This window comes from Bos indicus x Bos taurus, chromosome 21, assembly GCF_003369695.1.
Source record: "Bos indicus x Bos taurus breed Angus x Brahman F1 hybrid chromosome 21, Bos_hybrid_MaternalHap_v2.0, whole genome shotgun sequence".
NCBI lineage: Eukaryota > Metazoa > Chordata > Mammalia > Artiodactyla > Bovidae > Bos > Bos indicus x Bos taurus.
Window position 1 is genome coordinate 28,997,619 of NC_040096.1, and position 285,470 is coordinate 29,283,088.

General features: G+C 48.4%; 2 protein-coding genes, 1 long non-coding RNA gene, 1 other non-coding gene and 1 pseudogene across 7 annotated transcripts; 3 read left to right on the top strand and 2 right to left on the bottom strand.

Annotated features, from left to right (window-relative positions):
- The first annotated feature begins 15,987 nt into the window (after positions 1–15,987).
- PCSK6 (proprotein convertase subtilisin/kexin type 6) lies at positions 15,988–185,902 on the top strand. 4 transcript variants are annotated; one of them, XM_027520640.1, is made up of 22 exons: positions 15,988–16,287; positions 66,204–66,308; positions 80,224–80,334; positions 80,791–80,934; positions 83,158–83,234; positions 85,030–85,118; positions 120,624–120,796; positions 126,007–126,219; positions 129,618–129,718; positions 134,081–134,184; positions 136,247–136,364; positions 143,763–143,951; positions 146,746–146,882; positions 166,349–166,528; positions 166,649–166,687; positions 171,589–171,691; positions 172,468–172,664; positions 174,678–174,765; positions 176,636–176,739; positions 180,356–180,485; positions 183,221–183,333; positions 184,571–185,902. In XM_027520640.1, the coding sequence occupies exons 1-22, from the start codon at positions 16,003–16,005 to the stop codon at positions 184,666–184,668; spliced, it is 2,898 nt and encodes a 965-aa protein (XP_027376441.1). In that variant the 5' UTR covers positions 15,988–16,002; the 3' UTR covers positions 184,669–185,902. The 4 variants fall into 4 exon arrangements, with proteins under 4 accessions (XP_027376441.1, XP_027376442.1, XP_027376443.1 ...); XM_027520643.1 differs by lacking the exon at positions 15,988–16,287 and adding an exon at positions 64,199–64,216; XM_027520641.1 differs by lacking the exon at positions 166,649–166,687.
- On the bottom strand, positions 33,292–38,449 carry LOC113879370. Its single transcript, XR_003507302.1, has 3 exons — positions 37,919–38,449; positions 37,638–37,786; positions 33,292–36,711 (listed from the first exon to the last, which is right to left on the bottom strand). It is a non-coding gene; the product is annotated as an uncharacterized LOC113879370 (long non-coding RNA).
- Positions 39,233–39,304, top strand: TRNAC-GCA. The gene has a single exon. It is a non-coding gene; the product is annotated as a tRNA-Cys (tRNA).
- Positions 185,903–195,556: 9,654 nt separating the features above from the next.
- Positions 195,557–208,619, top strand: SNRPA1 (small nuclear ribonucleoprotein polypeptide A'). Its single transcript, XM_027521181.1, has 9 exons — positions 195,557–195,695; positions 197,147–197,294; positions 198,508–198,586; positions 202,124–202,170; positions 202,455–202,557; positions 203,146–203,225; positions 203,628–203,703; positions 205,568–205,661; positions 208,207–208,619. Exons 1-9 carry the CDS (start codon positions 195,614–195,616, stop codon positions 208,263–208,265), a joined length of 768 nt encoding a protein of 255 aa, XP_027376982.1. The 5' UTR covers positions 195,557–195,613; the 3' UTR covers positions 208,266–208,619.
- Positions 208,620–266,163: 57,544 nt separating this feature from the next.
- LOC113879578 lies at positions 266,164–279,726 on the bottom strand (annotated as a pseudogene).
- Positions 279,727–285,470: the final 5,744 nt, after the last annotated feature.

Below are 285,470 nucleotides of genomic sequence, written 5' to 3' on the forward strand. Positions count from 1 at the left end.
GGAAAAAGTCTCACCTGGCCAAAAATGCAGGCTGTCTTGCCAACACCTTCAGGCCATTTCCAGTGCATTGCCTTTTCCACCAGCCCTTAGATGCTTACCGTGATTGCACTTGTTTGGTTTTAATGACCACTTGGTTATCTTTGCCTTTGGGGCTGTGTGTCTGACCCTTTGCCTGGCACCTGTGGGAAAAGCTTTGCATTATGTGTGTCTGCACGGAGGTAGTGTGCATCGCAGCCTCACTTAGAAGGGAAGGCTGAGAAGAGCAGAATCAGGGCTGTGGGAGAGGGTCTGGGGCCAAGGTGGGCTGTTAACGCTTGTTCAGAAAGGCACTGGGACACCCACTGAGAAGGCCCCTCCTGACTGCTCTGCTGACACGAGTGATGACCCCCCTCATCAGGGTTTGGTTCAGGTTCCCAGTGACTGTCAGCAAATAGCACCCCCCCGCACCCACCTTGCCTGACAGAGCTCTGGGAGGGGATGATGCCACTGTAGACGCGCTCAGCTGGAAAGTGTTCAGATGATGGGCTGGTGGCCAAAGTTTGACATTTCCGTAGCTTTTGCCTTTTAATGTGCTCACTTGAGGACAGCCTGTACCTGCTTTTCTTCTTCAATCCATCACATTTTTTCTGGGAAAAGCACAAAATAATACAGAATAAGGTTTCTGGGTCCAGCGATGGCAGGTACATCCAGGGCTCTCTGATCCTAAAGAAGTGTGTATTAGTCAGAGCTCATGGTTGGCACCCCGTTTCCATGTGTGGCAGACAAGGATGACCATTTTCAAATAACTAGGAAACAGTTCAGTAAATTACTGTATCATGGCTTCTCTTTAACCTGAGACTCAAACAACCCTAGGACTGCTTACAACCTTGATGCTCACTATTCTGCAGGCCTCCAGAAGGGCTGGTTATTGTAGAACTGAAGTCACCAACCCTTAACCCTGCCCCTGGCTTTGGACTAGAAGACAGAGCTGTAGACACTGCTGGACCCCTCCTTGCAGGGGGTGTTGTGTGTCCCCACGGCCTCCCACCTGGTGTCCAAGCCGCCCCATGTGCTGTCTCTCACCGTGGCTGCTCCAGCCAAGCAGAGTTCATGAAAAGGTTCCTGGGTATCTGGTCTTACGGGGCAGAAAAGACAACAGATGGAATTCACGTCGCATTGTAAAATGTGACAAGAGTCTTGCTCACGATCAGAAAAACATTTGGGGGAAGGGGGAAATAAGTAACAAAAAAATGGAGGAAAACAGAATTTAAAACTCAAGGAAGACAGGTAAGAGGTGAAAGGAAATGAAAGAAGAAACAGGAGTTGTTTGGGATGGAGCCTCTGATTTGGACAGTGGTCCATTTTGCTGGGGTGCTTGGTGAGTGGTGGGAGCCAGGAGGGATGCTCCAGGGGGATGTGCACAGGAAACCTTCACCTGCTCTGGCCTTGGTGTCTCACTCCACTCCTCACACCATAGAGCCCTCTGGGGCCAGGGATGGGCAGGTAACAGGATGCTTCTTGGGTCACCCAAACCCTTCCTGATACACCAGCTTGCAAAAGCTCCCTGACTTGAGCCAATTCCAAGCCCTGGATGCTGCTGCCAGAGGCTCCAAGCTTTATTGTGATGGCCTTCCTGTCTGTGTCTGTCTTTGTTTTTGTGTTATTTTAACCTGTCTAGATTCCTGATGGGCTGTAATTGAGCTCAGCAAGACACTGTTAATGGTTTTCATTGCCTTGATTCCTGGTCCCATCAGAAAGTGTTCGGAATTTTTAAGCTAAAACCTTCGCCTGGTACTTTTTTTTGGCTCTCCTGGGTCTTAGTTGTAGCATATGGGGTATTTAGTTGTGGCATGCAGAGTCTTTGGTTTCCCTGAATGCTCAGTGGGTAAAGAAATCTGCCTGAAATACAGGAGACCCAGGAAACGTGGTTTCAATCCCTACGTTGGGAAGATCCCCTGGAGGAAGAAAATGGCGACCCATTCCAGTATTCTTGCCTGAAGAATTTCATGGACAGAAGAGTCTAATGTGCTACAGTCCTTGGGGTCACACAGACTTGGATATGACTGAGTGACTAAGCAAACACATGTGGAATATTGAGCTGTGGCATGTGGGATCTAGCTCTCTGACCAGGGATGGAACTTGGGCCTCCTGCATTGTGAGCTCACCATCTTAGCCACTGGACCACCAAGGAAGTTCCTCTCCTGGCACTTCTTCTTAAAGTATTAGTGATACTCTGCCCTTCCCAATTCAGCTGAAGCATTTTTTACCCATCTAAGGCTGCCAGATTTAGCAAAGAAAAGTACAGGAGAGCCAGGTAAGTTGGGATTTCAGATAAATAACAAATTAATTTATTAGTATATCCTAACTATTATGTGGGATATACTTAAAAGTTTTCCCATTGTTTATCTGAAATTTAAATTAAACTCAGTATCCAGTTTTCAAACTGTGATGCTGGAGAAGACTCTTGAAAGTCCCTTGGACTGCAGGGAGATCAAACCAGTCAATCCTAAAGGAAATCAACCCTGAATATTCATTGGAAGGACTGATGCTGAAGCTGAAGCTCCAATCCTTTGCCCACCTGATGCGAAGAACTGACTCATTGGAAAAGACCCTGATATTGGGAAGGATTGAAGGCAAGAGGAGAAGGGGACAACAGAGGATGAGATGGTTGGATGGCATCACCAACTCAATGGACATGAGCTTGAGAAAACTCCAGGAGATAGTGGAGGACAGGGGAGCCTGGTGTGCTTCAGTCCATGAGGTTGCAAAGAATTGGGCACGACTTAGCAATTGAAAAACAACCCAGTTTTTGTCTGGCAACCCTGCCAACTAATCTTTTAGCCATTCTATGAAAGCATGTAAGCCCAGGCTCACTCACACTAGAGATATGTGGTTGTATTTGCTGCCTAGCGATCACCCGCGTTGCTTGCAGTGTGCACGTCTCTGGCTGGATGTGTCCAGGCACGCCTCAGCAGTGGGCTCCTGAGGAAGGGCTGACTGCACAGCTCACCTTTGGATGGTGTAAGGCCATCGGAGGGGATATGTGGGGTGCTCCCGAGCTCTGCCAGGGGTAGGCAGATGGGCTTTGAGGCTGTTTACACTGAATTCTAGACTCAGGGAGCAGGCTCTGGGAGTCTCCTTGAGCTCAGCTTCATGGAGGGTGAAGGAGGCCCCACCTCAGCATCTCCAGCAGGTGCTGCCCGGCTCTTCCTGAACCCCTCCCCTCTCAGGAGGCTCTTCACCTCACCTATGGTAACAGCGGTCCCTGTGGGTCTGCCCTTCAGCCCAGCTCCTTCATCTTCTGGCCAAGGGAAGCCTGGCTTAGGAGGGACAGGAGCACTCTCAGAGCAGGGTGTCTGTGAGGTCTTTTGAGCATGGGCCCTGCTCCTCCACAGTGAATTCTGCTTTCTACCCTCTTCATTCCTTCTCCCTTCCTTCCTTTCTTTCTCTTTTATTTGCCTATTAGAAGACCATAACTAGTCGCTATTTTTTCATCTCAAAAAGGACACATTTCCCAAAATTGTGACCAGAGATGGCGCAATGTTCTCATGAACAAGTCGGGGGCCCAAAGAGTGGAGGTGCTCTTCCCGGGCGGTGGGCATGTCGTTCCTGCCGCTCCACAGCCTGCCGGCCATCACAGGCAGCACAGTGACTGACGGGAGGATTTATTTCCGCCAACGAGAGAATGGCTCATAATTTACAGCCCACTGAGCCAGCTTCCACCATGTCATTAGAGCCTTCTTTTTGTAGACAGTAATAAATTGTCTTATCACCACTGCTGACATAACATGCTCCTTTTTAAGTGCACCATAATTTTTATTTTTAAGAGAATATTCATCCTTGATGGCCTAGCTCAGGGGCATGTGGCTGCTGCCCTGGAGAGAAGACCTTTTCTGTTCTTTTCTGTTTTGAAAAAGAAGGTATAATTCAGTTCCCACAAGCCACTGGCAGGGTAGGCTTGCAGACATTGGAGGGCAGAAAGATGTTTCTAGACATCGATAGAGGGCCTTGTCTTTCAGGAGGAACGCATCAGAAGGAGGAAGGCACCAGAAAGGTGAAGGCAAGACTTTGCTGCTGGTTTGTGTTGCCTCGATTCCTGGCCCCATCAGAAAGTGTTCTGAATTTCTACTCCAAAGCCTTTGCCTGACACTTCTCAAAGTATCAGTGATACCTGCCCTCCCCAGCTCTAGCTGAAACGTATGATACCATGTAAGGCTGCCAGATGTAGCAAAGAAAAATACATGGTAGCCAGGTTAAGTGGGAATTTCAGATAGACAGTATAAGTATATCCCAGTGATTGTGTGGGATACATTTATACTGAGATTTTTTCATTGTTTATCTGAAATTCAGATTTAACTGGGCGGCTAGTATTCATCCGCAACCCTCCCAGCTAGTCCTGCGTCTGCTCTAGGGACACATGCATTCCAGGCTGGTGTTCGGTGCCCACCCTTGGATGTGGCCTTGCTACCGCCCCTGGAGGAGGGCCATGGGCTATGGGTGTGTCCTTGGGCTTTCCATCCCAAAGGGCCAGTTTTCCACCACCCAGGGGCAGTGACTGACTGAGGGTGTCCCAGACCGGGAGTGGAGGCAGCTCTTGGGATGGTGGGCCCCCCAGCCAGGGGGTCCCCAGCTTGGAAAACCTGGTCTTCCTCCCCGCTTCACTAGGCTTGCAGTGTGGAGTGGCTTCCTCTCCTCTGTTTCCTTCAGGGGCAGCAGTATGGCCTGCTGACCCCAGGGGCAGTTCTGTAGGGACCCCAAGAGCCCAGGAGCACAGCCAGATGGGGATGCCAAAGACACCACGTCACTGATGGCAGGGACTTCCTGGGCCTGTCGCCCGTTCCTGCTGAGACACAGGTGGACCAGTCAGGGCTCTGCTTCCCTGCCCTTGCGGCCTGGTCTGGGACCCAGGGAGCTCCCTCACTGTGTGCAGGGAGGGACAAGCACCTCTGGGTGTGACTTGGCCTCCTCGTCCACCTTTCATCCTGTGCCCTCAGAGCTACCACCTCCATCCTGCCTAAAACACTCGTTCATTCACTCAACCTCAGGGGGGTCTGAGGCCTTAAGCAAGGCCCTTCTTCCCTCTGAGCCTCGACTCTCCTATCTGTGAAATGGGAGAAAAGATAGGTACTATTCAGGGCAGTTTCCAAAACCAACGAGACACAGACACGCAGGAGAGCCTGGCAGAGGCCTCAGGAGGGCTGGGTGTGTTTCTCTTCTTGGCCACCTTCCTCCCCCCTCCCTTGCCTGGCTCCCAGCTGCACGTGGTATGCTCTTTCTGGGTCTAGGATGTGGAGCATCTGTCTTCAAGGAGTGGCACCTCGGGGCCGGCCGGCCTGGAGCACGTTTGTGTTCACACAGTACACATACACTTCTACAGCGTCTGTGTTCACAGGTAGCGGTCAGATGCCTCCCAGCCTGTGGTGTCATAGTCACAGATCTTATATGCTGCTGTCTAGGCAAGGACACAAGTCTATACCTACCCTGTCTCATAGTCACAGCTCTTTTGTGATGCTGTCTAGACGAGGACACAAGTCTACATCTACCCTACCTCATAGTCACAGCTCTTATGTGATGCTGCCTAGGCAAGGGCACAAGTCTATATCTACCCTGATTCATTACTGGTGAACACACATATTATGCCCATTTTATCCTCAGTTGGGAAAACCCAGGCCCAGAGAAGTTAACTGACTTGCCTGAGGTCACACAGCTAGGAAGGGCAGGGCTGGGTACATGGTCAGTTCAGGTATCTGTGCTCTAAGCCCAGTGATACACTGCCTCTCGTCCTCCTGCCTGGGCATCTGCTCAGTCTGGACCCTCTCTTCCTGTTCTGGGGGCAGGACCTGAGCTCACTTCCTGCCATGCTGTCTTGTTTGTGCCCCAAGTCCCACATGAACTTTGACCTGAGAGGCAAAGCATCTTGGCCTAAGGGCGGAGACTGAGTGAACAACAGTGACATCTGTGACCCGTGATGGAGCACACTGCTCACTGTTGGTTTTATGAAGGATCAGCTCACAAGATGGAGGGAGAAGGAGCTCAGGAGAAAGACAAAGAATAAGGGATTGGCCCTGATCCAGATGAAGAGAGCAGGACACAAAATCGTATGGGCCACAGAAATATTATATGGTTACCAAAGTTTCCAAAATCACTGTGGATGGTGACTGCAGCCATGAGTTAAAAGACACTTTTTGGAAGGAAAGCTATGATAATGATAGACAACATATTAAAAAGCAAAGACATCACTTTGCTGACAAAGGTCTGTATAGTCAAGGCTATGGTTTTTCCGGTAGTCGTGTACAGATGTGAGTGTTGGACCATAAAGAAGGCTGAATGCTGAAGAATTGATGCTTTCGAACTGTGGTGTTGGAGAAGACTCTTGAGAGTCCTTTGGACAGCAAGGAGATCAAACCAGCCAATCCTAAAGGAAATCAGTCCTGAATACTCATTGGAAGAACTGATGCTGAACCTGAAGCTCCAATCCTTTGCCCACCTGATGTGAAGAACTGACTCATTGGAAAAGACCCTGATGCTGGGAAAGATTGAAGGCAAGAGGAGAAGGGGGATGACAGAGGATGAGATGGTTGGATGGCATCACTGATTCAATGGACATGAGTTTGAGCAAGCTCTGGAAGGTGGTGAAGGACACAGAAGCCTGGCGTGCTGCAGTCCATGGGGTCACAAAGAGTCGGACACAACTGAGCGACTGAATTACAGCAACCAGATTTTCCACCTTTTGGGAATGACCGTATGGAATGCCAGGAATGGATAGAGTTTCTGGAGTTCCTACGAGGGAGAGGGGATGGACGTGGTGACCAGCAACTCTCCAAGGAGCAGAGGAGTCCCTGGTTTCATCCCCAGGAGAAAGCGTGCTGGGCTGGCCAGGGCTGCAGATCCCGTAGCTCTGTTCTCCCAGGCTGGAGTGTCTGGGCGGAGGGAAAGAATAGCAGGGATGTGCTGGCTGGGCTGGGGATTTGGAAGAGTTTAGACTATAAATAGTGAGTATATAAAAAGCCTCAAGTGGATTTTTGGAAGCCCTAAATCCACCACATAGATCCAAGCAAGATAACAGAAACCATTTAGGTTTTAGTAACATCCAAATGTAACTCGGCACAGTGCCCACCGCTCCACGCTTCTGCTGTCACCACAACCCCTGCCAGCGTCTGCCAAACCAGACACGCGCCTCAGGAGCTCGGCTGTGGGCTACGGCGCGGTGCTGGTCCACTCTCCAGGGAGCGCCCGTTTCAAGTCCCATTCTGGAGGCTGAGTAGGCCAGGTGACCAGTCCAGAGTGACACAGCCGGCAGGTGCCGGGCTGGATTCCACCCTCCTCCCAGAGCCATACCCTGCCTGCTGCCTGCCCCGCCCAAGACCAGGCTCTGGTCGCGCCAGGGCAAGCCTGCCCGAAGCTGTGCTCATGTCAGCAGAAAATCAAAGCAGCGAGCACGTGGACAGGAAAGGGGATGTCCTTGTGTCTTGCTTCTCATGGCCTGCGGTCGCCAGGCTCCTTTCGTCTCTGCAGCCCTTGTTTCATGTGACCCATTGACGTCATGAAGCCCCACATGCCCTGGCTCGAGAAGCCCGACGCCCACCCTGGTCACTGGGCGGCTCGGCATGGATGGGACCTGGCTTTCCTGCCCTTGGCCCTTGACCCTTGACCGGTTGCTGCTCCTGGACATCTGTGGTTGGGTGTTCTGGTCTTAACTTTTTCAGCAAAGTCATTGTCACCTGTCACCAAAGGATAGCGAACCTTTGCAGAGTGACATTTAGGATGATCACTGTCACATTTACAGGGAAAACCCAAGGCTCCAATGAATCGTTCTTTAAACTTGGAGAATTCCCTTCACAGTCCTTCCCGCCCATGTCAGAGTAGCTCATCCTCCCCAGGGTTCTGGAAGACACTGCTGTAGGAAGCCCCAGAAGGAGGTTCCAGCTGGTTTGTGCAGGGGAGGGCCATCGGGCCTGAGAATTCATCTCGCAGGGACAAATGGGGGGCCCAGGGAGCCCCATGAGATGAAAAGTGCTTCTGAGACTCAGTCCCTTGCTGGCACCAAGCTGGGTGTGAGAGGTTCCAGGGCAGAAAAGAGCACCGAAGCAGTTCCTCCTGGGGACAGGAGGGAGGGACACTCTCAGTGAAGGAAGACTTCTTGGAGGAGGTGCGCCAAGGCAGGAGGAATCTGTGTGTGGGGGCGGAGAGGGGAGAAAGGCACGCCCAGGGAAGAGATGTCCAAAGCCAGGCAGCCTGGGCCTGAAGGGCTGGTCTATCTGGGAACGTGGCTCCCCATGACAGGGCAGGACGAACAAGAAAGACAGTGCCTGCCTGCTAAACGCACAAGGGCTGTGCCTTGTGGAGTCTGGGCTCCACCCTGGTGGCCACAGAGACTCATGGTGGTCTGAGAGGGCTCCCAGGAGCGTGTCAGGTGTAGTAGGGGTGGGTTTGAGGGGCAGTGAGCTAGAGCTGGAGACCACATGGGGAGTTACCCCTGGAGCCTGTGTTAGTGGTGAGGGCTCTTCCAGGATGGGGCTGGGAAGGAGGGGCTGGGGAGAGAGGCAGGGGAATGTCACAGGGAACCTTCCAGGCCAGGGTCTGGGTGGGGTTGAAGAGGCCAGAGGCAGTGAGGGTGTTAAGTAAAGGGCTGAAGGTGTGGATAGGGGGTGTGGCTTTCTGAAGATGAGGGTGGCTCAGATACTGGCTGGAGCAGGGCAGTGTCTCTCCTCCAGGGATCTAGTCCAGATTCTTGCCAGAGCTGATGAGGCTGCCCCAGCCTGGCCCCTGCCTCCTCTCAGGCTGCCCTCCTCTCACTGTCAGGACTCCTTCCCCTCTGCCTTCTTCTGCATCAGGCCCTTTGCATGTGCTGGTCCTACTGCAGGTGCAATGCCTAGAGCCGGTGACACCAGGCAGGGGTGGATGGGAGAGTTGGTGCAGATCTAGGGCTGCCCCTGTCTCCTCACTTCAGCTCCTCCCTCGCCCAGGCCACCAGTTCTTCCAATGTAAACACTTGGTGCAGTTTGTGTTTTCCTACTTAGACCTGACAGATGTCCACTCATCTGGGTATTTCCTGTTTATTTCTTTGAGCTCAGCTTAAAAGTCACTTCCTCCAGGAAGCTCAAACCATCCAGTTCAATATGCTTCCAATATCTGACCGGTCCACTGTGCATGGTGGGGGTGGAGGAGGGTGGGTCACACAGGACATCTGGGCTGCTCCGACTTCAGTTTTGCTCTATGTGAGCCTGGAAGCCAGGGGGACTCTGCACCAGGGAGTGGCCTGAGTGACTGTTGCACATGGTCCCCCATGCTGTGGGCTGATTCAAGGGGCATGGTCAGAGTAGGGGGGCATTTGGGAGACTGCCAAGTTACACCAGGGGGTACGTGTGAGTGGTAGCAGTGAGAGTGGTGAGAAGAACTCAAACTCAACGCATTTCCAAGGTAGAAAGGATCAGATCCCTGAGAGCCTAGAATGGGGAGGGGTCGAAGGGGCTGCCCTCTACTGTGATGGGAAGTCTGGGGCAGGATGGGGGCTAGGCAGACCAGAGCTGTTTGTGTGGGGGGCCTTGGGTGCAGAGGGGAAACACCCTCAGTGTTCACAGCTCAGCTGTCGGGCCACACGGGGTTAGGAGCCATTGGCTTGTAATGGGCGCCCACAGTGTGAGGATGGCAGACCTGTACCAGGGGCAGGGAAGAGGGAAGGAGCCCAAGAATGGAGGCCTGGGGCCCTTGATACCAAGAAGGACCAGGCTGTGGAGGCTGAGGAGCAGCTGTGCGGTAGGGAACCAGCAGGGTGAGGGGGGTGTCCCAGAGACCACGTTGGAGAGGCTTCAGGGCCAAGTGGTCACGAGCTGCAGGAAGGGCCTGAGGACCAGGGCTGAGAACCGGCCCCTGGACTTAGTGACGTGGGCAGTGGTGACAGAGCTGCTCTAAAAGGAGGGAGAGAGACGGAGGGCTGCCGGAGAGTTTGTTGTCATCTCTGTCTTAGAGACGATGGACCGCAGCAGCTTGTTTATGCACAAAGATCACTTGGCAGCTGGAGCAGGGAAGCCCCTGCATGACCATGGGGCGGGACGGGGGTCCTCAGGCCGCAGGGGTGGGGCAGCAGAGCCCTTGGGTGTGGTAGGAGAGGAGGGTCTCCCCTGAAAACGTGGTAGGAAAGGGTGAGGGCCTGGGAGAGAGAGGGTGGGGCTGGGGTGGGAGTGGAGAGGAGTATGGGGACTTGCATGACCCTGGAAGTGTGGATAGCAAGTGTCAGAGAGACCTGGTGGCTGGTTCTTCAACTGTGGTCGACTGTGGGCCCAGAGTGACCATCAGGCGAAGAGCCAGGAGCTCACAGGGTGGGGTGGGGCCACAAGTAGGAGTTCCCTGGGGACCGGGGCAACCGGGGACGGGTGGCTTGGAAAGCGGAGGAGGGCAGAGAGGGACTGCATTGCTGCCTTCTGGCCCTAGTAGCCAATTTATCCACCCACCCAGCTCGGCCACTCTGCTTGCATCCCCTGAGATGCATGTCCCCACTATCTCTGTGTACACTCCAGCCCCCGAGACCGTAATTGTCTAGAAAGGGCTCATTTGGAACGCTTCTCTACAGCTTGTGCCTACAGCCCCACTGCCACCCCATCCACTGCCTTGCTCCATTTGCAGAGACTGCGAAGGGGCCCAAGTTCCTAATTTACTCTCACTTGGAAAGAGTGCTCGGGCAGTGAAGCCGAAACTCGTCCTGGCATCAGAGTGATGGTGTCTTCACCCAGGACCCAGATGCAGGTCCCACTGCTCATCTGTTGAGCCTCCTAGAAGCCAAGGCAAGAAGGGAAACTGGAGAAACTGCAAGGCTTTTATTCTTAGTTGGGACAAGCTTCTGAGGGATTTTGTTTTGCTCACAAATTCCTCGCTTGACACTAAATTTCCACGTGGGAGTTTATGAAAGGAGCACTGAGATAGACAACTGCTAGATCCAGGATAACTGTTTTGTAGGAGAAGCAGTTTTCACAAGATTCTTCAGACATGGAAGATCTAGATATAAAAGGAGAGTCTAACCAGAAAGATAAGGAGGCGGGGAGTGGGAGCTGTTTATGGCCCCCCCATCCCAGATGGTCAGACATACCCTTAGAAAGGAGTAAAGTAGGAATTGGAGCCCACACTAAGGAGGTGATGAGATAAACAGGCAGCAACACAGAACGGAAGGGAGAGCACGGAACATGGGAAGGGCAAGCCCTCTGACCCGCCACAGCTAGAGGCAATGGCTCCAGGTGGGATTTGGGCTGAAAAGATTTGGGGTTGGTTGAGGGATCCCTGGTTTGTAGATTCCCTGGGCCTGGGTGAAGCTTTCTCTGGGACTGCGGGTGGGGTGAAGATGGAGGTGCATGAAGGGAGGCAGAGGTCTGCTCTTTCCCACCCCTCCCTCATCTCAGGTTCTCTCACTGGGTGCTGTATGCGGTGTCTGTGTCAGCATCTCCTGTCCCCCAGGCTGGGTACCGGTGTGCCATCCAGGCTGGGTGGCGAGGCTGTCAGCTCCATAGGATGCATTTGTGCGTCTCATCAGGCGTCACACCTCTGAAGGCTGCATAGCCTAAAGCATCCAGGGGTTCTCCCAACAGAAGGATAGGATTTGAAAATTCATGCTAACCAGGTAATGGAAGAGCCCTTGCTTTGCCAAAGGAATCACAGCAGATTTTCATTAAAAACACCGCACTCTCTACCTCTGCTGTAGGATGTCAATAGATGCTACAAGAAAAAAGGTCAGATAACATGTGAGAGGGTTAAACAGGTTATCTTTACTGCAGTATGCCTCAGAGGCACTAGTGCCACAGTCATCAAATCCAAGACATGCCCTTGAGTAGAAGATGATCAGCGTTTGACATGTTACTAAGAAAGGAAATGTGTCCAAGTTGGGGAGTGTCACGGGGACCCTTCCATGAAGCTGTGCCAGTAAAGGCTGCAGTCGGTGCAGAAGATGAGAAGTAAACCACCACCAGAGAGGGACCGCACAGTCCTGTGGCCTCTGTCCTGGCCATTGTGGAGTCAGGGAGGAATCCCGACCCTTTGAACGGCCAGCCGGTTCTCAACTGGGGCCACACCATCCACGTGGTCCCCAAGGGGTTTCAGGAGCTGTGCCCCAGATCACTGGTGGGAGCAAACAGAAACCTACTTGGGAAGATCTCAATTTCAGTCCAGGCCAGTGGTGATCACAAAACACCATCTGTGAGATTTCCGGGATGTTAAAATGCAAGGAAGTGTGCAACGAGGCCTGGTGGAGGATAGGACATTTCCATGCCCCCCTGGAGGCTCCTGGTGCCCGGCAGCAGTGGTCACCATTTGTTCAGTGCAAACTTGGTGCCAGATTGGGTGAGGGACTTGGCCTGCTTCAGCTTTGACTGGCCTTGCGGCTCTTGCGTGGAGACAGCATCACCACTGCCATTTCTGGCAGAGGGTACTGGAGAAACTCTGCCTGGAGCTGCACAGAGCAGGGGCGAAGGTCTGCTGAGGGCTTGCTCTTCCCTCACATCAGACACTCTGGGGGCCATCCTGACCTGCCAAATGGAGCACATGTCCAGAAATGCAATTTTTCAATCAAGTGCCTGTTGCCTAAATGGAGGCAGTTTCTGGATCAAATTCTGCTCCAGCACACCCCAGTAGCTATGTGAAGTCGTCTTCTGTTCAGTGGTCTGGGCAGTACTGGGCATCTCGTGGCCCCAGCTGTATAAGCCTGCACTTGGGTAAAGGGGTCAGCCTTTGTGTAAAGTAATATCCACCAGCAATGCTGCCGTCTCTGGTCTGATTTGAGAAGATGCTGGCATAAATATCATGTTGTCATATTAGCATTTGCTAAAACTTCTGAAGGGACTTCCCTGGTAGTCCACCACTGGTTATCCCAGTGCCACTGCAAGGGGTGCGTGTTCAGTCCCTGATGGGGGAACTAAGACACCCACATGCTGCATGGTGCAGTCAAAAAGTAATTAATAAAAAAAAAAAAAACAACTTCTGAAAAATGTCCTGGTTCCAGTCACCTTTCTGGTCCATGTCCTATCCACCTGTAGGTCTGTTGACCTCCCCCTCCCCGCAGAGCTGTGCGACCCCCAAGGGCAGTCTGGAGAGCTGAAGCTAGAGTGAGTGGGAAACCCCCTTCCTGCAGGAGGATGAGCCAAGTTGCATTCCAGGTCCCATTACAGAGCAGAGGGCTAGACTTCTGTTACTGAGCTGTCCTGTCACCATGAAATCAACAGGAAGCCACAGGAGGCACTATGATTTGGGATGTTCATTTTGGGAAGCTGGTCTGCTTACCACATTGAAGCCAAGATATTGTCCGGGCACATCCACAATAAATGGGAAGTTTAGCCCCAAATGAGCAGATGTTAATAAATTCGGATCCCTCCAAATAAAAATTCAGATGCATTTTAGTCTACTCTCAGCTCAGTGGGCTGAATCCCTTAATCTACTAAATTGTTATGGAAAAACCCTTATCTCTGTCTGTCAAAATCACTGCTGTCATGGGGTGCACTCTTGGGAGGCATGAGCTGCCTCATAATAACTTAGATTTTGTGCAGTGTAGCCTTAGCGTGAAGAGAGTCACACTTTTTTTTTTTTCATGTTTTCTTTTTTACTGTGGTAAATCACATAATATAAAACATACTGTTTTAACCATATATATGGTGAATGAACTCAGTGGTACTAATGACATACACATAGTTGTGCAACTCTCACCATCATCAATCTCCCAAATTTTCCACCTTCCTGAACTGAAACTCTGTCCCCATTAAACACTAATTCCCCCTCCCCCTCCCCACACCCACACCCCCACAACCCCCGATCCCTGGCATCTACCAGTGTACTTTCTGCCTCTATGAAATTGACTATTCTAAATACTTCATATAAATGGAATCAAATAGTATTTGTCTGCACCCAATGTATATTGGAATGCATTTTAAAGGTTAACTTAATAATGTCCTGCAAACAGATGGTGCCTTTTTTTCCCCTGTGCTGAACAGTAGCTTCTCATTAGTTACCTATTTTATATATGGAGGATTGTATATGTCAATTCTTATCTTCCAGTTCATCCCACTGCCTCCTGTCCCCCCTTGGTATCCATACATTGGTTCTCTACCCGTGTCTCTATTTCTGCTCTGGAAATAGGTTCACCGGTATTATTTTCTAGATTCCACATATATGTATTAACATATACTATTTGTTTTTCTCTTTCTGACTTACTTCACTCTGTTTGACAGCTTTTAGGTCCACCCTGAGGGTCACAGACTTGAAGGAGAACAACACAGGGTTCAGGCCAGGGCCTGGGGACAGTCTGGACAACAGGGGCCAGAAGGGGACAGGTAAATATTGCTGGTAAGTGACAGTGACCCTCCTCTGTGGGCAGCCAGGGTGGCACTGGGAGGAGGTGGGCTGCAGGTTCTGGCTTTGCCTGTGCCCCATTGGGCAGTATGATCTCCCATAGGGCAATCCCACCTGCCTTCAGGCCTCCTGCCTCATGGGTGGGCAGGGCGAGGCTGTCTGCAGGTGGGGAAGGAGGGGTCTGCATTCTGCCTGGTGGGGCAGGCCCAGGGACCTGAGCCCGCTTGGCAGGGGAGAAAAGGGAGGACAGACTGCATTTAGTGCAGAGAAGAGGAGAAGGTGTGGGGAATCAATTCCAGTTCCATAAGGGGCCTCTGGCAGGAGATCGTGTGTGCAGGAGTTCGGCTGGTCCCTGTTGGGCCTCCCATGCTCCCACCTCCACTGGGGTGACTCATGCCTGCATAAAGGGTGAATCATGTGGGTTACGAAACCAAAGGGCTCCTGAGAGGGAGGCTGGAGAGGCCCCAGGGAGGCCATCATCCTTGGGTCCTGCTCTGTCCCCACTGGCTCCTGCCCCTCATCACCTGCCTTCTACGTGCCAAGCCACAGAAGCACACCCTGAGCTCTCTACAGCCATCCAGAGGCAGATGGTCAGGTCACTGGTCCTCTTCCCACTTAAAGGCCTTCCTGGCCTAGTTTCTGCTTTGCTGCCAGTGTTAATCAGGGTAAAGCCTTGCTTCCCACGTGTTGCCAGTTGGGACCAACAGCCCTTGGGAGGAATGGCAGAAGAGACCCTGGCCAGTCACCTGTCCCATGTGTGACACTCCTGGAGCTCTCCAGGTGCACCAAGTGTGTCTCTACTGGACTCTAGGTTGCTGGAGGCAGCAGAGCCAGGAAGACCCCACTGACTGTCTCCCTGACTGGTCCCAGGGTCGGGCGGTGGGGGTCGGGTGGCGTTTAAGTCTGCACAACTAGTGATCTCCTACTGCGAGGCAGGCCAGAGCTCATACAAACACTCAACAAAAGCTGGTGCATGGCCAGCGCTCCTGTCATCCTCTGAACAGCGCCACCGGGGAGATGACTGTTGTCACTGCACTCACAGATAAAGGGGTGGCAGTTTGCCCACGGTCGCGCTGCTGGGAAATGGACAGTTGGGGACCCACAGCGCCGTCCTCCCTCAGGAAGGCTGTCCCCGAGGTTCTTCCCAAAGCCAAACGTCTCTGGCCCCCTTGCTGTGTCCCACTGTCAGGCCTGGTTTTCAGCGGGGCCGACCCGTCTTTCCTTGTGGTTTCTTCGCCCAATATTCAGGCGAGCCGCGCTCTCACGCGGGGACGAGTAAGGCTTTGCGCGCAGGAGGTCAAACACTGTTAGGCAAATGACGGAGGCCCCCAGGCACCCCGACGGGAGGGAGATGCGGGCAACCAGGCTGGGAGTGGGACTCACCTGAAATGCCCTGGCCCTTCCGGCCGCTGGGGGAACGCGTGTCCCGAGCGCCCCCTTAGTCTGCGGGAAGTTACGGGGTGAGGGGGGAGCTCTTTGCTCGGGGCGCGCGAGGGACGGGTGCCGGTCACCGAGCGCGGGCCAGGGCACTGCCGGGCCGCGCGGGCGGGAACGCGCGGCGGCCGCCGCCTCCTCCCCTCGCTCCCGCCCGCAGCGGCGGCGGCGGCGGCGGCGCTTCCCCGGCGCGGAGCGGCTTTAAAAGGCGGCACCCCACCCCCCGGCGCACTCGCCGCTCCGGCGCCGCGCGAGCCTGCCACTGCCATGCCTCCGCGCGCGCCGCCCGCGCCCGGGCCCCGGCCGCCGCCCCGCGCCCCCGCCCGCGCCGGGGACGCGGGCCCCGACTCGAGGGCCGCCGGCGGGCCCGGGCTCCGGCCGCTCGCGCCGCGCCCTTGGCGCTGGCTGCTGCTACTCGCGCTGCCCGCCGCCTGCTCCGCGCCGCCGCCGCCGCGCCCCGTCTACACCAACCACTGGGCGGTGCAAGTGCTGGGCGGCCCGGCCGTGGCGGACCGCGTGGCCGCGGCGCACGGCTACCTCAACTTGGGCCAGGTGAGTGCGGATGGCCCCGCGCGCCCAAAACTTTGGCTGTCGCCGGCGGGCGCGGCGCGAGGGGGCGCCCTGTGAGGAATCTCCCGGAGCGCGGCGCGGGGTCCTCGGCGGCCAACGGGGCAGCACCCAGACGCGGACACCTGCCCAGCCGCGCGGGTGGGGAGCCCGTGAGAGCGCCGTCCTCCCGTGTTCCTCAGGTCCTCCCGCCGCCTACCCGGCCTATCGGCGCCGGCCCTCCAACTAGACGGGCGGCGCGGGGCTCCGGACCCTGTACGCGCGCAGGTGGGGACTGAGGTGCTCTCCCTCGGCGTCCGAGTCTCTCGGAGGGAGGGCGGCCGGAGTCAAGGGGGCTTTCCGGGCGGCCTGGACCCCGCAGCCAGAGGCGAGGGTCCAGCCTTTAATCCCCTCCAGGCCCCCGGCAGGGGTGGGGGGAATTGGCTTCGTCTCTGGGCCTCTGGTCGGCGGGTCTGATAGCAGTTCTCTGCGGACCGGTCGTGTAACCTTAGGCTGGTCTCTTCCTTCTTTTCCATCCGCCCGCGTGTCGGGACGTTGACCTTGTGTACTTAGGTGCGCGATGTTTGGGACGGGACGGTCCAGTGTTTCGGGCCGCAGAGCACCTGCCGGGGCCTGACCACTCCCGCGCCTGGTTCGCAGGAGTGCTGTCAGCGAGCAAGAGGGGACAAGCCTGGGGCAGGACCGCGGGTGGGGTAGCTCCATAGGACCTCAGAGGCAGGCTCCCTTTTCCTGTGCCAACCCAGCCCGGCGGGTTGATCCTGATCTATGGCGGGTGGGGGCCCACCGGGGGACCTCTCTGTGCGTTGAGCAAACCTCCAACAAACACTTAGAGGATCAAGTGGAGTGACAGGGACGCGCCTGCTCATAACTGAGACCCTGCCACCAGCCAGCGTTAAATTTAGTTTCATCATTATCCGTGGCAGAAGTGGGCCACCTCTGGTGTGGCTCTGATGTGAGTGACATTTCTTTGCATCCTAAGTCCGGTGCGAACGCTGCTAACGTGAGTTGTGCGGCCTTCTGGAAACGTAGATCCTGCTGTCTGAACTGTACTTCACACCGCGTGGGTCAGAGAGTGTCTGAAATAACCCATCATGTCCTTGGTGTGTCTTTTTGTTGTATATTGAACACTCAGGTCTCTGCAAACATCCTGTGATTTAAGATTTGCCTTTGGGCAGCACTGGCTTCAGTTCCTAAATCTGAGGTTCCTAAATCTCCTGGTCCACGGTCCAGATGAAGGAAGTACTTCTTGGTGCTCTTCTGGCGCCTGCTTCCCCTGTTGGCTCAGGCCCGGCTTCTGCCACAGTTCATTGCTCCGCCCAGGTGGCCCGGCAGTTTGTCTTCAACTAAAAGTGACTCTTTAATGGCACAGTAAATTACAAAGTGCCTGGGTTCCTGGCTTTTATAATTAAGTGAACAGAGGGGAACTGAAGTAGAGCAGGGAGCTCTGGGACATTGCAGTAGAGGCCTGGTGAGGCCCCTTACCACTCCTGCCCTCAGGCATCAGAACCGCCAGCCCCCTGACCACACCCCATCTTCAAACAACTTGCATCCCACTACTGAGGGGCTTGTGCTGTGAAGCCTGCTGTCTTTGCTTTGCCTGTGGGAGAGGTTTCGTTGGGGTGTGCACCCTTCCCCCCGGATCTCCTGGGGAGTGTCCAGAGCAGCCGAGGTGGGCTGCACACAGCCTGGCACTCAGCCTGGGAATGGGATGCTGCTGGGACTGATACAGGAGGCCGTCACACACCCAGGGCATAAGAGCTGTCTTGGAGGTGAGTGTGTGTGTGTTTGTGTACACGTGTGTGATTTCTCAAGGAGGGCCTGTTACCCTGTATTCCCAGTGCAGCTTTCCTCCCCACCTCCCCCAAGTGCACTGCTAATGTGGAAAAGGCCCGGAGCAGTCCGGCCTCTACCTACTCAATAAGAACTCTTTAAAAACCTTATTTGCCTTCTTCAGCCAGGAGAATTTGTGACTCATAAATAAGATGTATATATTATTAGCTTTGATTTATGGGTGAGTGAGCCATGGTGAAGCGAGGGCTGGGAGCGCTTTGTGTCCACACGGCAGAGTGTGTCACTTCTGATGGTTGTACTATGCTTTGTCTCCTTCCACGTTCCTGGCTCCCAGTTTTTCTGTGAGTGACCTTCCCTAGACCCTTAGTGGGCAGCTGGTGTTGTGCCCGGTGCCTGCCCTGACTCTTCATCCTGGTCTTTGCTGCACTCAAGCCCTGACTTTACCTTCATACAACCATGGACCTGATCCCATTTATCTTGTGTGGTGCAGGTCAAATGATACCAGTGGTTATTCACCTGTCTTGAATCATGGATCCCTTTCAGAGTCTGAGAGAGTCTCTGGATCCTCTCCATTTAAAAATATACATCATTGGGAACAGGACAAACATGTTTCTTTTTGCCCCTCAACTCATTATATTATAATGGGAATCCCAGATAATGCAACACAATTTCCAAAAAAATAAAGATTGGGAAGAGCCAAATGTCAGTCTTGACAGAGGACAAAATTAACCATATGGATAATCCAAGAGAACCCAGAGGCCAACTATTAGAACTAAGGAGAGAGAGAAGTGGGGGCTTGATTGACAAGAGACCCCTGACGATGGCCACAGCTGCGAGGACAGCATAAGAGCTGTTAGATACTTAGGAATCAATCCTAGAGACGTGTCAGACTCCCGTGAAGAGGATTATAAAACATTGTAAAAAAAGTGTTGGGAAAAAGAAGGCAAGAATGATGGAGAGAGAGATTACATTCATGATGGGAGAGGTGACTGTCACAGGTCCCCTCAACTAATGTGTAAATTCAGTATAAGCTAGTTTTAGTGCGTGTAGATTTTTATATTGAATATGAAATCACACAAATACCATAGATGACTCTGAGAAGGAAGATGGGGAGGACAGTGTCTGTCACCATGAGTTTCAGTGGTCATGGCAGTTCTGCCATGGCCTGGTGATGGTTGTGTCCGTCGGTGACATTGACTCCAGCCCAGGCATATGTGGGAGCTTGTGTGTGAGCCAAAGAGGTTCTTGTGGATGGGAGGGCTGGGCAGTCCAGGACATGGTGCTGAGAGAGCCAGGTCTCCACAGGGAAGGGCAGCAGACCCTCACCCCCACTCTGTATGGGAACTCCAGATAGGATGAGAGCCTGAGTGTGTATCATTGGGGAAGACCTTCATCACATCAGCAAAGGAGAGGATTTCTGTTTATAACTTATTTTACTGAAGTATAGTTGAATTACATATTGGGTCAATTTCAGAGTGATTCAGTTGTACATACATAAATATTGTTTTTTATGTTCTTCATTTGCAGGATACTGAATGTAGTTCCTTGTGCTATATAGTAGGACCTTGTTGTTTATCCATCCTATAGATAACAATTGGCATCTGCTAACCCCAAACTCCCAGTCCATCCTTCCCCCACCATGCCTCCCCTTGGTAACCCCAAGTCTGTTCTCTGTGTCTGTGAGTCTGTTTTATTTCATAGATAAGTTGATTTGTGTCATATTTTAGATTGCCACTTCATTCTTTTTTGTGGCTGAGCAGTATTCCATTGTATGCTATTTCACTGCTAAGTCATATCCAACTCTTTGCGACCCTGTGGACAGTAGTGTGCCAAGCTCCTCTGTCCATGGGATTTCTCAGGTAAGAAGTTTGGAGTGGGGTGCCATTTCCTTCTCTATTGTATATATGTGCCACATTTTCTTTATTCAGTTGTTGATGGACATTTAGTTTGCTTCCATGACTTGGCTATTGTGAATAGTGCTGCCATGAACATAGGGCTGCATGTATATTTTTGAATTATAGTTTTGTTCAGATATATGCTCAGGAGTGGAATTGCAGGGTCATATGGTAGTTCTGTTTTTAGTTTTTTGAACACTCTCCATACTTTGCTCCATAGTGGCTACACCTATTTTCATTCTAACCAACAGTGTAGGAGAGTTGAGAAAGGAAAGGATTTCTTAAACAAGACACAAGAAGATCAAATAGAGAAGGGAAGAGATTGATCCATTAAATGTTCTATATAACAAAGGTGTCATGAAGGCAATGGCACCCCACTCCAGTACTCTTGCCTGGAAAATCCCATGGACGGAGGAGCCTGGTAGGCTGCAGTCCATGGGGCTGCTAAGAGTCGGACACGACTAAGCGACTTCACTTTCACTTTTCACTTTCATGCACTGGAGAAGGAAATGGCAACCCACTCCAGTGTTCTTGCCTGGAGAATCCCAGGGACGGCGCAGCCTGGTGGGCTGCCGTCTATGGGGTCACACAGAGTCGGACACGACTGAGGTGACTTAGCAGCAGCAGCAACATTAAAAAAGCAAATAAGAGAGTAGGAAGTATTTATAACATATAACAGTATTTTATAACATAACAGATTCATGTGTAGATTATTTAAAAGGCTATAAATGAATAATGGAGAGGGAAATAGCAACCCAGTCCAGTATTCTTGCTGGAGGATCCCATGGACAGAGGATCCTGGTGGGCTACAGTCCATGGGGTTGCAAAGAGTCGGACACGACTGAGCAACTAACATATGTAAATGAATAAGAAAAAGGATAAGCGCCAGGTAGACAAGTGGGGAAGTATATATGAATAGGAAATTGAATGAAAGGGAAACCCAGGTAAGAAAAAGTGCCCAGCCTCCCCGGGAACTGATGGGCCTTAAGGTGGCCGTCCCACTTCACGCCTGTGGGGTTGGCAGACCGAGATGGTGTTAGCATCAAGGGCTGCCTGGGCTGCGGAGGAGCCAGGAATTGGCAGTGGGTACAGCTGCTTGGAGAGCGATAGGAGGTCGGTTATGTCAGCATGTCCGCATCCTGGCTTCAGCCTGGGAGACCCTCACTGCTGCCCCAGGAGACGTGTACAGGAGTGTCCACGGGGTCATCTCTAGATGAAGGGAGACACCACCTAAATACCACCAGGAGAAGAATGGAGGAGAAAAGTTGTCACACCACAGGGTACTCAACAGTACTTAGAAAAGAGGGAACTAGGTGTGTATCTACATAAATACATCCCAGAATTAATGTTGAGTGAAAACGGCAGGTTGCAGATGCACAGTGTAATAGTATTTATGTAAATTTTTAAAAAACACTAAGCCATTTTGTAGAACTTAGGAACGCTTACACAGGTAGTGAAAGTATAGAAGCTTGAGCTGGAAGGATCCACATCAAATTCTAGTTAGTAGAATTTCAAACTTAATCTGCAATGTTCTAATTCCTAATCTACTTTAGGAGCATATAGGTATTTGTTGTTGTTCAGTTGCTGAGTCATGTCCGACTCTTATGACTCCTTGGACTATAGCCCGTCAGGCTCCTCAGTCCATGGGATTCTCCAAGCAAGAATGCTGGATTTGGGTTGCCATTCCCTTCTCCAAGGGATCTTCCTGACCCAGGGATTGGACCTGCCTCTCCTGCAGTGGCAGGCAGATTCTTTACCACTGAGCCACCTGGAAAGGCCAGGCATATATATATATGTGTAATATATGTAAGTTATATACAAAATTATGTTTAAGCATTTTGCACTTTTTTGTGTGTCAGAACATATTATATACACCCACTTGCATACAGACATGCATATGTACATGGATATACACATGCACATTCATATGCATATACATGTATCCACATACACCTACATACATGCACACACAGATATACACGTGCAGTGTTAAAGGAGGGGGAGAAAAATGTACATCATACCCATGTATGACTGTTCTTGGGCCACCCTTGGGCCCAGGTGAGAAGGCCCTGCCTAAAGTCTCAGGCTGGTCACCCGTGGGCTCAGGTGAGAATGCCCTACCTAGACTAAAGTCCAGGCTGGGTTGGTCCACTTGTGTAGGAAGCGGTGACCTGGAGAAACAGAAGTCCTGGCTGCAGTCACAAGGTTCTTGGGACGGAGCTGTATCTGGAGCCCATGCACCCCTCTGCCAGTCATCTTTCTCCGTCAGGTCAGCTCTCAGCAGAGAGAGCCTCAGCCCAGCCTACATCATCACCTCTGACGTTGCTCACTCAGAGAAAAGACAGGTTGTTCATTCACATGAGAAGTATGGCAGCAAGCCATTGGCCCCCACTGGATACAGCAGCACGGCGTCGGCAGCTCTTAGAAGTGATGTTTATCTTAAGGGTGGTACTGAGGCGCCGTGCTTGCCCTTGCATTTCTGCTTTGCCTGGAGTATTGAGCTAATTTGTTGGTTCTGAGTCTGAGCATAAAACAGCAGGCTGGCTGCCAGGGCCCTGAAAGATCTAAGAGCCATAAATGGTTTTGAACTTTCCTTAAATAGTTTTATTTAAAATAGCTACTGAGCTGAGTGTACCTGGCCCAGAATTTCAGGTGGGCCTTTGTCATTCACTTGTCAACAGAGGAAAATTGTCTTGCTGCACACAGCTTGTTCTTACAACCAGGAGCAAGCTGAAGCTTTAGCCAGGTGTTAGAAGTGATGGGCCGGAACTTGTTCCAGTGAGTGTTGGGGACTTGGGAGGGACGAGGGGAGCCCAGAACAGCAGTCACTAGGTACTGGTTTTCACCTGGAGGCTATCTTGCTTTTATGTTCTCAACTGGGAGCCATATTCCTGGATGGTCTGTGAACAGCAAGGGCAAGTTTCTGGTGTGAGCTGGGGCGGGGGGCGCGGTTAGGGGGTGGGGATAGACAGAACTGGGACTGCGAAAGTCATGCAGTAAGTATTACATGTTCCTGTCTGCCCTCTTCATTCAGATGGTAATGGATTGAAGTGGACAGGGCTTTATTTGATGGGCAATATGGTGAGTCACTGGGGCTACAGTCGGGGGAGGTGAGAAAAGCTTGAGTTGCAATGCATGGCGCTGGGAGAGCCCCCAAGGCCAGGGTCCGAGGACTGAGAACCCGGCCAGGGGGCTAGCCAGCTCTATGGCCCATTGGGGAAGTTGTTTTAAACTTCTCCAAGCAGAGGCCAAGGGTGTTGGTCCTGGTGGAGCGGAAGAGCCTGTGGGTCGTCTGGACCCCTCCCTGGTCTTGAACTACACAGGACTGTCTACATTTTGGGGAACACTCCAGGCTCCTCAGGATCTCTGGGCTCCTGCACAGATCTGGCCTCTAGAAAGCAGTTCCTCTGGTCTTTTCTGGCACCTCTGGCACTGGTGCCCCTCTCTCCAGCCAGCACCCTGCCCATGGAGGCCTTCACGATCACGAGTTGTCCATGTCCTTTCAAGCTGGGACTGCAGCACGGCCTTGGCACTGACTGGAGACCCTGGTGTGTGCTTGGGCTTGGCCGGTGGTTCCCTGGGACTGCTGTCACCATGGAGCCTGGTACTGACCTGCAGGTGCTGCTGGGCCTGTTCACCATGAGGAGACCTCGGTCCAGTTAAGTGTGACTTGCTACACATTACAAACCAGCAGGCCAGGGCCCAAAGCCCTCCCTTCTGACTGTCCTGCCTGCTCACTCGCCTGGCAGAGGGCCGTCACCCTGCATCTCAGACTCAGGTAAGCCATTGGGCGAGGAGCCTTTCAGCTGGGTGCTGCCGCTGACACATGGGCCCGTGTGGACCCACCAGCCTCGAGTGTGCATACAGTGCCGGCGCTGGTGTGATCCATGCTGCATGGTCTTTGCTGGCTCCTTCTGCTTCACACTGAGGCTTATTCCTGAGTCTCCATGGTGGAGGGAAAAACCCATCCCTCCCCAGGGGCCGCACACAGTCCTTCATAGTCTGAGGCTTTCCCCTAGATGGGCCCTCCTCCCCCTCCCCGTGGGTCCCGGTTCACCCAGAGCTGGAGGCCTGGAGGGTGCCGCCACCTTCTTGCTCCCGTGCCTCCTATGCTGTCTGTAACCACGCTTCTGTCTTTGGCCTCCTGTTCCCCCACTTCTCCCCGTCCAGGGCATGTAGACCCTCCTGCCCCTTCTACTGCCTTCTGCTCTGGCCAGACCCCTCACTCTGCACTTGCTTCCTCGTGGCATCCTTGGTGCTGTTCTGTCAAGCGAGAAAGGCTCTCTCCTACAACCCTCCCGGTCAGTGCCTTGTCCTTCCTGGCTGGCTGCTGCTCTGCAGCCATGCCCCTGGGCTCCCAGGCCTCTGCAGTGCTGTCTGCCGGCCACTGGGCTCTGTGCTTCGTGGGCACCTCAGTTCACACCCATGGTCTGGCTGCTCCTGGAGATGAGGTCCGATGGAGCTGTCTCTCTGGTGCAGAGCCGTCGGCCCAGGGCAACCTGTGCCTGGCAGACATGCCCACATTGATTCAGACTGTGTTTGTTAAGTGCTCCCCTGGGTGCTGGGCCCTCAGAGTCAAGGGGAAGGCGCCCCTGGAAGAGCCTCTCGTGGGGGGCAGGGTGCAGGCATTGTGACTGAGCACAATCAGGCTCCTCTCAGTATCTGGACAGAACCATCTCCCCTCCACCGCTTATCTGGATCCCTGCTTCTGGGAATCTCTCGGCGGGCCCTTCCCAGCTCCATGGTACGGGGGGAGGAGCTGCCCTGTGATGCTGTAGCTGCCCCCCAGTCTGGTCGGCTATATACCCCGGCCCCGCACCACCCTATAGGGTCCCGTCATCCTGCCGAGTCCTGGTCTCTGTGCGGTCCAGTGTCTCTGCTTGTGGAGTGTTGCAGACCTGGCGGCAGGCATGAGGCCCTGTCCAGCACCGCACAGAATGGGATGAGCAGCCATCAACTCTCGGGAGGGAGCCTTGTACTCATGGGATGGGACCGGATCTGCAGCTTGAGTTCCCATGGTAACCGGCCCATCAATGCCCTCAGTGTCAAGACGGTGGGACCGTGGAGAAGAAGAAACAGGCTCATTGTCTCTGCCTTGGCCGCTTGGGCCCAAACCAGACACACTCTGCAGGGCTGGACAGTCCTGGCCACTGTGGGGCACAACCTGGCCAGAGAGGGGCTGTGGGCTTCAGCTTCCTGACCTCCCTGGAGCCTCATGACTTCCTGCCCCTGGCGCCGTCTTCCTTGTTGGTCTGCTCAATGGGAGAAAGGGCCTGTCTGCCACAGGGGTGAATAAACCGTGTCCAGTGTCGTGGTTGGGTGCTTCCCATTTTGTTTGTGCTCTGGTTCTCAGAGATGACCTCCTGTATTCATTACACCAGAACCATCATTGCCTGTGAAAGGACCTGGCCCACCCTGTGATCCTTGTCAGATGCCCCAAGGTGGACAGTTGGGGCAGGAGGGAGCAAGGGGCAGGGTTGGGGAGCCCTCTCGTCAGATAAAGGCCTAAGGTCCCCTGGTCCGGAGAAGAGGCTGTTCTTCCACTCACCCATCATAATCCTCCAAGTCGGAAACCAGGGCATCACTGGGTTCCCCTTCCTCCCTGGTGCCCGTCTGCGACTCCTCTCTGCCTCCTGGTCGTGCCTGCAGCCTCCTCTCTGCGCCTGGGTTTCTGCCTCCCTGCGCCGTTCCCCACCCCAAGCTGTTCGTTCCCTGCTTTGAAATCACAGAGGCTCTTCTGTAGCGGAGCCTAACTGTGTGGCCCTTGGGAGTGAGCTGTCCCCCCTGCCCCCTGCCTCTCCATCCCCACCCAGAGCCCTCACAGTTGCCAGACACCCCAGCTGGTCCAGACCTTCACTGAGCTGGAAGTGTGCCACATGCCTTTTGTTTCTCTGCATCTGCTGTTTTGGGGCTGCTGCTTTAACCTGGGCACCCGTTCCCGTGGAGCCCACCTGGAGAGCCTGCCCCTCTTCAGGACTAACTGAAGTGCTGTTTCCTGCCCTGTCTGCTGCCTGGTGGGGCAGTGCTCTGGTCTTCAAGTTCCAGGGCCCTGGCCTGATAGGGAGCCTGTCTCCCTGCCACCCCGCAGCCTCTTGTGGTCTGGCCCCAGGCCCGCTGTCCATTCCCACACCACCTCCAGAAGCACCGGGGGACTGGGTCACTTGGCCACTGGGTCCCAGGACCTCTGTCACGACTGCCACCAGTTGGCTTTGAGCTGCCCTTCTTGTTCACCAGGCACTGCTCTGATCATCACCCCTGAGCCCTATTAACCCTGTTACACAGATGAGCAAGCTTAGGCACGGAGCAGTTGAGTAACTCATTGAGGCTCAGGCCCCTTAGAGCAAGGCTTTCCACGGAGGCAGCTTTCATTCCAGCATCCACTTTGGGAAAGGGTGCAGAGAGCAGGTGGCCATGGGGCTGCAGTTGGGGTTTCCTAACTGGTGAGGCAGAGGGTGCAGTCCAGGCAAAGGAAAGACTGAGATATAGCAGTGCCTCATGTCCAGAAGATGCTGGCACCCTCCCAATGAGGGGCAGGGCTGAGCTGCACGTTCAGACCCTCCCTTCTTACCAGCTCCCTGGGCTAGGGCCTCCCTTCAGAGGCTTAGGAGTGCTAGCGGTAAATAATCTGCCAGTGCAGGTTAGACCAAGAGACATGGGCTCAATCCCTGTGTCGGGAAGATCCCCAGGAGGAGGACATGGCAACCCACTCCAGGATTCTTGCCTGGAGAATCCCATAGATGGAGGAGCCTGGTGGGCTACAGTCCATGGGGTCACAGAGAGTCGGACATAACTGAAGTGACTAGGCCCACATTCATGTGCAGGAATGAAGGTGGCCCATAGCACTCCTGACCTCTAGAGTCTGAGAGTCTCAGGGCAGGGAGCTTCCCCTGGACGCCTCCCATGGCCCATTGAAGCCCCCGTGTTTTCCACCTTGGATGAGAGTAGAGAACTGTCCAGCAGACACCTAGCCAGAAACCAGAACCGCAGAGAGGGGCCTTTGTGACCCAGGGTGGCACCCAGAGTGGCCTGGCCTGGACATGAAACTGTATGGTTACTTGATTTTCTTTGTGCAATACCAAAGAATACAGTATGTAGAAAAGTTGGAAAATATGGAAAAGAGCAAAAAACTCTGAGAAAAGATCATTGATAATTCTACGCCTATCCCAGATAAACACTGTTAACATTTTGGGCTGTGCCCTCTTATCATTAAGCTTTTTAGACTGTGTGGGTATGTGCATGTGTGCATGCATGTTCGTTTGTATATCTGGGTATATGGGTGTACACACACATGTACAGACAGTTCTAGGCCGATGGTGTTGCACAGTTGTTGCAGCTATACCTCCTGGGTCTGTAACTGTTTTGTGGTGAAATTTTTAATAAATGTTCAGTGCCCTGGTGGTTCCTTACCTAATCTTGCCTGACATTTAGGTCAGAGGATTCTTTGTGAGGTCATATTGCTGCTGATGGAGAATGCCAGCACTGGGTGGGGTGATGCACAGGTTCCCCGCCCTCTCTTCCCCCGCACCTGCTGCCAAGCCTCTCCCACCTGGTTCCCATGCTGGTTACACCCCAGCCCCATCCTGCATCACCCACCTTGCACAGGGTCCCATACTTGATGGCATGTGTCAGTCTAGCTCACAAGGATTCTATGAAGCACTTTTTCCTTATTTGATAAAGCTACTGGTATGCTGTGTAAATATCCTCCCTTCAAAGAGAATTCAAACAGTGAAAGATAGATGAGGAGAAGGACCCCAGATCCCCTGCCTCTCCTCATCCCATTCTCAACTGACCCCTCCCCCAACACCACCCGCCCACATGTTACTGTCCGTGTGTCCTGTTTTCACGGAGGGTGAATGGGCCATGCCAGATGTACCCAGCAGTACATTTTGGAAAGCTCTCTACTGAAGTACGTAGAGGTCTACCTCCCTCTTTTGAAGTAGTTTTAAGCTGTTGTATTGAAGCCACATATTTGGTTACGGCATTGCCTTGTTCATTCATGTTATTTTATTTTTCTCCAGGTTTTTTTTTTCCTGTATCATAAACAACATTGCAGTGATCATTCTTGTTCCTCTTCTCTGTATGAGAATTTCTGTAGGCTACATAATAGCAAAAACAAATACGAGTAGTGAATATGTAAGTCCCCTACATACAAACCTTCAAGTTGTTTTTTTCAAAGATGTGAATGTGCATTCACACATCCACTTACGTGACTTAGTTCGTGCGTCTGGTGTATGCTGTCACGTGCATGCCTCCTCTACACGTGGTTGTGCTCTTGTGCGCTTGAGTGTACAGTCCTGTACAGAGGACAGCAGTGCAGCGTCTTTATTTCAAGCCCAGGATGTCCAGAAGCAAGTGTTAACGCAGTGGTGATACTGCTGGTACTACCGTACTTTCAAGGTACTGTAAGATTAAAATTGTTTTCTCTACTTTTGTGTTTGTTATCTGATATTTGTATGAAAAGTATTACAAACCTATTACAGTGCACTACTATATAGCCAAGTGTGTTAGTTGGGCACCTGGGCTTACTTTGTTGGACTCAGGAACAAATTGGACTTAATGATGGTCCTCTTAGAGTGGAACTCGTCTATATGTTGGGGACTTACTGTAATAATCACAGATACCTCTTGAGCCTTATTATGTGCTTTCCCTGAACTGACTCATTCAATCTTCTTAAGAACCCTGCAAGTAGGTATTGTCATTATCCCCTGTTTACAGAGAGGAAGCTGAGGCACAGGAAGGTTAAGTAACTTGTCTGTGATTGCAGCGCTTGCCCATACCAGAGCCAAAATCTGAGCTGAGGTGGTCTGGCTCCAGAGGCCAGGGAGCTGCTGAGGCAAAGCTGAGTCCATGGGGTGGGGGTGAAGCGGGGCAGGGCTGGGAGGAGGGAGTAAGGGGTGGTCCAGGCAGGTGGGGCCGGGTGACACTGCCCACCCCTAGAAAGTAGGTGGGAGACCAGGCCCTCAGTGGTCCTCTGGGGGAGATTGTCAGTACTATTCTCACAGGTAAAAATCAGCTCTCATGGTTGTTTTAATATGCTTTTTTTTTTTTTTCCTGATTACTGTTAAAATTAAATGCTTCTTCATAAACTTATCAATCATTTCAATTCCTCTCTGAAGGATTTGTTTATATTCTTTGCCCATTTTTCCAGTGGTTTATTTTTCTTTTCTCCTGATAATCTGTAGGTGCCGTCACTCTCTTGTGGTTATGAATCTTTTGTCTGTAAATAGATTCTCCTGTGTCACTTTTCTCTGAATGTTGTTCAGAGGGTGTGTTGGCTGCTTGTTTTTGGAGGTAAAATGCACAGTTGCCATTGTTTGCAGGGCTTTGGGCTTGTCACTCATGTGACTGAGTGAACAAGGCAGGGTCCCTGTCGACAACAGAAGAGAACTAAGTAACCATTGCCAGAGGAATAGTACAAGGAACACACAGGTGGGACCCGCCTGCTTTAGGATGACAGGAGAGTGGGGCTGGTTTTCCCTGGGAGGATCAGGGGTGGCTTTGTGACTAGTGGCTTTGGAGCCAGACCTTGAAGGTCCATGGTTGTCAAAAGCAAAGCAGGGAGAAGCAGGGAGCAGGCTGGCCTGAGGGGGAGTGTCATCCTGCATCCCATGGGGGAGAACCCAGCTGGCTGGCTCGGACAGAGGCATGGTCACGGCGGGGCTGCTTCCAGGCGTGTGTGCAGGGTAAGGAGAACCACTAGGGCTGTGGGCCAGCAGCGTGGGAGCCTCTGCCCATGCTGGGATGAGGGGATAGAGGGAGGGGGAGCAGGGTCAACAGAGCCTTGTGGGCGCCAAGGCAGCGAGGACGCGGCACCCTCCTGGCGCCTCCCACTGGCTGAGCCCTGAGAGGTGTGCTGTCAGGAGGGGTGCAGGGCTGGGCGAGGAGAGGGGGATAACCAGGGGAGCCTGGCGGGAAGGGGAGCATAACTTGAGGAGTAAGGGACGTCCTGGGTGTGGTGTCACCAGAGGTACAGCAGGCATTTGTCGGGTGCTAGTGTGAAGCCTGACACTGTGCAGGGGACTGGGTGGGAAGGTGCATCGGGCTGGCATCGCCCCTGGGACACTGCCTCGGTGCCATTGATAACTGTCCACGTGTCCTTTCGCATGCCTGCAGCCCTGTCAGACCCCATGTACCTGGATCTGTGCCTCCTTGCCCCAGTCAGAGTTTCTTTCGGTCTGTCCGACTGAGGACAGAGTTCACAATGGGAAACTAAGTCCGTTTCTGGCCACTTGGCACTTCGTCTAACACACAACTTGGTCTTTGGTTGTTTTCCTAAACATAAGCAAGTTTATATAAGAATCCCTCCTTGGGTTCTTCTTGGTTAAGCCTAATTTCTATAAAAAGGAAAGAAACCTTACTTCTGTCCTGCCCTCAAAGTAGCCATTCATGCCTGAGTTTGTTCACAGTCTTATGCACGTCTCCTAGTTTCTCTCTTGCAGGAATGTGATGCTGTCAGCCACAGGCCAGCAGCAGGACTTGCTTCCATGGCTTAAGCAAGTTTCTGTGCCACAACTTTCCCATCCCAGAGCCTCACACCCTGCATTTAAGCACGAGAGGCAGAAGCCCATTTATGGGAATGAACGCTCTTTTCCTGGAGTTTCATGTCCTTACACAACATGATCTCTCTGCTACTTTCTAGGTTTTTTTGTTTGTTTGTTTTGTTTTTAGTTTTCTTTTTCAAGGAATGTGGTTTTCTACCTTCCTCTGATACATGGACACACCAGGAAGATCAGAAAACCAAATTGTTCCTTTTCACACCAAATAGACCTGAAATCCAAAGGATTTCAGAGGTAGAATGGGTTCGCTGCCCCTAGAAGTTCATCTCTGAGACTCTTTTCCAGGCCCAGGACTAACCACCTTGCATGATGACAAGCTGTGTCACTCTTGTTCCAGCCAAGGAAGTGCATTTCCAAAACCTAACCAGGAGCATCTTTCCACTTCCCACCTTTACTTTTACTCTCAAAGGGTCTTGCATGTGTTGGTGTTTTCTTCTCATGTCAGAATTTCAATTATTCCATAGAAACGCCTGTCTTCAAGCCAACTGGTTTTAAAACCAGCTGTCACTTCAGTCGTGTCTGACTCTTTGTGACTCCATGGCCTGTAGCCTGCCAGGCTCCTCTGTCCATGGGATTCTCCAGGCAGGAATACTGGACTGGGTTGCTGTTTCCTTCTCCAGGGGATCTTCCTGATGCAGGGATTGAACCCGTGTCATTTCCATCTCCTGCATTGGCTGCTGCTGCTAAGTCATGTCAATCATGTCCGACTCTGTGCGACCCCATAGACAGCAGCCCACCAGGCTCCCATCCCTGGGATTCTCCAGGCAAGAATACTGGAGTGGGTTGCCATGTCCTTCCCCAGTGCATGAAAGTGAAAAGTGAAAGTGAAGTTGCTCAGTCATGTCCGACTCTTCGCGACCCCATGGACTGTAGCCCACCAGGCTCCTCCGTCCATGGGATTTCCCAGGCAAGAGTACTGGAGTGGGGTGCCATTGCCTTCTCCTCCTGCATCGGCAGGTGGATTCTTTACTGCTGACACCACCTGAGAAGCCTGAAAGTTGGTTTTACTTTCTAGCAATTGGTTCCTTTCCTGAAGTTCATCACTAATAGTCTTTGAGCATGGTCTGAGCTGATGGCTGTGCCAGCCTGGGCTTGTCTTGGGGCCAGGCAGTCGCTCAGCCTCCTCCTGGGGTTGCCCCTGTGCAATGAGAGTTCTTTTCTCCTGGCAAAGCCGAGGAAGTTGTTTGTGTGTTTGCCACTGCTTCCCTCCTGTCTGTGTCTGTGTTTCACTTGAACCGTGTGGTTGGGATGTGTGAGTTAGGCTCCAAGTCTCCAGACAGGGCTGCATTCCTGCATGCACCCTGGGCTTGGAAGAGATGCTCAAAGATTGTTACAGACAGTGCACGCAGGCCCCAGGGAATAGCCATCTCACCAGAACTGCCCAGTCCCTTCTAAATGATGCACCTTTCTTCCCAGGTCTTCTGGGGGAGGTTTGTGAACATTGAGCTCAGTTTGATTTCTGTATCCTAACAGAAATCTTCATAACAGAAGATGACATATTGGCTGCTGTGACCAGCCTTCCTGTGGCCAGCAGGAGCTGGTGCCGTGGTTTCCCTGGCAGGTCGTGGAGCTTTGCTGAGGGAACCAGACTAGTATGTGTAGCTGTCTGTCAGAGCAAGTCACCAGCTGCCTGACCCCTAGCTGGTTTCTCAGAAATCAGGAGTGGGGGAGCACTTCTGTTTTCTCCCCTAGAGGATTATGGAGTTCCCTGGGTTGTTCAGCTTGTTTATCCCAATTCTTTGAGTGTCTACTACGGTCCACCAGTAGAATGGATAAACAATGTGTCACGTTCCTACAGTGGGCATCTGTCCTCAGCAGTAAAGAGAAGACAGTTGGTATGTAACAGCAGGGTGGGCCCCACAGACTCTGCAGAATGTAAGAGAAGGCTTACACCAAAGAGTCATCTGATTTCATTTCTTGTTGTTCAGCCACTCAGTTGTGTCCAACTGTATGTGAGCCCGTGGACTGCAGCATGCCAGGCTTTCCTGTCCTTCACCATCTCCCAGAGTTTGCTCAAACTCATGTCCATTGAGTCAGTGATGCCATCCAACCATCTCATCCTCTGTCATCCTCTTCTCCTCCTACCCTCAATCTTTCCCAGCATCAGGATCTTTTCCACTGAGTTGGCTCTGCATCAGGTGGCCAAAGTATTGGAGATTCAGCTTCAACATCAGTCCTTCCAGTGAATATTCAGAGATTATTTCCTTTAGGTTTGACTGGTTTGATCTCCTTGCCGTCCAAGGGACTCTCAAGAGTCTTCTTTAGCACTGCAGTTCAAAAGCATCAATTTTTCAGCTCTTGGCTTTCTTTGTAGTCCAACTTTCACATCCATACGTGACTACTGGAAAAAACATAGCTTTGACTGTACGGACCTTTGCTGGCAAGTGATGTCTTTGCTTTGTCATACACTGTCTAGGTTTGTCATAGTTTTTCTTCCAAAAAGCAATCGCCTTTTCATTTCATGGCTGCAATCACCGTCTGCAGTGATTTAAAAATCAAGTTTGTCACTGTTTCCATTGTTTTCCCATCTATTTGCCATGAAGTGATGGGACTGGATGCTATGATCATAGTTCTTTGAATGTTTAGTTTTAAGCCAGGTTTTTCACTCTCCTCTTTCACTTTCATCAAGAGGCTCTTTAGTTCCTCTTCACTTTCTGCCATAAGGGTGGTGTCATCTATATATCTGAAGCTGTTGATATTTTTCCTGGCAATCTTGATTCCAGCCTGGGCTTCATCTAGCCCAACATTTCACATGATGTACTGTGCATATAACTTAAATAAGCAGAGTTCATTTCTAGAACAGGCAAAACCCACCTGTGGGAGTGGAATAGCAAGTAACATGTGGACTGCCTGGAGAGGGGCATGGGGAGGTATTCTGTGCTGATGGCGATGTTCTCTGTCATGAAGGGGATTTGGGGTCATACAGGTGCAAACATTTATCAAAACTAAACAAATTTATTTATCTCACCGTATGTAAATTTTACTTCAGAGGAGAAAAGTCTGTGAGCAAACGCTGAACTCTCCTGATGGTGTGGATGTTGAGATGTTTAGGGGAAGTGTACTGTTACTGTATTTTACTTTGGATGCACCAGAAGTAAGAGCGATTGACAGATAGACAGAGGCCTGGATACACAGAAACGTGAGTCACTTCCGTGATTATGTCAGTGGGGCAGTCAGAGTGGTGGGTGTGTGGGTGTTTGCAGTTCTTTCAGCTTTCTGTATGTTTGTAAATTTCCACAGTAAATGTTGGGGAGGAAAAGACTCTTAGGGGTGTGGTGGGCATAGGGCAGATTCAGGAGAAATCCCCTACTGTCCTGATAGGCTCGTCAGTTTGTGTTCAGAGATAAGGAGGAGAAGCCTAGTGGTTTAGTGGGGCAAAGAGGTCATCAGAGAAATCCCGTGGAATCTGTGCTTGGGGGACGGATGCTTTGGTAAGGTGAGCTCTAGGGTCATGCTCACATCTGGCAGGATTACTGTGGCTCTCTGAGCCCAGGGACAGAGAGATTCGGCCAGGAGAGAAGCACCCAGGGCACAGCGCTGTGCGGAGGCCTGCCGTCTGAGGGCCTTCCTGCAGAGGGGAGATAAGCCTTCCATAGACAGCCTGGCACCGTGGTGCGGGTCTGGGTTGCTGGCCTGCTGCTTATCTTCTCAGGCCTGTTCTGCGGTGCTTCTATAATTACAGGATTTGAATTATCGTACAGACTTTTTAGCCCCCTTTTTTAAATCATAGAAGTTATTATTTTTTTAATCACCTGCAATTTGAAAACAATCAGCAATTGCTAAAAAGCTTTCTGGAAAAGAAGGCAAAATGATACATTGATCTCAAAGATGTAGTGTGACCTTCAGGTAACAATGAACATTTGATGTTAATACGAACAGCCATTGAAATCGTTGTGAATGGGAAAGTTTGTTGTCATCAGCAGTAGTAGCTGTGAGAATGGAGTAACCATTGGTGCCATTGGTGGAAGCTCTTGTGGACCCAGGCAGTGTTGGATTGAACCAGACTAGTGGTGTTCTGGTGGGGGGCTGCCCTATGCTGGGGCCGTGCCCCTCCTTAGTGAGGGGCTGCCCTAGACCAGATGCGCCAGAGACCACCAACGTCAGGCTTCTCCCAGAGCCTCTGCCTAGGGAGGAAGCTCCCGGTCTGCTGGTAAGTAATTTAGGGCATGTGTGAGAAGCGGGGGTAGGGAGAGCAGAGAAGAATGAAAGCATTATTCTAAGAAGCTGATCTTATTTATAGATTCTCCTAATTCTATTAAAATGAAGGCCGGAGGGTTATAAAACTTGGAACACATAACACAGAATAGCCATGAAAGGACGTTAAGTGAAAATAGGGAACAATAGTAAAATGAGAAGACAGTGTCGACAGGAAGAGGTGACGGTTTTCTGAAATAAAATTGTCCTAGGGCACACTGTATGGGTAGAGTGAATTAAAATGAGGAGAGAACTTGGAAGGAAACAGAAAACATTTCATAATGAAAAGGGGAAAGTGTTAGCCGACTCAAGAGGAAAACAAAGATTACACTAATTACATTAAGCGACAAATAAAATGCCATCGTTGTAAAGAGAAATAAAACTAATTAAATACTTAATGTGCTTTAAGAGGGCTTAGCAAAATAAAATGTATCAACTGTGATAAAATATGTAGACAGCCGTGATTTTCCTGCTTTGGCCCAGCAGCTAGGATAGTGCCCGACCTCCTGCATGTAAAACAAGGGATTTTTTATTCCTGACATAGCACATTAATGTTTGTATGTCATGAAACAAAATAATGAGCCCCTCGTATTATTAATAGAAAAGCTGGAATCAAACAAATGCTTTTAAATGAATGAGTTTATGAATGAATAAGGAGTTAAAAAATACACGCTCAAAATGGAAAGCAACAGAACCACCTTCTAAGATAAAAATCTGACAAATGAAGATGTGAAGGAGGTGTTTCTCTTTAGTGCCAGTAACTTAAGCTCTCTCTGCGTTTTCTGCTGGAAAGCAGAGTTACTGGTACCCCCGACAGTCAGATGCTTGGAAAATGCCAGGTCTGAAGTGAACATGGATGCGTGTTAATGCTGATAATCTTATCATCACCACCTTGATGTCTGTTAATACCAGAAGAGAGGGAAGTGGCATGTCCTTTCAGTGTTAGGCCCTGGAGTAGGAGAACACCGTCTGTAGGGCTTCAAAGCTAGCCAAAGGTGTCATGGAGAAGATTTCAGACATACTGCTCCTTTTACCTTTTGTCTTTTTTGAGGGGAAAAGATGAGCTGATGTGAAAAGTTTAGGATGGGAAAGGTAGAAAAAAGCCAGACCAAGAAAGAGCTGATGAGCCATTGGGTAGCCCGGACATCCGGGCCACAGAGCCTGCCCACCAGTTCCCAGGGAGACACCTGGTCAGTGGCCACTCCAGCCAGCCCACGTGGTATTCGCCCTCCTCAGCCATCCCCCTGCCAGACTCTTGTCCACCATCATGATGCTAAAGAGGACACTCCTGCTTGGAACTAATTGGTTAATGATCCTCTTTGGAGGATGAAAGAAGAGTTTAGATTCAGTAAAACTTATTGTCAATTAGCCAGTGTGGGCACCTGGGAGCCAGTGGACAAGCTCACGAAGGAATAGTTGTTGCCTGGACATGGCAGTTGGGGCGTGGAGTGGCTCTGTGACTTGGCACGGCTCTGTGATGCCCATTTGCCTGTTGACTATAACCAACAGGTCCACTTTCACCCCCATGGAGAACGGTGTGCCTGGAAGTGCTGAATTTTATCCTTTTCTCAAGCCATTCTCAGTCTGGGCATCACTCAGCAGGGCCTGCACAGAACCCAGACTCTCCTGATTCAGAGAACAAGAGTCAGACTGGGGCTCTGGGACAGGAGACACGAGGTGGGTGGTTTTCTCTTCTGCTGCTCCTCCCCACTACACCTGTTTTCCACTTTATTGAAATGTTGATCAATTTTGATCTATTTTGATCTGGTAGCTCTTGCCATCAGAGCCAGTGGCCAAAACAGGCTGCAGGATTGTTCTAATCCCAACACTTTGTCTGCAGTTGGTCAGCGGTCGATATCTCTGGGTCTCAGGTCACACACCGATCTGTAAAGTGTGGTTGTAATCATCACTTTCCAAACAGCATTCTCATCTGGCTGTTGTGAACATCGTAGCATGGACTTCTTCCTGTGTGACTGAGAGGGCAGACATTATCAGTGCAGCCGTTCGTGGGCTCGCTGGACTGACAGATGCTCTGCACAGGCCTCTCTTGTGGACACTGACCCTCCAGCCCAGGGCCCACCCCCATTTACCATTACCTGCTGTGGCCCCTCAGCTACATCTTGCCTGGGTGGGTTCCATACTGATTCTGGAGGAGCCACGGAACACTGGGTGTTTGTGGCATCCTGGGATCACCGTCTACCTTGGGCTGTGAGGGCTGAGCTATCAAAGGACCAGATTGCTTTAAGCAGTGGTCTGAAAGCTCCCCTGCTGATACTGGAGGGTTTTCATTCTGCCAGGGAATAGGACAGTGTGCCAGCAATTTCAGAGCATCACAAAACAGTAGCTAGGGATCATTGAGATACTAAATGAGAGGATGGTGCCTGAAACAAAGGGGGCTCTGACCTACCTTCTGTGGGAACTCAGAGGGGACCATGGAGGCAAACTGGTCTCAGGACTTGGTCTCTAGCCAACAAGACACCTGCATCAATAACTAACCAGTGGAATGTGCGAGGTTGTCTGAGAGGTGTGGAAGTGATACTGGAGGACTGGGCACTGGGGATCACTTCTACCTTATGAAGGAAAATAGTGAGGAGGATGAAGACAGGATGGGGAGAAGGATGAGGATGATGGTTAGGTTGATGTTGATGGAGAGGAGGAGGAGGAGCATGTGGAGGGTGATGGTGAGGATAATGGTAGGATGAGGATGTGGACGATGGTAAGAATGATGAGAATGGTGATGGGGAGGATGGAGAGGATGATGGTGATAGTGACGGTAAGGGGAATGAGAGGAGGAGGAGGATATGAGGAAGAGGATGATGATGGTGATTATAAGGGTGATGGTGACAATTATAAGAGTGGTTAACTCTTACCGGGCCAGAACCTACTCTAAGTGCTTTACCTCCGTGACTCCTTACAGCCGCCTCCTCACAACGGATGCCCCTCCGGCTCCCATGTGACGGATGAGGACACAGCACAGAGAGGTTCAGTGATGCATACAGTTCAGATGCGGCAGAACCAGAGCTGACTGCACACTCACTTCTTTGTTACCTTTGAAACATGTTATTCAGTGCATATAAAATATTTCCCACAACATATATGTTCATTATTAAAAAGCATAAAAATAGAACTATTGACACCACCACCCAGCCCAGAAAGTAGACGATTATCAACATTACTTACGTATTCCTTTTTCATCTTTCCACTGTTAAAAGGTAAACCAAGGCATATTAAAAATTTTAAGAATTTATGAGAGCAAAAATCGATTTGAATCAGGCAGCACCAAAGGGGAAGTGAATATTAGTGCCGTGTGAACACAGGAGCGAGACTTTTATAAAGGAGAAGCAGAAATAAAGTGAGGAAGTGATCTGATTGGCTGTTGCTTCGGCGGCTGCCTTATTTGGGAAAGCTTAGTTAGCTAATCCTGATTGGCTGCCCTTAGGTTTTGATTTCTTAACCTTGAAGCATTTACAGGCTTGGGTTTGGTTTGCTTACCTGGGCTGCTAAGGCAGTAGAGTCACCTCAGCCTAATGGCCTCCTTGTTTAACTAATTTAACCCCACCCTGCCCACACCTCTCCAGCCCCACAGGGTAACCACAGTCCAAACAGTACGTGTGTCACAGGTGTAGGTATGCTTAGACTGTACCTTGCTTAGTTTGACTTTTGAGCTCTGTGAAAGTGAAGTTCTGTAAAAGCTGAAGCTCCAGTACTTTAGGCCAGCTGATGTGAAGAGCTGACTCATTGGAAAAGATGCTGATGCTGGGAAAGATTGAAGGCAGGAGGAGAAAGGGGAGACAGAGGATGAGATGGTTGGATGGCATCAGTGACACAATGGACATGAATTTGAGTAAATTCTGTGAGATGGTGACGGACAGGAAAGCCAGGCATGCTGCAGTCCATGAGTTCACAGGACACTACTGAGCGACTAAACAATAACAGCAACAAAAAATGATATACTGTATGTGTGTGGTGTTCTGGGACTTTCTTTTTTTTTCACTTAACATCAAGTTTCTAAGGCTCAGCTACATTGTAGCCATAGCCCCAGCATAGCTGTGGTTCATTTCACTTCTCTACAATATTCTTCAGCCAGCAAATCATCATGCGCATGTCCTTCTCCCAGCAATAAATGAATGTGATTTCTACTAAGAACAGGGTTGCTACAACAGCTCTGTGCAGGCCCTCTGGTTTGCGTATGTCAGAGTTTCTCTGAAGCACGTGCCTAGAATTGGGATGACTGGATTTTTGTATACTGAATACCAGTGCTTTTTCAGTTACAAGTGTAGGAAATGACATTTCCAAGTTTGTGAATTTTTAAAAAAATCTTGTGTAGGTGTCTTCTGATTAAATAGGAAAATTAACTGTTACATAATTGTATGCATCAGTCTTTTCTCTTTTTTATAGCAGTTTTATGAAGGTATAATTTGTGAGCCATATGACCTGTTTAAAATGTACAGTTCATTTTGTTTTTGTTAGTGTATTCATATATTAGAGAGGGCTTCCCTGGTGGCTCAGAGGTTAAAGCGTCTGCCTGCAATGCTGGAGACCCAGGTTCGATCCCTGGGTGGGGAAGATCCCCTGGAGAAGGAAATGGCAACCCACTCCAGTACTCTTGCCTGGAGAATCCCATGGAGGGAGGAGCCTGGTAGGTTACAGTCCACGGGGTTGCAAAGAGTTGGACACGACTGAGCAACTTCACTTCACTTCGTAGAGTTGTGCTACCATCACTACAATCAGGTCTAGAGCATTTCATCACCCCAGAAAGAAACCCCACACCCACTGGCTGCCACGCCCCATCGTGCCCTGGCTGCCCCAGCCCTAAGCATCAACTAATCTACTTTCTGTCTCTACAGAGTTGCTTACTCTGGACATTTCACATGATGGAATGATAGAGTGTGTGGTCTTTTTTGTGACTGACTTCTTTCCCTTAACACAATGGTCCCCAACCTTTTTGGCAGCAGGGACGGATTTCATGGAAGAGGAGGGGAGGGTGGTTTGGGGATGATTCCAGCACATCACATTTATTGTGCACTTTGTTTCTATTATTACTACATTATGATATATAATGAAATGATTATACCACTCACCATAGTGCAGAATCAGTGGGAGCCCTGAGCTTGTTCTCCTGCACCTGATGGTCCCATCTGGGAGTGACAGGAAACAGTGACACCCCAAGTGTGTTGCTTATGTCTTCTCTGGAATCTTGTGTTGGTTGCTGTCATTGCAGAAAACCCTGATTCACAAAGATGGGATACTGGAAATGGAAGCAGGCTTTTCAGTGCTTTTGTGCAATCTCAGGATATTCTGCCTTGACTTTAATTCAGAATGTATGGAGATTTGAAGTTGTCTCAAACATACTCTTTAGGCCACCATCATTTGTGATCTCAAGCAGCTGATCTTCTAGCACAGATAAAGTCAGTTCATCTGGCTTATTCACAGGTGGGTGGCAGATCCATGCATTCTCAGTCTGGGGGTCTTTCATGGTTGGAAAATAAGGCTCAAACTCTTAGTCTCTTTAAAAATCTCTGCTACTGTTTGAAACATCAAAATCCCAATGTTCATTCATCGCCCCCATAATTCCAGTTTGACTTTGAATGCAGTCACTTCATCTGCCAGCTTGAGCACAGTTGTCATTCTTCCCTGGAGTGATAGATTGAGTTAGCTGAGCAGGTTGAATATGTCACAGAAGTAAGCAAGTTTTGTGACCCATTCTGTGTCACTGAAATGTGCTGCCAGTGGGGGCTGCTTTTCTAAAAGAAATGTTTTCACAGTGTGGAGACCCACATTCAGAAGCAACCTCTTTGACGTGAGTAGTGAAACCCAGAAGCCATTCAGTCATGGCAGCTGCTCCATCCGAGCATATACAGACACAAAATGACCAGTTCAGTGTTCTGATATGTGATCATTTAGAGGCTTAAATAGTTCTGCAGCTGTGGTGTTGATTGGCAACAAAAGTGCACATAACACAGTCTCCTGCACATCCTCCTGAAAAACATCTCCCACAGAAACAGGCATTGTCTTGTCAACACAGGTGGACTCATCAGATCTCTCTGCTAATGATAATCTGTATTTGTAACTGCTCCCCAGCACTAGCCTCAATGCTTCAGCTCCATCTCAGATCATCAGGTGTTAAGATTCTCATAAGAAGCAAGCAACCTAGATGCTTCACACGTGCAGTTCATAGCAGGCTTCATACTCCTGTAAGAATCTACTGCCACCACCTCTGACAGGAGGCGGAGCTCAGGTGGTCATGCAAGTGTTGGGGAGTGGCTGTAAATACAGATGAGGCTTCACTCGCTTGCTCGCTGCTCACCTCCTCCTGTGCAGCCTGCTTCCTAACAGGCCACAGATGGGTACTAGTCCATGCCCTGAGAGTTGGAGACCCCTGCCATAGCATGCTTTTAAGATTCATTCATTTGAGTATGTTCCAGTACTTTATTCTTTTTATTTCCAAATAATATCCCAAATATTCCTCTGTTTGGATATACCAGTATCTGGATATTTTATTTGTTTGTCAGTTGATGGAAATTGAGGTTCTTTTTGCTCTGCTCTTTTGGCTCTTGCAAGTAATGCTGCTGTGGACATTGGTAAGTTTTGTGTGGAGCTATGCTTTTACTCCTTTAGGGTTATATGGAGGAGTGGAATTGCTGGGTCGTGTGGTAGCTCTCTTTGACCTATTGAGAAGGCACTGGATTGCTTTCTAAAGTAGCTCCATCACTTTACAACCTCTCCAGCAGTGTTTGAGTTTTCCAGTTTCTCCACATTCTCATCAACAACACTTGCTATCATCCATCTTTTGTGTTGTACCCATTCTAGTGCTGTTATAGTTGTGGTTTGCATTTTCCTGATGGCCGATACTGTTGAGCATCTTCCAGTGGGCTTTTGGCCTCTTGCATGTCTTCTCCAGAGAAATATCTGTTGAGATCCTTTGTCCATTTATAATTGTTTTGTCTTTTTATTATTGCATATTTTAGACACAAGTCCCTTACCAGGTATGTTATTTGCAAATACTTCCTCCCATTCTGTGGATTGTCTTTACATTTTCTTGGTGGTGCCCTTTGAAGTACAAAGATTTTTTTTTTAATCCGTTCTTTCATTCTCTGTCTTTTAATTGGTATATTTAGTCCATTCACATTTAAAATCATTGCTGATATCATTGGCTTAATATCATTTGTTCTTCTTCCTGCTTTTTATACTTCCTCTAATTATAATGGAGCGTCTTAATAATTCTGTTTTATTTACTGACATAACACATCAATTATACTTCTGTAAAATACTTTTTTTTAGAGATTTCCTTAGAGTTCACTGTATATATTGTAAACTAGTTTATGTCCACCATCAAATAGCCCTGTGCCACTTGAAAGGTAGTGTAGGCACCTTGTGATAGAGTCTTCCTGGTTTCTCCCTCTTGCCCTGGTGATGCCAGACTTCAGGGGGACTTCAAGAGCACTTCCTGTGCTCTTGTTGAAGAAGCCCCTCCGTACCTGAGGTCAACAGTCTCTCCCATGCTATCCATCAGTGTCGCAGAGGGCAGCAGACGGCACTGTGGCCTTTCCTTTAGAATAGCCCCATCCTAGCACCCCAGAGCAGGTCAGGGCGTGTCATCATTCCCTGGCACGTGTGCTAGGCTCTGTGTTCTGGAGCTGGGAAGTGAGCCAGGAGGTCCCTCGGGGGCACTGGACACACTGTCAGGCAGACCCAGTCCATAAACAGAATATAACAGAATGTTGCCATCCCATCACCCCAGAGAGGTCCCTCGGGGGCACTGGACACACTTTCAGGTGGACCCAGTCCTTGGACAGAATATAACAGAACACATGGAAGGTTGTGTCAGTTCAAGGCAGATCCTGTGGGCCAGGGTGGTATTTCAGGGATGTGGGACCAGTGTGGATGCAGAGCTTGAGTCTGATGTCCACCGGGAGGTCTGGGTGTCCCCAGTGTACCCCAACCTGAGAGGGGTCTGAGGGCGTGGGGGAAGGCCCTCACTCACGCCAGCTGCTCTTGCCCAGTCCTCCCCTGAAGGCAGCTTGTGTTCCTGTGGTCACCGAGGGGCTCTGGGTCTGGGCACTGAGATCCTGGGGACTCTATTGCACGGTGCACAGTGGCTCAGTGGGCTTCAGCTTCCACATGGCAAGGGGCTGCCCCTCTTTTCCTGGGTTCACGCCACCTCTGTCATCACCTCACCCCCTCCTGGCCTCCGTCAGCTGTGCCTGCCACTGGCCTTGACTTCAGAATCCTTGGTTCCCACTGAGAGGTGGTGGGGTGGAGCAGCCCTGTCACCTGCCAGACAGAGAAGACAGCTACCTGGAGCCTGTAAGGGACGCCACCTGGCTCCCAAGCATGCTCTTACCCCTTGGTGAGCAGTTTCCAGGAGACTGATCCCTTCACTTTTACCCACTGACACCAACCGCAGCAGGGACGACCCTTTTAGAGATGGAGATGAAAACCTCTGACACAGGCCTGGCTGTTGGATGTGTGAGCCCCTCCCCCACTCCCTGGGGACCCAGTGTCTGTGCGTCTTGAGAGCCACTGCCCCATGGGTGTCCTTAGTTCCAGCACCCTGACCTCCCCAGCCATCAGCTTTGGTTCTCTCTTGATGCTGATTGGCTGGTCTCGGCGACTGTAAACACGCCCTGCATGTCTGAGTTATGTGTTACAGGTCCTGGTGTGGGGAAAGCATTGGGTCAGTTTGTCTGGCCCTGTCTGCGTGGTTTACATCCCCTCAGCCTGCTCTCTCTGTGCAGGCTCTCCTGGTGCACAGTGACTCCCCCAGGGCAGCTCCATGACCTCTGGGGCCCATCTCATGGATGGGTGTGGAGCGGGGGTGTGGGCTGGGTCCAGAGGAGGAAAGGCCCTACTGTGAGGGACACAGGGACACACCTTTTGCTCACACTGGTGGGAGGGCTGCTTCAGTAGATAAATGAAGTCAGGTCTAATTGTGACCAGTGTGTCTGACGGGCCCACTTCTTCCCACCACCTTTCCCAGTTGTTATTTCAAAGTGCTGTGCATTGTGATTTTTTTTTTTTCTTTTTGACTCTGGAACCTTAAAGTTGCACTCTGGGGTGCAACAGTGGCCTGCTGGTTCCCCACATGTGTTCTTAGTTACTGATTTATGGATTTTAATTCCCCTCCTCCCTCCCTCCCCCACCGTGTGCTCTCTAAAGCCATAAGCAGAATCCACCCGACTTTACAGGCTTTGCAGTCACAGTTGTCAGGTTGCCAGGCACCTGTTCTCCCCAGGCCCCATGCACCTCCTGCACTTCATCTCATGTATCAGTATGTGTAATCACGGATGCTCTGGATTTGCGTGTCACCCAGTGCCGTGGATTACCCTGAGTCCTACACGTGCACACACCCAGTCCCAGCAAGGTGGTTGTCTCAGTACTCCAAGAATGTGTACATAGCCCAATCTCAGGATCCCCTTTTGAGGGACTATTTTAGGATTGCTTGCAGTAAGGATTGCTTTATGAGTCAGGATCTCAGCAGGAGAAATTAGGGTACTGGGAGGAGGGTAAATTGATAGACTCACTTTTCCCCAGGTGTGGATGGAGTTCAGAGAAACCACCCGAGACTGTTAACAACAGAATTGCTTTTATCCCACAGCCCCAAAGGGATAGAGTGAGAAGTAATGGAGCCTAGGAGGAGAGATGGCCTTGACCAGGTGCCTTGAGAAGAGCCACAACTTCCAGGGAGACACAGCAAGCTTAGGAGACCCTACAGGGAGAGCCAGGGGAGTAGCTCAGCCGTGTTTACTCTCCTCCATCCCCGCTCTGCTCCCTTCCCAGGGTTTTCCAGGACCAAACCGCACCCTCAGCCAGAGGGTGCAGAGCTTGCTGACACAGTCCTTGTTCCTGGAGCAGAGAGCCAGGTGGAAGAGGTTGGAAAGGAGATGTAGGGAGCTAAACAGAAGATATCTGGCCCATTCCTGTAAGTTCTAAAAGCTTTGGTTTGATGTCTCACACTTAAATACTTACTCTGGCTTGAACTTGTTTTTGATGTGAAGAAGGGATTTAACTCCCTCCACCCAGTCCTGTATAAATTTCCAAGCACCATCAGTTTCTAAGTCCCTCATTTTAATTGATGTTTCTGATAAATCAAGTTCAGTATTTGCGTGGGTCTGTCTCTTTTCTGTTCCCTGGGTTAATTTGTCCCTGACCCAGTGCCTCATCACCTTTCTTGCTGAAGCCTTATAATAAAACTTGATGTCTTGTCCTTTTCCAGGAATATCTAGGCTATTCTTGGGCTGTTGGGTCTAACATGTTGGCTTTGAATCAATTTGACAGGTTCCACAAAACAAATAAATCCTGTTTGAAATTTGCCAGAACTTTTATATAAATATATAAATCTGTTAGATGTGGTTGTTATATCTTTCTGATATGGGGTCTCCCTGTCTGTGAACATGGTATGTCTGTTTATTTAAGTCTCCTTTAATGTCTATTAGCAAAGTTTTGTAACTTTCTATATATAAGACTTACATTCTTTTGTTCAGTTCCTCAGTTGTGTCCGACTCTTTGCAACCCCATGGACTGCAGTACACCAGGCTTTGCTGTCCTTCAGCATCTCTTGGAGCTTGCTCAAACTCATGCGCATTGAGTCAGTGATGCCATCCAACCATCTCATTCTCTGTCATCCCTTTCTCCTCTTGTCTTCAGTCTTTCCCAGCATCATGGTCTTTTCTAATGAGTTGACTCTTCAGATCAGTTGGCCAAAGTATTGGAGCTTCAGCTTCAGCATCAGTCCTTCAGTGAATATTCAGGGTTGATTTCTTTTTGGATTGACTGGTTGGATCTCCTTCCAGTCCAAGGGACTCTCAAGAGTCTTCTCCAATACCACAGTTCAAAAGCATCAATTCTTTGGTGTTCAACCTTCTTTATGGTCCAACTTTCACATCCATATATGACTACTGGAAAAAAATGTAGCTTTAACTATATGGACCTTTGTTGGCAAAGTAACATCTCTGCTTTTTAAATACACTGTCTAGGTCTGTCATTGCTTTTCTTCCAAGGAGCAAGTGTCTTTTTAAATTTCATGGCTGCAGTCACTGTCTACAATGATTTTGGAGCCCGAGAAAATAAAGTCTGTTATTGTTTCCATTGTTTCTCATCTGTTTGCCATGAAGTGATGGAACTGGATGCCATGATCTTAGTTTTGTGAATGTTGAGTTTTAAGCCAGCTTTTTCACTCTCTTTCACCCTCATCAAGAGGCTCTTTGTTCCTCTTCACTTTCTGTCATAAGGGTGGTGTCATCTGCATATTTGAGATTATTGGTCTTTCTCCTGGCAATGTTGATTCCAGCTTGTGCTTCCTCTAGCCCAGCATTTCACATCATGTACTCTGCATGTACGTTAAATAAGCAGACAATATACAGCCTTGACGTACTCCTTTCCAATTTGGAACCAGTCTTTTGTTCCACGTCCGGTTCTAACTGTTGCTTCTTGACCTGCATACAGTTTTCTTAGGAGGCAGGTAAGGTGGTCTGGTATTCCCATCTCTTGAATAATTTTCCACAGTTTGTTGTGATCCACAGAGTCAAAAGCTTTAGCATACTCAATGAAGCAGAAGTAGATATTTTTTCTGGGATTCTCTTGCTTTTTCTATGATCCAACTGATGTTGGCAAATTGATCTCTGCTTCCTCTCCCTTTCCTAAATCCAGCTTGAACATCTGGAAGTTCTTGGTTCACATACTGTTGAAGCCTGGCTTGGAGAATTTTGAGCATTACTTTGCTAGCATGTGAGGTGAGTGTAGTTATGTGATAGTTTGAACATTCTTTGGCATTGCCCTTTTTGGGATTGAAATGAAAACTGAGCTTTTCCAGTCCTGTAGTCACTGCTCAGTTTTCTAAATTTGGTGGCATATTGAGTGCAGCAGTTAAACAGCATCGTCTTTTAGGATTTGAACAAGCTCAACTGGAATTCCATCACCTCCACGTACTTTGTTTGTAGTGTTGCTTCCTAAGGCCTACTTGACTTTGCACTCCAAGATGTCTGGCTCTAGGTAAGTGATCACACCATTGTTCAGTATATGGATACCTTAAATTTTTTATATATAGGAATTGCACATTTTTTGTAAATCACTGCAGATGGTGACTGCAGCCATGAAATTAAAAGACTCTTACTCCTTGGAAGGAAAGTTATGACCAACCTAGATAGCATATTCAAAAGCAGAGACATTACTTTGCCAACTAAGGTCCGTCTAGTCAAGACTATGGTTTTTCCTGTGGTAACGTATGGATGTGAGAATTGGACTGTGAAGAAGGCTGAGCGCCGAAGAATTGATGCTTTTGAACTGTGGTGTTGGAGAAGACTCTTGAGAGTCCCTTGGACTGCAAGGAGATCCAACCAGTCCATTCTGAAGGAGATTAGTCCTGGGATTTCTTTGGAAGGAATGATGCTAAGGCTGAAACTCCAGTACTTTGGCCACCTCATGAGAAGAGTTGACTCATTGGAAAAGACTGATGCTGGGAGGGATTGGGGGCAGGAGGAGAAGGGGACGACAGAGGATGAGATGGCTTGATGGCATCACTGACTGGATGGATGTGAGTCTGAGTGAACTCTGGGAGTTGGTGATGGACAGGGAGGCCTGGCATGCTGCGATTCATGGGGTCGCAAAGTGTCGGACACGACTGAGCGACTAAACTGAACTGAACTGATGGTACCTTAAGTTTTCTAGCAGTTGTTGCTAAAAAAAATCACCCAGTTGACTTTTTAAAAATATTGTTCTTATATCCAACCACCTTGCTGTAAACTCCCTTATTCTTTCTAGTAATTGGGAATGCTTTCAATATTTCCCTGTTAAGATGGATACTTGCTGTTTGTTTTTATAGATAGCTTTTTACCAGGTTAAGGAATTTCCTTTCTCTTTATAACTTGCTAAGAGCTTCTTATCATATGGGTGTTGAATTTTAGCAAAAGTTCTCCTGCTTCTCCTTTAATCTTGTTCATGTAATGATTACGTTTATTGATTTTCTAATGTTAAAATACCCTTGCATTTCTCAGATAATCTAAACATGGTCACAGTGGATTATTTTGTTTTTGCTTTGCTCAATTTGGCTTTCTAATATTCTAGTTAAAAGTTTTCTTCTGTATTCATAAAAAAAATGAACCCATGATATATTCCTTTCTTGTACTGTCCTTGTTTGGTTTTAATATTAAAGATTTTCTGGGCTTAGAAAATTTTACTCTTTTTCTATTCTCTGGAAAAGTTTATGGCAGACTGAGATGATTCTCACCTTGATTTTGGTAGAACTTACCCATAAAACTGTGTAGGCCTGTTTGTGTAATAGAAAACATTTTTTTAACTACTGCTTCTGTTTCTTTAATGGAAAGTCTGACATCCAAGGACTTGCTTATATTATTTACATTTTCAAATTTGTTAGCTTAACATCATTCATAGTGCTTCTTTATTATTTTTAAATTCTCTGCTTTATTTGTAGTTGTATGTCTCCTTTCATTTACAACATCACTTCTTTGTGTCTTCTCTCAGTTTTTTTTGGTGATATTGCTGTGAGTTTGCCCTTCTTCCTAGATTTTGGCCTTGTTTATTCTCTATATTATAAATTTATTTTCTCTTTTTGCAGAATTCTGCTCCTAACTTTATTATTTTCTCCCATGGTTTATTTATTTAGTTAAACAATGGTTTTAGTTAGACTCTTAATCTCATGAATTTTCAGTGTGTCTACTTCTAATATGAGCACCTAAGGTAATACATTTCCCTCCCACTGCCTTATTCACTGGTGCTTATAAAGTTGTTGTATGTATACACATGTTCCCCATCCTGAACCCTCCTCCCTCCCCACTCCCCATACCATCCCCCTGGGCCGTCCCAGCGCACCAGCCCCAAGCATCCAGCATCGTGCACTGAACCTATATCTGAAATTAAAAAAAGAAAAAAAGAAAAATACTGAAAAAAAACAAAAAACAAAAAAAACAAAGAACACCCAGGACCGATCAATAGGCAAATAAAATTCCCAAGTCAAATATGTCCAAAAAAAAAAAAAAAGAGAAAGTTGTTGTATGTAGTATATTCACTCATCCAGTTCTATGCATTTTTAAATCCCCATTATGATGTTTTCTTTGACCCATGAGTCATATGAACATGTTTGTTAATTTCTGAGTGTGTGCAGTTTTTGACTCCCTCTTCACCTTACTGATGTTGCTTTTAATTCCACTGCCATCAGACACTGTTGTCTTGGAGATCAGTTTTTGGATGCTGTGGGGGACCTGCTTCTAGCCCTGGTCCTGGATCAGGTTTTGATAAGGTCCTATGTGTCTGGAAAGAGTGCTGTCCTCTGTTGTTGGGGTGGAGTTCTGGGTCCTCTGGACCCTATGTCTCTGTTGCCTTTTTGTCCTATTCTCTGGGGATTTTGCTGTGCCTCACGGCCTCTGCAGTCTGGGGCATGTCCAGGAGGAACAGGTTTGGGCTGGCCCCAGAGGATGAGAAGGATCCTATCCGACGGAGGAGAAGGGCCTGGATGAGGGAGCAGCATGGATAGTGGTGGGACAAGGCTCCAGGGTGGTGTAGCCTCTGAGGGAGGGCAGAGGGGAGGGGCCAGCACCAGAGAGTTTGGGCAAGGGCCTTCACAGAAGAGGGCAGGGGAGAGTTGTCTGAGGGGTCAGAGGGGCCCACAGAAGGGAGGCAGCCGAGGGCTGAGTTGGGGGGGTCTGGCTCTGGGGCGTGTGCTCTGGTTACTGGGACGCCTGGTAGTGCTCAGGGTCTCCTTAGGTGACAGCCTGACCACTTGGTCAGGGGACTGGAAAGGCAGGAGTCGCTAGAGGTAGGGTTCTGAGGGCAGTGATTGAAACAGCAGGCCCAGAGGACCAGGTGGGGCAGGTGGGCCAGTGACCAGGAGCATCCAGGTTGTGGTGGATGGGTTGGGAGAGCTGTGGTGAAGGAGGGATTTGGGTGTGGGGGCCTGGCAGGGGCATGCCCACTGTGGCTGGAATTGCAGGGTGTCTGGGAGAGATGAGGGGACTTCTGAGGTCAGGGTGTCAGGAGGGTTGTTTATCAGGTCATCAAAGTCCTCTGTCAGTGGCACAGTGGTAAGGAAAGAGGAGGGGGAACCCTGTGACGGTGGCCACCCCTGGAGCACAGGGGTGGCGGGTGGGTGGACCTGGGTGGGGGGAAAGCTCCCAGGAGCGTCCTTTCCTGGGAGGCTGCCCATGATCACCCTGCTGACTGTCCAGCCTCAGTGTTTCTGAGGTCAGAAGGAGAGCCGTGAACACTTAGGCTAGACACCAGGACTGAGAAAACCAGGACACACTGCTGACTGGGGGCTCCCAGGCAAGTGGGAGCTTTCAGCTGAGACTAAGACATGGTATACAGATACACCACATGGATGGAGGAGTGTTTTGTTTGTTTGAGGCTTTTTTAAAAAGTGATCACTTATGGTAAAATACATGCAACATAAAATGCACCATTTTCACCATTTTCCAGTGGACATTTCAGAGGCATTGGGTATACTGACAGAGCTCCTCCTGTTGCAAAACTGAAAATCTGTGTCTGTTAAAACTAATGGACCACCAGGAAATTCCCTCGTTTAAAAACAATAATAGGGATTCCCAAGGGTTCAGTGAGAGGACTTAGTAGGGGCTGCATGAGACACTGTCCTTGTCACTGGGGACAAACACAGTAGAGCCTACGGGGGCTCACTCTAGGCTGCCGGGTCTGTTGCTCATGGGGAGATGCCCTGAGAGGAGTAGCACTGTGAGAACAGAACAGGGCAGGCCCTGGAAGTGGGAGATGGTCTCTAGAGGGGCCCAGGGGTACATGCAGCCCCCTAGCTATATTTTATTTGATCTAGAATGGTTTCAGAAAATTGGAATAATTACTAACTAGTTCAGTTCAGTTCAGTCGCTCAGTCATGTCTGACTCTTTACCACCCCATGAACCGCAGCACGCCAGGCCTCCCTGTCCATCACCAACTCCCGGAGTTCACCCAAACCCATGTCCATTGAGTTGGTGATGCCATCCAGCCATCTCATCCTCTGTCATCCCCTTCTCCTCCTGCCCCCAATCCCTCCCAGCATCAGGGTCTTTTCAAATGAGTCAGCTTTTCGCATCAGGTGGCCAAAATATTGGAGTTTCAGCTTCAACATCAGTCCTTCCAATGAACACCCAGGACTGATCTCCTTTAGGATGGACTGGTTGGATCTCCTTGCAGTCCAAGGGACTCTCAAGAGTCTTCTCCAACACCACAGTTCAAAAACATCAATTCTTCGCACTCAGCTTTCTTTATAGTCCAACTCTCACATCCATACATGACCACCAGAAAAACCATAGCCTTGACTAGACAGACCTTTGTTGGCAAAATAATGTCTCTGCTTTTTAATATGCTGTCTAGGTTGGTTATTTAAACATTGGGAGGAACTCTGCTCAATATTCTGTAGTAACCTAAATGGGAAAAGAATTTGAAAAAGAATAGATATGTGTGTGTGTGTGTGTGTGTGTATGTGTGTGTGTGTGTGTGTGTGTGTGTGTGTGTATGGTTATATCTGAATCGCTTTGCAGTATACCTCAAACTAATTAATACAGCATATAAATCAACTGTACACCAATATAAAATAAAAATGTAAAAAAATTAAGTTTTGGGATATTTCAGATAGAAATTTGTTTCCAGCATCTCTTTTTTAATGAGTTTTATTATTACAAAGTTTATTATAAAATTAAAAAATTATTAAATAATTTTTAAAATTAGAAAGTTATTATAAAGTATTGTAAGAGTTGCATTTTAAAGTTGAACATTATACTTCAGCTTATTGATAGGAATGATAAATTCAGTGCTACCTACTTTTTTATAATTTTTAATTTTTTAGTTGAAGTATATGAGGTATAGTCCACGGGATCACAATGAGTCGGACATGACTGAATGACTAAAAGACAAGAACAATAGTTAATTTAAAATATTGTATTAGTTTCAGCTATACAGCAAGGTGATTCACTTTTAATGTTTATATTATATATGTATTACTTATAGCATATATAATAAATATATATATATATATTAGATTCTTTTCCTTTATAGTTTATTACAAGATATTGATATAGTTCCCTGTGCAATGGTGCAGGTCCTTGTTATTTATCTATTTTATATATAGTCGTTTGTATGTGTTGATCCCAAGGCCCTCCACCAGCTTCTCTTGAAAAATAGGAGAGCTGGTCCCTTCCCCACAGGGAGGCAAAGAGGGAGTGTGACCCAAAGGGTCATGTTAGATCCTTTCGGGTCTCAGGACAGATGTAGTCTGTGCCTCAACTTGGCTCTCTCTTCCCCCGTGGGGCTTGGCATCACCCTCCCAGAGGATTTGCCCATCATCCTCTGGGAAGGGCAGGTCCTCGCTGCTGATCTGGCTCTGGAAGAAAAGCTGCTGGGCCTGGGGGCACAAGGATTCAGTCTCTGGGTACCCTGTTCCCACTCAGGGGATGTGCCATCTGTCTGCCAATGAGAGTGTGGAGGTGCCAGTTTTCGGCTCCAGTGAGGAACCATAAATCAGACAGAACCGCACAGAACTAATGAGCGCACCTCACTCAGAGCTTGTCTTACAGATTTGGTCACATGAGTGATGACAGAGGCATGAATTCACCTCACAGAGCTGAAAAAAGTGACTCAGCCTAGAACCAATTGTATATTGCAACCTCATTCTCTACACATGGATGAAAAAGGAACAAGAAGGAAGTCTCTCTCAGGGACTTGAAACACCCTGAGGATGGCCAGATGGGGTGGGCAGTGTGGCCCTGGGGCAGGCCTGGCCAGTAGGCGGTGCACTGTTCACTCCGGCTTTGTTGGCTCTGTTGAGGTGGGAGTGTTTTTCCCACGGGGACCGCTGATAAAGAACTATGTGTGTGTTTTTAATTGAAATTAAAGAGCAAATGGGATTTGTTATCTGGCTTTGTGACTGACTTTGTTGCAATCCATTTTCCCTCCAAAGTGAGATACATATTACTTCCTATAGAAATGATAGGGAAAAAGCTACCTGAACAACAGCCTGCCCTGTGTCAGGCCCTGGGCAGGCATCTCACATGTGTCCTGCTTCATTTATCCTCCCAGCAACCATGGGGTGGGGTGGGGGGATTAGAGAGGGGTGCTGTCATCCCCGCTGCCTAGTAAGGGAAATGACAGCAAAGAGAAATTAAGGAACTTGCCTGCAGTCTCTTCAGTGAAATGGAGGACCTGGCACTTAGATCCAGGCAGTCTGGCTCCAAGGCTTCAGTCAGTGTGTGGAGTCTCCTCTGCCCTAAGTTCCATGCTAGGCAGTGACCAGAGTCCCTTTGCCATCACTTCCCTGCCCTGGCCCCATCTTGCCCTGTTTTTCCTCGGAATCCTGGTAAAGAAGTTCTCCCCACTAGCAGGATACCAGCTTCTCAAAGCATGGGCCCCCTTTCTCTGTAGGAGCAACGGGTCACCTGTTGCTCAGAGTCTGTGATCTGAGTGCCGGCCTTGCAGAAGAGCCTTCACCAGGCCTCCCTCACCTGTCCTGGGCTGCTCACTTCTGTGGATCTCCTCCCAGAGGCAGGTCCCAGACACTGTGACCCAGCTTGGGACCTGCCTGGAGCCTTGTGGAGAGAGTAGAGCTGTGAGCGGACAGGTACCGGCAGCTGCATGGTTGTCCCGGGCATAGTGAACACGGGGTGCTGTGTTGGGGGGCATCCTCGGCCCTGCTCACGAGTCTCTGGCAGACAGTCGTGTGTGTTGACTTTGTGAATCGTGGGCGGAGAGAGGGCAGACAGAACAGGGTGATCTGTTTCCTCTCTCTTTCCTTTTACACACTGACTTCTTGCCTATAAATGAGTACTTTTGAAGTTTTACTTTGAATATGAAAGTTCTGTTGGGATTTTTTTATGGCCACACACTCCATAAACCATCATGTTAGCATGAAAGGGACGGAGAGACGCTGGTTCAGCGTCTCCTCAGAGAGTAGAGTCCGACTAGGGCGGAGACGGGCAGCCCCCGCAGACCCCGACCTGAGATGCCGCAGCTGTGTGGACAGTCACAGCACCACAGCAAAAGGCCCGATGGGGAGAGCCGCACGAGGCCCTGCTCTAGTTTATAAACCAGGACATGCTGTGTGGCTGGGAAAGGGCCCTCCAGGTGAGTGTTGGTGGAGCTGGGGCAGCTGCTGTCCCCCAGGGGACTCTTCACTGTGAGTCACAGGTGTGGGGTTGAGTCCTGAAGCCAAACAACAGTGCATGGCTCTCTTCCTGTGTGCTTGTAGTGCACACTGTGGAGTTTGGGCACTCATGTGCTTTTGCTGAAGGCTTCCCTGGTGATTCAGAGGTAAAGAACCCACCTGCAGTGCAGGAGACACAGGAGACACAGGTTTGATCCCTGGGTTGGGAAGATCCCCTGGAGGACGGCATGGCAACCCCCTCCAGTATTCTTACCTGGAGAATCGCATGGACAGAGGAGCCTGGCAGACTACACTACATGAGGTTGCAGAGTCAGACACGACTGAAGTGATTGAGCATGCACTCATGTGCTTGTACTGAAGGTTTCTTAGCTCTGTGAAATACAAGCCTCATGTCTGAGCAGGGTCAGCCCACATACCCCCCCACCTGCCAAGAGGCCAGCTTCCAGGATGGGCCTGGGCTGCATGGTCAGCAGACCCTCAAGGACAGGCATCAGGAGTTAAGGGTTATTGGATCAGGTGAACGTGGGCTGTCTCCATGGGCATGGCTGTCCCCTCCCAGGTGTCTCTTTTCCCTTTAGGGGAAGCTACGTAACAGAGAGGGATGCAGGACTGGGATGAGCGGCCTGGAGCCCAGAGTAGTTGGTAATCACAGCCGGGCAGTGTTGCTGGGCTCTGTCCTGTCCTGGGCGGGCTGCACCTCCCCTCCTCGGGCCTCCAGTGCTGCTGTCAGTGGGGCTAGGGGTGCCCAGCACCCAGAGTGACCTCGGAGAGAAGTCAGTTTTAGGAAGAGTGGGACAGGAATGTAGAGACATTTTTTCTGTAATTGCAGTAAAATAGTGGGCTTCCCTAGTGGCTTAGACGGTAAAGCGTCTGTCTGCGATGCAGGAGACCCGGGTTTGATCCCTGGGTTGGGGAGATCCCCTGGAGAAGGAAATGGCAGCCCACTCCAGTATTCTTGCCTGGAAAATCCCATGGGCCATGGAGCCTGGTAGGCTACTGTCCATGGGGTCGCAGAGTCGGACACGACTGAGCAACTTCACATACATAATAAAATTTACCATATTAACCATTTTTAAGTGAACTGTTCAGTGACATCAAGTACACTCACATTGTGGTGCACCCATCACCCCCATCATTTCCAGAACATTCTCACCTTCCAGAAATGAAACTCTGTCCCTCCCCGGCCCCTGACTCCCACTGTTGCTGTCTCTGTGACTGTGACTCGTCTCCTGCCTCCGTGGGGTCACACAGGATTGTCCTGTGTGTGTCTTGTCTCATTGAGTGTGAAGTCCTCAAGGTTCACCCATGCTGTCGCAGATGTCAGAGCTGCCTTCCTTTTTGAGACTGAGTGATAGTCCCTGTGGGCATGGACTGCACCTTATAATCGCTCCATCCATCCATGGGCACTGGAGTTGCCGCCTTCTCTTGGCTACTGTGAACGTTAGTGTTCACATGTCTGTTGGAATCCCTGCTTTCTCTTCTTCAGGGTATTGAAGTGATGTATTTTTAAAGTGAGTATTTTAAAGATTAATTTCTTCAAAACACTTTTTAATTTCCCTTAGGATAATTCCTCTCAAGTGAGAGTTTCAGATATTAAACTTTGAGTCTTAAACATTTCTCTCACAAGGACAGAAATCTTCTTTATCAAATCTTGTAGCCTTCTCACCCGCCTCTGTCAGGTAACCCTAGGCTGCAGCTTGGTGCTGGCCCTTCTTTCTGGGGAGCCCGGGAGGGGGCCAGTAGGACCAGGTGGGCCTTCCCCTGTTTCTTTGCTCAGGGCATCCCAGCATTGACCATCTCCCAACCCCACACCACCCCGAGTGCTGTGTGGCCATTGTGCTAAAGGTCGCTGATAGCATCTTCTCCACTCACACGCCGCCGAGGTGCTCTCTGCTGAGAGCAGTGTGGGCGTGTCTGTCCCAGGCTCTCTTACCTGGAGATGGGACCCTCTGGGGTGAGGCTGTCCCCATATGTCTTCCATGCTCAGCAAAAAAAAAAAAGGCATGTGCTAGCGTGAGGAGAGCCCAGTCCCTGTCACAAGGACCGTGGGCTACCTGCAGCAGCAAGTGGTTGCAGGCAGGCCGCATGACGGGGCTCCTGTTCAACAGTAGTTGCCAGTGAGGTGCTGGAAACTTACAGGAGCTGAGGTAGGATCGGGATGCTGGCCTCCTTGTGAGAGTTCCAGGTCCCTATTCTTGACCTGCCCACTGCTTCCCAGTCAGGGATCCCTCTCCCCTCTGGAGACCATGCACTGCAGAGCAGTTAGCAGGCAGCAGGGACATGGTGTGAACCCAGCCTCACCCTCACCATCAAGTCCGCTTCATGGAATTGAGGGGTGGTCAAGCTTAGAAATGGGATAAATGACTAATTCTGGAAGTCATAAAGATACCTTTAAAGAGTAAAGGATTTAAGATGAAAATCTTCAGAAAGGCCGTGCAGTTTTTCAGATGTCTCTCTGTGGATGTAAAAGGTGTAGCTTGATCTGTACATTAACCATCCTCATCTGAAACGGGACCATTCGGCTTGGTGACTTCAGGGAAGAGAAAATGAAGTCTGTTAAGTAAAAATTAATGGTTTTTCAGGAATTTGTAGGAAGTCGAGCAGCTTAATGACATGCTTTGGGTGGATGCGTTTTGAAGAAAGCAATTTGAGCAGACTAGGAAATTGTGCAATAACCTTAACTTGGGTCAGAATTTAATTACTGCAGTAACAGAGTGTCGCTGTGTGTCTCTGTGACCAAAATGGGAAGCAGGGTTTTTTAAAAAGGCTTTTAAAAGTAACAACAACTTGTCCATTCTCTCTCTCTGGACTTCCTTCATTATAAATACCAGGTAACCCAATGCTGGCTAAATATAGGTTCAGTGGCCATCTCTGTTTATGACTTTCTTTAGGCGGAAGTTACCAGCACAAGGCCAGATTAATTTGGTGTGTAGGTTTTTATAGGCTCTAATTAGTTATGTTTTTCTTGAGCAGACCAACTGGGATCAGTAACATTATATAACTGAACTCTGACGCCCAAGACTTTGAAACACAGACGCCTCTCTCAGAGCTGGGGCCCCTGGGAGATGCCGACCCGGCGGCCCGGCGGCCAGCCCACTGCAGCTGTGAGCAGCCGGGCTCAGAACATCTGTTTCCAGCCAGGAGCAGCTCCAGGAGTGATAAACTGAATACCTTCTTGCAAAGTCAGAAGCCTCATCTGCAGCCCATTGGTTTCTGCATCCTTGAGGTTTGACATGGCACGACTACTTATCAGCTGTCCCCGGAGGCAGATTCCACTGTGCTGGCCCAGGAGGAGGTGGGGCAGCCAGGGACAGAGCAGAGTGTGCACTTGACCAGCCTCCCTACCTCACTGCTTGACGGCCCTGCACCTGCGTCTGAGTGTCTGAGGTCACAGCCATTGGAGGCCTGAGTGGGTGGTGGACCTTTGGAGCCATGGAATGTCATCTGGGGTGGACCTAGCACGCTCATCAATGACTTTGCTGCACAGCAGACTTGACAAATGACTCGGGGCCCTCCTCTTCTGTTCTCGAAGCTCTGCAGAAACCGCCAAGTCATCTCCTTTTCCTCCAGGAGGGCAGGATGCGCCCCACTGGCAGCACCCCGGATCCCTCCCACCTCACACCTGCCCTGCATAAACAGGGAGGTGACATGAAGCTAGCTATGCTTACACTGATGGGAAAAGCAGGACAGGAGGGGCTCTTCCTGTAAACACCCCGGCCCAGGCCTCTCTCCCCATCACACTTGGCCCCTGCCCCTTCTTCACTGGACTTTACAAGCTGTTGCTGCCCCCCACCCCCTCAACCCGTGGTCCCCTGGATGCTTCCTCTCCATGGAGCACCACCACCTGCCTCCGAGCCCTGCAACCCTTGGAATGGACATTAGAGGGGCCAACATGGGCCTCACCCAGCCACTCAGCTGGTGGGTTGTCTTCCTGTATCCACAGCCTCAGGACTGTCCTGGGAAGGGGGCTAGAGAGCCCAAAGGCCAGACGACTGGGAGGCCCAAGGTCTTGGTCACCGCTACACTGGACAGCTCTGTGTGTGTGGACAAGAAGATGTGTGTCCTTCCAGTGTGACTCAAGGTCTGTTCACTTCACCAAACATTTCTTGGCCTCCTGCTGTGTACCAGATGCTGCCAGTGCCTGTGGGTTATTACAGATGACAGTTCATGCCTTCGAGGAGCTTATCTTGGAGGAAGGGACAGAAGATGGGCTATAATGGGCACATGTAGGCACACTAGGCTCTGGGAGGTCCAAGAGGGCTTCCTGGGGGCCATAACAGCTGAGGTGATGGTTAAAATCAGAGCAGGAGGTAGACTTGTTGTGAGATGGCTGGCGTGAGCAGGCTTGGGGGTGTGAAAGCAAGCAAGGGTCCCTCACACACAGCAACATCACTAGAGTACAGGGGTGATGCTGGCGAGGCCAGGCCTGTGCCAGAAGGAGAGCTGACCTGGCTTGGTCATGGAGACATGCATATGCCCTGTGAGGGGCCCATGGGCTTCTGCTCCTCCAGGAGGCAGGGATGGTGGTGTGGTGGAGACTGTAATGGAGGCTAGGAGGCAGTAGGGCCCTGCCCCATGATGGGGGCAACAGGGAGCCACCAGACTTGAGAACCCTTCAGGCTGTCTCTTTGGGGGGCTTGGTGATGGATGCCTGGGAGGACAGTGGTACCTTCACCCAGAGGAGGGACTCCTCAGGAGGAGGGGGTCTGGTAAGGGTGAGGACAGCAAGATGGTGCTGAGTTCAGGGTGATGCTCTGATTGTGGGGGTCGGCACAGCCTTCCCAGCTCAGCATGCTGGGTGGGGGCTGGGGGTCTGGTAGGCCAGTGGGGAAGGGCCAGGCAAGAAGTGGAAGGGCCTTCTCCTAGGAAGAGCTGTCCTCGGGTTGGGGCACGACCCTCAGCTGTAGCTTGGTGCCTCTCGGAGGTGGTCCAGACCTCGACGACCAGGACCTCCATGTGGGGGCAGGCCCAGCCACAGCGAGTTCGCTCCTGTTTGCACACCAGGCCTCCCTGTCATTCACCATCTCCCAGAGTTTGCTCAAATTCATGTTCATTGAGTCGTTGATGCTATCTAACCATCTCATCCTCTCTTGTCCCCTTCTCCTGCCTTCAATCTTTCGCAACATCAGGGTCTTTCCCATTGAGTTGGCCCTTGCATCGGGTGGCCAAAGTATTGGAGCTTCAGCATCAGTCGTTCCAGTGAGTACTCAAGGTTGATTTCCTATAGGATTGACTGGTTTGCTCTCCCTGAAGTCCAAGGGACACTCAGAAATCTTCTCCTGTACCACAGTTGGAAAGCATCAATTTTTTGGCTCTCAGCCTTCTTTATGGTCCAACTTTCACATCCATACATGACTACTGGAAAAACCATAGCTTTGACTATATAGACCTTTGTTAGCAAAGTGATGTGATGACTTTGCTTTTTAGTATGCTGTCCAGGTTTGTCATAGCTTTCCTTGCAAGGAGCAAGCGTCTTCTGATTTCATGGCTGCAGTCACCAAATGTCGGTACACACAAATCTGAATGTACAACATGCATGTATATATGCACATTCTCACATCTGTGCACACATGCAGTCATACATCTACATATGTATGTACATAAATACACAGGAACCCATTTCTATGCCTGTCCATCCACAGACACACCCATCAGAGGTGTGCATGGGCCACAATGGTCTCTCTCCAGGTTCCTGCACTGGTAGGAAGGAGAGAGAGCCCCACAAGGCCCTGGGCTGCTGTGAACAGTGTGTTGCGGGGGACCAGGTAGGGTGAGTGGGGTCACCATGACAACAGTGCTGGAGATATGTCCAGAGGCAGAAGGGTGATGGTTAGGGATGTGAACTCGGATTCACCTCCTGACTGTGCTGCGTGCAGTGAGGGGGCGGTTCTGAACCACTCAGAACCTCTGTCTCCCCATCTACACCATGAAAGTGAAGATGGCCCCTGCCTTGTAAGGCTGCTGTGAGGCTCAGGTTGTGTTGTCTCAGCTGGAGGCCTGGGACAGGGGGCTGCCGTGTTCTGAACCAGGAGCCCCAACAAAAATCAGGGGCCTTGGGAGCTGCACAGAGAAGGAGAAGACAGGACTTGCTGTTCCCTGCTCTTTTTGTGCCTGTTTTCCATCTGTATTTTGCACCAAGGGCATGTGGAACTAGGTTTCTAAAGTGCCTCATGGAGGGTCCCAGTTGGGAACCACATCCGGCTCTTCACTGTGGGTTCTTTGATCCCGTTTCTTCCAGTGTTCTGGCTTAGAATACTTAGCCAGGGTTTTGATGTTACCAATTTTATCAACTAATGTGTATAATTACATACCAGTGTTGAGTGAAGAGATGTGGACCTCGCACACTCAGCAGATTGTTCATTTTCTGGCGAGTGCAGTAGGCTAAGAGAACAGCTCTGATTAACCCATTGTGGAAATAACACAGATGAGAAAGAAAAAGGAATTAAAAAAATTTTATGTTGTGACCAACACCTACCCACCCCTGCCAGAATAAAAAAAACTTAAAAAACACCTCATAGACTGGAGATTGGATTCACTGAGGCAGAGTGGATTGAGGTTCTGGGGGCTCAGTGCCAGCAAGGGCTGGTCAGCAGCTGGAGAGAATGGGAGGAGAGGAAGAAGAGAAGACTGCCTGGGCACTTGGGCAGCAGGGTTCTGCAGCAGCCACTGCCCCCGGGTCAGTCGAGCAGGTGGCTCAGCCACCAGCCAGGGAGGTGGTGTGCAGGGCATGGGCAGGCATGGCGGCTGGGGCACAGTGTCCGGGACAGCGGGACTGTGGAGCTGGGACAAGTGCCCACGTTAATGTCAGTGCAGAAATCAAGTGAAAATAAGGGCCTCTTCTTACCCATGGGGTTGCCCTGCACTTATGATGTCTTTTGTGCCCCCTGCCCCCGCCACTTCTCTGTCTGCTCTTCTGACTCCACCTCTTGTTGGTCTGACCCTGAGGCTGTACCAGTAGTGCTGCAGTGATCCTGAGCCCTAACCCGTGTGCCTCTGTGTCATTCAGTGTGAGGTTGTCGCCTGTCTGGGCACAGTGGGGAGAGTCTGAACGTAATGCTGTGCTTAGCCCCCTTGGCTTCAATTTTCCCATCTGTGAAGTGGGGCCATCTCTGTGGCTCTTCCCTGACCGCTGCCTGTGAGGCCAGGGGCAGTCAAGTGTCCATATGTTTACCCCAGCCAGTGGCCACATCCCCAGTGTCTTGCTCTCCTGTCCTCCTATTTCATGAAGGCCCTGGTGAGCTTGAGGGACAGTGCCCTGAGCGGGAGGGCGTAATCTGGGTGGGGAAGGTCACTGAGTGGGGGGGGTGGGGTGCGAGTCAAGGGGCAGGAAACAGCCACGTGGTAAATGCCACATCATCCATGCTGGGCCACGTCCCACTTCAGGCAGGGACATGAAGGGAAGCAGAGCTTCCCGCTCTGCTAGCTCTTGATCCTTTCTGACCTTCTTCCCATCTTGGAAACCTCATACTCCCAACCAGTCCTGATGCTGGGGAGGGTGAGTCAGATGGGAGTGACCGGGTCACTGGACAAGGATGGTGCCTGGAGAGGAGGCAGCTCCTTGACTAGATAAGATGCTGAAGGCGCTGACCTCCTAAGCAGAACCTCTCTGTATGGGGACTGGTGGTCTGGCCTCAGACTGGTGGACCCCAACCCCAGACACGCCCTGCAGCAAATGCTAGAGTTGCAGGTTGGCAGGCCTTCTCTGTAAGGTCTGCACATGGCCTGTTTTAGGCGAGGGGGCAAAGGGTCCCTGTGGCAGCCACTGGGCTCGGCATCACAGTGTGGGGGCAGCTGTGGACAGGATCCCCAGGGAAGCTTTACTTACAGAAACAAGAGCTGTGTGTACATCCTAGGATGGAAAGCAGGGTCACCAACAGACACGGCACACTTCACTCAGCGCAGTCAGGAGGTGGAAGCAGCTCAAGTGCCCATCAGTGGGCTAATAGACAAGCGATGATGGCATATGCCCACCATAGAGTGTGGTTCAGCCTGAAAGACAGAGGGAGTTCTGACACCTGTGGCAACAGGGGTGAACGTGGACATCATGGTAGGGCAGCAAACCCGTCACAGAAGAGCCAGTGGCTCCCCTGAGACAGCCAGAGTTGTCAGGTTCACAGAGACAGAGCAGATATTCTGTGCCCTGTCTACTCTCTATTTGCCTGTTCACAAACCTTTCATCTCGAGGAAGGACGGTTTCTGCTCCCCATGCCCGCACACTGCTCCAGGAGGGCCCAGAGGGTGGGAGTTCACATGTAATGGAAGCAGGGTTTCAGTTTGGGAAGATGAGAAGGTTCCCAAGATGATGATGGTGATGATTGCATGACAGTGTGAATGTGCCTGGTGTCCTGAACTATAGATACTTAAACACTGTGACAGTGGTAAACATTATGTCTGTTCTGTGTGCTGAGTCACTCAGTCATGTCCAACTCTTTGCAACCCCATGGACTGTGGCCCACCAGGCTCCTCTGTCCATGGGATTCTTCACACGAGAATACTGGAGTGGGTTGCCATTTCCTCCTCCAGGGGATCTTCCCGACCCAGGGATCGAACCTGTGTTTCTTACGTCTCCCGCATTGGCAGGTGGATTCTTTACCAGTAGCACCACCTGGAAAGCCCTCTGTCTGTTTTACCACAATTTAAAAAGCTAACACAATAAGCAGGAGATAGATCATTTGCCTGTTCTCCGTCCTCTGCCCGCTGCCGCCCTTGAGTGGGTCAAGACGTGGTTGACCACATGGCGCGTCCTTGGGCTTCAGGATGTCACGTCCATCCAGGTGAGGGTGGTGCCAGGGCCTCTCCCAGTGTCAGGACTCCCTCCTCAGCATCTGGCCCTGCCTCCTCCCTCTTCCCTCTTCCTGCCCTCACAGTCTCTCCAGGGTCAGACAGCCTTCTGTCCCATGCCCTGTCTGCCCTCTGTTTGCCTGTTCACAAATCTTTCATCTCAAGGAAGGACAGGTTCTGCTCCATTCACAAATCTTTCATCTCAAGGAAGGACAAGTTCTGCTCCCCATGCCTGCATCCTGCCCCAGGAGGGCCCAGAGGGTATACAGATGCACACAGAACCCTGGGAGGATCTGGGTGGCAACTGTCAGAGTTCCCAATAGCCAGTGACCTGACTCACTCCCCTTTTTCCTGAATCAGATTCCAGCTTCTGCACCTGGTGTTGTCAGGATGGGAGGGTGTCCTTGACTGGTGTCCCCTTCTCCCCTGCACCTTACCCAGACCTTTATCGTCCATACTGGGCTGCACATAAGTTCCCAAAATAGATGTGGCATTGCCCGTTGCTGCCCCCGGGGCAGTTTGTCTGGTCAGCACCATGGGAGCCATCTGTTCTTCCCTGGAATTGCTCAATGGAAATGACTCTCCTCAGTGCAGACCCTCTGAGCCCTGCTCAGGGTGGAGCTGGACAGGGGCAGCGTCACGGGCCTGCACGGCCTGGGGACTGGCCTTTGCAGAGAGGCTGGGCTGCTCTAGGGCCAGATGCTGCCCTGAGTGGCGTCCAGGGCTACCCTGATGCGGGCCTACTTAGGATCTATGAGTGCATGCTCAGTCGTGTCTGCCTCTTTGTGACCCTGTGAACTTTGCGACCCCATGGACTATAGCTCACAAGGCTCCTCTGTCAATGGAATTTTCCAGGCAAGAATCCTGGAGTGGTTGCCATTTCCTCCTCCAGGGGATCTTCCCAAACCAGGGATTGAACCTGCGTCTCTTGTGTGTCCTACATTGACAGATGGATTCTTAACCACCTTTCTACCTAAGAAGCCCAGTGCTTATAGTTGGCAGCTCTGAAATTAATCCCTCCCCTTGTCAGCACATTGGATTCAGCTCTTAGTTTCTCCATGTCCTGAGTGGAAATTGATTTGAACACCTGGAGTTAAAAGACCCAAAGTTGTGATATATCTCCCAGGGATGGTGGCCACTTGTGGATTAAACATGGCTGTAAGTTAAAGCTGCATTGTTGTTAAATAACAGCTTGGCTTGCTCTAGGAGGAGCCCTTTGACAGACATAACAATTAACTTCAGTGAAAAAGTGAGCAGTTAACTGTAGGAGGAGAAATAAGAGTGCTTCTGTGCAAAACAGGGCAGAAATAATGAGGTTTATGATGGTTGAAAAGATGCTTGAAGTCGAAAATGAACCAAGAGTCATAATTGCAGAAAACCACGTATAGAGCACTTCCTGCCTGCCAGGTACTTTGCTGGCTCTTTGTATATGAAGAGCTGTGCCCGACTCTGTATATGTGTACGTGTGCGTGTATTGTTGTTGTTTAGTCGCTCAGTGGTGTCCAACTCTTTGTGACCCTACAGACTGTAGCCCGCCGGGCTCCTCTGTCCATGGGATTCTCCAGGCAAGAATGCTGAAGTAAGTTGCCATTTCCTTCTCCAGGGGATCTTTCTGACCCAGGGATTGAACCCAGATCTCCCGCACTGGCAGGCGGATGCTTCACCACTGAGCCTCCAGGGAAGTTCGCGTGTGGTGTGTGTGTGTGTATGTGTGGTATATGTGTGATGCGTGTGTATGTACAGTGTATGTGTGGTATGTGCACGCAGTGTATGTGTAGTGTGTGTGTGGTGTATGTGAGGTATGCATGTTTGGTGTGTGTGTATGTGTGTGAGTGTGTGTATAAGTGGTATGTGTATGTGTGTGTGGTGTGTGTATAGTGAGGGGAGAGGGGAGAGGGACTGTCTTGGAACAAACCTTGAAGATAGTAGTTACTGTTCTCAGAAGGAGACTAAGAGAGGGTCTGAAGCCCAGATTCCGCAGCAGGTAAAGCTGAGTCAGGGTGTATCCCAGGCCCAGGGAGGGTTTGGAGGAGCCAGGGTGAGAATTCCAGCTCCTAATACAGCCAGGATTTCCTGAACAGCAACTGTGTTCAAGGCACTAAATTAGGCAGACACCATATAGACTCTTAACTGGCTAACCTTTATAGCTGTCATGGTGTTCGCTGTTCTGTGCTTGAAAACAACTGAAACACCCTGGAGCAAGCTTGAGCAAACAAGGAGGTTCTTCATTTCAAGGACAAGCGGTGTCTCTGGAAACTGAAAAGCAGGATGCAGCCGGACTGCTGGGTTTTCTGGATATGAGGGTAAAGGGTACAGTCAAGCAGGCTCTCTCTGTAGACACCTGCGCAGTCTTCTTGTGGAAAGACGTGGAAATGGCTGCTCAGCATCTCCATGTCCCTTTAGGTCTCTGCCTGGTCCCGTCCACTGCACTGGACAGATGCAGTGTCTGTGAGCAGGAAGAGGGGCAGCGGAAGGTCATGGTGAATTGGGTGGACATTAGTCCTGCTTAAACAAGTTCTTGGGGTATGTAGTTTTATCCCCACTGTACATGTAAGGAGCTGAGGTTTGCAGGAGGGGAATCTTGCTCAGGATCACAGGATCATGCATGGTGAAGGGAGCGGACAAGGTTTGGATGAGGCCTGTCTGGCTGAAACCAGGCTTGTCACCATGACATCTGACTGCTGCAGAGGACAGTCTGTCTTAAATCCATCCTCTCCTCAGGAGCTGGAAGAGAAACTAGGATGGTTCCGCCTGAGGAGGGCAGCCTGAGAGTTTGTGTAGCATTTGCTCCATCTTCAGTGACAAGGCTCTGCTCAGGGCTCGTGCCCAGCCAGCTGTTTCCAGCAGCCAGTGGAATTTAGGAGAGGCAGGCCTCCTGAGCACAGTGTCCTGATGCTCCAGGGTTGTGAGACACGAGGCAGGTCGGGGCTGGGATGGCGGGAGGAGGTGCAGGAGCAGCCTACCACGTCCCCTCCAGCCCTCTAGCTGAAATCCACCCTGACAGACCGCTGCTGGCCGAGAGCCGGGACACCATGGGACTCGGGTGTTCTCAGCTGACCTTTCCGCAGTCCCCAAGCAGATGGGGCTGCGTGTTTGCCTTGGCTCCTTGCTGCACTTGGGAACGGACATTCATTCTTAGATGTCTCAGTGTACCCTGGGGGGCAGAGAGCATGGAGTTTGTTTATAAATGAGTGTTTGGTGTAGACTTAGACCTGACTTGACACGAACTGAGCTGCTTCAGGGATGCTTAACCCAAAATGAACAGGAATTCTTGTCTAAAATAACTTGGCCATGGTAATACAAACTTTAAATGATACAAACTCACTGCAAGATCTGGGGAGCATGTACTTCATCGGAAATACCACCTAGTGTTTATCCAGAAAGGGGTCTCTGAGTTGACATTCACAGACCTAGAATCTGTGGCAGGGATGTGAGCGGGGGAGTGTCATGGAGGGTGATCTCGCTCTGGGGGCAGAATGGGTCTCTCAGAGGAGGGGGAGGTGTTCTGAGAGGCAGGGTTTGGTGAGACCATACTGATTGGTGGTATCCTGCTTCTTGTTTTGCAGATTGGAAACCTGGACGATTACTACCACTTTTATCACAGCAAAACCTTTAAGAGGTCCACCTTGAGCAGCAGAGGCCCTCACACCTTCCTCAGGATGGACCCCCAGGTACAGCTCCGCTCCCTGGGCAGATGCTGTCTGAGGACCTAGAGTGTCGTGTGTGGGTTGTTTGTGTCTCTGGTTCTGAAAATGCCCAAGTCTGAATTTTAATGAGCTTCTCCATGACCCTAAGTTTTCCTCTCTGAACAAAACAAAACAGATGTGCAGCTACATATCAGAGCATTTCAAAACTCCAAATATTTGGGTCCTTAGTAAGACTTGAGAATTTAAATTCTTGACTTCTGTTTGAAACAACAATCAAATGACTATAGGGCTATCATTTTAAATCTTTAAAATTCAACAAAACACATAGTAATTCGCGGAGATAAATGTGTGCATCTTACCCATAAAGGCTATGGAATTCAAACTGTCGTTTTAATAATGAAATTAGAGTTTGGATAGGCAGGTGTTTTTGTGGTTGTCATAACACATATCTTAATGGTTACCATGAACTTGAAAACTTGGGCAGTGAACGTAGCTTTTTCTTTAAAAATCCCTGTGATCTTTGAGATGAAAACAGATGTAATTTGAAAAGAGGCTAATAATGTTTTTAGTATAATTCTTATTTATCAGTGGTTAATCATACTTTCTACATAGATTTGAGATTAATATTTGACTCATGGGTCAGCAGATACTTGGTAAGATTAAAGATGTAAGATGGCCAAGTGAGCCTTTGATGGCCTCATTCATTCACCAGGTGATTTTGGAATACCTGCTGTGTGTCCCTGTATGTCCATATCAGGGCCATTGGAGTGGACGGTGGGGCTGACAGTCTATAGAAATACACATGATATGTCACAGGGCATTGAGAGCTACAAGGGATGGTGAAGTGCAAGTGACAAGAAGTTACGGCCACAACAAACAAATGAGGCCATTGGTAAACTGTAGTTTTAGAACATGGAAATCACCCTCTCCTAAAAGCAGTGTGCAGAGTGTTCATTTAGACTCCCAAGCAGGTATGGGGTGTTCCTGCAGGGATCCCCAGAGAACGTGGATAGTAAAGTTTCTGCAGAGAAGCTGGCCGTGGTGGTGTCCCAAGCACCACCCCCCACCTCACCCCACCCCCACCACCCCGCCACCATCGTGGCTCCTCTTGTGTTGATGGGAGAGATGGTTTGTCCTGGGAATGCTTCTCCGGTTACAACTTTGTGATTTCTGGTTTCAAGAGCATGGGGAAGTCATCCCAGTGCATGAGCCAGCCCATCCACAAGCTGGGCTCTGATAAGGTGGACACACAGTGCATGGTTCTGAGTTCACTTTATGGGTGGGTACGAGGATGGTCGGATGCATGGTGGGTGGGTGGACAAACAGAAGGAGATAGAATCAAACACTGTGCTAATCCCATTCTTCCCTCACAGCTAAGAGGAAGTTTGTGTTTATGAAGGGCACCTTATGTGCCTCCTCCCACCCGGTGTGTGTGTTCACACCACAGAGCTGGAAGGACACTTTTCACAGGGGCTGGTGCATTTTTTTTCCTCTCAGAAGCGAAGCCAGGTGGTAGTGGCTAAGTCGCACAGGACGGGCCATTGGAGAAGAGTGAGCAGACCCCATGTCACCATAGGGCTGAGTGCAGAGTGCATGGCCACCACAAAGACACATGGGGGTCCTTGCAGCTGGTGGTGGGGGCGGTGCTGAGGTTCGCAGGGGCTCCTCACCTGTCTAAGCTCAGAAGGGAGTTGCTGCCGTGCCCTCCACAGTTTTTCTTAAGCACGCAGAGGTCTGTCTTGTGAGAACAGCATGCTTGTTTGGAGTTACTGTTCCCACAGGGAGAGTCAAAGCGAAGGGATGCTGTTTGCATGGGGGACATCCCCCCCCCATAGAGATGTGCATGAGAACAGGATGGGATGGTAGGATTCTTTGTCATTTATTTATTTGACTACATGTCTTTTATTTATTTTAAATAATTTATTTGGCTGCATCTGGTGTTAGTTGCAGCACGCAGACTCTCTAGTTGTGGTGAGTGGGCTCAGTAGTTGCAGTGTCTGGGCTCTCCAGTTACAGCACTTGGGCTCTGGAGCATGTGGAATCTTAGATCCCCAACATGGGATGGAAACCTTGTCTCTGGCATTGCAAGGCAGATTCTTGCAGGGCTGTCCCTGGTTGGGAAGTTTCTTGATTCCCTTTCTCCTGCCCAACAGGATGCTTGGCCTCCCCACCACCGATAGAAATGGATCAGAGGCCAGACAAGAGATTTAGGCGAGACTTTATTGGGGCCCCTGCTGCAGCAGAGAGAGCAGGAACAAACAACAGGCTCCCTTGCTTGCTTGCTTCCCGATGTGGGTGGGGTGGGGGGAGGTGGTTCCTTATATGGGGTGAGGGTCAGGGTGTGTTCAGGGTCAGGCTGGAGGGGTGGCTTAGGTGGTCCTCCCGCCCCTTTGGTGGTGTTGAGTGCAGGGGGCATGTGCAGTCCCCTGCTTCTGTTCCAGGCTCTTCAGAAGTGGCAGCTGGGTTTTTAGTCTTTTTGTATCTTGTCTGGAATTTCCCCCAACTGTGCATGCATGCAGTTACTTTTAGTCCCATACACTTTCTCTGTATTTTATTGCTGGAGGAGAGGTTTGTGCAGGTACAAGCACCTCAGTGAAGGGCCCCAGGCCTCTGCCTGTCTCATTTCCGAGGAATTTTGGAGAACTAAGTGGCTTCTCAATTGTTAAAACTATGGCAGAAGTGAAATAGGAGATGTAACCTGTGTTTTGGCATGGGGGTGGGTGGGTAGGGGGATTCACTCTTTTCTAGTGTCTAAATTGTAAACCTTTTAAAGGTATTCAACTCAACTGTTCCACCCTTCCTTTCAGAATTACTAACTGTGCACCTGCTGAGTGTGACCCTGTGTCCAGGAACGCAGAGATGCCCACCTGGTGGTCCTCTGGCCCGTGGCCCCAGCAGGGCCAGACATGGGGCCTGGCTGTGAGGCTGCAGGAGACAGCTGGGCAGGACTTGGGGTGGGCCCCAGCTAGCTCCTCTTTGGCATCTGTGGTGATGGGCTTGTGCCGTGTGGGTGGGTTCCAGGCACTGCGTTCACTCTGGGTCTGCGGGCAGGGGCTCCCGGTGATCAGTTGTGGCCTCGAAGAAGAGGGGAGGAACTCCCACAGGCAGTGCCAGTTAACTTTTTTCAAATTAAAAATCCTTTTTATGCAGAGCTTCTTAATCAGCTCCTGGCAGAGCTGCTGTGGGAGCATCCTGCCAACAGAGGAGGAGAGAAAAGGTAAACAGCCGCGCATTCCAGTGCCCACAAGGCCCACGTGATTGCGATTGTTTCCCACAGTTCTCATTAAATATTTAGCCCCAGGGAGAGCATATAGACAATGGAACCAATGACAAATTCAGAATCGCCAACTGAAACGCCTCCGTTTAAATCAGTCTAGTTTTAATGCAAACCAAATCAATTAGCTGTCAGTCTGACTAATATTTACTCTACCAAGTCATTGTAATGAAATATCAGGTAAAATTAGCTATTTACAGAGATGTTTAGTGTTATCTTTTCCTGCAGTGCACTAGGATGCTTTCCCAAATTAGCGAAGTGTTTTGTGACACCTTCGCGATCAGAGAGTTGTGTAATTAATATTAAAAAAAGGAAAAGATGATTTAATACTATCCAGCGTCATTGGAATGCAGTTGCCATCGTGTTTGAATGACCAAACTGGAGATGAATGTTATAGGGCTTAGGATAAAGTTCAATCGAATGCAGACGGTATTTTATTTTAATTAGCTCCAGTCCCTATTGTATACAATTGCTTTGATAAGTGATGGAATTTAAAGCTCACCCCTACTTCGCCTAAAAGCTGATACAGCGTACATTTGTTAAACAGAACCAAACAGAACACCAGCGGGAGGGAAGATTGAAGACTTCAGTCACATGCACGCACATTCTTTAGGCATCTCTGCCCTGACCCTGTACCAGCGTCGTGCAGTTGTTGTCCCTAATCACCTTTACTTGGTGTTTTAAACCGCCTTTGAAAAGGGTCATTTTGCTCGAAGAGCCTGGTGGGCCAGCCCTCTCTCTTCTTGGGAGAACAGCCAGCCTGCTCTCCGGGTGCGGTATCAGTCGCTGGGTTTCTCCAAAGGGCTGTCATTTAAGCCAACTGAAAGCATTTGTTTTTAACTTGTTCTTTCGCCAAGAGTCTGGAGCAGGGTGGATGTTACAGAAGCACCAGCCAATAGCTGTAAGGGCTCCCAAATGTTTTAAAAATTACTTGTTCTGACTAGGTTCCAAGCTGGCTGATAGTTGGATGTTGAGTCTTCCAAGCCTTACATTTTAGAGTGGTGACTCTGGCTCAGCCCTCCCACTGTGTGCTCAGCCAGATCAATGACGGAAATGGAAGGATAAAGATGTTGTCAGGGGCCCTCAGTGGCTCCTCATGGAGTGGTGGGAGGCTTCGGGTTGACTCTCTGCTCCAGCCCTTCAGCGCCTGAGAGCTGGGAAGTGATTTCCAGGGCCAGGGTGGGCATGCTATTTGTGGGACAGGACTTTGCCCCAGAGCTTCATCAGCTTCAGGTTCTCCTCCAGCAGTGATGCAACACTGAAGCTGATCTTTCCATTAACCACAGAGGGACTTTTATCTGAGTTTTGTGTGCTAGAGCCACTGGGTGTGCAAACAAACAGAAAGTTCCTGGCAAATACCAGCATGTGGACAGGAAGTGGCTGCATTGATTTGGGGGTTGATGAACTGTGGGATGGGATGGGTTGGACTGGGGAGTGGGGTGGACTGCCACACACAGCCCGATGGGTCCGCCCATGTCGGGTGGGGAGGCCTTCAGCTGTCTGCACACTTCAGCACAACCCCGCTGGGTCTAGTGGACTCTGGCTGCTATGAACTGGCAAACAGAATTTTCAAATAGGCTTTAAAAGATGGTGCTCTATGATTTCACCAGCAGGCTCACACTTCCACTTATATGCCTCAAAAAGTCCCACAGTCCCACTTACATGCCTCCAAGAGTCCTACAGTCACCGTGTCCCAAAGCTAAGTAATGTTCCAACCACAGCTCTGTCTCAGAGAGAAGCTGCGCCTCCCCCACTCTCGTTCCTCCACCTGGGCAGCCCCGTCCTGGCCTTGTCCTGCATCCCCACCTGCACCCCTACCCCAGCCCTGTCCTCTGTTGCCTGGATGCCACACAGCCCCTTTCACTGGCCAGCTGTGGGCATCCTTGCCCAGCCCTTGTTGTGGTGCTGCCGCCCCGGGACATCCTGCCCAGGCCCCCTGGTCTGGCCTCCCTGCAGCCAGGCTGGGCTTTGTGATCCTCATCGGATGACATCTTCACTTCCTCCACCAGCCTGTGCATACACTGCCTCCCCTGGTGTCTCCTCAGTCTCAGCCTGTGCGCCCTCCCACTGGGAGCTGGCTCAGGGCGCTGCTCTAAGTGGTGGGAGGTCCGCACTCTGGGTCTGTGAGGTCCCTGGGACTCCTGGAGCGGAGGGGTCCAGGCTGTCTAGATATTGTCCCGGCACGAAAGCCACAGGGCCAGAGCTCATCCGGCCACGTTTGGAGCTGCCCACTGCTGCAGGGCACGCGCTGTCTTACTGGGCTTGGGAACCCACGGGCATCCTCCTCCCTGGGGTTCCCAGCACTGCGAGCCCATCCAGAGCAGCAGACAGACCCTCAGCCCTAGGTCCTGCTCTTGTTCCTGTAAATCTGTTTCCAGCCGCCCCAGAAACTGCCAGGACCAAGGGCCCAAGCTCGGCAGAGTTTGTGGGAGTGAAGAGGGAATCTTCGTTTGCTGGGAATCTGTTAGTGACCAGGACTGGCACAGGGCTGCTGGGAACTGCAGGTCATTCCCAGGAGGCCTGGGATTCCAGGCCCAGGAGCTGCAGAGAGGTGCGGGGAGAGATGGCTGGGTTCAGATGCAAGTAGCCCGTGCTGTGCCTGGGCGGTTGGGGGTTGGGGAGGGTGAGTCACGTTCTCAGGGCCTGGCCACCCTCACTTGCTTTCACTCCCAAGTCCGACAGGCCACCCGGTGAATAGCAGATGGACCCTCAGTGTTTACTGAAGCAGATGTCAATTTTCACAGGGTAGGTTCACATAGCAAGTTGTATCTGTTACTGTTTTCTCATAGACTTCTTTTTATGTGATGACTTTTTTTTTTAACAAGAGTAACTTTACATATTATCCTATTTTTGTCTAATTTATGTTCCCTTGTGGTGGTGGCAATGAGGGAAAAAGGGAACCTTCTTCATGCTGCACAGAGGTTGTGATACTGACCCTGAGGTGAGGGTGGAAATTTCTTGATGAGCTTATGTCAGCTGAGACTGGCCTGCGGTCAGCCCTGGATGTGAGTTCTGGTGCCCAGACTGGCCCAGCACGGGGAGTGAGGAATCCAGACCCCCCCCATAGTCCATCACCCAGGGATGTTCGAGAAAGGTGTTTCTGGGTCCCCAGGCCTGTGGCTCTGAGGGAGAAATACCCACCAGGATGCTCGGGTCTGGCAGCATCCCCACTGCCCAGTGATCCTGAGTCCCTGTCATTCGACTGCCGAATGCCCAACTTCAGAAGTACCTTGTGGTCTTGGTTAAATTGTGACAAAAGCCCTAAAGAGGGCTTTAATTGACCAGACGGCAGAAGCACTGACGTGGGCCGGCTGGGCACCCCTGTCTGGCTGGTGATTCTGGAGTCAGCGCTCCAGCCCCCTGTCCATTTTGTGATCCTCAGGGCACAGGGCAGGTGGGGAGAGCTTCCCCTTTCCTTTCAGGAAAGGGAGAACTCATATAATCAAGGACCCTGACCTCCTGAGTCCGGTCTTGTCTCCTGCATTTGCAGGTGGGTGGTGCCGGCTCATACCAGCGATGAGCGGACACCTCTGGGCCCCTGTCCTTCAACTTTGACAGGGAGGATTTGAGAGGTGGCCTGTGCTCTGGCAAGCTGAAGGAGTAGAGATGTGCCTGGGTCCCCAGTGGCCTCTGTCCTGTGGGGGGATTAGCGGGGCGGGGAGTTGCGTCTAGGCTGCATTAGATCAGCTTTGAATTTTCTGGTTTGACTTCCTTCTCTTCTGTCTCTTCTACTGCCCAGGCTCTTGGGTTCGCATAGCAGCCTGGCATCTCCTCCCCACCCCACATGGTACCTCAGAGGGCTCAGGTGTCTCCCTGAGACTCTCTTTAAGGAGGCTGGTGCCCTCTGCCCCAGGAGGTCAGCTGGCGGGGGGGTGTCAGTCCTCTGTCTCCGATCACTCTCCACCTCTGCAAGCTGGCCTCTGTGCTTCTTCTTAACTGTGCCAGAATCACAGGCCACTTGGAAAGGCTGATGAAGGCTGTGGACACCGTTTCTCTCAGAGGAGGAAAGACACCCAAGCTCACATCTACACGGCTCTACACACAGCTTCTGGGGCTCCTGGGACTTGAGCCTGCCCCTCCACCCTCCAGGGACCCTGGATGCTGGGCAGGAAGCCCCCACTTGGCAACTGCTCATTTCCTACACATGCAATCCATGGCCTGTCCTCAGAAAAGGAGCACGTCACACACTAAGGTGATGTGCTCTGGTCAGGGAGCGTGGTTTCCTTTCTGTGGGTCCTCATGCCATGAGTTCACATCTCACTGCTTCTCAGCTGGTAGAAAGCTGGCCCAGCACGTGCTGCAACAGGTGTGTGGAGCACTCAGGATTGATGGGACTTGGGATGTGAGCATCCAGGCCATCACACGCAGGGGCCCCAGACAGGCTGATCTGACCCTCACTACACAGGCTGGAGGCTGAGGCGCAGACGACAGGGTCACAGGTTTACTTCCCCAGCGTGCCTGCCGCTCGCCTCTCTCCTGGAAGAGGCCTTCGGATCTGGGCCCCAGACACTTGGAGTCTGGCCTCTCGTGACTTCCAGAGACTTGCCCTGGTCTGCAGGCATGGCTGGCTCTGTCACAACACACAGGAGAGGGAGTCTCCATCCTTCCCCAGTGACAGAAGGATGCATCCCTCACTTCGAGGACACCAAGGTGGGGAGAGAGGGGAAGGCGGACCAGAACTGTCTCTCTTGCTGTGCATGAACACGGGACCTGAATAGAACTCCATGTCACAGGCTGAGCGTGGGGGCTGTGAGGAGGCAGGCAGCTTGATTCAGTTCCTGCTCTTCCCCTTGAGTTGGTGGAGGTCTGGGAGAGTGGTCACAAGGGTCTCAGAGAAGGGCTGTTGTCCTTCATTCTTTCTCTGAGCAGAGCCCCCAGGGCCCCTTCTGGGCCCCACCAGCTCCTGGTGATGGCTCAGAGCTTCCCTAGCAGGCAGGGCCTGTGGGTGGTGGAGGGCAGTAAGCAGAGCACAGGTGTGCAGTGGCTTTGGGTGGAGTGCAAGGGCTATTCTTGCTCTGGTGGCATTCTTTCATGGGACAAAGTTTCAGAACAGCCCCTTGTCACTTTTTGCACCCGGGACGACCTGCTGGCTGCCTTCTGGCCCAGCAGCCCAAGGGAAGAGGGTGTGGGCCTCCTGCCCACACAACACTTGGGCACGGCATGGCCTGATAACTCACAGTTTTCAAGGCCGTTCTAGGGTCCTGCTCATTTACATGACCTCTTTCTCAGCATCTTTTAAGTTTACCTCCTCTCAAGTGCAGAGTGACATTTAGCGGATGCCAGATTTTAACTTGACTTCTTAAGAAGAGAGCTGGAGGAGGTGTTGTCTCCCAAAGTACGCACTGCTCTTCACCTCATCTTGAGAAGATGGTAAAGTCTCATGATGAAAATGTTTAACAGGAAACATGCAGAAAATGGATAAAAGAAAAAGTCAGAGTGATGTTTCAGCTTCAAAATATGACTGAAGAAATGAAAATGCTTTACACGGGTTATAAAGGCTTGCCCAGACAAGATAACCTGTGCTGAGCTGGGCTCAAATGCGGCAAACCCAAAGCACCAGTCTTCTGCACAGAGTCCACACTGCTCCCCTGGTGGTCATGGAGCCCCAGTCGCGCGCTCTGCTCCACAGTGGTTTCGAAAGTCTGTCTATGGCTATATTTGAATCTAAAGCTTATTCATTTAATGTCTTTCCTTCATTCAGAGAGCATTTAGTGAACTCCTACTGTATGCCTCACATCGCCTGGCACACACAAGTACAGTGGTGAGCGAAATGCAGCCCTGGCTTCACATAGGCCAGTGGGGAGCAGAGGGTGGTCATAAAGACCTGGACATGTCCAGCCAGAGCTGTGGGCGGTGCTGGACAAGCCAGATCAGGGGAGCCCCAGCCCCAGAAGACATGCTTCCCTTTTCAGCATCAGGGGTCATTTTGCCATTTAAGGAAGACAGAGGACAAGGACCCTGTTACAGGCTGAGAGCTGGAGAGACTCGCATGACCAAGGCACATCCTTCCCTCCTGGGGAGCAGGGTGGTGGCTCCTGAAGAGTCTGTGTCCACGTCCTCCATGTCAGCAGTGTCACTGCACAGACACGCTCAGGGCACAGGAGCCTGGTGGCCCACCCCGGCTGGCCTAGGTATCAGGGCACGGTTCCCTGGTGAGGACGGTAGAGAGGAACACAGTGAAGAGGCACCCACTATGCAACCAGGCCTGCGGGCTGGAGGCCAGGCCAGAGGGGCCCTGGGCAGGGGTCAGACTGTGCCAGGTGTCAGTCATGGAGCAGGGACCCTCCCAGAGTCATGTGACCTCCAGATGCTGGGGGCATGGCAGCCACGATGAGCTGTGGGTGATGGGGTCCTGACGCCTTTAGGAGACTCTTGTGTTGGAGAGGATCCCTGCTTTGTCCTGACTTGGGGGGTTGAGGGGAGACAGTGGGTTTTAGTGCCACTGATTTAGGAGAATCAGGCAGTGAGAGGGCCCTGGGTGAGCGGGCAGGAACCACTTTTGGGGCAGCTTTAGTTTGAGAGGACAGCAGGGGCAGGTGTCCAGGGCCCAGTGATGTGCAGGGAAGGGCGGTTAGGGTGGGGGCTCCAGCCAGAGCTGGTAGCAGTGGGCACCCTGGGATGGCCCCTCTGTTTTGGTGAAGTCCCCACGCCAGCGCCCCTGCTACAGCCCTCAGCCCCTCCTCTGGGGGCTCCAGGTCTGATGTTAGGTAGGACAGCCTCATGAATTCTCAGACATGTAACACCTCAGCCCTGATCAAGGCTGTGATCCCAGGATGGCCATAGCAAGTGACCACCAACTGGGGGCTTCAGACACCAGAAGCATATTGTCTCAGAGCTCCAGAGCTATGGTACTGGCAGATGTGGTCCCGCTGGGGGGTCCTGCCTTGCCACCTGCAGCTCCTGGCAGGTCAAGGTGCTCCTGGAGCTGTTTTCTTCCCAAGGCCTCACTTTCCTCGGTCTTAGTCTCCCCTGCCTGTCCCTTGTCAGGATGCTTGTCGTGGGATTCAGGGCACAACCAGATAATCCAGCATGACCTCGTCTTCAGAGCCTTAGCTGATTACAGTTGCAGAGACCCTCTTCCTGAATCAGGCCACGTTCCCCCCATTCTGGGTGAGTGAAAGCACCTTTGGGAGGCCGCAATCAACTCCCTGTGAAACCTAATGAGAGTTATGGAGAGCCAACAGGAACTTTCTTGTCTCTTCCTTCCTTCACGGACCTGAAGGTTTTTCAGAGCGATCAGTCCTCTTCCTAAGAAGGCTGGGGCCCCACCCAACAGCTCAGCTCTCACCCTGCACACAATTGCCACATATGTATCTTAATGTGACCCAGGCCGCGGATCTGCAGTCTTCCCTGAGTATATACCCTTGGCCTTGACAGGTAGCCAGAGTGCACCACAGTCTCTCCTGCCATCTTCACCAAAAGGTCTGAGCACCTAGAAGTTCTGAGGGCCCTAGTGAGCCAACCAGAAGTGAAACTGCCATGTAAAATGGGCAGGCTGCCAGCAGAACAGGACAACGTTCCCTGTGCTCCGGCCTCTCGGGGCAGGAAGAGCTCACGATCAGCCCCGACCCAGCCCGACTCGCCATCATCACCAGCTCACCGCCTGTGTTCCTTCCTCTTCAGTGGTTTGGGAAAAGTTTCAGAAGGCTCCCCTTATAGTTGGTAAAGAATCCACCTGCAATGCAGGAGACCCTGGTTCGATTTCTGGATCAGGAAGATCCACTGGAGAAGGGATAGGTTACCCACTCCAGTATTCTTGGGCTTCCCTTGTGGCTCAGCTGGTAAACAATCCACCCAAAATGCAGGAGACCTGGGTTCAATCCCTTGGTTGGGAAGATCCCCTGGAGAAGAGAAAGGCTACCCACTCCAGCATTCTGGCCTGGAGAATTCCAGGGACTGTATAGGAGAATTCCTATACAGTCCATGGGGTCACAAAGAGTCGGACATGACTGAGGGACTTTCACTTCAGAAGGATGTGTGTTATCTCTTAAGTGTTTGCTAGAACTCACCTGTGAAGCCATCTGGTCCTGGACCTTCAGATGTTGGGAGTTTTTTCATCATGGTTTCAGTCTCAGCAACTGTGGCTGGTCTGCTCTGGCTCGTTTCCGAGCTCTGCGCAGGAATTGGTTCCACAGACGACATGTCCTTAGGGTCCTGAACTGTGTGTTCTTTTGTCATGAACAGCCTTACTGTTCACGATGAGGTGCCCCTTGGGAAAGCCACAGTTTCAGGCACTTGGCTGGGGATCACCGGCACCCCTGACCCTCCTGGAAAGGTCCACTGGCTCTGGGTTCCAGCCTGAGGGGCCCCTGAAGCAGAGCTCTGTGTCTGAGTGGAGGTGTATGTATGTGTGTGTGGCGGGTGGGGAGGGGCTGGTCTTGGGTGGGAATCAGTGGTGTTTACACTCATGCTCATGACCAGAACCAGCAGTGGACACACTGGAGACAGTGCAGCGTTATTGAGCAGGCCACTGAGTAAGGGGCCATGGGGCCATGCTCCCCAGAGACACAAGGGCCAGTCTGGAAAATGGCAGGAGGATGGAATGCAGGAACCCTCTGCCCTTTCCTGGAGCCGGGTGAGAAGCAGGGCTGTGGCTGGGGCCTGGAGAAGGGAGATGCGGGTTGGCCCTGACCAGGTGACCATGGGCTGAGTCAGCCTCTGTGCCTGGCATCTGGGAGTTCGTGTGTGCAGGCCTGGCGAGTGATTTGTTGTATCCAGGTCCATTGGCCTGACAGTGCCTGACAGCTGTCAGTGTCCTGCAGTGACCTGTCCCGGGGGAGAAAGCTGCCCCAGACCATGCCATAGGGACAGCCCCCAGCTGTCACCTCCACCCAAATTATGTGTCAACTGGGTTCTTAGCCAGAGTGCAGCAGCCACTGAGACCAGGAGCCCTTACTGTCTTATCCCACAGGGGGATTGTTCTGTGACTGGTGACACTGTGCCCTCCATCACCTGCCTGATTTTCAGGAGCCACCCAGTTGGCCTTGGGAGAGGAAGGTCCCCTTCCTCTGTGATGGAAAGTGCAGCCTGGTGGGTAGTGAGTTGGCCGAGCTGGTGGGCCCAGAGCATCCCATCCCAGGAGCTTGAGCTGTCTGTGGGGTACGACCACTGTACTTACAGCACGCAGCCCAGCCAATTAGGGCATAGGGTCTTAGGCATTTTATACCGAGTTAAAGCTTCCTGGTTCAGGTAGTAATACTTTGGGAAGTCTCACAATGCCTTAAGAGGGTGTTATGAGCAGAATATTTCACTGTGCAATTTTACTTGCCATGCCCATGTCTCCTGCATCTCCTGAATTGGAATGTAGGTTCTTTACCGCTAAACCTTCCCTGGTGACATTTGCTTCTGAGCATGTTGTCCTTGGAGATCAGGGTCACCCTTAACTGTGGGGCTGTTGCACTCTCCTCGCTCAGATGCCTGTGGGGAGGTCAAAGCTGAGGTCTGAGGGGAGCTGCTTGGCCCTTGACCGTTGTGCCTCCATCCCCCTGGGGTCGCCAGCCTTGGCCTAACCTCCAAGTCACCCAGCCCCCCATGCCCAAGGCTCCATCCTTGTCTTCCTCCCCTACTTTCCCTGCCCTTGGCCACCTGTCTGCCTCACTCTGGGCTGCCTAGTGGGAGTCCTCGACTGGAGCACCAACTTCTGAGAGCAGGGCTGGGTGTCCCCATTCTGCCCACTGCAGCCCCTGTGCAGAAGTGAGTCCCAGTGGCAGGAGAATGGGATTGGGAACCCATAGCAGCTGGACTGAGAAAACGTTTAGGTTCAGGGCATGGGAGTTCCAGCTCCCTTATCTTTTAAAAGTGAAAAAAAAAACACCTCTTCCACTTTGAAACACACACACACAAACACACACGTGATGACGATACATCCTTGTGCCAGTCACTGATGGCACACTTTATATGCCATCCTTCCTTGTGGTGCCACAGTGATGCCCATTGCACAGGTGATATGAGCAAATTGAGGCCAGGGAGGCTCCCTGCTCGAAGTCACTCCACTGGTGAGTTTGGGCCCAGATTTGAATCCAAGCAGCCAGGCTCCAAGATTCCTGCTCTTAAGTAACATTTATCTTGCCTCTGAAGCTTTTTTCCCTTGGTTGTGACAGCAGGTCATGCCGATTGAAAGAAGTTTATAAAACCCTGAAAATAATTTTAAAATCTTGAACAAACAGTAAAATCTTAAATGAATGCCATCCAGAAATTGATATCAGTATTTTGCTGTGTGCCTCCCTAGGTTTTCTCTGCATGTCTGGTACCAGGTCTGCAGTAGTTGCTGTGCTTCCATTATAGGGATCATCATAATTAACCGTGTCCTCCCGATAAACCATTTGACACCTTTTATGCCTCTGCACTCTCCATTCCTGACATGTATTTCCTTTTAACTAGGGACAAGGGTCACCAGAATACTGGCCATTTCACAAGGTCTCCTTTAGCAGGATGATTTTCCTACTGTTGCATAAGAGCGGTCCTCTTCCCTTCCATGTAGACTGGTTTTCATCTTTCAAATATGGTTGCTCTGAAGTGAAAATGTCTCCTTGGAATTAACCATCCGAGGCATCTGATAGACCTAGATGTTCATGGAGAAGGATGCCTGGAACACCTGCAAAGCGGCCTTGTGGAACCAGGACATGGCTGCTGAAACAGAGAGTAACTGCATTTCTCCCCTGCTAGGTGAAATGGATCCAGCAACAGGAAGTTAAACGGCGGGTGAAGAGACAGGTGCGAAACGACCCGCAGGCACTTTATTTCAACGATCCCATCTGGTCCAACATGTGGTACATGGTAAGTAGGCCATGGGCCTCTGTCCCCGCCCTGTGTTTCTGAGATGGGTCAGGTCCAGACAGACGGACTTCTTTTGCATGTAGAACCCCTATTTCAGTGCTGTCAGGCACATGCTCTCTTGTGAATCTTTCATTATGTGAGGGTCAGGGTGAAGGGCCCCCGGAGCAGGGGAGGGTGGGCGGCACCTTGAGCCATGGATGGAGCCCCTGAAGGGCGGGAACACCAGGGAGAGCCATGGGGACATGGCCTGGCTGGGGAAGGAGGGCCTTCCGTGTACACGTGGCCAGGTCAGGGCGGGAGAGCGATGCAGCCCTCCTCGATGACTCTTGCTAGGACCAGGAGGAGGAATGGAGGTCCTACCCTGTCCTCCCACTAGCACCACAGCACCTCTGTTGGGCTGGCAGGTCTGTGTCAGGCGTGTCTGTGCTGGGGGCTTTGTGTCTCGTGTGCCTGCAGCACTGTGGTGACAAGAACAGCCGCTGCCGGTCAGAAATGAACGTCCAGGCGGCATGGAAGCGGGGCTACACGGGAAAGAACGTGGTGGTCACCATCCTGGATGACGGCATAGAGAGAAACCACCCAGACCTGGCCCCGAACTACGTAAGTGGAGTCTTGGCGCTGGCTCCCTGAGACGCTTACCTGCGCTGGTCATTACCTGAGACGACGTACAGCATAACCTGCTTAAGCCCCCCCGCCCTGCCCCATTATGTTACAGTACGGAAACCGAGCTGGCAGTGCTGGTGAGCCCAGCTGCCCAGAGCCAGGGGTGTTTGAGAGGGTTCCCGGGCGCTGCTGGGGCCCTGAGGGGCTCAAATGTGTGTGCTTGGGTGTGTGTGTGGGGTGTCCCCTCTGCACACATGTCTGTGTGCCTGTTTACCTTCAGATCGGCGTGTGTGGGGGTTGTGTGTGTGTGTGTGATGGTTGTGTGTAGGGACCCTCTGCCTGTTACTCCTCCAATGGTGCAGAGAAAAGAACCTGGCACGTGGTAACTTTTGAGAACTGCCTTCGAGATTCTAAGGCACTTGGGTGCCTCGGTTACATCTGTCATCTCATGTTGGTTGGGTAGATGGTTATGCACCCTTAACGATGTCAGTTTTTTAATTTTATCTTCTTAAAACATTTATTAAAGTAAAGTTGATTTATAATGTATTAATTTTTGCTGTCTGGCAAAGTGACTCAGCTATATATGTGTAAAACATCTTTTCTGTTACGGTTTATCACAGGATATTCAATATAGTTCCCTGTGCTGTGTAGTAGGACCTTGTTATTTATCTACCCTATATATACTAGTTTGCGAAGGATGACAGTTTTGAAGTCAACAATCAGGAGAGCTTTTACAACATGTCTTAAAGGAAGATAGGAGATTATACAGATAATATATAAAGCAAAAACATACATATTAAAAATATAAGATGAAGGGAATTATGAGGCATAGCTAATGCATGGATGAACCGTGAAGACAGTACCTGGGTCACGAAACGACACACACTGATTGTTACTGAAATCGCAAGTCTGTGTGCCCAACACACAGTGAGGCCCATCATATACTAAACATTAGACTTTGGCGCAGAGAAAAGTTTATTATAGGTTCATACAAGCAGATGGGTGGCTCATGCCCTAAGAACCCCAAAGTTACTGAAAGCTTTCAGCGAGGCCCTTTAAAAGCAAAAGGTGAGGGAGGGCCAAGGTTGGTTGTTGCAGACTTCTGTGTGTCAGATCCTTTGTTCCTGAGGTCAGGTGGTCGGGTACTGGTGTTCCTGTAAATCTCTACCAGATGAATGTTATTCTCTGTCCTGTCAAGAAAGCAAGGTCCCAAGGCACAGCTTTCACCCTTCAAGGTCCCAGTCCTGGCTCAGAGGAGACAGGTCTCAGTTGGCAACTCCCTCAGGGCCATGAGGGAGCCAGGCATCCAACCCACTGATCCTCAGGCTGCTTAGGCCGCCCAAATGGGGAGACCAGGTCCCACAGACTGTGACCCAAACAGATGGGCACTGCTAGTTAGGTCGCAGAGACAGGGATGGGGGAGAGGTTCACGGCTGCTTCAAGGCCTGGGGTAAAGTTAGTGGGTGGCCTTGGCAAGGGCTCTGAGGGCCATAGTCTCCAGTCTGCTTCCTGGGCCTCCAGCTCACTGAAGGCTGGGTAAGCTGCAGGGCCTCCAGGAGAAGGCCTGAATCTGCCTCTTACCTCACTCTCCACCTGATGACCACCACGCCACTGACCCTTGACTCAGTCACTGCCACAGTGGTTCCTTGGTGTCAGGTGCTAGTGGTCAGGGCCTACTGTAGCACTGACCAATAGCTGAGCAGCACAAATAATGGTCACTCATTGACAGTCGGCTGCTTGTGGGGCCGGGCCCATTGAGGCACCAGAGTAGTGGCTGAGGAGCCCTGTTGCCTAGTAACAGGGAGCAGAGTAATGGCTGCCTGCTAATCCTTCTCTGTTACATGATCTCATGTAGGTGAGGTCCCTGGAGTAGTTGCATTCATAGAGATGGAAAGCAGACGGTGGCTGCCAGGGGCTCAGGAGGGAGGATTAGGAGTTAGTGTTTAAGAGGTGCAGAGTTTTGCAAGATGAATCCTGTGGATGGATGGTGCTGGCAGCCACACAACTTGTGGATGTACTTAGCACCATTGAGCTGTAAAAATGGTTAGGGTGGTAAATTTTATGTGTATTCACCACATAATTATATATATGTATAATTGTTGTTACAGTAAGAGAGTGCCCGGCTTGTTTCTGTTTGCAGTCGAGGCCTAAAACCAGTTATAAACAGAGTTGTGATACACTGGGCCACTTCTCTTTGGTCACCAAGGTTTCATTTTTTAGGATTCCTACGCAAGCTATGACGTCAATGGCAACGATTACGATCCGTCTCCGCGGTACGATGCCAGCAATGAGAATAAGTACGTCCTGGGTCACCTGCCTGACCCCTACCTGCTTCCTTCTCTGTTGCTGTCCCCACAGATGGTGGAGCCAGCTCACATGGGGACCCTAGGCTGGAGATGGGCCGGGGGCAGCTCTCTGCCTCCTGGTGGGGTCTGGGGCTGACCACCAGGAGCAAACCCCACACCACCTTCCAGGCTCGCAGGCTCAGTGGGTTTGGCCCCTTCCTGTGGGCTGTCACTCTGCTGGTCAGCTGCAGTGGGTGTTGGGCCAGCATTATTCCTGTTTGCAACATTGTCGGAATATCTCATGGTCTGCACAGCCAGCTTTGTCCAGATCACAATGTGTTCTCTCAGACCACTCAGTCAGCACCCAAGCCTTCTTGACCCTGTCTTTGACCTCACAAGGGCAGTGGTGGAGGCCCAAGTGATGCTGGGGCTGGCTGTGTGGCTCTGTGCAAGTGGGGTGACCTTGCTGAGTCTCGGTGTCTTAGAGATGCCTTGTGTCCTGATGCTTCCTCCTCCGAGGGCTGGGCGCGGTGGTGAGATGATGGGTGAGGGACACACCGTTACTGTTCGGTCATTGAGACTTGTGATAGGGGGAGTGGGGGTGGTCTGGAGAGACTGGGGGACTTGGCACCATTGGTAGCAGCCCTGGGGGTGATGTCTAGTTTCCCAAACCTGCCTGGGCGCTCCTGTCCAGTGTCCGGCCAGACCTTCCTCCATCAGCTGGCCCTGTGCATTGGCTCTTCCCCTTCCAAACGTGTTTAGAGGATGGTGGAAGCCCTTTCTTTCTTTCCCCTGCCGACACGAGGCCTTCAAGGTGTGTCCTCCTCAGCGTTCCCTATTTCAGTCCATTTGATGCTGAGGTTGGAGTCCCAGTGCCCCAACGGAGCCCCGCAGGAAGGCTCAGCCAGTGGAGGCAGTTAGTGGGCTGGCCGCAGTGCTCCCAGCACCTGTGAAGGCCTGGCCTCACCTCCCAGGTGCCCTACCCACTCCATGGCCACCACGCTGGGGCTGCAGGGGTGCAGCGGGCAGGGAGGGACCACCCAGATGCGGCGTGGTGAGTCCCGAGTGGGACCCTGGGCCCATGACTCAGGGACAGCCCCAGCTGCAGGCACACATGGTCCAGAGTGTGGACGGAGGGAGGGCTGCCCCGGGGGCTGACCCTTGGGCTCAGGACTGGCTTTAAAGGTGGTTTTGATTCCAAATCAGTGATTCTCACCTCTGAAGGGCCTTCTCAGAGATGTGCCTGCTGTAGGTGGCAGAGTGGGGTCATTACTGAGGAGAGTGCTGACCTCAGGTCACCTCTTCCTATTCCACCTACTGCTGTTGAGTGTTCCGTGTCCAGCCGTCCTCCTTGCCCTCTGCTGGAATGGCTGTGGAGAGGTGTGTGGGGGGAGGGGTCTGCCCAGGGTGAGCACAGGGTAGGGAGAGGGCTCAGGGGACAGAACCTAAGCCTTTGTTTGTTCTTATTTCATCTCTGCAGCCAGGCCAGCATCTGCACTGTGCTGTTAGTCAGGGGGACGCAGAGCCTGGGGGTGGGATGAGGAGGCCGTGGGTGCCCAGCAGAGCCCAAATCTGATACAGGTGCATCACATCTGCAGGGCAGCCTGTGGGGCACATGGATGGCCCAGCATTGATGGGGAGAAATGGGGGACGGCCTCAGTGTCCCCCAGCTTAGGGACAATGGCTCTTCTCACAGGAGGGTCCTGCCACGGGGGTGCACGGATGGCCCAGCAGTTATGGGGAGGATTGAGGGAGGACCTCAGCGTCCCCAGCTTAGGGTCCTGATTGCCTTCTCTCCTTCCCGCAGACATGGCACTCGCTGTGCAGGAGAAGTCGCCGCCTCCGCCAACAACTCCTACTGCATTGTAGGGGTTGCATACAATGCCAAGATTGGAGGTGAGGCCCAAGTGCACTGCCGAGGGGCTCAGGCTGTCCTGGGTGCAGGGTGCAGTCCCCTGCAGGTCTGGGCAGCTGCACTCCCCATGGCATTAGACCGAGTCGGATCCTGGGCCTCACCTCACACTGCCTGGGGCCTGTAAAGCCTCCATGGGTGCTAGTGTCTGGCCCCTGAGTCACCGCTGTCAAGCTGACTGCTCCGTGAAGCCGCTGGGTCCTGCTGCTGGCCTTCCCAGGCTTGCCAATCACTCTCCCAGCAGAATTTATGGTTTTCACCTGAGAGGAAGCCTAACCTTGGCCCCAACTCTTGCTGTAGCCTCCTGGCCCACTGTACCTGCCCCTCAGCTTTAGCCAGAGAACATTTGTCACAGTGACCCACAGACTTGCCTGGTCTCCCCTGTTTGTCTTGGTGGACTTGTAGCATTCACATCACCCCAAAAGCCTCCCTGCCTCCCTTTTGGGTCAGTCCTCCCATGGCTTACAGTTGCCCACGCCCAAATGTGCTTCCGTGGAGGCTCTCGAAGCTGGATGCTCCCGCCTTGTTCTCCAGGGGGTCAGCCTTCCAGGGCCCTGTAGGGAACACTACCTGACCCAGGATATCTCTGGCTCTGTTGTTTATTTTCTCCATTGGAGAGTCAGGCTTCTCTTGTCAGCATGGGGCTTTAAGAGCAGAGAGTCACGCAACTTCCTCTCGCCTCCCCCGCCCAAGCCTGGCAGTTGGTCATTTCAGAATGGCAGAGGGTCATTCAGCATGTCCTCTGCAGTGTCTTGTAGGTGCATGCGGCTGAACTGGCACTGAGCAGGTGTGTGCCAGGCCTGAACGGTCCCCAACCATCCACTTGGCCTCAGGGCACTGAGTGCTCACCTGTGACTCTGGCCCTCAATTTGAAAGTGCTCATGTGCACGCCAGTGGCTGTGCTGGGTGCCTCCTTCCCATGGCATGGCCTTCTCGGCTGCTTTTCCTTTATGAAGGGGCCGTAGCTCCTTCAGTTCTGTGATGAGCAGTGAAGGGTGGGGAGGTTGGGCCAGGGGTTCTATGGGTCACTCAGTCCTTGGGGAGTTTCTTGAGTTTTGAGAAAAGGCTCCCCAGTTTTCAGTTACTGAGGACTCTCCACCTGCCCTGTCCCTGGAAACCTTTGAAGTGGCTGGGACTTGTCAGTCTGTGATATCATTAGCCACCAAGAGCATGTCCTGCAGAGAACACATCAGAGGACTGTCACCTGATCTCACTCCATCATGGACAGTTCTTTTATGTTGAGATGTGTAAGGTCTCCCTGGAGCCTTTGATGAGTGAAGACCCATGAAAATTCTCCCTGACTGATCTGGGTACCAGTTGAATTCCCACCACCCACTGCCTCTGTGTCCTGGGACAATGGGTGTAAACTCTCTGTGAACATGGGTGGGGTTGCCATGGAGAATGGGTGGGGGTATTGGCATTGACCCAGGGAACCTATGACAGCCGCGTCTCCAGAGCTGCTGCACACGGCATCAGCCTCTCCACCCTCTTCCTGACCCTCCCTCCAAGCCCACCTGGACAGGCAGCCTTCAGGCACCCTAACACAACCTCCCTCTCCACGTGCTGGCACAAAGCAGGGAACTTCTCTGAGACATTCTGATGTTTCCATGAGCTCTACCTTTTTATATCTTTTCTGTTTCTAAAGTTGTTCAAGAGATTAAAGTGTATATCCTAACTTAATTCCAATCTACATGGAGTTAATATTATACAACTTCATGTATAATATATGAACCTAAAACATTACTTGAGTTCACACTTAGTTTCACCTTTTATGCTGTTGTTTTTATGTTTTCATATTTTATAAACCCACTGTTTATTCTTGCTGTAAACAGTTGGCTTGTGAAAAGAAGTATACTTACCTACATGTTTACCCTTCCATATTTTCTAGCTTCAGATTCCTTCTGTCTGGTTTCAGTTTTTCTCCAGCCTGAGAATTTCTTTTACTGCTGTAGTATTTCTTGAAGTGTAGGTATGCTGGTGAGAAATCATCTCAGCTTTTATCTGAATTTCATCTTCTTTGAAAGAAGTTTTGGTGAATCCTGGGGTGACACGGTTCTCTCTCAGCCCTTTAAAGATGCTCTTCCATTGTCATTGGCATTCATTGTTTCTGATGATGAGTTGGTTGTCATCCTTATTGTTGTTCCTCTGTATGTAATGTGAGTTGTTTCTTTGGCTACTTTTATTTAGCCACCTCATGCGAAGAGTTGACTCACTGGAAAAGACTCTGATGCTGGGAGGGATTGGGGGCAGGAGGAGAAGGGGACGACAGAGGATGAGATGGCTGGATGGCATCACTGACTCGATGGACGTGAGTCTGAGTGAACTCCTGGAGTTGGTGATGGACAGGGAGACCTGGCGTGCTGTGATTCATGGGGTCGCAAAGAGTCGGACACAACTGAGTGACTGAACTGAACTGAACTGAACTGAAATATTTAGTAAATATTTCATTATTTACTTTTATTTATTTAGTATTTTTTCCTCTCTATGCTTTGTCTATGATGACTCTGATGGCCCTTGGTGTAATTTCTTTCATAGTTATCCACCTTGGGATTTGCTATGCTTCTTAGTGGGTTGTTTGTTTATTCTTTCTTTTTCTAAATGAAGTTTGGAAAAATTTCTGTCAATGTTTCTTTAAATATTTTTTGCAGTCCTGTTTTCTCTCTCTTCTCTTTGGGCACCAGTTATAGCTGTTACATTGCTTGATATATCTCACAGGTTAAAGCTGTATTCATTTTTTAAATCTTTTTTTTTTTCGTGTGTGCTTCAGATTTGATAATTTCTTTCGCACTATTTTCTTCAAGTTCACCAATCCTCTCTTTTGTTGTGTTCAATCCATTGTTATTTCCACCCAATGATTTTTTTCCTACTCAAATTTCTTTCCTACTCAAATATTGTGCTTTTCTGTTCTTTGATGTCCATGTGGCTATTTTTCACTATTTCCAAATCTTTTCTGACATTCTCTTTCTCATCATCCATTATACTTATATTTTATTTTGGATTATTTAAAATATTTATGAGTTTTTTTTTACAGTCTTTTGTACTGATTCCAATAGCTTGGTCATATATGATATGTTTCTATTTTTTAAATTGAAGTGTAGTTGATTTACAGTGTTTCAGGTGGACATCAAAGTGGTTCATGTATATAATATATATACATATATCTTCAGATTTTTTCCATTATAGATTATTACAAAATATTGAAGATAGTGTTGTATAGTAGGTCCTTGTTATTTATCTGTTTCATATATAATATGTATCTGTTATTCCCAAATTTAGGTCAAACAAAAACAAGTATATGATATCACTTTATGTGGAGTTTATAAAACAGTGATACGCTTGAACTTACTTGCAAAACAGAAACAGACTCACAGACAGCCACAGACAAGCTTCTGGTTACCAAAGGGAAATGAGGGATAAACTGGGAATGTGGGTATGTTTCTAATCATTGATTTTTCTTTTTATAGTGTGCAACATACTCCTGTTTCTTTGCACATGTCTAGTAATTTTTTATTGTACACTGGACATTGTTCCATTATATTGTAGGGACTCTTGATTCTGTTATCCCTGAATACAATTGAGTGTTGTTCTTGCTGTCAGTTCAATTTTTCATTTTGTAATGACTCATCTGTTCTGATTTGCCCTTCGCCTTAGAGGAAATCCTTTAGCTCAAGAACAGTCTTTACTCTTAGATGTTGTTCAGTCGCTAAGGATAGTGTGACTCTTTTAGTATTTCATTGGAAACACTGAAGCGTTTAACCAGCATGTCTAAGTTGGCAAGGTTCAAGCTCCAAGTTGACCGCAGTGCCCCTGCAGTGGCAGCCCGCTGGAGTATCTGCTCACTCATTCAGCCTCCCCCTATTCCTCTCTACCTGGGCTTCTTAGAGACTTGCCCAGATGTGCTCCATGCAGGGCTTAGCTGAATATCTGAGGGAAGTTTATGTATGTCTTCTTCTCTAGCTCTCTGCTTTCTAGGATTTCTCTCAATTTCCAGCTTCTCTAACAGTTCCAGACTCAATCCCACAGCTCCCCAGCAGAATAAGATTGCATTTTCCTGATTGAGTTCTAGCTTCTCTGTATTAAAAGACATGAGGAGTGCCCTCAGAGGAAAAATGTTATGAACCTGCATCATACCTGGTATGGTTGCTCTTTTAAGAACTGAATCACCTGCTTCTGCCTTCTGGTTGCTTTCCAATGCCCTTAAAAAGTTTTTGTTTTCTTAAGTCTTTAGTCCAGAGTTTATAATTATTATTTTTAAAAGAGTTAGTGTAATAGAAAGGCTACTCTGCCTTTATTGGAACTAACACTTGTAGTTTCTATTTCTTTACCAAATAGATGGTGTATGTTCTGGTGGCTCAGATGGTAAAGAATCCACCTGCAATGCAGGAGACCTGGGTTCAATCCCTGGGTTGGGAATATTCCTGGAGGAGGGCATGGCAACACATTCCAGTATTATTGCCTGGAGAATCCCCATGAACAGAGGAGCTTGGCAGGCTCCATGGGGTCACAAAGAGTCAGACACGACTGAGTGACTAAGCACAACACAGCACATTGCTGCATGGTAGTTACTCCAGCAAACATTTGTGATCTAGCACAGACAGTGGATTAACTAAGTGATTCCAGCTGAGGGTCATTCATGAGGTTGGCTGTGATTGTCATCTGAGGGCTTGCTGGTGGCTGGAGTATCCACTTTCAGGACAGGTCACTTATTTGGTTGTTGGCTAGAGTCCTCCATCCCCTCCTGACCGTTGGCAGGAGGCCTAGCTTCCTCTTCATGTGTACTCTCCGTGGGGTTACCAGAGTGCCTGTGGCATGGTACCTAGCTTCTCTCACTGCAGGTGATTCAGAGAACCAGCAGGAAGCAGCAGTGCTTTTTATGGTATGGTCTTAGAAGTCACACACAGTCAGTTCAGTCACACTCTGTTCTTTAGAAATGATCCTAACATATACTCAAGAGGAGAGACATTAGGCTGCATCTGTTGAATGAAAAAGTGTCAAAGAATTGTGGATATGGTTTAAAATCACTACAGATGGGCTCCTAAAAGTGTACTATATATTTATACAAATGGAGTAATTTTTTTCTACCAACTTTCTTTGTAGAATTGCATGTTTCTTACATGTTTTATCACAGGAAAATAAATGGAATAAAAAGTGGCACTGTCCAAATTATGTCTTTAAAATAATATGCTTGCTTGTTAACAAGTCGAAATAACTCCACAATGTATGTAATGCTTTATCAAATTGCAGAGGAGGACAAGGAAGGTAAAATATCATCTGGAACCTGGTGAAAACAGAAATAACCAGTACTTACAGAGTTCTGTCTACATCATAGGCACTGATGAGGTGTCTGTCTGTGTGATGAGGTGTCTGAAGTGTCTTATGTGTCTTATATAATCTCTACAGAGCACTCTGTCATTGATGCTGCTTTTGTCCTCATTTCACAGATGAGGGCCAGCCAGCTCTTAGCCTCTACTCTTTTACAAAATGCAATGCAGGAGACCTGGGTTTGATCCCTGGGTCAGGAAGATCCCCTGAGAAGGAAATGACAATCCACTCCAGTATTCTTGCCTGGAGAATCCCATGAGCAGAGAAGCATGGTGGATTAGAGTGCATGGCATCACAAAGAGTCAGATACAACTTAGCGGCTGACACTAACCCTTTAAACCATATTTACTAAGTGTGGATAGATGGATGAATGGATGGATGGATGGACAATATTGTTTTTGTTTTTGTTTTTTTAACTTTTGATTGTACCATGCAGATGGTTCCTTAGACATGATGGTGTGACTTAAGATTTTTCAACTTAACCATGATGTGAAAGTGATACATCAAAGTAGAAACCCTAGTTTGAGTTTTGAATTTTGCTCTTTTTTGGAGCTAGCAATATTCCATATGGAATTCTCTCATGGTGCTGGGCAGTGGGAGCCTCGGCTTCTAGTCAGTCACAGAGCCACAAGGGTAAACAGCTGACGCGTGTACAACAGTTGTGTCTTCACTTTCGGTACAGTATTCAGTAAATTACAGAAGATATTCAATGCTTTATTATAAAGTAAGCTTTGCCGTAGGTGATTTTCCCGTAGGTGATTTGTAGGCTAATGTGAGTGTTCTGAAAATGTTCAGGGGAGGCTGGGTAAGCTATGATGTTTGTTGGGTAGGTATATTAAATGCATTTTTTACTTAAATCTGTCCTAAGTTGAGAATATTTTACGAGAATGTAACCCTATCATAAGTCAAGAAAGATCTGTACTTGTATTTAGTAAAATATACTAAGTTTAATTTTATGCAAACTTAATACGAGAGAAACTAAGTAAAACTTAATATTCCTGAACTTTAGATTTAATTTTATGTTTAATTGTGTTTGTTTAGTGTTTAACTTTATGCTTGCTTTATTTGATTTATGTGCATTGAATAGAAGAAAAAGAAATCAGCTTAAGGGAGAGAAATTGCTGAACTTCACATAAATATTTCCTTATGTGAAGAAATGACATATTTTCTCAAATATCTCTCTTTTATTAAAAAAAAAAAAAGTCCCAAGATTGTGACAGCCTTTAAAGATGCCAGAGTTAATTTTTTGTTGTTACATATATTTCCCATACTGAGTAATTAACATTCATTTCAGCTTGTTCTCACTTCACCCCACACTTCAATTTTAGTTCTTTTTTTAAATATTGTTTTTACATTGTCAAGGTTCAGTATTAGTCACCTGTCATTATGATTCTCATAGTTTTTTAGTCTTGGGTCCCCACCATCATTTTCAGTACACCTTTTCACTCCTGAGTAATCTAATTTGATTCATTTCTTAATTCACTGGAGTTTGCCACCCATTAACTTTTTCGAGCTGGAGGAGGGCATAGCAGCCCCCTCCCGTAGTCTTGCCTGGAGAATCCCATGGACAGAGGAGCCTGGTGGGCTACAGTCCATAGGGTCACAAAGGGTTGGACATGACCAAAACAACTTAGCACACACGCAACTTTTTCAAGAAAGGCTAACAGGTGCTGTTTTCTTTCATCTTTGGGAAGTTCTGAAGGTGGCCTTTGCACCTGAGTTATACCTTTAATGTATACAGCCTTATGGAACTTGATAAACATCACCTGCTTGTCTTCTGGATCCACTGTTGCTTGGGAAAGTTTGAAGTCAGCCTAAATCCTTCTCCTTGTAGGTGACTTGACTTTGGGGCTTGGATTACTGTTGCTCTTCAGTCGCTAAGTCATGTCGAACTCCTTGTGACCCCATGGACTGCAGCACGCCAGGCTTCTCTGTCCTTCTCCTAGAGTTTGCTCAAACTCATGTCCACTGAGTCAATGATGCCATCCAACCATCTCATCCTCTGTCGTCCCCTTCTCCTTCTGTCCTCAATCTTTCCAGCATCAGGGTCTTTTCCAGTGAGTCAGCTCTTTGCATGAGGTTGCCAAAGTATTGGAGTCCCAGCCTCAGCACAGTCCCTCCAGTGAGTGCTCAGGGTGGGTGAGCCTTCTTTACTCTGGAAGTCCAGCCCCTGTGGCTACCTCTGGCTGAGGCTTCTGCAGCAGCTGTTCCAGGGATGCAGCATCCTCAAAAAGATCTGAGTGTTTTCAATTTTAGGCAAATTTTCTTCTGTTATGATTTTTGAATATTTTTAGCTATATATGTTCAGTTTTATGCTTCTTGTGAACCACTTACATGTGTATCAGATCTCTATTTCCTAGTTTCTATATCTCTTTCTGTTCATATTTAACTTAATTCTTTTCTGTTTTATTTTCCTCAGTTTTTATCCAGCTCTTCTATGTCTGACTGTTTAACTAGTGCCTTCTTTTCCCACACTTTTTCTAGTGTGGCTTTCATTTCTGAAGGTGTTGAGCTGTCTCCATCTGTGTCTTTCCTCAGGGTAACACACTTTGGTCTTCTTTCTTTTGTCTTGTTTTCTCTTCATTGAATTCTTGTGTCTCTTTGATCCCTTGCTTCATGGAGAAATCATGTTTTCTTTAAATTTTGGATATGATGGAACAATGCTTGCTTATACTTTTCATCATCTTCTTCCCTTGTCATGTTCCCTTTTCCCTTGTGTTTTTACAGCATTGTTGCAGAGGTGTCAGGCTAGTCACTTTCTGGTTTTAATTAGTGACTGGCTGGAGAAGATCAAGGTCTTTCTTCCTAGGCTGCTAAGATGCTAAAACAGAAAGGAAGAGAAGTGGGGCATTAGCTGGGCTGGAGGCACTGTGGACCTGCCAGTCCAGTGCCTCTTAGTGGCCCCTCCACTCACCAGGGAAGTAACATCCATTCATCACATGCTGACTCAGCAGGAATGCGGCAGTGCTGATGATCACTTAGGCCACAGAAACTGCCTGTTCTTGGAAAGCTGATGTGTCTGTCTGATTCCTGGTCAAACATCACTGTTTTCTGAAATAATGGACATTTAGATGGATTTTCATCTTGGCTGTAAAAGCAGTGCAGTGGCAAAGAAACAGACTCCCCCAGCCACATGTACCAGTCTTATGGCCCCCGAGAGCATCAGTACTTTGTGAGGAATTACGTACCCTTGGGAATCATGGAGGCAGGTGTCATCTTTTTTGTTTTCAGAGAGGAGAGTGGATCACTTCTGCTTGTTTAACTGAAAGTCCCAAACTTTCATTTTAGACACTTTTTAATTTTTTTAAAGTTGTGGAGCTATACATTGATGACTTTTACCGTTTTTTGTATGTAATGTTTCAGTTAAAATCTGTTTAAAAATTTTATGATGTATTTGTAATCTTCCCTTTCAACTCTTGGGTTTTGGACTTTGCTTAGAAAACCCAAGATAATAAATTTGTTTTATATTTTGTCTAGAAATTTCACTTCAGAATAGTTCATCTTGAAACCTTCATGGTTTTGTCTTTTCTGTTAAGCTTTTTAATCCATGTACAGTATATTTTTGTGAATGTTGTGGAGAACTCTGACTTGACTTTTCTCCAGTATTAATGTTTAGTGATCTCTGCATGCCACCCTTATCATATACTAAATTTCCAATGTATATTGGATCCTTCATCATGTTTCATTAGTCTGTTTGTTTTTAATCCCTAAATAATATTTCATTTTAAATTATAGTTTGAGAGGATTTTTTTAGGATATATTTTTTATTAAAGTTTTTTTTAAAATCTCTTGGCTATTCTTACACATTTTCTCTTTCAGATGAACTTGAGAATCCACTTACCAAGTGTCATAAAAAATCCTGTTGGGATTTTGATTGGAATTACATGGAAATTATAGATTTATTGGGGGAGAATTGGCATCTTTACAATAATGAGTCTTCCCACCCAGAAACATGGTGTGTTTTTATTTATTCAGGTCTTCTTTGACATCATTTAAAATAGTTTTATCATAGTCCTCATTTTGATTCTATGCATTTCTTGTTAGGTTCATATCTAGGTTGATTTTTTTTAATTGCATTGCTAATTGGTTATTATTGAAATGGATATAGAAAAGCTATTGATTTTTGTGTGTCAATTTGTTAAATCTTGCCACCTTAATGAACTATATTGGTGCTATTATTTTTTATTCTCTTGGCTTTTCTAGACAGGTATAAATAAAAGCTGTCTATAAATGATGGTTTTTCTCTCTGTAATAGTTAACACTTTATCTCCTTAATAACTGTCATTTCTTTCCTATGTCTTATTTCAGTGTATCAGAACTTCCGATGAATAATAATTGTTTATAGGTTTTGTTGTTTGTTTCTGATGCATACAGGAATGTTCCTAGTGTTAACACCATTTGTGGGCGCCTTCTATAGCTTTCCTCCTGTTAACTCTTGATTAAATTAAGTAAATTTTCATATTTCTAGACTTCTAAGAGTATTGATCAGGACAGATGTTGAATTTTATTACATGTTTTTTAAGAAAGCATTTAGTAAGGTGATTTTATTGTTTTTCAACTTTACTGTTTAATCTGTTTAATGCAGTAATTGCAGTAATACATTTCTTAACACTGGAAATTTCATCCTTTCATTCTTGTGATGCGTTTTATTTGATTATGACTATTAGTCTTTTGGGCTTCCCTGGTGGCCCAGACAGTGAATAATCTCGCAGTGTGCAAGACCCAGGTTCTGTGCTGCATTCAATTGTTAATATTTTATGCATGGATTTTGCATCTTTATTTATAAGATAGATTGAGCTGAGTCATGCTGATTTCATAGAACGAGTTAGGAAGCTTTCTGCCTTTTACTGTACTCTGAAATATTTCATATACTGTGGATATTGCCTGTTCTCTGAAACGTTGGTGGACCTTGTTAATCAGTCTGAGCATTTATGGTGACTCTTTAAAGGGCTGGGTCTGTTCAGGCTTTCTGTTTGTCCTCGAGGGAATTTGGTAGTTATGCTTCCCTAGAAAATCATCAATCTCCAGATTTTCAAATATATGAGATAAATTTTATGTCGTATTTTCATAATTAACAAACATATTCTCCATATTTATAGTTAAAATTGTTCCTAATCTTATTTGTGGCATCTTGCCCTTTCCTTTGGTCAGACTGGTAAAAATTTGCTATTTCCTACAGAACAGGTTTTTTAGAGAACTAGATTTTTTAAATTGAAATTCAGCTGACATATAACATTATACTAGTTTCAGATGTACAACTTAATGGTTTGATATTTGTATACAGTGCAAAATGATCATAAGTCTAGTTACCATCTGTCACCCCACATGGTTATGAAATGATTTGATTTTTCTTGTCATGAGAACTTCTGAGATTCATTTTTTTTAGTAGTTTCATATTTGCAGTATAGTATTACTGACTGTATTCACCATGCTGTATGTTATATCCCAATAACTTATCCACTTTATACCCAGAAATTTGTATCTCTTAGTCCCCTTCACCCATTTACCCCCCATCAGACACCCTTCCCTCTGGGAACCACCAGTCTCTTTTCTGAGCAGTAGTGGCCCCGTTGTCCATGGTTTCGCTTTCTGTGGTTTCATTTACCCACAGTCAGCTATGGCCTGAAATACTAAGTGGAAAATTCCAGAAATAAACAATTCCTAAGTTTTAAATTACATCCATCTCAGTAGTGTGATGAAATCTTGAGCCAACCCGTTCTGCCTTGCCTGGGACATGAATCATTTCTTTGTGTAGTATGTCCCTGTGTTAGGCACTTAGTGGTCATCTCAGTTATCAAATGGACTGTCGCAGTAACACAGTGCTTGTGTTACTTAATAGTGGCCCAAGCCCGAGAATAGTAATGCTGGCAATTTGGATACGCCAAAGAGAGTCCATAAATTGGTTCCAGTAAGTGAAAAGGTGAAAGTTCTTTGCTTAGTAAGGGAAGAAAAAAACTCATATGCTGAAGTTATTGAAATCTATGGTAAGAACAAATCTATCCATGAAACTGTCACGAGGGAAAAATTTGTACTTTTGCTGTTGCATCTCATAGTGCAAAGGTTATGACCACAGTGTATGATGAGTGCTTATTTAAGGTGGAAAAGGCATTCAGTTTGTATAATAAGATATTTTGAGAGAGAGAACGAGCAAGAGAGACAGACCACCTTAACAAAAGTTTTATACTGTGCATTGTTATAATTGTTCTCTTTTATTCTTATTGTTGTTAATCTTGTTAAAATTGTTAATATTGTCATAGGTAAGAATACGTATATAAAAGAAAAAGTGTAGGATACAGGTTTCATATTATCCATGGTATCAGGTTCACTTCAAGTCTTGAAATGTATTCCCCACAGATCCAGGGAGATTGTAGTATCTGTGAGGTTTTTTTTTTTAGATTCAGCATACAGGGTTTGTCTTTTCTCTACCTGGCTCATTTCACTTAGCACAGTACCTTCAAGGTCCATCCATATTGTTGCAAATGGCAAGATTTCTTTCTTTTTAATGGGTAATCATATGTGTCATATATATATATATACCTCACATCTTATTTATCCATTTATTCATCAATGGACTCCTAAGTTATTTCCATGTCTTGGTTATTGTAAGTTACACCACAATGAACATCATGGTTAATGTATCTTTTTGAATTAGGGTTTTCATTTTTGGATGTTATCCAGAAGTGGGATAGCTGGACCATATGATGTATGTGTGCTAAGTCACTTCAGTTGTGTCCGACTCTTTGCAACCTCATGGACTGTAGCCTGCCAGGCTCCTTTGTGGAATTCTCCAGGCGAGAATTCTGGAGTGGGTTGCATGCTCTCCTCAGGGGATCATATGGTAGTTCTTTTTTCTTTTTTTTTAATTTTATTTTATTTTTAAACTTTACATAATTGTATTAGTTTTGCCAAATATCAAAATGAATCCATCACAGGTATACATGTGTTTGAGAAACTGCCATGCTGTTTCTCATAGTGACTGCACCAATTTACAGTCCCACAACAGTGCCCGAGGAATCCCTTTGCTCCACATCCTCACTAGCACTCGTCATTTCTTGTCCTTTGCATAATAGCCATTCTGACAGGTGTGAGGTGATAGCTCACTGTGACCTTAGTTTGCATTTCCCTGCTGTTTAGTGATGTTAAACATCTTTTCATATGCCTGTTGGCCATCTGTATGTTTTTTTGGAAAAATGTCAGTTTACATCCTCCCCCCATTTTTCAAACAGATAGATGATTTTAAATGTTTTCTCCAATTCAGGAAGTTGCCCTTTTATTTTGTTGATGATTTTATTCACTGCACAGAGTTGGATGTGGTTCCATTTGTTTATTTTTACTTTTGTTGCTATTGCCTTTGGAGTCAGATTAAAAAAAAATACTACCGGGGGTGATGGCAAGGAGCTTGCCAGCTACGTTTCTTCTAGGAGTTTTGTAGTCTTAGGTCTTTACATTCATGTTTTTAATCCACTTTGAGTTATTTTTTGTGTATGGTGTGAGATATTTGCCCAGTTTTGTTCTTCAGCATGTGGCTGTCCAGTTTTCCCAGTTCCATTTATTGAAGAGATTGTCCTGTCTCTGTTGTATATTCTTGCCTCCTTTGTTGTGAATTAATTGACCATATATGTTTGGGCTTGCTATTTCTGGGCAAGCTATTTCTGGGCTTGCTGTTCCACTCTGTTGATATATTAATTTTTTTTTTTTTTTTTTTAGCAATTCCATACTATTTTGATTGCTAGAGCTTTGTAATATAGTTTCAAGTCAGGGCACATGATACCTCCAGCTTTATTCTTTCTTGTCATGATGGCTTTGGTTTTTACAGTTTCATACAAATTTTAGGATTATTTGTCCTAGTTCTGTGAAAAAAATGCCATTGGAATTTTGATAGGGATTGCAGTAAAACTGTAGATTGCTATAGATTGCTTTGGGTAGTATGGATATTTTTATAATATTAATTATTCTAGTCCATGAACATGAAATATCTTTCTTTTATTTCATTTTCAGTTTCTTTCATTATGTCTTATACGTTTTCAGTGTACAGGTCTTTCACCTCCTTAGTTAAATTTATTCCTAGATATTTTATTCTTTTTGATGCAGTTATAAATGGTATTCTTAGTTTCTCTTCTGATAGTTGCTTGTTAGTGTATATAATACAACAGATATTTGTATATTAATTTTGTGTTCTGAAACTTTACTGAATTTATTAGTTCTACCAGTTTTTTATGAACTCTTTATGGTTTTCTATATATAAAATTACATCATCCAGAACTAGTGATAGTTTTACTTCTTCCTTTCAAATTTATATGCCTTTTATTTCTATTTCCTGCCCAGCTGCTGTGACTGGGACTTCTAGTACTATGTTGAATAAAAGTTGCAAGAGTGGACATCCTTGTCCTCTTCCTGATCTTAAGCAAAAGCTTTCAGCTTGTTACTGTTGAGTGTGGGTGGCTGTGGGCCTGTCGTATGTGGCCTTTTTTATGTTGAGTCATGGACCCTCTGTATCCACTTTGTTGAGAGTTTTTATTGTAAATGAATGTGGAATTTTGTCAAATGCTTTTTCTGGTATGTCAAGATCATCATATGATTTTTATCCTTCATGTTTTGTATCATGTTGACTGATTTGCAGATGTTGAGCCATCCTTGTGTATCTGGAATAAATCCCATTCAGTCAAGATGCATGATCCTTTTAATGTATTATTGAATTTGGTTTCCTAATATTTTACTGAGGAGTTTTATATCCAGGTTTGTCAGGAATATTGAACAGTATAATTTTCTTTTTTTGATGTCCTTGTCTAGATTTTGTATTAGAGTAGTGCTGGCCTCATAACGTGAGATTAGGAACATTCCTTCCTCTTCAGTTTTTTTGGAAGAGTTTTGAGAAGAGTGCGTATCAAATCTTCAACTGTTTGTTAGAATTAAACAGTGAAGCCATCTGGTCCTGGGCTTTTGTTTCTTGGGGGTTTTTTGATTACAGATTCAATCTTCCTAATAGTGATTGGTCTATTAGGGTTTTCTAGTTCTTCATGATTCAGTCTTAGAAAATTTTATGTTTCTAGAAGTTATCCATTTCCTCTCAATTGGCCAATTTGTTTATGTATAATTATTCATGGTAGTCTCTTCTGTTATTTTGTTTCTTTGTTTGATATCAGTTGTAATGCCTCCTTTTTCATTTATGATTTCATTTAAGGCTTTTCTTTTTTTTCTTAGTGAGTCCAGGTAAACTTCAGTCAATTTTGTTTATGTTTTTAAAGAACCAGTTTTATAGATCTTTTCTGTTATTTTTCTATTTCATTTATTTCCACCCTGATCTTTGTTATTTCCCTTTTTACTAACTTTGAGCTTCATTTCTTGCTTTTGTAGTTTCTTCAAATATAAAGTTAGATTGTTATTTAAACGTTTTCTTGTTTCTTGAGGTAGCCTGTATTGCTATAAGTTTCTCTCTTAGAACTGCCTATGCTGCATCCCATAGATTTTGTTGTGCTGTATTTCCATTTATATTTGTTTCAAGTGATTTAAAAATTTCCCCTTTGATTTCTTCATTGATCCATTGGTTGTTCAGTACCATGTTTAATGTCTATATATTTGTGATTTTTTCAGTTTTCTTCTTGTGATTGATTTCTAGTTTCATACCATTACTTGATATGACTTCAGTTTTAACTTTATTTAGATTTGTTTTGTGGCCTAACATATATCCTGGAGAATGCTCCAAGTGCACTTGATAAGCATGTATATTCTGCTGTTTTTAGATGGACTGTCCTATATTTGTCTATTAGGTCCCTCATTTAAACATCATTTAAGTCTGATATTACCTTATTAATTTTCTATCTGGATGATCTAACCATTGATGTAAGTGGGGTATTAAAGTCCCCTACTAGAATTGTATTGCTGTCAATTTCTCACTTGAGGTCTGTTAATATTTGCTTTATATAAGTAGGTGCTCTATGTTGGATACATTCATACTTACAAATGTTACATCTTATTGTCAGTTTGCCCCCTTTGTCATTGCTTGATGCTCATCTTTATCTTTTATTAAAGACTTTATTTTAAAGTCTGTTTTCTCTGGTATCAATAGAGCTGCTAAGTTGCTTCAGTCGTGTCTGACTCTGTGCGACCCCGTAGACGGCAGCCTACCAGGCTCCCCCATCCCTGGGATTCTCCAGGCAAGAACACTGGAGTGGGTTGCCATTTCCTTCTCCAATGCATGAAAGTGAAATCAATTGAGCTACCCCAGGTTTATTTTTATTTCCCTTTGTGTGAAGCACCCTTTTCTGTCTCTTCACTTTCAGTCAGTGTTTGTCTTTAGATCTGAGGTGAGATCTTACAGGGAGCATATAGTTGATTCTTGGTTGTTGTTGTGTATCCATCCAACTACTATGTCTTTTGATTGCAAAATTTAGTATATTTAAAGTATTTACTGATAGGTATGTACTTACTGCCATTTTGTTCATTGTTTCCTGTTTTGGAGTTCTTCTTCTTCTTATCTTGCTCTCTTCCCTGTTGTGATGACTTTCTGTGTTGTTATGCTTAGATTACTTTCTCATTACCTTTGTATATCTACTATAGGTTTTTTCTTTGTGATTACCAGGGGACTCATAACAGCCTATCTATATAATAGTCTGTTTTATGTTGATAGCAAGTTAAGTTCGAGTGCATCCTAAAACTGCATTTTCACTCCCCACTCCCCACACTGCCACAATGTATGCTTTTGCTGTCACTTTTTATATCCTTTTATTTTGTGTATCCCTTATCATAGCTATAGCTATTTTTTACTACTTTTGTATTTTCATCTTTATACTAGCTTTATAAGTGATTAATCTACTTCCTTTACGTTACCAGTGAGAATTTGACTTTCAGATGTTTTCTTATTATCAAATAGTTCCATTTCTTTTCAGCTTAAAGAAATCCCTTTAACATTTCTTGGCCTTCCCTGGTGGCTCAGATGGTAAAGAAATTGCCTGCAATGCAGGAGACCTGGGTTTGATCCTGGGTCGGGATGATGCCCTGGAGGAGGAAATGGGAACCCACTCCAGTATTCTTGCCTGGAGAATTCCATGGACAGAACAGCCTGGCGGGCTACAGTCCATGGGATCAGTTGGACATGATATAACATTTCTTATCAGGCCAATTTAGTGGTGATTAACTCCTTTAGCTTTTGCTTGTCTGGAGAATTCTTTTATCTCTCCTTCACTTTTGAATGATAAACTTACCCAGTAGAGTATTCTTGGTTGGAAACTTTTTTTTCTAGCACTTTAAATATATTATGTCACTCGCTTCTGGCCTGCAAAGTTTCTGTTGATAGTCTCATGGGGGTCTCCTTGTATACAACACATTGTTTTTCTCTTGGTGTTTTTAAGATTCTATCTTTAACTTTTGACATTTTTAATTATAATGTGTCTTGGGGTGGGTCTCTTTGGGTGCATCTTGTTTAGAGTTCTCTGGGATTCCTGAAGGGATGTCTGCTTCCTCCTCAGGGTAAAGAAGTTTTCAAACATTATTTCTTCAGATAAATTTTCTTCCCCCTTTTTTGTCTTTTCTCCTTCTACGTATCCTTTAATTTGAATGTTATTCTGCTTGATGTTGCCCCATAGGTCCCTTAAGCTATCTTTCCTTTGTAAAAATATTCTTTTTTCTTTTGTTTCTCTGTTTGGATTCCACTGCCCTGTCTCCATACTCACAGATCCTTTCTCTGCTTCATCTAGTCTGCTATTGAATCCCTCAAGGGTATTTTTCAGTTAAGTTATTGTGTTCTTTGGCTTTGTGACTTGTTTGGTACTTTCTTATATATTCACTGTCTTTGTTGAAAGTCTCACTGTGTTTATCCATTCTTCTCCAAGTTTGGGGAGCACTTTTATGACCATAATTTTGAACTTTTAATTAGGTAAATTACTTTGTTTCATTACAGCTTTTTCTGGACTTTTGATCTTGTCCTTTCATTTGGAATTAATTCTTCTGTTGCCTCATTTTTCTTGACTCTCTGTGTTTGTGTCTATGTGTTAGGAGAAACAGCTATGTCTCCCAGTCTTGACAGGGTGGCCCTGTGTAGGTGATGAATTTTATAATTTAAACTTGTCCTCATTCTTAGTTGTCTTTTGAGCTATCTGTTTGATTGTTCTGGATGTGTTAGCCCCAGAAACACAATCCTCTCTGGCCAGCAGAGCCTACTCTCAAGCCCCCATGTGGGGGCTGCATGCACCCACTGGCTTTGGGGGACTGTAGGATGAGGGGTGCTTGTCTGCTGCCTCTGGTACAGCCATGGCAGCAGTACAGGAGGACTGACACTTACCTGCCTTCTCTTTTGGGCCATAGCAGCAGCACAGGGGGGCAGGAGGACGGGTGCTAACAGGTGAAAGTCAGAGGGCAGAAATGGCACCTGCCAGCGTCCATCCCTGAGAGACTCCCAACAGGCTTTAGCTCCTTTGGCAGATTGTTTAAGATTTGCAGTTGAATCTTTTCACATGTGATCAAGGTTCTTTACATGCACCTGGGTCCTAGAGTGAATGAGTTTGCATGGGAGCCTTTAAGAGCTGACCCTCCATTCCCTCCAGCCCTGGGAGTCTCCTGGGGCATGAACCCCATTGGTTTTCAAAGCCAGACATTTGGGAAGCTTGTCTCTCTAGTGCGGATCCCCGAGGTGGGGCCTGACAAGGGGCAGCAAACCTCTGGCTTCTCAGAGGGAAGTTATGTGTTTGTGAGCTCCCTCCAGGCTGTGGGTCTCCAGGCCTGGAGTTGGGATGGGGAGAGGGTGTTGGCGAGACCGTGTCTCCACGTCTCCTACCTGCCTTGAGGTGGCCTTTTTAGCCATTGTTGAGTAGCTGCAGCTAGCTCTTGGGTCTCTCTCCAGAGGGCAATTTTTCATATTAATATGTAGTTTAGATTATTAAGTCGGAGAAGGCAATGGCACCGCACTCCAGTACTCTTGCCTGGAAAATCCCATGGATGGAGGAGCCTGGTAGGCTGCAGTCCATGGGGTCGCTAAGAGTCGGACATGACTGAGCGACTTCCCTTTCACTTTTCACTTTCATGAGTTGGAGAAGGAAATGGCAACCCACTCCAGTGTTCTTGCCTGGAGAATCCCAGGGACGGGGGAGCCTGGTGGGCTGCCGTCTATGGGGTCGCGCAGAGTCGGACACAACTGAAGCGACTTAGCAGCAGTAGCAGCAGCAACATATAACCCAGGGACAGGGGAGCCTGGTGGGCTGCCATCTATGGGGTCGCGCAGAGTCGGACACGACTGAAGCGACTTAGCAGCAGCAGCAGCAGCAGATTATTAAGTATCAACGAGAGGAGGTGAGCTCAGGGTCTTCCTGTGCCAGTGTCTGGAAGCATTCTGTTGTCTCCTCCTGGCAGGGTCCTTGCCTGAGTCAGCAACCCCCCTGTCGTCCCCCCATTCTTGATGCCTACCTGGTCCCCATGCCTCGCCCTACCAGTGTCCATGCCTGAGTCAGCATCCCATGTGCTCCCCCTTCCCTGGCTTCCCGGTGTCTAACTGGTCCTGTACCTCCTTCTAAACAACTCTGGCTCACTTGCCTTGCCCCTCTGGAGAGCCAGTGGAGACAGCACAGCACACAACTCCTGGTGATCCAAGGCGACTGCTCTTCCTTGGCTCTCGCCTCGTCCTCCCAGGATTGGCTGGTTTCAGGTTTCACCCGGGACCTGGACTGAGGCAGCTCCACCTTCCCAAGCTCCTTGATGAGGCCTCATCTCCCTCCCACAGCTGAGACTGATTTTTTTTATTGAGTTCTTTTATTTTCAACTCATGAATTTCTACTTTTGTTTGTTTATTAATTCCTCCAGCTTTTAAATTTTTATTATTTTTTCCTACCTCCTTGAATAGAATGTTTTGTTCTTTACTTTCAGGCTTTGATGTGCTTTAATAAGTAATAAACATTTTACTTGTTTTCCTCTCATTATCTATCTCTGGCTTAATTACACAGTGCTTTTATTATTCATTTCTGAACAATCTTTAATTTCAGCTTTGATTTTTTTCCCCTGTAGCTCAAAAATTATTTATAAGGGATTTAAATGTTTTTTTCCAACTTCATATAGAATTTTTTGGATGCTCCTTTTGTTGCTAATTTTTAACTTTATTGGAATCAGGGACTGTTCTCTGTATAATTTCTGCCTTTCTGAATTTGTAAAGTTCTCTGTGTGGTCTAGGACATGCTCGGTTTCTTATGAGCATTCCAGCGGGTATGTGACGAGTACTTGAGGATTACTTTTCCTCCGGGCTTATGTGAACAAGTTTCTACAAATTAGACCAGAGGTGCACCCGTGCCCCCAGGCTCCCTTGGTTTGCAGATGTGTTTTGTGTGGCCCACACCAGTGTTGGTTTTTCTTAACTAGAGGCAACATTTATGGATCAAGAGATTTTATGTAGAAAATAGGAATTTGCCACTTCTTTTGAAAAAAATCAGAAGCTCTGGCTCCTCTGGCCCTCGTTCCTTTATGGCAACGCTCAGCTGGGGCTACACAGTGGCCACCCTCTCAGGGTGGCCCCACTCAACACCTGGTCTTGTAGGGCTGTCCATGTCAGCCATCTATCCTGCCTGCCTGGTGCCTGGAGAGGCCACATTTGTCACCTGGCTGCATTGAGCTCCTTCAGGTGTGTGGGCATCTTATATTTTTTCTGCCTAATCTCTTTCTGAGAAGGGATGTTAGTCTCCATATCAGTTGTGGATTTGTCGATTTCTCTCTATTTTGGTGTATACATTTCATAGTTACGTTACAAGATGCATAAAAGTTATCATCTCTCTTTGTTGTAATGGCTCTTTCTTTAATCAGTATAATACATTACATAGTTACATTACAAGATGCATAAAAATTATCATCTTTTTTGTAATGGCTCTTTCGTTAATCACTATAAAAATCCTCTCTTTGTCTTATTCTCTTTTTGCCTTTAATTGTTCTTTAGGTGATATTAATATTGCCACACCTGGTAAATTATTTTATCATCACTTTCCTCATGTATTTTTCATTTCTTTATTTTTAACCTTTTGTAAGTAGCATGTGGGCTGCCCTGGTGGCTCAGTGATTAAAAAAAAAAATCACTTGCTAATGCAGGAGATGCAGGTTCGATCCCTGGGTTGGGAAGATCCCCTAGAGGAGGAAATGTCAACCTGCTTCAATATTCTTGCCTGAGAAATCCCATGGACAGAGGACCCTGGCAGGATACAGTCCACAAGATCTCAGAGTTGGACATGACTGAGCAACTAAACAACAAAGCAGCATGTATCTACTTTTTTTTTAAATTTTTGATACCATTTAAGAACCTAGAGCCAGACATCCTGTAATGTGAAGTCAAGTGGGTCTTAGGAAGCGTCACTATGAACAAAGCTAGTGGAGGTGATAGAATTCCAGTTGAGCTATTTCAATTCCTGAAAGATGATTCTGTGAAAATGCTGCACTCAATATGCCAGCAAATTTGGAAAACTCAGCAGTGGCCGCAGGACTGGAAAAGGTCAGTTTTCATTCTAATCCCAAAGAAAGGCAATGCCAAAAAATACTCAAACTACTGCACAATTGCACTCATCTCACACGCAAGTAGCTCAGCGGTTAAAGCATCTGCCTGGAATGCGGGAGACCTGAGTTCGATGTCAGGAAGATCCCCTGGAGAAGAAAATGGCAACCCACTCCAGTACTCTTGCCTGGAGAATCCCATGGACAGAGAAGCCTGGTAGGCTACAGTCCATGGGGTCGCAAAGAGTTGGACACGACTGAGCGATTTCACTTTCACTTTCACTTCACACGCAAGTAAAGTAATGCTCAAAATTCTCCAAGCCAGGCTTCAGCAATATGTGAACCGTCAACTTCCTGATGTTCAAGCTGGTTTTAGAAAAGGCAGAGGAACCAGAGATCAAATTGCCAACATCCGCTGGATCATGGAAAAAGCAAGAGAGTTCCAGAAAAACATCTATTTCTGCTTTATTGACTATGCCAAAGCCTTTGACTGTGTGGATCATAATAAACTGGAAAATTCTGAAAGAGATGGGAATGCCAGACCACCTGATCTGCTTCTTGAGAAATTTGTATGCAGGTCAGGAAGCAACAGTTAGAACTGGACATGGAACAACAGACTGGTTCCAAATAGGAAAAGGAGTATGTCAAGGCTGTATATTGTCACCCTGCTTATTTAACTTATATGCAGAGTACATCATGAGAAACGCTGGACTGGAAGAAGCACAAGCTGGAATCAAGATTGCCGGGAGAAATATCATTCACCTCAGATATGCAGATGACACCACCCTTATGGCAGAAAGTGAAGAGGAACTAAAAAGCCTCTTGATGAAAGTGAAAGAGGAGAGTGAAAAAGCTGGCTTAAAGCTCAACATTCAGAAAACGAAGATCATGGCATCTGGTCCCATCACTTCATGGGAAATAGATGGGGAAACAATGTCAAACATTATTTTTGGGGGCTCCAAAATCACTGTAGATGGTGATTGCAGCCATGAAGTTATAAGACGCTTACTCCATGGAAGGAAAGTTATGTCCAACCTAGATAGCATATTCAAAAGCAGAGACATCACTTTGCCAACAAAGGTCCATCTAGTCAAGGCTGTTGTTTTTCCAGTAGTCATGTATGGATGTGAGAGTTGGACTGTGAAGAAAGCTGAGCGCCAAAGAATTGATGCTTTTGAACTGTGGTGTTGGAGAAGACTCTTGAGAGTCCCTTGGACTGCAAGGAGATCCAACCAGTCCATTCTAAAGGAGATCAGCCCTGGGATTTCTTTGGAAGGAATGATGCTAAAGCTGAAACTCCAGTACTTTGGCCACCTCATGCGAAGAGTTGACTCATTGTAAAAGACCCTGATGCTGGGAGGGATTGGGGGCAGGAGGAGAAGGGGACGGCAGAGGATGAGATGGCTGGATGACATCACTGACTCGATGGTTTGAGTAAACTCATGAGTTTGAGTCAAACATGAGTTTGAGTAAACTCCGGGAGTTGGTGATGGACATGGAGGCCTGGTGTGCTGCGATTCATGGGGTTGCAAAGAGTCGGACACAACTGAGCGACTGAACTGAACTGAAGAGTCTCTTTTAAAGGGAATTTGATGTAGTCACCTTCCGATACCAGATATATTTGTTATTGTATTTTGATTTTTCTTTTATTATTTACTAATGTATTAAATTATTTACTTATATTTTTTTACTATTTTTCATTGTTTCTTTTACTTACTCCCTTTTGCTAGATTGATGTAGATTGTTGCTTCTTCTTTATTTTTTTTCATTGTAATGGCTTGAAATTTTTGCATTCCAGTTCTGTTTTTCTAACACCTTGAAACACACCTATCTGAATTTATCTTTCTGCAGTGTTGCACTTTGATCTGCACCTGCCCACTTCTCCCGAGCTAAGCAAGAACCCTCTGCCTTCTTCCTCTCTCCTGTGTTGCCCCCTACATTGGCGTTGCTTCCCACATTGGCATCATCCAGGATTTTCAGTCCATGTTGTTACTACATTTCTACATTACGTGGCAACAGTTATGAGGGCTTCACTGCAAAGATGGGCCAGTTTCTTTGGTTACCTTTTTTTCTTTGATCCTATGTCTGTCTTTTATGGTAATGTCATTCATTCTTTCAAAAGATATTTTTGAGTGCTTTGCTGTATATATGGGTAGCTATCTAGGTAGTAAACTTTCTGAGTTTTTGAAGTCTCTATTTTCTTCCAGCAGATTTGGCTGAGTTTAGATTTTAAGTTCAAAATAATTTTCACTGGGAATTTTAAAACCCATGTCCCCTGGTTTTTTTGGTATGAGGGGTCCGGTGCCAATGTTAATTTTTGTTCCTTTTCAGATACTTCCTTCTTCTTCCAGAATCTTTCAGAATTGTTTTTTCTTTTCCTCATTTTGGGATTCAACCTGTGTGTCGATATGAGTTTGTTTTCCTTTTCCTGTCTGGCCCTCCTGAGTTATTAATCATCTTATACTCCAGAAATCATGTGAGCTTAACTGCTAAGGGGGAGCCGGTTTCTTTGGTCATCACTGTTTAGATTTGAGATTGAAATTTAAAGACTTCTGTGCTTGGCTTCAGGGGATCCTTCTGTTATTTATTTGACTCTCTTGCTTGACTTTTCCTCATTCCATCCTCCCAGAACTCTTATTAATAAGACAGTGACTAAAACTCGGCCTCTTAACTTTCAAACTTTTAATCCCTTTGACCTTTTGTCTTGGGTCTTGGGAGAATCCCTAAGCTCAGTTGTTTAATTCTCTGATACTCTATCTTTGCAGTATTGACATTTTGAAAATAATTTACCTTCTGGGATGTTTTCAATCAAGTGTCCAAATGAAATAATTATAGATTCACATGCAGTTGTAAGAAACAGTACATAAAGATCCAGTGTATCCTTTACCCAGTTCTCCATCATGGTGATCTTTGTGAAACTACAGCAACAGCATCACAATCAGGATACTAGCACTGATACAGTCAAGACAGAGAACAGGGTCACAGAGAGATCCTTCATGTAGCCCCTTTATTGACACAACCACTGCTGCCTAGCTCCTTCCTTAACCTCTGGCAACCATTGTTGTCTCATTTTAAAAATGATGTATAAATGGAGCCATGATTTGGGACTAGGAATATTTTGGGAATGTCTTCCTCTTGCAAAAGTGAATTAACTCTAGGGACCAATCTGTGTGTGTGTGTGTGTTTGTGTGTGTGTGCACATGCTTAGGTGCTCAGTCGTGTTGTACCCCGTATTAAGAAGTCACTCTACTTCCTATCCCAGAGTCAGTACCCGATCACATTGGCCAACAGAGATTGTCGAGTACTCTGTGGTGGGATTGAATCATGGTAATGATAAATATAAATATCCCAGTTACAATGTATACATGAAGATGTTCCATTAATATGTGTTATAGATTCTAAGAGGGCTAAATGTAAACTTTGCCCTCATTGTCCAAAAGAATTGATTTAAATAAAATTCTTTTTCTTTCATTTTTAAACATGTGAAGAAATGAAGTTCAAGAGTCTTCCTTCCCAGCTTTCTTACTTTTAACTAGAGGTTATAATCAATGTCTGGGTAGAGTATGGGACCACATTGATTTTTAAGTCATAGAAATATTAGCTTCTCCATTTTCAAACATTTTCTCTCCAACTTGTTAATAACTTATTTAATATTAATGTTAAAAAATTTATTTTTATCTGGTCAGAATAATTTTTATCTTCTAGTTTCTGACATTAGTTTTATGATTATGATTATCTAATTGGTTTGTAATAAAGGTTGATAAAACTTGAAAAAAAGGAACCATATACTATGTAACTGTTGGGATTAATGTCTTGCACTCATTATGGTTCTTCCAAAATTCTTCCAGGTTGTTGTGTACATCTGCAGTTTGATCCTCTTCATTGAGAAACAGTGTTCCATGGTATGGATGTAATGCAGTTTGTGTCACTGCTCTCCCACTGAAGGATATCTGTGTTGTTTCTAGTTTGAGGGGTATTACTAGTAAAGCTCCTGGAAACATTCTTGTATGAATGTGGGGGCATTCTTCCATTCTTGTGGGAGCAGTGTCTTCATTTCTTTGGGATAGACGTCCAGGAGTGCAGCTTGCTGGGTTCTATGGAAAGTTACATGTTCTTTTTTTTTTTTTTTTTAAGAAACTGGCAGTGTTTTTCTGAGACGCTGTGCCATTTGACATTCCCACTGACACTGTGCGAGTGATCCTGTTTCTCTGCTGCTTGCCAGTATTTGGTATTGTCACTGATTCTACATTAGCCATTCTGATGGGTATGTAGTGATATCTCATTAATTTGCATTTCTCTAAGGCTAGTGATGTGGGACATCCTTTCATGTCCTTATTTGCCATCTGTGTGTCCTCTCTGGTGGTATATCTCCTCATGTCTTTTTTCTCATTTTCTAATTTTTAACTATTAAGTGTTGAGAGATCTTTGTATGTTCTAGCTATTTGTGCTATGATGATGATGTTGTTCGTGAACGTTTTCTCCCATTTTGTGACTTGTCATTTCATCCTTCTCAACTATATCTTTTCCGGTGTAAAATTTTAAAATTTTGGTGAAATCCAGTTGATCAACTTTAGCTTTTATAGGTCATTTTCTTGGTATCAGTCTTATAGCTCTGCTTTATCTTACATTCTAAAGATAGTGTCTGTTTTTCTTTCTGAAAGCTTTATAGTTTCATAAAAGTTGTCCGTTCCACTTTGAGAGGCCCACTCTGAGCTGGTTCTGTACAATGTGTCAGACCTGTGCCTAGGTCTCTTGCTTTTGGTTCTGTCTGCCTGTGGACATTTAGTTGCTGTGGCGCTGTGTGTCGCAGTGCCTTGCTTCCATTGAGTTGCTTTTGCACTTTTGTCAAGAGTCATTTGAGTTGTTTGTATGAGTTTATATTTGAGCTTTCAGTCTGTTCCATTGATCTATGTGCCCGTGTCACTCTGCCAGTGCAGCAGAGTCTTGACTGTCGTAGCTACAGAAAGTTATGAAATAAGGTAGACTGATTGTTCCCACTTTATTTTTCCTAATTCTTTCACCGTTCTGTACAAGTTTTACCAGTATTTTGTCAGTATCTAGCAAAAAATCTTGCTGGGGTTTTGGTAGGAATTGTGTTAAACCTGTATGTTAATTGGGAGAATTGACCTCTTTACTATGTTTATGAACACAATATGTCTCTTCATTTATTTATATCTTTGATTTCTTTCGTCAGCACCATGAAGCTTTCGCCATGCAAGTTCTATACATGTTTGGTTAGGTTTATATCTATTTCATTTTATTTAAATGATGATAAAAGTCATTGTTTTTCTTTGACATTCGTGTGTTCATTGTTAACATACAGAAATACAAATGTTTGTTGCATGTTAATCTTGTATCCTGCAACCTTTCTAAACTTTATTATTAGTTCTAGGTATAGATTATTTTTATACTTGATACTTTTATCTGCAAATTGGGGCAATTTTATTTCTTCTTTTTAATCCATGTGCCTTTTATTTCCTTCTCTTGGTTTATCACCATGGTTACAACTTCCGGCCAAGAGCAGACATCCTTGCCTTGTTCCTGACCTTAGGAACAAGGTCTGGACCTTTACATTAAGAATAATTTTTTTGTAAATTTTTTTTAGGAAGTTCATTATGCTCCCTTCTATTCACAGTTTTTGAATTTTTTAAAGAATGCATGGGTGTAAAATTTTGTCACCACCTTTTCCTCATCGAGTGACATGTTTTATGTGATTTTTCTTTAGCTTGTTAGTATGGTGGGTTATCGGAGAAGGCAATGGCACCTCACTCCAGTACTCTTGCCTGGAAAATCCCATGGACGGAGGAGCCTGTTAGGCTGCAATCCATGGGGTCGCTAAGAGTCGGACATGACTGAGCGACTTCACTTTCACTTTTCACTTTCATGCATTGGAGAAGGCAATGGCAACCCACTCCAGTGCTCTTGCCTGGAGAATCCCAGGGACGGGGGAGCCTGGTGGGCTGCCGTCTATGGGGTCGCACAGAGTCGGACACGACTGAAGTGACTTAACATAGCATGGTGGGTTATATTGGTTTCTGAATATTGATCCAGTATTGTCTGTAGAGTAAGCCCCACTTGGCCATGATGTTTTCTTTTCCTTTTTGATACATTACTGAAACCCATTTGCTAATATTTTGTAAAGGGTTTTTATGTTCATGAGGAGTCTTGGTTTGTAATTTTTCTCTCTCTCTCTCTTTACACTGTGTTTGATCTTAGTATCAGGGCAGTCCTAGCTTCAGTAAGTGAATTGAGAATTGTTCCCTCCCTTTTATGTTCTGAAAGTGATTGTGTAGAATTGGTGTTAATTCTTTAACTACTAATAGATTCTTCTGACCTAAAAAATCTCTTTTGGGGGGAGATTTTTTTTTTTTAATTACAAACTAAATTTCTTGAAAAGTTACAGAGCTGTTCAAATTGTCTGTTTCATACTGAGTGCAGTGCACATATGCTCTATTGTGTCCGAGTTTTTGTGGACTGTAGCCCTCCAGGCTCCTCTGTCCATGCGATTTCCCGGGCAAGAATTGTGGTAATTTGTATGTTGTGAGGAGGTGGCCCGTTTCATCTCACTTGTCACATTTATTTGTGTAGAGTTGTTTGTAGTATTCTCTTATTGCACTTTTGGTGCAGTAGAGTCTGTGGTTATATTTTGTTTAATTCCTAATGTTGGTAATTTGTGTCTTCCCACCCCCCCTTTTTTTTAAGTCATTCATACTTGAAGTTTACCAAGTTTTAGTAATCTTTTTAGAAAACCGGCTCTTTGTTATGCTTATTTTCTCTAGCGTTTTTCTGTTTTCAACCTCATCATTTTCTGCTCCCGTCTTTATGCTTCCTCTCTTCCTCTTGCTTTGGGCTTCGCGAAGTCTTTTTCTAGGATCTTGAAGTGGATGCTTCCGTTATTGATTTGAGATGTTTTCCTCTTCTCTGATGTAAACAGTGGTGCCATAAATCCCTCTCATAGCAGAAAGTTTAGCCATGTCTCACAGATTTTGATATGTTGTATTTGCCTTTTCATTCAGTTCAATGTTTGGTTTTACCGTTGATACTTCCTTTTGGGCTCATAGATTATTTAAGAGCGTGTTGTTTTGTTTCCAGCTGTTTGGAGATGCTCTGTTCTCTTTCTGCCATTGGTTACTAGTTAGAGTCCAAGTTAGAGACCCTCGTGGTTGTGGAACACACTTGGATAGGAGTTCAGTTCTCCTAGATTCATTGAGGTCAGGGGTGAATCTATCTTGATAGTCTTATGCACACACTTGACAAGGATGTGTATTCTCTTGTTGGGTAGAATGTTCTAGAAGTGAGACCCTATTGATTGTTAGTAGTGATGAGTTCTTCCACATCCTTGCCAACTTTCTGTCTGGCTGTTCTGTTGACTATTGAGAGAAGATGCTGGAGTCTGGCAAGGTGGTACTGGCCCCCCGAATTGCCCACTTTGTTCTCCCCGTCCAGCCTTGGTGCCCTCGTCCTTGGTGTCAGACTCTGAATGAAGCCTGCTGCTGCCCACTGGCAGCCCAGAGGGGAGGTGGCTATCCCACCCACCTAACCCTAACCCCAACCCTAACCCTCTGACATGGCAGGACCTAACCCTAACCACCCCACCCCCTCGCCCACCCTGCTCCACCCCATCCCCTCACCACCACCACTGCCACTACACCCCCCGCCGCAGCCTCCCACCCCACCTCCTCCTCCTGTCCCTTGTTTTCCAGGGCTGTTACTGTTTTATTCGTTTCTTTTCTTGCTTCTGTTATTTCTAGGGCCCTGAGTAGAGGTGGACCAGGGGCTCAATTTCCCTTCGTCATCCGGCCAATCGGTATTTTTATTGTGATGGCGCTCAGTGCTGTCACTGGTTGCCATTAGTTACCAGATGCTGCACCAACACACATAGTCATCTGTGCATCTGGTCCTCAGAATGACGCTTGGAGCTGGGTGTTAGTACAGTTGCTTCACACCAGGCGAGACTGACAGTCAGAGAGGAGGCTTGCCTGCTACGTCTGGGTCCACACCACTGCTGCTGGCAGAGCCGACATGTGAGCTCAGGCCCCTGGTGTTAAGCCAAGGTCGGCCCTTTGCAGCTGTGGCTCCTGGTGCTGCAGTGGTGACCGGTGAGGACTGTTGCCACCATGCCCGTGAGGCGGCGCAGAGCAGATAGAAAGGGTCCGTGGTCCACAGTGGGCATGTGAATCCTTCTCCTTGGCTGCATTCACATTTCTTCCAAAGGTAACTGGGCCTTGCTTCTCTCTTCCAGCCTCATATGTTCTAAGCCGCGCTCTCCATCCTTCCTGGGATAACTGGGTCAACCTGGGAAGTCACAGAGAGAGGATGGCGAGCCCTCCACACCCCTTTCTCCTCGCTGTCTTTATTCTCTCACTGTCTTAACCTTTTTTTTTTTTTTTAATTTTAGCCCTGTGCTCAGTGTTCCCCATCGCTCTGTCCCTGTCTGCTTCTGGTTGGCAGTGGTGGTGGGTGGGCTCAGACTTGCACCCACCAGCCTTCAGCTCATCGTAATCAGTGTCTCACCTGCCAGGTGAGTTCCGGACAGAGCCCTCCTGGCTGGTTCCTTGAGAGCCCCTCCCAGACATGGAGGGTGAGCCAGGCCACTGCATTGGGTCCTCCGGCCTCAGGGCCCCTCCCAATGTCCTGTAGGATGCCCACCCCACCCTGGCCTAAGGAGAACTTGCTGGGTGAGGTCACCTGTAGGGTGCGTGATGAAGCCCTTGCCTTTTTTACTTTCAGTTCAGTTCAGTCACTCAGTTGTGTCCGACTCTTTGCGACCCCATGAATCCCAGCACGCCAGGCCTCCCTGTCCATCACCAACTCCAGGAGTTCACTCAGACTCACGTCCATCGTAACTTTAGGGGGCATCTGGCTTTTGGTGAGTTGCTCCCCTGAGCTGATGCTTAGCAGGACTCAGACACTTCCCTGAGGCAGGATGGGGTCACCTGAAGCACAGCCTGCCCCTGGAGCTCAGCTCCAGCTCCAGCTCAGCAAAGCCCACCAGCCCGAGGGACAGATCCCCAGGCTGCTGGGGGGCAGGCGGTGCCCTGGAACTGAAAGGTGTCCTGCTCAGGCCTCGTGAAGGACAAAGGGCAGGAGCCTTTTCAGCCTGTTGACTGTTTCTGGGAAGTTCAAGTGCAGCAGCAGCAGCCACATTCCTGCTGGTGTTTTTGTTCCCTGTTTTGATGGGGGAACTGAATCATGCTTTTCCTTTCATAAACAGGAGAATGCTAAGTACATAACAGCTAAATTAATCCTTGCCCATAAATTAGTTCATTATGTTAATTCAGACTCACAGAACTCAGTCCCATTAGCATTTCCATTAAGCTGTTTAGGCTTACGAGTATTTTAAGAGTACAATTTAAGCTGCAGATTAATCTTCAAAGGCTCCAAGTGTGTTTTTAACTGCAGGAAAATTTAAAATCCATTGGGAGGTTTGGGGGGATTTAATGACTGTGGGTAGCACAGCCCCCACATTCTCATCAAAGGCCCCCACCTGCTGGGTATGGTACTCCGAGGCTGAGAGGAGCCTTAGGAAGGAGGAGATGGGCAGGTATGGACACCATCCTCCCCAGATGACAGGTGAGCCGATTCTAGGCTGCATGTGCGATTCTGAGGTTGTCTGCACAGACACTGAGTGGAAGCAGTTCCACTCCTGAGGGCTTGTGAGAAAGATAGGCAGGGAGAGAACACAGAGCCTGTCCGAGCTGCGTGACAAGCCCAATGGCCTTCTTGCTGGGTGGTGTGACTGTCTTCTTGTCACTGCCGTCTGGTCTTCATCAGAGGCCCGCTCAGGGCATCCTGTCATAGGACATACATCCTTCAGGGCTCCTCACATCCCTGCCTATGGGGCTAAGTCCCTGTCCTGCCTGCTGTCCCCTGTCCCATCCTGCCAGCCCTCATTGAACTACTTTGCTCTCTGGACCCTGCTCCCTGGTGCAGAAACCATGAAACTCAGTCAGGATTTCAAATCTCCAGCGCACTGCTGAGGTTCTTCCACTTTTTACTGTTCTCTGACAAATCAGCAGAACCTCATTATGAAAGAGTGACCTGTTTTGAAATAGAGTTTTCATTATTATTCAGATATGACAGGCCCACAGGTCAGGAGACAGTGGTCCCTGAGCAGAGTCTGTCACTCACAGTTCCCAAGAGGATGGGTCATGCTGCCATGGGGGACACATGGCAGGCTCCAGGGTCTCTCTGGAGGCAGAAGGGGCAAGGGAAGCAGTGATCTGCAGCCCTTATTGTGGTTTCTGCATAAAAGACAAGTGAGGAGGGGTGAGCAGGCTTAAGATGGACTAGTTTGAATCATTTCAGGGCTTGGGGCTTAGGGGCTGCCCCTGGTGGTCTGATTCCTGGCCCTGGGGTGACTGGGGCAGGTGGAGAGTAACCTGAAGGTAAGACCCCCACTCCCAATGAAAGACATGCTTGTGGGGTGGACTCTGGATTGTCTGGTTTGCCGAAGGAAGACATCCTAGGGGCCTCCTGTACCATCTCCAAGAACTGGCCAGCCTGGGAGTGTGGGGGTTCAGTCCCTGCAGGGTCAGCAAGGCCTGAAGCATCAGAATACAGAAAATAAGAGACAGGGTTCATGCAAGACCTACTGGGAGAGGCCTCCTCTCAGGGGCCCAAGACGGTGCAGGACCCCAAGAGTTTACTGGACACCACTGGCTCCTGCCTCATTTCCACCATGAGGGATATCGGACTGAACAGGAGCCCAGGGAGACCTGGTGTGGTGGTCAGCTGTGGTGTCTGGACACTTCCTGTAACCCTGTGGCAAGTTAACATGTGCCTCCCAGTCCCGCAGACACGCCCCAGGTCTTAGAAGGAGGCTGTTCAGTGCAGGCATGTTTACAGATCTGAGAATCTTATTTGTCTTGGGCCATAATGAGAGCAGAAGCCTTTCAGGTTTGCAGCATTTCTAAACAACTGTTGCAACCTCCCTCAGTCCAGAATGGCTGTTGGTAGGACAGAATATACTGTAGTTTTAGTGGAAAAAGAGAGAAAGATGAAATCAATTCTCTGTGGAAATTGCTAAAATAAACTCAGGATTAATGAACAAAATTTGTTGGGGAGGCCCATTTGTCACACTCAGGAAGCCACAATCTAATTTTACTTGCCGCTGTTCATTGCTCTTGCATTGCCATTCATTTGCTGAAGGCAAACACATTACTTCTCAATAGACAGGAGTGGGCCCACGTCAGGCTCCCCTTCCCTCCTCCAGACGGCCTGATGGCTGACTTCCTGTTGGGGAGAGGGAGGAGGGCAGGGGGTGTTCTTCCAATTGTCTTTTCCTTGGCTCACCAACAGAAACATTTTCTCTCGGCTCTAGAGGCTGAAGGTCCAAGGTGAAGGTGTCGGCAGGCCTGGTTTCTTCCAAGGCCTGTCTCTAGACCAGCAGATAGCTGCTCATCTCTGTCTCCCCGTGGTCATCCCTTGGTCTGTGTTGTCTGTATTGGAATTTCGTCTTAGAAGGACGCCAGGCCTGTCGGATGGGGGGTACACCCATGTGACCTCACTTCAGCTTAATTACTCCTTTAAGACCCTGTCTGCAAGTCCAGCACCGCCTGCCTCCCACTGGCCTGTGAAAGTGGATGGATGCAGGGCACTTGTAGGGGCGATGCAGTGGCCCTGGGTGGGTTTGCCCATCACACACAAGCCTGTGATTTGCATGTGCTGTGTGCTCAGTTGCTTCATTTGAGTCCGACTCTGTGTAGCCCACCAGGCTCCTCTGTCCATGGGATTCTCCAGGCAAGAGTACTGGAGTGGGTTGTCATTCCCTTTTGTAAATTAGGAGCAGGGGAAGGGAGGAAGGATGGGTCACTATGAGAAAATTGTGGTGGTTTTTTTAACTTCCTCAGGAAACTTATAAAATCAGTGCTTTCGTCGGGTTCTTCAGGACAGTGAGGCTGCTGTGGGTGCAGGTCAGTCTGTGGAAAGGTGACTGCGGCAAGCCCAGCTATGCAATCTTCCCGGATGTGACTCTGCCAGGGGCTGAGCTGCCCAGCAGGCCCTGCAAAGCCCCCTCCCCATCCTCCTCGTCACACTTCTCCCACCTCATTCGCTAAATGGGACCTCAGAGTGGACGGGTCAGCCCCGTGTGTCCCGTTTCCGGGAGCCCTGGACCCAGCCTGCTGCCCAGGTGTGGGCACACCAACAACCAGGACAAACCAAATCCAGATGGTTTGTCCACATTATTTTTGTACCTGACAGTTTATGAGTCTTTTTTTTTTTCATTAAAGAAATGATGACTGTTTTCTTCAGTTGGGCATTTCCAGAGAGCCATTAGCATTTAATGCTAATACCGGAACAGCAGGTCTCCACTGGAAATATTTACCTTTTCCTTGTTGGCAGCTTGTCAGTGTTGGGAAAACAGATGCTTAATTAAAATCTCAGTATGTCATGCTTTCTTCCTCACACATCAGTCACTCTTCTTCCAGGTTGGAGGAGGCATGTGAGAGGTGTCGGGAAGCATTCCGGTCTTCTGTTTTTATGTACTTGGGGGATGTCTCCTGGCATCTTGTTCCTGTTCAGACATTGGCATTCCACCACCCATCCCTGGCCTGGAGAGGCCTGAGGGTGGCAGGCTACTGTCACCACCTAGATGACAGAACTGGTTTGGTTTTGGCTGTGTGTATGGTCAGCGGGGTCTCTTGCCAGGAGAATCCATTGCCAAAGATAAGGACATGAAGAAAGCAGCTGCTTTTTTTCAGAAAGAAGAGGGCATCAGGGCCCCAATGTTATATTATCCTCCCGACTGCCCCAGCAGGTTTTGTGGAAAATATGGGCTCAGAGAGTGTGAGACCCTGGCCCAAGGCCAGATGCAGCTGGGATGTGATTCCACCCCTGGACTGTCGAGCCCCTGCTCTCTTCCCCCTGAAGCACTCTGCGCTTCATCTTGCCCCGGGGCTGCATCTTTGCCCCACGAAGCAGCCAGCATCCTGTACTGGTTGTGGCCCCTCCTCAGTGTTCATGGCTCCAAGAGCCCCAAGGTCCCATCTGTGACACAGCCATGGAGACACGGGCCCTGGACACACAGACCGGAGACCGGGAGGCATGGTTTTAGGGGCCATGCTGACTGCTGTCAACCCCCAGAAATCAGAAAGGAGAAAGTACAGCACGGAGGGTCCATCCTCCACAGATGCTGACAAGCCCAAAGAAGATTCGGCTCTTACTCTATTCAAACTGAGAACCTCTATTTATCAAAAGACATCGTAAACAAAGTGAGCAGACAAGGCACTAACTGGGAGAAGGTATTTATAACATAAGTAACTGACAAAGGATGAATTCCCAGCGCACGCTGTGTTATTTAAGCCTGCTTCCACTCATATTAAAGCGCCCACTGTTAAGGCAGTGGATAAACTAACGCACATTTCTGGGTCAAGGCCTGGGTCAAGGCCTCAGGTGTTCAAGTTCATATTTTCCCAAGATGGAGGTTCATGTGTGTCTGTTATTTATTTAGTAGGCTTTGTAACTAACATGTGTACCAGGCTTTATTTAATAGGCTTGTAACGTGTGTACCAGGCAATCCTTCATGTGTCAAATAGTAAATGTTTTAAAAATAAAGGTAAAAAAGTAGTTATTGTTAACAGCCCCTGGAGGTAGGTCTACTGCCCCGGTTTTTACTGATAGGGTCAGAACTAGCTGCTGACACAGTGGCCACTTACCATGTGCCAGGCACGTTATATGAACCATCTTTTTAGATGTTTTGGCGCCTCAGCAGATTTGACAGCTTTCATCACTGCACATTGCAGACGTCAGAAGCTTAGGGAGATGAGGTAGCCCTGTGGTCACTAACTGGTTACAACAGGTGGTTGGGCAGGGTCTCCCTGGTGGCCTGCACCATGTTCCCCCTACCTTCCATGGGTGAGGGGCCTCCTCCCCAGGCCTCCTCTCCGGAGCTGGTGACAAGGTGTCCACCCCGCCCCCACCCCCCGTCCTGTGCCGTCACATCCAGGCTTGAACAATGGTGGCAGCTCTGCATCTTGCTACCAGACACCTGAGGGTCCAAACCGCTCAGGCAGCCATGACAGAATCTCACAGACCAGGCGGCCCAGACCACAGGCCCTTGTGGCTCACAGCTCTGGAGGGCTGAAACCCAAGTTCAAGGTGCCAGCCCACTGCTTTCTCGTGAGGGCCCCATAGCGTGGCAGCTGGCAGATGACCGCCATCCGTGTTCTCACGTGGCAGAGAAGATGAGAGGCACGCTCTCACCATCAGTTCTCCTGAGTCTGCTAGTCCTGTCCTGGCCCCTCATGACCGCATCTGAACCTCCTGAAAGTCCTGCCTCCAGATATGCTGGCATGGGGTTAGGGGGTCAACCCTGAGCCTGGGAACACAAGCCTGTGGTCCATGGAGGGTGAAGGAGTGGGGAGCAGGTGGAGCCAGCAGGTAAAGCAGTTTGCGTTGGTGTCTGCTCACTCTTGAGGCCATCCAGCCACAAGGAGCCGGACGTCTGGTGACCTCAGCCTTCCCTCAGGCCTTAGCCAGGGCCCACGTGGCTGTGGGCGCCATCATTGAACCTGTGATGGTGCTCAGGTCTGAGTCCCTCTTGTTCTGCTGTGAATTTCTCTGACATTGTGTTCAAGCAGGGTTTCCAGGCTGTCAGGGCGGGAGTTGCTAGTGGCTGGGGTCCCAGCTGAGTGTGGGGCCCGATGTTGTACATGGGAACCCTGCCCACGAGGGGCCAGCATCCACACAGCTCTCACATCTGCCTGTGCTTTCAGGCATCCGAATGCTGGATGGAGATGTGACCGATGTGGTGGAGGCCAAGTCTCTGGGCACCAGACCCAATTACATCGACATCTACAGCGCCAGCTGGGGGCCGGACGATGATGGCAAGACGGTGGACGGGCCTGGCCGGCTGGCCAGACAGGCCTTCGAGCACGGCATCAGAAAGGTGTGGTGACCCAGAGCCGCGGTGGGAGGGCAGGGTGAGGGGCAAAGTGAGGGCTCTCAACAATTAAAAACCAGAAAGAATAAAGAAGCCAAAAACATAATATTAAAAGCAATTCTACAAACCCAAGACGATCTTCTCTGTGCATTGAAGGGCTCTACTTCTCACCCTTTAAGAGACGAGTAAGGGATCAGCTTCATGCTGGTTTGCAGTCTGTCATATTAAGTAACCAACATAGAAGTAAGGAGAAATCTTGTCATGTAGGTAGAAGTGAATAAATTTGAGGGACGTCACCGGAGGTCCAGTGGTTAAGACTTCACACTTGCAGTGTGAGGGCAGGGGTTCTGTCCCTGATCAGGGAAGCAAGACCCTACATACCGCTCCCCCCAGTTAAATAAATATATAAATAAATTTGAGGATCACACACACACAGTCGGAGTGACTCAGGGAGAGCCCCGACACAGGATGAGGTGGGACCAGGGCTAGAGTGAGGGAGAAGTCAAGTGGGGGCTCAGGGTAGCAGCTACCCACGAAACCAGAGCAGAGGGACGTCATTTCATTACAGAGTTGCTGCTCCCAAGGTGCCCGCAGCTTACCTGCCAGCCCCAGGACTCTGCCTCGCAGCCTGACAGCCCCCATCTTGGGGTGTGCAGCTGGGTGGTGGGGGTCCTAGACTGACCGCCTGGCCTGTTAATGGGGCTCTGCAGGTGGAAGGGTGTCTGGGACTCAGCCCACCTGCCCACAGGACCCCCATCCTGGAGCTCTGTGCGTCCATCACAGGCTGTGTGCTCACCTGGCAACCCCAAGGCATCAGGTCTCCATGGTGCTCCCTCCCCGCCAGTGTGCCACCCAGACATTTAGGACATCTTGGGTGGAGCCCACCAGGGGCTGTCAGAGCAAACACCTGAGCATGGGCCTTCAACCCATCAGCCAAGGGGGGCAGAGGAGGACACCCCAGTCACTCCATGGTTGTCAGTTCTGGGTCCTTGTGAGTTAGGAAAGCTGGGGCAGAGGGTCCTAGGTCTCACAAGGAGGGGGCACAGTGGATTTCTGGGCGAGGACAGCTTCCTGGAGTAGACACTGGCCTGTGGTCAGTGTCCCGGTGGCCCTGGGTGGCCAGGCAATGCCGGCGAGGTTAGAGCTGGAAGTCTAGGCCTCCCGAGGCAGGGTTTATGCCTCTGACTTCTCCTGTGGGAGATAGGACAGTGGGGCTGGGTCAACCACATCTTATTATTTATATACTTTTACCATATTATTAAAGTTATTATTTTATCATAAACTGTGCACCATGACTAAAGTGTGGTCAATACATAGTTAACAAGTCAGATGGTACCAGTGGTTGTCCTGAAAGCAAGGCTTTCCACCCTCTGCACCCCACCCCGCCCCCCTCCACAGGCCCTTGTTGATGATTTCCTTTGTCTGAATAATACAATCTGGTCACTTTTCTGGATGTGCTGAGTTTGGTCACTTTCTATCTATTAATTCCCTTCTATGGGGCTGGGGTGTTTGTCTCCTGAAACACCCCCAGCCCCAGACCCCATGGTCTGGTGGCTCCGGGCCACGTGATACTGTACACAAGTGTGAGGCTTCTTATTCTGCCCTCTCTCCTCCCCGGCCACTCAGGGCTTGAATGTCTGACAAGTGAGTGACCAGAGTGGGGCTCCGTTCTCACGTCCCTCACAGCTCTGTGCTTACCCTGACACTCATGAGACAAAAGAAGAGGGGAACAGGTAGACATCAGCATGTCCATAGCTACACAAAGGACACGGACGTCTTCCTCTATCCTCATGATCCCGAGGAGATGTGCAGGCTCTTCAGTCAGCTCGGCGAGTGGCCGAGCTCACGGGGTGCTGGGAGGTCAGGCGCGGGCACGTTAGCCGCTGCCAGATGCACAGATCTCATTGCCCCAATTTCCAGCATCCCTCGTGTGCTGGGTCATGTGGCTCTCACTCTTGACACCAAGGGGAACCTCCTAAAATTAGGTGTAAGTTAGAGACCACTTTTATTGAATGGAAGATGCTGCTTTTTAAAGATATTTTCTTTATTCACATACTTGGTCACACCGGGGCTAAGTTGTGGCACATGGGCAGTTTAGTTGCAGGTGTGAGCTCTTAGCTGTAGCATGTAGGATGTAGTTCCCCAACCAGGGGTCGAACCCGGGCCCCCTACATTGGGAGCGCGGAGTCAGAGCCACAGGACCTCCAGGGTCGTCCCTGAAGATGCTTTTTGAGAGATGTGAATCCTGAGTGTCGGCCATTTCTATGAGATGATTTCTAAAGATTCTGAGAGCTGAGGACGAGCTGTTTCCAGGAGACAGGCTGGTTGTCTGGGCCTGACCTCTCTCGGGTGTATAGGTGAGCTGTAGAGAGTGGAGTGTCGGGAGCTGTGAGGGCTCCGCATGCTGAGTTCTGAGCCACGCTGGCCTCATTCAGCCATCAGGAGTGCAGAAGCTGCAGAGGGACCGCGTGGTTCCTGCCACTCGTGTCAGTTTCCTGAGATACTGAGGTCACTGCATTGTTTTTTTTTTAGTCTTTCTGAATAAAATATGTCACATAGGAACCTTAAATTGCAACTGTCAGAAGCTGTCACTGAAAATCCTCCTAGAAATTTGATGGTCTCAAACCAAACCACATTCTTCCGTCTGTTTTCCTCCTTGATGCCCCACTTGTCACCTGCAGCCTCCCCTGTAAAACCCGACTGCATCTTTGGTAGATGGTGCAGGTTCTGGTAGGCACCATCAGATGCTGTACTTTAGCATAAAGAGGTGTTGGATATTGGTCCTCATGTGGCTGGTCACCCAGAATGGGAGAGTCTACCACACTGTGGCTGAAGGCACTGGCTGGGTCCAGTGCCTAGCATTCACTAGCATTCCACACCCACAGACGAGCCATCTGCTTCCCTGGCAAGATGCCGAAACACATTCTGAGGAGCGGAGGTGGTGTCTTCCTGAACAGAAGTGCAAGTTCACGGCTGGGGTTGACACGTCCTCACCCTAGAGCAGGGTCCCCATCTCCAGGATCTGATGCCTGATGATCTGAGGTGGAGCTGATGTAATGATAATAGAAATAAAGTGCACAATAAGTGTAAGGTGCTTGAACCATACCAAAACCACCCCCACCCCAATCTCTGGAAAAATCATCTTCCACAAAACTTGTCCCTAGTGCCAAAAATGTTGGGGACCACTGCCCTAGAGCCTCCACCCCGTGGCTTCCAGGTGAACAGAAGATGTGGAATGTGAACACACAGTCCTCAGAGACAGCTTGGACGTTCCTTACACCTCCGCCCTGGGTGTTTCCTCTGCCCCGTTCCCATGCTCTTTTCCAGGAGACTGTTCTCAGAAGGGAGAGAGGCTCTGGATGCTCTGACGCCTGTGAGAACTCAGGGGTCAGGGGTCCCTGCAAAGTACAGGGTGAGGAGAGGCAAGTTTTTGGTATTTAGGCCTCTGTTGTTCGCCAGCATCACTGGGGAGCTCATTAGAAACACAGACTCGGGCTTACCTGGACCAGCCAAGCACATACCTGCAACGTAGTGAGACCCAGGCATTGTCCTCTCACATGTGAGCTGTGTAGGTAGTGTGAGCAGTGTGGGCCATGTGAGCAGTGTGGGCGCTCATGAGTGTGAGCGGTGTGGACACTCACGAGTGTGAGCTGTGTGAGTGGAATGGGCGCTCACAAGTGTGAGTGGTGTGAACAGCATGGGCGCTCACGAGTGCAGGCCATGTGAGTGGTGTGGGCACTCACGAGTATGGGTGGTCATGAGTGTGGGCACTGTGGGCACTCATGAGTGTGGGCGGTGTGAGTAGTGTGGGTGCTTACAAATGTAAGCAGCACTCTACAAAGCAGGAGTAGGAATGTAGCTCCCACTGCCTTTGATCAGTAACCTGCAGTGTGGTGAGGACTGAAGGTGAAGGTGTCCAGAGATGATTCGCGTGAGAGAATCAGAGACAGGCTCTGATTGAATTTCATTCGGATTCTTCCTGCTTTGTATGACCTTTGTGTGTGTTACTTGCACAGACAAACCCGTGTCCTCAGTCCTTCTAGCAACTGCCCTTTGTGCTGGCCACCGGGATAGGACTCCCCAGAGATGTGTGAACAAGAGTGGATGAGGCAGCTTTGTGCGGGGGGCTGGGCTGTCTTTCAAGCCCCAGGTTAGAGCTGGCGGGAATGTTGGAGTGAAGACAAACCGGCACAAGAGGGCGGGCCCTGGGGTCCACTTGGTCCACATGTGGGGTGTCCTGGCGCCTCCGGGGAAGGTGGGTACCTTAACCCAGGTGGCCTTGGGTGCCAGGGTCACGTGTCTGCATCCCATCAGAAGCAGGGCTTCAAACAGCTACCAGGGTTGCAGGATTCCTTTGAAAGCTTCCTTTAAATTGGCCAGTAGTTGGGGAAAGCCTGGGTTTCCTCCTGCATATTTGGATGAGGGGGTAGGGGGTGAGGAGCCTGGGGCGCCTGCCCATCTGGAGACGGGTGTTGGCTCCACCCTCTGAGGCCAACTGCACCCACTAGCAGGTCCTGCCTTTGGACCAACGGGTCAGCTCCATCGGGCACTGGTGTGCTTGTTCAGCCGGTGTCTGTGGCTGGAGGAGCCTGGTTGGGCCCGTGGGTGAGGATGGAACTTGGCCAAGCTGGCAGTCTGAGCGCTTCAGTGTTGGCCCTGTGGAGGCCCTGGGGCACTCTCCTAGGATGGCCCTGGGCATTCTGGCACCTGGCCCTTGACCCATAGGTCCTGGGCCACCTGCTTTTCGAGGATCTTGCTCCCCAGGAAGGGTGCATCTGCAGCTGGTTTTGCAGAACCTTCATCCCCTCCCTCCCAGGACTAGCTCTTGCAATTCAGAAAAGTTAGATTCATCCATCAGCTCCCATGTCAGCGTACGTGGGGTGCAGTGTGGTGTTTATGACCATGGGTTGCCACAGAGGAAAGCACTGGCATGGCCCTGGGACAGGACAGGTCAGGTCACGGGAGGGCCTGCATCTTCCCCTGAAGAGCAGGGAGCGCTCCTCAGTACCGTCCAGTCATTCTGATAGATCCAGAGTTTTGCCAAGGACTCTGTTAACATCAAGAGGAAGCCCAGAAACTACACACTCGGGGCCCCCATCTGGTCCAAGTGGCATCCTTCTGAGTTTCCTCCTGGGGGAGGTGTGCTGGGCCAGGCTGAGACCAGCCAGCAGGGGCGTCCAGTGAGGGCTGACACCTGTCCCCACCCTCCCATCCAGGGCCGGCAAGGCCTGGGCTCCATTTTTGTCTGGGCATCGGGGAACGGCGGCCGTGAGGGGGACCACTGCTCCTGCGATGGCTACACCAATAGCGTCTACACCATCTCCGTGAGCAGCACAACCGAGAATGGCCACAGGCCCTGGTACCTGGAGGAGTGTGCGTCCACCCTGGCCACCACCTACAGCAGCGGGGCCTTCTACGAGCGCAGAATTGTGAGTCCGGAGAAGGGTCTCGGGGGTGGGAGGGGGATGCTCCTGCCCCTGGTCTCATGAGTCCTCAGGGGCCCCAGGGAGCGGTGACTCCTGCTCTTGTCCCACGAGGCCTCAGGGGGCCCTGGGGAGTGGGGTCTCCTGGTCATGGTCCCATGAGTCCAGAGGGGGTTCCCAGGGGGAACGGCTCCTTCTCCTGGTCCCATGAGTCCTCCCGGGGCTCGAGGAGGGCAGGGTTCCCGGCCAGGAGGCCGTTAGGGCAGTTCGGACTCAGCCGCATTCAGCCTCGCCATCAAGGAACTGGTTGTGCCTGGAGGTAAACCCCAGGCCCTTGGCAGCCTCCCTCGGACCCTGCCTTTCTAATTTTGGCACAGAATATCAATTAAAACCCTCTCTGGCTCGGGGGGTCTAAAAATACCCTGTAAGAATGGGGTGCATTCTCACCACAGTGTCTTTTTTTAGCTTTCTAAATTCTGCGGTCACATTGCTTGGGGTCCAACTGGCCCGTTCAATTTCCACGTGTAAAACAGAAGGAGAGAAAGTCTTGGCTCTACGCTGAAACATTTTAGAAATCCAAGAGTCTTGGGTGTTCCCTTCCTCACAAAAGGACTTTTCTACACCCTTTAGGTTGAGAGTGGTTTTGTCTGCTGCAGTGGCTTCAATGAACATAAATCAGTGTAGTTTATCTTTTAGAAATAGCTTTTAATTTAGTGTATGGGTAAAGTTCATGCTTGTTCCTTCCCCAGGTGCTTTCATACTTTAAAAAAGGTAGGAGGGGAGGGTTTCAAGTTGAAGTCAATGCAGAATTGAAGTGCACAGTCCTTAGGATGGTTTTTAGATGTCTAAAAAATGAGACCTTGGAGCTGGCCAGGCGTGGTTTAACCTGAAAACTCCCTGGCTTCTTTTCATTTCTTCTGCTGCCTGGCCACATCTGTAAATGTTATTTGCAGGCACATTTTTATACTTTCTTGTGGGAGCCTGAGGCTTCCCATTGCCCACTGTCCTCTGCAGTACCGGGAGGATCAACGGTCCTTCTGCTGCCAGCCTGGCATTGGCCTTGGCCAGCTCATGAAAGTACTCATTAAGTTGTTAACTTTCCTTTCTGCTGGAACAGGCACCCCTCGGATGGGGCTGAGATGCTGAATGGTGTCCTGTTGCTTTAAATATCTAGCTGGTTTGAGCTTGGACTTAGGACCTGTCAGAGGCCTGGGCTGGAGTAGAGGGATGGTGCAAGCAGGGCTTGCAGCTTTGTGTGCTTAATGAATCACATAGCCGGTGCATGCGTGTGTGTATGTGTGTGCGTGTGTGTGTGTGTGTGTACATGCATGAACACACACCTTAGCTACAGAATGCCTGTATTCCTCCGTCTCTTCATGAAGAATTCTCGGAGCCCTGACGTTCAGTAACTGTGTGTCACTGGGCAGAGGGCGGAGGAGAAAACAGTGGGCAGCTGCTGTCCAGGGCCCTTCCCTGGTAGCACGGGTGGCAGGTGATTTTGTTTCAACTCATCCAAGGCAAGGTGTTTGCTCTGAGTCCCTTAGAGACCCAGCCAGGGGGCGCGCCCTGTGCTGGATGCTCGGCAGCCCTTGTCTGTGTTCGGGCAGGCGTCCGATGGCAAGCATAGCTGGGGCCCCTGTCGCTCTCGTGCACTGAGTGCCGACGGCAATGACTGCCTGGTGCTGAGACGGCACCTGTCCCTCCTTCACACTCTCATTACCCCGGCCACGCCATGCCCCAGCAGCACAGAGGGTCTCAGGAAGGGGCAGCCCACCCTGGCTCCACTATCCCCTTCTGCCAGCCAGGGGAGGCTCCTCTGCTCACACCCTTTTCTCTGAGGCTGCAGAGCCAGCCCCAGGCCTGCCCTGCTCTTGGAAGCTCGGTCTTCTGCCCAGACACCCCCATTTCCCTCCTGCCAGTTTGGACTGAGCACAGGCATGTGCCAGGCACCGGTGTTGCTTCCCCAGCAGCCCTGGGAAGGGTGTGTCAGTAGCCCATTGGGAGGAGGATCCTGGAGTCACAGGGGGTGCATCCTCCTCGCGGTGCCCTGACCTCTCCAGGTTCGAAGAGGGGGAGTAGGCTGGTCCCTGCCAGCACCCCATGAGTCTTCCTATGTGTGTGACCCGCGCGGGCTCCCTCTCTCCGGGTGATGGTCGACCTCGCTGAGCCCTGACAAAGGAAAGACACTGTTTGTAAGAGGCTCTGGACTCTCCCCACAGGGGAAATTCTTTCTCAGGGATTTGCAGATGGGTGGCTGGAGCCTGGCAGTTACAGGTATGTTAGTCTCCTGTTGGCACCATAACAAATGATCCCAAGATTCCCAGCTGGAAACAGCACAGCTGGGCCATCTCACAGCTCTGGGGGCACAAGTGCAGCAGCCTCCACGGGCCTATTTTCTGGGCCTTACGAGGCTGAGTCCAGGTGTCAGCTGGGCTGCGTGTTTTCCATAGGCTCAACAGGAGGGCCTGTCCAGTACGCATCCTGCATGTTGGCAGACCTCAGTTGCTTGTGGTTTTAGGACTGAGCTCCCGTCTCCTCATGGGCTGGCTGCCGAGGCCAGTTCCTGGCTGCTGTGGGCCACCCACCTTCCTGGCTTGCATCCCCAGCATCCTCTCTAAAGCTAGCAGCACAGATCGAGTCCTTCTTGAGCCGCATCTCTCTGACAGACGTAAGGGCCTGTGATTACATCGGGCCTGCTGGATCATCCAGGATAAACCCCTGACTTAACAGCTGGCTGGGTGGCAGCCTTCGCTCCATCTGCACTAGCATGAGGGTCACTGCAGGGCCAGCCCCCCTCCTAGCATAGTAGATGTCTCCTGCCTGTGCCTCCATGAGGTCACCACCTCAGTTCAGGGGGGTGCAGTCGGGCCGTGCCATGGTGAGACTCAGAGTCCGTGCCCTGCCCAAGGGTGCTCTGCATGTAGCTCTTGCAGCAGACAGGGTGGGGGCTTTGGGACACTGCCAGCTACGAGGAGGACATCCTGGTAGGGGTGGTCTGTGACCTCTGACCCATCCTCGGCCTCTGGCTCACAGCAGAGATGCTCTCTGGGCCACCTGGCGCCTGCGTGTCTTTTACACTGCTCTGAAGTTGGGGTGACTTTGGGGTCATTGATGGGGGCCCTGGCAAGCAGTCTTGCTGTGGAGGCCCCTCTGTTTCATTCTGTCTCTCCGTGGAGTCTCAGGGTACATCTGCAGAGGTGTGGGTGTGTGGCTGCGACCCCATCTCCCCACCCGACTGTCAGCCTGTTGCTCTGGGGGGTGCCAGACCCGTGGAAACCTCTGTCCCTGAGATGTGTCTGCGTAGCACCTCTTCCGTCCCTAGGTCAAAGTCAGCCTGCCTGGGGCAGTGTCCTGGGCAGCCTCTGACCTGGCTGCTTGCTTTCCCCACCTCCCCTCCCCGCCAGGTGACCACAGACCTGCGTCAGCGCTGCACAGACGGCCATACTGGAACCTCGGTCTCGGCCCCCATGGTTGCCGGTATCATTGCCTTGGCCTTGGAAGCAAAGTAAGTTCTTACCTGCCTTCCCTTCTTTACCTTTCTTCTTTTTTAAAAAGTGTTTAATGTATCAAAATACACATAATGTAAAATTTACCATTTAAGCCATTTTAAGTGTGTAGTTGATGAAGCATATTCACTGTTGTATGATTGTCTCCACCACCTCCTGCAGGACGTCCCTCTTTGTCCAAACAGCTCCTGTCCCCAAAAGACAGCTCTGCTGCAAAAAATCACACAGACAGAGCTTAGACAGGAGATGCTCCGTCTCACAGTCCCAGGGCCCGAGGTCTAACTGAGTGTCTCAGGGCTGGTTTCCTCTGAGGCTTCTCTCCTTGGTGCGTCATCTTCTCCCCATGTCCTCACGTGGCCTTCTTTGAATGTGTGTGTTTGTTGTTCAGTCACTTAGTTGTGTCTGACTCTTTATGACCCCATGGACTGTAGCACACCAGGCTTCCTTGTCATGTATGTGTTTAGATCCTTTCATAAGGACACCAGTTACCCTGGATCACGGCCTACCGTATGGACCCCATTTCACCTTAACAACCTCTTTATGATCCCATCTCCATAGGCAGTTACATCTGAGGTCCTGGGGGTCTGGTTTCCACGTGTGACTTTGGGGAAGGGACACAGCTGGCGACCACAGCTGTGTTCTCTGTCTTTGAGTCTGACTCTTCCGGGCTTTCAAATGAGTGGAGTCACAGAGTGTTTGTCCGTCACTCAGCACAGTGTCTTCCAGGTTTGCCCATGTCACAGCAGATGTCCAGATGTCTTCCTTTTTCAGGCCGTCCTTAATAGGAGTCAAGAGGCTCCTTCCTGTCTCTCCCTTTTTCAAGCTCACAGCCTCCTGCCTTCATAGGGGCACAGGGAGCTGGTGGGCGCAAACCTCAAGCCTGCACTACACCCCAGATCACACTTTAGGTCAATACAGCTGCCCTCTGTCAAGGGGGTTCAAGCCACATAAAAACCCCAAAATTGCCATGTGTTGGATGGGTCCACTTTACATACGGTCATAGAATCAAACAGGTTTTAGTTTAAACATCAACAGTGGCTCCCAGCAACAACCTGTGGCTTTGAAAGAGTCATTTGCTGCAGATGAGATTGTAAGAAGTTGTGTTTGGGTTGCTGAGTCCATCTAATTATGTGTGTTTTGTTTGTTGATTCACATCAGGAGAAAAAGCATAAAACTCAAATGCTACCCATTTTACAAAGAAACAGGTATGTTTGATTTTCAAGCCAAAATTTTAACTTCTGTGTCCTGGGGCTCATTTTAAAATACTAAATAGTTACTTGTGTGGAAAGTTGCATTCACATACTTAGTGATTCATTGTTTTATATTTTCTTTCCTCCCTTTTTGGAAACATGCAAGGAATTTTGTTAGCTGAGGATATATAGAAAACAAACCCTGTTTTGTGCCACTCGTTCCATTAAACCTGGCCTGTGGACTCACGAACTCCCTGATCGCTATCTCCTCATCATTGTAGCCCATCCTCAGAATTTTACAGATGGCAGGCATCACTGGACACAGCGTCCACTTAGAGCGTGTAAGTGCAAGGGTTGGTCAAGGGAGGAAGGAGCTGTAACGGGCATGCTGCCAGCCTCAGCTGAGGGGCTTTGGAGGCTCCAGGGCCAAGACCGCTGCTCATGTGTGCAGTGTCTTCCTGGCAAAGCCAGGTCGCCCAGGAGAGGAGAGAAGCTCTCCGGCAGGAGGCTAGCAGGCAGCACATGACAAGATGAAGGAAGAGCCTAGTGTGCGAGAACAGCCCCGAGGGTCAGCCGGGAGTTCAGGGCCATTTTGGAATGTCACATCAGTCCCTTCTTCATGAGAAACCATGTCCAACACCATTTCTTAGATATGTTTCCATACAACTGTGAGTGCGACTTTATTTCTATCATCAGAAACGAGGTGGGTTTCCCCCTAGGAAAATAGTTTCTCACAGCCTCCCTTTCTGGACCCTCTGTCGTCAGCACTGAAGCCCAGGCTTCCTGGTGCCTTATGCTGAGCTTCCAGGGCGAGGGGAGGCATTCTGCATCTTTGTGGGCCCCACGGTCATGAGCAGCTGCTGCTGCTGCTGTGAAGTCACTTCAGTAGTGTCCAATTCTGTGCGATCCCATAGATGGCAGCCCACCAGGCTCCGCCATCCCTGGGATTCTCCAGGCAAGAACACTGGAGTGGGTTGCCATTTCCTTCTCCAGTGCTTGAAAGTGAAAAGTGAAAGGGAAATCGCTTAGTCATGTCCGACTCGTAGTGACCCCATGGACTGCAGCCTACCAGGCTCCTCCGTCCATGGGATTTTCCAGGCAAGAATACTGGAGTGGGTTGACATTGCCTTCTCCAGTCATGAGCAGGGACCAGCCCAAACAAGCAAGGATGAGCTGTGGCCACATCTGCCATCTGGACTGCAGAGCCTGTGCCCGGTCTTTCTGTCAGGGGGAGGAGTCTGCGCCCAACCTCACTGCCAGAGGGTGTGGTCTGTGCTCCCTCTCCACCAGAGGGCGTGGTCTGCCCCCTCTCCACCAGAGGATGTGGTCTATGCCTGGCCTCTCCACCAGGAGGTGCGGACTATGCCCCCTCTCCACCAGAGGGCATGGTCCGTGCCTGGCTTCTACGCCAGAGAGTGCGGCCTGTGGCCCCCTCTCTGCCAGAGGGCATGACCTTTGTCCCCTCTCCACCAGAGGGCATGGTCTGTTCCTGACCTCTCCTCCAGGGGGCGTGACCTGTCCCTAAACTCTCCAGCAGGGGTCATGTCCTGCACCTGGCCTCTCTGTCAGAGGTGTGGTCTATACCCACCTGTCTGCCAGAGGACGTGGCCCTGGGCATCTGGGGCCGCAGGTCCTCCTCTGACAGTGAGGCTGGCTGTGGTCCTCAGGTGGGGCCGTGGATGAGGGGATGGCAGGTCAGTTTGTGCCAAGGAAAATCTGGAAACTGGACCAATGGAAGCAGTTGCGATGAGGCAGCCAGGAGGCCAATATCTGGCCAGGGACAAGCACAGTGGAGAGAATGTGGTGAAGTCAGAGGAGGCCAGGGCTAGGACCGGGGAGTGAGAGCCCCCAGGGAGGAGGACACACCCCCCCAGGACCCAAGCTACAGATGAATGTCTCGCAGGTAAAGAGGGGACATTTGTTGGGAAAGTAAAACAGTGCAGCTACTGTTAAAAAACTGTAATGGCTCTTCAAAAAAATTAAAGAATTACCATGTGATCCAACAATTACACTTGTGGGTGTGCACCCACAGGGATCAAAGCAGGGGCTCAAATAAATGGTTTTATGGCCATGTTGTAGCATCGTTACTCAATAGCAAAAGGTGGAAGTGCCTCAGGCATCCATCAATAGGTTAGTGTGGTCTGTGCAGCCACAGAGAAGGAAGGAGACCTGACCCCTGCAGCAGCAAGGGCATCACACTGCATGAACTGAGTCAGTCACAGAGGGTCAAATCCCACATGACTCCACTCATGTAAGGCACCTGGAGTCCTCGGATTCACAGATGGAAGGTGGTGGGAGTGGGGGCCAGGGATGGGAGGAGGAAGGGGGGTTAGTGCTTGATGGGTGTAGAGGTTCGGTGGCTTAAGATGATCAAGCTCTGGAGGTGAACGGTGGTGATGACTGCACAGCACAGGGAATGTATTTAATGGCACTGACTGTATGTCTAAGAACCATTAAGATGGTGCATTTCACGTTATATATGTTTTCAAACACACAAAGAGCAGGCAGTTGGAAGGATGTTTGTGAGGACTGGTCAGGCAGGTGCTGTTGAGGAGGAGACGTCGAAGACTGGGTCTGCTCTTGTCGGTGACGCAGTCCTAGCACTGTGGACAGAGGGGTCTTGAGAGCTTGTGTTGAGAAGTGTTGAAAAGGCAGGCAAGGATATCTTATCTGCATTTTTTGTAGTAGGCAAGTGTTCTTTAACAAAGTGCCTGTACTCCACACCAGAATGCATATATCGTAAAGGTAGAGTATCTAGAATCTCAAATTCTAATGTGTGGCCAGTAGTCCTGGGAGTGGGGTATGGACAGGAAATGGCTGGCGTGCCCCAGTACACAGAGCACTCCCTCACGGGGTGCAGACCAGCCCAGGTTTTCCCACCACATGCTAACACACAGTGCCGTCATCTCATGGATTCAGGGGGATTGTGGCCCAAGGCTGGACTTCCCCAGGTGTCAGGTCACCTGCTGCACTGTCTTATCTCAGGCTTCGAGGATCAAAATTGATTCTTGACCGAGAGGGTGTGACATCTACCCTTGCCAAGTGGTAGTGTCTTGGGGCCTCCTCAAGTACAGGAGCGAGGCCAGCCCCCAATGCCCCGCCTCCGATGGACCTGGCGGTCGGCATTGCTAACTGATGTGAGTGCAGCTGTCTGTCCTTGTGTCATTGCAGCAGCCAGCTGACCTGGAGGGACGTCCAGCACTTGCTGGTGAAGACGTCCAGGCCGGCCCACCTCAAAGCAAACGACTGGAAGGTGAACGGTGCCGGTCATAAAGGTGCGGCCGAGACTCGGGGGCTGGGCAGGGCCAGGTGCCATCCGGGCAGAGCCTGTGGGTGACCTTCCAGAGCCTGTATGGGGGAACATGGATTTCTCACCAAAAAAACCCCCAGACAACAGTAATTGTGTGTCACAAGAATGAGGAGTGCGAACTTAGTAGTTTAAGCAGAGTACCTACAGTCACTTGAGTATTGGGCTCCCTAAACCTCATGACCTTTGCCATGTCAGGGGCCCCAGTACCGATACTGACTTCATGGTTCTCTTTAAATTTTTGCCTATTTTTTTTTTTACACAAAGGAATATATTCTAAAAGAAAACTGCATTACATCTAGTCAGTCATGTGTGTGTGTTATTAGCTCAGTCGTGTCCCACTCTTTGTGACCCCATGGACTGTGCTCCACTGGACTCCTCTGTCCATGGAATTCTCCAGGCAAGAATACTGGAGTGGGTTGTTATTCCCTTCTCCAGGGGATCTTCCCGACCCAGGGATCAAACCCAGGTCTCTTGTATTGCAGACAGATTCTTTACCACCTGAGCCACCAGGGAAGCCCCCCAGTCATTCATGAGCTTGATGCCAATCATAATAAATGAAGTTTGCTTACATGCCACCTGAGGGCAACTTGCACTGTTAGCCCTGAGTAGCTTTCCCTAAGTTTCCACATCTGTGCAGTGAAGACACTGAGACGGTTATGTGAATTCCTTTCTAACTGTAGAACTTCTGTCAGCAAGTCCTTGTGTTTTAAAAGGGCTGTCTGCCATCACAGCTTGGGGCTGACCCAGGTACCGTGAGCTCAGCCCATGGTCGGGCTTGCAGCCAGGTATGTGAAGGCCTCTTGAGCAGGTGGTGATAGGAGTATGCTCCTGGATTTGTCTGTCTTGCTTGTTACCAGAGACACTTGAAAATGATTTACATTTAGCCATGGTATATTAAGGAGAACATTTTCCCTTTTTTAGGGTCAGATCCAACTATTTTGACACCAAGCCTGACATTCCTCTCTGTAAAATATAGGTCAAGCATTGTCACCCCAAGTTCCAAGAGACATTCCTTTAATGAGGAGGTTGGCTGGACCTGATGCATCCTTGTCTTACAGGGATGTTGGTGGTGATGGTTCACTGTAACAGGAGCTGACCTACATTTCAGTTTTGGCCTAATTAGTAGGAACAGGGGTTGTATCTAGTTTTTAACCTTGCCTCCTAACTCTGAAACTCCCCTGCATGGCCAGATTAAACACTGACTCAGGCCAGCCTGTGTACTGGACAATGCTACTTTCCCCGGACGCCCTGGAAATTCCACAGGAAAAGCAAATGGAAAAAGAGAAGAGCGGAGCCTTGTTTGATTGTCTACTGCACGCATGTTTGCGTGAGCCACAGCATCTTGGGTCTTGTTTTTCTCATCTGGTTCAAGACTCAGGGAGCACAGTTCAGTTCAATCGCTCAGTCATATCTGACTCTTTGCAACCCATGGACTGCAGTACTCCAGGCTTCCCTGTCCATCACCAACTCCCAGAGCTTGCTCAAACTCATGCCCATCAAGTTGATGCCATCCAGCCATCTCATCCTCTGTTGTCCCCTTCTCCTCCTGCCCTCAGTCTTTCCCAGCATCAGGGTCTTTTCCAGTGAGACAGTTCTTCCCATCAGGTGGCCAAAGTATTGGAGTTTCAGCTTCAGCATCAGTCCTTCCAATGAATTCAGGACTGATTTCCTTTCGGATGGACTGGTTTGATCTCCTTGCAGTCCAAGGGGCTCTTTTGGGAGCACAGATGCCAAGAATTCCCTTTAATCTAAAGAAACTGGTCCTCATCTAACAGAAAGAAAGTTCTAGGCCCTCCCAGCATTTCTTTCACTTTGCACCCAGACGGGACACATTTTCTGGCCCTCACTCCTGGTCTGAAAGAGTTCTGTCCAGAGAGTAAGGCTGCCGGGACCCTGGTGCATCCTTGTGGGGGCAGGGGCTGCAGCCAGGGCACTCTGGAGCTGGCTGTGGCCCCTGCAGCTATGAGGGGACAGAGGCAGCCATCCCTGGGCATGGGGGGCTGGGTCTGAAGGCCCTGTCTTTTCAGTTAGCCACCTCTATGGATTTGGCCTGGTGGATGCAGATGCCCTGGTCGTGGAGGCCAAGAAATGGATGGCAGTGCCCCCGCAGCACACCTGTGTCGCCATCACTGACAAGAGACCCAGGTGAGCTCGGCTCCTGCACGTACACTGGGCCCTGCTGGTGGGCATTTGGGGGGTGGGGTGGGGGTAGATGTTCACACGTGCATTCCTGTGCTTGTCGATGGGGACACATGTGCGTGCGCCAGTGTGTGTGTGTGTATGTGTGTACGTGTGTGTGTATACTTTCATGCATACACGTGTGTGCATGTGTGTGCGCACACTTGTGGTGCATCTGGATATGTGTCTGCCTTTTTTTCCTGTGGATTATGAGACAGGTAGAGGAATCGCTTCTCACTCCAGAACTGTTTCGAGGCCTTTCACTGTTGATGTCGTTCCCTTTTATCTGTTGCTCCCTCAGCCTGAGCCCCTAACGAGGACTGGAAATTCTTAGCGTGTATTTAGCGGAGCTCCCAGAGGAGGGCACTGCCCTGCCAGCGGGGGTGACGGGCAGCAATGGCACCTGCCCCAGGGTCCAGGATGGCAGCCCTGCTGCTCCTCTGTTGCAGGCAGGGTCTGGTGTCTAGGGAACACCAGTGTGTCGCTGTGTTTGGGCTCCGATGACTGGAAGGTTTAAGCGCTGGGGTTTAACCTGCCTTGAACCATGTTTCGCAGAGTCCTGACTTCACCTTCCTGCCAAGGTTGAGCACTGCCCTTTGTGTAAGTTATTCTCAGTCAGTTGCATTTGTTCATTAAAATTTTTGTTTTAAAATTTTCAGCTGTCAAGTAATCAAAATGGCAAGAACCCTGTTCCATTAGGCTCAGATGATCCTCCTGAATTCTGCGTTGCCACTGTCCCTTTTACCCTTTTTTAGAGTGTTTCTCTAGGCCTTAAAATCTGATGAAGAATGGAAGAATGAGATGCATTCTTTTCTAGCATTTATAACCTTTGGAAAATGTGTGTTTTTTAAAAAAATGATGAGGTGATTGCTTTGTCAACAAATATAGATCACTCTCTGAGGTCGCCTTTTCCTTGAAGGCATCCACTTCTTATAATATGCCCTTTTGCGATAAAATTTTCAGAGAAGTACTTTTTGTTGATGCCTTGTGTGCAGTAGGAATTCAGAAAGTATTTGTTGGATGAATACCACACAGTGGGAGCTTTGGAAAAATTACATTTCCCTCCTGATGCTGATGGTGAAGACTGACTGTCAGCTCGTCCCTCCAGGCCTGACCAGCTGGTCGGCCAGCAGATAGATCTCACTCTTGACGCTGGAAGGCATCGCTTTCTCTGGGGAGCCTTAGACTGTCCTATTCAGAAGAAAGTAGAAGGTTCCCTGAGCCTGAGGAGGCCTGTCGCATTCTTCCGCATGGTTGGTTGGGAGATGCCTAGCTCACAGGTCCTCAGGCTCCAGGTTACGTGACGCCTGCCCGGGGCTGCGTCCGGGCTGCAGCCCTTCCCTCCCACTGGCCTCCCCGTCGGGCGGCTCCTGAATGAAGCATTCTTCTCCTGCCAGAAATAGTTTTAAGATGGGAGAGTGGTGCCTCGGTGGCGCAGGGTTGTTTTTATTTTTATTTTATTTTGTTTTTTAAGTGCTGGTCCATGGAGTCTAGACAGCACGGGTGGAGGGGCGCAGCCGTCACACACAGTGTGACATTGTTTCTGTCCTTTGAGGAGGGAAAGGCCACATACTCCAGCGGACAGGAGAGTCGCATATGTCTCTAAGGGAAAATCGTCTTTGCGTTCAGCAGCCTTAGCCTCGCAGGACTAGTCAGCCAACCAGCTGTCCGACACCACAGACTCAACTACAGGTTCGGTTGTCCCCAGGGACATGAGGGCCAGGACACAGACACACAGGCCACCAGGCGGGTGCTCCGCATGGAATCACATGCCCGCTTTGACCTGTGGTCACAGCCTGCCTGCCGGGGTCACTTGAGCCACATGCTCGGTGCCCCCTGTGCTTATGGCCGGTTTCCTTTGTCGGGTACTTGTGTAGCTTTGACTAAGCTGCTCGGATGGTTTGGCTTAAAGATGAAAAGGAAGTCTTCCCACACACCTGCTTCTCCTCCCCTGCTTCTCCTTGCTCCCTCTCCACGGATGCTTCTTGGTCCAGGGGTCCCCCAGGATGGCTGTTCATTCTCTCAGCCTCTTTCTGGTTTCTTCTCATGGTGGAATCCAGGAATGCTGTGAGTGTCCTAGACCCAGCTTTAGTGCTTCCTGTGGAGAGCAGAGAGAGAGAGAGAAGAGAGAGACAGAGAGAAAAGGAGAGGGAGACAGGGAGGGAGAGAGAGACAGCGAGGGGGAAGAGGGGGCCTCCTTGGGCATCTTGTGCAGACCTTTGTACCCACATGGGACTCATTTCCCTGCCCTCCCTCCTGAGTGGAAGGACGAGTCTACCCCAGTGTGAACTTCAGAGAACCTTGTTCACTGGGATTAAGTGCAGGCGTCCTGGTAAGTCTGCAGTGATGTCGGTGAGGTCGTGTGGGGTTGTGGGCCAGAGGCTTGGGTGTCCCTGGTCATGTGCAGGGCAGGAATGAAGAGTACCAACACCTCTCCACCCTCCTTCCCCCCACAGTCCTCCCTGGGGTATGTCCTGTCCAGGGAGATGGTCCCCCTGACCGTGACCAGAGGAGTCCCGGGACTACCCTCTCTGCAGATCCAGCCTGTGCTCAGACATGGGTGTCATACCCACTGTGCCCTGGAGGACTGCTTAGGCCCCGCTGGTGTCCCTCTGCTGGCAGGCTCCAGCGCCACCCCGAACCTGAGTCAGGCTCGGGCCAGAGGGGCAGAGGGCCAGCAGCACAGCAGAGAGGTGGTGATGGGGAGAGGGGGCAGGCTGCCATCAGGGACTGTCGGGGGAGCGGTCAGTCATTCTCTGCAGAAAGGCCATGCTGACCTCCTTGTCTGGACGCTGTGTATCCAGGGTCTGGCAGTGGAGGGACGGCAGCCTGTGCCTGTCGGCATCCCTGAAGTTCATGGAGTAGGCGGTGGAGCCACCAGGAGAGGCCGGGAGAGAGGCGCCCTTGGGAGTGGGGTGGTGAGGAAGGAGAGGGGCCAGGCACCCCCTGCTCACCAGGGGCCAGCCCTCCCCGCACCCCTCAGAGGCCAGCCCTTCCCCAACTCCTATTCGCAAACACTGATCTCCAGATCTCCCTGGGCCACCTGATTATAGCCTTCACCCACCCTACCCCGGAGCAGCCCCCGGCACCCACAGAACAGGCATCAGGGCCAAGCATGGCCGGGTGGCTATCAGCGAGTGTGGAGTCTTGGCCCAGCAGGAGGGCAAGTCCCTTGACCTCACCGGGCACATTCATGTTTGAGAATGACTTGTCCAGGCCATAGAGGTGACACTGTGCAAGCATGAGTGGAGGCCCAGCCTCTGTTGTAACGTGCAGGCACACAAGGATGGCATTCTTGACTGGTTTTGGGTACAAATGGTTTAAACCTCCTTAGAAGTTTCTGTCCACTAATGGAAAGTAAATAGGGTCATGACCAGTGCCATCTACCTGTGCAAAATTATTTTAAAGTCTAGGGGTGTCAGATAGAAAAGGGTGAAATGACACTTCTATAACCTTTCTGAAAGTGAAAATCAACCTTAATATAACTCCCGTGAATGAAAAAGAGTCCCAGCTTTTAAAAATCTTATCTGACCCATAGGGTTTTCTAGCTAGCATGTCCCTACATCTTTAAAGACCCAGCTACAGTTGGACAGTTGATGACATCTGTGCCTCCCAACTCCATGCTGAAAGACAGCCAAGCAAGAGGAGTTGACCTGCTCGTCTTCGGTCTCAGCAGGTTTGGAAGGTTACCATCCAGACAGTGTGTAGTTTAGTGTGGCTCGTCTTTTATTAAAGAACTCACCCACCATGCAAAGATACTTCAAAACTAAAAGCTTTGACTCAGGGTTATCTCCAAAGCAGAACATCTATTTCTAGATGTTCAAGAATTAACTGTGCATTAACCACATGCTGTTTACTCTTCTGGTGTCTCGTTAAACCAGACCACATGTGATGGTCTTTTTATAACAGTTCTGCTTATAAATATGTAGTGGGTTGATGGGTGATGATTATCAGGAGCTTACTGTGTGCCAGCCTTTGTTCTAAGCACTGTGTGTATGGATTCACTCATTCAAAACCCCCAACACGGGTGTGAGGTTTGGAAATTATCATTATTTTTTTTTTAATTTGGGTGCAGCCTCATTGCTGCGCAGGCTTTTGTCTGGTTGTGGTACATGGGCTTCTCATTGCAGTGGCTTCTCTTGTTGCAGAACACGGGCTCCAGAGCACAAGCTCCTTAGTTGTGGCACACAGGGTTAGTTGCTCCACAGCTTGTGGCATCTTCCCAGATCAGGGTTGAACCCGTGCTCCCTGCAGTAGAAGCATGGAGTGCTAACCAGTGGAATGCCAGGGAAGTCCAATGCTCCCTGCTTCTGAGATGAATATTGGAACTTGAATGATACAGTTGTCCTTGTTGTTCTAGGAAGTCACCATAGACACTGGAGAGATACAGGCAAGGTTCCCAGGGGTTCTGAAACACTCTGGGCCAGGATGCAGGTCTGGGCTTGAAACTAAGCTGGGGAGGGGTCTTCCAGGTGGGAGTGCAAAGTGAGGCAGACTTGGGAGATGTTACAGGTTCAGTTCCAGGTCACTGCAATAAAACAAGTCACATGAACTTTTTGGTTTCCCGATGCATGCAGAAGTTACGTTTCTAAAACACTGTAGTCTGTTGTGTGCAATAGCACTGTGTCTAAGAGGACAATGTACCTACCTTAGTAAGAAGTACTTTACTGCTAAAAAGAAAAAAAAGAAGGACTTTTACTGCTAAAAAAAAAAAAAGGACTCACCATCATCTGAGCCTTCAGTGAGTTGTAATCTTTTTACAACTGTACATCAAACATCACCAGAACTTTATTAAAAGTGTGAAACCTTCAAAGATCATTGAAGAGTTTGAAATATTGTGAGAATTGCCAAAATGTGACAGAGATACACGAAGTGACCAAATGCTTTTGGAAAGGTGTGGCTGACAGACTTGGCTGCCGCAGGGTTACCACAATTTGTAAAGCACGGCAGTGGAGGGAGGTCCCTGTGCTGACTGCCGCGGCCCCCCAAGCAGAGCGGAGGGGGCGGGGGGCACCCATGCTGCCCAGCTTCTCCTGCTCTTCCCCAACACTTGGTTTACTCGAAAACAGTTCTGCCTCTGGTTCTGAACGTCACTTGGATGCCCTAAGATTATAAGCACTGTGACTAGGTGAGTGTCTTGAATTTAGTAAATTGGGAACTTGTCCCTACAGATATACGAGCAATTAGATGGTGTCATGTGCTAGAGAAAGCTGAATGCAAGATCTAGGAAGTGGCTATGAGCCTTCAGGCTGGTCGCTGTTCCCCACCTTCCCTGAGAGGGTTGCTGCTGAGGGGCGTAGGATGAAGGAACACCTGGAGGGTCCAGCATTGAGTCTGGCACAGCTCAGCAGGAAGTGACACATCTCTGTCCCCAGAGCCCTTTTCCAGGAGGGCAGCTCCCACAGCTTGAATATCACTGGGTCTGAAGGGACCTCTGAAGTCCTCAGGCTCTCTGGGGTCCTGGAGAGATGGCTTTGTGCACAGATGACAGTTTCAGAGTTTAGTAGCAGAAGAACATTCTGAGTCATCTTGGGAGCTTTACAATCTTTCTAGATCAGCTTTTGTGATTAATGTGCAGCTTACCTGTGTTTGTGTTTCTGTGCATGATTTGACTGAAACCCTGCAGCTTCTGTGCTCAGCCCAGCCAGTGTGTGTACCCTCAGGGAGGGCCAGCAGCTGGGGTCCCCAAGAGACGCTGCCAACCTCAGTGAGGACGCCACGTGTGCTCCCTAAAATGTGCTTTCCTCTTGGGGCATCAGCTCCAAGGCCAGGCTGGGGAGGCAGCTGTGGGGAGTGTGGGGGTCTTTACTTCTGTTCCTGTACCCTGAGGTCAGGCCCCTCATCACTGGTAGTGGGGTTTCCTGGGTGGGATGCATTTCTAGGGCAGAGTGATGGCTCCCCATCCCAGCTGGCAGATGGTTGAGGGTGGGAGCTTGGTTGTGACTTTTGTGTCTGTTTCACCCCTGTCTTGCTTTTTAGCTGAGGAGGGTGTAGGGTTGCTTAGTGAGTCTTCACAGGGGAGTGTCCACCACACCCTTCCCCAGCACCCACATTGCCTCCTCAATGCAGGAGGTAGGAATAGTTTACCTGAAGATGAGTGAATGCCCGTGGGGCTGGGCGGGGCTGCTGACCACCAAACACTGACAGTAAAACCTAGGAAAAGCACTGGGAGAAGTAAGCATCTCTGTCAGTTTACAACGTATACAAGTCATGTTTTCAAATATTTAGAGAGTCTCCAGAGGAATTACATCACTGTTTATAAGTGTTTTGATTGTTTTTTATGACTCAGGCCCTGTTGAGCCAAGCGATTTAATTCCGGAGACACTGAGCCCACACGGGAGCTCCCTCTGGGGGAAGCCCCCTCCCCAGAGGGAAGTCGGGCATAGTGGAAACAGCGCTCCCCGCAGTAGACTGAGTGCTGGCCCAGCGTCGCAGAGTTACTCCTGTGCTGCTGGGCAGAGCGTGGCCTTTCTTAAGCTCACAGGCCGTCAGAGTGAGCTGTGCAGGTGCAGCACTGGCGGGTGGCCTGGCCCGGCTCTGCAGCAGTGTTAGGGGAAGGCTTGTCTGCTCCATCTGGGGAGTCCTGAGGGATCAGGGTATGGTGCCTATCCCCAGAGACCACCCCAGATGGTAAACACCCTTGGGTTTGTTCAGAGCACAAACTCCCTTGTGGGGTGGGGGGGCGGCCAGCGTTCCATCAGGACCGTCCAGAGCAGACTTCCTGTCCAGCCTCCATGAAGAGTCCTCTGGTCCAGTCACCGTGACCTCCACCAGTGACCCCAGGTCCCTTGTCCCTCTCCTACTTCCTGGCTTCTTGAATGTGATTGTGGGTCCATGTAGACATCTGTGTCGGACAAGGTGGCTCAGGTGGACGCAGAGGACTCGGAGCCTCACATGTGTCCATGTGTCCCAGCTCTGCCCCTCCACAGCTCTGTGACCTCTCTGGGTTAAATGGGTCGGTCCTTGTCAGTATGCAGGCCAGGGGCCAGTGCCCGGCATGTAGTCAGCTCAGAAAGTGTTTGCTGTTGTTAGCATTCGGCATCATGACCTGTATCCTCAAGGCCAGTCTTTGAGACAGAGTGATGGGGTTTTAAAGCCTCTCATACCCCAGGATGCTCAGGAGACTAGCTGGCCACACTGAGGGGGCCAAATTCTGGGTGTGCAGGCTGAGTCTGCGCAGGAAGACACTAAGTCTCTCTGAGCAAATCCCAGAATGATCAACCCTTTCAGGGCAGGTGATGTGACTCTGACAAGCGTGTCTAAGAGGGAGACACAAGGGGCTTTGGCTGGGAGGCCTGTCCTGTCCCCTGGTGCACAACTTAGGGGTTTGGAGCCCCACACTAAGCCCACCCCCACCCCTGGCAGGAGCATCCCGGTGGTGCAGACGCTGTGGACCACCGCCCTGACCACTGCCTGTGCCGACCACTCAGACCAGCACGTGGGCTTCCTGGAGCACGTGGTGGCCCGCATCTCTATCTCCCACCCGCGCCGTGGCGACCTGCAGATCCACCTGACATCCCCCTCTGGGACCAGGTCTCAGCTGCTGGCGAAGAGGTGAGTCCAGGTGGGCAGGGGCCGGGGGCTAGGGGATGGGGTCCAGAGGGGTGGCTGGGTGAGAGGTAGGTAGGGGCTGGGCGCAGCTCAGTGTCACAGGACTCTGCAAGGTGCCAGCATATTGGGGGCTCTGGAGACACACACATGCAGCCCCCCAAACCTGAGAAATAGCCTCCTGCAGCCTAGCCTTCAGACATCCAGAACCTTTTCCACTTTTTCTATCACTACGGGCAGTGGTAGAGGCCGTGGCTGTCTGGTGGAGAGATGCGTGGCCCTGCTGGGCTCCCCCTCGTAGCACAAGGGTGACAGTGGTGTCTCCCCTCTGGAGGGGGCCTGGGCCACCTTCTGCACTTGGGGACTGGTGTGGGCACAAGCATTTGAGGATGCCAGCCAGCAAGCTGCAGCTTTGTGCTATTTTGCAACCAGAGTTGTTGTTAGAACTTTTAGACGTTTCCTTTAAAAATCCACAAGTCTAGTCTTCTTGAGAAATTGGAATCTGTCCAATTTTGTCCAGGCTTGCATGCTATGGGCAGACACTCACTAGAGCGGTCAGCGCCTGTCTCTGCGTCAGCTGAGGCTGGACGGGGCTGCTCATCTCCCGGCCCTCTTGAGGTCACTTCTTGGGCATGGACTGTGGGACCAAGAGACCAGAGCTTGCAGCCTGCTCCTCCATGGGCCAGCAGGCGCGGGGGGCTGCTACTGCTTCTTGGCTCTCGAGGCGTCCTGAGGTTCCTCCATCTCAGCTAGCAGAGTTATGAGGACTAGATGTGATGACCCAATGGAAGTGTTGGCCTATGCTCTGTGCTCCTCCCCTCCTGACTCCCACTCCTTGCTCAGGCCCAGGGTGGGAACCCCAAAATGAGAGGGCTATGAACCTGGACTCACCTGGTTCCTAGCTGCCCATGCCCTGGGTCACACTGAGCCCAGGCTGTCATCTGAGTCTTGGGAGTTGGGTCTTTCCAGGGCAGGCTGTCGGAGAAGGCAATGGCACCCCAAAATCCCATGGACGGAGGAGCCTGGTAGGCTACAGTCCTTGGGGTCGCTAGAGTCGGACACGACTGAGCGACTTCACTTTCACTTTTCACTTTCATGCATTGGAGAAGGCAATGGCAACCCACTCCAGTGTTCTTGCCTGGAGAATCCCAGGGACGGGGGAGCCTGGTGGGCTTCCGTCTATGGGGTCGCACAGAGTCGGACACAACTGAAGCGACGCAGCAGCAGCAGCAGGGCAGGCTGTGGGATTACAGCAGGAGTCTTTGTTTCAGGATCCAGTCACTTTTTGACCTCTCAGCTAAGATCAAGTGTGGGATCAATCACCTACTTTATTTTTGATCTTGCTTAATTCAGCGGCTTTTTCGGGTTTCTAGGTTTCTTTTTGCTTTGAGTAAGCGGATATCTTATGTCCCTCAGTCCCAGAAAGAGCTTGTCTTTATTCCACATTCATTGGGGGTAATATGTGAAGATCAGCCTTGACCTTGGTGGTTTCTTAGAAGAAAGTATCAAGTTTTCCCCTCCCCGCACTGTTTGTGTAGAGCATGCTCCCTTTGTAAACATTTCTGGACGGTGGACGTTTAGAGAATCCCCAACTGGGAATTGAGTCTGACATCATATGAAACATCTGAGTTTCTGATGAACAGTAAAGAGCCCCTACACATTAGAGGTAGAGATAGACAGGTTGTGAAGGAAGAGTGAGATGAGGAGCCTGGAAACCTTTCTTCTCGGGGTCTGAGGGCTGGAGATAGAAGATGCCCATGAGCTGCTCCCTGTTTCTGCCTGAAGCAAGCTTGAGAAAGTGGACCCAGGCCGGAGGTCCAGCAGGAAGGCCCAAGGGGATCGGGCAGCTGTGGGGACCTGGAGCAGTGAGGCCAGTGCTCAGGGGTGTCTCATCTCCCCACGTGCAGCTGTGGGGACCTGGAGGGGTGAGGCCAGTGCTCAGGGTGTCTCATCTCCCCACGTGCAGCTGTGGGGACCTGGAGGGGTGAGGCCAGTGCTCAGGGTGTCTCATCTCCCCACATGCAGCTGTGGGGACCTGGAGGGGTGAGGCCAGTGCTCAGGGGTGTCTCATCTCCCCACGTGCAGCTGTGGGGACCTGGAGGGGTGAGGCCAGTGTTCAGGGTGTCTCATCTCCCCACATGCAGCTGTGGGGACCTGGAGGGGTAAGGCCAGTGCTCATGGTGTCTCCTCTCCCCACGTGCACCTGAGGGGACCTGCTAAGCCCTGGGGCCCAAGCGAGGGTATGTTCTCCCTGGGGCTGAGCAGTGGTTCACGTTCCTCATTCCTATCTTCTGGAGAACAATGCTGCTGTCAGACAACTTGAGCGTTTCCTTCACTCCACAAGACGGCATTTCGGAAGGGCCTTCTCCGTGACACCCTTGCGGCTTTGCAGGAAGGAATGATGTGGCCCTGCTGCCATCACTTTCCAGTGTCCAGGAACTGGGGTCACAGCTCTGTGGAACCCTCCTGGGGTGGAGCATAGGGGCGCTTGATGGTGATGGAGAGAACCCAGGACAGGAGAGGATATTTCAGTTCTGCCAGTCACTGGAGAGGGGCTTGCAGCAAATCCCTGGGCCTGAGTCTTCATGTGAGAGCTAGGATGGGGGAGGAGCCCACCACTGATGGAGCCCCATCTCATGCTGGGCGCCACCTGTGCCACTTGGCTGCCTTCCTCAGTGAGCGTTTGGGGACCCGCCGAGGTTGAGGGTGCAGGCACCTTGCCGGGTGGTGCTGCACAGCCAGGGTCTACCCACCATCCCTTCTGGGCCCCTCTGGACTGACCCCGCAACTCCGATTGCAGACTGCTGGATCATTCCAATGAAGGCTTTACAAACTGGGAGTTCATGACTGTGCACTGCTGGGGAGAGAAGGCCGAGGGGGAATGGACGCTGGAAATCCAAGACATGCCATCCCAGGTTCGCAACCGGGAGAAGCAAGGTCAGTGGCTCCTGGGATGGTCCCAGCACTTCCTGTGTTTCAGCCCTGTGGTTAGCCCTAGACTTGACTCAGCCACAGTACCTCAACCACTCTTTGCTTTTTCTTAGAGGTAAAGTTTACATAATATAAATTTCACAGCTTTAATCATTTTTAAGTGTACAGTTTAATGGATTTCAGTACATTCATGGTATTGTGCAGCTATCACAACATCTAATTCCAGAACTTGGTCATCATCCCATGTAGGAGTCCCTACATGTTCAACAGTCACCCCACTCCCCACACCTTGCAACCCTAGCAGCGCCTAACCTATGTTCTATGTCTGGACTTGCCGCTTTGGGACATTTCATATAAAGGGAATCACAGTGTTGGTGACCTTTTCTCACTGGCTTCTTCTGTGTAGCATCACGTTTCAGGGTTCATCAGTATTATAGCCAGCGTCAACACTTCATTCCTTATTACAACTAACTACTCTCCCGTTGTATTGATGAACTGCATTTTGCTTATTCATTCATCACTTGATGGACAACTGGGGGTTTTTTCTCTCTTCATAACTACTAATAATATTATGAATATCCATGTACAAGTTTTTGTGTGGACGTGTGTTTTTAGTTCTCTGGGCTATGTACCTAGGAGTGGGATTCCTGGGCCATATGGTAAATCTGTATTTAACTTTTTGAGGAATTGCTGGGAAATTTGACAGTGGCCAGACAGTGGCCAGACAGTGCCTGTCATCAAGATAGGAGGATTTTAAGTTCCCTACCAGCACCCTCTTTTGTTATAACCATCCTAGTGAGTGAAAAGTAGCGTCTCACTGTGGTTTTGATTTGCATTTCCCTAATGATTAGTGATGTAGAGCATGTTTTCATGTGCTTATTGGCCACTTTATCCCTTCTTTGGGGGAAATGTCTGTTCAAGTCATTTGTCTACCTTTAAACTGGCTTGTTTGTCTTCTATCATCAAATTAGAGGAACTCTAAATATTCTGGACACTAGACCCTTACCGAGGAGAAGGCAATGGCAACCCATTCCAGTACTCTTGCCTGGAAAAATCCCATGGACGGAGGAGCCTGGTGGGCTGCAGTCCATGGGGTCGCTTCCAGTCGGGCACGACTGAGCGACTTCACTTTCACTTTTCACTTTCCTGCATTGGGGAAGGAAATGGCAGTCCACTCCAGTGTTCTTGCCTGGAGAATCCCAGGGATGGAGGAGCCTGGTGGGCTTCCGTCTATGGGGTCGCACAGAGTCAGACACGATTGAAGCGACTTAGCAGCAGCAGCAGCCCCTTACCGAACAATGAGATTTGCAAACCTTTTTCCCCAGTATGTGGGTGGTTTACTTTATTAATAGTACCCTTTGATGCAGCCATTTTTTATTTTGAGGAAATTCAATTTATTTTTTCTAGTTTTCCTTCACTTTTAATATCATGTTGAAACTACTGCCTAACCTGAGATAACGAAGCTTGAAAACTGTTTTCTTCCAGGAGTTTTATAGTTTTAGCTCCTTGGTTTAGGACTTGGGTCTGGTTTTAGTCACTTTTTGTGTGTAGTGTGAGGTGAGAGTCCAAGTTCCGTTTTTTTGTGTATGGAGGTCCTGTTAGCCCAGCACCATTTTTTGGAAAGACTGTCCTTCCTCAGAGCAGTGTAAACACCTGCCTTCTAGCTCTGGACTTGTCTGACCTGCTGGACGTGGGGGACGGGGACACCCCCCTCAGTGTCCAGAGCGTCTGCCCAACCCTGCAGTGGCCCCTGGGGCGGGTTCATGTGTGTGAGCTCCACCTGTAGAGACACCACTCTTGAGGTGGCCTTTGTGGGAACAGGGTGTCCAGTGAGTGTTAACAAGCCACACACCCTGCTCCCCGTGCAGGACAGGAACAGGCCCCCCAGTCTGCCTTCCAGGTAGAGCTAGCATTGGTTCCACTGGCTCTCTGCACATAGAGGGGCCAGGAGGGGAAGAGTGAGGGCCAGGTCCTAAACCATGCAGGTCAGCGTCGTGGGGCCCCAGACAGTGACCTAGGACAACCAGGGGCTCCCCCGATGCTGACCCCAAAACCCAGGAGAAACTCTGGCCTATGAGCCACCTCGAGGATGTGGTCGGTGCTGGGCATGCCATCAGGTCAGGGTGGCCCCTGGGCACCGGGTCTCCACTGGCCTCAGGGCCAGGAATGCAGCAGCAGCACAGAGCCACCCTGTCAGAATTTTTGGCCAGTCCTTCCTCTCCCGTAATCCCTAGAGCCAGTGCGTGGGGCACAAGACTGTGGGGCAGTACTGTGCATTTCAGTCCCCTCCATCCTCTGCATCTTAATTGCTTAAGAAAGAAAACAACCAATTAACTTCAGGGCTGTGCTGGATGACAACACTCCACGAGTGGGACCAGACCCGGGGCTGGTTGAGTAACAAGTCCTCAGATGACTCCCTTTCTCAAACAGTGCTCACCTCCTGTCATTCTCAGCCTGGTATGTGTCGTGTTTTAAAACTTTTTTTCTTTCACCTGAGGAGGAGATTGTTTTCCTCCTCAGTTCCTAGGCCAAAGAAACGGTGCGTCTTCTCCCAGGGTCATTCCCTCTGCAGGCCAGGTTAGGAGTGCAATCGAGTACAAACCCCACTCACAGCTGGGTTGCCTCTGCCCTTGGCACTTCAGTTGATCCCCGTTCAGCACACCCTTATCAGTACCGACCCAGAGGTTTCCTTCATTATCCCTGTGGCCAGTCTTCACATATCTGGCTTTAGGATGTTTGTGGTTGGGTTTTTTTGCTTTTAAGTGTTGCAATTAGGAGATAAAAATCAAATGAAATAACAAAGGCTAATGGATGCCTGGAACCTGGAGCTTCACTGTGCACCAGGGTCGGGGCTCCATTCTTCTCCCCGGCCTGAGGCTCCAGGGGATACTTGACTTCTGAGACCTCACTATGACCCACAGTTGTGGACTTGGCCCTGTATTTTTTTAACTCACCGGAGCTCTTGAAACACAAAAGGCACTTAGAATAGATGGTTATCAATCTTTAAGAGTTTTTCTATATACTCTCTGCCTGGCTTCAGTATCATTGATAAATCCATTCTTAACAAATCTACCATTTTAACACACTCACAGCAAATATCACCTTGAAACTAAGGGATGGAGGGTTGCTCAACTGAATGATTATGAAGTTTTCTGAAAGAATAGACTAGGGAAAAAAATTCTGAAAGATTAAATGCAGATATTTAAACGTTTTCAAATTATAATAATTAAAAAGCTGTGGCACTCGTTATTAGATAAACGCAAATCAAAACTACACTGAGGTATCCCCTCACACCAGTCAGAATGGCCATCATCAAAAAATTGACAATGAATGCTGGAGAGGAGATAGAAAGAAGGGAACTCTCCTGCACAGTTGGTGGGAATGAGAATTGATACAACCACTATGAAGAACAGCATGGAGATTTCTTTTAAAACTAAGAATAAAACTACCATATGATGGAGCAATCCCACCACTGGGCATACAACCCTAAGAAAATCATAATCAAAAAAGACACATATACTCCAGTGTTCATTGCAGCACTATTTACAATAGCTAGGACATGGAAGTAATCTACATGTCTATCGACAGATGGATGGATAAATTAGTTGTGGTACATATACACAGTGAAATATTACTCAGCCATAAAAAGGAATGCCTTTGAGTCAGTTCTAATGAGGTAGATGAACCTTGAGCCTGTTAAGAGTGAAGAAAATCAAATATCATATATTAACGCATATGTATGGAATCTAAAAGGTACTGATGAACCTGTTTGCAGGCCAGCAATAGAGATGCAGACAGAACAGACTTGTGGACACAACAGAGGAAGGAGTGGGAGGGACAAATTGAGAGAGTACGATTGAAACATATATACTGCCATATGTAAACAGATAGCCAGTGGGAAGCTGCTATATAGCACAGGGAGCTCAGCTCAGTGCTCTGTGATGACCTAGAGGGGTGGGATGGGGTGGGAGGTGGGAGGGCACTTCAGGAGGGAGGGGACATAGGTACACTTACGACTGATTCATGTTGTTGTATGGCAGAAGCCAACACAGTATTGTAATGCAGTTATCCTCCAATTAAAAATAAAATTTTTAAAAACTGTGGCATTGGTGCCAAAATAGACAGATGAGGCAAGGGGACCACAGCCGAGCCATGTAGACACACTGAGTGCAGTGTTTCTAACTGGTGGGGCAAAAACAAAGTGTTGGATAAAAGCTATTGACAGTTGGTGCACCATTTGGAAAGGAAATCATCTTGGTGGATTTATACACATACAAGTAGAAACGTCTGGCAAAAGATACCATAATATTAAAATCAGAAAAATATTTACAAAATATTCTGGATAAACTCAAATAATTCACAGATGGCCTTTTTCACTTCTCTGTAGCCCAAGGACTGCACACTGTTTCTGCGAGGGGCTTTCTGGTCTCTGTGCCAGCAACTCAGTTCTGCCGTTTGAGTGCAAAAACAGCCACAGGAAATACACAAATGAAGACCATACTTGTCCTAACAGAACTTTACAAAAGCAGATGGGATATACCTCCTGCCTTGTTCTTTTTTCTCAGGATGTTTTGGTAGTTCTGGGTCTTCACCAGTTCCATATACATTTTAGGATTATTTGTTCTAGTTCTGTGAAAAATATCATGGGTAATTTGATAGGGATCGCATTCAATTTGTAGATTGCTTTGGGTAGCATGGCCATTTTAATGTTGTTAACTCTTCCAATCCAAGAGCATGGGATATCTTTCCATTTCTTTGAATCATCTTCCATTTCCTTTATTAATGTTTATAGTTCTCAGCATGTAATTCCTTCACCTTCTTGGTCAGGTTTAGTCCCAAGTATTTTATTTTATTTTTTGATGTGATTTTGAAAGGAATTGTTTTATTTTTACATTTCCTCTCAATATTTTATTGTTAGTGTAAAGAAATGCGACCAATTTCTGTATGCTAACACTGCAATTCTACTACCTCACTGAACCCGTTTATCAGTTTTGATAGTTTTTGGATTTACTAAACTGAACCTTCAGGGTTTTCTATACATAGTTCCATGTCATCTGCATGTAATGGCAGATTTACCTCATTATGTCAAGGACTTGCTGTGAGAATGAGCAGACTCTAAGGGGGGGTGCGCTCAATTACAACCAGGACTCAGACCTTACAAACTGCTCTGCCTACCCACCCACACCCCAACTCCTTGTTATTCCAGTAGCCAGCCCCTCTGAGCAGAGCCTTGACTCTGCCCCAAGGACCAGACTTCACAATCAGGAGCTCTTATTTCAGTAGTTCATTTCTTTAATTCTCCACTTGGAGGGGTAAAAGTCTAATCACCATTGGTTTAATTGCTTATTTAATAAATCAAACTACATTTTTTTTTTTTTTACTAAATCTTGCTCATCAGTAAACAGTCATCATTTGAGTTCTCAATATGCTAAAAATTGATTTTTCCAAGGAAGATAATTAAACAGTATTTGGTATAAAAAATTCCTATACATAGGCAGGAAGACACCTTCTTCATGTCTAACATCTCAACTCCCATGGTTAGATGACTGCAGACAGACAGTATATAATATTAATGTTTTTTATATTAATATAACCTAATATTAATATATAAATAATCACTAAGAAGTCTAGCAATCTCACAGATTGCTAAGAAAGATGCAAAGCTTCCCACTAGAAAAATAGGCAGAGAGCTTAAAAAAGCAATTCATAAGAAAAGTGACAACCAGTCAACAAAAGCTGTTTCCCTGGTGGCTCAGGGGTAAAGAATCTACCTGCAATGTAGGAGACCTGGGTTTGATCCCTAAGTCAGGAAGATCCCCTGGAGAAGGGCATGGCAACCCACTCCAGTCTTCTTGCCTGGATAATCTCATGGACAGAGGAGCCTGGCAGGCTGTAGTCCATGGGGTTGCAAAGAGTTGAACACAACTGAGCAACTAACACTTACTTAATCTTTGCAGTAATAAAAGAAAATATAAATTAAAACAGAGATGGACAGTTAAATACAGTAAGTCCCCTCCATATGAACAAGTGCCACTCTGAGAGTCCCATTGTAAGTCCAATTTGTTCCTGAGTCCAACAAAGTGAGCCCAGGTGTCCAACTAACATATGCGGCTATATAGTACCACACTGTGGTAGCTGTATAATACTTTTCACACAAATACCACATAAAAAACAAACACGAAAAAGAGAAAACAGTTTTAATCTTATAGCACAGTACCCTGAAAAGTACATTAGTACCAGCTGCATCACCGCTGCTTTTACACTTGCTTCTAGACATCCTGAGTTTGAAATAAAATCACAGTCTATGCAGGATTGTACAGTAAAGTACACCTGAGCACAACCACGTGTAGAGGGCACGCTCATGTGATAGTGTACACCAGACACGTGAACTAACTCTCAAGAGTGGACTTGTGAACACACGTTCACATATTTGAAAGCCTACAACTTGAAGGTTCGCACGTAGGGTTTACTGTATCAGAGTAGCGAGCGAGTGGAAGTTACCAAGTGTGCCTGGCGTTCCGCACTTGGGGCCACGGTGTGATTTGGTGCAAAGAGCCTGAACGCAGATGTCAAGAGGCCTGGGTCCCAGTTCCAGTTCCACAGAGTACAGCCTGGGGGACCCTGTGAGTGACAGGAACTCCGTTGTGCCTGTTTGGGCACCTGATGGGTGTGAGTGTTTCCAGCATGACATGGCACACCGTGGGTTCCCCTGGACACTCGGCCGCTTTTCACCTTGTCCCACAAGTGCACATGCTGACCGCAGCCTTTGGGAACTGGCCCACGTGCCCCTGGGGAGGCTTCTACCCAGAGGACACAGGTGGAGACCTGCCTGGTGCCTGTGGGGAGAGTTAACCTGCCTGTGAGAGTAGAGAGCTGGGGGGCTTGGGAACACCAGAATCTGGGGTGGGGTGGGGTGGGGTGTGGGTAGTGCCAAGGCCCTGCTCGCTAGGTTACCATCCAGTCCATTCTTTCAAGCTTGCAGCTCAGCAGATCCATTCCATATCCGTTCTTCTTCTTAAGCAACATTTTTTTCATACAAAAGAAGCAAAAATTTGCTCACAGCTTGATTCTGAAACTGCTGGGAAGACATAACCCACAGCTTGCCTTCCCAGCTCTGAGTGACTGTATGAGCTTGGGGTGTGCTGGGGCTGAGCCTTGAGCAAAGGTCCTACATTTCTTGGCTTTCTCTGGAGCCCACCCAGCACACCAACTCCACCAGCTCACTTCCATGGAATCCCAGCTTTGAGTTTCTCCTTTCCCTAAACCTGAAAGTCGGAGCCAGGGCGCGATCAAAGAGACCCAGCCGTGTTTGGTTGGTGTGTTTGCCAAGTCATGCGGAATAAAGCTGCAGGGCTGGGTAAGTTATGCAGCTGGAACCTGCTCCATGCTCACGCTGACCTAATGGAGAAGAGGCAGAGTCTGTGAGGAGGCAGGGGTGAGAGGGAACCCGGGCCTGCAGACCCCAGAACCCTGCTGCCTTCAGGCCCAAGGACTCTGTGTGCGGTGAGCGTGGAGCAGAGTGTCTGTGGGTGTAACCTGATCCTGGAAGCTCCCAGTCCCCTGCCCTGTGGTGTCGGGGGATCATGGCCCCTGTGTTGCAGGCCAGGGAGGTTCCAGGTCATGATGGTGCAGATGGTGAGCGGAGATGTCCGCAGTGGGCATCCCTGGACCTGTCGTGTGTTTCTTTTCTTTGTCAAGCTCAGTGATTCTTTGGCCTGCTGTTCTGTCTGCCTTACCAAGCTGTGGTGCTCTCTCATTTTTAAGGAAATTGCAAGTCTTTTTTTTTTTAAGATTTAAAAAGAATCTTTATTTGGCTGCCCCTGGTCTTAGTTGTGGCATGTGGAATCTTTAGTTGTGGCATGTGGGATCCAGTTCGCTGACCAGGGATCTAAACAGCACACCCTCCACTGGGAGCATGGAGTCTTAGCCATGGGGCCACCAGGCACATCCCTGTGGCGTTCCCTTGGATAGAAAGGAAGGGACCAAAGAAAGCCCAGGGAAGTCGTTCTTTCTGGACTTTACGCTTTGCTCTGTCCATCTCGCACCACACCCTCTGTGTCCTCCCAGGTTTGCTCAGCCCGGCTGCCTAGGGACCTTGCTTCTGGCCCAGTGGGGAGGTCCTGCCCTGTGTCAGCTCCCTGGGTCTCCTGGAAGCTGAAGGTGTGTCTGGCGCACAGCTGCCCTGTCGTACAGGTTGTTGAGCTGGTCCTCGTGGAGAGGGGGAGAGGGGGCCAGTCAGGCTCAAGAGGACATGGGAAGGCTGCTGCTTTCTCTCCACCTCCAGGTCATGTGTAAATCCCAGCTTTCCAGTGGCAACTGAAAAAATGCACACCTGGTGAGTTGAGAGTTAGGTTTTATTCAGTGGACACACTGAGGGCTAAAGCCTGAGGAACTGCCTCTCAGATAGCTCTGAGGGACACCTCCAAAGAGGCAAGCAGGGAGCCAGGGCATTTTAGAGCTTTTGCAACAAAATCCAGGTAGTCCAAATATCAAAAAATTAGTATTAATTAAAGAAAACCAGTCATTTCAAGTTAAGGAACTTGGCGTGTTTTTGTGTGTGGGAAGAGACAGGCCCTGGGCTCCCTGAAGGTGCTCCTCGGACACAGGCGCCCACCAGCTGAGGCCAGCGCCCTGCTCCTCTTCATCCTGCAGCCCTCCAGGGTGCATGCTTGTGTGGGAGGGTGGGGGCGCTGCAGCAGCTGAGGGCGCCATGGGCAACTGTTCTCTCCATCCTGAGCTCCTGCAGCGCTCTGGTCCAGCTGACTCCATGGTGGCAGCATCCTTTGTTTACTAATACGGAGGTGAGGTCTTAGTTCACGCCAGCACCTAGCTACCTGGAGGGGCAGGTAACATACCTGGAGTGCACCAGAGGTTTGCCCAGGGAGAGGGCGCACACCCTTCCCAGCCCTACAAGGCCCATGGGGAGGAGCTCCTCAGCCTAGAACCTGCAACTTTGCAGGGAACACACAGCCAGCTCGGTATCTGTTGCCCCCTGCCTGCCCAGCCTCCCCTACGCCCGTGATTGCCTCTCCCGGTAAAGCCCCAGCCCATAGACTTTGCCACAGACTCTGGCTTTCTAGAGAACATGGCCTCAGCACAAGGTCATTGGCAGATTGGGTGTGTGCTCCAGTGGTCCCTGTGAAGTGCTGGGAGGGTGGTCATCATGGGCATCCTCAGGACTGGTCTAGTGTGATGCCGGTGCGCTGAGAAAGAGCGGAATGCTCTCTCTCCTCTCCAGCACCTGCAATGCGGCTAACATGCAGTTGTTGGATGGGGGAGTGAGTGAAGGTGCCTGTGGCTGTAAACCTTGTTTAAATCAAAAGCCCATATAATTTGAATCATCTGTTTTAAGCCATGCATACTCATCTGTTCATTTCAGTCGCTCAGTCACAGTCGTATCTGACTCTTTGTGACCCCATGGCTTCCCTGTCCTTCACCAACTCCTGGAGCTTGCTCAAACTCATGTCCATCGAGTCAGTGATGCCATCCAACCATCTCATCCTCTGTCGTTCCCTTCTCCTCCTGCCTTCAATCTTTCCTAGCATCAGAGTCTTCTCCAGTGAGTCAGTTTTTTGCATCAGGTGGCCAAAGTATTAGAGCTTGAGCTTCAGCATCTGTCCTTCCAATGAAGATTCAGGACTAATTTCCTTTAGGATTGGCTGGTTTGATCTCCTTGCAGTCCAAAGGCCCCTCAAGAGTCTTCTCTAGCACCACAGTTCAAAAGCACCAATGATTCAGCATTCAGCTATCTTTATGGTCCAATTCTCACATCTGTACATGACTACTGGAAAAACCATAGCTTTGACCAGATGGACATTTGTCAGCAAAGTAGTATTTCTGCTTTTTGCTATGCTGTCTAGGTTGGTCATAGTATTTCTTCCAAGGAGCAAGCGTCTTTTAATTTCATGGCTGCAGTCACCATCTGCAGTGATTTTGGAGCCCAAGAAAATAAAGTCTGACACTGTTTCCATTGTTTCCCCATCTATTTGCAATGCAGTGATAGGACCAGATGCCATGATCTTCAGTTTTTGAATGTTGAGTTTTAAGCCAGCTTTTTCAGTCTCCTCTTCACTTTCTGCCATAAGGGTGGTATCATCTGCATATCTGAGGTTATACTTATAACCCATATAATAATCAGTTAAAAGAGGAAGAAATTAGTCTCTCCCATGTGACTGTTCTTTCCCTTTTTTCATCATAAAAAGTTCCATGGTTTCTTGATTTCAGTTCAGTAACTTTAATACGTTTCTTTCTTACTGAGAGCATAGCTGTTCTCACTCTCTTGTTGGCTTTATTGACTGTTGAATTGACATCTGCTTTGAGCTAATCTTCACTTCGAGAAGAAGAATGGAGCTTTTGCAATCTGGGTTTGATGGCCCGATTTATCTTGTACTGGCAGCTAGAAAGAAAGTCAGGTTTCCAGCAATGCCTTCTGTGCTGGCTTCCAGGTTTGTCACTAACATGCCTTTTCTGGGAGATTGCTCCTGCTGCCTGGAGAGAACTCAGCACATCGGGAGGCCACACACACCGATGTTCAGAAGCCCCACTTTAACCCCATTAGCTTTGAGAGTACTTGGTGGGTCTCAGAGGGTTTCTGCCTCCCTTCAGCTGTTTCAGGGGCCCGTTGTAGACATTGTTCCCCTGAGTCTCCTAGTTCAGGAGGGAGAGGGAGGGCGACACTCTGCTTGTCCAAGTTGTGCAAGCTTGTGCACGTTCTCAAGTCATGGCTTCATTCATCATTCTGTGTCTCCTGGTCTCGGGTGGAACAAAGAGATGAGATTTTTCTTGAATACTTCGTTTTTACAAATAATACACTAGACATTGATGAAAATGAACAATGAAACATATGGGAAGAGGAAGAGCTCTCCTGAAAACCCCATCCCCAGGTTCCCCACCGTCACATCAGCCACAGAGGTGCAGCCACCCTGGTCAGCATTCTGGCAGCCAGATCCCCTCCCCCCAGCCCCCCACCCTCAAGTGCACTTAATGTTTGAAACACTTAACCTTATCCTTTTTCAGAAACACGTCATGTTCAATATGTCCATATTTCCACTTAGTGTTTTTTGGACTTGACATTTTACAGTGTTTTCTAACCGTGCTGCATGTCTAACTTTGTATTTCCTTTTGTTACTTGCACATCTGTGTAGGCAGCATTTTATATATATTTTTAGTACCTTGCCAAGTAGAAGTATCATCACTTATTTAGAAAGTTTAGTCACTCAGTCTTGTCCGACCCTTTGCGACCCCACGGACTGTAGCCTACCAGGCTCCTCCGTCCATGGGATTTTCCAGGCAAGAGTACTGGAGTGGGTTGCCATTTCCTTCTCTAGAGGATCTTCCCGACCCAGGGATCGAACCTGGGTCTCCCACATTGTAGGCAGACGCTTTATTGTCTGAGCCACTAGGGAAGTCATTTATTTAAGCATCCCATTATTGTAGGTGCTTCATGTAAAATACAGATGTAATAACCCTTTCTGGGTCATAGCTCCTATAAATATTTTTGTGATCTGTTATTTGACTTAAATAGTCTTAAGACTTATATATAGCCTTAAGATAATCCTAAATTTCTTTTCTAGAGTTTTGCTCATTCTCTTTTTATTCCCACTTTGTGATTTGATTTTCTTCATAGTATGGTTTGAGGTTTTGTTATTGTTTTTTTTTTTAGTATAAGGTAAACATCTTTCATAAATTGCTAATGAATTACCCCCAACAAGACAAAATTGTAATGTTAGGAGATGTTGTGGGCTTCTGTGTCTGGCACCAGAAAGACCAAGAACAGAACAACTAGCGAAACAACTAGAATACACAAAACAAGCTGTGAAGTCCAGCTGTGTTGATAGTTCCAATTAAGGTAAATAGACAGACTGCTTCATTTAGAAGACAAAGATTGTCAGATTAGATTTTTGAGTGTGTTTGCTATTGCATCTGCCCCACTCTGCCTTGAGGCTGGCTTGTGCAAAGACCCTCTGCCCATGGCTTGTGGTGGAGTTCAGCCAAGAGAACTTCAGCAGGAGAATAGAAGGAGGAAAGTGGTACTTCTGTGTGACCTCCAGCATCCCTTGGGGTCACGCCCTCCCTTCCCCTTGCCTGTAGGCTATAGTACACCTGTGGGCTTAGCACCACTTCTGTTTCTAGCCCTGGGGAACCCCATCATCCCTTGCCTCTGCTCATTGTTGTTAAGCCGCTTCAATCGTGTCCGACTCTGGGACCCCATGGACTGTAGCCTGCCAGGCTGCTCTGTCCATGGGATTCTCCAGGCAAGAATACTGAAATGGGTAGCCATTTCCTTCTGCAGGGGATTTTCCCAGCCCTGGGGATCGAACCCACATCTCTTGCGTCTCCTGCATTGGCAGGCAGATTCTTTACCACTGAACCACCTAGGAAGCCATTGGATTATCTGAGTTTAATTATGCTATCTGCTTCATGCTGCGCCTGACTGAGAGAGCTATATGTAAGAACAATATCTAAACTACAAGAAAACTGCAAAGTTAAGAATCAGTGGATGGTAAAAGGTAGCCCAAGAAAATGCTAACCAAAGAAAGCCGATGTAGTTCCGTTAACATTGGAGAAACAAACGTTAAGGTGGAAAGCCTTCCTGAAGCTGGAAGGAGGATCACAGATGTTGATAAAAGATTTGGTTCGGTCCTGATGTGGCCTCGAAATATATAAAGCAAAAATTTGTTAAAACTCCAAAGAGAAAAAGACTAACACACAAGGTGGGAGGTTTAGTGTACCTCAAGTACATTTGATAGGAAAAACAGCAAGTCAGTAGGGAGAGAATTCTGAACATCACAGTTGAAAATTAGGTCCAACCAGTGGACCTACACACAATGACCGAAGAACACACTCGCCTTTCCAGCGCAAGGTGGATTGTTTATGAGAACTGGGCACATCGTGGGCCATTTGGCAAGCTTCAGGCTATTTCCAAGGACTGGTAGTATATAAACCCTGTCCTCTGAGAGTACACGTAAGAAATCAAAACTTAAGAGGTTACTAGAAAAAGCCTATACATTTGATAGTGGAGCAACACTACTAAATGATTCGTGCCAAAGGAAAATACCATAATTTAAAATAGGAGATCGTTGGAACTGGATGATTATAAAAATACTGCCAATCCAAACAGGTAGTGCGGGTTAAATAGAGGTGACAGAGGGAGGCCTAGCCCTGAGTGAAAGAAAAAAAAAGCTGCTCTTCCCCATGCTCTCCCTGTGGATCCGGATTTTACGTGTGACCATCTTCCTTCTGCCTGAAGAGCTGCTTCTCCATTTCTTAGCCTGCTGGCTATGACTCTTCCCTGCTTGGGTTTATCTCAAAATATCTTTATTTCAGCCCATCTTTTGGTTTGTTTTTAAGGATAGGTTTACTTATTGACACGCTGATTTTGACTCTGCTGACAGGAATGAAGGCGAGGGTGCCATGGCTCCACCTATTTCTCAACAGTTATTTTCACTGGATCCTGGGTCAGCCCTGTTTCTTTTTTATTATTTCAGCACTTTAAAAATCGTACATTTTCTTCCCGTCTCCACTGTTTCTGATGCGAAGTGCTTGCATTTACTATGAAAACAAGCATTGTTTACATCTGAGCTAGCTGGCATGCTATGATAACATTTCCGTTCTCGTTTTGTTCTGGCTAGCAAGTTTGCTGAATACGAAATCAATAAACAAAAAGTGTGTTTTCACATTCCAGCATGCAGAACCTCTAACCATTCTTAGTGCCTCACTGATAAATAGAAAAGGACCCCCACACATGTGAGAAGTTTATGCAACATCAAAACAGACACAGACTTTATAGAAAACAAACCCCGGGGGGAAGAAGCAACTCAGGCAGCAAAAGCAAACAAGAGCAGGACCAGAAAATTTCAAGAAAACTGCAGCTGGTGTTGTAAAATAGAAACATGGAGTAGGGAAAAACCCACTTCTTCCTCCCTTCTGTGTTTCTCTCTCTGCCTCTGTTGTTCACTCAGAGGTCTTCACTTCAGGTCCCAAATGTGTGGGGTTTTCCCCAGGACAGGCAATTCTCTGCAGCTTCACCTGGGTGTGCTACAATGCAACTCCCTTCTGGCACCACCTGCCACGGAACAGCATCAGCCCTGCAGACTGAGGGTTCAGTCCCACAAGACTATCTGCCCCCTCTTCCCCACCCCACTGTACTTGGTACACCAGTTGTAAGCCTGGGTTATCACCTGTGCTTTTGACCGACTGCCTGTAGATCTGAAGACCCCCTCCTTGAGTTCAGTTCAGTCGGTTCAGTCACTCAGTAGTGTCCAACTCTTTGTGGCCCTGTGGACTACAGCACACCAGGCTTCCCTGTCCTTCACCAACTCATGAGCTTGCTCAAACTTATGTCCATCGAGTCAGTGATGCCATCCAACCATCTCTTCTCTGTCATCCTCTTCTCCTCCTGCTTTCAATCTTTTCCAGCATCAGGGTCTTTTCCAGTGAGTCAGTTCTTTGCGTCAGGTGGCCAAAGTATTAGAGCTTAAGCTTCAGCATCAGTTCTTCCAGTGAATATTCAGGACTTGGATTTCTTTGGAAGGAATGATGTTAAAGCTGAAACTCCAGTACTTTGGCCACCTCATGCGAAGAGTTGACTCATTGGAAAAGACTCTGATGCTGGGAGGGATTGGGGTCAGGAGGAGAAGGGGACGACAGAGGATGAGATGGCTGGCTGACATCACTGACTCGATGGACATGGGTCTGAGTGAACTCCGGGAGTTGGTGATGGACAGGGAGGCCTGGAGTGCTGTGATTCATGGGGTCACAAAAAGTCGGACACGACTGAGTGACTGAACTGAACTAAACTGAACTGAACTGAATTTCCTTTAGGATTGACTGATTTGATCTCCCTGCAGTCCAAAGGACTCTCAAGAGTCTTATCCAGCAGCACAGTTCAAAAGCATCAATTCTTTGGCACTCAGCCTTCTTTATGGTCCAACTCTCACATCCATACATGACTACTGGAAAAACCATAGCTTTGATTAGACGGACCTTTGTCAGCAAAGTAATGTCTCTGCATTTTAAAATGCTATCTAGGTTTGTCATAGCTTTTCTTCCAAGGAGCAAGCGTCTTTTAATTTCATGGCTGCAGTCACCATCTGCAGTGATTTTGGAGCCCAAGAAAATAAAGTCTGTCACTGTTTCCATTGTTTTCCCATCTATTTGCCATGAAGTGATGGGACTGGATGCCATGATCTTAGTTTTCTGAATGTTGAGTTTTAAGCCAGCTTTTTCACTCTCATCTTTCAGCTTCATCAAGAGGTACTTTAGTTCCTCTTCGCTTTCTGCCATAAGAGTGTGAGGATGGCGGAGATTTAGTAAATTCTTTGTTGTTCATAACTTTGCTTATGGCTGAAGAAAAGCCAGGAATTCAAAAGGATTAGTTCAGAGCCCTTAATCTAACAGAATCTTTCCCCCACATCTAGCTTGTTTGGATTAGCGCTTAATTCAAAATGCTGGAAAAGAAAAGCGATACCATTGGTGGTACTTTCCCATTGGCAAACTCTGCCTTAGTCTTGCCTTAATTCTTGTTCTCTCTTTGAATAGGAATAACCCTGTTTGTTTATTAGGAGCTCAGTTCATTGAGAGGAAATGCACTGAAGACAGTGAATGAAGACAAGGCCATTTGTCGGCAGCCTCGGGCATCAGCTTGGATTATCCTCTCCTCTCCCAGCAGTGCTGCCCAAGCATTTGAGCAGGCAAATGTGCCCTTCCTTCTTCTAGGGGCTCAGGAATCTGATGAAGAGACAGCCAAGGCATTGGGATCAGGGCATCTTTTAAGAACCCTTTCCTGGAAACTAAGGAGTGAATGGTACTGGTTGGGTTTTTGTAAGCACACCTTGTGCAGATTTGACCAATAAGCAGTACATTCTTGTTAAAAGGTCCTACTGCTCTGGATGAAGGTCCTGTTGAGTGTTGGCTGGCTGGGTCTCTGGTCTAACCCTGGATGGAGTCCTGTGGAGTATGGACTGGGTCTTTGTTGCCCTGGATGCAGTTCTGTGGAGTGTGGACTGGGTCTTTGCTCTAAACCTGGATGGAGTCCTATGGATTGTGGACTGGGTCTCTGCTCTAAACCTGGATGGAGTCCTATGGAATGTGGGCTGGGTCTCTGCTCTAAACCTGGATGGAGTCCTATGGAGTGTGGGCTGGGTCTCTGCTCTAAACCTGGATGGAGTCCTATGGAGTGTGGGCTGGGTCTCTGCTCTAAACCTGGATGGAGTCCTATGGAGTGTGGGCTGGGTCTCTGCTCTAAACCTGGATGGAGTCCTGTGGAGTGTGGGCTGGGTCTCTGCTATAAACCTGGATGGTGGGTCTTCTGCTTCCTGCTTGGTTTTTCCCTCTGCGTCTCCTCTCCTCACAGCAAGGGCGGACTCTGGGCATGGTAAGAGTGCTGGGAGCTGGCACGGCTATGGGCTAAATCCTCAGGGTTGTTGATGGGTGTGGAGTCGGGGGAGGGGGCGCAGGGACCACCCTGCAGCTGAGAGCACAGAGCTGCACTTCCACATGAGTCACTTTTCTGAATCTCTACCATCGTTAAAGTCATTTCATTCCCCAGGCCGATCTGTGAAGTAGGTGTTGTTAATGTGATCCCACTTCACAGATGAGGACGCTGAAGAACAGGGAGAGTGAGTACTTTGCCTGAGGCCTCACAGCTAGCAGGTGGCCGAATCAGGATTCAAAGCCGGGTCCTTGCTCTGCCAGCCTCGCCTGGCGCCTCCTCCTGTGACCCAGGCTATAGGCTGTCTGTGACTGCAGACATTCGAAAACAACTTCGATGCCTGTCAAGGGCATTGTTAGTAAGTGATGCCACATCTCTCTGAGGCAGTGATGGAAAGATCAGCAGGATGTGTTTTAATGGAAAATCCCAAGTGCAGAATATGCTGCCAGGTGTGTTGATAAAAGGGACGGGGCAGAATATGTATTCATGTTTGCTTGGATAAGAATAAAACACCTCCAGAAGGATGCTCAAGAAACAGGTAGCCGAGTAGCCGTGGACAGAGATGGTGGCTCGGGCAGGCAGGTTGGGGGGACTTCCACTCTGCTCCCTCTGTACTTGTAGATTTTGAGCCTTCACATTTATTTCAGAAATGTAAATCAAAAGCACTGGGCCTCAGCTTTTTCACGTTTGCTTCCTTGACTGTATAACCAGTTTGTTTCTTTGTTGTTGTTCAGTCACTAAGTCATGTTTGACTCTTTTTGACCCCGTGGACTGCAGCGTGCCAGGCTTCCCTGTCCTTCACCATCTCCTGGAGCTTGCTCAAATTCATGTCCAAGGAGTCGGTGATGCCATTCAACCATCTCATCCTCTGTTGTCCCCTTCTCCTCCTGCCTTCAATCTTTCCCAGCATCAGGGTCTTTTCCAGTGAGTTGGCTCTTCATGTCAGGTGGCCAGAGTGTTGGAGCTTCAGCTTCAGCATCAGTCCTTCCAATGAATATTCAGGGTTGATTTCCTTTAGGATTAACTGGTTTGATCTCGTTTAAAAAAAAAAATTATTTATTTGGCTGCACCTGGTCTTAGTTGCGGCACACAGGATCTTTAGTTATGGCATATAGGATTTAGTTCCCCGACCAGGGATCAAACCTGGGCCCCCTTCAGGGGGAGCAGAGAGTGTGGAGTCCCTGTTTATAGATTTTTAAACTAAACTTAATGATTTAATATTTATATATATGAAAGGTAATATATGCCATGTTTGTTTGTTTGTTTTTAAATCAAACCATCCACAAGGGAAAACAATAAAAATGAAGTCTCTCTTCCATTCCTGAACCCCAGCCTCCCCTCTCGGCCTCCCTTCCAGGCCTCCCTGCAAGACAGGTCCTCCTGCTGGTTTCTTGGAATTATTTTTCTTGTCAGCTTTATCGAGATATAATTGGCATGTGGCCCTGAGAAGCATAAGGTTACAGCACAATGACTTATGCATAGGGAGAAGTGATTGCTGCAGTCAGTCTCCCTAATGTCCTACCCATCATGTCCTACAGACACACAAGGAAGGAAAGAAGCTGGTTTCTCCTCTTGACAAGAACTCTTAGGAGCTGTTCCCATGGTTTTTTGGTATTGGTTCTGCTCTCCCCGCTCACACACAGGCTGTTCTGATCCCAAGCTTGGAGCAGCCTCCCTTCTCTTGTTTGTCCTACCAAACCTCTGCCTAAAATAAGCATCTAACTTTAGTGACAAGGCCTTTGGTGGGGTTTCTAGAGACATAATACAAAGTTGAAATAAATCTCAACTCTGATTACAGCTCGTAGAGCCCTCGTTGCTGCCTGTGGTCATATACTCCCCTATGCAGTCACTATGCAGTGTTCCTCACTCAGCACCTCACAAAGCCCAGAGCTTTGTGGTTGCGAGGTGTAGCTGTCATTTGATCCCTGGGGCTTGAGAATGCACGGTGCTTCCTAGCCTGGCTGTGTTTGCTGCACCTGGGCCCACATGAAGCATTTCCCTGTCAGTGTCACTTGCTGTGTTGGGGACTTGGCCACGGAAAGAGCCACACCCTCTGGAGACATGTCCCAGGGGACAGTCAGCCCAGGACAGGTCCCTTACCTGCTTTAATCCTGGTCGGGCCGGGAGGGCCTGAGCCTGACTTGGGGGCTTTGGTGGCTGCAGCTCTCAGGGGCTGGGACCTTATCTGGCCAGGATGCTGGGTAAAAGAAACCAGTCCTGATCTGTCCCCCACTGCATGACAGAACCAGTTCCTGTGGAGTCAGCCCTCTTCTCAATAAACCCTGTGCAGCTGGGGTGACCGGAGCCCGTTAGCGCAAGCCTAGGCTTGTCCTTAGGCCAATCACACTGGCCCTCGGCCCCTCACCTGCACGATGATGACGTCAGTGACCCTCCCGACACAGTCCCATGGCCCCGAATGCTGGCCACACATGTTGAGAGAGGGAGGCAGCCTGCAGTCGTGTCTACCCCCGCCCTTGTGGGCTGTATTACATCAGTGATCCCACCTGCACGGTGCAGGCCAGGTTCCCCTTCTCCTCACACCTGATCATATCCAGCTACCTGAGCCTCGTTCTCTCATAGAGGCAGCAGGGTGGTCCCTGCTGCTCCCTGTCCCCCTCCCTACACATGCAGACCAGCGAGGGTACCAGTCATCTTTCTGTTTCCAAGACCCGCCATCCTGTGACCCAGGGTGGAGACCCTAGCTAGTATGTCGGAACACACAGGACGAGGCTAAGGGCCCGCCTGACCCAGATCCATCCCCTGGATTTTCCCAGACAGGGAGGGAGCTACCCATTGTTGGGGTGGGAGTCGTTTGGTGGGGAGGGGCTGCACCACCACCCAAGGAGGGAGAGGTGGCTGGGCATGGGGTGACAAGCGGGGGATGGCACTGGGCTGGGAGCCTTGCTGTCAGAGGAGGGCTGGGAACCTGAGCCGGCTGCACTAGGCACTTCTGGGGAGTGGAGGCCCCTGGCCGGAGCACGTCCTGGGCCTCCTGAGGGCTGTCTGGACTCTGGGTGAGTCTGGATCCTGTGCCTTCCAGGGAAGCTGAGGGAGTGGACCCTCATCCTGTACGGCACCGCCGAGCACCCCTACACCACCTTCAGCACCCACCAGTCCCGCTCTCGGATGCTGGAGCTCTCCACCTCAGAGCTGGAGCCCCCGAGGACTGCCGTGTCACTGTCCCAGGCTGAGGTTCCGGAGGACGAAGAGGACTACACAGGTACTGAGCCTGCGGCCGGAGGACACGCCTGCTTGTCCACTCCCCGGCGGCAGGCGGGTTAGGGCTGCTGGTCTCCTCTCGCTTGGGAGTCGTAGTAATGGTGGTCGTTTGCACTCACAGCTCCTTCCTCCCCTGGCTCTCCTAGTCTTTTACAGACCAGTAAGTATGCTGCAAACCAGTAAGTACTCTACAACCTTTCTAGGACAGGAATACAGGTTCCCTGTCCCCCACCAGAACATGGACCTGCCCCCGGCTAGTGGCACTCCTCTGGGGCACCCCCTTTCCTTCAGGGGACCCAGCTCCCGGCTCAGCCTCCAGACCCTCTCTCTCATCTGTCTGTTCTCTGTCCTCGTGGCCAGGATGTGGGAAGGCCGGGGGCACTGACAGGAGCCAGGATGTGTGGGCATGGCCAGGGGGAGTGACTGGCGTGGAGACTGTGGAGGACCAGGGGATAGGGTGGGGGGGCTGGAGAAGGACGCGTGACAGGGTCAAGGCCTGATGTCGGGGGAACACTCACAAGCAGCAGGGGTGCCTCCTTGCCAGTGGTCTTCCTGCAGCACCCCCATGGGCAGCCCTGGCTCAGCCTGCAATGCTCCGTGCCAGGGGCCTGGCAGCCTAGGCAGCCATGGACGCTCCCGGCACTGGGCCAGGCATGATCTTGTGGGCATACCTGGCCGAAAGCTTTCCTTTGCCTCAGAACCACCCCAGTGATTGTGAAATGTGGAATCTTTCTGGTTGGGCGTATTTTCCTTGGCTAAATATTTCAGCTGCTTGATAAATGATGAGTGAGATCTAAGAATATTGATGCTTTGAGTTATCTAATAGCTTCTGGAAAAAAAAAATAACAAAATGGAGAATTCCACAAATAAAGATCAAGCATAAATTATGGGTGATTCAATTTTAAATTTCTCCTACCATGCCTTTAAAATGGAGCATTGAATTATGTATGGACTAATCTGCTCTGTTTCCCCCTGTGATTTATAAACAGTGGCAAGATTCAGTAATTATTAATAAAGGACTGATTCCCTCCCCGCTAAAATCTGCTATGGCTCTAACCTCACACTGTCCTGGAATGTCACTCTAATTCTTATGCAGCCCAGGCCACTTAGGAGCCCGACCACGGGGATTAGAGGGGTCTCTGAGGGACTGAGGGATGTTCCTGACCCTCAGGGAGATTCCCTGGGGTCTTGGGCAAGTACGGCGGGCACACCAGTAACAGCAGAAGAACAGGAAAGGGGCCAGGGCAGGAGGGGCATGGAAGGAGGGGTGAGGACTTGGGGGATGGGGGCCTCTCCTGGGTGCCTGGGGATCCCCTCTGTCACAGACAGACAAGCCCGGGTACAGAAGCTGAGGGAGGAGAGGGACCAACTGGGGAAGACTGTGAGGTGCAGCTGTGACTGTGGACTTTGTGGAGTTTCTCACACAGCTGAGGGGTGAGCTTGAGAGGTGGCCGAGAACTGGGGAGCCTTCTCAGATGCTAAGCTGGTCATGCCGATGGTGCCTGGGGGGCACTGGGCCCTGTTCATTCCTGGTTCTGGCAGCGGGGGCACTGGGCAGTGCTGTGATGGGGGGTGGACAGGTGCCGGGCCAGCCCTCCTGGAGCCAAGAAGTAAATAAAGGGGAGGAGGTAAGTAGGGGGACAGAGAGGAGGTCCAGCCGCCTGCGGGCAGTAAGGGTCTCTGCAGACGGATCCGCCGGTGCTCACCTCAAGCCTCGTGGTGACATGGAGGCTAGGCTTCTGGGTGGTGAGAAGGGCAAGGACTGTGAGACTCACTGAATATACCTGGTCCTTCAGGCCTAAGCCCGTAAGGACAGAGCCATTGAGAATCCCCAGCTGCTTTCTAATGTTTGCTCACGTATGATTTTATCCTGGATTCACTGCACACAGGAGTCAGGAAAGAGTTTTTAAATAAGCCAGTGTCAGTCCAGCACCTGCAGAGGGGTGTCAACTTAAAAAATAGTCTCAACCAAGAAGGTGAGTTATGTTTTATTCGAGGGAAGCTTTTAGGACTTAAGCCTGGGAGGCAGCATCTCAAGTGACCCTGAGATAACTGCTCTGAGGAGGTGAGAGGGGTAGGAGCCAGGTTATATAGAAGTTTGCAACTAAGGGCAGGCAGTCTGAACATCAAAAATATTTTTGTGAGTTAAAGAAAACCAGATATCCCAAGTCAAGGAAGTTAGCACTTTTCTGTATGAATGAAAATGAATGTGAAAGCGTTAGTTGCTCAGTCATGTCTGACTCTTCAAAACCCTATGGACTATAGCCCGCCAGGCTCCTCTGTCCCTGGGATTCTCTAGGCAAGAATACTGGAGAGGGTTGCCATTCTCTTCTCCAGGGGATCTTCCTGACTCAGGGATTGAATCCAGGTCCCCTGTGTCTCCTGCACTGCAGGCAGATTCTTTACTGTGTGAACCACCAGGTGAGCCCAGACTCTCGCATCTGCCTTTTGTGTATGGGACGATACAGGAGTCTGTGCTCGCTGAAATCTCTCCTTCCATATGCACCTCAGCTGTCTGGGGTCTCTGTCCTGTGCAGTCACATCCTGAGTTCCTCAGGGCTCCCTGTAGGGAGTGGCTGCAGCCCTATGGCTGCCAGATGGCCCAGGTTCTCCTCCTTCCTGGCTGCCCTGGAAGGCCAGAGTCACTGATGCCTGTGACCTCCTTGTGTACTGATAGCGCAGGAAACGCTCCATTTTCTCAGTGGGTGGCCACCATCCTGCTGGCTGCAGAGCTGGGGGGAGAGTGTCATGCTGCCCTGTGGCTGAAGCCCTGGGAGGTGAGACAGAAAGTGAGGGGTCTCTGAGGAACGTTCAGGCTCCTGGATAGAAGAGGGAAAGGGGGCATAAGCACACCCACCCAGAAGATGGGTATAGCTGAGCCAAAGGGAACCCAGGTGCATCTGAGGAACAGTGGGGGTGGGACCAGGCAGCCCAGCTGGCAGACAGAGTTCAGGAATGATTCCTGGTAGGGATGACCCTCCTGTTGGGCTATTCAGGGTGATCCAAGAAGAGATTTGCACAGGGAGGGGGCTCACAGATGCAGACCGGAGGACCCTGCTTGGGAGGGTCTCACCGCGCTCCCTGGCACAAGGCTATCCACCCCCCGCCCCTGTGCGTGACTGGACTTGCCGTCCCTGGGTGCCCTATCAGGCTTCTGCAACCCCCACCTAGCGTGGGGCTCCCCACTGGGTCCCTGACTAATCTCTCACCAGCAGAGAGGCCCCAGGGAGAGGGGACTGAGTGCACCAGGCCTCCCCCAAGGCTTCCCCATTCTGGGACATCTGAGGACATTCTGTGTGTGGACAGGAGGATGCCGGGCTGCCCCAGTATCCCATTGCCTTGCTCTTTCGTCCCTTCTCTCACCCTCAGCCATTCAGCAGGTATTTACTGAGCACCTGCTTTGAGCCGTCCTAACACCTTTCAGGCGCCAGAAAGTTGGCATCCAACATGGTTACTAGACTAGGTCCTGCCCTGTGGAGCTCCATCTCCCAGGCTGGGAAAGAGTGGGGAGTGTGGGCTATCTCCTCCCATCCCTACACTTCTCCTTAGGGTTAAGAAAGTTATTCTCAACTTCTCACAGGAGATTCTCCTGCCTTGGGGGGAGGTGACCCCAGGCCACAGGTTGTCAGGCCGCTGCAGGGAGGGCTGGATGCCACAAAAGGATGAGCAGACAAGAGTCAGCTCAAATGCAAATTGACGCCCAAATCCAACAGCTTCCTGTAGCTGAGGGAGGGATAGGGGAGCCTCATGCCCCCAGACCCTGAGGAGCCATCTAGCTCACCCCCAGGGATGAGCACAGCTTTGAAAGGGGTTCCCGGTGGGACCCACAGTGAAAACTTTGGAAATGCTGACAACGGTAAACCTTGGGGGAGGAAAGCCAAATACAGCGAGTCTAACACTAGGAAGGTCTGGAGGCCCTTTAAAGAGGAATGAAGGGGACTTTGTGCCCTCAGCAAAGACCCATTGTGGCTGCACAGAGTAAGCCCTTGTGTCTTTCCCTTCTGGCTGTGAAATGCTGGTGACCGGCTAGTCACCTCCTCTTTGCTTCTGAACTTACTCCCCACCCTCTCCGACAACTGAAACCTTGTAGAAGTTGGTTGTTTTCTCTTCCAGGGACTCAAAAGCCTTCAAATGCCCCACCAGGCCCCTCCCGACATGGGGAGGCTTTCTGGAGCCACTTCCCAGTGGAGACGATGGGGGAGGTGGGGAGGAGACGGGAGGAGGGGTTCCACCATAGCTCAGCCCAGTGGCCAGGTGAGGAGGACCCCTGTGGAGGGGCCCCCAGTGCTAGGGCCAGAACCAAAGAGCTGGTCTCTTTCCCAAAGCACAGGTGGAGGGGAGACCAGGTCAGGCCCTGCGGGGTTGCCCCAGTTCCAGCAACACACAAGCTCTCAGAGTTAGAATTTGGGGACGGAGAGAAGGTGGGGGGGGCACCTCTGAGGTCAAGATGGGAGAGCCAAGCAGGCCTCAGCCCAGATCCACTCGGGCCATGGAGACCTGCCCAGCTCCATCACTGCGTGAGGCAGCATGGTGCACCCCTCTTCTTTCCTTCATTCCTCATCAGAAAGTGGCTGCCTGGTCACAGCTGTCCCGCATGACTCTGCACAGCCCTTCATGGTGGAGATGGGGGTGGTGACTGGTGCCCATGTGACTCTGCACTGCCCTTCATGGTGGAGATGGGGGTGGTGACTGGTGCCCATGTGACTCTGCACTGCCCTTCATGGTGGAGATGGGGGTGGTGACTGGTGCCCATGTGGCCCTGCCCATGTGGTCCTTCATGGTGGAGATGGGGGTGGTGGCCAGCCCAGCATCGTGACCTTGCCACAGGAAGGATACTAGAATGTCACAGTCCTGGATCCCTGCCCACCGCTCTCCTGCTTGTCTTCAGGCAGCCCCCATCTCAGGTCATCAAACCCTCTGTTCTCAGCTGAGGCGGGTCCCCTACAGGATGGGTGTGTTGGCCCAGCAGGGGCCTGTGGGACCCAGACACAGGTTTCTTGGGGGTTCAACATGACTGAGACAGCATCTCTGTGGGTGAAAGGAAACGGTTGTTTCTTTAAGGTGTGTGCCATCCGGAGTGTGGGGACAAAGGCTGTGATGGCCCCGGTGCAGACCAGTGCTTGAACTGCGTCCACTTCAGCCTGGGGAGTGTCAAGACCAGCAGGTAAAGGGCTAGGCTGCAGCTGTGTGTCCGGCTCCTACATAGGGATTAGCGACACCACCTGGAAGGGAAAGGTCACATATAGGGTCACAGCCATACACCCTGGAGGGAAGTCACTTTGAGGGTCACAGCCACATACCCTGAAGGGAGGTCACCTGGAGGGTCACTGCTTGAAAAGTTTATGCTTCGCAGCCTTCTGTTCTCATCACATGAATAGCTCGTGACTGAGACAGAACTCAGAGGCCATGGGTGGCATTGTGCTATGTTCATAAGCTTTTTCTCTCCATTGTGTTAAACAAAAGTGGGTCATACTGAGCATGGCATTCGCTTGGAAACTGCAAACAAACATCGTCTCTGGGGCCAGTACTGCTGTAAACATCAGCAAAGTCTGCCAAGAATGAGGGGTCCCCACCCCTGCGTGCCCAGGCAAGGGTGCAGCCCCCCTGGGGTGTACTCACGGCCACGGCTCTGGCAGGGGCGCTGCTGAGCCCTCATGGTGACCTTGGAGACCCACTTGCTGCCTATCAGGGGGCTTCTGCTGGCGCTGGGAGTTCTGCCCAAGGAAGCCACGTGCCCTTCAAGTGCCCCCACCCCTTGGGGAAGCCTTGAGAGGGAAGGGCTCTGGGCTTCCCATGCAAGCCTTCCCCACTCAACTGCATCAGGAACCTCCAGGGGCAGCTGAGGGGTCCCCCTGCCCGCCCTGGCCCACCCCTCCCTGTGCCCCTGTGCAGGTGGGGCTGGGCCCAGCGATATGGTCTTCTCCGTGTCTGCCCCCACAGGAAGTGTGTGAGTGCGTGCCCTCTGGGCTACTTTGGGGACACCGCAGCCCGCCGCTGCCGCCGGTGCCACAAGGGGTGCGAGACTTGCTCTGGCCGGGGCTCCACGCAGTGCCTGACCTGCCGCCGTGGCTTCTACCACCATCAGGAGGTGAACTCCTGTGTGACCCTCTGTCCCGCCGGATTTTATGCTAACGAAAGTAAGTGCGTGTGTTCCTGGGCCTGGACCCTGACCCTTCGGAGCAGGGTCCCCTCTCCTGAGGGAACTGTCCACTCGAGGCTGGGGTCCCCTCCTGGGAAAGCTGTCCCCTCGGGGCTGGGGTTCCCTGTCCTGAGAAAACTGTCCCCTGGAGTCCCCTCTCCTGTGAGAACTGCCCACTTGGGGCTGGCTCCCCTCTCCTGAGAGAACTGTCCCCTTGGGGCTGGCTGTCCTCTTCTGGGAGAACTGTCCCCTCAGCTCCCTTCTCCTGAGAGAGCTGTCCCCTCAGGGCTGGCTTTCCTCTTCTGGGAGAACTGTCCCCTTGGCTCCCTTCTCCTGAGAGAGCTGTCCCCTCAGGGCTGGCTCTCCTCTTCTGGGAGAACTGTCCCCTCAGGTCCACTCCCCTCTTCTGGGAAAACTGCCCTGGCCCTCTGCTTCCTGTGTGCAAGGACCCTTCACAGGAGGGAGTGGGAAGGAAGGGGGAAGTCACAGCCCTCGGACCCTGGTAGTGGACAGCAGTTCACTCGGAGCCTGGCCAAGATGGTTCAATGTGACGCAGAGATGGAGCCCCTGGAGCCAGGCCTGTCATGCGTGTGCGGGTCAGTGTCCACTGTGGAGGTTGAACAAGAGGTGACTTGAGTCGGGGGCCTTTAGGCTCACTGATTTCAGACACCCGGATGGAAAGGCCTCTGAGGACCCTACCACTTGTCCTGGAGCCGCGGGTATGAGCGTGGGGGCTGGGGGGCTGGGGATCACAGACCCCACCATCACCCCCACCACCATCCCCATCCCCATCAGTGGCTCGTGGCTTTGGTGGTTTCACCGCTGTGCTGAAGTTGTGGTTGCAGACAGGGAGGTTTTGGGCCTCCGTGAATGAGGAGAGCCTGCTGTTGGGTGTGACTTGGCTCAGGAAGACGGCGTGGGGGGGGGGGGGGCGGGGGGGCAAGGTTGGGCCATGCACCTCACAGTGACCAGGCTCCCATGAGCTAGGCGACCCTGCCCTCACCCTGCCAAGGGGAGGAAGCTGAGCAAGGCAAGAGGGCCCAGCTGCAATGACCCAGAAGGGCGTGAGCTCAGAGCAGCACCAGCATGCTGGGGAACAGGGTGGACGGCCCCAGGGCCAACGGTTCACCATCCACCCCCCCACACCCTGGAGGAGAGCGCAGAGAGGGTCTGGGTTAAACTGATGGAGACAGTTCTCAGATGGCATGTTGACTGTGGTGCAGATGACAGGCCTTACCGGAGCTGGTGTCTGGCCCAGGCCTATAGGAGGCCCTGTCACGCCCCGCTGTCACTGCTGTGGGGAGGAGCCAGGCAGTCTTTAAGGATGTTTACAGCTGTGGAATAACCACCCTCTTGAGAGGAGCCACAGAGTCAGGCAAGACAGGCTTCACAGGCTTTGCAGACTCCTGTCCGGGGGCCAGGTTGGACACATCTCCATCCCCACTCCCCACCCCACCCCGATGCCTTGTCCCTCCAGACATGCTCTCTGAGCCCCTGCAGCATATATGATGCTGCCTGCGGGCCCTGGGGAGGACGCCCCGAGGTATAGACGCCAAGATGCCAGGATGAGTGACCTGGATGATCTCCAAGACCCAGGGCTTCCTCTTCAAGGTGTGGCAGATGTTGAGCTTTGTGTCTGACCCCTGTGAAGACCCTGTATGGGGGTGGGGGGGTCAGGGGCTCCTGTGGCCCCACCCATCTCACTCAGGAAGACCGGCCGCTCAGGAAATTGCTCGGCTGCCTCCAGTCCCCGAGAAGAGAGCTAAGGGAACCCTACAGGCCTTAAGGTGACCTGAGGACTTCAGTTTACTCCGGAAAAAGGGTGCAAGGCCTGTGACCCGACCCCCAGGCACGTGGTCACCACGTGGCTCTGGTGGTTCTGTCAGCACGTCACCCGTGACTGCTGTTCCATCCATCAGCCCCTCTTGAAACTCTTCAGTCCTCTTGGCCCAAGCTTGACCTACATCCACTCTTCTCACCCTTCTCTTTACCTCCTCTCACTTTTCTCCAGGTCAGAAAAATTGCCTTAAATGCCACCCAAGCTGTAAGAAGTGCATTGATGAGCCAGAGAAGTGTACTGTCTGTAAAGAAGGATTCAGGTAAGACCCTCCTGCTGGGCGTGGCCGCAGTGTACGCTGGTTTTAGTGTCTGTTGTGAATTTACACTTTTTCCTAAAAGCTAAAATTTCAGAGGCCCAAAGCCTTTCAGGATAAAGATTCCAAGTCAAAATCAGATCTGCACTTACAGCTTGTTTAGGATAGACAGTCGGAGGATGAGGAAGGTCTCTAGTCTGAGGCAGCATTTGGGGAATCGGTCAAAGCTGATCTGCTGATGGAAAGTGGGGCTGGATGCTGGAGGGTGGGAGTCCAGCTCCTTTCTCAGGCCCCAAACCCCACCCACCTGTCTCCCTCCTGGTCTGGACACGGGGTTCCTCCCTCTGCCCCATGGCTTGGCCTTCTCTGTCTCCCAGCCCTCGTGTCTCCTTCCAGGGAGCTCTCGTGTAAACATCTTACTGTTTCCTGTAAAACATCTTACTGGATTAAAGGTTTTTATGGGAATATGTTGAAGTGTTGGTTTAGCCCATTTCATGCCATCAAATTACACACCATTTGTTCCTTAAGTCACGGTCTAGAAGCTTAGAAGTCATTCTGTTAGGAATTGTGCTGAGGCCCTTCCGCAGTCCAGTCTCTCAGACCGGGGTCTGCACTTGAAGAAAGAAAGAGACAAGAGGTAGTCCTTGAGGGTACTGCCTCCCGCCTCACCCTGCTGCAAGGGGACAGGGCGGGGCAAGGGGTCTTGTTAAAATGCAGGTGCTGACCCAGCCGCTCTGTGACTCTCAGCATGTTTCACCAGGCCAGGGGACAAGGTTACTGGTCCTGCGGCCCACCTCCCCCACCCACCTTCCACCACCAGAATGCCACTGTGAGGGGAAAACACCCACAGGGTTGAGTTCTTGTGCCACAAGGAGTGAAGGAAGGAAGTGTAAAGAGCATTTTATTCCAGCAGCTCTCACCATTTAATCTTTTTTTTTTTTCCATGAAATGACATTTTTTATTTATTTTTTATTTTTTTTAATTTTATTTTTTATTTTTAAACTTTACATAATTGTATTAGTTTTGCCAAATATCAAAATGAATCCACCACAGGTATACATGTGTTCCCCATCCTGAACCCTCCTCCCTCCTCCCTCCCCATACCATCCCTCTGGGTCGTCCCAGTGCACTAGCCCCAAGCATCCAGTATCGTGCATCGAACCTGGACTGGCATCTCGTTTCATACATGATATTTTACATGTTTCAATGCCATTCTCCCAAATCTTCCCACCCTCTCCCTCTCCCACAGAGTCATCGCAGCTACTAACAGGGAGAGGAACAATCTTCCCGGCAGCACAGCTGAGCTTGCCTGAGCCCTGAGCTTCCTCTAATCACTTCCAGATCAGGGGATTGGAGGGAAGAGGGTCCAGGGAGCCAGGAAGGGAAGGGAACCAGGACCCCATGAGTCACAGGTTCTCATCTGAGCCTGGGAGTCACAGCTTGCAGGCCTTCCAGGTCCCAGGAGCAGATTTTATTTCAAATTCATTATGAAACATGGAAGGTTTCAGGCAAGGGCAAGGCTGGAACCCATCTAGTTTCAAGGTGATTGTTGCTGCTGGCTCCTCTCCCGCATTACAAACACTGCGCCCTGGGAGACAAGCCAGCAGGCTGACCCCACCACCCCCTCGGGCCTCGGATTCCATAGTGGCTGGTGTTAGAAAGTACACAGGACGCGGCACCCCGCATGGGAACAAGGCCACCAGAAGGCCTGAGCATCCCTCCGAGCCACTTTTCCTGAGCTCAGAACCTGAAGTGACACCAACAGCTGTGTTCTAGTACCTCTCATCTCCTCTCAGGAAAGACGTTGAGGGCAAATCCTAATACAATCAGAGTTTCAGAAAGGATGTGAAAACCTGCCTTTTTCCCTGTTCACCAGCCTTGCCCGGGGAAGCTGCATTCCAGACTGTGAGCCAGGCACCTACTTTGACTCTGAGCTCATCCAATGTGGGGAGTGCCATCACACCTGCCGGACCTGCGTGGGTGAGTTCACGCCTGCTCCCCAGGCCGGCGGGTGGGCAGAGGACCTGAAACCCAGAAAGCCCTGGCACTTAGGGCTCTGTGGGTGGATGTTGCAGCGTTGAGTCCGGGAGGAGGGAGAGTGATTAATAGGCACAGAGGTTCAGTTTGGGAAGATGAAAACATTCGGGGCATGGATGGTGGTGGTAATGGCTCCACAATGCTGTGAATCTCCTTATTTTTTTATGGTGTACTCTACCCTAGTTTTTCTGAGCATGCCCAAGGCAACATATGAAAGACACAGATGTACTATAATATTGTGTTGCTACTCACTCAGTCGTGTCCGACTCTTTGCGACCCTGTGGACTGTAGCCCGCCAGGCTCCTCCGTCCATGGGGTTCTCCAGGCAGGAATACTAGAGTGAGTTGTCATTCCCGTCTCCAGGGAATCTTCCCAACCCAGGGATCAAACCCACGCCTCCTGCATCTCCTGCATTGGCAGGTAGACTCTTTACCATCTGAGCCACCAGGGAAGCCCTAAGGCCACTGAACTATGTTAAGTGGTCAATATGGTAAATTTTACATTGTGTACATTTGACCACAATTTTTAAAAATTAAAAAAAGAAAACCCACAAGGGCCCACATCCTGGCGTTAGGAGCCTGGCCGGGCAGGGGTTGCTTTCAGGCCAGGCCGGGCTGCTCACTGCTCTCGAGCTCCTGCCAGGGCAAGCGCCTGAGGTTCAAGTCCTAAAGATTCAAGAGTCATCGGAGAGAGACAGGGTAAGTTCTGAGTGTGAAGGAATGAGAAGGCTTCTTAAGACATAGCCTTAGTTCCTGGGCCTGTCTTAGCTTAAACACTCACTCACAGGGGAAAGGCTTCCATAAGGGGGGTGTGTGTACTATAGTCCCCACAGGATGATGGCAGAGCTGTCGTCCAGGCGCAGATTCTGTGTAGAATCTGAGAGTGATTGTTTTGTCGGCTCGTGCTGCAGAGCTGTGTACAGCGGACGATGCCACACATCAGAGTTTGTGGCCCACATACATTTCTGGTTGAATCTTCTCCTCTGACCCTCCTTCCCAACCCAGCGCTGGGGTCCTTGTTCTAGGAAACCCATGTTGGGTGCAGCTTTTGCTGCAGAAAGGTTGTAAGGATGAGATCTCCATTAAGGATGTAATGTGGGTCCCGGCAGGATGGGGTAGCCTCCCAGGGTAGACGTGCCATGGCCAAGGCCATAACCTCAAGGCCCCTGGAGCAAGCCATGCCTCCCTGGGGCCACTCTGGGACAGCACCACCCCCCCCCCACCCCCAGAAGGCCAGGGCTTGTCGGGCAGCCCTCCTGTTTTTTGCCTTGATGCCTGTCAACGTTGGTTCTATATCTTTGACTCGTTGTTTAGCCCAGCTTGATAAAGGAACATCACTGGCATCACTTATTCAGATGTCACAGTCTGTTGAGTCCATAACACCCAGCCAGGCGTGTGTCTTTATAGCACTTTTGCTCATTCAATGCAGTTTTCTTTCTTGGCACCCCCACACTGCCTGCTGGTGGATGGCTTTATAGTCGCTTGTGGGTTCTCTCACCCAGCCCAGCCACCTGTCACTTCAGGGGCCCGGCAGTCCCAGGGCTGCCCTGCCCCCACGCCCACCTGCCCAGGTGCCCTCTATGCTCTGGGATGTGTGCACCCACCCCGGCTGATGTGGGTAGAGGGACCCTGCCTCCAGCTCTGAGTCTCAGAAGGCCCCTCACTGCTGGTCAGGGTCCCTGTCCAGAGGCCCTGGAGGCCCAAGCCACCTGGCCTTCCCCTTCTGCTCTCAATCAGGGGCCTCTGCTGACCGTCTGTGAGGGCCCTGGGCACCGTGTGGGGAGGTTCGAATACACAGGAGCTTAGGGGCATCTGTCCCCACCCCAGGCGGCGGGGACCCTGGGATGGTCAGTCCGTGTCCCAGAGCCTCTGAGTCAGGAGGCTGGGATCCCTGGGGTGCCCATCTGCCTTGGTGGGTGCAGGAGACCCGGCTCTGTCTCTGGCTTTTGTTCTCATGGTAAAAGATCCAGAATGGAGAAGGTACCATCTTAACTGTGCTGAGGCGCACACCTTGGCGGGACCTCCACCCATCCAGGGCTTTCTTGGCTTCCAGCCACAGCTGAACATATCTCACCCACTTTGTGTTTAGTAAATTGAACACTAAAGTAGGAGTAGACCACTGCAGATGCTGGTAGGATGGGGGGTGGCGTTCAGTGGGGAGCCAACAACATGCCAACAACGCACACACTCCCTGGAGATAAGCGGGGGCGGAAGGAGGGGGCACAGGAGCAGCCGTCAGTCCAGAAGAACGTGTGCGAGGCTCCCCCACCACACCCCAGCTGCAGGGGGACAGCGTGCCATGCAGACCCGGGCGGTGGGCACCTGTCCTTCACGAAGGCCCGTCACGCACGGGTTCCCACTTCCGCCTTACCCCCATCCCCCCAGATGCTCAGAACCCCATCCAGGCCGGCAACTGTGGTTCTGAGACACAAGACCAACCATTGGAGCATGGAGCCATCTGCAGGGATTCTCCCTTGATGCAGGCACAAGGCCCTCAAGTCCACAAGGTCCACAAGTCACTCCTTGAAGACGACTGGACACCTCAGCCTAAGCTGCCAGGCCTCCAGCTGAGGCCAGACCACAATCAAAGTGGGGGGTGGTCCAGTGAGGGGCACATCCAAGACAACTGCTCCCCACGCTTGACCCTCTGCGCCGTCAGCCTGCAGCCTCCTGGCCACCTCTGACACCCCGTAAGGTGCTTTCAGGGAGATTTGGCACAGAGTGGATGCCTGGCACTCACTTGCTATTCATGTGAATGGTGAGGAGGTGGGCAGACAGACAGACAGCACAGTCTCTTCAGTCTGGGCCACGCCTGCCCCACGCTGACAAGCCCTGTTGACTGAGCTGCAGGTTTTCCTTCATGACTCTTGATCCTTCATTCAGAGTCTTTGCCTCTTCTGTCCCCACACCCCACCCCATGAGCCCGAGTGGCTTTTTTTCTGTTGAAATTGTCCCGATCCTTCACACCACATCTCTGTCAGCCCCAGGCCCCCACACCTCCTCTTTCCATTCTTCATGTTGTCTCACACGACATTCGGTCCCCTCGAAACACCACGTGGGCTGCAGATGCGGGTACAAGTTACCCTGAGAAGCAGGTGGAAATCAATAGAACATCATGTTTAACCACATATATGTAAATATTACCATTTCTCCATGTAATTGATATTTAAAGATCAGTGAGCTATTTTACTTTTTTTTTTTTTTACTACATCTCTGAAATCTAGTGAGTAAGTTTGTGTGGTCAGGCCCCATTTTGAGTTTAAGGCTACACCAGCTGCCCTGGCCCAAACCGGTCCAGGCTTGTTGGGAAAGAAGGCCCTTAGAATCAGGCTGATGGACATGGCTGGGGCCGGGGGAGTGCAGTAAGCCTGGCGTGTAAGGTCTACTTCCTAGGAGTGGGCGAGGGGGCCAGTGCAGACATGTGGTGGGCAACAGTTGTGGGTGGTCTTGCTGTTGGGGGCAGCCTTTTAGGCCCTGGATCTCAGGCGAGGCCACAGATCTGTGACATGCAGCAGATGGTGGGTGGTCACTGACCTCTGCTCTCTTCCTGTGCCCCTCAGGGCCCAGCAAAGAGGAGTGCATTCACTGTGCCCCGGGCTTCCACTTCCAAGACTGGAGATGCGTGCCGGCCTGTGGTGAGGGCTTCTACGCAGAGGACATGCCAGGGCTGCCCCACAAGGTGTGCCGCAGGTAGGTGCCTCCTCCAGGCAGTCCTCCCGGCCCAGCCCCAGATGGCCAGTGCCCGCAGACAAGGGGCCAGGTCTGCTGCCCCCTCCAAGTAGTCCTCCCGGCCCACCCCCAGATGGCTGAGCATAGTGCCTGTGGAGGAGGGACCAGGTCTGGAGGCCCCTGTCTCAGGGACTGGGGTGGGGTTCACTTTCTGAGTAATCTGTTGAGACCTACTGCCACAGACCACAGTGTGCTCACTCTGTCGTTAGGAAACCACCTGTTGGGTTTGCTTAGATTCTAAATTAGATAACTTAGAGAAAAAGAGAAGGTCCCGACAGCCTCCTCATTCCAAAGCCGTTTCCAGCCATTGCAGCAATGCCATAAGCCTCCCCAGTCTCCTTTTCCGCTCCTCCTTTGTATCTGCACGGCTCCTTGTCCTTGTCTGGGGACTCTGGTCATCGTGGGTCACGGGCAGTAATGAGAGGCCATTTGCTTGGTGTCCTCTTCATGTCCTGCTGCGTGCTGCCTCACGCCAGGCTTCGTGACCTAAGCCCAGGAGCAGGGCAGAGCAGCCCGCCTAGTCCAGGGTGAGAGTGACCATGAGGAGTCTGCAGGTAACCTTGAAGACCTTGACAGTGAGCCTGAAATAGACTCGAAACAAGGGACCCAGGGCCCACATCAAAGCAGTGTGGAGAGACCATACCCCATCTTCCAGCTCACAGCTAAGGACCCACAGGGCATCTTCGAGGCCCCCAGGATATATTTGAGAACTGTTACAGATTGTAACCTAAACAAGTTAAACAAGTTCCGGATTGTAACCTAAACAACCTAAAACAAAAACCCAGCAACCAAACATAAAACAGGAACACCAACCACTCTGTGGTAAGCCAGTGAGATACCACCTGGTCCTTGCATTTGTAGGACCCACACAGGAGGGTTGGGGTTTCAGCCCTTCCGCCCAGCTGCCTTCACCTGGTCTGGACAAGTCCGTACAGGCCCCTTGACACCAGCATCTGAAGTCAACCTTGATTTTAACTCACCAGCTCTTTCTAGGGCAGCAGCCCAGGGACTACACGTTCTGTAGTGATAACAGTCTCATTTGTCAGACACCCTGGACCCCTGGGGTGCAGGGTGCTTCCACACTGTGAGGTCTCCCAGCTCCAGGAAAGCTCCTCCTGGGCTGCGGAGGCCAGAGCTCCTTGGGTGCTCTCCCCCATGGGAGATGAGGCTTTCGGCCTGGAGCGGGGTCCAGCACTGGGGCCAACACAGCAGGTCTCAGAGGCGCATCCCAGGAAGAGGCCTGCATGGGGCACCACGGTAGTGGATGTGGCATTGCAGAGAATTTCTTCCTCCTCACCCCCTGGCTCTGAAGACCCCTCCACATGGCTCCTCTCGGGGGATGGATGGCCTTGGTCCCTGGCTCTGAAGACCCCTCTGTGTGGCTCCCCAAGGTGGATGGACTGACTTGGTCCCCTGGCTCTTCAGGGCCTCTTCCCACTTGGGCAGCAGCAGCTCCCAGGGAACTTGGCTCTCCAAGACCCACAGTCCAGTGCCAGCCAGGCCCATTCCCAGAGAGGATGATGGGCAGGTTCAGGGGGCAGGGCCCAGCCAGCTGGGCTGGAGCCTGAGCACTGAGGAGATCCATGAAACCGGGAGACAGGGCTGAGAGTGAGAACAGTCCACACTGAGTACCTCAGACAAGGTCTGGACACCCCGAGACTTAGGAAGAAGACCTGGAAGAGGAGTAAGAATCTCTTTGAAGACAGAGCAACTCAGGGGGCATGGGGTACTTGCCTGAGGGGGTGCTACCCTCGCCTTCCCACCACACTCCCGCCCCAGCCCGGCCTCTCTGGGTTCACTGTTGGGGCAGGATGCGGGCAGGCCTCTGCCGTCTGAGTGTTACCAGAGCAGCCTGAAGACGCAGGTGGGTGGTGGTCCCAGCAGTGGGGGGGAGGCGATGGGGCTGCAGTGGGTGCCACCCTGTGGAGGTGGAGGACATAGTCGCAGGGATCTTTGGGGGTGAGGTAGTGGGTGGGGGACTGACTGGAAGTGGCCCCTGTCCCATACAAGGAGCTGCTCTGTGGGGCAGGCCCAGGCCTGGCTGAGCCGCCTCCTGCCCGCCACCCTACCTGCCTATCTGAGCCCGCTCCCGGGCCTGCTGGGCCTGCAGCAAGGTGGGTCTGGGGAGACCTGGTGCCTGGAGTAGAGCTAGACTGGAGAGGCAGCGGGCAGGCAAGGTCCATGCATGGCCCAGAGCAAGTTGGTGTCGACCGGCTCTCCTGAGGAGCCCAACGGTGAGCCCTGTAGGTTGGGCCAGCCGTCCAGTCTCCAGAGCAGCTGCTTGTCCCCAGCGCTGCAGCCCAGCCACAGCTGGATGCAGATGGACAAGACAGGTCCCAGAAAAGCTGCTGGTGTGGCCCGAGGCCAGAGTGTGCCGACCCCCAAGGTCACGGCGCTCCGATGGTAGTAGTCCTGGGTCCCGTCTCTGGGACAGGACTGAGAGGGCACCCTCAGCCCTGTCCCCAGGGGTGAGGCCGACCTCATAGCAAAGGAGGCTGAAGACTGATGGGTGGTGCCCCAGCGGCTCCTGGGTCCTGTTTGTCACACAGGTGACAGACGTCAGACATGAGGAGAGACCACTGTGGGGCAGGGTTACTGCCAGGGGCACTGTGGGAGGGCAGGCAGGCTGGCTGGAGGGCCCTGGGAAGGGCTGGAGTGGTGGGGCCCCTCCTTATCAGGAACCCGTGTCCTCACAGGTGTGACGAGAGCTGCCTGAGCTGTGAAGGCTCCAGCAGGAACTGCAGCCGGTGTAAAGCGGGCTTCACACAGCTGGGGACTTCGTGCATCACCAATCACACATGCAGCAATGGTGAGTGGGCATGGGCTGGACCCAAACCCCTTGGCTGTCCGGCCAAAGAGGGAGAGAGGGGCAGGGACCACAGGCTGTCCCTGGGGTGGCCCTTCCCTCCAGGCCCCTCACACTGACCAGAGAGGATCCAGCCGCCACCCTGCTACTGTGGGTCTGTCCAACGAGTGACTCTTAGGAATGATTCGGACGTTGTCCCCACTCTCACTCCAGTAGCCCCAGGTGGCTTGGGTGTGGTGGCACGGGTTAGGAGAGGCCCACGTGTTCTGCAGGAAGGATCCATGTGTGTGCTGTGGGAGAGCTCTGGGGCTCTGGTCGACTGGGAGGTGAGGATAGGTTGTGAGGGCGGAAACTCAGAGACCAGGTTGGGGATTCCAGGCAAGAGGAAGGGTTGACACAGAACTCTGGGCTGGAGACCAGGGCAGAGGCCATGGGCAGACGTGCCGTGGTAAGGAACCGCCGTGGCTCAGGAAGCATAGGGATGAGCAGCCCGAAGCTGTCTCTGGGTGCTGAGAGCCTGCTGGTGTGCTGGAGGGAGAGCTGCCAGCACCATGAGGTCCCTGAGCATGGAGCTGGCAGCGGCCTGGGCCTAGCAGAGTGTGAAGCCCCCAGAGAGAGCCCGGGCATGCCCTGCAGACCATGAGGTGGCCTCCTTGCCTTGGAGCTCTGTGGTTTCCTTGGCTTGGAGAATCATGTTCCTTTAAGGCCAGGAAGCGCTTACTTCAGGAAGCCACCTTCTCGGGTGAGGTCCCAGCCCCATAAAGTGAGGCTGTCCCGGCCCCATGCGTGCAGGTCCCCAGAGGCCAGCTGCCAGGGGAAGGGCTGGCCTTAGGGGATTGGCTCTTCCCCTCCCTCAGCCATTCCCAGTGCCCTGATGAACCCCTTCCTCTCATCATCCCTCCTCCCCACTGGGGCATCCCCGGCATCACGCAGCAGCCCCCACCCTGCCCCCAAGTCTGACCCCTCTTCTTCCCACGTCCAGAAAGAGGAACAGTGACCACGGAGGGCTCCCCACACAGCCCAGCGTCCCCAGACCCTGCCCACCCCCACCCCCCAACCCGTCTCCTCCCCGACCCACGCTCGTCTCCAGGCTCAGCTCCAGCCCTGGCCTCACTGAGCTGGCCACCTGTCACCACGGGGGTGACGGAAGATGGCTGCCTTCCGGAGTGGGGAGCTGGGAGCAGCCATGTCTGGCCCCCACGTCTGACCTGTCCCTCCTTTCTCCTTTGGGGGAACCCAGCTGATGAGACGTTCTGCGAGATGGTCAAATCCAACCGGCTCTGTGAACGGAAGCTCTTCATCCAGTTCTGCTGCCGCACGTGCCTCCTGGCCGGGTAGGGGCACCTGGCCCCCGCGCAGGGCAGGGCCCCTCCCGTCGTCCGTCTGTCCGTCCACCTTTCTCCAGGCTGTCGGCCAGAGCCTGTTTCAGGGATGGTGCCCCCATCTGACAGCTTCGTCTCCCTAGGAGTAAGGTCCTTCCTGGCGACTCTGGGCACCCAGGCCAGGGTGGGGCAGGGGTTGCCTGGAGGAGATGTCCCGGGAGCGGTGACACCCGCTCACAACCCCTCGCTGGCTGCGTTCTGGCCAAGTCACAGCAGGAGCAGCATGAACTCTGGGGATCCACAGCTCCTGGGACCATGCATTCACTGAATCTCCAAGACCAAAGCAGAAAGGCCAGCCACATGGCCCTAAGCAGAACCCTCCTCCCTGTGCTTCCATGCCCCCTGAAGAGCTCTGGCTGTGCCCCACGAGGAAGGGCCTGGGGCACACCTGCTTCTCTGCCAGCCGCCATTTGGGAGGTGGTTTGGTCAGACTCAACAGAACAGATCCGGGAGCGTAAAACCTGTGACCTCTGGGGATGGAGCGTCTGTTTCTACATGGTCAGTGACTTCTGAAACTACACCCACGGCTTAGAAAGTCACATCCCAGTGGGACGAGATGGAGAGACCCTCCTTCATCTACAGCCCTCATCTCTGAGTGGGCTGAGGGCCCCGGGTCGCTGCGTCCCATCCGCGCCTCTACGAGTCTCATGGCCCGAACGGTCACCTCTACCTGATGGAAGGTAGCCCCAATAAGCAAGATGTAAGCCTGTCCGTGAATTGCTGGTTGTCAGTCACTTCCCTTCTGTGGAGCTGCTCTGAAAGCCCGTGGGCCCTGCTTTTCAGGATACTTGTCTTAAGGTGGGCTCGCCTGTGTCTGAGTTTGCTGTGAGCCTATCAACACAGTTGGATTTACTTCTGCCAAACCTGTGTGGGCATTTTATAAGCTACATGTTCTAATTTTTACCAATGTTAATTATTTTGACAAATATTTCATATATTTTCATTGATATGCACAGATCTGCTTGATGAAGTCCCTTTAATATGGGAATTAACATTTGCCTTAAATTTTCACAAGCTCGTTCTCCATTTTCGTCCTGCTTCCCTCTGTGACTGTAATGCCTTTGATGAGCCACCGGTCAGCTGGGGGGAACCCAGCTGTTGTTGATTGAATCCACAACTCCGAAAAAGAAATTCACAAGGCAGACACGGTGTTAACCCTAAATTAATAAAAGAGTTAACATTCCATGGCAGAGGAGCCTGTGTTTCTTTCCAAGGCACAACATTTAAATGTGGGCACTGGCCAGAGTATGAGATGGATTTACATGTGGTTTTATTGCAAGGTCTTGGAGCCTTAACAAATGATGCTGCAGCTGAGCTGAAAGAGAATCACACAGCCCCAGCTCCAGGGTGTCATCAGGCAAACAGACCCAGTTCGGGCAGGGGAGGGGGGCCTGGATGTAGAGAGGACTCTTTTCTGTCCCTGGGGAGCCCAGACAGCAAGTGTCTTCAGCTGGATCTACAAGCATTGTTTAGTTAGGTTGCAGTGCGTCTTCCGCATGGTGGCCGGAAGCCCCAGGCCCGTGAGCTCCACACTGTTGGGGTTTCACCCTGGCCTCTCTGTGAGGTAGGGGTTGTCCTTACCAGAAGTCCTTCGGCTGCAGATAAAGGAAATCCACCACCTGGAACTGACTCAGGAAGAAACAAGTGGGTGAGGGGTGTTGTTCTGGGATTCCAGGGTTGTCTCGGGATTTCAGGAGAGCTGCTGCTGGCCCTCGGGAGCCCATGTCCTCTGGACCCTCTCTGGGGACCACGGCATCTCCTCTCGCTGCACGTGATGGGACAAATGACAAGCAGGACCACCCACAGCTCCCGAGAAAACTGGTGCCAGGCCTGCCCCTTGGGTTCTGAGTCTGCTGTGGGCCTGGGTCACCTGCCCCTCACCTGGGTTTTCTGGGTGCCCCCTGCTCTGCCCACAAAGGCAGGCTTTCCAGTGGTGACTGTGTGGGTGGAGGCAGCCGCAGCTCTGGGAAAATGGGAAAGCGGCGAGGGGCTGGCAGGGGGAGTGGGCATGCAAACTGCCAGCAGCCACCATGAGCCAGAATTGACTGGAGTCATCAGTGTGAGGCAGAGGGACGGACGAAGTGAGGTGTCTGCTTGGGAGACAGTAGCCAGGACTTGGGAGGATATCTGTGATTGAATTAAAATCAGAAGCTTGCTGGGGACCTCCAGGGCGAGGTGCCATTACAGTCCCAAGAGCTGTTTGTCCACAGAGAGCATATGGTTTAACACGTTCAGTTGCAACTAAACCAGAAACAAGTCCTGTTAGTCTCAAAGGACACCACCTACAAGAAGCCCACCAGGCAACCTTGGAGCATATGTACCCTCCTGGCCGTGGCTAGGCCAGCCTGTCCTGGGGTCGGCACTTGTGGTGCGGAGTTGAGAAGCTGCTCCCCAAATCCTAAGGACCCAGCAGCCCCTTGTTAAAAGGGCTTGAAAACTGACCACATAGAATGCCTGTGGGCAGATGGCCCGATGTGAGGGTTGTCGGGGCCCTGCTGGGACAGGACATATCTGAGGATTTTGCTTCTTGCGATAGACTCATGCGGCACATCCTCTGAACCCATCCTGTCATAGACTGCAGCTTGTAGAGCTGATGGGACTGGCTCAGGCTGACTTGGGCAGGGCTGTTCCATCATGTGCCCAGGAGGGAGGCTGGCTCTTGCAGGGAGATGGTCACTTCAACAGCTGGCCAGATGCAGCTACGGTGCCTTCACTTTAAACTGTCTTCATTCCTGGTGGGTGACATTTTTCTGACTTTGTCCCCCAATTTAAGGCTCCTTGGTGGTCCCCAGATACAGGTCCCCATCCTCCCAGGCCACAGCTGACAGCATACCTCGTATCTCTTCACAGGACTGGGAAGAACTGCACTTCCTATAGGAAATGCACTGATAACAAATGGGGGCTGGACGGACCCTTAAGAACAAAGAGGGCAACATATAGGCATGGCCAATATAGGATGCTCTTGAAACTGGGAAACTGACACTCATTACATTTAGATCATTGATCATATGACTGGAGGGGGCCCTAACCCTGCCAGCTCAGACCCGGGGCCCTGGGAGTAGGTGAGGGAGGGTTTAGATCATAGGATGGACAAGGGGAGGAGTTGGAAAAGTGAAGTAAAAGGAAGGATTTTTTTTTTAATTTTAATTGGAAGCTAATTACTTCACAATATTGTGGTGGGTTTTGCCATACATTCACATGAATCAGCCATGGGTGTACATGTGTTCCCCATCCTGACCCTCCCTCCCACCTCCCTCCCCATCCCATCCCTCAGGGTCATCCCAGTGCACCAGCCCTGAGCACCCTGTCTCATGCATTGAACCTGGACTGGTAATCTATTTCACGTATGATAATATACATGTTTCAATGCTATTCTCTCAAATCATCCCACCCTCACCTTCTCCCACAGAGTCTAAAAGTCTGTTCTTTACATCTGTGTCTCTTTTGCTATCTCTCATATAGGGTCATCATTACCATCTTTCTAAATTCCATATATATGCATTAATGTACTATATTGATGTTTTTCTTTCTGACTTACTCTACTCTGTATAATAGGCTCCAGTTTCATCCACCTCATTAGAAGTGATTCAAATGCATTCTTTTTAATAGCTGAGTAATATTCCATTGTGTATATGTACCACAGCTTTCTTATCCATTCGTCTGCCAGTGGACATCTAGGTTGCTTCCATGTCCTGGCTATTGTAAACAGTGCTGCGATGAGGGGTACACGTGTCTCTTCCAATTCTGGTTTCCTTGGTGTGTATGCCCAGCAGTGGGATTGCTGGGTCGTATGGCAGTTCTATTTCCAGTTTTTTAAGGAGTCTCCACACTGTTCTCCATAGTGGCTCTACTAATTTGCATTCCCACCAACAGTGTAAGAGGGTTCCCTTTTCTCCGCACCCTCTCCAGCATTTATTGTTTGTAGACTTTTTGATAGCAGCCATTCTGACTGGTGTGAGATGGTACCTCATTGTGGTTTTGATTTGCATTTCTCTGATAATGAGTGATGTTGAGCATTTTTTTCATGTGTTTGGTAGCCATCTGTATGTCTTCTTTGGAGAAATGTCTGTTTAGTTCTTTGGCCCATTTTTTGATTGGGTTGTTTATTTTTCTGGAATTGAGCTTCAGGAGTTGCTTGTACATTTTTGAGATAAATTCTTTGTCCATTGCTTCATTTGCTATTATTTTCTCCCATTCTGAAGGCTGTCTTTTCACCTTGCTTATAGTTTCCTTTGTTGTGCAAAAGCTTTTAAGTTTAATTAGATCCCATTTGTTTATTTTTTCTTTTATTTCCATTACTCTGGAGGTGGGTCATAGAGGATCCTGCTATGATGTACATCAGAGTGTTTTGCCTATGCTTTCCTCTAGCAGTTTTATAGTTTCTGGTCTTACATTTAGATCTTTAATCCATTTTGAGTTAATTTTTGTGTATGTTGTTAGAAAGTGTTCCAGTTTCATTCTTTTACAAGTGGTTGATCAGTTTTCCCAGCACCACTTGTTAAAGATTGTCTTTTTCTCCATTGTATATTATATTCTTGCCTCCTTTGTCAAAGATAAGGTGTCCATAGGTGCATCGATTTATCTCTGGGCTTTCTATTTTGTTCCATTGATCTATGTTTCTGTCTTTGTGCCAGTACCATACTGTCTTGATGACTGTGGCTTTGTAGTAGAGCCTGAAGTCAGGCAGGTTGATTCCTCCAGTAGGAAGGATGTTTTCATAGGAACATGCAGGGGCTGTGGAAAGTAGCGTCCTAGGTGGTGCTAATGATAAAGAACCTGCCTACCAATGCAGAAGATGCAAGGGACACGGTTTGATCCCTGGATCAGGGAGAGCCCCTAGAGGAGGAAATGGCAACCCACTCCAGTATTCTTGTCTGGAGAATCCCATGGACAGAGAAGCCTGGTGAGCGCTAGTCCATAGGGTCGCAAAGTGTCAGACATGACTGAAGTGACTTGGCACACACATAGCACACATGAGGAGTATACATTTCAAAGCCAAGTCGTTCTCATGCATCGTGAGGTTCAGCCCAGCAGGCGGACAGGCGGCTGGGCTGATAGTCCTGAGAAAGGAGGAGTTTACATCCTGTCCAGGCCTTTTTCTGCTGCTTTCCTTCTTGAGCTCAGGCTTTGTCCTTCCTGCTGGTTGCCTCAGGCCGGTCCTGACCCTTCTCAGAGGCTTGTCTATGCACAGAACAACACCAACACCGCCACGTGGTACAGCAGCTCCTACCACCAAAAGCTACCCCCACGACGTACCAGGGGCGCTAAGCGTGGTCAGAGATCTTCTGAACTTTCTGTCCAGCAGACAGCAACCAGAGTGCCCAGAGCAGAGAATGTCTTTTTGCAAGCACAGTGGTTCTACCCTGGGGGTGATTTCTGTCTCCCTCGGGATACCTGGCAATCTCTGGAGACAACTGGAGTCATGACTGGAGGGATGTATTGACATCCAGTGGGCAGAGGCCAGGGATGCTGCTTCTGGTTTATGTTTTGGTGTTTTGGCTACAAACCATGTGGGATCCTAGCTACCCAACCAGGGACTCAGCCTGCACCCCCTGCATTGGAAAGCAGTCTTAGCCATTGGACCCCAGATGCCGCTAAACATTGTGCAATGCACAAGACAGTCCTCACAACAAAGAATTATCCAGTCCCCAAAGGTCAACAGTGCCAAGGTTGAAAAAACCGTAGTCAAGAGAAGTGAGATCAAGAAAATCTATTCTCAACCTTCTGCATGTGTGCTCACTCAGTCGTGTCCAACTCTTTGCGACCCCATAGACTGTAACCCACCAGGCTCCTCTGTCCATGGGATTTCCCAGGCAAGAATGCTGGAGCGGGTTACCGTTTCCTACTCCAAGGGATCTTCCTGACCCAGGGATCAAACCCATGTCTCCTGTGTCTCCTACCTTGGCAGGCAGATTCTTTACCACTGAGCTACCTGGGAAGCCCTTGAATCAAACCAGCTATAGTTGGATTTATGTCTCTGTTCATGTGCTGAAGCAAGGGAAACCCATGCCACTTTACTATTTTAAAGTACAGAAATAAACTCTTTTGTTTTTAGTTCAATAGGAGAAAGGCTTGTTTAGCTGAGCAATTCCAGCTGAGCTATTTAAAATCCTAAAAGATGATGCTATTAAAATGCTACACACAATATGCCAGCAAATTTGGGAAACTCAACAGCGGCCACAGGACTGGAAAAGGTCAGTTTTCATTCTAATCCCAAAGAAAGGCAATTCCAAAGAATATTCAGACTACCGCACAATTGCACTCATTTCACATGCTAGCAAGGTTATGCTCAAAATCCTTCAAGGTAGGCTTCGAAGTACCTGAACTGAGAACTTCCAGATGTTCAAGCTGGATTTAGAAAGAGGAACCAGAAATCAAATTGCTAGCATCTGTCGGATCATAGAGGAAGAAAGGGAGTTCCAGAAAAACATCTGCTTCATTGAGTGTGCCAAAGCCTTTGACTGTGTGGATCACAATAAACTGTGGAAAATTCTGAAAGAGATGGGAATACCAGACCACCTGACCTGCCTCTTGAGAAACCTATATGCAGGTCAGAAAGCAATAGTTAGAACTGGACATGGAACAACAAACTGGTTCCAAATTGGGAAAGGAGTACGTCAAGGCTGTATATTGTCACCCTGCTTATTTAACTTATATTCGGAGTACATCATGCAAAATGCCAGCCTGGATGAAGCACAAGCTGGAATCAAGATTGCCAGGAGAAATATCAACAACCTCAAATATACAGATGACACCACCCTCACGGCAGAAAGTAAAGAGGAACTAAAGTGCCTCTTGAGGAAAACGAAAGAGAAGAGTGAAAAAGCAGGCTTAAAACTCAACATTCAGAAAATGAAGATCATGGTATCTGGTCCCATCACTTCATGGCAAATAGATGGGGAAACAATGGAAACAGTGACAGACTTTATTTTCTTGGGCTCCAAAATCATTGCAGATGGTGACTGCAGCCATGAAATTAAAATACGCTTGCTTTTTGGAAGAAAAGTTATGACAAACCTAGACTGTATTAAAAAACAGACTACACTTTACCAACAAAGGTCAGTATAATCAAAGCTATGGTTTTTCTAGTAGTCATGGATGGATATGAGAGGTGGACCATAAAGAAGGCTGAGCACTGAAGAATTGATGATTTTGAACTGTGGTGCTGGAGAAGGCTCTTGAGAGTCCCTTGGACTGCAAGGAGGTCAAACCAATCAATCCTAAAGGAAATCAACCCTGAATATTCATTGAAAGGACTGATGCTACAGTTGAAGCTACTATATACTGTCCACCAGATGCAAAGAGCCAACTCATTGGAAAATACCCTGATGCTGGGAAAGACTGGAGGCAAAAGGAGATGGGGGAGGCAGAGGATAACATGGTTAGATTGCATCACAGACTCAATGGACATGAGTTTGAGGGAACTTTGGGAGATAGTGAAGGACAGGGAAATGTGCTTGCTGTTCATGGGGTCACACAGAGTCAGATAGAACTTAGCAAAGTGAAAGTGAAGTCGCTCAGTTGTGTCCGACCCTCAGTGACTCCATGGACTGCAGCCTTCCAGGCTCCTCCACCCATGGGATTTTCCAGGCAGGAGTACTGGAGTGGGGTGCCATTGCCTTCTCCAAACTGAACAGGGCTTGTCAAATCAACTCTCTGACCTAAGGACTCCACCTGGTGGTTCTCTCTGGAATGAAGTGAAGTTTACATTGGTTCTTTTTTATTTTGAAAAAACCACAAAGCAAAATTACAGAACAGTTGAACAATTTGAAAACAAATTACTGACATACTACCCTCAGTTCAGTTCAGTCGCTCAGTCGTGTCCGACTCTGTGACCCCATGAACCGCAGCATGCCAGGCCTCCCTGTCTATCACCAACTCCCGGAGTCCACCCAAACCCATGTGCATTGAGTCGGTGATGCCATCCAACCATCCCATCCTCTGTCGTCCCCTTCTCCACCTGCCCCCCATCCCTCCCAACATCAGGGTCTTTTCCAATGAGTCAGCTCTTCGCATCAGGTGGCCAAAGTATTGGAGCTTCAACTTCATCAGTCCTTCCAATGAACACCCAGGACTGATCTTCTTTAGGATGGACTGGTTGGATCTCCTCACAGTCCAAGGGACTCTCAAGAGTCTTCTCCAACACCATAGTTCAAAAGCATCAATTCTTCAGCACTCAGCTTTCTTTATAGTCCAACTCTCACATCTATACATGACCACTGGAAAAACCATAGCCTTAACTAGACGGACATTTGTTGGCAAAGTAATGTCTCTGCTTTTTAATATGCTGTCTAGTTTGGTCATAACTTTCCTTCCAAGGAGTAAGCGTCTTTTAATTTCATGGCTGCAATCACCATCCTCAGTGATTTTGGAGCCCAGAAAAATAAAGTCAGCCACTGTTTCCATTGTTTCCCCATCTATTTGCCATGAAGTGATGGGACCGGATGCCATGATCTTAGTTTTCTGAATGTTGAGCTTTAAGCCAACTTTTTCACTCTCCTCTTTCACTTTCATCAAAAGGCTCTTTAGTTGTTCTTCACTTTCTGCCATAAGTGTGGTGTCATCTGCATATCTGAGGTTACCCTATCACTCCCTAAATACTTTAGATCATTTCCTATAAATAGGTATCTTCTCCTACATAAACACGGGAATCAGGAAGTTGACATTGATACATTTCTACTGTCTGTCCTCTGACTGGATTCACCTCTTGCTAGCTGTCCTGATAATGCCCTTAGCACAAGGGTCCAGTTTACATCATACTCTGCACATACTCATCATGGCTCTCATCTCCTTCAGTTTAGAATAGTTCCTCAGTTCTTTGACTTTCATGACCCTGAATATTTTCAAGATGACCAGCCCTCAGCCTAAGTCCTGAAGGACTTACAGGCTGTCCCTCCGTGTGTGCTTGTCTGAGGTTTCCTCACATTTCCATTCTGGTCAAGCATCTTTGACATTAATCTGTCAGAAGCAATGCTGTGTTCTTCTTATTGCATCCTAGTAGGTGATACAGGACTTTGATTTATTTCATTATGGGTGACGTTATCTTTAATCACGTGAAGAGGATTCCCCCTCCCTGGGCTATGAAGCAGAAAATGTTTTCCTGTCCCAGACCTACATGACCATAGTAAAACTGCCCTCACCCCCTGCCCAAAGGAGAGCAAAAGATGCTGTCAATGGGTAGAGCTTCCTGAGGTAAGAACTTCTGCTGATGTCTCTTCTTGAATTGGACCTTTTGGAAGCTCGTTTCTTCTGCAAAATGCAAGAGGCAGTCACATTTCCTATCCATGTGATTCAAATTACAGCCCAAATTATGATTTGGTGATTTGGGGAATAAGATGTTTTCTTAGACCAAACTGGATTACAGGGAGGATGTTCTGTGTGTTAGTTGCTCAGTCATGTCTCACTCTTTGTGACCCCATGGACTGTAGCTCCACTAGGCTCCTCTGTCCATGGACTTCTCCAGGCATGAATACTGGAGTGGGTTGTCATTTCCTTCTCCAGGGGATCTTCCTAACCCAGAGATTGAACCTGGGTAGTCCTGCATTGTAGGCATAAGGACAGTATTCCTGCTACCTGTGAGGTTTTTGTATTTAAGCAGTTTAAACCCCCCTCCCCAAGAGTGAAAGGTAAGCCACAGAATATACTTACACCTAGAATATATATAATAAATTCCATAATGAACTGTTTAAAAAGCAGAGAACCCAATAGAAACAAACGGGTGAAAGACTTGAATGGGCACTTTGCAAAAATTATCAGAAGGCAGCACAGGAGAAAATCCTCAACTTCATGGTAGCTCAGTAGTAAAGAATCTGCCTGCAATGCAGGGGACAAGGGTTCGACTATGGACGATGCCACATCCCGTGTCCAGTTAGCTCCACTCCTGGGGAATCCAGGCGCAGCTGCATCAAGTCCATGCACACGAAGATTCACAGCAGCGTTTCAGAGAATCGCTGGAACTGGAGCAACCGGCGCAACCAGAGGGTAAGGTGAGAAGCAAAATGGGTATGTTATGGTATGAGAGGTACAATGGAATTGCATACAGCAGCAAGTAAACAAAGCACTGCTGCCTCCAACCTGGATGGATTCCAGGCAGGACACAAAGCCGAAGAAACCAGGTCCAGAAGCGGACTGCACCAGTCTCTATGAAAAGCAAGCAAAACGAATCTGTGATGTGGGATTCGCGGCTGCCTTTAGGGGCGGGTTGGGAAGGCGGGTGTGGGAGGTGGTTTCCGAATAGTGTTTCTTCAGGTGTGCTCTCGCTGCTGCAGACCTCTGATCTGCGCACTTTCCTGCGTGTCAGGCGTCAGCAAGAACATTTTAACTCTCCAGCGGCAGCGGTGGTGGTTTAGTCGCTCAGTAGTGTCCGACTCTGCGACCCTATGGACTGTAGACTGCCAGGTTCCTCTGTCCGTGGGATTCTCCAGGCAGGAAAACTGGAGTCGTTGCCATTTCCTCCTCCAAACTGTCCAGCGAGCACAAGCCTAACCGCAAACTGGACCTTGAGGGGTGACCCAGCCCCAGTCTGCACAGGGGGCCAAAATCCGGGACCCATCACTGGATCCCACGAGGACAGTCACAGCCTCCCTTTCACCTTACGGCGCATTGATGCTCGAGGAAGTTACCCTCGGGGGTTTTCATACTTTGTTAGCTTGCTGACACAACGCTCCGGATGCGCGAGAGGAACGGAGACACAACCAGAGGTGCTGCAAAGCGCGCGAGACATCGGAGGCGGAGCCCGAGCCCGAGCCCGTGGGGCGTGACTCCTCGATTGATACAGCCTGGATGCCCCGCTGCGCGCGCACGCGAAAGGCGATTGGTGCTGCCTGGCGGCGCACGCGGGGAACGCCGGGACGTCGGTGCGGCGGGACAAGCAGGAGGAGCGGCGGGCGGGAGGCTGCAGGATGGTGAAGCTGACGGCGGAGCTGATCGAGCAGGCGGCGCAGTACACCAACGCGGTGCGGGACCGAGAGCTGGACCTGCGGGGTGAGTCGGGTGGTGGCAGGCGGTCCGGCCTCCCCGCCCGCCTGGTGGCTTGGCCCGGCCCAGCCGCGTGTGCTAGGACCGCCGGAGCGTGGCCGGCAGCCTGCGTCCAGCGCCCATTGCCGGACTGGATCCCGCCGTCGGCGGCGGAAGGCCCTCCCTGGGCCTTTCGAGGCGCGCTCAGCCCGTCTCCTCCCTGCACACGGGGCCACCGCGATGGTCCGGTCACACAGCGGGCGTCTTCCGGGCCGCCGGGCGGTCTGAGCCGCTGAGGGGCAGCGGATAAACGCACGGGTGCTTGCGGCCCTCGTGCGGAACTAACAGGACGTCCTGAGGGGGTGGACGGGGTGCGGAGTGAGGGAGCGGTGTACGGGCCGGAAGCTGTCGTTTCCCCTGCGTTTCCTCGCGTTGGCTTCTGCTGTCTTTTTCCCTCTACCGGAGCGTTTTTGGGAGCGGACTGTGGGCGCTAAGCCGGCGCTGCCGCCTGCCGGCAGCGGTGCGGAAGCCCCCAAACCGTTCGAGTCCTTAGGAGGAGGCTTCTCTGGCGGTACGGCCATCGGTCTTGTCCTGAGATCCGCTCCCGGGGAGAAACGCCGGCTGCGGGCTCTGCCTTCTGCTGGCTTTCTTGTCCGCTGAAAGCTCAGGACTTTGGTTTTTGTTGAAATCGAGTTTCTCAGAGAAAGGTTGAACTCGGGAGTAAACAGGCAGACTTCACTGCCTTCTCTCCGACTCCGAAGTGCGCCCAGCGTTGAGGATTCTCGTTTGAGTGCAGCGATTCCTTTGTTGTAGCCCTTACATCTGCTTGGCTCCATTAACTTCTTCGAGTAGCTGGCACAGTCTTTATGCCCGTGTTGGACGCATCGAGGTGTTTGAGTGAGCTGTCCGCAGGGTGACTTACCGTTGTGTATCAACCACTGACTTTCAGCTCTAGGTTTGAGCTGGGGGAGGTGAAGTAAGGGGGAAGTGTTTTAATACTAAGACGATATCCCAGAGAGTTCTAGGAATCTGGCCTGTGGGATGCAGACGACTGTTGTCCACCCCGGGTGGACAGTGCTTGGACGCTGACAGCCGCTCACAGTGTGAAGTCCTGTTAGGCCGTCTCTCTAGCTCCGAGACCTTGCTTAGAGCAGTGTGAGGCACTTGTAAGTAATCTTGAAATGGTTAGCCGCTGGTTCCTGCTGATGAGTACTGTCATCCTTATGGCCCTCATCACCATCACCTTGCTCACATCCACAGCTGGACCGGAAGCTTCCCGGCAGCTGAGATTTGTGACTGTGTTCTTCCTTGTGTTGTGTGCCAGTATTTTGGCAGGGTCTGGTGGTTGCATAGGTGCCACGTAAACACTTTGGGAAGGAACGTTAAGCTGTGAGTCAAGTTACCATGAAATGCTATTAAAGTTTTAAAGTGCCTTTTATTTATGTTAATACTTGTCTGGGTTTTTCTCCTTTTTACAGGGTATAAAATTCCTGTCATTGAAAATCTCGGTGCCACCTTAGACCAATTTGATGCCATTGATTTTTCCGACAATGAAATCAGGAAACTGGATGGTTTTCCTTTGTTGAGAAGACTAAAAACATTATTAGTGAACAACAATAGAATATGGTAAGCGTGTGCTAGTGGAAAGTAGCTTTCTCCCCTAGAGCAGAAGCTGCAGAGTTCCCTGAAGAAGCTGCAGTGTATATGCCAGTTAAACAAGATTTCTATTTTTTTTACCTGCCTATTTCTCAAATGGTAAATGAGCAATTTCCCCATACAGATTCAGAGTTTTAATTTGTCATTGGTCAAGTCTTATTTGCATCTATTCAGAAACCTGGTATATTTATATATTCATAGTAAGTTTCTAATTTAAATTAAAAATCTGGTGCTTTGTACCAGATTATAATTATTCTGTATAATTATTTCATTTCTAAAATAATTATAATTATTAGAGGAGTCATACTAAAGACATACATAAAATGCAACAATTACAGTTTTAACGGAATATCTCATTTTGCCTCAAATCCTCAGGTATTTGTTTTTCTTTAACTGCAGCTGATTTGTAGAATATTGTTTATAGAAATTAAGATTTTTTTTTTTAACCCACTTTCATCATCTCTGCGGGCTTTCCAGATGGCTCAGTGGTAAAGAATCTGCCTACAGTGCAGGAGACATGGGTTCAATCCCTGAGTTGGGATGATCCCCTGGAGGAGGAAATGGCAACCCACTCCAGTATTCTTGCTGGGAAATCACATGGACAGAGGAGGCTGGCAGGCTATAGTCCTTAAGGTCCCAAAGAGTTGGACACAACTGAGCACACGTGCGCGCACACACACATCATCTCTAAATTTTGTTGGAAAAAAGTTATTGAAGGTGTGTTGATAGGGTCTTTTAAGACGTTCTGGGTGGTGAGCTGCTTTTTTTAAATAGGCACATTCCTCCTGAGTTAAACTGTTGACTGTGGTTTGGTTATTGTGTATCCTGTGGTTCTGAGCTGTGACTGCAGAAGCAGGTGTATTTCTGTGCTTCCTGCTGACCAGTCCTGAGATGAGTGAGGTCTTTTGTGTCCACAACACTTTCTCCTTGTCTTGGGGCTGTTATGGTGGTTGGCGGGAAGAGGCCATTGGCAGTATTCTGGAGGCGTGGGTTCTCAAATCATCCCGCTTGTGTGACCTCAGACACGCCTGCTCTTTGTGCCTAAATTTCCTTCTGTCAGATAGTGTTGGAAGGAGGATCTACAAGGTTCTTCCCACTTTGAAGTCCTCTGGGCAAGTGTTTAGGTCAAGTTTTTAGCTTACTGCATTTTGACTTTTATTAAGATTTTGTCTTTTCCTTTTAGCCGTATAGGTGAGGGGCTTGATCAGGCTCTGCCTTGTCTGACAGAACTCATTCTCACCAATAACAGTCTTGTGGAACTGGTAAGTCAAACGGGGAAAGTGTATTTACAAGGAGGAGTTAAAGGCACTGCCTGTCTTTAATAGAAAACTTGGAGAGTCCAGAAGATTATCTCATTACCTTTTTTCTTTTTCTTCATTATTAGGACATGGGGTTTTTTTGGTTGTGTGTTAAACACATCTTCCACTCTTGGTCACTCACCTTTGGACTCCTGGGGGCTTGATGGAGCAGTTCCTAATTCCAGCTTAATCTGTGTCACCAGTCTGTTGTCCTTGGTGCTTTGAGTTCTGTTCAGCTTCTAAAGAGACTCACCCATTCTTTTTTTCTAGAATTTCTGTGTCCAGTATGCTAGCCACCAGCCACAAGTGGTTACTGTAAGATATACCAGAAGTATAAAAAACACTACAGATTCCAGAGATTTAGTGCAAAAGAAAAATATACACTATCAATAATTTTTTATATTGACATTAAAATGGTAATATTTTGGAAAATAGGTAAAACAATATATTAAAACTAGTTTGTTCTGTTTTAATGTCACTACTAGACAATTACATATGTGACATACATTAAATTTTGTTGGGGAGTTTTATTCAAGAAATTATTGTTTTACTCCACATTTAGATCAACAATCATTTGAGATTGGTGTTCTTTTAAGATAAGGGGCAAGTTTCATTTTCTCTATTTGGATATGACTATTTTGATCCACTTCTGCTTTTTAAATTTCTACTCTGTATGTATAATTTTTAACAGCGTTGAGCTTAGGCTATATATTGTTTGTAACCTAAATTTTTCACTTAAATACTAGATACTGACTCTTATGGTATGACTTGATTTTTAGGTTGTTATGCCCTTGACCCCTCCCTTCCTTGCTCCCTGACTGTTCCTTTCCTGAAGGACGAGGTCCCTGACTGTCCTTTAGATTCCCAAGGGAGTGCTTGGCTCCAAAAGTCAGAAAGCCCCCGATCTGAGGCCGTATCCTTTCTAAACTCCGTGAGGTATTTAACCCCAAATGTGTGTCCATGCGGAATGTGTGGCGTATCGGGGCAGTGCATTCTGTGTGTTGTGGTTGTGCTTAAAGCTGTTCGCACAGATGAAGGCTGTCCTGTCAGTACCGAAAGAGGCATATTAAAATTGTGTGCTAGTGGATTTCCCTGGAGTTCTGTCAGTTTTACTTGTATATATTTTCAGGTTACTTCATTTGATATATCCAGATTTTATGTATCTTACTGATGAAATGAACCTTTTATCATTGATATTTTATTAGTGGATAAGGAAATGGCACCCCACTCCAGTACTCTTGGCCTGGAAAATCCCATGGATGGAGGAGCCTGGTAGGCTACAGTCCATGGGGTCTCGAAGAGTCGGGCACGACTGAGCGACTTGACTTTCGCTTTTCACTCTCATGCATTGGAGAAGGAAATGGCAACCCACTCCAGTATTCATGCCTGGAGAATCCCAGGGACAAAGGAGCCTGGTGTCTGCTGTCTATGGGGTCGCACAGAGTTGGACACGACTGAAGCGACTTAGCAGTAGCAGCAGCAGCAGTGCAGTTTTACCTTGGCGTCTGTTTTATCCACTGCAGTATAACAAAATAAGCTTTCTTTCTTTCAGTTCGTATTTGCGTGATCATTGTTTTCCATCCAAAATTTAATTTTTTTCCTCTGCATTTATATTTTAAATTTGTGTCTTGAGAACAGGATTTAATAGGATCCTTTTTTAAAATCCAGTGTAAAGTCTGTCTTTAAATGGAATAGTCTGTTTATGTTTAATGTAATTACCAGTATATTTAAGTTTATCTTGTCTCTTTTCTAGAATTTTTTTACTTGTCTCATCCATCTGCAAATATTTTTCCTCTCCTTTATTGCTCTCTCTTTCTCTTTTTGGTATTCCACTTCTTCTGATAGTTTAGAAATTAACTGATTAGTAAATAGACTCTGTTTCTTTTCTTAGCATACTGGGAATTAGCATCCAAGTGTAAAGTTAACCATAACCTTTACCTCCTGAACAGAACAGCACCATAAGCATCTCACCACCCCTGCACCGAAACATCACTGTGTCGTGCACAGTCTGTGTGTGGGTCTGTGTGTGTAAAGTTACCATTCTTTCTTTTGTGTCTTGCAGCTTTATTGAGCTATGATGGACAAATGAAGATTATAAATATTTAAGGTGTATAATGTGAAATTTGATATCTGTACCCTGACACCCACCCCTTCATGTAACCAGTCTATGTGTGTGTGCAGTGAGAACACTTGAGTTCTATTTTTTTATCGTATTGGGTACACCTTATGTTATTTTTAATGATAGTCACCACATTGTACATTAAATCTCCAGAATTTATTTATTTATAACTGAAAGTTTATCCTCTTTAATCAGTAGCTTCACCCCCCCTTTCCTTCACCTCCCAGCCTTTGGTAACCACCATTCAACTCTCTGTTGCTATGAGTTCCGTTTTTTGAGATTTCACTTAAAAGTGAGGTCCTGCAACATTTGTCTGTCTTTGCTCCATTTCACATTGTTCTGTAGATCTCCTTTAGTGATGGTACTCCAGTTGCAAGCATCAGTGCTCCCTCCAGTGTCGTCATGAAGAGTGGCAGCTCTCTGAGCTTGTGGCTCTGTTCCCCTCCCCTGTGTTACTTGTGTTTTTCCTCATCATCCCTTTTGGCACTGTCCCACTCAGTTTAGATCTGTTATGGCAGTTTCTCATTCGTGTGGGGCTTTGTTTCGGGAGGCCCTCCAGGCCTTGTCACACACCTGGTGTGCTTGGAACATGCCTGTCTTTGGCTGCTGTTCTTAGGCTGGATGCCTCTTGCCCTGTTTGCCTTTCCCCCGCTTCTTCCTGTGTGGTGTCGTCACCGCGCAAGTCTTACAGCTTTCACAATAGTTGGTCCTTACTGGTCCCAAGTTCAGGTTCTTGCCAGAATACATTTTCATCTGGTTTGGCTGTAGCTGTTGACCATATCTTTTTGGTTTTCCTATCCTTGTTGCACTGTATTTTATAGGACAGTTTGGGAAGATTAAAAAACTAACTCGTGTTCTTCCTATATATTTTTTTTTTTCCCTCCCTTATAACTATACTCCTTGTCCTTGGAAAATGTATTTGAAGAGATTTAGGGGAACCTAGAATAAAGGTAACAAAGGTGACATGCCTGCATTGCTCCTAGGCAGCGGCAGCAAGAACCACCTCACACCAGGTTCCCTGTACGAATAACCTTCCCTGGAGATACATCACTTTTCACATTGCTTTTTTTTCTCAATCATTACTCAGTAGCTCTTTTGAAGTTGCTACAGGAAATGATACATATTTTTTCTTTTTGTCTCTTCTGCTGTTGAGACAGAAGCTGTTGTGTCCGGGATATTAAAAAGTTCAAATTTATGAACCAGTTATTCAGTAGAATACACCAAGCGTCTGTGATGTGCTAGGGCTGTGCTGGGTGCTGGGGCAGGAAAGACAAATTAATGTATGAAAGACAAAGTGTATCCTTCTGCAGAGCTGTCAGCATGTAATGGGATCATGGTGGGCTGTGGTGTTTGTGTTCTTACCTGTGGCTGTTATTTCACAGGGTGATCTGGACCCTCTGGCATCTCTCAAGTCACTGACTTATCTGAGGTATGGAAACTGTTTGTGGTGGTGACAGTAAAGTCTTTTAAAATAACAGCATTGCTGGCCTTGATGGTAAAGTTATAGTAAAAAGTACTTTTAAAAAAACAAATATTGAAAATGTTTCCTTTGGGCTCTATTAAATTTCCCTAGCATTAAGTTCTTATGACATTGAAATGTGAAGAATAGTGAACTTTTCCTTACTTCCTGGACTCATTAGACTTCATTAAAATGGACCTCTTGAATGCTGTGCTAGGAACAACACTGGCATCAAACTGTTCCTTTTCTTGTAGTATTCTAAGGAACCCTGTAACCAATAAGAAGCATTACAGACTCTATGTGATTTATAAAGTTCCACAAGTCAGAGTACTGGATTTCCAGAAAGTGAAACTAAAAGTAAGTGTTACTCTGTTGTAAGTCGTTATTGGTTGGTGCTTTTCCTTAATACTTTTGTTACTGACTTTTATTATTAGTTTGTAATAGGAATGTGGCGGGGGGTGGCGGGGGTGGGTGGGCAGGGAGTGTTAAGTCGATTTTTTTTCCATAGCAGTGTTTATGGTGGGACTTATAGATAAGGTGTGTGTGTGGGGCTGGTCATTCCAGAGGTGGCCTGGCTTCAAAGCCACCATGGGCTTTGTCACAGCAGACGGCCTGCCTAGATACATGCTCTTGGGGAGCTTCATATCGTTCACTTTGCACTAGCTGTAATTGTCAGGATGATTCTCCCGTTGTTGGGGATTTTTTTTACCTTCCTTATTTCCCAGAGAGCCCCTCCTGGAAATTTCGGAGAGGGGGCTCTGCTCTCTCCAGGGACCTTCACAGAGCAGGGGACTGCTGTATCTCTTCTTATTTTGAAATGGGCTTTGTGGTATTTTACCAGCCCAGAGTATTCCAGGAGAGTTTTCTTCCATGTTTTCTGAGGAATGCATCTAAATGCATGTGGTATTCCTATTTCCATTAACTCTGTGTGTGGTGTCGCTGTAGGAGCGTCAGGAAGCAGAGAAAATGTTCAAGGGCAAACGGGGTGCACAACTTGCAAAGGATATTGCCAGGAGAAGCAAAACGTAAGATCCAGATATCCAACTTCACTCCACTTCACCTTCAGAAACATTATCTGTCTGGCATTTTGCCTCTTGCAAAATGAAATGAAACACCTGTGACTAATACAGTCCTAAATTTGCACAGTGATGATCCATGGCCCACAGTGGCCCCTATATCACGTGAGATTTCTAGCAGATGAGAGCAGACGCTCCAGTATTCAGTCTGCTGTGATAGTACTGCACCCTCTTCCTCTGTGGCAAGATGAACTGGGTGGTGTTTCTGAAGGAGAGAGTTTCTTGTATCAGTTTGTTAACAAAGATAAGATACTACACTGGTTGAATTACTTTCAAAGCTTTTGAAAGTAAAAGAGAAGCAATTTCTGTCAGTTTGGATTTGACAGTTTTGTTCTTCCCTCCCCTCCCAAGTTTCAATCCAGGTGCTGGTTTGCCAACTGACAAAAAGAAAGGTGGGCCATCCCCAGGGGACGTGGAAGCCATCAAGGTGAGCACGAGTCAGGATTCTCAGACTGGAGTGAGCTGTTCAATCATGTAGTAACTCAAGTAATGAGTTAGACACCGCAGGTTTCTCCCACGGTTGTTAGAATCCAGCTACATTTTTGTAAGGAAAAACTAGCTTTCAGTTCAGTCGCTCAGTCGTGTCCGACTCTTTGCGAGCCCATGAATCACAGCACGCCAGGCCTCCCTGTCCATCACCAACTCCCAGAGTTCACTCAGACTCACGTCCATCGAGTCAATGATGCCATCCAGCCATTTCATCCTCTGTTGTCCCCTTCTCCTCCTGCCCTCAGTCCCTCCCAGCATCAGAGTCTTTTCCAGTGAGTCAACTCTTCGAATGCGGTGGCCAAAGTACTGGAGTTTCAGCTTTAGCATCATTCCTTCCAAAGAAATCCCAGGGCGGATCATTGGTAGGATCTCCTTGCAGTCCAAGGGACTCTCAAGAGTCTTCTCCAACACCACAATTCAAGAGCATCAATTCTTCTGCGCAGGCGCTCAGCCTTCTTCATAGTCCAACTCTCACATCCATACATGACCACAGGAAAAACCATAGCCTTGACTAGACAAACCTTTTTGGCAAAGTAATGTCTCTGCTTTTGAATCTGCTATCTAGGTTGGTCATAACTTTCCTTCCAAGGAGTAAGTGTCTTTTAATTTCATGGCTGCAGTCACCATCTGTAGTGATTTTGGAGCCCAGAAAAATAAAGTCTGACACTGTTTCCACTGTTTCCCCATCTATTTCCCATGAAGTGATGGGACCAGATGCCATGATCTTCGTTTTCTGAATGTTGAGCTTTAAGCCAACTTTTTCACTCTCCACTTTCACTTTCATCAAGAGGCTTTGTAGTTCCTCTTCACTTTCTGCCATAAGGGTGGTGTCTGCATATCTGAGGTTATTGATATTTCTCCCGGCAATCTTGATTCCAGCTTGTGTTTCTTCCAGTCCAGCATTTCTCATGATGTACTCTTCATGTAAGTTAAATAAGCAGGGTGACAATATACAGCCTTGACATACTCCTTTCCCGTTTTGGAACCAGTCTGTTATTCCATGTCCAGTTCTAACTGTTGCTTCCTGACCTGCATACAGATTTCTCAAGAGGCAGATCAGGTGGTCTGGTATTCCCATCTCTTTCAGAATTTCCCACAGTTTACTGTGATCCACACAGTCAAAGGCTTTGGCACACTCAATGAAGCAGAAGTAGATGTTTTTCTGGAACTCTCTTCCTTTTTCCATGATCCAGCGGATGTTGGCAATTTGATCTCTGGTTCCTCTGCCTTTTCTAAAACCAGCTTGAACATCAGGAAGTTCACGGTTCACATATTGCTGAAGCCTGGCTTGGAGAATTTGAGCATTACTTTACTTGCATGTGAGCTTAAATATATTATTTGACCAGATTTTGACTTGAATTAATTATATGAGCTGGTCAAAGTGGAGGCAACTCTGGTCTTCTCATTTTCTCAGGATGCATTTATCTGAACAGTTAGTTACCTTTGCTTGCTGTCTTGATTTTTACTTTGAAGGACTTGCTGCCTGAAAGATCCTGCTTGATGAGAAATCCTAATTTGGTAATGCTGCCTCCTAAATCATCCAGTGACATAATTCCAATTAACTAGAATTTTAGGGCATATGCACTGATTATTTGCTCTCCTGTAAAAGGGTCTGCAGCTCTTTACCAATTTGGGAACTTCATAATTTGGTTTTGGGGTTGATTTCACTGTGCCAGCAAAATTCTTCCTGCGAGAGAGACTATTTAATATTCGAGTTCAGAAAGGTGGCATGAGTTTGTGTGAGTGTTTTCTGTTAACTGGATGAAAATAACTGTCCATCTCTCTTGTTTCCTGGTATCCAGAATGCTATAGCAAATGCGTCAACTTTGGCTGAAGTGGAGCGGCTGAAGGGCTTGCTGCAGTCCGGTCAGATACCTGGCAGAGAACGCAGAGCAGGTCAGGAACCATGTTCTGACTTCCTTTCCAGATTAATGATACACTCCTAGTGATCGCAAATTGCTTTAGATGTTACGATCCAAGGATGCTCGAATAGTGCCTCCTTACCATTATAATCTACACAAAATGCCTTTAAATGCTCTTTGAAAAGAAATCATTTGATAAAAAAGCTTATGTCCTAGGACTCTGGGGTTTTTGTGAAATTTGAGACAAATGTTAGTTCACAGCCATGGAGTGAAAGCGAACAGTGGAAGTGACCATGATGCCTTTGACCCCTGTCCGTGTGGGCCCACTTAGCAGTGGGGAGCATGGGCTCTGGAGCCAGACAGACTGAGGCTCAGAGCATAGCTTCACCAGCTTTGTCCTTGGATGAGTTTCTTAACCCCACTTGATCTTAAATCTGTTTGCTCATCTTTAACCAAATAGTAGTAGTGGTGACCTCAGAAGGTTGTTGGGAGGATTAAGTAAGAGGCTTCCTAGGCCCTGAGCACCGGGTGTGAGCTGTTGTGATTGTGGACACCGGCTCTGTGTTGGGCAGCGTGATGGACACTGACTGGGGTATAAAGTGAAAACTGCTAAAGATGGTGCCTGTTACAAGTTTGACATGAATGTAACTGGGGGCTCTGTCTAGACCAGTGGCTCAGGGCAAGTTCCCTTGAGGAAATAATGTTTGAACTGAAGCTAAAAGTGAGTAAGACATTCATTAGAGCAGCAGTTCTCACTGTGTGGTCCTTGGGCCCCTGGGGCTCCATGAGGAAAACTCATAAACACCGAGGCATTATTTGCTTTTTAAGTGGTGTGACCATTTGTGCCTGATAGTGCCAGAGCAACGGCAGGTAGAGTTGCTGGTGCCTCAGCCCAGGTACATGGGTTCACAGGACCAATGATACTAGGTGTCATTCTGAGCTGCCGGGTACCCAATGAGGTCCTTTGTGAAGCAGTGAGGATCATTGGCATTCCTGGATATCACCCCAGGGACACATCATTTGATGTGAAGAAATGGGCCAACATTTGCGATCTAACCTTTAAGAAACTACCATTTTGGGGAATTCCTGGTGATCCAGTGATTAAGACTCAGCTTTCATTGCCCAGGTTTGATCCCTGGTCAGGGAACCAAGATCCTACAAGCTAAGTGGGGAGACCAAAAGAACAAAAGCAAAAAACTACCACTTTTGTCAAGTTTTGGCATAGTATCAAAAAAATATCCACAGCTGCCTGCACAGGCTGTTAAAATACTCCTCCTCTTTCTCACTGCATGTCTTTGTGGGCCTGGCTTTCTTCACACCCTTTAGTCAAAACAACATATTTTGGCGAGTAAAGTGATGAAGGCAGAACAAGGGCCCGTCTACCATTGGGCAGACATTGCAGAGATGGGCAAAAGTGGAAAACTGCACCAACTTTCTCATTATATATTTTTATTTTAGAAAATATTGATACTGTATTTTATAAAAATACAAACATTAATGGTACTAGGTTTATTGTTTTAAGGAATTACTGTTTTTTTAATGCTTTCAGTTTCCAGCATAGTATCGATAAATGTAGTATACTTGAAGAAAAGTTCTTTGGGTGCTAAAACTAAAGTATTTGAGAACCTGTGACCTAGACAGAGCAGAATGACATTCTCAGGGGAAGGAACACTCTGTGGTGAGAGAGCCTTGCACCTTGGGCCTGAAGGAGGACTGTGAGCCAAGGTCCAGGGCTGGCGGGGGGTATGGGTGAAACAGGCTGGCAGGGAGAGCTCTGAGTCCAGCCAGAGGGCCCTGTTGGCCGTGAAATGAGGGACCTGTGACCCTGAGAACAGCACAGGCTGCCAAGACCCACGGGGCTAATGACAGGCAGGGAGGAGGCTGTGACACGTGGCTCACTTTGGCTGCAGCGTGGCAGAATTTCTGTTACTGTGCCTCCCCTTGAGCATGTTATGTGGGCCTGGGACTCATATGGGGCTTTTCAGTGTCGTCTGAACACAATGTGGGGCACCTTGAGGAGAGAAAGGTGGGAATTGTTTGTGGTTCTCTTAGGTTTCAGTGGGCCCAGGCGTCTGAACGGCAGTTCCTGGTGACATTCTCGCTTTCTTTAGTTTTGTGTCTAGAAATGTAACGTTTGGGTCTAACTGGAAACATAATTTAGACAGAATCACTGGCTGACTGTCTGCAGCATGTAGTAGGTATCCTCTCCCATCTTTCTTTGGAAGGTTCCTAGTTTCTTTGCCGATGGCAAAGTAAAGTAAACTTTATGTTTACTTTAAACATAAAGTATAGGCTTTTTATCTTGATAAAACATGAGTTACAGGCTTGACCAGAGTGGGTTAGAACAGCAGGCATAGAGTTGACTTTCATGAAGCAGCTTTGTGACCCATTCCCTAGAAGCTGACCATCCTTCCAGGGCCTGCCAAAGACAGGTGGTCCCTGGACCTAAGTTCCTCTAGGCTGAGGCTGCTGTCGGGCGTCTGCACCTGGTCTAGGGTCTGGCAGGCAACAGCAGCATCGTGGGTGGACGCCCACACATGCTCTAACCTAGGTGTGACTTGGCTTTGTGTGTTTTCTAGGCCCCACTGATGATGGTGAAGAGGAGATGGAAGAAGACACTGTTGCAAATGGGTCCTGAGCAGGGCAGCCTCAGCACCTCAGGACGTGTAACAGTCCACCTCGGACAGGTCCTGCCTTGTGTCAGCAAAGTAGAGTTCATCAACATTGTTGAAATGCTCAAAACTGCTGCTTGTAATTTTGTAATACAGATTTTGAAATCTAAAACCCAGTTTTCTACCAGTAGTACAAATAAAGGACACTCTCTGTGCTGCGGGTTGTGTGTCACTGGGGCGTGTGCAGTGAGGTATGGATATGGGGAGTTGGAAATGCAGCCGGGCGGCTCTGTGGGCAGGCTTCCCAGTCCTCTTGAAATGTTTAGATTTTTAAATTCATAATAAAACTTAGATTATCTGTGTGCTGCTACTGGTTGTTAGAATTTGCGATATTGGCTGCATTTTTTTCTTCATGAAGGCTCACAGACATCATTAAAGACAGCCAGGCCCCAGGGCTTTGCAAGAATCAGTGTCCTTTGAAGTTTTTGTTTAACACTCTGCACCAGCATGTGACGATAAATTGCTGATTTGGACAGTTAGAGGGAATGTGACATCTGCCTGTCAGTCAGTGGGATTCAAGAGATTGGGACCACCTTGGACCAGCGCTTCCCCAGCTCAGTGCACTGTGAGCCTCGGAGGGCTTGTCAGAGCGCAGGGTCTGTTGTGGGCCCTGAGGCTCTGTGCCTCTTGTGGGCTCCCAGGAGCTGTCCCCCAGAGGGGACACTAAGGATCTCCAGCCTTCTGCCCACCCTGGCCTCACCCACCTTACACCTTTAGCTTCTCCAGGGACTCGTTACAGAAAGCACTTCCCTTGCTCTTTGCAAGTAGAGTGTGATATGGGGTCTTACTTCCTGTTCTGTGAGCAGATCATATTCCTGGGTGACTGCCATGTCAGAAACCAAGATGTGTACTCAGCTCCTGGCTGCACCAAGAGGACTGCCCTGCAGGGGCCAGGCTGCTGGGGCCTGAGTGATACTTGCATCTTCTGATGGAAAGTAGAATTCAGGCCTGACAAGCAGTTTGTGTGCAGCTTGCTTTCAAAGGGTGTTTCAAGGGATGAAGTTCAAAACCCCAGGTGGTATCCCTTTAGCTCCTGATAGTGAGCTTAGACCCTGTCTGGTTTTCACTCAGCTCGGAAGGATTTCAGTACTGTGATTGCTAGTGCTGTGTTCATCATCAATTTGGGCACATTTCCCTGAGGGACCTCCTACACACACCCCCACCAGCCCGCCTCCATCTCCCCTCACCCCTCCCTCCCTCCTCTGCTGTGCTTTGTCTTTGAAAGCTCCCACAAGGAAGGGTTGACAATCTTGTTACTTGACCAAAGCACAGGACTGCGGAAAAGCCACAGCCATTCCAGAGGGCTACAAGCTCCTGAGCTGCCTCTTCCCCTACCAACTGGCTGCTATCCCCTCAACCAGCAACTGAGAGGGGGTTGAGAAAAGGAGAGAGGATGAAAAGTGTCCTGTGAGAGCCCTGCTCCATTCCAGGGACCACCCCAGCACACTAACCTGGCCTCGCTCCCCTCTCCTGTCTGCACTCACCACAGAAATACCATTTTATAGAGGATATGATGCTGTATGGAGAAAATCCTAAAGACATGGAAAACTACTGGAGCTTGTTAATTGATTTGGTAAAGTTGCTGGATACAAAATTAATACACAGAAATCTGTTGCATTTTGAGACATAAACCACCAATGGAATATCAGAGAAATTAAGGAAACATTCGCATTTACCACTGCATCAAAAAGAATAAAATACCTTGGAATAAACCTACCTAAGAGGAGACAAAAGGCCCATATTCCAAAAACTAAGATGCTGATGAAAGAAACTGACAACCATAGAAATAGATGGAAAGAATGGGAGCTGGAAGAATCAGGCTCCCTGACTTCAGACCATGCTACAGAGCTACAGTATTCAAAACAGTATGGTACTGGCACAGAAGTAGACGTACTGATAAAACTGCATAAAAGTCCAGAAATAAGCCCATTTATGGTCCATGGGGCTGCAAAGAGTCAGACACGACGGAACACACACACGCAGTCAATCTACAACAAAGGAGACAAGGGTACAATGGAGAAAAAAGTAAGTGGTGTTGGGAAAGGTGAACAGGTTCATGTAAAAGAATGAAATTAGAACATTCTCTAACACCATGTACAAAAAAACTCAAAGTGGATTAAAGACGTAAATGTAAGGCTGGCTACTATAAAACTCCTAAAGGAGAATAGGCAGAAAAAACACTGACACAAATCGCAGAGTTGGGATCTGTCTCCTAGAGTAATGGAAATGAAGATAAATAGGACCTAATTAAACTTAAATGTTTTTGCAAAGGAAACCATAAATACAATGAAAAGACAATCTACAGAGTGGGAGAAAATATTTCCAAATGATGCAACCAACAAAAGATTAATTTCCAAAATAAACTGCTCATACAGCTTAATATCAAACAAATCAAAGAACCCAGATCAAAACCAAATTTCCATGGCTGCTTTTCTTTGAAGGAGCATGATATTCTTCCACACTTCCTAGAATCCCGATTAAAAGATAAATTCATCAGATAAATAGAAACTTTTTAAAATAGAGGGATAGAAATTTCATCTGTAAACACTGTGTATAAAGAGTACTTTTTTTTCTTTTAAAAATCAGAGTTTTGTAAATTTTATGGATAGTAAAAATTGTTCCAGGGACTTCCCTGGTGATCCATCGGCTAAGAATCTGCCTTCCAACGCAGAGAACTCAGTTTGATCCCTGGCCTGGGAACTAAGATCCTTCATGTCATGGGGCAACAGAGCCCATGCTATCTAGAATCTGAGCACCTCAAGTAGAGAAGCCCACACACTGCAATGAAAGATTCTGCATTTCGCAACTAAGACTCAACACAGCCAAATGAATAAATATTTTAATAAATTCTTCCATCAAACTTAGTACAATCAGCATTTCCAGCATTGCGCTGTTTTAAATTCTTAATTTCCCATGGTCGGTGACCAACAGCAGAGGTCATCAGGAGGTCAACTCTAGCCCACCCATGGACATGGCAGCCTTAACTACTGATGTTCAAGCCATACATCGTCAGCAGAACCATATCTCCACAATCATGAGTGAGTTTCTTCAGTAATCATGGAGTCCTGGGGAAGTCAAAGGATACTCTTTATTGAGAATCAAACTTTATCAATCCCTCTCTTGGGTTCATCACTTTGAATATTTGACCCAAAACCCAGATGCACCATGTTCAATTCTACAAGCTTTATACCTGGCAGCTTTGCAGTGGAAGAGCAGCAGGTGTAACAGTGATATCTCATCCTCTCTGACACCCCTGGAGTCAGAAGTTTTAAAGGCAAAAGAAAGTGATACTTTTCCTGAGCAAAAAGAACAGAGGCATTTAAATTTAACTTAGAGTCTGTCCTATCCCTTAACTGTCACATATGCTCCACCCCATAAGCCTGAGTTCAGGGTGAGTTTTTCAGAGATTGTATTATGATGCATAACGTATTTTTTATTCTTTAAAAAGAATGTTACTAATTTGTTAAGTGATGCAGTGAGCCATCTGCATATGTGTTTAGTTGCTCAGTAGTGTCTGACTCTTTGGCCCCATGGACTATAGCCCACCAGGCTCCTCTGTCCATGGGATTCTCTAGCCAAGAATACTGGAGTGGGTTGCCACTTTCTATTTCATGGGATCTCCCCCACCCAGGGATCGAACCTGTGTCTCTTGCCTTGGCAGGTGGATTCTTTACCACTAGTGACACCTGGGAAGACCAGAGTAAGCATAATACTTCTGAAATTTCATGATTTTTTTCCCCAGAATACTGAAATGGACACCTTGAAGTCCAGTTTCTTCATAAGAGTCTTTATCCAAGGACAGCATTAACTTCACTATAAAGCATACAATCCCCACAAAAGAAGTGTTAAAAATTGCTTGCTATCTAAGAGAAAGCAAGACAAACTGAGCAGTTAGCTATCAGTGTAAAAAGTTCTTATGTGAATCTTACTGCAGCAGTGTCTATGATAAATAGTGAAGCTGGATGTCATCAAATTTCTATCAAAGGAAGAATAATTAGACAAACCGTAGTATAACAGATAATTGGGAATTAAGAATGAAATGAAAGATTCATTGATAAATGATTCATTGATAATCATTGAAAAAAGCAAAGCTTTCACAGGGAAATAAAGGAATAAAAAGGACAATTCAGCCTTTTTGTTTCTGGTTTGGCATGTGAAGAGTTTGGAAGCTACCATTCTAACAAGTGAAAAACTATACCGAAAATCAGTAATTTCAATAATGGCTCTATTAGAGCCATCAGAGAAGTGAGGTGGGTCAGAGGGCCAACTGCAGGCCCGAGGTCTCAGAGACAGGTGGGCTCTGATGCACCGGAGCAGAAATGCACATGGACACCAGGGAGGAAACCTGGATCATGATCGACAGATGCTGGAGGCTCAGTGCAGCCAGTCTGAGACTTAAAATCTTTGGGGAGGCCCAGTATGAGAAGGGTTCCCCCCAACTTTCTGAATCTTACCTTCAGAATTCAAATCGGTTCTTGCACTGAAAAAGGAGACAATGTGCTCCACTTCCAGCAGGGGAGAAAGAAACTGTCCTGAAGTAGGCCCAACAACATTTTATTTTTCATGAGGCCTGCCCTCAAGAGATCCTAAACAACTGGGATTTAACACAACACAGCTAAGCTGTATTAACTAGACAGTGTATTAAAAAGAAAAGACATCAGTTTGCTGACAAAGGTCCATCTAGTCAAAGCTATGGTTTTTCCAGTAGTCATGTACGGATGTGGGAGTTGGACCATAAAGAAGGCTAAACGCCGAAGAATTGATGCTTTCAAACTGTGATGCTGCAGAAGACTCTTGAGAGTCCCTGGGAGAGCAAGGAGATCAAAAGAGTCGATCCTAAAGGAATTCAACCCTGAATATTCATTGGAAGGACTGATGCTGAAGCTCCAATACTTTGGCCACTGGATGTGAAGACCCCACTCATAGGAAAAGAGCCTGATGCTGGGAAAGATTGAAGGTGGGAGGAAAAGGGGCCAACAGAGGATGAGATGGTTGGATGGCATCACCAACTCAATGGACATGAGTCTGAGCAAGCTCCAGGAGATGGTGAAGGACAGGGCCTGGTGTGCTTCAGTCTATGGGTTTGCAAAGAGCTGGATGTGACTTAGTGACTGAACAACAACTGACCCGAAGAAAGAAAAATACCAAAATGCAGCACTATCTATAGAAATCATAGGAATTTATGAATGTAAGAAAAGCATCAGAGAATTAGCCTTCATCCAGACCAAAGAAGCTGTGCTGTATATACATGCTACATACTACATGCTGCATAGTACACACTACATGATTCATGTATAGTACATACTACATGCTAGATAGTACACACTACATACCACATGATATATATATATATGCTCACATGGCTCTGCTCCATGGCATTTTCCCTCTCGTCTTGGGCTGACAGAGCAGTCTATATACTTATCATCTTTGCCAGAGAAAAAGAAAAAGAAGAGGTGAGTTATGCACTGGTTCTTAAGTGTGTGCTCACATTTCTCTCCCTGTTCATCAGCACCTTTGCAATGATAGACAAGGGACAGGGCTGTATAATCTCCAAAAAGGGACACCACAGCAAAGGCCACCGAATGTGGGCAGATCATAATCTGGCTCCACTCCAGGCTTAAGGTTTTGACGTTTATCTCACGAGCAGTGGAAAACCACTGAGTACATTTTCAATTTTTAATAAATCACCCTGGCTGTAGTGAGGAGAACAGGAGAGTGGATGTGGGAGAAACATGAGGAGGCCACTTCAGTTTTCTGAGGACAAAGGATAGACTTTAAACCAGGGTTCTGGCAGTGGAACTGGATAGAAACCAATAGACTCAAAGAGGGGAGGACCTAGTGCTGGACAAAGAGAAGCAGCGGTGAGTGAGTATGTGGCCCCAGGAGGTGGAAGACTTCCCTAGTGGCTCAGACGGTAAAGCATCTGCCTACAGTGTGGGAGACCTGGGTTCAATCCCTGAGTCAGGAAGATCTCCTGGAGAAAGAAATGGCAACCCACTCCAGTATTCTTGCCTGGAAAATCCCATGGACAGAGGAGCCTGGTAGGCTACAGTCCATGGGGTTGCAAAGAGTCAGACATGACTGAGTGACCTCACTCACTCACGCACATGTCTTACCAGCTGCTGCTCCTGTCTTTTGGAAGGACAGCTAATCCAGTCTCTGTTCTTAGGTTCTCTGTTTTCTAATGTCTTCCTTATTTGAAAAAAAAAAAGGATGAGCTAAATAAAAGGAAATAGATGAATTAATGAGGTGAACTGACACAAAGTGACAGACTGACCAGGGGAGTTAATTAGAGTCCCCAAATGTTCAGAGTGAAGAGAAACTAGACTCCTTCAGAAGAAAATGTTCTCTGCACTGAGCCTGCTTCACAGAGGTTCCTCCACCAACACATCAAGAGTTTCTGTTTCAAGAATCCATGACCGAAAAAAAAAAAAAAAAGAAAGAAAATATGATAGAATATTCAGTAATAGACATTCAACTACACGTTAGGATAAAATTCTGCAATGTAGTGGAATGCAATGGGAACTCAAAAAAGGACAGGGATGATTAAACTTTTTTCCCAAAATTTAAAGAACATTTCCTTATATTTCTTAGAACGATGAAGAAGATTATTAAGTTGCTGTGGTATTTAGATTTAATTGAAGAGATTTGAGTGATGTAATAACATATAAAAATGTAAATTTTTGCAATATATCAGCAATTACAGTTTTTGAACTAGTTTATTTTTTAGTAAAAAACTTTAGATGCCAACCCAAAAATGTGTTGAGGGAACATATTTTTTTTTAAAACTTCATTTTTTGGGGTAAACAAGCAAAATTCAAAGGTCACTAAGGTAGAGAATATTCATTTTCTTATTCTCAACCTATAAAATGATTGCTTGTATGGAAGGGAGAAATCAAGAAGGAAAAAAGACTCTAGAGCTACTATCTTTCTTAGATCTTCCAGGGAGTTATTCTCCTATTGTGAAGCAATTCCCCCAAAGAAAGGGAAGAGTATTAGAGAAAGGAAGACACCGATGTAACCCTCATTAAAGAAATAACATATGTGGAAACATTTGCCAAATGCTTCAGATGTAGTTTTTGTTGTTCAGTCTCTCAGTTGTGTCTGGCTCTTTGTGACCCCATGGACTGCAGCACACCAGGCTTCCCTGTCCTTCACTATCTCCCAGAGTTTGCTCAAACTCATGTCCTATTTAGTTGATAAAAAAAGAAAGAAAAAAAAAAAAAGAATCCATGACCGATTTCATCTGTGAGAAAGACAGGGAGAAAGTGGGGGTGGGGGAGGAAGGGGAGGTGGATGGTGGACAGGCTGCATGGGACTTCCACCTCACCCTCTCCTCCCATCCTGTGTGCTCCCTCTACTTCCTTTCAGAGCCCCAAAGCTGACCTTCTGTTGGGAGGGCTTGGGAATCACAAATGCCCCAGAAGAGATTTTTCTGGAGCAGCAACAGGCAACCTCATGGGGACCTAGAGCCAGGGTCCTCACAGGCACGGGAAGTCCTGATCCTCCTCTGCCCTGGTGCCACCACCAGCTGGGAGGGAGAGGGATTAAGGTACACAGCTGTGTGATCTTGGACTCATCTCAGCCCAGCCCTTTCCTGGAGTATTGTGGTCACTGTCCATAGAGCTCACAGGCTGACTCACAGCTGGAGAAACAGGTTTTAAGACCCAACCACAGTATGTCAGAGTTGAGGGGGTTCCAGGACCTCATTTTCCCTAGCGCTTCATTTTGCAGATAACAAAGGAGGGGCCCGAGAGAGGGAACACTTCCTCAAGCCCACACAGTGGGTGGCAGAGTGGGACTGGAAGCTCACCTCCAGTCTCTTCCTCAAACAAAAACTGGATCCCTTTGGGAGGCCCCTGGCTGGCGCCCAGTACCACGAACTAACGGTCCTGCAAACCTATTCCAGCGTGTAGCAGGTGCTCAGTGGAGGTTTGTTGACTGAATGAATCCGTGTAAAAGGACACAAAGAGCAAGACTGGGGGCTGGGGGGCGACCCCCACCGTGTCTTCAAACAGGTGGTCTTGCTCCTTTGTGGTATGAGTGGGTGAAATGGGGTTTAGGAGGGAGGAGATGAATCAGGAATTCTTTTGTAAACAAAGGACGGCTAGGTATGGGAAGAGGTTGCCAGCAGGTACATCCCAGGAAACAAAGAACACAGAAACTGGATCCTGGCCTCCACGCATGGAACCAACACAGTGCCCGACACAGATTCAGGGCGAACAGTTGGCAAGTTTCCTAGAGAGGACGGTCACGTGACCTCCACCTGGCCAATGAGCATGTTCCATCCACCTTGGCCAAAATGATTGGCTCAAGATTGAGAGAGTGGCCAATCAGAACTCAGGGCTGAGCTTCCGGTGAAGAGAAGCTCTATTTCCGTTGGGAGCAGTTGCGAAGTGAGGTTGGCCTGCGCGGGTGGAAGCAGACATGACGTCAGCTTGTGGCCTTTGCTGCTAAGTCACTTCAGTCATGTCCGACTCTGTGTGACCCCATAGACGGCAGCCCACCAGGCTCCCCCGTCCCTGGGATTCTCCAGGCAAGAATACTGGAGTGGGTTGCCATTTCCTTCTCCAACGCATGAAAGTGGAAAGTGAAAGTGAAGTCGCTCAGTCGTGTCCGACCCTTAGCGACCCCATGGACTGCAGCCTACCAGGCTCCTCCGTTCATGGGATTTTCCAGGCAAGAGTACTGGAGTAGGGTGTCATTGCCTTCTCCTTGTGGCGTTTGGTAAAGGCCAAACTTTACCAAAAGTTTGTCACTTCTGTAAAGGCAGAGCCACCTGTGTGAGGAGGACATCAGCAAGCAGAGCTGAGAGTTCAGGAGAGATGGTTCCGGCTGACGTCCTAAAACTCCCGAGTGCAGCCCTGGCGGACGCTTGTGGACTTAGGGTAAGTCATTCGCTCCAGCTTGTTTGTTAACTGGTTTCTGCAACTTTGGGTTTTCTGTGAACCACAACTGTGTCGGTTTAGGCTAGCTTCAGGGAAGACTTTCAAGATAACACCGTGAAACTCCAGTTTAATTTGGAGATCCAAATGGATTTGAGCATTGTTGTTGTTGTTGTTGTTGTTGTTCAGTCTCTAAGTCAGCTCTGACTCTGCGACCCATGAACTGCAGCACAGCAGGCTTCCCTATCCTTCACCATCTCTTGGAGCTTGCTCAAACTTACGTCCATTGAGACAGTGATGTCATCCAACCATCTTGTCCTCTCTCGTCCCCTTATCCTCCTGACCTCTGTCTTTCCCAGCATCACCGTCTTTTCCAGAGTCAGCTCTTCACATCAGGTGGACTTTGAGCTTCAGCATCAGTCCGTCCAATGAATTTTCAGGGTTGATTTCTTTTAGGATTGATTTGCTTGATCTCCTTGCAGTCCAAGGGATTCTCAAGAGACTTCTCCAACATCACAGTTCAAAAGCACCAATTCTTCGAAGCTTAAGCTTCTTTATGGTCCACCGCTCACATCCATACATGACTACTGGAAAAACCATAGCTTTGACTATATGGACCTTTGTCAGCAAAGGGATGTTTCTGCTTTTTAATACATTAGCTGTCTAGGTTCATCATAGCTTTTCTTCCAAGGAACAAGTGTCTTTTAATTTCACGGCTGCAGTCACTGTCCAAAGTGATTTTGAAGCCCAAGGAAATAATGTCTCTCTGTTTCCATTGTTTCCCCATCTACTTGCCACGAAGTGATGGGACAAGGTGATCTTAGTTTTTTGAATATTAAGTTTTAAGACAGCTCTTTCACTCTCCTCTTTCACCTTCATCAAGAGACTCTTTAGTTCTTCACTTTCTGCCATAAGGGTGGTGGTGGTGTCATCTGCATATTTAAGGTTATTGATATTTCTCCCAGCAGTCTTGATTCCAGCCTGTGCTTCATCCAGCCCAGCATTTCACATAATGTACTCTGCATGTAAGTTAAATAAGCAGCATCACAATATACAGCCTTGACGTACTCCTTTCCCAGTTTTGAATCAGTCTGTTTTTCTCTGTCCAGTTCTAACTGTTGCTTCTTGACTTCCATACAGATTTCTCAGGAGACAGGCAAGGTGGTCTGGTATTCCTATCTCTTTAAGAGTTTTCCAGTTTGTTATTATCCACACAGTCAAAGGCTTTAGTGTAGTCAATGAAGCAAATGTTCATCTGAAATTCCCTTGCTTTTCTATGATCCATGAGATATTGGCAATTTGATCTCCAATTCATCTCCCTTTTCTAAATCCTATTTTACATCTGGAAGTTCTCGGGTCACATACTCTTGAAGCCTTGCTTGGAGAAGTTTGAGCATCACTAGGGTAATGTGAAATGAATGCGATTGTGCGGTAGTTTGAGCATTCCTTGGCATTGCCCTTCTTTGGGATTGGAATGAAAACCTACCTTTTTGCAGTCCTGTAGCCACTGTTGAGTTTTCCAAATTTGCTGGCATATTGAGTGCAGCACTTTAACTGCATCATCTTTTCAGATTTGAAATAGCTCAGCTAGAATTCCATCACCTCCACTAGCTTTGTTTGTGGTGATGCTTCCTAAGGCCGACTTTAGTTCATACTCCAGGATGTCTGACTCTAGGTAAGTGATCAAACCATCGTGGTTATCTGGGTCATTTCTACTGGTAACTACTAATTTATTCTCTATATCTGTAAGTCTGCTTCTTTTTTGTTATATTCAGTCGTTTCTCATATTTTTTAGATTTCATATACAAGAGATATCATGCAGTATTTTCCTTGTCAAGCTGATTACTTTCACTTAGCATATGCAGGGTATTTTGTTACCTGGACTTTTTTTTTTTTTTTTTTTAATTAGAGGCTAATTACTTTACAATATTGTGGTGGTTTTCGCCATATATTCACATGAATCAGCCATGGGTGTACATGTGTTCCCCATCATGACCCTCCCTCCCACTTCCCTCCCCATCCCATCCCTCAGGGTCATCCCAGTGCACCAGCCCTTGAGCACCCTGTCTCATGCATTCAACCTAGACTGGTGATCTATTTCACATATGATAATATACATGTTTCAATGCTATTCTCTCAAATCAACCCACCCTCACCTTCTCCCACAGAGTCCAGAAGTCTGTTCTTTACATCTGTGTCTCTTTTGCTGTCTCGCATATAGGGTCATCGTTACCATCTTTCTAAATTCCGTATATATGTGTTAATATACTGTATTGGTGTTTTTCTTTCTGACTTACTTCTCTGTGTATAATAGGCTCCAGTTTCATCCACCTCATTGGAACTGATTCAAATGCATTCTTTTTAATAGCTGAGTAATATTCCATTGTGTATATGTACCACAGCTTTCTTATCCATTCGTCTGCCAGTGGACATCTAGGTTGCTTCCATGTCCTGGCTATTGTAAACAGTGCTGTGATGAGCATTGGGGTACACCTATCTCTTTCATGCCCAGCAGTGGGATTGCTGGGTCCTATGGCAGTTCTATTTCCAGTTTTTTAAGGAATCTCCACACTGTTCTCCATAGTGGCTCTACTAGTTCACATTCCTACCAACAGTGTAAGAGGCTTCCTTTTTTCCTCCCCCTCTCTGGCATTTATTGTTTGTAGACTTTTTGATAGCAGCCATTCTGACTGGCATGAAATGGTACCTCATAGTGGTTTTGATTTGCATTTCTCTGATAATGAGTGATGTTGAGCATCTTTTCATGTGTTTGTTAGCCATCTGTATGTCTTCTTTGGAGAAATGTCTGTTTAGTTCTTTGGCCCATTTTTTGATTGGGTTGCTTATTTTTCTGGAATTGAGCTGCAGGAGTCGCTTGTATATTTTTGAGATTAATACTTTGTCCATTGCTTCATTTGCTATTATTTTCTCCCATTCTGAAGGCTGTCTTTTCACCTTGCTTATAGTTTCCTTTGTTGTGTAAAAAGCTCTAAGTTTAATTAGATCCCATTTGTTTATTTTTTCTTTTGTTTCCATTACTCTGGGAGGTGAGTCATAGAGGATCCTGGTATGATTTATGTCAAAGAGTGTTTTACCTATGTTTTCCTCTAGGAGTTTTATAGTTCCTGGTCTTACATTTAGATGTTTAATCCATTTTGAGTTTATTTTTGTGTATGGTGTTAGAAAGTGTTCCAGTTTCATTCTTTTACAAGTGGTTGACCAGTTTTCCCAGCACCACTTGTTAATGAGATTGTCTTTTCTCCATTGTATATTCTTGCCTCCTTTGTCAAAGATAAGGTGTCCATAGGTTCATGGATTTATCACTGGGCTTTCTATTTTGTTCCATTGATCTATATTTCTGTCTTTGTGCCAGTACCATACTGTCTTGATGACTGTTGCTTTGTAGTATAGCCTGAAGTCAGGCAGGTTGATTCCTCCTGTTCTATTCGTCTTTCTCAAGATTGTTTTGGCTATATGAGGTTTTTTGTAATTCCATACAAATTGTGAAATCATTTGTTCTAATTCTCTGAAAAATACCATTGGTAGCTTGATAGGGATTGCACTGAATCTATAGTTTGCTTTGTTACCTGGACTTTTAAAAACTAGGACTTTAAGAAGCAATGTTGTGTAGGTAAGCTGAATATATATTTTTCCTTGTGAGCAAAAGTAAGGCTAAATTTATAAGTCTTTCATGAAGCAGCTGGTTCTGCCCTTTTTCTATTTTAATAACCTAAAGTAGTTGTCAGGGAGTGAAAGTTGTTCCATGCTGCCACAACGACAGGGGTTCCCAAGACACTGCTGCTAAGTCGCTTCAGTCGCGTCTGACTCTGTGCGACCCAGTAGAGTGCGGTAGCCCACCAGGCTCCCCCATCTCTGGGATTCTCCAGGCAAGAATACTGGAGTGGGTTGCCATTTCCTTCTCCAATGCATGAAAGTGGAAAGTGCAAGTGAAGTCCTCAGTCGTGTTCGACTCTTAGCGACCCCATGGACTGCAGCCCACCAGGCTCCTCCGCCCATGGGATTTTCCAGGCAAGAGTACTGGAGTGGGGTGCCATTGCCTTCTCCTCCCAAGACATTGACACTCTCCATTTGCAATCAGTTAGGTGAGTCCTGTAGATGACACAGGGGACCCCAGTCTTCTGATGCCTCCAGCTTCTGGGCGGGCATCACCCGTTCCCCAGGAGCCCAGGTGCGGGTTGTTGGGGGGGGGGTGGGTGGGTGAGGGGGTTGCTGCCTGGTGGGGTAGGTTGGGCAGGGGGGGGCTTGTCCAGGTACAGGAGGAGTGCAGGGACGTGGAAGCCTTGGCATGGGGTGGAGGGCGGGGTGTCTGGGGCTGCGGTGGGGCGGGGCAGGGCGAGCCCAGTTTGAGTGCTCCCATCTAGCCTTCAGCGACAGGCTTGGGAGAAGGAAGAAGTACTGGTCCAAAGCGAGCAAGCGGAAGGCTGGCGCTGCTTAAGTCCAGCGCCTCCAGGCGCGTCCAATAAACTCGAGGGAGTCGCGCTTCCTAGGCCCCACCTCCGCACGCTTCCTCGGCCCCGCCTCCGCACGCTTCCTCCGCCATCTTACTCTGGGGTCTTCCGCTGTTGGAGCTGTGGTGCGGAAATGCGGCTGCGGCAGCCCCTGCCTAACCTTGGCCTGGGACCCCTCCCCAGGCTCCTGCGTGCTTCGAGGCCCCCCAGCCATATCTCTCTCGGCTGAGCCAGGAGGCGAGCACAGAGGAGAGAGTGAGTCATGGTGGCATCACTTGGCACCTCCCTGGGAAGGACGTCCCAGGGTGCCACGCCTCGGTTCTTTTTTGGGGAGTCGAAGGCCAGCGGCGGTGAAACCCGTCCCCTCCCAGCCATCAGCTGACCGGAGACGGGAGCTGCAGAGAGAGGGGAATGCACGCTGTTCGAGTATTTTTAAGTGTGCGTGGTAAGTCGCTCAGTCGTGTCCGACTCTTTGTGACCCTATGGACCGTAGCCCGCTAGGCTCCTCTGTCCAGTGAATATCTCAACTGTTTGCAAAGCTCTTAGATGCTGTTGCTACCCGCCGAGTCGAAGGAAGTGAATGCACTTCCAGCAAGACATTAATTAAATCTGTTCTCTGTGTCAATGAGCTTATTTTGTTGTTGTTGTTGTTAAAGGTTTTAATTTTGGCCGTGAAGCACAGCTTGTGGTATAGTTCCCCAAGTGAAAGACGCTCAGTTGTGTCCGACTCTTTGCTATCCAGTGGACTGTAGCCCTTCAGGCTTCTCTGTCCATGGAATTCTTCAGGGAATAACAGTGGAGTGGGTTGCCATTTCCTTCTTCTCCAGGGATCCTCCCAACCCAGGAATCCAACCCAGGTCTCCTGCATTGCAGGCAGATTCTTTACCATCCGAGCCACCAGGAAAGCCACTTAGCTCCTCAACCAGGGATTGAACCCTAGCCTTTGGCAATGAGAGAACTCAGTCCTAACCACTGGACTACAAGGGAATTCCTCTCCACTCCCCCCCCCCCTTTTTTATTTTTAGATTTAGATCATTTTAGTGATGCTTTGGACTTCGCTGGTGGCTCAGACAGTAAAGTGTCCACCTACAATTCGGGAGACCAGGTTCTATCCCTGGGTTGGGAAGATCCCCTGGAGAAGGAAATGGCAACCCACTCCAGTACTCTTGCCTGGAAAATCCCATGGATGTAGAATCCTGGTACGCTACAGACAATGGGGTCACAAAGAGTCAGACACGACTGAGCAATTTCACTTCACTTTTTAGTTATTGAATTAGGGTGGAATTAGTGATGGTGGAAAGAGTTTGCAGGGTAAAAAATATTAATAATAATAATAGTAGGAAAAGAGGAGGAGAAGGAAAAACAGCTTTTCTTGGGTGTTTAATACTTGGGAGGCACATTTTTAAGCTCTTCTATTGATTCATTCCAATAGAATGAATAGATTCATTCCAATAGGTCAGTTTTCATTCCAATCCTAGAGAAAGGCAATGCCAAAGAATGCTCAAACTACTGCACAATTGCACTCATCTCACACGCTAGTAAAGTAATGCTCAAAATTGTTCAAGCCAGGCTTCAACAGTATGTGAACCATGAACTTCCTGATGTTCAAGCTGGTTTTAGAAAAGGCAGAGGAACCAAAGATCAAATTGCCAACATCCGCTGGATCATGGAAAAAGCAAGAGAGTTCCAGAAAAACATCTATTTCTGCTTTATTGACTATGCCAAAGCCTTTGACTGTGTGGATCACAATCAACTGTGGAAAATTCTGAAAGAGATGGGAATACCAGACCACCTGATCTGCCTCTTGAGAAATCTGTATGCAGGTCAGGAAGCAACAGTTAGAACTGGACATGGAACAACAGACTGGTTCCAAAACGGGAAAGGAGTATGTCAAGGCTGTATATTGTCACCCTGCTTATTTAACTTACATGCAGAGTACATCATGAGAAATGCTGGACTGGAAGAAGCACAAGCTGGAATCAAGATTGCTGGGAGAAATATCAATAACCTCAGATATGCAGATGCCACCACCCTTATGGCAGAAAGTGAAGAGGAACTTTTTAAAAGCCTCTTCATGAAAGTGAAAGTGGAGAGTGAAAAAGTTGGCTTCAAGTTCAACATTCAGAAAACGAAGATCATGGCATCCGTTCCCATCACTTCATCAGAAATAGATGTTGTAGTAGAAACAGTGTCAGACTTTATTTTTTTGAGCTCCAAAATCACTGCAGGTGGTGACTGCAGCCATGAAATTAAAAGACACTTACTCCTTGGAAGGAAAGTTATGACCAACCTAGACAGCATATTCAAAAGCAGAGACATTACTTTGCCAACAAAGGTTCGTCTAGTCAAGGCTATGGTTTTTCCTGTGGTCATGTATGGATGTGAGAGTTGGACTGTGAAGAAGGCTGAGCGCCGAAGAATTGATGCTTTTGAACTGTGGTGTTGGAGAAGACTCTTGAGAGTCCCTTGGACTACAAGGAGATCCAACCAGTCCATTCTGAAGGAGATCAGCCCTGGGATTTCTTTGGAGGAGAGAGTACTGGAGCTGAAACTCCAGTACTTTGGCCACCTCATTTGAAGAGTTGACTCATTGGAGAAGACTGTGATGCTGGGAGGGATTGGGGGCAGGAGGAGAAGGGGACAACAGAGGATGAGATGGCTGGATGGCATCACTGACTCGATGGACGTGAGTCTGAGTGAACTCTGGGAGTTGGTGATGGACAGGGAGGCCTGGCATGCTGCGATTCATGGGGTCGCAAAGAGTCGGACACGACTAAGCGACTGAACTGAACTGATTGATTCATTTACTTGGATGGTAAGGATGGTGGTTTACTGAGCTCCAAGATGGGCTGAAACACAAGCTGCAAGAGCTGAGACGTCTGGGAGGATGGATGATGAGTCATAGTGAAACAAGGGGGATAAAGGGCAAACCAGGGAAAAGAGGGAAATGAGGAGAGAGTGGAAATTTGACAAAAGTCCGAGGAGTTGGGAATGGGTATAGAGTTCAGAATACCTGGAGTGGCTGATTTGAACTTTGAGATTTCTGTTGTCAGGTAGGGGTAATTGGAGGATGAGAAAAAAAAGATGTGAAGGGATTGTTCTCAGTGATAGTGAAGCTGGAGAACTGCAGGCGAGCAAGTGCTACAATGCAGAGGAGAGAGGAAGATGGATCAGGCAGTGTAGATAGGTTGTAAGGGAATGTCACTAATGGAAAACAAATTCAGAACATGGGCTCTGTAGCGGACGAGCTGGGCAGGCTTCATGAACACTGTATCTCCTAACCCGGCATGGATGGAGCTCTGGCAGGACCACTGTATGTGTTCCTAAACCAGGGTAGAGTTGAACTGTCATTGATTGGTGGGTAGGAGAGTAAGTTGACAATCAGACAGGGAAGAGGCCTATACCTGGACGTGGGTTTGATTTATCTGCTTGACCAGTTGTAAATGAGAGATCAGCTTTTTATATGTGAAGTACGTCAATATTAATTAGCAGCGAGTAGCTCTGACTCTTATTTTCTTAAACTGAGAGCATCAAAATTCCTTTTGCAATGACCTGCATTATCCCCAGGAAGCTACATAACTCATGTCCCCGTGCCTTGCTCCTTGTTCAAGGAGATTTAGTGGGGCTGACTGGCAGGCCTCTCAGGAAAGCCTGTGGAGTTCATCACTGACACTGCATTTGGTGCCACTGTTTAAGCCATTTCACTGTGTGTAAAGTTCCATTCATTTACTCTAATGTGTACTTTGCAAAGCATTTACGAGGTGGTCTCTTGAGATTTCTTATTCTCCCAGGGGTTGATGCAATGTAGCTTGGAATAGATCCAACAATCAGTAAGAGGAAGGTACTCTATAGCTGTCTTTTTTTTTTTTAAACAGAGTTTTATTTCATTTTTAATTAGAGGATAATTACTTTTGATGGTTTCTGCCATACATCAACATGAATCAGCCATAGGTTTACATATGTCCCCTCCCTCTTGAACCTCCTTCCCACCTCTCATCCCATCCCACTCCTCTAGGTTGTCGCAGAGCCCCAGTTTGAGTTCCCTGAGTCATACAGCAAATTCCCACTGACTCTCTAATTTACATATGGTAGCACATATGTTTCCATGCCACTCTCACCCATTCCTTCCTCCTCCACCATCTCCGTAAGTCTGTTCTCTGTTTGCGTCTCCATTGCTGCCCTGCAGATAGGTTCAGCAGTGCCATCTTTCTAGATTCCCTACATGTGTGTTAATATACAATATTTGTTTTTCTCTTTCTAACTTGTTCACTCTGTGTAATTGGCTCTAGGTTCATCTACCTCATTACCATTGACTCAGATGCATTCCTTTTTATGGCTGAGTAATATTCCGCTGTATATACGTAGCACCACAGCTTCTTTATTCATTCATCTGTCGATGGACATCTAGGTTGCTTTCATGTCCTAACTGTTGTAAATAGTGCTGCAGTGAACATTGGGGTACGTGTGTCTTTTTCAATTATGGTTTCTCCAGTGACTTTTAATCTCAGTTATTCCATTGTTCATTGTTGATTGTTTATTCTTCAATTCTTCAAGGTCCTTGTTAAACATTTCTTGTATCTTCTCAATCTGTGCCTCTAGTCCATTTATCTGAGCCTCCATTTTATTTCCAAAATTCTGGATCAAGTCTACTATCATTCCTCTGAATTCTTTTTCAAGTAGACTGCCTATTTCCTCTTCATTTGTTTGGTCTTGTCAGTTTTAACCATGGTCCTTCAACTGCTGGATGTTCCTTTGTCATTTCATTTTGTTTATTTACTGTGTTTGAGGTCTGCTTTCTGCATAGTGGAGTATTGTAATTTCTCTTAACCTAGGAGTCTGCCTCCATGTGTGGGTGGGATCAGTGCCTTGTGAAGGTTTCCTACTTGGGGGGATTTGTGTCTGTGTTCTGGTGGGTGGAGTTAGACCTCGTCTTTCTGAAGAGCAGTGGCTGGGTCCAATAGAGTGCTTTGGGGTGTCCATGGATTCAGTATGGCTTTGGGCACCCTGTCTGCCACCATGCGGGGTTGTGCTTCTGTTTGGTTGAAAGGTCTGGGGTGTTCGGCACTACAGCCTTCTGGCTTTGGGGTGTGGCTTAGTCAAGTGTTGAGATGGAGGCCTTTGGGAGGGTGCTAACCTATCAGTGTTCTATGGGCCCGGGAGTTCTCTAGTGATCTAATGTCCTGGAGTCATTCAGTTGAGTTCAGTTCAGTTGCTTAGTCATGTCTGACTTTCTGACTCCATGGACTGTGACATACCAGGCTTCCCTGTCCATCACCCATTGAGTCAGTGATGCCATCCAACCATCTCATCCTCTGTCGTCCCCTTCTCATCCTGCCTTTAATCTTTCCCAGCATCAGGGTCTTTGCCAGTGAGTCAGTTCTTCACATCAAGTGGCCAAAGTATTGGAGCTTCAGCTTCAGCATTAGTCCTTCCAGTTAGACATTAGCCATTTCCTTCTCCAGGGGATCTTCCCAACCCAGGGATTGAACCCAGGTCCCTTGCATTGCAGGCAGATTCTTTACTGTCTAAGCCACAAGGGAAGCCCCTAGCGAATGCCTAGCACTGATTAAATTTTCAACAAATACACATTGAAAATGTCTTAAAAGTATGGTCATGAATAGCAGAGGTTGATTAACATGATTATTGTTATTATTTCACAAGTCTTTGCTATCACATTATGGGCAGGAATGTGTGTGGTAGAATGTGGGAACATGGTACAGTTTCCAACTGTGTATATTCATCTGAAAGTGTCCAGGGTGACAGCTGGTTCTCAGTTACCTTCTAAAGACAGTGACAGGATTTTTCATTGCTTTGTATTCTTTTTTTTAAACATTCCTTTGGTTTCTCATCTTGACTTCCCTGGTGGCTCAGACGGTAAAGCGTCTTGCTGACAATGCCGGAGACCTGGGTTCGATCCCTGGGTTGGGAAGATACTCTGGAGAAGGAAATGGCAACCCACTCCAGTACTCTTGCCTGGAAAATCCCATGGACAGAGGAGCCTGGTAGGCTACAGTCCATGGGGTCGCAAAGAGTCGGACATGACTGAGCAACTTCACTTTCATGTTTCTTTTTGTTTCTCATCTACTCGTTGCTGTTTAGTGGCTAAGTCCTGTCAGACTCTTTGTGAACCCATGGACTATGACCCACAAGCTCCCCTATCCATGGGATTTCCCATGCTAAAAAAGCCAGGTTTGGGGGAAGAGGATATGGGCAGAGGTCTCTGAGGACACAGGAACAGAAAAGCCTGACGGGAGGGGCCAAGGGTCAGGGAGCTTGGGTTTTAGGTGAGGTCTAGGCAGGGCTGCGGGAGAAGGCAATGGCACCCCACTCCAGTACTGTTGCCCAGAAAATCTCATGGATGGAGGATCCTGGTAGGCTGCAGTCCATGGGTTCGCTAAGAGTCAAACATGACTGAGCAACTTCACTTTCACTTTCCACCTTCATGCATTGGAGAAGGAAATGGCAGTCCACTCCAGTGTTCTTGCCTGGAGAATCCCATGGACGGAGACGCCTGGTAGGCTGCAGTCCATGGGGTCGCACAGAATTGGACATGAATGAAGCGACTTAGCAGCAGCAGGCAGGGCTGGAACTGCTGCTCCCAGGCCTGGCCATGGACACTGCCCAGCACCCCTTCTCCCTGTCATCTATCTGTCCTGCCCCATGTACTCCACATCTCTGGTTCCCAGGGGCTCTGGGGTCTAGCCTATGATACTTGCTGGGCTCCAGACACGGCTGTCTGCTTGCAGGTGTGTGGTAGCAACTGGAGTGCTCTTAATGACTCATTACAACTCTGGCAAGCAGGACAGAGATCTGGCTTTGAGGAGCTGAGGGACCTACATTGGTCCCAGGGGCAGAGGTCAGACCAGAGCTATTGAAGAAGGAACCAGAGGAGTTCTTGAAAACCTTATGAAATTGGTTATTAGGAAGCAGTACCAAAAAGCTATAAATGAAAATCTGATAAAGTGTGACACAAACATAAGGTATTGTTCTTACTGGTGTTTTGTAGAAAGCTGGATTACATGTGTTCTATAATCAGCACGTTTATCCCAGAACTTTCAGTTTTATTTCTGCCACAAAGCCTCACAGCTTCATGCAAGGTATTTTCCATATTCAGAAAAATGAGTGGTGACACTGCTGAGAAGGAAGCTTGAACTGGAATGCCCAGCACGAGGGCACGTGCAAGGTTCGTAATATTGCCCCCCAGTCCCTGGAGGCCTGGATCCTGCTGGGGAGTCTGGTCTGAGCCAGAAGAAAGCAGACAGTAGACGTTTCAGAAGGGCTCAGTGAAGGGAACCCTGCCAGGCTATATCGAACCCACCTCAGTCCAGCAGTGGGACCCAAGCCTTCTTAGGCTCCAGGGATGAGGTAGCATCCCCAGTCAGGGAGGTGGAGGGGAATAAAGTAGGCACTGACTTTCTTTCCTTCTCTTTAATGTCATGCCTGTGTTATGTTGCAGTGCAGTTGATGTGCAATGCTGTGACTGTTGTCAGCACACAACCACCTGATTCAGATATGATGTATCTATGGGTAATCTGTGTTCTTTCCTGGATTTTTTGCCATATAAGTTGAGCTGATTGCTGAGCATTAGGTCCTTGTGGATTGTGCATCTCAGATTCAGTTTTCTGTGTATACAATGAAGGAAGGTAGGGGATAAATTCTGTGGATACTCTCCTAGAGATAGATTTCTGTGTTTATGTGGAAGGAAGGAAGGAAGGGATGAAGAGGATAATCCTTGTGGTTTATCTACTACAGATACAGAATCCCATGTCTAAGGTAGTTGGGACCTCTCAGTTCATTCCTTGTTTTTCACTTTTTTTTTTCCCCCCTTGGGGACCCTTTGTTGGGCTTCCAATTCTCCTGTGCTTTTCTGGTTGTAAATTTGTTACTCTGTATGTCAGTTTCTCTTTTGCCTGGAAGGTACATCATATACATACTACTGTCTTCTTCTGCCTGATTGATTTCCCTTTGTGTGATTCTTCAAAGTCCATCCCTGTGGCTGCCAGGGGCATAGCTTCCTCACTTCAGTGGCATATTTTTATGGCTGAGCAGTAGTCCATAATATATATGTACATTTTGTTTAAGCTTTAATCTCTCAGTGGAGATTTTGTTGGTTGTCTGTCTTGGTTACTGGAGTCAGTACTGCAGTCGGAGGGCTCTAACAAAACCTTGTGCACACTGGGACCCAGAGACTCCCCAGAGACTGAGCCAGACCTGCCTTTGAATGTTTGAGTGTCTCCTGCAGAGGTACGTTGGGTCAGCAGTGGCCTGCAGTGGGGACAGGGGCTCTGGCTGCAGCAGACCTGGGAGGCATGGCATGTGGCATAAGTCCTCTTGGAGGAGGTCACCATTAGCACCTCCATAGAGCCACTGAGAAGACAACCCACAAACTGGAGATCAACTATACCAAAGAAGTTCTTGCACTGTTAGAAAAGTTCTAGGACTCACAACAGATTTCCCAATCTGCAGATCTGGTAAGGGACTGAGAACCCCCAGAGAATTGGACTTTGAAGGCCAGTGGGATTTGATTACAGAACTTCCACAGGATTGGCAAAACAGACTCTTGCAGGGCACAAACAAAACATTATGTGCGCCAGGACCCAGGAGAAAGGAGCAAAGGAGCAGTGACCCCACAAGAGACTGAGCCAGAGTTACCTGAGTGTCCAGTCTCTGGCGGAGGGGTGGGTTGACTGGCTTGCTGCAGGGTCAGGGGCACAGAATACAGCAGTGCTGGCATACGTCCTTTTGAAGGAAGTTGCCATCAGTGCCATCACCCCTATGTAGTTTACCCTGACACCAAACAAAAGGAGGTAACACAACCCCTGTCTATCAACAGAAAATAGATACAAATTTCACTGAGCATGACCTGCCAGTCGGAACAAAACCCAGATTCCCCTACAGCCAGTGCCTCCCATCAGGAAACTTCCACAAGCCTCGTATCCTTATCCATCAAGGGCAGACAGAATGAAAACCACAATCACAGAAAACTAACCAATCTGATCACATGGATAATAGCCTTGTCTAACTCAATGCAACTATGAGCCATGCCGTGTAGGGCCACCCAAGACGGACAGGTCACAGTGGAGAGTTCTGACAAAATGTGGTCCACTGGAGACGGGGATGGCAAACCACCTCAGTATTCTTGCATTGAGAACCCTATGAACAGGCAAAAAGTTATGACACTGAAAGATGAACTCCCCAGATCAGTAGATGCCCAATATGCTACTGGAGAAGAGTGGAGAAATAACTCCAGAAAGAATGAAGAGACAGAGCCAAAGCAAAAACAACTGAGTTGTGTATGTGACTGGTGATGCAAGTAAAGTCCAATGCCGTAAAGAACAGTGTTGCATAGGAACCTGGAATGTTAGGTCCGTGAGTCAGTAAACTGGAAGTGGTCAAACAGGAGATGGCAAGAGTGAACATCAACATTTTAGGAATCAGTGAACTAAAATGGACCAGAATGGGCAAACTTAATTCATATGACCATTATATCTACTACTGTGGGCAAGAATCCCTTAGAAGAAATGGAGTAGCCCTCACAGTGAACAAGAGAGTCTGAAATACAGTACTTGGGTGTGCTATCGAAAATGACAGAATGATCCCTGTTCGGTTCCAAAGCAAACCATTCAGTATCACAGTAATCCAAGTCTGTGCCCCAACTGCTAATGCTGAAGAAGCTGAACAGTTCTGTGGTGACCTATAAGACCTTCTAGAACTAACACCAATAAGAGATGTCCTTTTCATTATGCTGCTACTGCTAAGTCGTTTCAGTCGTGTCCAACTCTGTGCAACCCCATAGACGGCAGCCCACCAGGCTTCCCCGTCCCTGGGATTCTCCAGGCAAGAACACTGGAGTGGGTTGCCATTTCCTTCTCCAATGCATGAAAGTGAAAAGTGAAAGTGGAGTCGCTCAATCGTGTCCGACTCCTAGCGACCCCATGGACTGCGGCCCACCAGGGTCCTCCATCCATGGGATTTTCCAGGCAAGAGTACTGGAGTGGGGTGCCTTTTCATTATAGGGAACTGGAATGCAAAAATAGGAAGTCAGGAGATACCTGGAATAACAGGCATGTTTGGCCTTGGAGTACAAAATGAAGCAGGGAAAAGGATAACAGAGTTTAGCCAAGAGAATGCACTAGTCATAGCAAACACCCTCTTCCAACAACACAAGAGATGACTCTACACACTGCACATGGACATCACCAGATGGTTGATACCGAAATCAGATTGATTATACTATTTGCATTTGAGAAGCTCTATTACAGTCAGCAAAAACAAGACCAAGAGCTGCTCAGATCATGGAACTGCTTATTGCCAGATTCAGACTTAAATTGAAGAAAGTAGGGAAAACCACTAAACCATTCCAAGTATGACCTAAATCAAATCCCTTATGATTATACAGTGGAAGTGCCAAATAGATTCAGGGGATTAGATCTTATTGAGTGCTTGAAGAATTATGGATAGAGGTTCGTGACTTGTATAGGAGGCAGTGATCAAACGCATCCCCAAGAAAAAGAAATGCAAAAAGGCAAACTGGTTGTCTGAGGAGACCTTACAAATAACTGAGAAAAGAAGAGAAGCAAAAGGCAATGGAGAAAAGAAAAGATATACCCATTTGAATGCAGAGTCCCAAAAAATAGCAAGGAGAGATTCGAAAGCCTTCCTAAGTGATCAGTGCGAAGAAATAGAGGAAATCAATAGAATGGGCAAGACTAGAGATCTCTTCAAGAAAATTCGAGATACCAAGGGAACATTTCATGCAAAGATGGGCACAATAAAGGACAGAAATGGTATGGACCTAACAGAAGCAGAAGATATTAAGAAGAGGTGACAAGAATACACAGAAGAACTATACAAAAATGATCTTATGACCCAGATAACCACAATGGTGTGAGCACTCACCTAGAGCCAGACATCCTGAAGTGCAAAGTCAAGTATGCCTTAGGAAGCATCACTAAGAACAAAGCTAGTGGAGGTGATGGAATTCCAGCTGAGCTATTTCAAGTTCTAAAAGATGATGCTGTGAAAGTGCTGCACTCAATATGCCAGCAAATGTGGAAAACTCAGCAGTGGCCATAGGACTGGAAAAGATCAGTTTTCATTCTAATCCCAAAGAAAGAATATGCCAAAGAATGCTCAAACTACCACACAATTGCCCTCATCTCACACACTAGCAAAGTAATGCTCAAAATTCTCCAAGCCAGGCTTCAACAGTACATGAGCTTAGAACTTCCAGATGTTGAAGCTGGATTTAGAAAAGGCAGAGGAACCAGAGATCAAATTGCCAACATCCATTGGATCATAGAAAAAGCAAGAGAGTTCCAAAAAACATCTATTTCTGCTTTATTGACTATGCCAAAGCCTTTGACTATGTGGATCACGACAAACTATGGAAAATTCTGAAAGAGATGGGCATACCAGACTACCTGACCTGCCTCTTGAGAAATCTGTATGCAGGTCAAAAAGCAGTAGTTAGAACCAGACATGGACAATGGACTGATTCCAAATTGGGAAAGGACTGGGTCAAGGCTGTGATTGTCACTCTGTTTATTTAAGATATATGCAGAGTATATCATGCAAAATGCCGGGCTGGAAGAAGCACAAGCTGGAATCAAGATTGAAGGGATAAATACCAATAACCTCAGATATGCAGATGACACTATCCTTATGGAAGAAAGTAAAGAGGAACTAAAGAGCCTCTTGATGAAGGAAAGAGGAGAGTGAAAAAGCAGGCTTAAAACTCAACATTAAAAAAACTAAGATCATGGTATCCCATCAGTTCAGTTCAGTTGCTCAGTCATGTCCAACTCTTTGCAACTCCATGGACTGCAGCACACCAGGCCTCCCTGTCCATCACCAACTCCTGGAGTTTACTTAAACTCATGTCCATTGAGTCGGTGATGCCATCCAACCATCTCACCCTCTGTCGTCCCCTTCTCCTCCTGCCTTCAATCTTTCCCAGTATCAGGGTCTTTTCATATGAGTCAGGTGGCCAAAGTATTGGAGTTTCAGCTTCAGTCCTTCCAATGAATATTCAGGACTGATTTCCTTTAGGATGGAATGATCGGATCTCCTTGCAGTCCAAGGGAATCTCAATAGTCTTCTCCAACACCACAGTTCAGAAGCATCAATTCTTCCATGCTCAGCTTTCTTTATAGTCCTGCTGCAGGGTTGGGGGCACTGAGATCTTTTGAAGGAGGTCGCCATTATCTTCATTACCTCCACCACAGTCTGGCCTCAAGTCAAGTAACAGGGAGGGAACACAGCCTTGCCTTTCAAGAGAAAATTGGATTAAAGATTTACTGAGTATGGCCCAGCCCATCAGAACAAGACTCAGTTTCCCCCTTAGTCAGTCTTTCCCATCAGGAAGCTTCTATAAGCCTCTTATCCTTCTCCATCAGAGGGCAGAGAGACTGAAAACCACAATCACAGAAAACTAACCAATCTAATCACATGGACCACAGCCTTGTCTAACTCAGTGAAACTATGAGCCCCGTGTAGGGCCACCCCAGACAGACAGGTCATGGTGGAGAGTTCTGAAAAAATGTGGTCCAGTGGAGAAGGGAATGGCAAACCATTTCATTATTCTTGCCTTGAGAACCCTATGAACAGTATGAAAAGGCATCCCATCACTTCACGGCAAATAGATGGGGAAACAATGGAAACAGTGAGAGAGTTTATTTTCTTGGGCTCCAAAATCACTGTAGATGGTGACTGCAGCCATGAAATTAAAAACACTGGCTCATTGGAAGAAAAGCTACAACAAACCTAGACAGCATATTAAAAAGCAGAGACTACTTTGCCAACAAAGATCCATATAGTCAAGACTGTGGTTTTTCTAGTAGTCGTGTATGGATGTGAGAGTTGGACCATAAAGAAAGCTGAGTCCTGAAGGCTTGATGCTTTTGAACTGTGGTGGTGGAGAAGACTCTTGAGAGTCCTTTGGTCTACAAGGAGATCAAACCAGTCAATCTTAAAGGACATCAGTCCTCAATATTCATTGGAAGTACTGATGCTGAAGCTCCAATACTTTGGCCACCTGATGCGAAGAACTGACTCATTAGAAAAGGCCCTGATGCTGGGAAAGGAGGAGAAGGGAATGACAGAGGATGAGATGGTAGGATGGCATCACCAACTCAATGGACATGAGTCTGAGCAAGCTCCGGGAATTGGTGATGGACAGGGAAGCCTGGTGTGCTGTAATCCATGGGATCGCAAAGAGTCGGGTATGACTGAGCGACTTAACTGAACTGAACGGCAGTCTTGGTCGGGGTGCAGGTTCCTTTTGATCTGTGGTTTTCTTAGGAGATAGGCCCAGGTGTGGGAATTCCAAATCCTAGGATTAGCCCCTCTTTAGAGTTTGTTTCAGGGTTTGAGAGAATGTCCATTGTACTGACCGTTGCCAGTTTTTTCCTTCATGGACAGTGTAGGGGAATCTTTTTTCCTCTAGGTTCTCACCTGTGTGTATTCTTTGTAGACCTGTCAGGATGAACATTGTGACTGATGGATTTGATTTCCCATTGTCGTTCTCTTCGGCATTTCTGCAGCAATTAGGGATGCTAAGCATCTTGTCTTGTGGTGGAGGTTTGGGTGTGGTTTTTCCTTAAGGGGTGTGAGGTAAATTGACCGGTGGCAGTTGGCTTCCTAAAAGAAGGTTGTGTTTGGAATTTATTTCTGCAATACCAGCCCCAGAGCATTTCCTGAGGGCAGCTGTCAATCACATAACCCCAAGTTTTGTGAGTTTGAGTTGCCATTGAGGGTTTGTGGTCAAGTTGTAGTTACAGGAAATGTCCACAAGGCAGCAGCACTTTTTCATGCATACCTCTGAATGGTGGGGGCGGGGCGGGGGGGGGGGGTGGCCAACCAGAGCCTAAGGCAAATTAGGCTTCCTGGGCTGTTAATTGGAGTGGAATGTGCCTGAGCAAACACTGAAGGTCTTGGATTGGTCAGCAGGAAAACAGTAGGACTCTATATCACCAAAACTACTGTGGAATAGAAAAACCTTTTGAAAGAAAAACCTCTAATTGCGTTTGAAATCCACAGGCATATCAGAATTATCTTGGAATTTTTTGAAAAATACATATGCCCAGGTTTTTCTCTTTTGGGCCAGAGATCCTGATAGGTTTCTATTGAGCAGAAATGTTTTAAAACAGCTGAACTCTATGATGACCTTCTACTTATACCTAGTTTGTTTCAGTTTTTCTATTTCATGTTCAGAGCCCCCATGTCAGTTAGTTGATGTTCTCCAATTTCTACATCTCTCCTTTCCTCTGGATGTTCTTTGTTAGCCCTCATCATGTGTAGTAGAGAAGCTTCTCTATGCATATATGTATATGTGTGCGTGTGTGTATGTGTGTGTGTGTGTATATATATATATATAAATATGTAGAATGTATAAATTTTAGAAAACTTACGAATCTTTGCCCTACTAAAATTTTTTTGATGTTTGATTCTACTTGTTTGACTTAGTAGGAACAGAATGCTACGTTTCTAATTTAAAAAAAAAATAGGCAACAAGCAACAAAGGTCTACTGTATATCACAGGGAACTATAGTCAATATCTTATAATAACCTCTACTGGAAATTAATTTCAAAAATAATTTGTGTGTATACATATACCTGAGTCCAGTTGCTGTGCACATGAAATACTGTGTCAACTATGCTTCTATCAAACGTATATATATGTGTGTGTGTATATATATATATGTATATATATAATTTAACAAAAGACACCTAAGGGCTTCTTTCTCACTACTTTGTCCCCCTAAAGCATCACATACACAGCCCTCACTGGACTAATAACTACCTGGCTACAGCACCCTGCTGAGGGTGCTTGGATGGAAATAGGACAAGGAGTTGGTCAAGGCTGTATATTGTCACCCTGCTTAGTTAATTTACATGCAGAGTACATAATGAGAAATGCTGGGCTGGAAGATGCACAAGCTGGAATCAAGATTGCTGGGAGAAATATCAATAACCTCAGATATGCAGATGACACCACCCTTATGGCAGAAAGTGAAGAAGAACTAAAAAGCCTCTTGATGAAAGTGGAAGAGAGTGAAAAAGCTGGTTTAAAGCTCAACATTCAGAAAATGAAGATCATGGCATCCGGTCCCATCACTTCATGGGAAATAGATGGGGAAACTCTTGGTGTCCTTTAATGGACCGGGACCTGGACATCCGGAGGCGATGATAAGAAAGTTAAAGAGAGAAAGAGGCTGATACTCCCTGGTTTATGCAGAAAATCAGTAAAGTCCTTGACACAGGACTTGAGTTTCTCACTAAGGCACCGGGTGCCCTCTCTAGTGGGGGTGAAGGCACAGGGTGCCTTCTCGAGAGAGTCTTAGAAGCCCGGGCAGGAGAGTGAGCAAGACGGGTCTCTGCGCTCCGAGGAATCAGCCGAAGAGAGAGAGAGAAAGAAAGAAAGAAAGACACGGGGACCCAAGCTCTGATGGAGCAAAGGTACTTTAATGATTTTTCTGTGAGTATATATAGGCTGTAGTACAAGAATCTTTCGTCGATGATAAAAATCAGAAAACCAAATATACAGTAACCGTTACCAAGGGAACAAGGGATGATCATGGTCACAAGGTCAGGAGACAATCCATATCTCAAGAAGGGGGATCGAGACTAAGCAGTTTTGTCAAAAAGAGAATGTTTACTAAAGGAGATTCAAGCCTGTCTCACACAATGACCCCAGTTCCTGGGAGCAGAATGCTGTTCCGCTTAAAAAGAAACAAAGGATTTGCGAGAAACAGCACACAGGAATCCTCCTTTTAAACATTCCCTGACAATTCCCCCTTATTTATTTATAATATTTGTAAAAAGAGCTCTGACCATTAGAGTTTGTTTAGTTTTAACAATCTTTGCATGAAGGCAACGGTAGATGAGAAATAATAATTATCAAGACAGTCATTAAAATTACAGTTCTAGACCCAATGTTGTGAGTAATGCTTTGAAACCATCCGCGTGGGTCTAGCCTAGATAATAATTAGCTAGTTGTTCAGCTAAAGTTTTCAAATTAGTGGAAGCGGGCAGATTATTAGAAAAGGTTTCAAATATTTCTATTTGTAATAATTGTACATTCAGAGAGACATTATCATGTATGTTTTGTAAATGAAATTTGATTTGTTCCCAGTTGTAGGCATTATTGTTGGAATGAACAGGAATAACACAAAATAGAGTAGAATTCCAGTCACATTTTAACATTGCCTGTTTTTGTACATCTGTTAATTGATCTCCAACCCATTTGATGGCTGTTTTTAGTTCCTGTATTTCCTCTTGAATATCCTCATCTATCTGAGATTGAGTGGCCCACATAGTATGGGTGTTGTCGCCATTTGTTGCAGGAAGGAGGACCCCTTCCAGGGCCCAAAACTGGGCTCTTGTCTAACCCTCGGAAATGAATTGTCCAAGGAGACACGTGTGCTGACAAAGCAAGAGATTTTATTGGGAAAGGGCACCCAGGTGGAGAGCAGTAGGGTAAGGGAACCCAGGGGAACTGCTCTGCTGGGTGGCTCACAGTGTCGGGTTTTATGGTGATGGGATTAGTTTCCGGGTCTTTGGCCAATCATTCTAATTCAGAGTCTTTCCTGGTGGTGCACTCATCGCTCAGCCAAGATGTATGCTAGCAAGAGGGATTCTGGGAAGTGGACGGACATGCAGTGTCTCCTTTAGACCTTTCCCAAACTCTTCCGATTGGTGGTGGCTTATTAGTTCCGTATTCCTTATCAGGATCTCCTGTCATAAAACAACTCACGCAGATGGTTACTCTGGTGCCTGTGGGCGGTTTCAATCAGTGTGCTTCCCCTAACATGGGCATGTTTAGTCCAATTTTTAATAAAATTACGTGTTTGAATTGAGGTTTGTAAAGCAACACCAGTGACAGCAGCAGTGGTGCAAATAGCTATTAATCTCAAAATGCCAAAAATCAGCCATCCAATGAATCGTTTAGATCGTCGGAGCAATTTAGTAAGTAACTGGGTAGCAAGACCAGCCATGGGACCTTCTTCCTAGGGCTGTTGGAGATTTATTGGTAACCATAGATGATGTTGAAATCGAAAAATCAAAAGGGAGTCATTTCTCAAGGAAATAGAGGAGTTAAGTATATAGTTTACAATTTATGCAAGTTACAGAACATAAAGTCTTATTGAATTGTAAGTTTCCTATAGCTACAACAAAAGGAAGTGGAACACAGGCTTGTATAAAATATGATTGATTATAGCAAAAGAAATAATTGCTATGGCTATGATTAGCCCCTGTGAAATGTCCAGTCCAAGTCCCAAGTTCCTCGATGCTTGTAGCAAGTTTCCAGATGTCCCATTGCTCAGGCCCAGTCTGTCTATCAAGAACGACTCAAGGACGAGGTGGGGGCCACTCCACTGTCAAGCCATCCAAGAAGTCCTCTGTCATGGTAATGCTTCATTGTAGTATTAGTAACCTTCTATGTTATTTAAATAATATAATCATATATAGTGTTGTTAATATCATCTGAGCAGTTAGATAACCATATACCATGGGGTCCCCAATCAACAATTGTATGATTAGCCATAAACATTAATTTTCCTGATTTGGCCTGATATTTGTCCCAATGAACAGGAATATATTTAAAGTTCTTGTTAGTAAACCCTTTGCATAGTGTTCTTTGTTCTTGCCTTAACTCTTTCCCTAAAGTTTTAGTAGTATAAACATGGTTCATGGACAAAGAAAGAGTAGTAAATAATTCAAGCAGTGTCCAAAAGTCCTCTTTTAGAGGCAGGGCGGAAGCCCAAGTTTGTCAGCTAACATTTATGCATAATTCTGTTGGGCCTATATACAAAGAAAGGACTTCATAACCTAGAGAGATTAATTAGTTTTTCTTCTTCTTCAGGATGAGAGGGCCCCTCCAGGTTCCAAGGAGGGGGCATATGTGTTGAGTCATTAGTGGATATGATTGGTCTTATATCTGTCCATTTTATAACCTACAGTAAAAAACGGGGGGTTAGGTATATAAGCCCGTTAAGTGTGATCAATCAAGTCAGCCTGAGCAGGGGAAGCAAAAGCATGCAAAGCAAGCATAGCAAAGAAAAATATTTTCAGGATTCCAAGACATTCCCTTTTGAGAAATCAGATTTGCAGCTTGATTAGTAAGGGTATTTATCTGTCCCCAAGTAGGGAGATCATAAGGTTGGTGACGTCCAGTGTGGTGTTTTTTTGGAAATTTTTAAAGTTGACATGGCTTGTATCAGAATTCCTTCTTCCTGAAGTTTTTGTTGTATCATCTCTAGTCTGAATGTTGGGGGCCCCCTTAGGTTGAATCTTCTGAAGAGGAAGTCATATGAGTTCGTTGGATCCATCTGGAGAAATAGAAGCATATCCCTTTCCCTGTAAGATTAGTTTCTTAGATTTCCATAGATTAGTTAACCCGTCTTGATATCAAATGGGCAAAGGAAGGGAGGTGTCCTTTAGTGTTTCAAAAATGTTTTTCTGCTTTTGTCAAAATATCTTCTTGCGGTAAGTAAAAAAATAAATAAATAAAACAAATCTATATTAACAATAGTTATAGAAAGAAAGGAAAGTGATAATGATGAAAACATTCCTAGGAAATATTTAAGTCCAAAAATAATCATATAGAGATCTGTTTGGGGATTGGTAGATAATGTCCCCCAAGAGGACATTGAGAAGCTTTTATTTTAAATAGACCTTGACTCTTGACTACTTAAACCTTTCTTCTTGAATGTTGTTTCCATGAATTTGTTTATTTCTCTGTCAAAGGTATGAGTCGTCATCTTGTTCAGCCAATGCTATTGTTCTTCCTTTTCGTATATGTAAATCAAATAGACCCAATTTTGGTTTTAAGTTAACTTCTTGGTCTTTGGGTATTTTGGAATTGACAACATTGATGTTGTTAGAGGTAGGTTTTTCTGGTTTTTAGAGTTTATGCCTCATGTTTAACAGATGGGACAGTCAGTGGCTTAAAGCAAGCCTTTGTAGATATATGTACCCATTTAAAAAATATTTTTGCATTAGGCCCAGGTATTGGTGGCATAGTCTGTCTAATGTTATCAGTTCCAACCAAGCAACATGTCAGTAAGTAAGTAAATTTGCCTTAAGTACATGAGGTACTATAGTCTTGTTGTCATCATGAATTAACCATGAAAATTTGGCTGTGGTTTTGAAATAATGGGTTGATTTCTTTCTCATTTAGCATATATATTTTTTCTGATATAAAAAGAAATGGGATCTGTGTTTTAAATGGTTTGTGTTATTTGGGGCAAAGGATTAGGAGCAAACATTCAAATATTTTTTCTTAAGTGAAATTATTGAAAAGATGATGCAGAACAACTTGATAAATGAAATGTTGCTCATATCCAAATATATTTGACCTTGTCCTTGGAAAAGAAATGCAGCCTGGCAGTTGTTGAATCTCTTTGTTCAGTGTGTCAAGGAAGATGATTATACTTTCAAGACAGACCTAAAAAGAAGGTGAATATTTTGCACTTTTGATACCCTTAGGAATAAATAACTTATTTGGCAAATGGTGTCCTTTTTATGTTGTTTTTGTTTTGTATTGTGAAACAGACATTGAAGTTGGTGTTCTTTTGTTTTAAGAATCTTATAGACTGGAAATAGAAATAAAGCTATATTAACAGTAGTTATAGGCTTAAAAAATATATTGCGCCAGAATCTAGTAAAGTCTGTTCTGGATAAGGAAGATAAAAGTGTTCCTGTGTATTTTTCTTTATTTAATTTTCTATTTGTAGTTACAGTGTGTAATGTGTTTGTTTAATTTTGTCTTGTGTTTGTGGATTATAAGGAATGTCTGTATTCTGTTTAATAGAGAATGAATGTAAAAATTGTTTGAATTTGCTTAGAAATATAGGTAGGACCAATGTCTGTTTTTATAGAATTAGGTATTCTCATTATTGTAAAGTAAGCTAATAGGTGGGTTATCACATATTGTGTAGTTTTACCTTGGAGAGGTGTGGTCCATATAAAAGAATTTGTATTGATTGAGACATGTAAGAAGGAAGAGGAAGAAAGTTCAGGGCAGTGAGTTATATCCATTTGTCATAAGATTTTCTTTCATTTGTGATAAACTCTTTTTTATATTTTTGTATTCATCATTTTATTTGCCATTTCTTATATCTTTTTATCAAAAGCATATTTTTTTCTTTAGCAACTATGAAGTGTCTTGTATGTTAGTATTTTATAGATTGGTGAATATCTTTATTATATCATGTTATATAATATATTTTAATATAAATATATATATTTATTAATAGTTTAAAATCTCTTTAGTTTTTCTATAAGAAAAATTTTTTGTAAGAGGAAGTTAACATTCATTGATTAATGTTTTAAAATCTTATTTCATTTGGAAATGACCTAGCTATTTAATAAACTTTTATTATTTAGTTTAGTATAACTCCAGAAACTTCAGTTACCCCAATCCTAAGAGATTATTTTAGATTATAATAATAGATTATTTTATTAAAAATATAATTACTTAAAATAGAGTTTATCTAAAAGTTTTCATCTTATTTATATATATATATATATATATATATGAAGTTAACCTTTTGTTGACAAATTTAGTTTACCTTAAACCTAGGCATAATAAAACTATTATATAATGTTGATGACTTAAGACATGTCTTAATTAGATTAGCAAACAAGTGAATTTAAATAGAGCTCATTAACTTCACATTATTCAAAAACAAAGACATATATTGAGACATAGATAATTTTAGATAGATAGGCATAGTTTTCCTCTTGAAATTTAAAATATCTTTTTGTTTTATTTTTTAATTTTTAATTTTTTAATTTTTTTTTAGTTCCACCAATTCATTTATGGCTGGAGTCCTAGATAGAGTGGGCTGTGTATCCCAAGGACATGCATGATAAGAGTTAACTTTAGGTTTTTTCTTAGGTCTGTTTTTGTTTGCCAGGCAGAATTGGAGCTCCAGAAAAGTATTTTAGAAGTTAACCTTACCTATACAGTATTGTAAAGGACTTAACCTCTAATTAAAATAAATAAATTAAAAAAAAAAGAAGTTAACCTTTTCCTAACTGCACGTGTAAAAAGAACTGGTTTTGCAATTTCAAAAAAGATTTTATTTTAATCAGTATTCTCTGGAGTCTAAAGAATATCATGGCCATTCAGTGTCAAAAATATCATTTCTCCTTTTTGTAGTTACAGTATATTATTAATGATATATGCATGAGAGAATTGCTGTCACATAGGAAGTAAAGCCTTGGCTATAAAATTTTGACAAATATTAGGATTCTTAAGCATATCTTGAGGTAACATAGTCTATTGAAATCTCTTATGAGTCCCGATATGATTAGGATAAGGGAGACAGAAAGTGAATCTTTCCCAGTCTAAAGGATGTAGTTCAGTTCAGTCGCTCAGTCGTGTCTGACTCTTTGCCACCTTGCCACCCCATGAATCACAGCACGCCAGGCCTCCCTGTCTATCACCAATTCCCAGAGTTCACCCAAACTCACGTCCATTGAGTCAGTGATGCCGTCCAGCCATCTCATCCTCTGTCGTCCCTTTCTCCTTCTGCCCCCAATCCCTCCCAGCATCAGAGTCTTTTCTAATGAGTCACCTCTTCTCATGAGGTGGCCAAAGTACTGGAGTTTCAGCTTTAGCATCATTCCTTCCAAAGAAATGCCAGGGCTGATCTCCTTCAGAATGGACTGGTTGGATCTCCTTGCAGTCCAAGGGACTCTCAACAGTCTTCTCCAACACCACAGTTCAAAAGCATCAGTTCTTCAACGCTCAGCCTTCTTCACAGTCCAACTCTCACATCCATACATGACCACAGGAAAAACCATAGCCTTGACTAGACAAACCTTTTTGGCAAAGTAATGTCTCTGCTTTTGAATATGCTATCTAGGTTGGTCATAACTTTCCTTCCAAGGAGTAAGCGTCTTTTAATTTCATGGCTGCAGTCACCATCTGCAGTGATTTTGGAGCCCAAAAAAATGAAGTCTGACACTGTTTCCACTGCTTCCCCGTCTATTTCCCATGAAGTGATGGGACCAGATGCCATGATCTTAGTTTTCTGAATGTTGAGCTTTAAGCCAACTTTTTCACTCTCCACTTTCGCTTTCATCAAGAGGCTTTTTAGTTCCTCTTCACTTTCTGCCATAAGGGTGGTGTCATCTGCATATCTGAGGTTATTGATATTTCTCCCGGAGATCTTGATTCCAGCTTGTGCTTCTTCCAGTCCAGCGTTTCTCATGATGTACTCTGCATATAAGTTAAATAAGCAGGGTGACAATATACAGCCTTGACGTACTCCTTTTCCTATTTGGAACCAGTCTGTTGTTCCATGTCCAGTTCTAACTGTTGCTTCCTGACCTGCATACAGATTTCTCAAGAGGCAGGTCAGGTGGTCTGGTATTCCCATCTCTTTCAGAGTTTTCCACAGTTGATTGTGATCCACACAGTCAAAAGCTTTGGCATAGTCAATAAAGCAGAAATAGATGTTTTTCTGGAACTCTCTTGCTTTTTCCATGATCCAGCGGATGTTGGCAATTTGATCTCTGGTTCCTCTGCCTTTTCTAAAACCAGCTTGAACATCAGGAAGTTCACGGTTCACATATTGCTGAAGCCTGGTTTGGAGAATTTTGAGCATTACTTTACTAGCGTGTGAGATGAGTGCAATTGTGCGGTAGTTTGAGCATTCTTTGGTATTGCCTTTCTTTGGGATTGGAATGAAAACTGACCTTTTCCAGTCCTGTGGCCACTGCTGAGTTTCCACATTTGCTGGCATATTGAGTGCAGCACTTTCACAGCATCATCTTCCAGGATTTGAAATAGCTCAACTGGAATTCCATCACCTCCACTAGCTTTGTTCGTAGTGATGCTTTCTAAGGCCCACTTGACTTCACATTCCAGGATGTCTGGCTCTAGGTCAGTGATCATACCATCATGATTATCTGGGTCGTGAAGATCTTTTTTGTACAGTTCTTCTGTGTATTCTTGCCACTTCTTCTTAATATCTTCTGCTTCTGTTAGGTCCATACCATTTCTGTCCTTTATCGAGCCCATCTTTGCATGAAATGTTCCCTTGGTATCTCTAATTTTCTTGAAGAGATCTTTAGTCTTTCCCATTCTGTTGTTTTCCTCTATTTCTTTGCATTGATTGCTGAAGAAGGCTTTCTTATCTCTTCTTGCTATTCTTTGGAACTCTGCTTTCAGATGTTTATATCTTTCCTTTTCTCCTTTGCTTTTTGCTTCTCTTCTTTTCACAGCTATTTGTAAGGCCTCCCCAGACAGCCATTTTGCTTTTTTGCATTTCTTTTCCACGGGGATGGTCTTGATCCCTGTCTCCTGTAGAGGTATATTAAAAAGCAATCTTGTAAATCAGTAAGAATAATGTGCTAATCTTGAGGAATAGTAGTAAGTGATGGGATCCCTGGTTATAATGTGTCCATAGGTTTCATAGATGCATTAACTTTTCTAAGGTATGTTAAGAGACACCATTTGTTAGATTTCTTTTTTATAACAAAAGTAAGAGAGTTCCGAGAACAGCAAGATTCCTCAATATGTTTCAATTGTAATTATGTGTCTATAAGTTCTTTAGTAGCTTGTAATTTTTCTTTCGTAAGGGGCAATTGCTCTGTCCAAATAGGCTCGTCATTCTTCTCAGTTATTTTAAAAATTGCTTTGTTTGTCAAATGAACAGTGGTCCCTAGGAAAAACGTGGAATGTATATCTGAGTTTGCCATTGCATAAGTAAGTCTCTTTCTATTAGATTCAGGGGTGCATTTATCACATAAGGTCTTAATGTTGTAGGTTGGCCTTTTGGTCTTTCATATGGGTAGATCAAAACATTTTGATAAATTTCTTGTACTTTGGTTTGAGAAATTCCCACAATTTGGCAAGAGACCTTTTGTATAGGCCAGGATTTGGGCCATAAGTGTTTGGAAATAATAGTAATAGTAGATCCAGTGTTGAGGAGACCAGAAAATCTTTTATTATTAATTTTGATATTTATATTTGGTTGGGCATATTCAGATACCAATGATGTCCATAAGGATTGTTTTTGATCTGTACTGCCAAACCCATCTGTCCATACATTATTAGAGGAGTTAATAGAAATATAAGGCAAAAGAAGTAATAGAGCAATTTTGTTCCTCTTTTTGAATTGCCATAGAATCTGAGATGACATCATAATTTGAATCTCTTCTTTATAATTTAAATCAGTTATTCCAGGGTGAACAGTAAATCCTTTAGAAGCCAAACTAGATTGGCCAAATAAAAGACTGAAGGTTTGTGGGGGCAGGGGTCCAAAGAGTCTGGTAGATATTCTAGAAGGGACTGCTTGAGGGTAAAGGAAAAAATCATTTAGGACTGGTATATTGAAGGCAACACTGCCAGATGTTGAGGGTTTGAGGGAAAAGATAGAATTTACCCCTGGTTTTTGTTGTAGGGGACTTGGGGGGGGGGTCCCCTGTTTGGAGTTCCCTGGAATAGGTTTTCCTTCAATATCAAATTTAGATTTACAGTCTTTGGCCCAATGCATTCCTCTACGGCAGTGAGGGCAAATTCTTGGAGGTTTTTTTATTAGCCTTCTTCGGGCAGTCCCTTTTTAAATGGTTTTTATCTCCACATGTAAAGCATCCTTTATTTTCCTTTTTAAAGCCATTGTTTCAGCTAGTATTTTCGTCTTTTGAGTTTCTGACCCTAGATTGTGAGAAGCCTTCAAATAATCAGTAATAGTCCCAGTCTCACGAATTGCAGCGATAGCTCTTTGGTATTCCTGATTTGCATTCTCACAAGCAAGTAATTTCTCTAGCTGTTTCTTGGTTTCTTCTCTGATTACAGTATGGGAAATAGCAGTTTCTAATATAGCTAACAAATTAGTATAACTTTCATTAGGTCCTTGTAATATTTTGGTGTAACTACCTGTAGGTGCTCCTTGAGGAGTAATTCGATCCCAAGCTCTAAGGGCCACTGTTTTTAATTGTTGATGCAACAAAGGAGGGCATTGTATTTGAGTTTCTGTGGTATCAAATTGTCAGGAGCCAGTTAACATTTCATAAGTAGTCTGGTTTTGGGGAGTGCCAGCTCAAGCATTCTTGTTAGCATGATCTCTGGCTATATCAGGAAACCACATTGTCCATTGAAGATATTCTCCCAGTTTAAGGAGAGCTTTTATTAAAGTTTGCCAATCATAGGGAATAAAGTTTCCAATAGAAGATGCCGCAACATTTAGAAGCTCTCTAGTAAAAGGAGAATGTGGGCCATACATAATTATAGCCTTTTTCATTTGTTGCATGTGAAAAAGATTAATACCATCATATTGAGGTATTATGTGCCCTTGAGTGTCAGAATTTCTTAAAACTGGAAAAACGGAAAAACCATCAGTGTCAGAAACTTGTGATTGCAAAGCCAATAATTCAGAGAGCCTCTGCTGTGGAGGAGAGTGAATAAGTGCTGATTTTTTGCAAATATGAGTCTGTATCAAGGACTTACCATAATTGTCTGTAAGAGCATTACCAGTTTTAGTGTCAAAAAACGCCTAAGGAGAGTCGTTGTCAGAATCATTAAGTCCTAACAAAGGAGAGACTTCTGGATTCATGCCTGCTGGCAGAGGAGGAACAATTGGAGCAGCCGGGGCAGGGCTAGTAGGAAAATTTTGAAATATTTTATGTTGTTCTAATTGGGCCTTTTGTAAAGTTTTATCATCTAATTCATATTCATGCGATAGGTGTTCTGTCTGTTGTCGAATATTAGGAGGGTTGGAATATACCTTGAAATGGCCAGAAATCAATTAGAATATTTTTTCCTTGCTTGGTGCCTCGTTCAACATTTTCTTTGACCTGGTGCCAAATTTCTAAATCAAAACTGAATTTATCAGAGAACCAAGGATTACATTTAACCAGTGTTTGAAAGTAAGCCTCTCTTCATTGGCACGAAACCAAAAGACCCTGAGCTTTAAACAAATGGTGAAATAAAGTAGAGAAATGATGGGGCTTTCCAGCTGTATAACCCGTGTCTTAGTACTTACCGACCTCAATAGGTCCTGACCTCAATAGGTCCTGAGTCCCTCTGACTGAAATGCCTGTACACCAGTGTCCCTGTTCAGGCGCCACTTGGGGTCCTTTAATGGACTGGGATCTGGTGGTCCGGAGGTGACGATGAGAAAGTGAGAGAAAGAGGCTGATACTCCCTGGTTTATGCAGAAAACCAATAACGTCCTTGACACAGGACTTGCGTCTCTCACAAAGGCACAGGGGGCCTTCTTGAGAGCGTCTTCGAAGCCCGGGCAGGAGAGTGAGCAATGCAGGTCTCTACGCTCCAAGGAATCAGCCAAAGAGAGAGAAAGAAAGAAAGACAGACATGGGGACCCAAGCTCTGATGGAGCAAAGGTGCTTTAATGATTTTTCTGTGAGTATATATAGGCTGTAGTTTCTTTCGTTGATAAAGATCAGAAAACCAAACGTACAGTAACTGTTCCCAAGAGAACAAGGGATGATGATGGTCACAAGGTCAGGAGGCAGTCCATATCTCAAGAAAGGGGATTGAGACTAAGCAGTTTGGTTGTAAAGAAAATGTTTACTAAAGGAGATTCAAGCCTGTCTCACACAATGACCCCAGTTCCTGGGAGTGGCATGCTGTTCTGCTTAAAAAGAAACAAAGGACTTGTGAGAAACAGCATGTAGGAATCCTCCTGTTAAACATTCCATGACAGGAAACAGTGGCTGACTTTATTTTTGGGGGCTCCAAAATCACTGCAGATGGTGATTGCAACCATGAAATTAAAAGACGCTTACTCCTTGGAAGGAAAGTTATGACCAACCTAGACAGCATATTAAAAACCAGAGACACTACTTTGTCAACAAGTCTAGTCAAGGCTATGATTTTTCCAGTGGTCATGTATGGATGTGAGAGTTGGACTATAAAGAAAGCTCAGCGCCAAAGAATTGATGCTTTTGAACTGTGGTGTTGGAGAAGACTGTTGAGAGTCCCTTGGACTGCAAGGAGATCGAACCAGTCCATCCTAAAGGAGATCAGTCGTGGGTGTTCATTGAAAGGACTGATGTTGAAGCTGAAACTCCAATACTTTGGCCACCTGATGTGAAGCGCTGACTCATTTGAAAAGACCCTAATGCTGGGAAAGATTGAGGGCAGGAGGAGAAGGGGACGACAGAGGATGAGATGGTCGGATGGCATCACCGACTCAATGGACATGAGTTTGGGTGAACTCTGGAAGTTGGTGATGGACAGGGAGGCATGGCATGCTGCTGTTTATGGGGTCTCAAAGAGTTGAACATGACTGAGCATCTGTACTGAACTGAACTTGAAGCCCCACGTGAAGGCAGTGCCATCATGGGTGCTGTGCTCCGTGGTGACCAAATCCCCTGGCCTTTCCTGCCCATTGGGCCCTCCCTGGGTGCTCTGACCACCCTGATACGTATGCACACAAAATTAGGGCCATGCATTGGTGTGTGCAGCTCTTGGGGGAACTTCCATAATATACACGTGATTGTCAGGGAGTCTGAACCCCAGAGAAGGAGGAGAGCTGGGGCCCAGCCCCTGAGTTCTCCTGGAGCCTGGCCCTTTCTTGCCCTTCCCTCTCAGCTCCCAGTATCTTGTCTTGATGGTGCTGAGAACAAGGGGTCCTTCTGGGCTTTCATCCTGAGTCAGGCCAGGCTCTCAGCGTATAACATGCTCTGCTCTTCAAACCCTTACCACCACCTTGTGATATTGTACCCTTTGAAAAACATCGACTTTCCAGAGACGGGGGACAGAGAGCTGCCTACACTGGTCATGCCAGTGCTGTGGTCCAGACCTTAGCTTTTCTCAGAAGAAGGAAGGGAATAGATAGTGACAGACATGGTGGGGAGGGTGGTCCCCAGGAAGGCAGGGATGGTGGGCCTGAGTGAGAAATGCCTGATGGAACCAGGAACGCTGAGTTCACCCCCTCTTCCGGCTTCCCAGTCATGACTCAGGGACACTGAGGTCCCTCATGTGAAGTGGTTGGGTAGCACCTGATGATGACCTTAGTCTCAGGCCAAAGTTATCCTGGACAGTAGGGAAGTCCCTGGTTATCTTCCAGACACATTTTCTCTATGTGTCTGTGAATGGCCATCACCACCTGCTTTATACACCTGCCCCTGTGACATGAGGCCGGAATGTCCCAGGGAAAGTGTAACCCTGGTGCCCATGAGGAACTTGCCAGCCCTGCCGCTCGGGGGCTGCTCGGTCTGCCGTGGCACTGTGTCCATGCTCACAGGCTGGCTACCGGTCAGCTGTTAGCTCCCTCAGTATGTGGTATAAGACGGGCTCAGCAGCAGTGGCATGTGGAACTTGTGGCTCTCGTTTGTGACAGTGAAAGCAACCTGCGGGCAGAAGGGGCACTGGGAGAGCAAGCAGCCTGGCCCAGTGCTGCCTTGGACCCCGTAATCCAGGGCTGGAGTTGGGGGGAGAGGAGCCCCAGGGTCAACTGGGGGACTGTGGGTGGGGCTGGGGCCTCCCCAAAGGAAGCATTTGGTCTGAGGGTCCCCTGGGCCTGTGGTTCCCAAGGGTTAGAACCATCCTGAACAGGTCAGGTGATGGGGACAGAGAGCTAGAGGTGCTTGGGTGAACCTCTGTCTGGAGGGGCTGAGTCAGCCTGATAGCAGGATGGAGTGGCATGGGCGTGGTGTGGTCAAGGCCAGGAGCTCGGTTGTGGGGGTGGGGCAAGACCAGCCTGCGGGTCACAGTGCATCTCAGGCCTCTACCCTTCTGGCCCTCACCTCCATGTACGGATAGATGCTCTCTCCTGGTCCTTCTTCTACCAGTAGCCCTTGATGTCGAAGGACAGCTTGTCAGTGCCCACCTTCATCTGGCCTGGCAGCAGGAGCCCAGGTCTGTGGGATGGGATGCACAGCCCATCCGGGTCTCTGCAGCTGTGGAGAGGAGGGGTCACTGCAGAGGGCTCCCCAGCCTGGGTCTCCCAGGGCACACGGACCGGGCGTGGCCTGACTCAGACCTGGGTGAGCAGGGTCTGAACACCTCTGCAGCAGGGCAGCATCCAGGACCTCAGGCTATGTCGCCTCACTGTCCTGAGGGAATTCCAGAGAAGAGAAGGGAGAGAACCTTCCCGTCCCCCATGGGCAGTAATCACTTCATAGCTGGCACAAGGACTTTTCACATTTTCTCTATGTGTAAGTGTGCTTACTTGCAAACTTAAAAAACTGGGTTGTATTAGCCATACTGTTTTATAACGTATGTGTGCGTGCTGAGTTGCTTCAGTCGTAACCAACTCTCTGTGACCCAGTGGACTGTAGCCCACCAGGCTCCTCTGTGCATGGGATTCTCCAGGCAAGAATACTGGTGTTGGTTGCCATTCTCTCCTTCATGGGATCTTACCAACCCAGGGATCAAAGCCATGTCTCTTTTAAGTCTCCTGCATTGGCAGGCGGGTTCTTTACTGGTAGTGCCACCTGGGAAGCCCTTGTAATGTGTACTTACTGTTTACTACATTGCATTGGCTTTCTGGGTCAGTAACTGTGCCCAGGCTGCCATCCACATGGCGGGCTGTTTGCAGCTGCAGTGCTGGAGGCTCTGAGGGCCTCTGCTCACTACAACCATGCTCTCAAGTGTCCATGCTCTAATGAGCATCGGCAGCATTTACCAGCACAGTTTGGGGGCTGGGAGTGGCTCTGTGTGAACCCCCCTCCCCCGGGCTCCATGTGTTCCTCCAAGCTTAGCTGTAACCTGGAAGCCCCTTTTCGTGAAGGGCTCCATAGCCTCAGGCCCTGAGCCTTTGGGGTCCAGCAGGGGCAGGGGCCTCCTGCCTCACCCTCTGTCTCCTCATATGTGAAAGGGGTGCGTGTAGGGTCTGCACACCAGATGCAGTGAGAACCTAACAAACGTCCAGTGCTTGAGAGCTACCCAGAACAGGTCACCTGCCAGTCATGGTGACGACCAGCCCTTCTGATTCCTCCTCAGGCCTCAAGTGGCCACAGGACAGGGAGAGATGGACCCCTGTCCCACTGCAGTGGGCACTCAGGTTGTGAGCTCTGCCAGCTCGGCTGTGGCCCAATCAGAACTGCTCAATCTGCTGAAACAGAGGCTCCCAGAGTCTGCAGGGGGACCATCCAGCCAGGTCAGCCCTGCCCTGCCACCTGCTGGCCCGATGCAGGGCCCCTTGCAGGGGTTGTGTGGGGGGTGTTCTGGACTCGAGCCTGGCCCCAGACCACCTTACTACTTTTTCTTCAGCTCGGTCCACTGCTGGCCACCGTCTTGGAGCCTGGACAGACAGAGGCACAGGCCCTGGGCTGGCCGCCCTGAGGCAGTGTCCAGCACATGTGTGGTCAGTGGCTTGCTGCCTGGCTCCATGCCTCTGCTCTGGGCCACCAGAGGGACAGGGATGTGTGCCTAGGGGTCCTTCTTGTGTCCACATCCCCTGGTAGGAGGCAGCGCCTTGGAGTAAACAGGCCCCACCAGGGTGGGTGGGGGGCTGGGGGTGGAAGTGGAGTTGGGTAACACACTGCCTACACAACGCTGATCTCTCCACCTCTTCCCAGCCCCAGAGGGGTCTCTACACCCAGAGCACCCCCCAGCACCATGTCCTCAGTGCCTGGGTGGCCACAGAGGGTTCTTCTCCCCGAACCCAGCTCTGTCCTCTGATCTGCGGGCCACCTCGGATCTTAGCCTCAGGTGCAGGAGAGGTCAGGTTTGTCGCCCACCTCTGGGGAGCCCAGGCGTTGCTGGAGTGTCCGCAGCCACCGGAGAGCCTCAGAGCTCAAGCCTGGCCAGCCTGGGAACTAGTGAGGAGACCAGAGGTCACACCACATGTTACCCTCCCCACCCAACTTCCCTGGGAAGCCCTGCCCTGATACCTCCCACGATCCATGGCCAATCCCAAGGCAGAGAGGAAAGTGCTCACCCAGGGTGCTTCTTGGTGAGGGTAGGGGTGGATAGCTGAGCAATCAGTGAGCAGAACTGGGGCCGGAGGCTTGTCCCTGGCGGAAGTGGAGTGGCCCCGCAGCGTTGGGGTGGGGCGCAGGGGCGGGGTTCGGGGATGTGGGGGTGGAGTGCTGGGCAGGACTGGATAGGGAGGGCCGCAGGAGGGGATGGGGGCGGTGGGGGAAAGATTGGGGCAGGGCCGCTGGCAGCACAGGGAGATCCTGACTGCCCCCGGTATCCTTGGAACCAGTGCAGTTTGTTTTGCTTCCCTGGATGGTCAGCATTTGGTAGAAGCCCCAACAGGCCATGTGGAGGTACCCAGGCAGGACTGACCCCTGCCTGGGTTGAGAGGGCAGTGCGACATAACAGCCTTGTGGTCACCTTTACCGCCCCCCACCCCCCTGCTCTGGCCCTCGATCCCCAAGGTGCAGGAACACCGCACACTGACAGCATAGGGTTTGGGCTCTGCAGAAATGATGGAGGAGACAAGGCTGAGCACACAGGCGTGAATCCCGTCATTGTATTAAAATATCACGTGATATGCGCTCGGAACAGATTTTATGTAACAGATAGATAAAAATAAGGACATTCCGTGCTTGCAGTCTGTATGATGTTGCCTGACCGATTGTGTTGCTCAGCGTGTGGGGTCCTTTTTCTTCTCCTTAAACTACATGTTCAAATGATTAGATAGTTAGCCTGGTCAGTTTGAGCCTTAAAGATCAGGACTCTCTGAGGTGGGGAAGGATACCTCTCAACAAAGTTTGTGAGTTGGTTACAACTGCTTTGGAGGTAACCAAGAAGTGTGTATTTGAGACTTAAATGCAGTGAGCTTTGGCAGGGCTTATGTTTTTAGGAGGTGACCCCATGGAGACACACACCTGTTTTGGCAAAGGGCCACTGGACTGGAAAAGGTGAGTTTTCATTCTAATGGCAAAGAATGTTCAAACTATCTCATAAGTGCACTCATTTCACATGCTAGCAAAGTTATACTCAAAATTCTCCAAGCTAGGCTTCAACAACAGTAGGTGAACTGAGAAGTCCCAGATGTTCAAGCTGGATTTAGAAGAGGCAGGTGAACCAGAGATCAAATTGCCAACAGCCCTTGGATCATAGAAAAAGCAAGAAAATTTCAGATGAACATCTACCTTTGCTTCATTGACTACGCTAAAGCCTTTGAGTGTGGATCACAACAAACTGAAAAATTGTTAAAAGAGATGGGAATACCAGACCATCTTACCTGCCTCCTGAGAAAACTGTATGCAGGTCAAGACGCAATAGTTAGAACCAGACATGGAGCAATGGACTGGTTCCAAATTGCAAAAGGAGTACATCAAGGCTGTATATTGTCACCCTGCTTATTTAACTTATATGCAGAGTAGTACATCATGCGAAATGCTGGGCTGGATGAAGCACAAGCTGGAATCAAGATTGCAGGGAGAAATGTCAGTAACCTCAGATATGCAGATGACACCTCCCTTATGACAGAAATCGTAGAGGAACTAAAAAGACTCCCAATGAAAGTGAAAGACAAGAGTGAAAAAGCTGGCTTGAAACTCAACATTCAAAGAAACTTTAAGATCATGGCATCCAGTTCCATCACTTCATGGCAAATAGATGGAGAAACAGTGTAAACAGTGAGCAGAGCTGGTCTGCCTCCTGATGTGATAAAGTCTTATTTTCTTGGGCTCCAAAATCACCACAGATAGTGACTACAGCCATGAAATTAAAAGATGCTTGCTTCTTGGAAGAAAAGCTATGACCAACCTAGACAGCATATTAAAAACTAGAGACATTACTTTGCCAACAACTATCCGTATGGTCAAAACTATGGTTTTTCCAGTAGTCATGTATAGATGTGAAAGTTGGACCATAAAGAAGGCTGAGCCCCAAAGAATTGGTGCTTTTGAACTGTGGTGCTGGAGAAGACTCTTGAGAGTCCCTTGGACTGCAAGGAGATCAAACGAGTCAATCCTAAAGGAAATCAGTCCTGAATATTCATTGGAAGAACTGATGCTGAAGCTGAAGCTCCAGTACTTTGGCCACATTATGTGAAGAGCTAGCTCGTTAGATGAGACCGTGATGCTGGGAAAGACAGAGGGCAGGAAGAGAAGGGGATGGCATGACGAGATGGTTGGATGGCATCACAGACTGAATGGACATGAGTTTGAGCATACTCTAGGAGATGGTGAAGGATAGGGAAGCCTGGCATACTGCTGTCCATGGGGTTGCAAAGAGTCAGACATGACTGAGTGACTGAACAACACAGGGACAGGACCAAAAACAAGCATACTTCCCCCACAAGGGACAATTAAATAAATGAACTTCTCCACACACCGGCAGCTGAGTAGCCCAGTACAGACAGTGAGGCTGTTGGTGGGTGAGGTGAGCGGTAAGTAGCAGCTGTGACTAGGAGAGTGAGTCAGCTCTAGCTTCCTGGTTTGAATCTGCAGCTGTTTCCACTCCATTACAAGGATTTGCTCACCTCATCACCATCACAAGCTCTGTGCGGCTCTCAGAGTCCCCATGTCACAGAGAACGAACCTGAGGTGTGGAGGGGCTGTGTGCTGGAAAACTTTCTGATGTGGGACACAGAAGAGTGATGCCAGGACCACATCTGGGACTAGCAGTGTTGACGGGCTGCTATTTTCACTCTGTAACCTTTCCTTGTACACTTACCATCTCAAATGTCAGAAGCAAGCTAACAAAAACAACAGTCAAACATTTTTTGCTGGCTGCCCTGTCACCCTCTCCATCTACAGCCCTGATGCCCTCTCTGCCCCAAGAGAGACCCTAGTCCTGGGAGAGCACAGGCCAGGGCAGGGCATTGTCAGAACTGATTCTGCAGGTTCACCAGGGCCCTAGCCCAGCCTGCAGGCTTACCCTGGAACCTGAGAGGGCAGCAGGCTGATTAAGAGCAGGCAAGGGGGGTCCAGCCTAAGAGGGCCAGAGCCAGCCATGCCGTGCTCACCACATGACCCCCAAGCTGTAGCTGCCTGACCGACCCCAGCCAGTAGTAGTCACACAGCACCTTCAGGCTCCTGGGAACAAAGTGCAGCTCTGCTGGTGGGCCTGCCCTCTTCCTCCCACTCCCTTCTGACTGTGATGTGATGCTCGAGGCACAGCAGCCCCCCAGCACCAGAGGGCACGACTTGTGCTAAGGAAGACTTGAGACGCCAAGGAGGAAATAACCATCTCCCTTCCTGGTGGTGGTCCTGAACCTCCTGTCAAGTGCATGGGCCTTTTGTGTCTGGATTCTGAAGCGCGGCAGCTACGACGGACCACGCAAGAGCGCGGCCGAGAGGAGCTACCCCACGCCCAAGGCAACTGAGAGTGCCAGGCTGCAACGGCACGGGAGCGACCAAGAGGAGCTAGCCCACGTCTGAGGTCAGGGGCGGCGGCCAAGATGAGCTAGCCCGCGTCCGAGGTCACGGGCGGCGGCGGAGAGGAGCAACCCCACATCCAAGGAGTGGCGGCTCTGCGGCTGCAGGAGGGCCAAGAGGAGCTATTCCACGTTCAAGGTCAGGAGGGGCAACCTTGTCCAAGGTAAGGAGCAGCCATGAGGAGATACCCCACGTCCAAGATAAGAGAAACCCAAGTAAGAGGGTACGTGTTGCAAGAGGGCAGCAGAGGGCAGACACACTGAAACCATAATCACAGAAAACTAGCCAGTCTGATCACACGGACCACAGCCTTGTCTAACTCAGTGAAACTAAGCCATGCCATGTGGGGCCACCCAAGACAGACAGGTCATGGTGGAGAGGTCTGACAGAATGTGGTCCACTGGAGATGGCAAACCACTTCCATATTCTTGCCTTTAGAACCCCATGAACAGTATGAAAAGGCAAATTGGTAGGATACTGAAAGAACTCCCCAGGTCGGTAGGTCCCCAGTATGCTACCGGAGATCAGTGGAGAAATAAGTCCAGAAAGAATGAAGGGATGGAGGCAAAGCAAAAACAATACCCAGTTGTGGATGTGACTGGTGATAGAAGCAAGGTCCAATGCTGTAAAGAGCAATATTGCATAGGAACCTGGAATGTCAGGTCCATGAATCAAGGCAAATTGGAAGTGGTCAAACAGGAGATGGTAAGAGTGAACATGGACATTCTAGGAATCAACGAACTAAAATGGATTGGAATGGGTGAATTTAACTCAGATGAGCCATTATATCTACTACTGTGGGCAGGAATCCCATAGAAGAAATGCAGTAGCCATCATGGTCAACAAAAGAGTCCAAAATGCAGTACTTGGATGCAATCTCAAAAACGACAGAATGATCTCTGTTCGTTTCCAAGGCAAACCATTCAGTATCACGGTAATCCAAGCATATGCCCCAATCAGTAATGCTGAAGCAGCTGAAGTTGAACGGTTCTATGAAGACCTACAAGACCTTTTAGAACTAACACCCAAAAAAGATGTCCTTTTAATTATAGGGGACTTTAATGCAAAAGTAGAAAGTCAAGAAATACCTGGAGTAACAGGCAAATTTGGCCTTGGAATACAGAATGAAGCAGGGAAAAGGATAATAGAATTTTGCCAAGAGAACACACTGGTCATAGCAAACACCCTCTTCCAACAACAAAAGAGAAGACTCTACACATGGACATCACCAGATGGTCAATACCATCTGAAATCAGATTGATTATATTCTTTTCAGCCAAAGACAGAGAAGCTCTATACAGTCTGCAAAAACAAGACCGGGAGCTGAGGGTGGCTCAGATCATGAACTCCTTATTGCCAAATTCAGACTTAAATTGAAGAAAGTACGGAATACCACTAGACAATTCAGGTATGACATAAATCCTTTATGATTATACAGTGGAAGTGACAAATAGATTCAAGGGACTAGATCTGATAGATAGAGTGCCTGATGAACTATGGATGGACGTTTGTAACATTGTACAGGAGACAGGGAGCAAGGCCATCCCCAAGAAAAAGAAATGCAAAAAAGCAAAATGGCTGTCTGAGGAGGCCTTACAAATAGCTGTGAAAACAAGAGAAGCAAAAAGCAAAGGAGAAAAGGAAAGATATTCCCATTTGAATGTAGAGTTCCAAAGAAGAGCAAGGAAAGATAAGAAAGCCTTCCTCAGCAATCAATGGAAAGAAATAGAGGAAAACAACAGAATGGGAAAGACTAGAGATCTCTTCAAAAAAATTAGAGATACCAAGGGAACATTTCATGCAAAGATGGGCTCGATAAAGGACAGAAATGGTATGGACCTAACAGAAGCAGAAGATACTAAGAAGAGGAGGCAAGAATAAACAGAACTGTACAAAAAAGATCTTCATGACCCAGATAATCACGATGGTATGATCACTGACCTAGAGCCAGACATCCTGGAATGTGAAGTCAAGTGGGCCTTAGAAAGCATCACTACGAACAAAGCTAGTGGAGGTGATGGAATTCCAGTTGAGCTCTTTCAAATCCTGGAAGATGATGCTGTGAAAGTGCTGCACTCAATATGCCAGCAAATGTGGAAACTCAGCAGTGGCCACAGGACTGGAAAAGGTCAGTTTTCATTCCAATCCCAAAGAAAGGCAATGCTAAAGAATGCTCAAACTACTGCACAATTGCACTCATCTCACACGCTAGTAAAGTAATGTTCAAAATTCTCCAAACCAGGCTTCCGCAATATGTGAACCGTGAACTTCCACATGTTCAAGCTGGTTTTAGAAAAGGCAGAGGAACCAGAGATCAAATTGCCAACATCAGCTGGATCATCAAAAAAGCAAGAGAGTTCCAGAAAAGCATCTGTTTCTGTTTTATTGACTATGCCAAAGCTTTTGACTGTGTGGATCACAATCAACTGTGGAAAATTCTGAAAGAGATGGGAATACCAGACCACCTGACCTACCTCTTAAGAAACCTATATGCAGGTCAGGAAGCAACAGTTAGAACTGGACATGGACCAACAGACTGGTTCCACATAGGGAAAGGAGTCTCTCAATATTGTCACCCTGCTTATTTAACTTATATGCAGAGTATATCATGAGAAATGCTGGGCTGGAAGAAGCACAAGCTGGAATCAAGATAGCAGGGAGAAATACCAATAACCTCAGACATGCAGATGCCACCACCCTTATGGCAGAAAGTGAAGAGGAACTAAAAAGGAGAGTGAAAAAGTTGGCTTAAAGCTCAACATTCAGAAAACGAAGATCATGGCATCTGGTCCCACCACTTCATGGGAAATAGATGGGGAAACAGTGGAAACAGTGTCAGACTTTTTCTGGGCTCCAAAATCATTGCAGATGGGGATTGCAGCCATGAAATTAAGATGCTTACTCCTTGGAAGGAGAGTTATGACCAACCTAGATAGCATATTAAAAAGCAGAGACATCACTCTGCCAACAAAGTTCCGTCTCGTCAAGGCTATGGTTTTTCCAGTGGTCATGTATAGATGTGAGATTTGGACTATAAAGAAAGCTCAGTGCCAAAGAATTGATGCTTTTGTACTGTGGTGTTGGAGAAGACTGTTGAGAGTCCCTTGGACTGCAAGGAGATCCAACCAGTCCATCCTAAAGGAGATCAGTCCTGAGTGTTCATTGGAAGGACTGATGTTGAAGCTGAAACTCCAATCCTTAGGCCACCTCATGCGAAGAGTTGACTCATTGGAAAAGACCCTGATGTTGGGAGGGATTGGGGGCAGGAGGAGAAGGGGATGACAGAGGATGAGATGGCTGGATGGCATCATCGACTCGATGCATGTGAGTTTGAACTCCGGGAGTTGGTGATGGAGAGGGAAGCCTCACATGCTGTGATTCATGGGGTTGCAAAGAGTTGGACATGACTGAGCGACTGAACTGAAATGTTACCTCAAGTGATTTTAAACCATTCCTGTTGATTGTTCCAAGCATATAGCCCAAGCACTCTGCCTGAGAGAGTTGAGATCACACAGGTAAAATGCATAACACCACACAGGGTACTCAGTATTATGGAACTGAGAGCCCTTCCTGTGTAGTCGTGACCCTGAGCAGCGATAAGAGACTCATCCCCTCATGGTCCCAGGGAGAAGGAAGCTGCTCTGCCTGTCGTCCGAGTTGGAGCCAGAGCTGCAAGGTCCTTGTCCTACCCTGACCACTCTAGGTCCACCTGCTCAGGCACCACCCAGCCCCTGCTCCATACCTGTCCAGGGAGTCCTTCCAGGCCACTGTGACAGGAATTTGTGGTAAGAACTCAACAGAAAGGGTGTGAAGGCAGCTGGGAACTTCCTTCAAAGCAAACATAACTTTGCCAGGTACACTGAGGTGATGCAGATGACAGGGAGGCCATTTCAGATTGTGGTATGCTCTGAGAACGACACAGGGCACAGGGTGCCAGAGCCGACGGGCAGTGAGTCCAGAGAGTGGCCTCCTTGGAGGAGGGGAGATGCTCAGATGGAACCGTGTCTGCAGGCTGGAGCTCTGGGAGGGCTGGCCGATGGTTTGAGGAGGGTGAGGCAGGAGGCAATGGCCATAGGAGGGGTGCATTTGTCCCCTGGTAGAATTTCTGCTCCCCAAGGACTGGGGTTATTGTCAGTCTCCTCATGGTTGTCCCCATACCTGGAACACAACCTGGCTAGAGGCAGGTGCTAAACAAATATCCTTTGAATGAATGGACAGTCTTGAATGTGGAGATGCACAGGACAGATGGCGTCAGGCTGCCGCGTGGGGTTTAAGTAGATTAGGAGGTAGAGATGAGAGAATGGCATACAGGGTTTCTAAGCCCAGCCTCCCAGCCCCCATATGGCTTAGCTCCACCCAAGCCTGTCTGTTCCCCCAGACACCCTGTTTTTACGGTAAATTCCCTCTGATCTTCACTTACCTGTGTGTCTTGCCCTGCATGACTTAAATAGCAGCTCTGAATCTGTTCCCACCACCTGAGCCTGAAGCCTCTTTATTCTTAAGCTGGGGGATCCCGAAGGCTTTGGCCAGAGAAGGGGCCCCTTCCCTGCTGGGGGACAGCTGGACCTTGTCTGTGCTGTGGACTCTGCTCTCTGCACTTATCTGCCCCTTTCAGTCACTGCCTAGCCCAGGATCGGTAGTGTTCATGGGTCAGTGTTTTCCTGTTGATTCAAGCAGTCTGCCAGGCTGAGTACCGCTGGCCTGCATCTTGACACTGCTGCTTACTAGTGACAAAGGGGCCACGGAAGAGCATAGCTCATGGGATGTCTGCTGGCCTCAGCTGGACTTGGCAGTCAGGCCAAGAGCCAGAGGGTTGGTGCTGTTGGTGCCTGTGGGAACAGCCGCGATCACAAGCCTTCACCTTGGGGCTTGGCAGCTGAGCCGTTAGGATGTGTGTGAAATGCTCTGCAGATGGGCACATGGGGGTCAACACTGGGTATCAGCCAGAGGGCAGAGGCACCAAACTTGGGGGCCTCCCCTCCAATAGAACAGTGACTGTCCTCCTGGGTGCTATTGTGTCCGATCTTTGAGGAAAGGGACAAGCTGCTGCACTCTTCATTGCTTATCCTGGCCCACCACACTCCGGAACTGCCCTCATAGACTTCCCCTGTATTGGGATCTGACCAGTATATTCCTGGTCCCAGCACCAAGCCAGAGCATCCTGGGGTCCCTTGAGTTATGTGATCGGGGGAAGCAGAGCCACTTCGTTTTGCAGCTAGAGGAGGAGTTTTTTGGGTACAGTTCTCATTTCCTCCAGCGACACTTCCTGCTTATGGTGCCCAGGGCTCACAGCCAGCCTGGGGGCAGCTGTGGGGCCCCGTCTGCAGTAGACCCCTCTTCTGACTGGTTGGTCCATGTTCTAACTGTTGGGAAGTCTGTTCTCGTGGATTGAGTATCTGTTGTAACTGGCTAGCATCTGTTCTTTTTTAATCAGTATTTTTAAAAATTGAAGTATGATTGGTTTACAGTGTGTTAATTTCTGCTGCATAGCTCAGTGATACAGTTATACACATATATACATTCTTTTTAAAAAATATTATTTCATGGTTTATCATAGGATACTGAATATAGTTCTCTGTGGTATACAGTATGACCTTGTTTATCCATTCTATTTATAAAAGCTACACCTGCTAACCCCAGCCTCCCACTCCATCCCTACACCAACCTCTTCTGCCTCAGCCACCACCAGTCTATTCTCTATGTCCGTGAGTCTGTTTCTGTTTCATAGATAGGTTCGCTTGTGTCATATTTTAGATCTCATATATAACTGATATCATATGGTATTTGTCTTTCTCTTTCTGACTTACTTAGTATGATAATATCTGGTTATATCCATTTTACTGCAATTTCCTTTTTTATTGATTAGTAGGGGTCGCAAAGAGTCGGACACAACTGAGCAACTGAACTGAACTGATTCCATTGTATCTGTACTCCATCTTTATTCATTCATCTCTTGATGGACATTTAGATTGTTTCCGTGCGTTGGCTATTATAAATAGTTCTGCAGTGAATACTGGGGTAGGTGTATCTTTTCAAATTACAGTTTTCTCCAAGTATGCTCAGGAGTGGGATTGCTAGATCATGTGACAATTCTGTTTTTAGTTTTCTGAGGAATTTCAGTACTGTTCTCCATAGTGGTTGCACCAACTTACATTCCCACCAACAGTGGGAATCCACTTACCTCCACATCATCTCCAGCATTTATTATTTTTAGACTTTTTAATGATGTCCATTCTGACGGGTATGAGGTGATACCTCATTGTAGTTTTGATTTGCATTGCTCTAATAATTAGTGATGTTGAACATCTTCATGTGTCTGTTTGCCATCTGTATTTCTTGTTTGGAGACATGTGCTTAGTTCTTCTGTCCTTTTTCTGATTGGGTTGTTTTGTGTTATATGAGCTGTTTGGTCAGTTTGTATGTTTTGGAAATTAAGTCCTTGTTGGTCACATCATTTGGAAATATTTTCTCCCGTTCTGTAGGTTGTCATCTTGTTTGTGATTTCCTCTGCTATGCTTGTAAGTTTGATTAGGTCTCCTTTGTTTATTTTTGTTTTTACTTCTATTGCCTTGGGAGACTGACCTGAGGAAACAGTGGAATGATTTATGTCACAGAATGTTTTGCCTGTGTTCTTTTCTAGGAGTTTTACGGTGTCACATCTTATGTTTACATCTTTATCGCTGGTGCCTGTTCTGATTGGCTGGTGTGTCCTGTGCCTCGCCGGCTGGGACAAATGTAGATTTGGTTGCAGCACTGTGTGGTCCCTAGCTAACCCCTGAGCTGTGTGTCCAGTTGGCAGTGGCATGCTGGTGGTATCCATGTGCTAATTGACGTGACATGGCATAGAGGGGTCTTGTTCATTATTGCCATTTGCTTCCACTGCTGAGACTCGCATCACAGAGGTTCCTGCATGGGCAAAGGGGAGGGGAGTTGATAGTCTCAGCCAGTGTGACAAAGCAAACTGACATAAAATCTAAGATTAAATGTATCCCCTTTTACTCATGATGAAGATGATAAAACAGCATAAAGTGATGCAAGTTCCAGTTCAAATACTTCACCACAGTATTGGCATAGTTTCCACATGGTTTGTTTACTCTTCCAGAAATCTTTAGGGCATCCTTCGATGTGACTGTCACTATAGGGCAACAGGTTTCCCTTTGATGTGATTAACTTCAGGGACTGGGAAACTGTTAAGTGCCGAAGGGGAGGGCGATGTTCCATACTCCCACCTTCCCATCATGCACTGCTCCCAGGCCCCTCCTGTCCTCCCTTCTCCCCTACCCTTGTCAGGGGAGTCCTGCCTGGACAGTGGCCACAGAGCAGGAGCTAGGCTGAGCACATGAACCAGAGGGAGAGAAGTGGCTGGTGGGGGCTGGGTGGAGGGGTTGGGGGCATGTATCCTGGCTGTTAGAACCAAGTCTCTCATGTTTGGTCCACTGACAGGGCCTGAGACGGCCTTGGCCTCATGTAGGTGATCAGATAGCTCATCTGCCCGCTGAGCAGTGTGGGAGCAGAGGAGGCAGCATTAGTGGCTGTTGGTCGCAGGCCTGGAGGGGAAGAACACCCTCTCCCGGCTTCCTTTCCTATGAAACACCTGGTACTTTTCAGTCCCAGGTGTCAGTCAGAGACTCTGGATGTTTGGACATGGCACCAACAGAAGCTTCCTGAGAAGCTGTGTCTCAGGGGCCTGAGTCTGTGAACAGGATGGTGCCCTGGGAGGGAGAGTTTGGCCATGGGATTGGAGTGGCCAGTCTGATTCCTGTTTTCAGGGGCAGGAATTGGGATCATGAAAGGACAGCTGGCAGCTGAGCAGGGATGGGGTAGGAGCAGCTGTGGGGAGGAGGGATGCATGGGGCGGGGCCACCAGTGGTGACCCTGGTCAGTGAGTGACCCTGGTCAGTGGGTGACCCTGGATAGCAGATATGGTAGCCTCACAATCACAGAAGGGCTGGCCCCCTTGCTATGAGATGCTGCCTTCCCCACTCCCAGCCCTGCCCCCGCCTGGCTCTGGACCAGCATCTTTACTGCTTGAAACCACAAAAGGCCTTTGCAGTCCTGGAGCTGCCCCTGCTCATCTCAAGGGGAACCTTAAGTGGAGTAAGATTTTCTTTGATATCCATACTTTAGTTTCTCAGACTCTTCATATTTTTCCTGGTTTTGTGGCCATGTGTTATTAAAATCCTCCATTATCTGATGATGGGCTTCCTCTGTCACAGATGTCTCAGACGCCATCCGCTGGGTGAATGAGGGCTTGTGGTCACTCTGGCCACACAGTCTCCATAGACTGTCAAGGGGCACTGTATGGCTGCCCCAGCTGGGGGCCCCTTTGTCCTACTCTTGCTGCCCCCAAGCTAGGTCTAGAGAAGGCCAACCCAGTGAGAAGCTACTTTCCAACTTTGTCTCACATCTGAGGAACTAGTCTTCCAGCCTAGGCAGGTCACTCAGTGTTTCCAGTGCTAGTGCTCATGGCTCACATCCTCATGAGAGAGTATTTGAGCTGGGGACACAGGTCCCCTGCCACTGGAAGTGACATGATACCATGCTCCCAAGGATGGACACAAGGGCCATTGGGTGAACTTCTGCCCTCCTTGCTTGGAGGCACTGTTCCTCCAGCCCGTGCCTTCTCCCCACTCAGGTGTGGGATGTGGGAGAGCAGGAGAGGGACCTTTTTCATAGTGAGACCCTCTCAGCAAAGCAAGTCTTTAACAAAGCTGGGCCTTGTTCAGGTTTGGAGGATGTGGCTGAGAGTCTGCTGGACAGGAAGCACATTTAAAGGGCTTCCTGCAGTGTCAGGCCTACATAGCAATTAAATGTGGAGCACGGACCTGACTGAGCTGGCGACTCCGGATCCTGCAGGCTGAATGCCGAATCCCGAACATTGGAAGATTGTCTGGAACCATAGGACATGCCTGTTCCCTCAGCTGAGACAGTCCCCCTCAAGACTCAGGTTCCTCCTCCTGCTCTCTAGCAGCTATCAGACTGCAGCCACTCCCCATGATGAGCCCTGAGGAAACTTGGGAAGGAGAATAGCTGCCCTCTGGCAGCTATAATACTGTAGCCACTCCCCATGGTGAGCTCTGAGGAAACTCAGGAAGGAGGAGAATACTTGCCCTCTACCAGCCACTAGACTGCAGTCACTCCCCATTATGAACCCTGAGGAAACTCAGGAAGGAGAAGGCAGGATGCTGGTCCCAGATGGTGAGGTGTGTATCAGAGGGAATGATTTCAATGAGGTGACTCTTGCATCTTTCCATAAATACAAAAGTGCTTAATTCGTTAACTTTAGATGCTGCTTCCTGGGTCTGAAGCCCTAAAAGATTATCTCTGAATAAAACATAACTCTCAACACTTAGATTGTAAATATTTTTATGTCTACACATGTAGACACTTTACAAAGAACAACAAAAGACAAATCTCAACATTCGAAACACTGGCACTGATGATGGACATTCCCCAAAAGATGCAACTGATGGAGCAATTAGAATGCTCATCACCCCTTTTTCCATAAGATTGTGGAATTCCATAAGACAGTGGGGAATTATAGGGAAGAATAAACCTGACTCCATGTTGGATCTTTTAATCTTTGCTTCCTGTTGATTTGTTTACTAAAAGGATACTGTCCATACATAATGGCCTGCCTCAGGTAACCCTGCCCTTCTGCTTTTGTTCAGGACCTGTCCACCTGTGGATGGCTACAGAAAGGAAGAAATTAACACTTCTTGGTCTGCCAGCTCTCCAAGTAAAGTCATATTCTTTGCCTCAAGACCTTGCCTTTGATTTATTGGCCTGTCGTGGGGTAAGCAGAGTGAGCTTGGACTCCATGATAATCCCACATGCCTTGCAGTCAAAAAACCAAAACATAAACAGAAGCAATATTGTAACAAATTCAATAAAGACTTTGAAAATGGATCATATCAAAAAGATCTGAAACCAAAAACTGAAAAGAACTCGGTGGTCGTCTGAAATATTTAGAAAAGAAAATGGTGCCCCTCATGCCAGTACCCCCTGAAGTCACACAGGGGACACAACCTAGGGGAGGTCCCTTCTCTCGTCCAGGGGACTGTCATACCAGCCACCATTTCTCCCTGCCCATGATAAACACACTGTAACGAGGGTCATTGGCACCTGGGCCAGTAATGCTGTGAACACCTGGATTCCTTGTCCTTGTGAGATTTGATGTGAAGATAACACAGAAAGAGAACCAGCCAAGAAGGATCTGGTCAGGAGTAAACTCCTCTTCACTGGGACCCTGTGAGACCCAAGCACTTGCTCTGCTCACCCTGCACCGACTTTGGGGAACTGGCCTTTGTCATTCTCTGGGCAGAAGGTCTACCTCCTGAAACCCAGGTGAGCACTGGGGACAGCAGCACCTCCACCTGAGGTCCAGAGAGGGTGTCCTGAACAGGGCCTAACCGTTCAGTGAGGCCAGCCCTTGTCCACACTGCACTGACCTGATGCAGGATCTTGGGTTCCCTGGCATCCAGCATGCCCATTGTCCACCCCAGCTTGAGGCGTCTTGAGAGCCCCTCACTGGCAGGCAACCAGAAGTAGAAAACTGCACACCCAGCAAGAAGGAGAAGCAGGCGGGGCAGGGTTCCAGCTTGGAGTGTCCAAGGTCTCTTTGGTTCTCTGAGAACACCCAGCCCTGCCTGCCATGGCTTTTCTCCTCTTTAGTATGTGTCTCTTTGTGGTTAATGTTGCCAGATACCTTCCTCTGGAAGAGAAGGCTCTGTGACCATGAGGAGGCGCCGTAGTCCGGAACACAGGAAGCTTGAGAAGTAACTGCCCTGAGCCCTGAATATACTGCAAGTTAAATCTGCACCAACCTAGGCCAAGATTCCAACAGATTCTCTGTGGAAACGCTTTTCACGTCCAACAAGAGAAGGCTTGTTAACCCATAGCCCAACCCCAAGACATGAAACAGGTTGTAACCACAGAAACTGCAGGGAAGGTGTTTGAGAGGCTTTTTCTTAGGCATCTTCCCTGAGGTCCCCTGAAGTTACTGGACCTGGAGTAGGGCACTCAGCACTTCTCTCCTCACTGCAGGCTGGACAGCAACCCCCCAACCTCACAGCCTCCACTCCTTCACCTCCCTCTGAGTTGAGTGGAAACTTCTCATTCATGAGGCCAAAGCGCAGTCTTCTTGGTGAGCAGAGCAGAGGCTGGTGGGAATGTGGGTGGAGGCTCAAAGCTCTTGTGGAAGAAAAACATGTATGCGTATATGGTGGCCTTATGCTGTAGTAGTTGGTATTGCCTACACATTTATGGGTGGCTTTTAGTTTCCCTATTTTCTAAGTTTCTTTTTTTATGACCAACTGCATATTATTAGAAAATTTTTGCTATCAAGCATGAGAAGTTGCCAAATAAGATGTTTAAGTTTACTGAAATGTTGTAGGAGTTTTCTTTTGGTGACAGAAGAACAGCCTCCTACTTTTAAATGTTTATTTAATTGACTGCACTAAGTCTTAGTTCTGGAGAAGGAAATGGCAACCCACTCCAGTGTTCTTGCTTGGAGAATCTCAGGGATGGAGGAGCCTGGTGGGCTGCCGTCTATGGGGTCGCATGGAGTCCGACACGACTGAAGCGACTTAGCAGCAGCAGCAGCAGCAGATCTTAGTTCTGGCATGCAGGATCTTCATTTGCAGCATAAGAGGATCTAGTTCTCTGACCAGGGATTGAGCCTGGGTTCCCCTGCACTGGGAGGTAAGAGTCTTAGCCACTGGAGCATCAGGGAATGCAGCAACCTTCTAAATTTTTTCTTTTTAAGATTTATTTATTTATTTTTGGCTATGCTGGGTCTTTGTTGCTGTGTGGGCTTTTCTCTAGTTGCGGCAAATGAGGGCTACTCTCTAGTTTATGTGTGCTCGAACTTCTCATTGTGGTAGCTTCTTGTTGCAGAGCATGGGCTCTAGGGCACATGGGCTTCAGTAGTTGTGCACAGGCTTAGTTGCTCCATGGCATGTGGGATCTTCCCAGATTAGGGGTTGAACCTGTGTCTCCTGCATTGGCAGGTGGATTCTTAACCACTGCACCACCAAGGAAATTGCCCACCTCACGCCCCACCCGCCAACCTCCTACTTTAAAAGAGGACTAAAAACAGCCTGTTTAGTAAGTTTTCAGGAGTCTGAGCTTTGAGGTGAGCGTCTGTGGTGTCATTCTCCCAAAGGCAGCTCAGCTTCAGATATCGGCTGGGTTCATGGGCGCGGTGATCAGGACAGATCTGGTGGCTGAAGACAGGCTTACCCTCTGGTGCTTCGCCCTCACCTGCTCAGCTAGGGTCCCTGAGCCATGGCAGCGAAGCAGAGCAGCAAGCAGGTGGGGCTGGTACAGCTGTGGGACCGCTGTGGTCAGAATGGATCATACGGTGGAGGCAGGACTGCTGCAGTCAAGAATGGAGTGTGCAGTGGAGGCAGCTGGCCATCCTGTCCCATGACTGCTGGTGTCCTGTGTGCCCATGCAGGGCAGTCACGGTGTCAGGTGGAGTTCGGGCTAGTGTTGTGGGGACCGGAAAGGGCCTTAGGCAGCTCACATCCCCATTCTCTGCCCCCCGCCCCCGCCTCGCTCCCCCTGGCTCCTCTTCAGATCATGGTTCATGGCTGCTAGCTGCTCCCTGGGCCTGGGATGGTGTGTAGACCACCAAGCCCCTTGCTCGAGGTGAGCTGAGACCCCAAGCTCTGGGGTCACACACCATTGTTGCCACCATGCAGGTCATCCCACTTCTGTGAGGGAGGGCCTATGCAGGGCTGTGGGTGATGGGGGATTTGGGGATGTTGTGGGCTGGCCCAGGAGTGGGGAGAGGAAAGGAGGAGAGAGAGAACCCTTGAACTGCTCAGCCTTCCAGGAAATCCCAGGCCCAGCTCTGGTGAGAGGTGCAGTTGAGGAGCCCTTTCAAGTTTCTGGGTCCCCCTTCCCACCATATTTCAGTTGAAGCCCCTCTGCCTGCTCCATCCCTAACTCTCCCTCCTGTGGCTCCTGCTGAAAGCCGCAGGAGATGAGAGTTTATGCTGCTTTCACAGACAAACGTGTTCCTTTAAGAAAGCATGAAAGAAATGCGAAAATAATAGCGGGAGGTTATTATTGACAGGTTCATGTAGAGATGCTTCACAAGTCTGGCACAAGGAAGGGACTAAGAGCTGTTGCCCCTGGTCCTGGGGTTTGCCCCCGCCCACCCTAGCCTATGCTCCCCTTGGTGTCTTCTGGCAACTAGGCAGACTTAAACCTCCTGAACACATCCTGAAAGGATCAGGTCAGGGAAGAACTCGTTTCACAGATGGGAGGGTGTGGTCCACTCTTTACAAACACCTTCGCTTCCTCTCTGTATTGGAACTCAGTTCTGGGTCTAAGCAAGCATGGCTTCCTGTCTGGGTCAGCACCCTCACTTACCTCTTGCCTTACTCACAGGTGAGAGGCTTTGTGTCCACTTCTTCCCCACGTGCATCCTGCTCACTTCCATTGCTGGGGCCCCGGGACCTGTACTGTGCACATCTGCTCTGCTCTGCTCACAGCGCACCCCATGGGCCATAAGATTTCACTCTTAAAAGGTAAGTGTAAGGGTAAAATACTCCATAGTTAAGAATTTCAAGGTGGCAACAGCGTTGACAGAAGCACGAGAGCTCAGGTACAAGGCTCATGTGTTAGACAAGCTGCTGTGTGGGCTTCAAGACACTCCATGTAGAGGGTGGGGTGGGGGTGGTCAGGGAGGTTCTGAGACACTCAGCTCACCCGGTTCCTGCACAGCCAACTCCAGGCTCTATTCTTGGCAGGGTGGGTGACAGTCGGCACTGCCTGCCTGTGTGGAGGGGCTCAGAGGCTGCCCAGCTCAGCAGGAATGGCAGTGAGGGGAAGGAAGGGCACCCTCCCTTAGCATTCCTGACTTCACACCTCCTTGTTAGGGCAGCTGAGTGCCTGAATGGCCCCTCCTGTGTCTAGCTCTGAAGATATAGAAGAAGTGGGCATGAAGGACATGCAGGATGTAACAGAGGACAGCAAAGGCGAGGCTTGCATTCTCAGCCAGCCTCTGCCAGATTCTGCCTGTGCTTATGCATCAGACCAAGACGCTGGCTGTGGCTCAGATCATGAACTCCTTATTGCAAAATTCAGACTTAAATTGAAGAAAATAGGGAAAACCACTAGACCATTCAAATATGACCTAACCCCTTACGATTATACAGTGGAAGTGACAAATAGATTCAAGGGATTAGATCTGATAGAGTGCCTGAAGAACCGTTAGATGGAGGTTCATGACATTGTGCAGGAGGCAGTGATCAAGATCATCCCCAAGAAAAAGAAATGCAAAAAGGCAAAGTGGTTGTCTGAGGAGGCCTTACAAATAGCTGAGAAAAGAAGAGAAGCTAAAGTCAAAGGAGAAAAGGAAAGATATACCCATCTAAATGAAGAGTTCCAAAGAATAGCAAGGAGAGATAAGAAAGCCTTCCTAAGTGATCAATGCAGAGAAATAAAGGGAAACAACAGAATGGGAAAGACTAGAGATCTCTTCAAGAAAATTAGAGATACTAAGGGAACATTTCATGCAAAGATGGGCACAGTAAAGGACAGAAATGGTATGGACCTAACAGAAGCAGAAGATATTAAGAAGACGTGGCAAGAATACACAGAAGGACTATACAAAAAATAATCACGATGGTGTGATCACTCACCTAGAGCCAGACATCCTGGAATATGAAGTGAAGTGAGCCTTAGGAAGCATCACTAAGAACGCTAGTGGAGGTGATGGGATTCCAGCTGAGCTATTTCAAGTTCTAAAAGATGATGCTGTGAAAGTGCTGCAGTCAGTATGCCAGCAAATTTTGAAAACTCACCAGTGGCCACAGGACCGGAAGAGGTCAGTTTTCATTCCAATCCCAAAGAAAGGCAATGCCAAAGAATGCTCAAACCACTGCACAATTGCACTCATCTCACACGCTAGCAAAGTAATGCTCAAAATTCTCCAAACGAGGCTTCAACAATACATGAACTGAGAACTTTCAGATGTTCAAGCTGGATTTAGAAAAGGCAGAGGAACCAGAGATCAAATTGCCAACATCTGTTGGATCTTTGAAAAAGCAAGAGAGTTCCAGAAAAACATCTACTTCTGCTTTATTGACTACGTGGACCACAACAAACTGTGGAAAATACTTAAGAGATGAGAATACCAGAGAATACCTGCCTCCTGAGAAATCTGTATGTAAATCAAGAAGCAACAGTTAGAACCGGACATGGAACAATGGACTGGTTCAAAATTGGGAAACGAGTACGTAAAGGCTGTATATTGTGACCCTGCCTATTTAACTTATATGCAGAGTGAAAGTGAAAGTCACTCAGTTGTGTCCAACTATTTGCGACCCCATGGACTATACAGTCCATGGAATTTTCCAGGCTAGAATACTGGAGTGGGTAGCTGTTCCGTACCTTCTCCAGGGAATCATCCCAACCCAGGGATTGAACCTAGGTCTCCTGCATTGCATGCAGATTCTTTACCAGCTGAGCCACTAGGGAAGCCCTATATATGCAGAATACATCATGCGAAATGCTGAGCTGGATGAAGCACAAGTTGGAATCAAGATTGCCAGGAGAAATATCAATAATCTCAGATATACAGATGACACCACCCTTAAGGCAGAAAGCGAAGAAGAACTGAAAAGTGTCTTGATGAAAGTGAAAGTAGAGAGTGAAAAAGCTGGCTTGAAACTCAGCATTCGGAAAACTAAGATCATAGCATCTGGTCCCAGCACTTCATGGCAAATAGATGGGGAAATAATGGAAACAGTGACTTTATTTTCTTGGGCTCCAAAATCACTGCAGATCGTGACTGCAGCTATGAAATTAAAAGACACTTGCTTCTTGGAAGAGAAGCTATGACCAACCCAGACAGCATATTAAAATGCAGAGACATTGCCAACAAAGGTCCATCTAGTGAAAGCTATGGTTTTTCCAGTAGTCAGGTATGGATGTGAGAGTTGGGACTGGAAAGAAGGCTGAGTGCCAAAGAATTTACACTTTTGAACTGTGGTGTTTGAGAGAACTCTTGAGAGTCCCTTGGACTGCAAGGAGATCAAACCAGTCCATCCTAAAGGAAATCAGTCCTGAATATTCATTGGAAGGACAGATGCTGAAGCTGGAAACTCCAATACTTTGGCCACCTGATACGAAGAACTAACTCATTGGAAAAGACCCTGATGCTGGGAAAGACTGAGGCAGGAGAAGGGGACAACAGGGGGTGAGATGATTGGATAGCATCACTGACTCAATGTATATGAGTTTGAGCAAGCTCTGGGAGTTGGTGATGTACAAGGGAGCCTGGTGTGCTGCAGTCCATAGGGTCACAAAGAGTTGGACATGACTGAGCGACTGAACTGAACTGAAGACGCTGGTGCTACCATCCTATATCACACATGAGACTAGAGGCACAGAGAGGCTGAGCACCTTGCCCCAGGTCACACAGCTGGTGATAGCAGAGCTGAGAACTGGCCCACTGTGGTTGAATCTGGAGTCTAGATGCTGTTATGACCTGAGGGAGCAGCAAAGACAGAGTAAGGGAGAAACAGATGGCCCAGACTTAGCCAGGCATACATGTATGCACACACATACACACATGTGCACATGACCTTCGCCTTTGAGGCTACAAGGAGTCAGAGGAAACCAGAGGGCAACCAGGAGAGGCCAAAGGAGGGTGGAGGTCTATTAGGAGGAAGACCATACTTCCCAGGAGACCAGGGAAGTCCCTTCTTTGGTGAGTCTGTCTCAAACCCTAGATTCCTCTCGCTGGACCCAGGAACTGACTGTGCAGTGACCTAACTGAGTTGACTCCAGACTTATGCTTTCCCAGTGGTTCAGCTCCCACTGGACCCCACTGCTCTCAGTAATGGGGGGAATGAGATATATAGTCTGGGCTTCAGATTTGTTTGGAGACAAAATTTATTAAAACAGGAGTACAAAAAACCCATGAAGGGAATTGGCATGAACATCTCCGGAACACTTAAGAAATCATCTGCTGTTTATCTACCTCCTCTCCTGTCATGAAAGTGGAAGGTCTATTTAATCAATTCTGTGCTCATCACACTCTTTATTTTAAAAAAAATGTATTTATTTATTTGGCTGCACTGGGTCTTAATTGCAGCATGTGGGATCTAGTTCCCCAGTCAGGTATTGAACATGGGTGTTTGCATTGGCAGCATTATGTCTTAGCCACTGGACCACCAGGGAAGTCTCTCATCACAGTCTTGGGGAGTGTAACGGATCACAGACCTCCTCTGAGGCCCCCTCAGAGTTGAAGTATGTGATGGCTACAGTAATCCTCCTCTGGCTAAGATGTGGTTTATTGGTAATGACTTACTCAACTTCCCCGCAAACATAGGGCTTCTCCCCTGTGTGTGTCGTCTGGTGTCTGATGAGAGTTGACTTCTCACTGAAGCTTTGCTCACACTCCCTGCAAACATAGGGCTTCTCCCCTGTGTGTGTCCTCTGGTGCTTGATGTGACTGAAGCCTCACTCACACTCCCTGCAAACAAAGGGCTTCTCCCCTATGTGTGTCCTCTGGGGTCTGATGAGAGGTGACTTCTCACTGAAGTTTCGCCCACACTCCCTGCAAGCATAGGGTTTTTCCCCAGTGTGTATCCTCTGGTGTGTGATGAGACTTGACCTATCCTTGGAGTCTTGCCCACACTCTTAACTCTCATAATTGTTAAAACTCCTGCCCCCATACATAATTTGCCTGTGTCCTCTGTATTCACTTTCTGGCCTGTGCTGGGCTCTTGCATCATTCTCTCGCTTACCCAGGTATCCCCCATTTGTCCTTTGGGTGAGTAGGAAGAGGCCCTTGAAACTCTCCTCAGCCTTACGCTTTTCAGCAAAGGTTGGGGCCTTTCCTTGACCTCTCCATCCTCAGGTTTGTCTCTCCAGCTGTGTGGATCAGAATATTGCTGATGATGATTTTGATTGCCTGGGCAGGAATCCTTTGTTTGGAGGCGGTCTCTTCCAGATGTTCTCAGGAGGATATGAGAGGGGTGATTACGTTCAGCATGTTGGCTGAGGAATTTCTGACTGGAGAAGGCCAGGGAGCAGGAGGCACATGGGTGGATTTTGGGCTTTGGTTCTGCTGAAAGAGGAAGCTTTTGGTCAGGTAGCTGGTTTGTCATGGTAAAGCCTGCCTCACTAATCATCTTAGTGCTGACAGTGCAAGATCTGTCTCCCACCAAGTGTTCCTTTACAGTCCGCTTTTCCATTCCATTCTTATTCTCTGCATCTTCTACAGAAATCCAGGAAGCCTGTGTCAAGGACCTTTTCTACAAATCCCCAGACTAGGGACCTTCCAGTAGCATCAGAGGCAGTGTCTCTCCTGATAGAGGTGGATCTGCAGGGACCTTTCCCTACGTATAAGTATCTGAAAATTCATGTCACAGTGGTCACAGGTATTTTATCGTACTGAGAGAGAAGACTTTTGATGACTTAGGTGGAATCATCCTGAGTGGCTCCCTGTGAGGGGAAAAGGTCTATTTAAGTTAGGAGTGCCCAGCCTAGAGCTCTCTGAATATGGGAGGCAGCATAGGGGGTGATGCTTTAGCATGTGCAAGTAAAGCTGAATTTGAGGGTCCTCATTCAAAAAGCATCTTTTGTGTCTGGGTCTCTACATGAAGTGGGATTCAGACTGGATGAGACCGAGTGGCCCAGGTCCCATGGACTAGAGGTCTCTGGTTCCTGCTGCCCCCATTGGTTCATGAATTGCTTCTCTCTCAGTTTTCCATAAATCATAAAATGAAGATGTGTTCTTTCTCAAGCCTCATGAGTATTCATACCTCATCTATTTAATTCAGTCTAGTCCATTTAACGGAGAAGACAGTGGCACCCCACTCCAGTACTCTTGCCTGGAAAATTCCATGGATGGAGGAGCCTTGTAGGCTGCAGTCCATGGGGTCGCTAGGAGTCGGATACGACTGAGTGACTTCACTTTATTTTTTCAGTTTCCTGCATTGGAGAAGGAAATGGCAACCCACTCCAGTGTTCTTGCCTGGAGAATCCCAGGGACGGGGGAGCCTGGTGGGCTGCCTTCTATGGGGTCGCACAGAGTAGGACACAACTGAAGCGGCTTAGCAGCAGCAGCAGTCCATTTAAAATGCACTAGGAAGTCCTGTTTAAAAATACATCTCCATCCAGACTCTTCACATCCTGCTGCTGCTGCTGCTAAGTCACTTCAGTCGTGTCCGACTCTGTGCGACCCCATAGACAGCAGCCCACCAGGCTCCCCCGTCCCTGGGATTCTCCAGGCAAGAACACAGGAGTGGGTTGCCATTTTCTTCTCCAATGAGTGAAAGTGAAGACTCTCAGTCATGTCTGACTCTTAGCAACCCCATGGACTGTAGCCTACCAGGCTCCTCCGTCCATGGGATTTTCCAGGCAAGAGTACTGGAATGGGTTGCCATTCTTCACGCCCTGACTCCCATGCTTCTTTAGCCAGCCCACTGTCCCCTCTCGTCTGGCAATGAACTGACCTCTGAAGGGATTCCCCACTGCTGTCTCTTCCCAAAAATGAACCGAAGCATCGTCTTAGAACAGAGAACATGCCACTTGAAGCTGAAAGCTGCATGGTTGTTCGATGTTACCCTGGAAGATTCCAGGTGCCTGCAAATGGACATGGGCCCTGAGGCTTCCATGTTCCATCCATCCTCCTTCGTCTCCCTCTGTACTTCCTCCTACAACCACTGGCATGGCCTCTCTTCCCAGCCCTGGGGCTATGGCACTGGCTGCTCCCCTGCCTTGAATCCATTCCCACAAGTGTTACCTCTGGAGAGACCCTGCCCCACCATCCTCTGCCACACCCCACCCGCTGCTCACACTGATCCGAGGTCCTTTTCCTGGACTGGTTTTTCTTATAGCAACCAGCAGCCTGTCTGGTATTAAGCATATATTGCCCCAGAAGGTGGTTCTGTCTATTTCAGGGCATGGAGCCTAGTCTGGCACAGAGTATGAACTCACATGACAATGAACTGAAACAGTGACTGAATGCATATCAGTGTACACATGTCACTTAGAAGTGTGGAGGAAATGAGGAAGAAACAGCTAAAGGTGAGAGAGCTGGTAGGTGCTAGAAAATTTGCTTTCTGCCTCTAAGCCTTTCAGCAAAATGTGATGTCATGTATTTTTTGCATGAAATATTAGAAATGAGAACAAAAAGTTTTAATATAATTTTTTCCTAAAAGTCATATGAAATGAATCAATTTCTGAGGCATTTTAATTGAGACTTGACTGACTTTACACTGGATTGTACTCTGCTTCAGAGCCAGACCAGGGAAGCTCCCTAGGATGGGGTGGGGTGCTTGAAGAGTAGCCCTCACCTCTGCTGGCCATGAGCTCACTCTTCCACCTGCTGCCGCACTTGATGCTGAGCTCTTGGCTGTACTTGTCCCCATACCAGACCAGCAGCTCACAGCCTGGCCTGACCACCGGGCAGGTTTGGTAGAAGATCTGCCGGTGACTCAGGAAGGCTACCAGGTTCTGCTCCTTGTTGTCCCGGGCACAGTTCACATACCTGGGGTTGAGGCTGGGAAAGAGAAACCACAAGTGATGAGTCCCTTCCACCTGTCAGACCTGATCCCGGCTCCTGGCCTTCAGTCTCTGAGGCCGCCACAGCCCCCACCACCCCTCCTGGGGACTTTCTGTTCACACTTTTGACCGCACCATGTGAATTTCTATCTCCAAATCCTATTTCCGGTCCTATTCCTGGCTGGAATGCTTTTCTCTCCTTACCTAATTAGCCATTTTCCAGAGCCCAGTTCCACGTTTGTCTTCACCTGGACTGACCATAAGACTGGTGACCGCTAGCTCCTCTAAACTCAAAGTTCTCTTTCATTCCACAGAACTTGTTACTTCTAGGCTAGCATGCAATCCTTAGCACTCACCCCAGCCTGCCTTCTTTTCCGAGGCCCTCCAGTCTCCCCACATGTATACAGGGTCCCATTCACTTGCCAACCCTTTCCTGTGGAAACTTGGAGCGTGCTCTGACTTAGCTCGAGACACAGAACAGTAATACTCACTTTCTGCCTCCCCTGATGAAAGGTCCTCAGAGAAAGGTCCTGACCCCCATTCCTTCCCAGGCCTCAGGGCCCACTTCTCACTAGAGCTTAGCCTGGGGAGGTTGCTTCCCTCATGGGCTCAAGGTCCCTCATGTTAGGTTATCCTGGCACTGTACAGTTCTTCAAAAGTAGAAAAGTTAAGGTTACATATTCCTAAAATCAATTGGTTAATTTCCATCTGAAGTGTATCCTCCAAAAGACATGGGTTGTGTGATCTGCTTCAATAATGAACTCTACTGTTTTGGAACACAGAAAGTGGTTGGTAAGGGTCAGTTAGGTGAGTTAAAGTGTCCTTGGTGAATCTAGACTCCTCAGGTTGTTTTCAAGTACCCCAGTTTTGTTGAGCATAGAGACTTATATTTTGAGGGCATATACTACATTTTTATTTCTTTCATTCTATTGTCTTTTGAAAGGAAATAACACAGTATGGTGGAAAAAGAGGAAAGATGTGAAAGCTATTGAAGGAGGCTAGTTGAGAAGGAAGGGGGTGTGGGCTTGAAGGAGGAGCGATCTTCATACCTGCAGGCTCACTGTACTCACCTCATCCATTTGGCCCAAGACGTGTCCTTTCCATCCACATACTCATAGCAGTTTCTCCCTTTGGTGATCTGAGTGTCAGAAAAAGGATTAAAAACTTTCTTCTCTTTTTCTTTTTTGGTGGGAGGTAACAGAAGAATTATTTCCCTTTGCTATCATTAGTGCACTTCAGCCTGCATGAATTCAGTTGTCAGTCGTGACCATGTGGTAAGCTCCTTAATCATCACCTCCATGTCTGAGTCTGTTGGTGCACTCAGGGCAAGGACTCCACATGGGAGAAGCCACTTCTGTGTGCCTGTACCACTGTGCTCCCACCTCTCTTCTGATCTGTAGATAGAAGTCCCGTGTTCACACACAGTGCACACAGTACACAGGGCTGGCCATGTTATCCTCATCCATGTCCTCACATGTAGACATGAGCTCCCCCACCACATGCAGCAGTGATTGGAGGTCAGAGGACAGGGGATGAGGGGTGTTCTCACCAGCCAGGAGTAACCACTGTTGGCAGCCTCTTCATCGTCTATGATCTGGCCCTTGTAGGAGCCAAAGTGCAGGCCCAGTGGCAGATCAGACACCTCGTTCCACACTCCAGGTACAGCCTCAGGGATGCCTGATGGTCTGATACTTAACCCAGCAGGCAGACTGAGGGCTAAGCGATTGACATGCCCCTTTTCCACTGCACAGTCTTTTACAAAGGTCGGGAGCCCGTGAACAGCACAGCTTTTGATGAAGTTCTGACACTTCTCACAATCTGGAGGCGAGAGCAACGGAGATGAGGGGAGGTATAGTGATGTTGCTGGTCATAAAGAACTTCAGAATGAACCGGGGCGCTCATGGCATTTGGCCTTGATCCTGTACCCCAAGTCATAAGAGGAAAGGGATGATTGGGGGACCAAATGGTGAGGTTTTATTATTGTGCCAAGGCCTCATAACTGCTTCTCTGTGAATGGGCCCGTGGTGTCACTCACAGAGTAGTCGTCATCCTGGGGCTCGCTGACCTCTTGGAACATGTGGCTCACTCTTTCTCGTAGACTGTACATCTTCACTTCATGCTCCTTTCAGATGGACCCATGGGGTCACTCACAGAGGTAGTCATCGTCCTGGGGCTCGCTGACCTCTTGGGACACATGGCTTGCTCTTTCTCGTAGACTGTACATCTTCTCTTCAGTCTCCTTTCAAATAGGCCCATGGGGTCACTCACAGAGGTAGTCGTCGTCCTGGGGCTCGCTGACCTCTTGGTACACATGGCTCGCTCTTTCTCGTAGACTGTACATCTTCACTTCAGTCTCCTTTTGAATGGGCCCATGGGGTGGGTCACAGAGGTAGTTGTCGTCCTGGGGCTCGCTGACCTCTTGGTACACATAGCTCACTCTTTCTCATAGGCTGTGCATCTTCACTTCAGTCTCCTTTCTTCTGAGTTCTGAGTTGGAGAAGAGAAGCTGAGCAAGGCTGGTGGGGTCTGGAGAGTTAGATCCTGTTTGATCAGAAACTGTGGTATCACCCACCTGTTCCTCTGTATACTTTGTTAAAAATTTTTTTACATTTATTTAAAATTTTTTTATGTATGGATTTTTATTTGTTAATGTTATTTATTTATTGGCCGCACTGCATGGCATGTGGGATCTTAGTTCCCTGACCTGGAATGGAACCCAGCCTCCTGCAGTGGAAGCACGGAGTCTTAACCACCAGGAAAGTCCCTTCTCTATACTTTGTTTTTTCTCCCTTTAACTACTGGTTCAGAGAAACTGAGGCTACACACTGACTAAAAGATGCCCAGTTTAATGTTAGCATCCTGTACTTACTGTTAGTAGGTTTAATTTCCCAACGTCCTTACTTAGAAAATAGTTCACAGACACATCTACTCAGAAAATATATGTTGAGGGCACATTACAGATAAGGCATTGTGCAGAGGCCTGGGCATAAACACTAACAAAGCATGGCCCTATTGTCACAGCTGGATTTATTGAACAACTTCAATGTGTCAACACTTCTATATTTAATTTAATGCTTTTGAACACTTTTCAGTGTGTTTGAAAGCAATAAGAAGATTGCTTATCTTCACTTTACAGATAAGCAGTCAGAACCTCAGAAAATTTGTAAGATTTTCCTTTCCAAAGGCCACAGTGCTACCTTTAGGTCTCAGATCAGTCCAGCTTAAACCCACACCTACCCAAAGTCTACCCTACATACCTGGGCCATAGTTATTAGCCTTTCTAGAGGAATTAGAGGAAGTGAAGTACCCAAATTATTTCCTCTTACCCACTTTTTGTCTAGGGTGCTGTTCAGAGGTACTTGCTTCTCTGGGAGGGGGCACTGTATCTGGGCCTGCTTGGGGCCACTTGTCTTCAGCAATTTTGATGCTCCTGGCAATTCCTTCAAACTAGATTTGTTACTTACTAGTGCCCTGGACATTCCCTTCTGTGTGAGAGTCACATAGTAAAAGACAACATACATTTCTTTAGTTCTTTAGAACTTTATGAAATGTTTTCCCAAGCATGATTTTAGTTAATACTTTGACAATTCTTGGAAATATCCAGTTTTGGGAGGGGAGGAGGAGTGGAGAGGGAGTCTGAACACTGGAGTGTAAATAAAGGACCTAAGTGGGTAGTGAATCAAAACTAGAACTCATATCTTAAAGTTCTTTCCCTTCAACTTTCTCCATAAAAGTGAGAGCAAGGCAGGGGGAATAGCTGGAGAATCAACAAGGTCAGGAAAGAAGAGGGTAAGGGCTCAGAGAAAACTGGGGTGGGGGGTGGGGTTTCTTTTAAATAGTGCCCCTTTGATGAATGAGGAAGTGTGGAAAAGTAGAGGGGACAAAAAACATCTGGAAAATGAGGTAATGAAGCAGTGAGATTGGGAAGAGAAAAGATGATTGGCAGAAACATATATAGACAATAAAGAAAATAAGCTGAAAGTTGCAGATTGCCATGTCCTAGAGACAGTGTTTGGAATTAAAGTAGCTGGTCCCATCAATTCTGCTTGAATAAGGTTGTACAACTAGCTGGTTTTCCTCAGTTTCCTGATCCATAAATTGGTATACATGCTAATTCTTGATGTTATAGTGGACATGAAGTTTAATAACATTCAACAAAATATTCTGTGAGCTATTTGATACAGTATGAATGTGAGAGTCCATCCCTGCTATCAGTTTACCCCCTCAGCTGTCTCCGTATTTGAAGTCCTGCTCACAGATACTATCTTCAGCATTTCTTCACCTTCTTCCTCCTAGATGAATGTTTAAATGTGGAGTCACTCATTCAGAAAACATTCAGGGGGCCCTCAGGGGCTTTTAGCTGGGCATGAACTTCTAAGAATTAACAGATATGGGCTAGGCTCTCAAAGCTTATGACACAGGGGCAGGCTAAACAAATGATTCTGTTCTGTAGTTAGAATAGGAAAAAGGAGTCCAGAATGGTGATGGCTAAAAGACAAGGAAGGGAAAAGCCCAGAAAACAGAACAAAGGAGGGTCCGAGGACCAGAGTGAGGACCTCAGGTAGAACAAACAACATTCCTGGCTAGCCCAATTTACATAGGGCAGGCCCAGGGAGAGGAAAAAAAACATATAAAAAGAGGAGCCAAAGAGCTGGAGGGTCTCTCCCCGCCCTGCGCTCGTTCTCTCTCTCTCTCTTCTCTTCGCATCTTTGGGTCGGCCTGCCCTCACGCCTCAAGGATGTATTTTCCTATTATTTTCTAAATAAAACTGAGCTGAAACACAGAGCTGTAACACTGATCTGTCCAAGAGCTATAACATGGTCTGTTCGAGACCCAAGAGCTATAACACGGTCTGTCTGAGAACTGTGACATGCGGAGGGCCTTAACGTCCATCGCTTCAAATTTTTGTTGAGATGAGACAGAAACAAGTTTCCTTGGTAATCTCTTACACTCCCCTGACATCTATGGTGCCGTGACTTGGGTTTAACCTGGCTGAAACAACCTCAGCACAGTCCCCCGCAAGAAGGAGGCCAAGCACAACAGGAGCCCAACTTGGTGAAAGCTCCTGAGGTAGAAGCGGAATGCGAAGAAAACCCAGCGCAGGGGAAAGTGACAAGAGGCCCATTGTACTGGAAACCGGGACAGCAAAAAACAAACTCAGCAGAAAGCTCACGCGACTCAGTCTCAGATTCCAGAAGACCTCCAGTTAAGGTAGGAGATCCTCGCTCCTATGGCTAGAAGGACATATGCCTAACAAACTCTTTAATTCCTTTATAGTCTCTTGTTTCTTGTTTCCTCACTCCCCACCCCCCCACCCCCACCTCCGCGAACAGGTGGGTGGCAGTGGGCGCAACTGACGGACTCTGGAGAGGCTACTCCTCAGCATGTCCCAAAGGCACTACCTGCTGAGCCCCAGTAGCTATTACCCAAGCCAGTGGGGGTTCTTCTGTCCTTAATCTTCTTTGTGCCAAGGATCAGGCCAGTGAAAGCTGTGAGCACAGGTCAGCTATTTAGCAGATTTTCCAGCAGGCTATAAACGGGATTCCTTGGCACATTTTCCCCACTGCTTTTTCCTCCTGTCCTTTAGCTCTCTTTTCCCAGGACTTGGAGCCCAGTCAAAACCCAGGATGCCTGGCTTCAGGTCCTAATGAAGCTCAGGCTCTGATGTCTCATTGCAAAAATTCAGTGAGAGACAAAGTGATAGGTAAGAGGTGGATTTGTTAAGGTTTAGAGAGAAGCACACTCTGCAGGGTGTGGGCTATTGCAGAGGGCTCTGGACGTGGAATGGGGCCTGGCTAGGTTTTGTCAGCTGAGTGAATTAAAATGCTAATGAGTGGGAGGATCATCCCAGCCATTGGGGAACCACCCACTCCTCTGTCTTTTGACAGTGCCTTGGAGCTGTCCTGTCACCTCTGGGTGTGTCATTTAGTTTACAGATTGGGGATTAAGGTTTGCTTGAATTTGACTTGTCATCTTGGACCCAGTTGATTTTAATCGGTTTATGTTATGCCCTTGTGCTGTGTCATTCTTTCAAAGGTTGTGCTCTGTCCCCTTCCCTTCTGTTTCATGCTTTTTTCCTGAGCCCCATCCAGGCCCACAATGTTGCCTCTACAGTCTTCTGGAGGGACAACTAGAAAATAGCTAGCCCTTGGGAGGGAAATACTGTATAATATCCAATCCTTCTGGATATTCAGCCCTTCATCTTCCATGTTTCCTACAACATGTGCAACATCAGCATCTCTTAGTGAACCTGCTAGGGTGGGAGACAGGCACACAATGCCTGCTAGAAGTCCATCAGTTGGCATTCCTTCAAAGGCAATTGGGCTTCCAGGGATAATGTTTGCCACTTTGGGAGTTAGCCCTGTAGGCTGTTTGGGCCCAAACTCTTATCACCCTTCTCCTAAAGTTATAAACACCCCTGGATCAAATCTCCACTCCACTTTTATGGAACATCTGGTCTGTTGCCTCTTAACAAATTTGTTCTTAAGCCAATTACTAATTCCTACAGTCAAGACCCTTCCCCCTTGTATGCAACCCTGCCCCCTTGTTGTTCCACGCAGTCTATAATTAAAACACCTTAATGCCCCTAACAGGGCCAGATAACCCACTCCTTTGTCATTACTTCTGTTATTACATAAAGTGGGTCTATGACAACAGTGCTTACCAGGGGAGACACCCTTACTTGCTCTTATGGAGGACTAGGGGAAGAAATCAGTGGCTTAAATCCCTTAGAGTAGTAAGAGGATAAGGCTTATGACTGTTTCACTGTTTCCCGGTCTAAGGGCATAGGTTTGGATTGCTTTACATCATGATATCTATTCCCGTCTGAACAAAATGAGTTAAAATTACAACCCCTTAATCCTACCCAGCACTGGTCATGCTGGAGACCTTGGGGATGCCCAACTCCAGTCCAGGGGTCCCAGGAGGTCAACCTGCCTCCACCTGCCTAGGAGGTCAACCTGCCTCCACCTGCCTAGGGGTCTGGTCTTCAAAAGGTGGTCACACCTCAACCTACTTGGGGATCCGCCAGTCCAGGGGTCCCAGGAGGTCGTCACACCTTGATCTGCCCAGGGACCCAATTCTCCGGAGGCCAACCTGCCTCTACCTGCCCGGGGATTCTATCTCCAGGAGATTGCATGCCTCAGCCTGCCTGGGGATCTGCACCTTGACCCGGGGATGCCTGGCTCTCAGGTTGCAAGAGTACTGGGTAAGATAAGCTTCAGAAAGACCCATCCCTAAGGAAGTCCACCCATGGAAATAGAAGGAAGCCTATTACTTGTGGGACTGTGCCCAGTCTCAGCAATAACTCTGGAGCTCAACAAGTTAGTCTTCTGGAAAGACTAAAGAGGCCCTCCAAAAGTTTACCAATCTGCACTTAGACTCTTATGAGGGACAGGTGATTTTAAAGGACAAATTCCTGTCCCAATGTGTATCAGATATCAGAATAAAATTACAACAGCTACAGCAGCAGGACCCTGCTTCCTCTTTAGATGAGATGGTCCACACAGCCAGCAATACCTTTTATAACAGAGAACAGGAGAAGGAGGCCAAGGCCCAGGAGAGGGAGAGAAGGAAAGACAAGGCATGTCCAGATGCTGGCCGCCCTCCAGGGAAACCCTGTGGCAAACCCTGAGTCCTTAAAGGACAAGGCATGAGGCGAATGCCTAATCTGTAGACAGGTGGGGTATTGGGCCAACGAGTGTCCAAACCGTTAAAAGTCTCCTAAAACGGTTTGCTTCAAATGCCATCAACTGGGACATTGGGTGGCACTCTGCCCTTGAGACCCAAGAGCCTCAAGGTCAAGCGTCAAACCTTCCCTCATGATGGTTCAACAGGACTGAAGCGGCCCACTCCAGCCAGCCCGCCTGTCACAGATAACCATCACAGGGCTACTAGAGCCCAGGGTGCAACTGGATGTGGCAGGTAGGTCCGAGAATTTCTTGGTTGACATGTGGGCTACCTACTCTGTCTTGATCTCCTACTCCAGAGCCTTCTCCTCCCAAACCTGTACCATTTTGGGTGCTACAGGAAAAACTACTAAAAGATTCACCCGAGCACTTCTTTGTTGCTGGGATGGACAAATATTTTCCCACCAGTTTCTGGTGGTCCCTGAGTGCCCTACTCCCTTATTGGGAAGAGATACACTCACTAAACTTGGGACCAACCTTGTGATGGGAAGCTTTTCAGCCCCTTAGAGCTCTACAGCTTCTGGTTGCTACTGAAGAACCCATTACACCCTCTCCAATAGAGAGGGACCAAAAACTATGAGAAGACAAAATTAACCCCCAGGTATGGGTCGAGGGGACTCCTGGACAAGCTCTCCAAGCTGAACCGGTCATCATTGTCCTCTGAGATCCCACTCGGTTTCCCAACCGGAAACAAATATCCCCTCAGAAGAGAGGCTCGGGAGGGACTACAGCCTTTAATAAATAAATTCCTTGTTTGTGGGCTATTGGTACCCACCAATCTGCCATGTAACACCCCAATCCTCTCAGTAAAGAAGGACAGAACCTGGTGAATGGTTCAAGATCTCCGGATCATAAATGAAGCTGTAGTACCCCTCTATCCCACAGTATCCAATCCCTATGTAATCTTGGGAGAAATCCCACCCAGTGCCAAGTGGTTTACAGTCTTGGATCGCAAAGATGCATTTTTTTGCATACCACTAGCTAAAGAATCCCAGTATCTTTTTGCCTTTGAGTGGGAGACCCCAGGAAAAAAACAACAACAGGTGACTTGGACAGTATTACCTCAGGGGTTCAGAGATAGCTCCCACCTGTTTGTACAGGCCCTTAGTGGGATCTCCTAGATCTGGACCTTAGGGGAAAATATTACAATACGTAGATGACCTACTAATCTGCTCTCGAGATGAGAAAAATGTCCAACAACATGAAATTCAGGTTCTAAACCTTTTGGCAGAGAGAGGATATAAACTCTCCTGTGCTAAGGCACAGATGGTCGAGACAAAGGTCACTTACCTGGGAGTTCAGTCCAGGAGGCTGTCCTCTGT

Bases quoted from the DNA above. Each gene is read 5' to 3' on its own strand.
- PCSK6 (XM_027520640.1), top strand. From the start codon at position 16,003: ATGCCTCCGCGCGCGCCGCCCGCGCCCGGGCCCCGGCCGCCGCCCCGC. The intron at 136,365-143,762 runs GTGAGCTCGGCT...CACCCCTGGCAG, and splicing joins ATCACTGACAAGAGACCCAG to GAGCATCCCGGTGGTGCAGA. The intron at 166,529-166,648 runs GTACTGAGCCTG...TTGCACTCACAG, and splicing joins GGACGAAGAGGACTACACAG to CTCCTTCCTCCCCTGGCTCT.
- SNRPA1 (XM_027521181.1), top strand. From the start codon at position 195,614: ATGGTGAAGCTGACGGCGGAGCTGATCGAGCAGGCGGCGCAGTACACC. The intron at 203,226-203,627 runs GTAAGATCCAGA...TCCCCTCCCAAG, and splicing joins ATTGCCAGGAGAAGCAAAAC to TTTCAATCCAGGTGCTGGTT. The intron at 203,704-205,567 runs GTGAGCACGAGT...CCTGGTATCCAG, and splicing joins GGGACGTGGAAGCCATCAAG to AATGCTATAGCAAATGCGTC.